Source organism: Eretmochelys imbricata, chromosome 14 (assembly GCF_965152235.1).
Source record: "Eretmochelys imbricata isolate rEreImb1 chromosome 14, rEreImb1.hap1, whole genome shotgun sequence".
NCBI classification, from domain to species: domain Eukaryota; kingdom Metazoa; phylum Chordata; order Testudines; family Cheloniidae; genus Eretmochelys; species Eretmochelys imbricata.
The window spans coordinates 35,875,102-36,142,480 of record NC_135585.1 but is presented as its reverse complement, the minus strand read 5'-3'; the positions used below and the strand labels follow the sequence as shown (position 1 = coordinate 36,142,480).

The following is a 267,379-nucleotide window of genomic DNA, read 5'->3' as shown; positions in this document are numbered from 1 at the left end:
TCTGCTGGTTTTCCCCAATATTTCTCCAGCAGTTCTTTGCTCCACAGAGGATTTCCCCATCCCTCTTGGGTCAAACTTTTCTCTAGCTCAGGGAATTCTGTGGTGTTTATCATGACTGGTTTCATTGTGTTACTGTAGTGCAGCCTATATCACAATCCTGTTCGTGACGCCAATTTCTGTTAGCCGACGGCCAAGGATGTTTGGTGAGGTGCCAGCTATGCCCGTTTATACCATCCGTGACTTTAACCGCTAGGACGCACTGTCCCTTCGCGGCGGGCAGCCCGGGCTAGGCTGACGGATGCCCCAAGGTCCTAACCACCCGTGACTTTAACTGCTAGAGCTCAGAGCTCCTTCGCAGCGGGCAGCCAGGATTGACTGACAGGTGCCCCAAGAGTTTGCCCCGTGGAGGCGGCACAACTCAACGCTAGGCTCTTAGTACTCTCACCTAATGGCCAGGCTTTAGAGCCAAAACGGCTGAGGTTCTTTAATTGTGTTGGCTGCTTTACAGTAAACCAGAGAAAACAAGTCAGGCTTATGCACAAATGGTTACCAAAATTTATTAAGCTAGATTCTAATCATGTGGTTACAAAATTGCTAGTGCCTACTTATTTAAATGTAGAGATGTTACACACACAAACAAGTTACAAAACTGAAGCCACAATCCCAAAGAAAGAAAACAAAGTATAGAGCTCTATTTCAAAATATGTGTACACTAAAGATAGGAGATCAGGTGTGGGTGCTTCTTACCCTCCTTGCATCTCTCGATTCCAGCGGTGCCAAGCCAGGATCGGTCACTCAATTCTGCGGAAAGACGAATAAGGGACAAGGCATAGAGACCCTCTTAGCTGCAGAAGCCTTGGGAGGCTGTCACTTATCTGATCAGCAGATAGATAGTGAAAAGCACTCAAAAATCATGGTGCTGTAGGTCCCCTACTTATACCTCTGTACTCCTTTATTCTCTTTCTCCTTTCTTATGCCAAATTGAGGCTGGTCTGTCTGGGTGACGCCAGCTTTCGCAAGAGTAGTTTACACTTGCAAGGGAGAGAAACAATAAGTGTTGACTACTGGACATTTCTTTTATCAGGGTAAATATTTTCCCAACTAGGATGTTGGTGTGTGTGCATCACGCTATTTAGTAGGGGCTAAAAGCCATGTCTGTCACAGGGCCTCTGCCTGCTGTGAGCTTAATCGTTGTATCTGCCCCCAGAGGCACACCTGTGCTTTCACAGCTTCAAAGGCTGTGCTGGAATATATGTTAAGTGCCCTGTTCCGGCTTCCTCCTGTGTTTCCAGCAATGCTGGTCTGAGGGGGTGGGGCTGGCTGTCTGGCTACAGCTGTCAGAGCCAAATTGGGAGAGCAGAAGGGAATAGTGGCTGCAATTAAAGGAAGTTGCAGACTGGGGAGGGGAGATGGGTCAAAGGAGGACCCAAATTCCATCCTTATTATAATTATGAGAGGGATGATCCACATGAGCTTCCCTTTCCCCTGGGCCCTTCCACACCAGTTGCCAGATAGTCCCTTGCTTGATACACTTGAAGAGTTGCAGAAGCCTCCAACCATAGCTTCCCCAGTAAACACCACTGTAAAGAAGATTGGTCCCCAAGGATGGGAAGAAGGGGTAGAGATCAGCCCCTTCTCTCCTGACCAGGTCAGAACCATAGGGAAAGTGGTTAGCCTGTTAAACTGGAGCACAGCCTTAGGATGGCTGGCAAGAGCTGGCACCCCGGTCTTACTCCAGTGGATGTGGTGCCTTGGTCAGGGAATGCATGACCCCAGAGGTTTTTGCAGGGCTCCCTCATGCTATCCAAGTAGCGATATCTCCTGAAAAAGAACGTGCTGTTGTAGAATCATTGTGGCACTGTTCGGGAATAACTCTGTATGAAGCCAGTCAGGACTCTGGGGTAGCATGCTGCCTCTTTCTGAGCATACTGTCACCAGGGCAAACTGCCCTGGACCCTGCTGCCTGGCCTCCCACACACCTGTTGCTCCTCCTCTGGTCTTTGTCCTGCTTCCAGGCAAAGTGTCTCCTTGTTGCCTCCCCCTCCTGGCTCTCAGTTATGAAGGGCATTGGCCATCACCTATGTGCAGACAGCTGGGCAGCCTTCCCTGCCCCAAGGACCTCAGCAAAAGACATGCTATTCCCACCACATAGGTGCAGTACACAGGGAAACTGAGTTGCATGTGAGTCTTCCTGTGTGTAAGATAGGTGGGGAGGGGGAAAGAAAAAAAAAAGCCACCAACCCACTTTACCACAGGTTCCCAAAGGCATATTAATTTTTAATAGCAGATAACCTCTGAGCCAGGAAAGGAACCAGGGTATGGGTTTCCAGATGCTTTGGCCCATAAAGCCTCACTTACTTTTCATTTGTTAGATTTGTTGCTTCTGCTTTTTTCCTTTCTCCACACACAGCTTCCACTGCTGTTTTTTTCTTGTGTGCTTTTTATTTTAAAAGTTGTGTTAATTCCACATCTAAAAATATTTCTACTCCCCTTAAAAACATAATTGCCAAGCAATAGGAATATTAACTGTGCTACTAATCCTAATTACTTCCTTAAAAATAGTTTAAGTAGTAATACATTAACAAAAGAATTGGGCCCAAAAGGTGCTGTTTATTTTCATGGTCATAAGAGGATCTATGGCTCTGCATGAAGCAACTCCATTTAAAGTAATAACCCTCCCAAATAAGATTCTTACAAAACCACACACACAAAAACCAAGCAGGCCCCACAAAAAGTGGGAAAAGCCCCTAATCCCTGCTGGGTAAATTTAAAAAACAGCTCCTAAAATGCAGGACCCCCCCCCCAAAAAAGGGCTTGTGCGCCCCAGAACTTTTGTTAAGGCTGGCTGAAGGAAAGAGTGTGCCTCCCGCTGCGTTTCTTTAGGGAGGCCAGATGCCCCTATGTCCCCAGACAGTGGCATGTTTGTACATTGGTGGGCAGGGGAGGGGGGAATTTCATGCTATGTAAAATTTGAAGGAGGGGCATTTGGACAGAATTTGTTGTTGCTGGTGCTAACATGCTAAACAAAAATCGGTTGCAAACACCCTCCCCCCCAAAAAACAAAAAAACGAAAAAAAGCCACCTTACATAAAGGCAAAAATCAAAAGTAAAAACTAAAAGTACCAGCAACAAATATATAATTGATTGGTTTCAGTTAAAAACCTTAAGTCTATTCTGGGCCTCACCAGTAACCCACTAAAGTTGTTTTCTATGTGTTTGAGCAAATCTTAATATTAAAAAAAACTACACACACATAGTCTGCAAAGAGGGGAATGTTGTGGGAGAATTAAACTTGACATTACTGCAATCAGCTATTGTGTATCCAGACACTGAGCTGAAAACCAAATACCACATAGCTAGAGTCCTCAATTATTCCTGAGAGGCAAGGCCAAATAACTGCATGTTTGCAATTTTGCTAATCAGAATGGGAGAATAGAACAAAAAGTTATGATCCATAAAAATAAAAAAGAAAAGGAGTACTTGTGGCACCTTAGAGACTAACCAATTTATTTGAGCATGAGCTTTCGTGAGCTACAGCTCACTTCATCAGATGCATATCGTGGAAACTGCAGCAGACTTTATATATACACAGAGAATATGAAACAATACCTCCTCCCACCCCACTGTCCTGCTGGGGATAGCTTATCTAAAGTAATCTGACGATTACTTTAAGATAAGCTATCCCCAGCAGGACAGTGGGGTGGGAGGAGGTATTGTTTCATATTCTCTGTGTATATATAAAGTCTGCTGCAGTTTCCACGATATGCATCTGATGAAGTGAGCTGTAGCTCACGAAAGCTCATGCTCAAATAAATTGGTTAGTCTCTAAGGTGCCACAAGTACTCCTTTTCTTTTTGCGAATACAGACTAACACGGCTGTTACTCTGAAACCTATAAAAATAAAAGGATGTTTAAACAGCTGACCTTGGTTTTAAGTACCCTGAACATATAAAGTTATTAAAATACTAAAAATGCTTTAATAAAAAATAAATGTTAGGGCTGTCAAGTGATTAAAAAATTGCAATTAATTGCATTGTTAATAGAATACCATTTATTTTTGAATGTTTTCTACATTTTCAATATTGATTTCAGTTACAACACAGAATACAAAGTGTACAGTGCTCACTTGATTTTTATTACAAGTATTTGCACTGTAAAAATACCAATATTTTTCAATTCGCCTAAGTACTGTAGTGCAATCACTTTATCATGAAAGTTGAACTTAAAATGTAGAATTATGTACAAAAAACTGCATTCAAAAATAATGTAAAAATTTAGAGCCTGCTAGACCACTCAGTCCTACTTCTTGTTCAGCCAATTGCTCAGACAAAAAGTTGGTTTACTTTTCAGAAGATAATGCTGCCTGCTTCTTGTTTACAATGTCTGTTCTCACTTTCAGATGACATTCTCATCGCACTGTTGTATCCGGTGTTGCAAGATATTTACGTGCCAGATACGCTAAAAATTCATGTGTCCCTTCATGCTTCAGCGACCATTCCAGGGGACATGCATCCATGCCAATTATGGGTTCTGCTTGATAACAATCCAAAGCAGTGTGGACGGATGCATGTTTTTTTTCATTTTCTGAGTCAGATGCCACCAGCAGAAAGTTGATTCTTTTTTGGTGGTTTGGGTTCTGAAGTTTCTGCATTGGAGTGTTGCTCTTTGAAGGCTTCTGAAAGCATGCTCCACACCTTACCCCCCTCAGATTTTGGGAGGCACTTCAGATTCTTAAACCTTGGGTTGAGTGCTATAGCTATCTTTAGAAATCTCACATTGGTATCTTTTGCATTTTGTCAAATCTGCAGTGAAAGTGTTCTTAAAATGAGGACTATGTGCTGGGTCACCATCCAAAACTGCTATAACATGAAATATATGGTAGAATGTGGGTAAAACAGAGCAGGGGACATTGAACTCCCTAGGGGGAGAATTGTGTCACATTTAATTAATGCATTTTTTTTTAAATGAGCATCATCAGCATGGAAGCATGTCCTCTGGAATGGTGGCTGAAGCGGCATACTAATGTTTAGCATATCTGGCACGTAAATACCTTGCAATGCCAGCTACAAAAGTGCCATGCAAATGTCTGTTCTCACTTTCAGGTGAGAATGTAAAGAAGGAGAGGGCAGCATTATCTCCTGTAAGTGTAAACAAACTTGTTTGTCTGAGCAATTGGCTGAACAAGAAGTAGGACTAAGTGGACTTGCAGGTCACTAATTACATCTGAAGTGTTACATTGTTTTGTTTTTGAGTGCAGTTATGGAACAACTCCTCTACATCTGTAAGTCGCACTTTCATAACAAAGATTGCACTACATTACTTGTATGAGGTGAATTGAAAAATACTTGTTTGTAATTTTTACAGTGCAAATATTTATAATAAAACCCACTTATTTCAATTACACAGAATACAATGTATATGAAAATGTAGAAATATCCAAAATATTTAATACATTTCAATTGGTATTCTATTGTTTAACTGTGATTAAAACGGATTAATCACAATTAATTTTTGAGTTAATCGTGTGAGTTAACTGATTAATTGACAGCCCTATAAATGTTCTAAGACTAGAAGAATTAATGATCCACTAGGGATTACTATGGTGACCCACTAGGAGTCACTGAGTTATGTGCTTTGTTTAAATTTGCTATTAAAAGCTAAATATATACTTTAAAAACAATCGGAGAAAAGCTTTTCTTTGGGCAAAAATTTAGATCTGAACTCCTGCAAGAACGGCCATACTGGGTCAGATCAAAGATCCATTTAGCCCAGTATCCTGTCTTCTGATAGTAGCCAGTGCCAGGTGCTTCAGAGGAAATGAACAGACCAGGTAATCTTCAAGTGATCCATTCCCCCCCCCCCCCCCCCATCACCCATTCCCAGCAGCTAAACAAAAAAACACCCCCTAAAGTCCACTGGTTAATCACTGAAATCCCTCTCAAACTTTAACTGTAGTATTTTAAATACTCTAAACCTACTAGTATAGCATATATATATTCTTAAAACCTAATAAAAAGTAATTTTAAATAAAAGCACTTTGGTTCGTATCAATCATTTATCAAATGAAAGCTGTGTTGCTGTTCATTTTTTCTTCATACAGCCTTTAATGAAGAAAAAGTTACCACTGCTCTAAGTTCTAAAACCCCTAAATAATAATGGTATAAGAGGGAGGGTCCTCTCATGGATCAATAATTAGTTAAAAGATGGGAAACAAAGGGTAGGAATTAATGGTCAGTTTTCAGAATGGAAAAAGATAAATAGTGGTATAAATAGGGGGGTCTAACTTAGCTATTACCATTCAAGAAAGGGATCTTGGTTTCATTGTGGCTAATTCTCTGAAAAGTTCTGTTCAATGTGCAGCAGCAGTCAAAAAAGCTAATAGCATGTTAGGAACCATTAGGAAAGGGATAGATAAGACAGAAAATATCAGAATGCTTCTACAGAAATCCATGGTATATTCACATCTTGAATAGTGTGTGCAGTATTTGAGATGGTCACTCTATCTTAGTGTCATTTGCAAACTTGCTGAGGGTGCAATCCATGCCATCCTCCAGATCATTAAAGAAGGTATTGAACAAAACCAGCCCCAGGACCGACCCTTGGGACACTCCACTTGATACCGGCTCCCAACTAGACATGGAGCCATTGATCGCTACCCGTTGAGCCCGACAATCTAGCCAGCTTTCTATCCACCTTATAGTCCATTCATCCAGCCCATACTACTTTAACTTGCTGGCAAGAATACCGTGGGAGACTGTCAAAAGCTTTGCTAAAGTCAAGGAATAACACATCCACTGCTTTCCCCTCATCCACAGAGCCAGTTATCATACAAGGCAATTAGTCAGGCATGACTTGCCCTTGGTGAATCCATGCTGACTGTTCCTGATCACTTTCCTCTCCTCTAAGTGCTTCAGAATTGATTCCTTGAGGACCTGCTCCATGATTTTTCCAGGGACTGAGGTGAGGCTGACTGGCCTGTAGTTCCCAGGATCCTCCTCCCCCCCTTTTTTAAAGATGGGCACTACATTAGCCTTTTTCCAGTCATCCGGGACCTCCCCCGATCGCCATGAGTTTTCAAAGATAATGGCCAGTGGTTCTGTAATCACATCCGCCAACTCCTTTAGCACCTTCGGATGCAGTGCATCTCACCCCATGGACTTGTGCTCTTCCAGCTTTTCTAAATAGTCCCGAACCACTTCTTTCTCCACAGAGGGCTGGTCACCTCCTCCCCATGCTGTGCTGCTCAGTGCAGTAGTCTGGGAGCTGACCTTGTTCATGAAGACAGAGGCAAAGAAAGCCTTGAGTACATTAGCTTTTTCCACATCCTCTGTCACTAGGTTGCCTCCCTCATTCAGTAAAGGGCCTACACTTCCCTTGACTTTTTTCTTGTTGCTAACATACCTGAAAAAACACTTCTTGTTACTCTTAACATCTCTTGCTAGCTGCAACTCCAGGTGTTATTTGGCCTTCCTGATTTCACTCCTGCATGCTTGAGCAATATTTTTATACTTGGTCATTTGTCCAAGCTTCCACTTCTTGTAAGCTTCTTTTTTGTGTTTAAGATCAGCAAGGATTTAACTGTTAAGCCAAGCTGGTCACCTGCCATATTTACTATTCTTTCTACACATCAGGGTGGTTTGTCCCTGTAACCTCAATGAGGATTCTTTAAAATACAGCCAGCTCTCCTGGACTCCTTTCCTACTCATGTTATTCCCCCAGGGGATCCTGCCATCAGTCCCCTGAGGTTGTTAAAGTCTGCTTTTCTGAAGTCCAAGATCCATATTCTGCTGCTTTCCTTTCTTCTTTGTGTCAGGATCCTGAACTCGACCATTTCATGGTCACTGCCTCCCAGGTTCCCATCCACTTTTGCTCCCCCTACTAAATTCTTCCTGGTTTGTGAGCAGTAGGTCAAGAAGAGCTCTGCCCCTAGTTGGTTCCTCCAGCACTTGCACCAGGAAATTGTCCCCTACATTTTCCAAAAACTTCCTGGATTGTCTCTGCACCGCTGTATTGCTCTCCCAGCAGATAGGGTGATTGAAGTCTCCCATGAGAATCAGGGCCTGCGATCTAGTAACTTCTGTTAGTTGCCGGAAGAAAGCCTTGTCCACCTCATCCCCCTAGTCCGGTGGTCTATAGCAGACTCCCAGCACGACATCACCCTTGTTGCTCACACTTCTAAACTTAATCCAGAGACTCTCAGGTTTTTCCTGCAGTTTCATACTGGAGCTCTGAGCAGTCATACGGCTCTTGCATACAATGCAACTCCCCCACCTTTTCTTCCCTGCCTGTCCTTCCCAAACAGTTTATATCCATCCATGACAGTACTCCAGTCATGTGAGTTATCCCACCAAGTCTCTGTTATTCCAATCACATCATAATTCCTTGACTGTGCCAGGACTTCCAGTTCTCCCTGCTTGTTTTCCAGGCTTCTTGCATTTGTGCATAGGCACTTAAGATAGAGCGACAATTAGCGAGTTTTCTCAGTATGAGGCAGGAGCCCTCCCCTCTTGCACTCTCCTGCTCATGCTTCCTCCCGGTATCCCACATTCCCACTTACCTCAGGGCTTTGGTCTCCTTCCCCTGGTGAACCTAGTTTAAAGCCCTCCTCACTAGGTTAGCCAGCCTCCTTGCTAAGATGCTCTTCCCTCTCTTAGTTAGGTGGAGCCCATCTCTGCCTAGCACTCCTCCTTCTTGGAACACCATCCCATGATCAAAGAATCCAAAGCCGTCTCTCCGACACTACCTGCGTAGCCATTTGTTAACTTCCATGATTCGATGGTCTCTACCTGGGCCTTTTCCTTCCACGGGGAGGATGGACGAGAACACCACTTGCTCCTCAAACTCCTTTATCCTTCTTCCCAGAGCCACGAAGTCTACAGTGATCTGCTCAAGGTCATTCTTGGCAGTATCGTTGGTGCCCACATGGAGAAGCAGGAAGGGGTAGCGATCCGAGGGCTTGATGTGTCTCGGCAGTCTCTCCATCACAGCACCACAACCAAGAATCTGAGCAGCAGCCACTTGGAGTCTGCCCCAGAGCAGATTTAGATTAAATCTCAGGGAAAACTGTAAGAACAGTAGGAGAATGGAACAGAGGCCTCAGGATGTTGTGAAAGCTCCTTCACTGAAGGTTTTCAAAAGGAGGCTGCATAGCCATCTGTCTTGGATGGTTTAAACACAACAAATCCTGCATCTTGGCATGGGGTTAGACTATACCCTTGTGATGCCTTCTAACCCTGTGGTTCTATGTATGTATCATCATCATCCTCTGACAGGTGCCTTTGGTAGGTCATAAAATGCCACTGACGTGTCCAAACATGTCATGGACGTGTTGCCTGTTTCCAGACACAGGAGTGAAAGTGCAAGCAGGACAAGTACCCTCAAAGGCTGTGGTTGATGGGAGTGCGAAAACCCAAAAGATGGCTCAGTTGGATGTGTTGAAGATCTAAGACAACTTCTGGTAAAGTGCCATGGGATGGACATTACATTTTCCCCATAGTGCACCATGAACCAAGGGCTAGAGTGGCTACAGTATGAGAAGGCACTAAGAAACCTGCGATAGGCTGGTTTGACTTAGGAGTGCACATTACATATGGCCACTTGAGCACAGGTGTGAGCCTGAGTCCAGAAACTGTAAACCCAGATTCACTAATCAGTGTGCACACTCAAGGGCATAGACACAGAAATACTAAGCCTACAGACTTAAGCCACATAGACCCTGGGCTTACATTACAGCAGAGACCAGTGGTTTCCAACCTTTTAACACCCAAGATCACTTTTTGAATTTAAAGGCAACCCAGGATCTACCCCGCCCCTTCCCTGAGGCCCCACCCCACTCACTCCATCCCCCCCTCTCTCCTTGGCTCGCTCTTCCCCATCCACACTCACTTTCACCAGACTGGGACAGAGGGTAGGGGTTCGGGAGGGAGTGCAGGCTCTGGGCTGAGGCTGACGGGTTTGCAGTGTGGGAGGGAGCTCCGGGCTGAGCCTGGGGCAGGGGGTGGGATGGAGGAGGGGGTGCAACCTCTGGGAGGAAGTTTGGGTGGAGAAGGGGGCTCCGGGCTGGGGCAAAGTGTTGGGATGCAGGAGGGGGTATGGGTAGCTGGCTCTGGGAGGGAGGACAGGGCTAGGGGAGGGTTGGGGTGCAGCAGGGGGTATGGGGTGCTGGCTCTGGGAGGGGGCTTGGGATGCAGCATTTCCCTCAAGCAGCTCCCAGTTGGTGGTGCAACGGGGCTAAGGCAGGCTCCCTGCCTGCCCCAGTGGCCCCATGACACTCCTGGAAGGGGCCAACACACCCCTGCAGCCTCTGGGAGGGGGCATGTGGCTCCACACGTTGTCCCTCTCTACAGGCCCTGCCCCTACAGCTCCCCTTGGCCACAGTTCCCTATTCCCAGCCAATGGGAGCTGCGTGGGGTGGTGCTTGCAGGCAGAAGCAGTGTGCAGAGACCGCTTCCCCGCCCACCCCCAGGGCCGAGCAGCATGGGAGCCTGCCTTAGCGGCAGCAAGCAACCCCACTGCGCTGCTGGAGATCGTGATTGACTGCTTGGTGACCACTGGCGTAGACTTACCCTCTGTGCCCTCTCGCAGTTGAGCCCAGGCTTACTTTTGCTGAGCCAGCTCCCTCCCTGGGGAAATTCTGTCTGGAGCCTTCTCCTAAAATCTAGGGAAGGCAGTTGCCAGCAGGAGAAGGCAGTTGCCGGCAGAGATAGGCCATGTACATGCTTCCACTTACTGCAGTATAACTTACATCGCTAAGGGGTCTGGGTAAGCCACCCCACGGCACAACATAATTTACACTGACCTAAGCGCCGGTGCAGACAGTGCTAGGTCAGTGGGAGAGCTTCTCCCCACAGAGCTACTGCCTCTCGGGTGGCAGGAGGGCTGGAGTAATTAAACTGATGGGAGACCTCTCTCCCATCGGCTTAGAGTAGGGGCAGGCAAACTTTTTGGCCTGAGGGCCACATCAGGTTTTGGAAATTGTATGGAGGGCCAGTTAGGGGAGGCTATGCTCCCGCCCCCTATCCGCACCCCCCCCTTGCTTCTCACCCCCAGACAGCCCCCCCCAGGACCCCTGCCCCATCTACCCCCCCACACTCCCTGTCACCTGACCACCCCCAGAACCCCTGCCCACCCCCCACGCCCCATCCAACCACCCTCCTTCCTGATTGCCCCCCCGGGACCCCTGCCCCCATTCAACCTCCCCATTCCCCGCCCTCTGACCGCCCCAACCCCATCCACACCCCCACCCCCTGACCACCACCTCGAACTCCCCTGCCCTCTGTCCAACCCGCCTTGCTCCCTTGCCGCGCAGCCCAGGTGCCGCTACAGCCATGCCCACCAGAGCGTCGCGCCGGTGTAGCGTAGTAAATGGCTCTCCGGAACCGCTACCAGTAGCGCGTTCCTATGTGGAGCACTTTAGTGCACTACACCCAGCAAGATGGCGCGCACGGAGGCTGTGGTGGATGGGGAACAGCGGGGGAGGGTGAAGGGACTAGCCGCCCCGGCCAGGGGCTCAGAGGCTGGGCAGGACAGTCCCATGGGCCGGATGTGGCCTGCAGTTTGCCCACCTCTGGCTTAGAGCAGCTGCCCTAGCAGCACTACAGCTGCTCCAGGGCAGTTGCGTCATTGTAAGCTCTGTAGCGTAGCCATAGCCTGAGTTGGGTTTTTTCCCCTTTTATTTCAAGCTGCCTCAACAAAACAAGATCAGCCCGTCACAACTTCTCCCCTCAGATCTGTACGGGTTAAGTTGTCCCTTCCCCCCCAGGCATAGAATATCAGGGTTGGAAGGGACCTCAGGAGGTCATCTAGTCCAATCCCCTGCTCAAAGCAGGGCTAATCCCCATTTTTGGGCTAAATCCCTAAATGGCCCCCTTAAGGATTGAACTCACAACCCTGGGTTTAGCAGGCCAATACTCAAACCCCTGAGTTATACCTCCCCCAGTCTGGCCTCACACCCATAAGCTCATCAACCCAAAAGTTTCTGGCTCTAACCTCAGAGTCCTTGTGATAATTGGACTTCCAAGAGTCTCCCTTCTGTCCATTTGTGTCTGGGAGCAGCTCCTCCTAGCAGGCATTGGTAGGTATTGTAGCTCCCTACTCAATTTCCTGCTCCTCCTTTTATGAGGATCAGCCAATTAAGTGGCAGGTGTTTTCCCCAGGTGCAGCGGGAGGGGATAATCAGCCAGCTTCCAGCCTCTGATCTTAGTGGTATAGTATCTCTTATACCTCCACAGTGACTAATGAAGTAATAGAAGACTAACGCATGTGCTTCAATATTTGAATTTGTCACACAAATTAGGATTTTTCAAAAAATTTAAAAAGGGGGAAATAACATATTACTAGAAGTCAACAAACAGCATTAATACTTATTGGAAGGTCGTATCATTTTAGCGATATGGGTTCTTCAGGAGAGATAACAGCCAATCAATGGCTGCAGAATCAGCTTGCAAACAAAGGCCTCAACCTAGAAAATAAATTAAACAATTCTGTAACTTTATGCAGTGCAGATATTCCCACAGATACCAAGACCATGTGTGTCTAGGTATGAAATACATATCACCAGTATCACCAACTCTCCTGATTTTGGCATGACTATGGCGATATTTGCTTTTTTTCTGAAAGTATAAACTGCTGGAAATCGAAGCTAAGAAATAAGGAGTTAATTCTCCTTAGGGGCTCAGAAACAAAAAGGCAAATAAAAGGAACCCAAAATGTATTTCTATGCTAGTAAAAAATGTGATAGATATTTGCCCTGGAGAAGGATTTCATACATGATAGGATGGAGACCTTACTGTCTATTTGGGTAGTAAAGCCCAGATCATGTGACACAGGGTCAGAAATCGTTACACAGCTAGCAGGCTAATTGACCCAGAGACATATTAGAGACATATTATGTAATAGTCATTGTGGTTTTTTGTGTAGGTTGACTATTTAACCAAACAGTTCCTGTCTATGATTGTATTCTGTTAATTCAGAGATCAAAAGTAGACGTTAACATTTAAATGAATGGTGAATGTAGTGATATCACTATCTTAATTTCTATTTGAAGTATATAATAAACTACCTGTAAATGGTGGGAGATAAGCAATGCCTTATGTTAATCCATGTAGCTAATTACCGGTGATGCTTAGGAAATAGGAGGTTACTTCAAAAACCAATTGTTCACCCAAGAACTGCACGCTGACAAAAGGCTGCAAAAAACCCCTATATAATGAAATCTTGGGCCCTGATCCTTTCACCTCAGATCTGTTAAAGCTTTTCAAGGGATGTTTGAGTGGACCATCAAGTCTGTAGTTCCCACAATCGAATGGCTGAGAAAGCAGTTCAAACTCTAAAAAGGATTCTAAAAAAATCTAGGTTGGAGAAAACAGATCTCTATCATTTTCTTCTAGACTATCAATATAGCTGTGGACAGACCTATATGTATGTTCTTATGAGATTTAGGAACGCCTGATCAACTTGTCATGGGAATCATAGAATATCAGGGTTGGAAGGGACCTCAGGAGGTCATCTAGTCCAACTCCCTGCTCACAGGGGGACCAATCCCCATTTTTTGCTCCAGATCCCTAAATGGCCCCCTTAAGGATTGAACTCACAACCCTGGTTTTAGCAGGCCAATGTGCAAACCACTGAGCTATCCCTCCCTCCTTGGAAGGCATCTAAGGACCAGACTGCAGACTTCATCACAGTGACTGCAACCTAAACTGATACAAGGAAACGAAACATATTAACCTAAAATTGAGGCAAGCAAAGCAGAAATGTTTTTTTGACCAGGGTGCAAAGTCTTTATCACCACTGGGCAATAAAGAGACTGATTATATTTATCAAAAAGGAGAATGGAAACCTGCAAAGGAGATTGACCAATGCTTTGCGCCAAGATCTTATCTGGTTGAGACAGAGGAAGGAGATTCCTATGGAAGAAGCAGAAATGATTTGATGAGTACTAAAAGAATTGTGGAGGAGTGGGAAGAAAAAGCAGAACAAATAGCAACCATGTCAACATCCAACTCAGAAATGCAAACTGAACACCCTTTTCCCACCCCTCCTCTGAGGTCCCGCCCCTTCTCTGCAGCCCCGCTGCTTGCTCACTCCATTCCCCCTCCCTCTGTCGCTTGCTCTCTCCCACCCTCACTCACTCACTCATTTTCACTGGGCTGGCTCAGAGGGTTGGGGTGTGGACTCCGGCGGGGGACGTGGGCTCTGGGGTGGGGCCGGGGATGAGGAGTTTGGGCAGTAGGAGGAGGCTCCTAGCTGGGGGGTGTAGCTGAGGGATTAAGAATATTGGAGGGGGCTGAGGCAGAGGCTTGGGATGCGGGTGGGGGTATGGGCTCTGGGCTGGGGGTATGGGTTCTGGGATGGGGCCAGAAATCAGGGGTTCAGAGTGCAGGAGGGGGCTCCAAACTTGGGAAGGGGGTTGGGCTGAAGGAGGGGGGTGCGGGACCTGGCTGGGGGTGTGGGCTCTGGTGTGGGGCAGGGATGAGGGATTTGGGGTGCAGGAGGGGGCTCTGGGTTGGGGCTAAAGGGTTCAGAATGTGGGAGGGGGTTCCTGCACCCTAACCCCCTGCCCCAGCTCGGAACGGGTTAGGGCTCCATCTGGAGGTACAGGTTCTGGGGTGGGGTCAGGGATGAGGGATTTGGGGTGCAGGAGGGGGATCTGGGCTGGGGCCGAGGGGTTCGGAGGGCAGGAGGAGGATCAGGGCTGGGGCAGGAGGTTGGGTCACAGGAGGGGATCGGGGTGCAGACTCTGAGCAGCGCTTTCCTCAGGCAGCTCCTGGAAGCAGCAGCATGTCCCCCCTCCGGCTCCTATGCAGAGGCGCGGGTCTGCATGCTGCTCCATCTGCAGGCACCGCATGGTGCATGATCTTTGAATTTGTGGAGCTGCCAATATTGTATATCTATGTCTGACACTGAGCCAGAAAGGGTTGGGGCTTTTGGGGCGGGTCAGCGTTCAGAGCCCCCTGGCTGCACCTATGCCTAGGAGCCAGAGGGGGGACATGCCGCTGCTTCTGGGAGCCGCACAGAGCCACAACAAAAAGGGATCCTGCCTTAGCCCCGCTGTGCCACTGACCAGACTTTTAACCTCCCAATCAGCAGTGTTGACCAGAGACGCCTGGGTCCCTTTTCGACCAGGTGTTCCAGTCGAAAACTGGATGCTTGGTGACCCTAGCAAACAATAGCAGACGTTTCTACTGAATTTCAAGTGGTCAGTCTGAATACAGAAAAACAACAATAGCATGGGACCATGATATTACATGTGAAGACAGAGTGATAAGAAACCGGCTAGATACACAGATGAGTTGTTCTAGACTCTTAAGGATTCGGATTAGATTGAGTGATGCTTAATTAAACTGTTAAAATTAGCTACAAACATTGAAAGGTAGCTAAATTGTATCCCATGTGTAGTTGTTTTTGAAGGTGATGTCGCGCTAGTAGGAATTTTGGAGTAGAAATCAAAGTTTCCCCATAGGGTGGGTTGCGGTGCAGGATTAGGAAGGAGCTTTGTTAGCAGAAGTGCATCCAAACTGTTGCTTCAGGCACTGGGCTGGGGCAGGTGCAGTACAGGAAACTGCTCCCTGTAGGAATGTGCTATTATGATATACCGAGCATGCTCACATGAACTGAGCGTGCTCAGGTTTCAGAGTAGCAGCCATGTTAGTCTGTATTCGCAAAAGGAAAAGGAGTACTTGTGGCACCTTAGCGACTAATTTGAGCATGTTCAGTAACATCTGCTGAAGCCACAGCTCTTCACCCTGCCCTTATTAGCCATAAGATTCTGCTGACTGCTTAAAAAGGGGCAAAGGGGGCAAATCAGAGGAGGAGGGCGTCCAGGATCTGAGCAGGGGGCAAAAATTGACTGGTCAGGGGGCATCAAGCAGCTGGAAGCAGGGTTAGGATAGTGGCTGAAGGCAAAATCAGGGATGTGGGGGGGAAGGAGACAGAGTTAAGCCCAGGGGTGAGGTGCTGCCAGAGGGTGGCAGAGGGTAAAACCCCAGCATGGGGCGGAGCAGAGGGGGTAGCAGTTACCCTGGTGGACTGAGACATCAGTATTTGCGGGAAAAAAAAAAAAGATAAAAAATAGGGTGGGGGAAGTGGGGGGGCTTTTTTTATTTCATCAGAGGGGCTTTTTTGCATGGTCACAAGAACTGAGCAAGCCACTGCCCTTCACCCTGCCCTTATTAGCTATAAGATTCTGCTGACTGCTTTTGACAGGGGTTAAAAAGGGGCAAAGGGGCGAATCGGAGGAGGGGTTGGCCAGGGTCTGAGCAGGGGATGAAAATTGGCTGGAAGCAGGGTTAGGATAGGGGCTGAAGGCAAAATCAGGGATGGGGGTGGGGGGGGGAAAGAGGACGGAGTTAAGCCCAGGGCTGAGGTGCTGCCAGAGAGTGACAGAGGGCAAAACCCCGGCACAGGCAGGGGCAGAGGGGTAACAGTTACCCTGGTGGACTGACACCCCAGTGTTTGGCAAAAATAGCGTTGGGGGAGCAGAAGGGCTTTTTTATTTCCCCTCCCACAGGACAGTACCTCTCAGCATGGGCTTCCCAGAGCCGGGTTCTTAAAAGCGCAGGCATCCGAATGCCTAGTCACTGCAGCTCCCCTCTGATGTAACCTACTGAGGTGCTGCAGCAGGAGACTTAATTCAGTGAAACCAGGCCTTCCGTACAACTCCCCCCTCAGGAGGCTGTACCCCCCGCCAAAATTTCCCCAATACCCCCCAGTGGTCAGCGAGTTACAACAGTGTTGGTAATTTTGTCATTTGTTGGAAATTTGAATTGAAATTGAAACATTAATACACACTTTAAAAGAATATGCAGTGTATGATAAAATACTTGTACCTGAAAAAGTATAATATGTTTGAAAAGCATTAACAAAGACTGGCTTCCTCACACAGCTGTTGTTTTTTCTGACAATGCTGGCACATTGGTTTCGGCAACGTTGGCCAACCTTATAATTTAAAATTATGATTTGTAAGCAAGGTCCGAATGAGCTCTCCCTTGACAGCTAATGATGAGCCGGGGTGGGGAAAAGGCTTCAGGACCAGACTGCATTGATAGGAACTCGCCTACTCTGCTTAGGTATCCAGCAGACAAAGCTGTGTTGCCCAAGTGATCAATTTTGGCTGGTGTTGGGAGTTTCTGTACTAAACATTTGTATTATATTATAATTAATTTTTATATAAGAATGGCCATATTGGGTCAGACCAATGGTCCATCTAGCCCATTACTCTGTCTTCTGACAGTGGCCAATACCAGGTGCTTCACAGGGAATTAACAGAACAGGGCAATTATTGAGTGACCATCCCCTGTCGTCCACTCCCAGCTTTGGGCAAACAGAGGCTCTCAAAGCATGGTGTTGCATCCCTGCCCATCCTGGCTAATAGACATTGATGCATCCATCCTCCACGAACTTCTCTAGTTCTTTTTTAAACCCTGTTCTAGTTTTGGCCTTCACAACAGCCCCTGGCAAAAATTTCCACATGTTGACTGTTGTGTGAAGAAGTACTTCCTTTTGTTTGTTTTAAACCTGCTGCCTATTAATGTCATTGGGTGGCCCCTAGTTCTTGTGTTATGTCAGGGAGCTTTCACTTTGTCCACACCAGTCAAGATTTTATAGAATTCTATCATATCTGCCCCCCCCAAACCACCCACCCCCGCCCCTAGTAGTCTCTTGTCCAAGCTGGAAAGTCCCCCAGTCTTTCTAACCTCTCCTCAAATGAAAGCTGTTCCATATGCCTAATCATTTTAGTTGCCCTTCTCTGTACCTTTTCCAACGCCAATCTATCTTTTTTTGAGATGGAGAGACCAGGACTGCATGCAGTATTCAAGATGTGAGCATACCATGGATTTATATAGTAAAAGTGGAGGAGCTTGGTTTGCCACACTGATCAGCAAAGCCAATGTTGAAAAACTATGTGAAAAGGCTGCAAAACACCAATCCTCTGGACTGCATCAACAAGCAGAAAGCCTTATAAGGCAGTCACTGTCAAAGCCAATTTTAGAAGTACTTAATGAGGCTGTTAAGAATGCTGGAGACACAACACAGTTTATGTGAACAAACATGGCTGTCACATCATACTTTCTCTTTAAGCAAGAGATACCACACATTACAAACTGGAGGCCAATGTTAAGTGCATTGTCATTGGTAATCCAGAAGTTGGAAACGGGTTCCGACCAAGACCAGCACTATCTTTCTGCAAGAAACTCAACTGACTGGTTAGAAGCATGCAGTCTAGAATGTCTATCAACAGGGAAAGAGTCTGGAGGGAAGGGGTGTGTGGAAAGGATTAAAGCACCTCCTAAAATGTCTCCAATTGCCCTTCTCACCCTGACAGGCTGCAGAACACCCAGGTCTTGTTCCAGATCGTCCCCATGCCCTCCAGACGATCTTGCCCCTTGCCCTCCGGAAGGGGATGGGGGAGAGAAAGAACTGGGGTAGAAGCAGGAACCGGAGAAGGAAAGAGAGAGAAGAGAGGAGGGAGAAGAAGAAAAACCGAAAGAATCAGGGAGGGAAGGTGGGAGCAGCCCCCAGCGACTGCGATAAAGAAACCCCAGAGCTGGGAATGAACTCCGCAGTCACGGCCCCTGGAATCAATGTGCACCTCTGAGAGGTGAAACACTGATGGGGGGCTGGAGGGTCAGATTGCACCCTTCAGCCTAGCCCCCCTCCATGCACCATGTAACCTAAACCAGCTCCCCACATCTGCCTGGAATCAGGGCCTCAGCCTGCAAGCCCCAGCAGCCTCTCTCGCTCCCCCGCTTCCCACACACTGCCCCCTAGGTCAAGTGGCTGCACCGCGCCTGTTAGCCCATCCTGGGTCTTTGTCATAGAATCATAGAATCATAGAATATCAGGGTTGGAAGGGACCCCTGAAGGTCATCTAGTCCAACCCCCTGCTCGAAGCAGGACCAATTCCCAGTTAAATCATCCCAGCCAGGGCTTTGTCAAGCCTGACCTTAAAAACCTCTAAGGAAGGAGATTCTACCACCTCCCTAGGTAACGCATTCCAGTGTTTCACCACCCTCTTAGTGAAAAAGTTTTTCCTAATATCCAATCTAAACCTCCCCCACTGCAACTTGAGACCATTACTCCTCGTTCTGTCATCTGCTACCATTGAGAACAGTCTAGAGCCATCCTCTTTGGAACCCCCTTTCAGGTAGTTGAAAGCAACTATCAAATCCCCCCTCATTCTTCTCTTCTGCAGACTAAACAATCCCAGTTCCCTCAGCCTCTCCTCATAAGTCATGTGTTCTAGACCCCTAATCATTTTTGTTGCCCTTCGCTGGACTCTCTCCAATTTATCCACATCCTTCTTGTAGTGTGGGGCCCAAAACTGGACACAGTACTCCACATGAGGCCTCACCAATGTCGAATAGAGGGGAACGATCACGTCCCTCGATCTGCTCGCTATGCCCCTACTTATACATCCCAAAATGCCATTGGCCTACTTGGCAACAAGGGCACACTGCTGACTCATATCCAGCTTCTCATCCACTGTCACCCCTAGGTCCTTTTCCGCAGAACTGCTGCCTAGCCATTCGGTCCCTAGTCTGTAGCGGTGCATTGGATTCTTCCGTCCTAAGTGCAGGACCCTGCACTTATCCTTATTGAACCTCATCAGATTTCTTTTGGCCCAATCCTCCAATTTGTCTAGGTCCTTCTGTATCCTATCCCTCCCCTCCAGCGTATCTACCACTCCTCCCAGTTTAGTATCATGTCCCAGCCCTGCAGCCAGCCAGCCATGGGCCCTGCATAATCCAGCAGGTTTTGGTCATTGCCTGACTGCTGTGTATGATCTGCATGCTCTGGTCCTCTTTGGCTCCTGGCAATGAGCAAGCAAGAAGTGGCCATGAGCCACGAGGCTCCTATCATGGCTCTAAATCACGTGCTTGACCCCCTGGGTCCTTTACTGCCGTGGCAGGTTGTTAGACACTGCAATGGCCCATGCTGTCTGTTCCCTGCTGCACACGTAGGAGGGGTAAACTAAAGGGCTCGGTCCCCTTTAAGGGATTTGGCGCGCTTTGTGCTAATCTGATCAGTGTCATTACAAATGTCCCGCCACGCCGGTAAAGTTTCATTCATTTCAACAGGGGATGTAGTTACGGCTCTTGGTGCCTTGTCCAATCCAGGATCAGGATGCTAATAGAGTATATGGCCACGCCCCTGTGTGTATTGCAGTCCCCTTGCGGCTGGCTTTTTTCGCGGGTTTTTCCTTGCACTAGCAATGGGGGAAGACATGATGTGTGTGAAGAGGGGAGTTCGGACTCCCCCCTCAGCTAATGCACAGAGAGGGGGAGATGGAGCAGGGACCTGACCTGCAAGGAGTGCTGCAGCCATGAAGTCCCTGGACGAGGTAAGCTGTGATCTTCCTACGTAGCAGTGGCTTGTGAAACTGACTCCCAACCCCCTGCTCTGCAAAGGGGGACAGGGGCTTGGGTGGAGATCAGAGGTTATTTGGGAGACCCTGATATTGCAGCAGCCCTATTGTTGTTTTTACAGCCCCCAAAGGTGGGCTAAAGGGCTTCCCAGGACACATGAATGATGTACTATTATTTGCAGATTTAATAATTTTATTAAGATGATGTTGAAGTAAAAAGAAAACGGTACAGAGTTTAAGCATAGAAGTTTCTAGTTATCAGGGAATAAGGTACAGATTATCAAGGGGTGTGAAATTCGGTTTAGGAACAGATGGCGTAAGGAATACGTAATCTGCAATCTCCCCGATTGAGGGTAAAAGTTTAACGGGTCAAAGTACAGACATTGAGATATGGGGGTATATTATTCATATAATGGCTATGTTCAGGTGTGGAGTATAATGAGTGGATACGATGATGAGGATGGATTTACCCTCATTTGGTGGGATTTAATGTTCAGTGATTTATGGTTCCCAGCAGAACAGAGTCCCATTGTGCTCGGTGCTGTATCTGTGTGTAGTAAGAGACTGTCTCTGCCCTGAAGAGCTGTGCTAGGTGCTGTAACGACACTTAGTTAGAACTGCATGGTCTCTACCCTGAAGCTGGTATGATCCAGTTTCACATGTGTCATCAGGAAAGGGATGAACAAAATACCTGAAAGGAGGATAGGTGTGTTACTGCCTCAGTTTCCAAAGATACAGGTTTCTTAGGTCTACTTCTGAGTCCTCAGCTTGCCTAATCCCTATGGTATATCACAGCCCCAGTGCATTTCATTTTCATTGCCACCTCTGGGTTGGGGCAGCTGGCAATAGCCATGCAGCAACGTTGCCCAGGGATTGCTTGCCAAGTACTGAAATATAACTGCCTCTGGGGTTGGGTGCAGCAGCTGGCTGACAGCCATATAGTAACAATGCGCAGCGATCGCTCGTCCAGTGCCGAAATGCAGCCATCTCTGGGGTGGGACTCATCAAATGTTTAAATGTATATCAAAGTTTTTGCAAACATTTTTAGTTGGACATTTTTTCACTTAGAACAAACTCAGGTTTTGGCTTAAAGGGGATGGAGGCATGGAAGAGAATATGTAGTGAACAAAAGATTGATTTTAAAAGTGTCAGAACAATATTGTGAAACCAGGAAATTCCTATAGTCTTGACAATCTTTCACGAAAAACCCTTGCATTCCAAAAATAGTCACTTTTCTACAAACAATCCTTCCTTTGGAAAAGATTTTCAGCCATGTCTAGAAATCGCTCCCAGGTCAGTGTCTCTCTGAGTGTGGGGTGCACTCATTTGCCCTCCCCTCCCCCTGGGGATGTGTATGAAGCCCTCATTAGAGGGGTACAGAAGAGGTATAAATAAAGATGATTAGGTCTTTAGGAACACACATGAGGAGGGTGGGGGGTGGGTGGGAGAGAGACATGACTGATTGTATTGTCCTGAAGCAGTGCACAGCTTCCACAGATTTGGTGAATGCTTCTCTGGGGAAAGCAGTGAAACTGAAGACACAGAGTGCTGTCAGTTGCACAAGGATAAAATGGGGAAATGTTGTGTGTGTTTAACCTCTTTCAATCAGTGGGCTCTTAAAGGTTGCAAATAATGTCTAGCTCAACCAGAAGTTAGGGCTTGAGGTCGGAGTCTCCCAGGCATTGTCGTCACTGCAAAAGTGTGTTTACACGGAGATAGCTAACTTGATGTACAATCCTAGTGGAGACAAGGCACCGGTGGCTTTAACCTCTGTGTCACTTGCCCAGGTAAATTCCAGGCTGAGCGTATAGCATTCCTGGACTAGCTACATCAAGGTAAAAGACACCTCTCCCTCACCTCTACTAGTAGTTTACATTGAGTTCGCCAGCTGAGTGTAAACACATACTTTTTGAGCTGGGAGGTTGATTTTTTTGTTTTTGTTTTGCTGCTTTTTGGTGGTGGTGGGGGAGGGCACTGAAGCCATAATAGTGACATTCTCTAGCCTGTGTTATTTGTATTACTGTAGCACGTAGGAGCCCCAGTCATGGATCAGGACCCGATTGTGCTAGGTGCTGTACAAAATAGTACAAAAGACAGTCCCTGCCCCAAAGAGTTGACAATCTAAGTATAAGACAAGAGACAGATGAAGACAGACAGACAGGGGAGTGGAAGGAAATAATGAGACTGTATTGGTTGGTATGATAGGCAGTGGTCTCAGCACCCCAGGAGACAGGCTGTTGAATTTTTGGTAGACCTCAGGGCAAAGAAGAGCTTTGATTTGGGAATTGGAGATGGATAATGAGGTAGGTTTGCAAATGTTTAAGGGGCTCTCCTCCCGAGCATGAAGGGCATGTGGCATGTGAAGGTGGTTGTCTGAAAATTTAACAAGTGGGTGTTGCTGGCAGCGTGGACCGATTGGAGGTGGGAGTCAACCCCTTGGTAGAATGAATGAGAGATGTCCGGTTGGGAGAGGACAGTACGTGAAGGGCCTTGAAAGCGAAGACAAGCAGCTTCTGTTTGATGCAATAGAGAAGGGGGAGCCAGTGGAGGGATGCAAAGAGGGGTGACATGGTGAAAGCAGTGGACTAGGAGAATGATCTTTGCAGCTTGCAGCAATATTCTGAATGGATCTGAGCTGGGCAAGAGGGAGAAGAGAAGCATGTGGCGGTAACTGAGATGTGATGTGATCAGAGCCTCGATGGGAATTTTAGCTGTGTGGATGGAGAGGAAAGGCTGTATCTTAGAGATGTTATGCAGGAAAACTCCACAAGACTTAAGCACAGCCGTGGATGTGAGGACCTAGAGCAGAGGTGGGCAAAGAACGGCCCGCGGGCCAGATCCAGCCTGCGGGACTGTCTGGCCCAGGCCCTGAGCTCCGGGCAGGGGAGGCTAGCCCCCGGTCCCTCCCCTGCTGTCCCCCGGCCCCTGCAGCCTCACCTCACTGCGCCGCCAGCGCTCTGGCCCGCTGCTCCTACCGGGTGTTGGGGCTGCGAGCTCCTGCTGCTCTGAGCAGCGTGGTAAGCGGGTGGGGGTGGGGGGGGGGTTGGATAAGGGGCAGTCAGGGGACAGGGGGCAGTTGGATGGGGTGGAGTTTTGGGGTGGGCGGTCAGGGGATGGGGAACGGGGGGGTTGGATAGGTGTGGGATTCCCGGGGGGGGGCTGTCAGGGAGCAGGGGTGTGGATAGGGGTCAGGGCACTCAGGGGACAGGGGTTGGTTAGGGGATGGGGTCCCAGAGGGGGCGGTTAGGGATGGGGGTCAGTCAGGGGGTGGGAAGTGGGAGGGGGTGGATAGGGGGTGGGGGCCAGGCTACTTGGGGAGTCACAGCCTTCCCTACCCAGCCCCCCATGCCGTTTTGCAACCCCGATGTGGCCCTTGGGCCAAAAAGTTTGCCCACCCCTGACCTAGAGAGAGGTGTAGTGGAAGATGACAGGTTATGGGCCTGAGTGACAGGCAGGATGCTGGCGTTGTCCACAGCGATGGAGAAAGGAGGCAATAGAGAGGGCTTGGACAGGAGGGGAGAGATAGAGAGCTCTGCTTTAGCCATGTTGGGCTTGAGCTGACAGCTAGGTAGGCACAAGGAGATGTCCCAGAGACAGGCTGAGGTGTTCATTTGGCCAGCAGGAGATGGGGCTGGTGCAGAGAGGCAAATGGGTGAGTTGTCAGCATCGAGAGGGGAGTTGAATTTGTGTTTACAGAGGAGACAACCCAGAGAGGAGGGGCAGAGGGAGAAGAGAACAGAAGAGGGAGGCTGGCCATAAACCATGTCACATTTACTGTTTTTTTTTTCAAGACCTCCCCCTTCCTTGTCACACATTGTTACACCGAAACAAACCATTAAGGACCCTCCCCACCCCATGTGTTTATATACTATTTGGTCAGCCCCAGGGGACCAAGGACAGAGCCTGTGGAAGGGCCCCGGAGATGGAAGGAGGGGGAAGCAGCGATCAGAGGGGTGGGGGGAGCAGGGGAGGGCAGAGGGAGGACAAGGTTTCAGGAGGAGGGCGGGCAGGGCGGGCAGACCAGGGAGGGCGAGGACTGAGCCCCGATCGGAGCTTTGCCCGGGGCCGGGTGGGACGCCGCTCGGGCACCAGGCCAGCCCGGGAGGGAGGGGGAAGGTTTGTCGGGAGCGGAGTGACCGGGAGTCCAGTGGTTAAATGGAGCTGGGGCTGAGGGCGGGGATCGGCCGCTGTTGTGGTGACACCCGGGCACAGACGTTTCCGCTGTTCAGACCCAGGTGGGAAACGAAGCTGGCGCAGTGGTCACAGGGAAGCCGGTCGCTCTTCGGTGGCTCTGTGGCTGCGAACTCACCTAGCGGGATCTGGCTGCGAGCCCGCCTGGCTGGTGGGACCTCAGCTCCTTCCCCCGGCTGCGGCGCCGGGCGCTGTTCCCGTGGGTGAGACGCTCCGGGTCCCAGGGGTCCCTGCCCGGGCCGCGGGTGGGTGGGTGCTGCTGGCTGCTCGGCGGTGGCTCGCTCTCTGCGCGGCGGGGTTTGCGAGCCGGTTCCAGTCACAGCCGGGCTGGGGCGAGGGGGGACCGCGGGCCCGAATGTGGGGGCGGGGGTCTCGGGCGGGGGGGAGGGCAGTGCGGCGGCGGGGCCCGGTTTGTGGCCGAAGGGTGGGGATTCTGGGCAAAAGGGGGGTGATTCGGGGGGCGGGCCCCGGGCCGAAGGGTGGGGGGGGGTTCACATGTGTCACCAGTCAAGGGATGAACAACATACCTGAAAGGAGGATAGGTGCCTCAGTTTGCATAGATACAGTTTTGGAGGTGGGAGTCAACACCTTGGGACGGTGAATGAGAGATGTCCGGTTGGGAGAGGATAGTACGGAAGGGCCTTGAAAGCGAAGACAAGCAGTTTGTGTCGGATGCAATAGAGAAGGGGGAGCCGGGTTAAATGGAGGCGGGACTGAGGGCAAGGACTGGCCCTTGTTGTGATGAAACTTGGGAACCGAAGTCTCAGCTGTTCTCTTAGGTCGGCTCTGATTGGCTGCAAACTTAGTGGGTAACGAGGTCGAGCCTGGCTGGTGGGACCTCAGCTCCTTCCCCCTGCTTCGGCACCGGGCGCTCTTCCCGCAGAGTGAGGCACTCCCGGTCCCCGGGCCGGTGGGTGCTGCTGGCTGCTCGGCGGTGGCTCGCTCGCTGCGCGGCGGGGTTTGCGGGCTGATTCCAGCCACAGCCGGGCTGGGGCGAGGGGGGACTGCGTGCCCGAATGGGGAGGGGGCGGGCCGGGGACCCAGAGGGGGAGGGGCTGGGGACCAAATGGGGAGGGGGAGGGGCCGGAGGCCCGGAGGGATCGAATGGGGAGGGGGAGGGGCCGGGGACCGGAGGGCTCGGGGCCAGGGCCCGAATGGGGAGCGGGGCTCGGGCTCGGGGCTGGGGACCGCATGGGGGGCGGGGCTCTGAATGGGGGCCGAGCTCGGGCGGGGGCTGGGGACCAAATGGAGGCGGGGCTCTGAATGGGGGGCGGGGCTCGGGCAGTGCCTGGGGACCGCATGGGGAGGGCAGTGCGGCTGGGGGGGGCGGTCCTTGGCCGAAGGGCGGGGATTCTGGGCCAAAGGGGGGCGATTTGGGGGGCGGGCCCCGGGCCGAAGGGCGGGGGGGGTTGGGAGAGCCCCCCCCGGAAGGGAAAGGAGGGGGGCTGGGCAGAGGAGCGCAGGACGCTGGTTCAAGTCCTGCCCTTCAAGGAGGGGGCTGGGCCAGGAACAGGGCTGTTTTGAGCCCCATCCCCTCCCCTTCTGATATCCGACTCACACTTACTTCCAGGAGGATTGTGTGAGTGAGGAGGGTCTTCTCCCCCACCCCCCAGCTGAGTGCCTGTCACGGGTGGGCGGGGCCTGTAGCAGATCAGGTCTCTGAGGCCCTGGGGGGCGGAGGGGCCGATGGGAGTGAAGGGGTTTTAATCATCATGGCACCGCCTCTGGCAGGGGGTTGGGCTGCTGGGCAGGGAATGAGAAACCACAAATCGCCTCCCCCACCCCTGACCCGTCCTGCTTGGTCCGTCTCGGTTTCAGATCGGCTGGAGAGCCTGGAGCAGGGACGGGGAGCCAGAGCCAGGACCTGTGCCTTGGCTTTGCTGCTGCCAAATCGGACCCACTCAGACTGAGAGGAGCCGACCCCAGCCCAGCACCTGCTGCAGCGTCTGTGGCCTGAGTGTCGCTGAGAGAGACGATGGGGCCAGCAGCTGGGGCTGCTGAGAGCGAAGAGCCGCTGCAGGAGTTGTGTGTTAATGGCAATGGACACCGGGAGACTGGAGAGAACCCAGGTAATGGGGCATCTCTGCCTGGGGGCAGGCTGGAGAGAGACACTGAGACTGCCCGGGGTGCTGGAAGGGGGCATGGCCCTCCCACTTTTTGTCACTGGCCCCGCCCCTCCCCCTCCTCTTCCCCCTGAGGTCCCCCCCACCCCACCTCTGGCTGGCAGCTGGAGTCCAGCTGGGGAGTCCAGGCAGTTGCAGGGAGCTGTGGATGACCCTCCACTTGCCTGGGGTGGGGGGCCAAGAGCAGCCCCTGGTCCATATCCCTCCCCCAGTCTCCCTGCCCAGAGCAGGGGGAGGGTCTGTAGTTCCCCACAGTTGCGGCTCTTACCATGGCCCGGCTGCTGCTCTGAGGCCCTGCTACCCAGCCAGAGCCGGATCTTGGTAACAGCCCCAGGGCAGCTCTGGGGAGCCATGGACCCTCCCTCTGCCCTTGGGGGTGGGGGGGGGTCTGCCTGACCCTCCGGGCTCCTCTCCCAGAGCGTCTGAGGGAAGGAGCAATCGACAGAACGGTGCATGTTCCAGGGCAGCTCCAGCCCTGGTGCTGTCAGTGAGACGTGTCCTCCCAGCCCTGCCTGACGGGTCTTTCTGTTTCAGACCCTCCTTGGAACTGCCAGAAAAGTCCAACCTGTGGAGTTGTGGTTGCACTGAGAGTTGTATCGTCTGCTTTGATCGCTGCCATCATTGCTCTGGCAGGTGAGTTCCCAGCTTCCGCCCTGCTCCCTTCCCCTCCATCTACGATCTCCGTGCATCCCATTCCCCCGTGACCTACCACGGTCCCTCTCTCCTCCCGGCCTTTCTGGCTTCTGCCCCTGGGACAGAGGATTCCTGGGGGATGTTCCTCCACGACCCTCCTCCTGCTCCCTCCCAGACCCCTGCACCTGGGCACTCTCTGTGTCGGGACGATCTGACTGACATTAGCCCCCCCCCCAGCCCATCTCTGAGCACTTTGGGTCCAAGTCACCTTTGCCACACGCCATGAAGCAGTCCCTGACCAGGGTGTCCAGTGGGACAGGGTGCAGTGCAATGCTGAGCCCTTTGCCTTCCCTGTGTTGCTCTGAGGTTACCAGCCTGGCCTTCCTGGATCTTCAGGTCACGCCTGTGGTCGGGCGGCAGGTGCTGCCGTGTTATTGAAAGGAGCCGGAGAACTCAGTCTAGACCCCTCCACCAGCGCAGTGTGGAAACCCCCCAATCGCTGAGCGTGGCCATGAAGGCTCCCGTAGCACCATTCGCTCCCCCCGGCTGCACAGACGGCGTGTGCTCGTGCAGAGGGCTTCTGTTTGCCGTGAACATGAACCCTGCTGTATCCCCCTGTCGTCTGGGGCAGGGGGTGCTGGAGACTGTCGGGGGTGGGATTTCTCTACTGCCCTGGGATCTGGTCACTGGGCCCCAGGAGGGTTTAGCAGCTGGCAGAGGGGATTGAATCCAGGTCTGTCTGCATTAGGAATCCTCTGTGCTGATGTCATGACATCCGTGCAGTTGAATTGGGGCAAACCGCTAAAGGAGACGCACCGCACTGGTGCACAAAGCAGCTTGCCTTGGTGCAGTTCGCTGCAGGAAGTTACCAGGGCGAGCCGCACTGCTCCAGCGCATCTCCAGGAGGTGTTTGCCCTGATGTCACTGCGTCACTGTGATTATACCGGTGCAGATTGCTCGGATACAGATGGACCCTGAATCCCAGCTCCCTGCTGTAATGGCAGGCTGTTGCAATGGGCAGCATTGGCTCTCACTGTGTAAGGTGGGAATCTGTGAGCTTAGGGTTGGTTACACACCTGCAGGTGCAGGGAGCTCTGCAGAACATGTGGCATCTGACCTGGAGATGGATGGTGGAGACAGCCTGTGCCATCAACTGTTAATCACTGACTTCTCTGCTCAGTTCAGTAGGGGAGGGGTGTTGGCTACCGAGCACTGGACAGTTAAATCTACAGGGTCAGACATGCCTTGTGAGTGAGGTGAACACATGCTCGTTTTCTGATCACCGCTGCCACGTTTCCTAACTCTTCCCGACTCAGAGTGTCTGTTCCTCGCTGAGCACCAGCCACATGGGAAGGCTTGAAAACCAGCTACCGAGTTACTGTGGTGCAAAGAAAAGTGATGTGCTCAAAAATGTCTGGAGGGGTTTGAGTCCGACTCCTCTCAACTAGACAGGCCTTTCAAATCCTCTTTGGTGTCACTTGTGGGTGACCCACTGCTGCTCTTTCATGGCTCTGAAAGGGTTACACTGCTCTGAGGGCTTCCAGAAAGTGCCTTTCTTGCTGCTGTGTTTGGGGAAAGAAAAGTGTGCAGGTAGGAGGTGAATAAAGTTCCATCATTTCTGGCCCACAGTGCAACAGGTCACTTCCCGTGGTTGTGGTTTCTGGCGCCCCCTTGTGGCTTTCATGTCCCTGAGTGAAAGTTCCCACGTTCTTCTCAGTTGTTCACCTGCTGTTTGTTGCGAGGTTGAAGGTCCAGCTGTTGATCTTGTGCCTGGGGTGAAATGCTCTGAACTGTGTCAGTCCCTCCCAGGCTGGGAGTGTCCCTGGAATCCTTCTTGCCAGGCAAATTTACTGTGACAAACGCCTCCCTCCCCCTGCGTCTGATTGCCGTGAACCAGCCCCAGCTGGGGATCCCAGTAGGCTTGGCAAGCGGGTTAATTGACTGCCTGTTTGGCCGCAGTCAAATACTCCAGCGAGAGCCCTGGGGGCAGGAGGCAGCCTGCCTTTCGGATTGCGTCTTGGAGCTTGGCTGGTGTTTTTCAGAACTTGGTTTCAGTGTTTCGCCTTTGCTTTCTGAGTTAAAATAACTCAATGAAGTACATCTTTTAAAAAAAATTCGGTAGATCCATATCAAGCTAAAGCTACTGGAGACAATGACGTCTTGCTCTTTTTTGTTACTGTTCTGATAAATTGGTATTTTAAAATATCTGACCACTATCTGGCACATTTGACTGGTCAGTTAACCAATTTTTGTACCAGTCAAATGCCCAATTCTAGGTGCAACTCTTACCCTCCATGTGACTGTCTCATTCTCAATGCTGGCGTCTAAGCTTTCATCAGCTGATCTGTGCCCCCCTGCTGGCCCCTCGTGCCTGGATGGCTGGATGGGATACCGAGGGAAATGCTACTATCCCTCAGAGAGGGAAGGGAGCTGGACCGACAGCCAGAGCCGCTGCTCTGCACCGGGTGCCTCCCTGGCTGGGATCGACAGTGAGCAGGAAATGGTGAGAGACTCTCGAATTGCCAGACACTGGCCTTGGCACAGTGGTGGCTGCTGCAGTAGGACCTGGGCTCTGCCCCTGTGGGGTGAGGAGCAGCTCTGACCCCTCCCGTGCTGGGAGGCCGGAGTGAATGAACTTCCAGCGGCTGAACGCCAGCCCTGGCTGGGCCCAGGGCCCTACTGTCTGTGCGTGATCATGAGGATTGGCCATTCTCAGCTTCCCCCTCCCCAAATAGGGAGACAGCTTCTGTCTAGGGCAGGGCTGGCTGAGGCATCTACTGGCTGTGGGAGTGGGACTGAGAACCCAGCCAGTGCTCCTGTTGTGGGGAAGGGAAAGGAGCAGCCAGCTGAGGATGTGGGGGTTGGGGTGGGGGTGGGAACCTGTCACATTGACCCCTCCCACTTCAGTTTGACTCGCTCCCTCCTCCTACCCTGCTGTGGTGAGTGGGGGCTGCTCTGTGAGAAGAGACGTCTCTACAGAGAGTTCAGACCCAGCAGCTGCCCCCAGCCCAGGGGGACTTGGGGTGTGGGTGACTGGGAGCACTGGGGCGGGGCTGCTGTGTGCGGTGGGAGGGTTAAGACTGCCCGGGTGGTCTTGTGCTTTGCAAGAGGGAGGGGAAAATCCCCCCCCCGAAAATAAACTGAGCGCCCTTCAATATGCGACTGGGATTCTCTGCAGCACAGAGCCCTGGAGGGGCGGTGGGGGGAGCACGGGAGCTGGGGCTGATACCTGCTGTCCCTCGGCTTTCTTTAAGGTGTTCCTGCTGCGCCATAAGGGTGTCTATGACCACTGGATCGGCCTCCGGAGGGAGCAGGGTCAGCCCTGGACATGGGCCAACGGCACCAAATTCAAGGACCTGTGAGTCTCTCTCACCCCTCTGGACTAATTCCCTGGGCTTGGGGATTCTGGTGTCTGAGCTGTTTGAGCTCAGGTAGATCCACCATTCAGTGCTAGTGAAACAACCAGACACGACCCTGGTCCGTTCGCTTCCTGCGTGTATCGGAGACCGATGGGAGCTGGCGTGTCCCTGAACTCTCAGCTCCTCCCTGCAGCACGGTGCTGGGCTGGAGACAGAGTCCGCCATAGCCAGAGGTGCCCTCGCAGCGCGCTGGGATTTCAGCTGGGACACTCGCTGTTCTCCCCCAGCCCTCTTCAGCAAGGTCCCTGGGGTGTCTGACCCCTCCTGGGGAAAGGAGGCAGCAGGGAGCTCAGGTTAACAGTGGCTGCTAGAGAGGGCAGCATGCCGAGCAGTGCATGGCAGGTGCAGGTCCCGCTGGGGATTTCAGCCGGCAGGTTTGAGTGACTTGGCTGGTGAGGCCTCTGAATCCGCAGCAAGGCACCGATGTTAAAGGAGCCTGCGGTTCACAGGTGCTGGACGCCTGGGGCTCCCACGGGAACGGGGTACAGTAGTGATGGCTGCCCAGCCAACACCCCACGATGGGTTTCAGTGGGCTCCAAGTGTGATCACAAAACCTTGAGCCCGGAGCAGGGTTTGAACCCCGGAATTCAGCACTAGAAGCATGAGCCTCTTCCATAGGAGCGAAAGAATCCACTTCTTTAACTGAACCCACCCCCCACCCGATTGATAAAGCTCTTACGCAGGCCAGCCATTAGAGGGGGGTGGAGACTGGGTTACTTCAGTACTTTGATCTGGGTTACTTCAGTACTTTGAAAACTCAGGCTGTTATCCATATGAGAAAGAGGGCACACTTATTCAACCATGAGGATGAATCACCAAAGGAACAAACTAGAAAGGGAAGTGGTGGGAATTCCCCACCTCTTGATGTCTTCTAATGAAGACTAGATGCCTTTCTGGAACGTTTGTAGTCAAAAACTAGCTCCTATGCTCTACAGAAAGCATGTGATATGCAGGGGGTCAGATGACATGCTCTAATTGTCTCTTCTGTCCATAAAGTCTGCTAATTGATGAAAAACTGAGCATAGCATGGGGAGAAGCCTCTGATGTTTTACTGCGTTCGGCTTGAGCCCACAATGAACGCTCATTGAGAGGGGTGATCCAGGGGAAGCAGCTCAAACATCCAATGTAGCTGGACAGGGGCAGGACATCAGCACTGCAGGGGAGGGGTGGGTGTGGCAGTGACATCACAAGGGCCTTTGGCAGGACCTCAGCCTATTGGACAAAGGTGGTGGGGAGGCGATGACCTCACAGAGAGAATTTGACATCAGCCAGGCAGGGCAGGGGTGCAGGACAGGGGCAACCTCGGAGATCCCTGTGGCTTTGCTTCAGCACGTCTCCTTCTCGAGGTCTCTCCTGGAGGACTGAGAGAGCATTCACTTGCACGTACGTGAGCGCAAGGAGGACCCTCTTCGGAGTTTTCTCCTCTTCTTTTAGTGGTTTTGCTAGAAAACAGACATCCCTGTAGAGAAGGTAAGAGCCTCGGACAGGTTTGGAACCTGCTCAGTCTGATCCATGAGGTGCCGGCTGATTTTTAGGAAAGGAAAACATTAGATTGTGGGGGCAGTATTTTATTTCCGACCTAGGACTTTGTCCCTTAGAATTACTGGGGACATTGGGGTTTCTCCTTTTTGTTTTCCCTTTTCCTCTGTCCCTCCTACCTTTCTCTTCTTGCTTCCTTTGTCCTTTTCCTCTGCTCTCCTCCCACCACCAGGAGCTCTGTGTGTGGAGCGGGGGCCAGGGGGGTTGTGGGAGGCCCTCAAAGAGAGGTGAGACTAGACTAGTGCTTCGAGAGTGATCCCCTCAGTGCTGACCAGGGCCATTCTTTGGGCTATTTGATGAGAGCCCTTAGCCTCCCACCCCTCAAAGTCTCAACCTTGATTGGCTGAGGAGGGGGCTATTGACAGGGAGGAAACTCTGGTCTTTGTTGTTCTCTTTTATGACCAAGCAAATAAGTCACAACCAGTTAGATGTTTGACCAATGTGGACGCTGCTCTCCATTCATTGTCTCGGAGCAGTTCATGATCCTCTCGAACATTCCAATTCTTCTGAAATAATTGCTGAATAATTACTAGGAACAATTGTTGGTCTGTAGCTCATTGAGAGCAACTCTGCTACTGATTGGCTGCATCAGCTAAGACAAGTCACTGCTCCTTTCTCAGCCTTCGTTTCTCCTTCTGTCGAGAACGAATAACAATCCTCTCCCACCTACCTCGCCATGGGTGGATGCTGGGGATGCACTGAAGAGTGTCACTGTGAGAAAGAGGTGGTTAGGGACTATTTAGAAAAACTGGACGTGCACAAGTCCATGGGGCCGGAGGAGTTGCATCCGAGAGTGCTAAAGGAACTGGCGGCTGTGATTGCAGAGCCATTGGCCATTATCTTTGAAAACTCGTGGCGAATGGGGGAAGTCCCGGATGACTGGAAAAAGGCTAATGTAGTGCCAATCTTTAAAAAAGGGAAGAAGGAGGATCCTGGGAACTACAGGCCAGTAAGCCTCACTTCAGTCCCCGGAAAAATCATGGAGCAGGTCCTCAAAGAATCAATCCTGAAGCACTTACATGAGAGGAAAGTGATCAGGAACAGTCAGCATGGATTCACCAAGGGAAGGTCATGCCTGACTAATCCAATCGCCTTCTATGATGAGATTACTGGTTCTCTGGATGAAGGGAAAGCAGTAGATGTATTGTATCTTGACTTTCGCAAAGCTTTTGACACGGTCTCCCACAGTATTCTTGTCAGCAAGTTAAGGAAGTATGGGCTGGATGAATGCACTATAAGGTGGGTAGAAAGTTGGCTAGATTGTCGGGCTCAACGGTTAGTGATCAATGGCTCCATGTCTAGTTGGCAGCCGGTGTCAAGTGGAGTGCCCCAGGGGTCGGTCCTGAGGCCGGTTTTGTTCAATATCTTCATAAATGATCTGGAGGATGGTGTGGATTGCACTCTCAGCAAATTTGTGGATGATACTAAACTGGGAGGAGTGGTAGATACACTGGAGGGCAGGGATAGGATACAGAGGGACCTAGACAAATTGGAGGATTGGGCCAAAAGAAATCTGATGAGGTTCAATAAGGATAAGTGCAGGGTCCTGCACTTAGGACGGAAGAACCCCATGCACAGCTACAGACTAGGGACGAATGGCTAGGCAGCAGTTCTGCGGAAAAGGACCTAGGGGTGACAGTGGACGAGAAGCTGGAAATGAGCAAGCAGTGTGCCCTTGTTGCCAAGAAGGCCAATGGCATTTTGGGATGCATAAGTAGGGGCATAGCGAGCAGATCGAGGGACGTGATCGTCCCCCTCTATTCGACATTGGTGAGGCCTCATCTGGAGTACTGTGTCCAGTTTTGGGCCCCACACTACAAGAAGGATGTGGATAAATTGGAGAGAGTTCAGCGAAGGGCAACAAAAATGATTAGGGGTCTGGAACACATGACTTATGAGGAGAGGCTGAGGGAACTGGGATTGTTTAGTCTGCAGAAGAGAAGAATGAGGGGGGATTTGGTAGCTGCTTTCAACTACCTGAGAGGTAGTTCCAGAGAGGATGATTCTAGACCATTCTCAGTGGTGGAAGAGGACAGGACAAGGAGTAATGGTCTCAAGTTGCAGTGGGGGAGGTTTAGGTTGGATATTAGGAAAAACTTTTTCACTAGGAGGGTGGTGAAACACTGGAATGCGTTGCCTAGGGAGGTGGTGGAATCTCCTTCCTTAGAAGTTTTTAAGGTCAGGCTTGACAAAGCCCTGGCTGGGATGATTTAATTGGGTATGGGTCCTGCTTTTGAGCAGGGGGTTGGACTAGATGACCTCCTGAGGTCCCTTCCAACCCTGATATTCTATGATTCTTTGACAGATGAGCTCATCCTATCAGACCAAGAAACAGGGGTCCCACTGAGGCTTAGATGGAAGATCCCAGGCATCTCCTGGAGGTAAGAACCGTCCACTCTTCTGGGCACTTGGGGCTGTTCCAACAAAGAGGGGGCTCCTGTTCCATAGCCTATTTGTCATCATGACTGTGTTTTTTTATTCTCAGAGGATGCGTCTGGGACCCTGGAGACTGTTTCGTGCAGGAGGTTTGAGCGGGGAGAGATCAGTCACTGTCATGACCCATGGGGTCATTAACCCAGTTCTGCAGGGTTCCTGGGAGCAGCCACCCTCCAGCACGCCACCTGGAAGCCTAGAAAAACTGCTTACCTAGGACTGATGAAGTCCAGACCCAGTTTGAGGCTCTGTTGGCAGAGTCCCAGAGCAGCTAATCGGCCCCCAGCACCTCCTTAAACCAGCAGCAGGAACAAGAAGCTGTCTGAACACCCGAGCTCCCACCCGCCCCCTCTGGACCGTGTGTTAGCTGTTCCTGCTCCCACTCCCCAGGCTTGATTTCCTGGCATCCGCACTCGGGGTGACTCATCTGACTTGAGGTGCTGAACACAATTTGGTCTTTTGCTTCTGCTCTTCCAGTGTCCTGACCCAGCTGACTCTCGACTCCTGTCTCATGAGTGTGGACTCTGCCTCTGACCACTTGATCTGGCTGCCCATGACTCGGCCATGACACTGACTTTTCTACAATTCCTCCAGTGCCCTTTTCTGCTCTCCAGCTCTGCTCTCCCAGCAAGACACACCGATCCCTGGCTCCCAGAGTCCTGCTTGCCTGCTAGTCAAGGGCTCAGGGGGAGAGCTTGTCTTGCCCCCTCCCCCACCACAGCTGCTTTTCCTCTGGGACTCTCCCTAGTGCAGAGGAGAATCAGTCCTGGCAGCAATTCAGGAAGTCACAGAAGGGACGGTCTGCTCAGCTCCCTCTGCAATGCCACTGCCCGAGACCATTACGAGTGGGTGCCCAGTGACTGCGCCGGCAGCTCCTTGAGAGACTCCTGGGGCAGGGTAGTCGTGTTTCCTGGTGACCGTGGGAAGACATGCAAAGAGTGCGGCATTGAGGAGACTCTCCTGCTGTCCCAAAGGGTTTCTGTTTTCCTGCACGATCAGACCGTGGGGCCGGGTGGCAGAATGGGGAAGAGCTGGTTGGTGATGAGTTGGAGGAATCACCATAGTGGTGGCAGCAGCTGCAGATCCTGGAGTCGCCTGTGGTCGGGTTACCATGCGTCTGGATTTTCCCGGACATGTCCGGCTTTTGGGGTTTTAATTCGCCCTCCGGGAGGAATTTGTAAAACTCTCCAAAGGGCCAGGATTTCCCTCCCAATGCAGCACTCTGGGGGCAGGGGGTGGGGAGCTGTGCGCTCTGCCGGGGAGCGCGGCACTGTGTCTGGCTCCGCACCCCAGACACACTGCTCTGAGCAGCAGGGTAAGGGGGCCGGGGGGCTGGAGAAGGGGCATGGGGTCCCAAGGGACAGTCAGGGGACAGGGAGCAGGAGGGGTTGGATGGGTCAGATGGGTCAGGGGATCTGGGGGCAGCCTGTGAGGGGGTGGGCATATGGAGAGGGGTCGGGGGATACAAGGGACAGGGAGTAGGGGGGGTTAGATGGGTCGGAGCTTCTGCGGGGGCAGTCAGGGGACAGGGAGTGGTTGGGTAGGTGTGGGAGACCTGGGGGTCTGTCAGGGGGCGGGGGTGGGGATAGGGGGCAGGGCAGTCAGGGGACAGGTACGGGGGGGAGTTTTAGGGGGGCAGTTAGGGTGGGGGGGTCTAAGGAGGAGGTAGTTGGAGACAGGGAGAAGGAAGGCTTAGACAGAGGGCAGGGTCCAAAGGGGGTGGCGATCAGGGGACAAAGAGCAGCAGGGGTTGGAGGGGTTAACAGTTCTGTCAGGGGCAGTCAGGGGGCAGGAAGTGGGAGAGAGTAGATAGAGGGCAGAGCTACAACTCCCTCCCCCCCCCGGGAGTGTCCTCTTTTTTGAAAGTTCAAATATGGTAACCCTACCCTACGGGCCAAGCCTCCACTCCTGAGAGTTCAGGCGAACCTCCCCCTGTTCTCAGGGAGTCTTTGGCTTTCGCGGCTGGGCCTGCCTGCCGAGACAGAGGACTCAGTGTTTCCATCAGGTTGCTCAGTCGCAAATGCAGCCACCCAAAGATGTGAAGAATGGAAGCGAAAGAGCAAAGCTGGATCCTCCGCTGAGCTCCAGCCATCAAGTGAGCACAGCCTGGGAGAGACGAGGGAAAGCTCCAAGGTGGCTGGTGGCTGCAGGAATCCAGGGGAGGAGAAATAAATAGTTCATGATGAATCCTACGGGCTTTGTCTTGTGTGGTGAAGGGTTTAAAATGTGTCTCGTTACTATCACATTCAACTTTACAATGGCTGTGTCTGATTGAAGGGCAGGTCTGGAAAGGTCAGAGGTCACTCGAGGAGCTTCAAGTCTCCGATTCGGTCCCTATTGCCTGCTTTGACCAGCTGATCTCACCCCAACACATCCCTCAGGTGGTCGCAGTGGTGAGCTCTTTCCCCCTTTTTCTGGATTAGCCGCCAGCATGGGGACAGGATCCATGTGGCCAAGGAAATGGAGAGGCATGGGGGTCACTTGCAGAGGCATGCAGAGAACTTGCAGAGTTGCCTGTTAATGCAGCTCCTACAGGGGAGCATGGTAGGGTACTGTGCACTCAGGGGCACCATTTCAAATTTTGGTGGTGACGGGGAGAATAATTTCACCATGATTCAAAGGGCTACTTAGGCACCTGAAAACTCTAGTGTTTTGGCAGATAACCTAGCAATGAGCTGACAGGACCACTTGCCAGACTGCTTTCCGGGGAAGACAGCTATAAGAACGGATCCAGGGAATGGTTCTGTATCTCTGAGCTGTTTGGACACTTTCAGGGAACATTTCCGATGCAAGACAGAGATCCGCAAAGTTATCCTGGGAAACCCTGAGAGACTTATAGAAAACTAGCAGATACCACATCTCTGCTGTCACTTTGCACTGACAAACTTGGACTGTCCGAACCTGTTCATGTATTTTACCTGCTTTCACCTCTGAATAACTTTCACATATAAAAGAAAGAAAATTAAATATATGACGTAGTTACCGATATAGGGCCGTAGCGTAAACTCAACCTCAGAGTTGTTCCATTGAAATGGAATTATTCACAGCAGTCATTAAAGTTAAACATGCACGTAACTGTTTCCAGGGCTGAGATTAAGGCCACAGCTTATGAGAGGGGCAGACGCAAGAAGAGAAGAGCGGTGCAAAAGCTGAAATACCACTTGGAACTTGGCCCAAACAATGCATCATGACAAATAAACTCCTCTTGTTATACAGTAATAGAGCTGGTTCAAAATGGTTTTACACTGACAATGCAACCTTTTAACTAGAAATGCCACTTAGGATTACATTGATCATTTGAAAAAAGTTCCCGTTTAAAAAAAAACATTTTGGATTTCTCTGCCCACTTGAGAGAGAATGTGGCATTTTTCCCACCAAAACTAAACAGAAATTTCATCATTAAAAACATTTGCAAATAAGTTTCAAGAACATGGGGGGGAAGTGGTTTCTTCTTCAATTTTCATGACCCTCTCCACCCCCGCTATTTTTGACCAGTTCTAATTATGAATAAATGTCTGTATGTCCATGAATTATAAATATGTCTGCTACTGAAACATTTACAAACAATGGCTCTCATCAGGAGCACTGAGGTCACATTACACAGAGAAACACCCAGGCCTGAATTAAATTAATCTTTAATTCCTGCAGACTCCCGGTCACCCTGGAGGATTGGCAATGCTACTCCAGTTTCCTGGGCCACATCCGTGTCCCCACCTAATGGAGCCCTTTCTCTGGGTTCCTGGGTCAAGCGTCTGTCCTCCATTAGCAGGTCTCCTTCCCCATTCTCCAGGGCTGGGTCTCGATTCCTGTTTCTGGTTCCCTGGGCCTGGTCCCCGTCCCTGTCACGCACTGCGGGGAGCTCAGATTCCTGTGAATCCTGCGGACTTCCAGGCTGCTGGGAGGGATGAGTCAGCAGCTTCCTGAAGACGAGTCGCGAGTAGGCAAACGCTTTCCCTCTACCTTTCCCAAACCCACATTCGTATAGTGAGACTAGCACCCCCACCACTGCCACCACTCCACGCACCAGGAGACGATTCCAGGACGCTGGCTCTGAAACAAAAGAGAGAGAAAGGCCCCATGACTAAGGGAGTCCGTTAAATCATCCCACTGCTGCCATGAGGATCCCAGAAGATGAAGACATTCCTGGGATACAGTAAGAGCTGAGTTGGGTCGTGTGCACATGGTCACCAGTCAGAGCAGCGGGAATGAGATCTCCAGGCTCATTATCCTCAATGGCCAACATGACGGAGGGAGAAAGGTGAGCCCGGCAAAGCAGCCCCTGTTCCAGAGTCTGGGAACTGGGATTTTTAAGATGCTCCGGGATGGGGTCCCTCAGGTCTTAAGGTTAGAGGGGACGGTTAGGATCATCTACTCCAGCGTCTCCTGAAGCGTGGGGAAGTGCTAGCCATGGTGGGAAGGGTGGGGTTTGAAGATGTATACAGGAAAATGGGGGGTGGAGTCGCTAACACATTGCTGATGGGTGAGGGGCACGATTGGTTTCTTTGCCTTGAGGAGGGGGCTCAGCTTTTAAAAGTTTTGGGAAGAATAATTTAGTCTGAGCCCTGGCCTAACCCAGGCCAGAGAACGTCGCCTACTGATTCCTGCACCCAGTCCAGTGATTTATGGCACTGACTTGGCATTGAGAGGGATTTTATCATACGCTGAAATCCAGCTGCAGAGGGGAACGGGCATTAGAAGCTGAAAGACCCCAGAAGTGGCTCTGGTTTTCTACTCAAAATAACCACCCAGGGCTGATTTTCCCCAGCCCAGCGCCTTGCAGTCATGCACCCAGCGCCGAGTGAGTTTGGTGTGCAGGCAGGCTCCCAAATCCAGACAGTGGCTCTTCACATCGACTTTGCCCTGACGTCAGGGACTGCCCTGAGCGCCCATCCTGCAAACACTTACGCACCTGAGCCCTCCCACTGCGATCTATGGATGGAGTTAAATACGTGGCTAAAGCGTTTGCAGAGCTTTCAAAGAGCTGAGGCCCCATGTAAAGGGAACATTACTTCAGTTATTCCAATCTTGGGTTGATGAGATGCTGCTGCCTGCCCCCTCCCCTCACAGCTGAGTCTCCCACCCAGTGGAATTCTCCAAGGAACTTCCCACTCCAAGAGACAGAGGTGCCTGAAGTGGCCATTAGCCTCTTAAGTCCCTTTGTGAATCCAGCCCTAACCGTTCATCCGGACAAGTCCTCAGCTCCCTGCAGCTGTCCTGTTACCCAGGCTACACGGTGTAGGTTTCCTCTCACCCATGAGACTTTGTTTTTAGAGGAAAGCTGAGATGCAGGAGATCAAGGTGGCGCTTCCAATGAACAAGTACCAGGTCACCGACCACATGGGATTCAGCCTCGTATGGTCCTTGCTCCAGACCCCCTAACTCTGTGGTTCTCAAGCAGGGGTACATGTATCCCTGGGGTAAACAGAGGTCTTCCGAGGAGTAGGTCAACTCATCTAGATATTGGCCTCGTTTTACAGGAAAGTTAGAGATGAAGGACAACACCAGAGCCAAGCCTCCCATTAGGGTGAGGGGGAGGAAACACTCACCCATGGGCCTTTCCTTGTTACAGGGACCCACAGTGACACGGACTCTCTCTCACTCTGCAGCTTCTCAGGCTCTGCTGCTGGGAACAGCTGCGGGTGGATAAAAGGCAGCCAGGTTCTGTCTGAGACGTGTGCCGCGGAGCTCAAATGGATCTGCCAGAAAGAAGCGGCCATGATATAAACAGTGCAACTGAAGATCCACATTTGTGTAGCTGTAATGAGAAGTACCCCCCTGTTCAGTCTCCTGGGTAGGGCCCTACCAAATTCACCCATCCAGTTTGGTAAATTTCATGGTCATGAGATTTTTTAAAGTCTTTTAAATTTCACAGTTTTAGCTATTTCAATCTGAAATGTCACCCTGTTGTAACTGTGTGAATCCCATCCCAGAAGAGGGTCAAGGGGGGGGGTCTCAAGGCTATTGGGGGAGGGGTGTCACGGTATTGCGACCCTGACTTCGGCACTGCTCCTGGCAGTGGTGCTACCTTCAGAGCTGGGCTCCCGGCCGGCAGCCATGGAGCTTTCTGCTGCTGGGGGAGGTTCCTGGCGGTGGCTCTGATCTGGCCCTGGGAGCAGCCCATGCAGGGGACGAGGTCCTGTTCCTCCCCAGCCCAGCCCGAACTTGCATCTAGAGCCAGACACACAGTAGGAGCCCCTGCCCGGGACGCTGCCAACCCTGCCCCTCCCCCGTTCCAGGGTCCAGCACTCAGAGGTTAAAAGGGCCTGGAGCTGGCGGGTGGTGGGGTTCCCTCCTGACCACCGCGCTCGGGGCAGTTGCCCACATCACCCACCCATAAGGTTGGCCCTCCCCCCCGCCCCAGCAGCTGCTGTTCTTTGGCTGCCCAGCTCTGAAGGCAGCGTAGACGTAAGGGGGGGCAGTACTGGGACATATTTCCCGCCCCCCCCCAGAGAGATTTCACAGGGGAGACCAGATTTCACAGGCTGTGATGCATTTTTCATGGTCATGAATTTGGTAAAGCCCTACTCACGGGGCGGGACTGGGGCTTTAGGCAGAGCAGAACTCTGGGCGGTGCTGGGACTCAGGGGCCCCACGCAGTCACAGTTCCTCTCCTCGGTCCTCCTCACTGGGCTGGGGCCTTGGGGTGTAATTTTTAACTGCCCCAAACCTGCAGTAAGTTAATACCCTGCAATGCTTCCCAGGGTACCCAGGGCTGGGAGGCACCTCGCCACCACCTGCCCTTTGCCTGAGGGAGCCTTGTCTGTGCCTGCCAGGGGTCAGCTCCCAACTCCACTGGCCACACGCACTCGCTGCTGGGCCTGCCGTCACTGCAGGGTAGCAATAGGCCCACTCTGCCCTCAAGCCCTCTGAGCATCTGTCTGGAGCGTCCAGTCCCTGGTCCCCTGGGCACTGGCAGGATTCACAGATTCACGGTTTCCAAAGGAACAGTAACATCCTCGGCCCCAGCTTACCAGGTCCAGCTCAGATCACTGCTCCACTTAACACACAGCGCTGCCATAGGCTCATAGCGAAATCACCCCTCAGTTCAACAAAGCCAAGAGTCAAGTAGAAGTGTTGGAAACAAACGGTTACATATAACAAAGTCATAACATGTGTTCTAGAGCCTAGACCGAACTAACAAGGTATTCTTCTGTCTAACCAAGTACAGCTCACCTGAAATCCTTGCAGCACTTCAGAGCCAGGCAGGCTCGGACCCTTCTTTCTTGAGACATGCGTACGGTCATTTTGTCTCCCAGGGGAAGGATCCAGTATGTCTCTGCACACCGAGAGAGATCAGACCGATCCTTTGTCTTTATGCTTAAACACCACAGATGGACACACACACAGCCCCCTGCTCTTAGTTTCTTCCTGTAGATTTCCCTTTTTTGTGGATTTTGCACTCTAATTTTACACCTGGCTCAGTGGCAAAGAGACATCCTACGGCAGGCACACAATACACAGATGGCCAGACAGGGAGGTAACCTCAGTTGCCTCCTGTCTGAAAGGAGCATCTGGGGTACATCACCTCCCGTGACCTGCCTTAACTCCAAGACCTTAAGGGCATCATTGTCAGTCTAGAGACACAGCTCCTTACATAGTATCCATACAGAGGTCTTGCTCCAATTATGGTGACCATTGGGCTACTGGCCCTTGATACAGACCTCACATGCCCCCTTTGGTGAACTATTCTGTAGACCACTGGTTCTCCACCAGGGGAACATGTACTCCTGGCCGTATGCAGACGTCTTCCCAGGGAGACATCAACTCATCCAGATATTTACCTAGTTTTAAAACAGGCTACATAAAAAGTACTAGCGAAGTCAGTACAAACTAAAATTTCAGATAGTGACTTGTTTACACTGCTCTATATCCTATACACTGAAATGGAAGTACAAGATTTATATTACCATTAATTTATTTTATTATATGGTAACAATGAGAACGTCAATCATTTTTCAGTAATAGTGGCTGTGATGCTTCTGTATTTTTTGTGTCTGATTTTGTAAGCGAGTAGTTTTTAAGTGAGGTGAAACTGGAGTTTCGCTTTTTAAGTGAGGTGGCAAATCAGACTCCTGAAAGAGGTACAGTCATCTGGAAAGGTTTAAAACGACTGATGTAAAGATCAGACCCAGGGGATTCCTGGAAAACCTTCTGTGCTGCCTGCCAGTTGGCACCAAGGGGTCCCTGGGTCACGTACATCTTTCCCGCAAACTCCATCTCTGGGCAGGCTCAGCTCCTCTCTCCTGGAAGGAGGGAACTGAAGCCAAGGCCGTGCAATAGCGCTGTCTGCAGTCTCTTGAGAGAGTGCACGCCAACCTCAGGGCAGACTGCTGGGAACCAGGGCACAAATCCAAACTGGCTGAGAATTCTAGACAGATTTCACCAACCAAACATAGATTCATAGATTCATAGAAGGTTAGGGTTGGAAGGGACCTCAGGAGGTCATCTAGTCCAACCCCCTGCTTGAAGCAGGACCAATCCCCAATTTTTGCTCCAGATCCCTAAATGGTCCCCTCAAGGATTGAACTCACACCCTGGGTTTAGCAGGCCAATGCTCAAACCACTGAGCTATCCCTCCCCCCCGATGCATGCAGGGTAACCTCCTCCGGCATCCTAACAGCCTAGCCGTGCAGTCCCCTTGGGTTCTCCGATCTGTCTCGCAACCCAGGTGAGCCTGCCTTTGAGAGACAGATGGTCTCTTACACTCAGAATCACAACAGTATTCAGGTTACTCCCAGTCCCACAGGTCCAGGCACCCCAGGTGAACTGCACCTTAGACGTCACACCAAAGACCACGCACGTAGCCAGTCTTATTATATGACACTTTATTAAAAAGGAAATAAGAATTATTTACAAGGCTAAAGCAGGTGAACATACATACACAACTAAGCTACAAAGTTTCATAAGGTAACAGAAGCATCTACAGCAGTGATGCTCCGAGCTCAGTGGTTCAGGAGCCAAATTAGTGATCAGCCTTACCCAAAAGAGCCACAGTAGCGTGAATTCATTGTTTCATTTACTATAGCACTTCTCCTATTTAAACAGAAGGGCAGGGGAAATATTTAGTTTTTTATATAAATGCTCGCAGCAAATAACTTAGTGGCTAATAACACAGTAAAAGCATCCTGACTGGTTAACAATGAAATCACAGGTTTCAGAGTAACAGCCGTGTTAGTCTGTATTCGCAAAAAGAAAAGGAGTACTTGTGGCACCTTAGAGACTAACCAATTTATTTGAGCATGAGCTTTCGTGAGCTACAGCTCACTTCATCAGATACATGATGAAGTGAGCTGTAGCTCACGAAAGCTCATGCTCAAATAAATTGGTTAGTCTCTAAGGTGCCACAAGTACTCCTTTTCTTTTTAATGAAATCACAGTGTTTTAATATCATGTGCTACAAAGAGCGGCAGGAGACACATTAAAGAGTCACTTGCAGCTCATGAGACGCAGTCTGTGTATCACTGGTCCATTATAAACTCTGTCCTTTAGGGCTAACCCAGGCTAAGCAGGTGGGGAACTCTTGCTTATGCCTAGAAAACCCTGCCCCCCAGCATCAACGAGATTCAGTTCCTTCTTGTATCCCACCTCCTCCCTTGTGCTCTGAGCTGCCTGGAGATCGCACTTCACACTCCTGACTGCCTTAATTCACTCTCCTGTCTAGTGATTTACAACAGTCACAGAGGCTCCGAAAACAAACGTTTCCAATATTACCTAACAATGTGGGATTCAGAGGTCAGAAGAAATGAGATTAATGCTGCAGCAGCTCACAAGCATTCAATAAAGGCTGAACACATTCTTATAATGCTAATACCTATCTTAACACACAGGTGAGCCAGCCTGATCCCAGCTGTATATTTCTCAGGGTCCCCTTGAGACATGGGGACTTTGGCATGACCTGGCACCTGGTCTGTCTGTCACACCAACCCCTCCCTGCCCTTTTCAAACCCACTGGGCTCCAGGAAGGGAGAGAACAGACATATCTCCTCTTACTCCTACGTTCCAGGCCCTAGGTGTCCCACGAGGAGTGTAACAGGGGGTCTACTCCCTTGGTGGGTGCAGTGCTCTTAAAACTAAAAATGGAAAATTAAAACCAGTTTAAAACATTCATGCTTTTATCCAAAGCAATATCTGGCAACAACAAAAAAAAGGAACTGGTGGTGTAAACCTGCAAACTTCAAAATCAATTGGGTTTTCAAAAGACCCCAAAAACTGATCCATAAAAAAAACTTTGTTAAAAAGTTCCTGGGCGGGGGGGGGGGGGGCGCAGAGGCACGGGAATGTAGAACATCCCCCCATAGCTCTATGCCAGACCACCAAATGGGAATGATGAATATTTTTCAAAGATTCCATACATAATTTTCTAGAGTAAAAAGCTTCTGTGGGGGAATGTCAGGGCAGCGAAAGCTGAGGCTGGTGCCTTGGCTCAGTTAGGCAGAGCTCCTGGTCCAGCTGAGGAGGGGTAGGAAAGGCTGGATTTGAGCCGTTCCGCTGGCAGAAAAAGAGACGGCACGGGTGGGGGGACAAGATGTGCAAATAGCATCTCTAGTTTTCACCTGAGTCCACAGTGCTCTGCCCAGTGATGCACAGAGCATTCCCTGATATTCCGGAATTGCTCAGATGTGATCTTGTAAAGAGATCAGTCTGGTTTTTCCGGGACTAATTCCACAGTGCTCTCCTTACGAGCCCCCTACCACGGCAGCCTCCTGTACCTCTGTAAATGCATCGGGTTTGGTGCAGATCCAGGGTCTCTCACTGGTGCATCGCAAGCTGCTGACCGCACTCAGATCGTTCAGATACGCGCAGTCTCCTCCTCCTCCGATCGGAAACCTGCAAGACAGAAGCCAGGGAGCTGGTGTCAGGTAGGAGCTGGACATTTCCCATCAGTCACAGGCAGGGAGAGACGCTCTCGCACAGTGCAGGGAGCTGCTGCACTCACAGCCCCTCACGATTCCCCTTCCTGCACCTGCCACAGGCCCCAGCTAGAAAGGGGGCAGTGGGGCAGCAAGGCCAGGAAAGGTTCTAAGATCAACTGACCTCCATGGAGCATTTATGCCGGGTGGGTATTAACCCAGTTCCTACTCTCCCCCCCTACACACCCAGCTGGGTCTGGATGGGCCCCTGCAGGCCCAACCCACCCAAACTGCCCTGGGCGCAGGTTCCAGGTGACTCTCAGCGTGGCGAGGAGCAGCAGTAACGCTGCACAGAAGAGCTGGGTCCATGGCTCCCTGGACAGTTTACATCAGCTCTCAGGCCAGAGGCCTGTCAGGACAGGCTGTATTGCAGGGGGCGGCTGGAGTGAAATGCCAGCAGCACAAACCCAGCGGCCATGGGGTGACCCCAGCCACTCACACAGAGCTTCCCGTCAGAGCTGGAGGCCAGCGCTTCCCACCTGGGAACAGGGTGGGATCCAGGCCCACAGGCAAATCCTCCCCCATGGTCCCATCCTGGCTACTCACAGTAGACATGTGCTCGGCTAGGAGAAGTCCCAGCACTATTCTTTGGGCAGGCCGGGATCTCCCTGCCCTCAGGCCACCAGCCTCTGGCTCGGGGTGAGATCTGTCCCAGAGAAGGGAGAGCCCAGCTCACAGCCACCTGAGCAGATGGCTGTGGGTGGCTCCCCCACCAGCATCACCCCAGACGAGCTCTGAGGGGATGGCAATGATGCACCCAGAGCCTTCTGCTGGGGGGGGCGCCCACAGGGTGGCAGATTTCAGGGTTAACACCCCACTGAGATGCCTGTTTACCCAGTTCCGGTAAATTGGCGTCACATTAGCTATCCTCCAGTCATCGGGTACAGAAGCGGATTTAAATGGTAGGTTACAGACTACAGTGAGTAGTCCTGCAATTTCACATTTGAGTTCCTGGGACTGGTGACTTGTTACTGTTTAGTTCCTCAATTTGTTCCAAAACCTCCTCTAATGACACCTCCATCTGGGACAGTTCCTCAGATTTGTCACCTAAAAAGGATGGCTCAGCTTTGCGAATCTCCCTCACATGCTCAGCCGTGAAGACTGCTGCAAAGAATTCATTTAGTTTCTCTGCAATGGCATGGTGCCAGCTGCGGTGTGGACAGACCCCAAACGGGCCGGCTAACAGATGGACTCATGAGGCAATCACAAAGACAGACTGCTGCCGACACCAGGGCATCCTTGCTGGAATATGTGAAAATATCTGACTGGGATCAAACAGGTCATCAACTGACTTGTTTTCTAAGCCTCCTCTGGGCACATTTTCCAGCTTCCCATCAACCGCAAAGGGCTCTTTTAAAAATGCCATTCAGCTGTAAGTACCTAAGACTGGCCACATGGGTCAGACCAATGGCCCATCTAGCCCAGTGTCCTGTCCTCCGATACTGGCCAGCGGTAGGTGCTTCCGAGGGAATGAACAGAACAGGGTCAGTATCGAGTGATCCATCCCATTCACACCCAGCTTCTGGCAGTCAGATGTTTATGGACACTCAGAACATGGGGTTGCATCCCTGACCATCCTGGCTGATAGGAACTGGTCGAGCTATCCTCTGTGAACTGATCTACTTCTTGTTTGAACAGAGTTATACTATTGGCCTTCACAACATCCCCTGGCAACAAGCTCCACAGGTTGACTGTGTGTTGTGTGAAGAAATACTTCCTAATAACATCAGCCACACTATCAGAGGCTAGTTCACCTGTACATCCACCAATGTGATATATGCCATCATGTGCCAGCAATGCCCCTCTGCCATGTGCATTGGTCAAACTGGACAGTCTCTACGTAAAAGAATAAATGGACACAAATCAGATGTCAAGAATTATAACATTCATAAACCAGTCGGAGAACACTTCAATCTCTCTGGTCACGCAGTCACAGACATGAAGGTCGCTATCTTACAACAAAAAAACTTCAAATCCAGACTCCAGCGAGAAACTGCTGAATTGGAATTCATTTGCAAATTGGATACTATTAATTTAGGCTTAAATAGAGACTGGGAGTGGCTAAGTCATTATGCAAGGTAGCCTATTTCCCCTTGTTTTTTTCTTTCCCCCACCACCCCCGCGACGTTCTGGTTAAACTTGTATTTATGCTGGAAATGACCCACCTTGATTATCATGCACATTGTAAGGAGAGTGGTCAGTTTGGATGAGCTATTGCCAGCAGGAGAGTGAGTTTGTGTGTGTATGGGGGTGGGGGGTGAGAAAACCTGGATTTGTGCTGGAAATGGCCCAACTTGATGGTCACTTTAGATAAGCTATTACCAGCAGGAGAGTGGAGTGGGAGGAGGTATTGTTTCATGGTCTCTGTGTGTATATAATGTCTTCTGCAGTTTCCACAGTATGCATCCGATGAAGTGAGCTGTAGCTCACGAAAGCTCATGCTCAAATAAATTGGTTAGTCTCTAAGGTGCCACAAGTACTCTTTTTCTTTTTCCTTTTGTTTGTGTCAGACCTGCTGCCTATTCATTTAATTGTGACAGGTTTCAGAGTAGCAGCCGTGTTAGTCTGTATTCGCAGAGGACTTGTGGCACCTTAGAGACTAACCAATTTAGTTGAGCAGAAGCTTTCGTGAGCTACAGCTCACTTCATCGGATGCATTCAGTGGAAAATAACAGTGAGTAAATTTATATATACACAGAACATGAAAAAATGGTTGTTTAAAACTATTTATCCCACCCACCCCCCCACCACCACCACTGTTCCTCACATGCTCTTGTAAACTCCTAGAAATGTGCTGGAAATGGCCCACCTTGATTATCACTTCAAAAGGTTTTCTCTCTCTCCCCCCACCCCACTCCCCTGCTGGTAATAGCTCATCTTAAGTGATCACTCTCCTTACAGTATGCGTGTTAAACACTCATTTTTTCATGTTCTGTGTGTATATAAATTTACTCACGGTTATTTTCCACTGAATGTATCCGATGAAGTGAGCTGTTAAATGTTAAATTTAATTACATTATGGTCACTATTATCGAGCAGTTCAGCTACATTCCCCACTTGGACCGGACCCTGTGCTCCACTTAGGCCTAAATCAAGAATTGCCCCTTCCCTTGTGGGTGCCAGGATTAGCTGCTCCAACAAGCCGTCATTGATGGTGTCTAAAAATCACTTCTCTGCATCCCATCCAGAGGGGACATGTTCCCAGACAATATGGGGATAGTTGAAAACCCCCATTATTATTGGGTTTTCTGCTTTTGTAGCCTCTCTAATCTCCGTAAATTTCACAGTCCCCATCCTGGTCAGTAGTATATTCCTGCTGCTAGATTCCTATTCTTCAAGTGTGGAATTTCTATTCTGAGAGATGCTAGGATACAGTTGCATTTGTTTAAGATTTTTACTCTAATTTACTCTATGCTTTCCTGGATATGTAGTGCCACTCCCCCGCCAGCGTGACCTACTCTGCCGTTCTTTCAGCGCTGATGGTCCAGGGTCAAACCCTGCTATCGGATCAACTGGGGTTTGGTTATTTGATCACACCCACATCCCACTGAAATCCCTCTTGGGATGTCGTCTGGGCCGTCTCTATTGTACCCTAGTTCTCACGGCAGCCCCAGGCACTCAGCGTTTGTGACTATCAGGCATCTTTAAAGCAGATGGCCCCACTAAAGCCAGACAGATCTGAAAGCTTTGGCCAGTCTCCCAGCAGACAACACTTGCTTCCACCCATCACTAATACACAGAGTACATAGCACTGACTGGTGCGTCGGCCTGAACTCGCTATCTCAGATGCCAGGGACCCAAAGCCCAGGGAATTCACAGAGGACTTACAGGTTGTTGAATTTGGTGCCATTGGCCCATTTCCAGAGCTGCCCAGGGTCCCTCCAGAGGCCAATCCAGTGGTCAAGTCTGCCTTTATAGCGCAGCAGGACAGGACAGGCTGGTGGAGCAATTCATAGAACGGTGGAAGCTGCTTGTGGGACTCGGAGCAGTTCGTGGACCGGCTGGTGGAGCAGTTTGTGGGATGGCAGGAGTTGCTTGTGGGGAGCGGAGCGGAGCGGAGCAGTTTGTGGGGCGGCTGGCAGAGCGGAGTGAAGGCCTATGGAGCTGTGGGGAGGTCAGCTTCAGATCATGTAAGGTGCCCCTTACCTCTCTTCTCCCCCCCATCTCCACCCAGGTTAGGAGGTAAAGCTCTGCAGATAAACTTTTGAAATCTGGGGCTGCCCTGACCAGGGACAGAGACTTTTGGGTCATTGGACTTTTGGGACTTTGGGTGATTTCGGGTTGCTGGACTCAAGAACCAAAGGGAAAGAGCATGCCCCAATTTGCTTGGGGCGGGTTTTTTGCTCATGGGTTGTGTTACGAATCCTGTTGGTGGTGTTTCCCCAACATAATGCCACATTGTTTCTCTCTGTTATTAAAAGGCTTTTTGCTACACACAGACTATGTGCTTGCGAGAGGGGAAGTATTGCCTCTTGGAGGCACCCAGCGGGGGTGGTATATATTTGTCCCAGGTCACTGGGTGGGGGCTCGAGCCAGTTTGCATTGTGTTATTGGAATGGATCCCCTAGATACTGAACCCGGCCCTTGTTGCTGCCAACTGTGACGGGCAGAAGGGTTACAAATCCCCTTGTCATTTTATATCTTAATGCAACCCCAAAGCATGGAAGGCTGGTAACAGCTGAAGTGTTACCAGTGAGGCACAGGCACCCACTACTCCAACTCATTTGCTCAGTGAGTCTGCCTCTGTGATCAGGTTGTCCGGAGTCTGCTGTGTGACTCCCAGAAACTCGGGGGACACAACAGACCGTCATTATGCCTCAAGATGGTCTCTGTGCCTCACACAAACTCTTCTTCCAGAATCCCCTTTGAATTTCACTCTTTATCCAAAAGCAACATGCCCATCTGAATGCAGATCTGTATGAACCCTCTTACGAGCAAACTTTTCGGTCTCTTTTCCTGCTTGTGAATGGTCTGTGAATCAATGAGAATTTTCCTAGAATTGTTCATTGTTTAAAATTGTTTGCTGAACATTTTTAACAAGCCCCTTGGAACTGGTATGGTTTTCTTCTCGAACTGTTTGAAGGAATATTCCTTCCTGTATTGGGTAATTGGAATTCAGTAGTTGGTTTATGTGAGTGGTGATCTAAATCATATGGCCTAGCTTCCATTCCCTAATTGGATGGCCAAATTTTTATAAGCAGGAGGGTTGCCCAAACAAATAACAGAGGGATAGACAGATAGAGGAAAAGAATTTAGGAAAAGAGCTAGCAGGCCTAGAGAATTTCAGGACACTTTAAATCTCTTCCTGTTTTTTCATGCAACTTAGGCACTTTTGAAAATTTATGCTGAATACTTAAAAATAGCTGGGGACCTTTCTGAAGGAAAGAATCACTGAGCCAAATTTATTAGCTGCCTAGCTTATTTTACATCCAGTTTTCTTGTGTCACAGTCACTCCAGATAATTGCAAGTACATGCAGTCATATTTGATGTGATGGTTCTGCTCAGGTATTTGTCTAGCTACGCCTCTGGACGAGGGGTTTGGGAAGTTGTGTATTCTTATATACAAAAAAACCCCCAAACCCTATATACCTGCCATGTATATAGATTTATATGCAATGGGCTCATTTTATGTTACATCCTCATTTACTAACCACTCGCTCCATGGTGCTATTTGTGAAAGGTCCATTTGCATACTTGATCCATTTCATTTCATTCACTTATATGAATATCAGTCGGAAACTAATGGAAGAATGAGGCCATATTTTGAGGGATGATGTTTATTTATGTGGACCAGAGGCCTTCATATCTTAGAATCATGCTTAAAATAATGTTGAATTGAGTGTTTTCCTTCTGAGCCATTAAATGGATGAAACTATGATCGATTCAGATAATTGTGGGAAGTGCCATTTTTATTTTGATAAAATGTTTGCAAACTCTTCAAAAACATTTTCGCTCAGCTGTGTCTGAAACCCTCCCTGTTGCCCGGAGAAAGTTGATTCAGTGTCAGAAAGACATGACTGCTTTCTACTCGGTTCTGTTTTTTCTAGCAGCCAGCCTTTCCGGTCCACTGTCGCCAGTACTGTAAATTAACACATGCACAAATTGTAGCAGCAGATACTTTTATTAAATTGCTTGTTTACTGGGGCCATTAGCTACAGCCACCACATTTTAAAAAAGCAGTATGATTACAGTTTTATTCTCGGTCTTCTAGGAGAATGAAGAAAGCTACTGACCCTAGCTTTGACTCTTTCCCGGGCCTCAATAGCTACTAGAATCCAAATGATCTTGCATCTAGTCCCTAATAATATGAAACATTCATCACCTTGCTCTCAGTCACTTCAAAATTCACTTTGTTCAGTCACTGGCGGTATACTTGGACAGAAATGAAGCAGTAGGGCAGCATGCCTGTCTGGTTTACCACTAGATTACAGCAACATTTATTGTGTATGAAACACTCCCATGTTAAAGATGTTCACACCTGGGATGACCCACACATGTGAGCTTCAAGAGCCCTCACCTCTCTCTCATGTGGTCGTTTAACTTCCCTGAATACATCAATGAAAACCTGTGGTGGTGAGGAATGCATCTATGAACTTCTGCAGTGCTGAGGCAACGCTCTTTAAAAAGAGGAAAGGAGAGACCAAACTATCAAGTAAGGGTGCATAACTAAACCCTTGAGAGTCCCGAGGAAATATTAAAAGACAGAGAAGAGAGCAAAAATAGTAAAACTTATAGGGAGATTTGTTTCCAGATTTGGGTGACTGATGACTCTTGTGGTGTCAGTGGGCTCCCAAAAGAGGGCAGAAGCGATTACTCAATACTATACTATACTGTACAGAACAGTGAGAAAACCTAGTACTTTAATCTGAGAGGATGCTGTTACAGTTGCCAGCAATAACTGAGCAGTGTGGTTTGGATGGGGGTTAGATTTCCAGTACTGCTTCTTATTTCAAAATGGGAATAAAACAGCATAGCTGTCAGAATCCTTAAGGACTACTTGAAAGCCAAAAATGTAACAACCAGGTAGATGCAGTTATAAGTAGGCTATCTAGAATACAATAGAAAGAAATTTCCCCCCAGATAATAGGGATTGATGTAGTTCTTGTACTGGTGTAAAACTCCTTTACCTCCATTATTTCAGTGGAGTCACTCCTGGTTTACGGTGGCATGAGATTAGAAGCAAGCCCTAAGCATAAAGTAACATCAGAAAATAGTCAACGCCCCTGCACTTCAGAGTCAGTTTAGTAACACTGACTTTTTTTGGAAATGTGTAGATTCTGACTCAGGATAACCTCTGTTGTATGAATCAGTGTGTTGCGTTGATATTCAAAGCCAAAATAAATCTAGTTTATGAAATTCTCCTTGAGCTGAGCAGATATTACAGACGGCTTGGACTATCTCTTGCAACAGGCAGAGGTCAGGAATTAACTGGAAGATGAATTTGTATAGTATTTGATATTTGCTAACTTATGCACATCTAGTACTGAGCTGATATTGGATATGACATATGCTTTATAAAACAAGGTACTTATATTAATCTTACACCAATGACAGTATAATGATCGGTTGATTTCTTTGACATCTAACCAGTTTGCGAAGTATAACGTACATCTGAGAAAGTGATGTGAAAATATCTCAGTTTGAATATCTTTTGTTGTATTTGCCTGCATTCATAAGTTTTCTGACTGGTATGTTGGCAAATGTTAGGTGAATGTTGGAGACAAATATTTTATTTATAATGGTTCTTTCTTTGCTTGCTATCCAGAGCTCTGAACACCTCTGTGGAGGGATTAGTGTTAAAGGGGCAACTGGCTGAGCACACCCTACTTGCCAGGGAAATGGTCTCCTTTTATGTTTGACAGCATACAAGTGGAGAAAATCAGATAAAAAAAATAACAAAATACTCTTGCTGGAAGGTTGCAACATAACTACTTTATTTATTAGAAATCAAAATGATAACACAGGAATCCCAAAACAGAGCGAGGCAAAGCAGGCTGCTCCCTAAACAGAGCACCTCACTTTAGATAGCAGTCAGTATGCAGACAGCCAATTTGACTCAGATCACACCCTTCCTTACAGATCCTCGTAGCCTGCAAGCAGGACCAGGAAAATCCCTGACATTTAAAGTGATAGCTTACAATTTTAAAACCGTTTTTATATGCACTACATCTCCTTGCAGGTCTGTGTAAGGCTAGTACAGAAGGCCACTTTTGGACAGGCTGAGGATGGGCTAGAAAGGGACATTGATAATATTTGTATTAGAAAAATGTCTGGGGACCCCAACTGAAATCAGGCCCCCGTAGTATAGTCTGTACAAACAGACTAAAATAATTCAAAGAGACAAAACAGACAAAGGATTTAGGGGACATAATACAAGCGTAGAGGGAGCAGAATGATGGTCTAGAGATAATAGAATGTCAAAAATCCTTGTTCATACAGATCCTGTGAGCCCTGGTGCCCCAGGCAACTGCGATTAAGGGGCTGCGACAGTTATCGTAATTCGCCTACCTAAACATCACTTACATACAGTCTGAATATTCACCCTTCATGAATAGACCGTCTTTTTGTTCTGTAGTTGTACAGTGCTTGTCCCAATATGGTCCTTGTCCATGGCTACAAGTTATATATAATATACCTGGCTTCACACACAATCTTATTGGGGCACTAAGTCTGTGAACAGAGGTCACCTTACCTCCTTAGAGATCTTTCAAAATAGAAAATATGCACTAACATTTTTAAGCATGGGTGTCTAGAGTCAGGTGCATAAATCCAAGTTTAGGCACCCAAGTTTGATAATATTGGCCTTGATTAACCTTACATTAAAAAAACAATCACTGCAGAAGGAGTTTTAAAAATTAATAAAAAACAGAATGCTATACTTGTAGAAAATTATACAATGAAAAATGTAAATTAAATGCACTTATGACTGAAAATACAAAGGTAGATGAAAAAAAAATCACAATTTTATGAAAAAAAAAAGGAGGAAGGAAAAACAAATGCTTTGCATACCAGATCAAGGAACAGATGCAAAGATCACAATTTAGCTCAATTAAATTAAAGACACAGCTTTACAATATAATACACACTATGAAAAGTTATTTGTCAGACAATTTAGGTAACATAGAAAATATTGCTAATTTACAAAAAACTTGGCCATCCTACAAAGGAGCATCTAGATAACCCAACATGATGCCATGGTTATACTATACAATTTAGGGAAAAAATATGGAACCGTATTTGACAGACATATTTAATGTTGTCTAAGGCCTCAATTCAGCAGAGCATTTACATATATCTTCAACTTTAAGCACTGGAGTAAATCCATCCCTATTTAGCAAAGAACTTAAACACATGCTTAAAATTAAGCTCAGGCTCAGTGCTTTGCAGTATAGTGATGGACTTTTGTACTGAAGCTAAACATTTACATAAAGTTAAACATGTGCATAAGTGCTTTGCAGAAATGAGGCGCAAGACATTAGGACCTCCTATGATGTTAGCATCTATTTCATTAGAACATACAGATGGAAAAGACAAGGATCATATTTAGAGACCTATTTTGTTTTCATGTCATGATCCAGCAAAACTTTTTAGCACATGTTGAACTTCAAACATGTAAATGGTTGCAGTGATTTCAACAGAACTACTCATATATGCTTTGTTGCATTGGGGCCGTATAAAAGTAATGGCAAGCATCTAAGCAACCAGGATGAAAAACACTTTAGGAAATAGTAAGTGAGGATTAAAGGGGCTTTATATGCAATGAAAAGTAGATATGATACTGACAACAAAAAGCCCTGAATGTTTTCCATTCAATCTGAAGAAGAAAACCTCATTAGTAGCTCCATCCTCATATGCAAAGAAAGCCTTTGATTGGGTGGAGTGGAAATATTTAGATCATACTTGGAAAATATGCAGCCTAGTGTCTCATACCTTGATTGGAGAAAAGGTATGTGTAAACACCCAAGATTTAATATATTTTGAGTGGATATAAAATAATGAAATATGCAGGTTACATATATATATTTCCAATAAATCCAGTTATTATCCTCCCACATTGAATTAATGTATGCAATTTGTTTGGATAACTCTGGATTTTAAATGAACTATGGGAAGATTAAAGTATTGGGAATCTCTATTCCACAGCCTCTTAAAAATTACTTAGAATTGTGCTTTTCATTTAAATAGGCAAACTTTTCTGAAAAGCACCCTGGTGTGTAATATATATCTCAATTAAACCTTATATCACTTTTGAATAATATTCTAGGATGCAAGAATTACTAGAAGCCTCTGATTACAAAAAAAATGAAATTAACATTTTGAAAATATTCTTGCAAACCTTAATTCTTTTTAAAATATTTCCTATAGTGGTGCCTGAGTCAACCTTCCCAAAGCTGCTACAATTTCCTACAAGGCTGGATTAGTGAATTAATAATATCTAACCAACCTCTACCAACCATATGAGAAAGTGACAATCTTTTAAATTTCTCTGTCCAAAATAAATTTTAGTCTAATATCTATGACTCTACAAACAAAATTCAGTCTGTACTTCATAGTTTATCCAGGCCATCTTCTCTATACAATTTCTCTAATTCTAATCTGTTAGTATAGATGTGGTGAAAGTAGTGATTTTATAGCAGAAGTATCTGAACTACCCAATAATAAATTATTTCTGAATTCAAATATTCGTCAGTGTTGTATAGTTTTCATTATCGCTTACTGCTGGCAAAGAGAGAGGACATTGATTCAGCAGAATCTCGATTAACACATCATTTGTAAAAGCCAGGGACATTCTAATTTAGAAATAGCTTAAAAGCATATGCCACACCTATGCCACTGTGTTGCTATATGGAATCTCTTTGCTAACTATAGGAAGCATGCATATGATTAAGAGTTAAATTGTGGCATTTAGCCGTTGCCCCAAGTAGGAAAGGGTACAGAACTAAAGTGAGAGAGGGTGCAGAATCTTGGGGAGGCATTGTATATCACCACTGGGAGGAACAATTCCTCCCCAAACACTTCAGTGAGCAGGTGGTCTGCACCATCCTTCAGTATTGTGCAGTTTGTTCCCAGTGGTGTGGCTGGCCCACTCCTCCATAGCCTTACCTACTTATCACTCTGTGGGACCCTATGCGCTCCTGCGATGGACTAAGGGAGTGCTCCTTGCTCTTATGTAAGTGTAGGAACTGTTGTGACAGGCCCTTTATGCAAGCCTTTAATGGAGAGCCTGTCATAACACTTTATGGGACAGACAGTATGTTCCCCCTCCCCAATAAATTAGAATGCTGCAGTATTTAAGACAGGTATTTCTCGCTAAGGTCATCTACAGGATTATCTTTTTTTTAAAAAAAGCTAAGTATTTGAAAGATAAAAAGTGATGGGATAGTTTGTGCTAGGAGAGTAAAGTTTTCAACGACATCTGGCTCCTATGAATTTACACAGAAAGTGTTATGTTCTAGGTACATAACATTGTTTAGTTGGACTGGGCACTCCCCTCCTATTTACCATTAAGGTCATCAGGAGGGAATCAGAAAATTTTCCACATCCTCTGTCACTAGGTTGCCTCCCTCATTCAATAAGGGGCCCACACTGGTTCTAATACACTTTGCATTTGAGCACTTCCCGATTCCCAAAACACATTATACTGCCACAATGGATCTAAGTGAAAGTCAAACAGTGTTTTGGGTGGCCCACAAAGGTTTATTGGCTAGAGGTAATGGTATGAGTGGAGCAGAGAAAAAATTAAACTGGGCATCTAGAAAATACATTCTAACAGTGAGATCTACTAGTCAGTTAGACAGTCTCTACAGGGAGTTGAAGGCCCCCAATATTTCAGTCATTATCAAATGAGACAAAAAAACTTGCATACAGAGTGTAGGGAAAAATCTTATACTGTCGCAGTTGTGGCCAAGATAAACTAATTAGAATTTTCCATATCTACTTTCTGTGCTATTTTGGGTGAAATGAACAATTCGAATCTGTAGCATAAATTTTGGAACTCAAACTCTGCCACTTTTATTTATATGGACTATTCATGGAGCAAAGTACTACGCAAGGAGTAAACATGGTGGAATCAGGCCCTTGATATACAAAGCCCTCAAGATATATCTTTGTCTAGTATGCTGCAAATTGGAAGATATCAAGCCTCAGTATTCTAGTGGTGTTATTGCATATAGATTTCTACTAGAGGTTTTTTTTCCTTCTGCTTTCAGTACTTACTGAATGGCATAAGGAACAATGTAAATGCACACAAACTGGAATAAAATAGTAGGTAATTCACTTTACTTAATCTAGTAAACAATGTGATATAAATAGAGGAAGAAAAGTCCTATGTACAAATAGGAAAATGTTAAAAGCGTTAAGATAGCAGGAATAATTGTAAGCTATTGAGTGCATTTAAAAAAAAAATATTGATTTAATATGCCAATTCACAGAAGACTTTCAATTTGACATAGCTGGATACATAACGGACATACACACTTTATCTGGCTGCTAACACTGCTCAACTGGGAAAATAAAACTGTCAGTGTCACTTACAATTAAGGTAGCAAAAGAACAACTTAATTGAATACAGACCAATATGCAAGCTTAGTTGTTCAAGACAATTTATTGTTAGAAGTGTAGGTCTGGAGCTGCTTTCGTTTGTGAACATGGCTAACAGGACACTAGAGAATGTCTGAAACTTTATTGATAAACAACAGCAAATAAAAAGACAACTTCACTGACATGATTCAGCAATATTTCAATTTCTACATGGTGTGCAAAACCATCTCAGTGCTTCAGTCAAAGCAGAAGTCAGCCTCATGATTTAAAAAAACAATACAACTCTGAACATTTGTTTAATAGTACAGTGGGAACAGGTACTAGAACATTGTATAACTGAGGTCCGGAGGCCATAACTTTCTTCCTTACGAAACCTCAATGCACACAAATTGCAATCAGTTACAGAAAGAAGTCAGCATTAATTCCTAGTTTAAGAGGCATCAAACAATGATTTACCAGAATTGATTGAATTAAAATGAGAATATCTTAAAAAATAAGGAGTACTTGTGGCACCTTAGAGACTAACCAATTTATCTGAGCATAAGCTTTCGTGAGCTACAGCTCACTTCATCGGATGCTGTGGAAAGTGTAGAAGATCTTTTTATATACAGACAAAGCATGAAAAAATACCTCCTCCCACCCCACTGTCCTGCTGGTAATAGCTTATCTAAAGTGATCACTCTCCTTACAATGTGTATGATAATCAAGTTGGGCCATTCCCAGCACAAATCCAGGTTTTCTCACCCCCCCGCCCCCACACAAACCCACTCTCCTGCTGGTAATAGCTTATCTAAAGTAACCACTCTCCTTACAATGTGTATGATAATCAAGGTGGGCCATTTCCAACACAAATCCAGGGTTTAACAAGAACGTGGGGGGGGGGGGGGGGGATAGGAAAAAACAAGGGGAAATACTATTAATTTAATTTTATTATGATTGATGGCACTGGTAGGGAGGTGCTGGAATCTCCTTCCTTGGAAGTTTTTAAGGTCAGGCTTGACAAAGCCCTGGCTGGGATGATTTAATTGGGGATGGGTCCTGCTTTTGAGCAGGGGGTTGGACTAGATGACCTCCTGAGGTCCCTTCCAACCCTGATATTCTATGATTCTATGGTAGGCTTTGAACTTGCTTAAAATTATAAATATATCAATAAAATACTGTGTTTGATTTTATAAATATACTAATATATATAATAAAATACTGTGTTTGATTATACATATGTATAATCAAACAGTATTTTATTATATATATAGTGGCTAGGGAAATTAAAGTTCAGAGTTACATTCGAATCACTGAAAAACATGGATTTTTTTGGTTTTTTATTTGGAGAATTTTGGTTTTTTTTTAAATCACGAAAAACTAGGATCGCTGGTTATAGCATTGTGAGACTGATTCCACAGTTAAGGCTGAATGGATCCTGGCCCTACTCACGGTAAATAGCACCTTAGCAGGCCCATTGCTGTGACTCTTTGAATAAGTGAGCAAGGGTGGCAGAATCTTGCCCATCGTTTACATGAGTCTCTTTAGGGGAAAGGGAAACCAGGACCAATACTGTGTGAATCTGATTCAGGGCTCCATGGATGATGGTGTTTCCCCCACCCTTCCAGAACTTCTGTAACCTACCTGAAAAGCGAGCTGCAACCTGGAGTCCATGTAATTAACAACAGGACAAGTTTTGCAAAAACTCCACATATTAATAAGATGAATTCAAATGTCAAATAGTCTTGAAATAAACAGGTAAGACATCCAACCAGTTCTCCCTAATTACCCTAATATTTTAGAAGGGCACCTCCCTTTTGCTAAAAAGGTTTTGATTTACATCTTAGAATATATGTAAGGATACCCATTAAATAGAACACACAGATTATGGCCTCTCTACCCAACCAAACTATGTATGGAGAGAAAATATAGGCCAGGATATTGAAAAATCCAGTGCATTTTTCTATTTCTGCTCCCAGCCGACCAGGTAACTTGCATCCAAGATTATTATTTATTTTTTTTAAAGCTGGCCCAGGAGCTCAATGAACTGTACATTTTGATTTTTGTAAGTCTTGGAACAAAGACGACAGATAAATGCTGTGCCAATATTTTTAAAAGGTGAAGAGGAGGACCCAGGTAATTACAGACCCGTCAGCCTGATGTTGATCCTCAGCAAGATAATGGAGCAGCTGATATGGGACTTGATAAATAAAGAAATAAAAGGAGGATTATGAAACTAACACCAACCAAACTAAGTTTATGGAAAATAGATTGTCCAACTTGATATTATCTTTTCATGGTATTACAAGTCTGTCTGATAAAGTTAACGGTGTTGATGAAATATATATTTTGAGTTCTGTGAGGCATTTGATGTGGCACCGTGCAACATTTGCTTGCTGAATGCTAGTGAATTGCATCTAATGTGGGACGAAACAAAGAAGAATTGGGGAAAGTCGTTTTCAGGGTTCTGAGAAATGCTGAAGGTGAGATTAACACTGGTAACCTTTTCTGAGATCTTCCTAGTATCACCTTATAAGCAAAAACAAGGGGAAGACTGATACTTGAGACTAAATGATATAAGAATGAGTGTTTTCTGTTGTTCACAACGAGATTAGATGGCCTCCACTTAAACAGAAGAGGTACTAGCCTACTGGGTTGAAGATCATTAAGGCTTGACAGGTGAGCTTTATATTAATTAGGGAGGGAAGGAGAAGATCTGCGTCACTCAAACAGTCTAGCATGTACTTCCAACTTGCACAAGAACAAAAGATAATCATTCTGCAACATGGGATAAGAATAGAAAAAAGGTTTAATGTATTTGTAATTGCAAATTGCATGAGTGATAAGCAAGAAGAAGATAGAAGCGATATGCAAATAGAGATTGTGACCCAACAGGCATAAGTGAAATCTCATGGGCTAATTCTTACAAATTGAGCGTCAAAAGCTGTATGTTTGCATAGCTGGTGTCACTTTGTCAAAAACAGGTGGCTGGGAAATTATACCCCCTTACCCCTCCCAATGAAAACAAAAAATCAGTGAAAACACTTTTCTGGGGTTGTTTGTTTTTTTTAAAATGTTCTGAGATTTTTTTGGGTTGTCATTGACAACCTGAAGACTAAATTTTTAGTTGATGAAAATATTTTGATTTGGGGATTTTTAATGAAAATCCCAAAAGCTTTCTACGAAAGTGAATTTAACTAAAAATGGATTTTTTTTAAAAGAAAAAAAAAGACATTTTCTGTCAATCTGTAAAAAAATTCAACCTGATGTGGCAAATACTTTTGACTGTAAGTATGAGAACATTTGTATAAGGGAAGTGATAAAAAGTTTGGATAAGTATACAAAGAATGAATTACAAAAGGAAGAACCAGAGTGGACACCTGAGACAAATTCCAAGAAATTGAAATGAGCATGATCAATACCCGCCCTGTGGCCCCCCCCCCCCCCCCCCCCGGCAAAAAAAAAAAAAAAAGCCCATTCCTGGATCAACTCTCCAGGAATTGAAAATGGAAAGATTCCGTATTTTTCATGGGGAAATTCACTAACCCAGATATTTGTGGGGTAGCACTTGCACATGTCTGTCCTGCAGAGAAGGACTGTTGATGTGAACTCGGACATAAGAAGAGCCTTGCACTCAGGGGGAGAAGGCTGTACAATGCCAATCATTGTGCAGGACAAATGTAAAAACTTTTAGGTCCTGAACAAGATACCGATGTATTCAGGAGGAAGAGGAACGCTTTGCACAGAACCAAGAGAAGTTATTTAAATACAGTTAACCATTCTAGACTCCATTATCCAGAGACAAGCACAGTTACATTTCCATATGTAAGCATGTTTTCAAGACCACGGGTTACCTTACAAACCTAGCAAAGCAGACTGCTTGCTGTAGCAGGCAAAACAATGGCTAACTCCAGAACCAGAGCCAAAGAACAGATTTATTTCAGCATAGGCATAAAGTCCCAAACCACAGTGATCAGCTGAGGGTGACCAGCCAGTGAACTGACCAAGTATTTACAGACAAGGATATATGCAGCAAAGGCAAAGACAAGTCTCAGTATGCTCTTTTATACCCAAGATACTACCAGACTTTTATCAACACCCCTTGCTTCTGACTTGTTACATAATAATGGATGCTCTGTGACCAAATATAAGATTCCACATTACACCCTAAATTATAAAACTTGTTTATCTACTTATTACAATGAAAAGAACTATCAATCTTAATATTTGACAGGGATTTTCTTGGTTTATTTTGATTATATTTGGCTGGGTCACCGTGACATTTCGTTGTAACTTCATCCTTGTTCTGTACCAAAATATCAGGGACATTTAAAGAGTTGAACAACAGGATACATAGTAAGCCAAATGGCCATGTTTCACCTAATCACTGTCTCACCTCCTTACACTATATAAGAGGGCCCCTGCTGGAAACTTTCCTGCAAGAAATCTAGCCTGGATTTCATATGGAACCATTCTAGGCTGATAAATCTATGTTTTATTTTTCTTGCACCAGTGTTCAGCTGACCTGACATTCCAACAGGCTGTCATTTGAGGACACTCCGAGACTCTCATCCCACTCCAGTTCCCACTGGGGCTCTATAGGAGGGGAAAATGATGGTCATTTGGAAGTTTTGGTAACTTAATGTGTTTCTGGGGTTTGGAAAGCGAGGGCTACATTTCCTGTTTGATCCCTGAAAGAGGGGGTAGTCCAAACTCTATCAAGGAGAGGGCTGATCATGAAATAACTTAGTGGGAGGCATTTAAAATGAGGTCTGATTTTAGAGAAATAATATATATAAACTATGCCTACTCAGTGGGATGATCTGGCCCCAGGCAGGGAGGCTAAACCAACCAGAGATTAAGGAGTCTGCTACAGCCTGGACCAACACAAGTGGGTCTTTTAGCTCAAGCAGAAGAGATTCATGTATTAAGATCCAGTGGTCCCATGTTTGATCCCAGCTCCTGACAACCAACTCAGGGGTGCTGGTGGCACTTCAGGATGACTTACGGAAATAAGTGTGTATTTTAAAAGTTCTTTGCAAAATATCTACAGCACCTGCGTAAGGAGGGAGACAGGCAACACAGTGGTGCAGGAAGAGGAGAGTTTTGACCAAAGACAATAGCAAAACTGGCTCTTATCAATTACCATGGAATCTTTGGGGTCTGATTATCATTTGCACTAAAGGTTCTTTATACTGTAAAGGAGATACATAAAGTGGGTGTAAGTGTACACTAGTATAAATGAGAATTAGGCCCTTTGATGGCTACTCAGAGCAGATTGGACTTTTACTGGGGCATAGGGGGATGCATTTCCCCTTCAAGAATAAGTCACATAGAACTCAGTTAATCTCCTTCAGCAGGAAGAATGAAGGGCAACAAAATTAATGAGGGGTATGTAACAGCTTCCCTATAAGGGTAGATTAAAAAGACTGGGATTGTTCAGCTTGGAAAAGAAACAACTAATCACCAGCGATGTGGAGAAAGTGAATAAGGCAGTGTTATTTACACCTTCACGTAATACAAGAACTAGGAATCGCCCAATGAAATTAATAGGCTACAGGTTTAAAACAAACAAAAGAAGTACTTCTTCACACAGTGAACCTGCAGAAGTTATTACCTGGGGATGTTGTGAAGGCCAAAAGTATAATTGGGCTAAAAAAAAAAAGTGTTAAATAAGTTCATGGAGGATAGGTCCATGAATGGCAATTAGCAAAGATGGTCAGGGATGCAACACCATGCTCTGGATGTCCCTAAGCCTCTAATTGCCAGATGCTGGGACTGGACAACAGGGGAAGAATCAATAGATAATTGCCCTGTTCTGTTCATTCCCTCTCAAGCATCTGACATTGGCCACTGTCAGAAGACAGGATACTGGGTTCGATGGACCATTGGTCTGACCCAGTATGGCCGTTCTTAAGTTCTAAGGCTAGAGTTTATCATAGGGTGGGATTTAAGCCAATGGCACCAGGTGTTTCCAACCTGAGGTTTAAATAACTTTAAGCCATCCTCCAACTATGAGATGGCTCCCTTCATGTGGTGGGAATGGAGCACAGAACCTAATTTTTTTGGGCTGCAGTCTAAGAAACAGTCCAATCAATTTTATTATGCACAGCCAATTCACTTCTAGTGTGGGAACCTGCTTGCCAACTTTTGGCCTGATGTGAATAAAAATGGCAGCATTATAAAAAAAAAAACCCTCAAAAAGGCATTTCTTAATAGTAATGCTGAAAGAACCTAGGACACTTAATAATGGTGCCCAACAGGGTAGTTATATTTAAGAGTGAGATAAAAGAGACCTTTAGAAAAAAAAAGTAGGACGTAAAAGCGTCTTTATAGGAAATTATTATTACAAAATACACACAGAATGTAACCTAAGAGATTTTGGAACACATAATCCTATTTATTTTTCTTCTTCAAGAGTTCAAAGAAAGGCACCTGAAGATGGCAATTGAAAAGCTCTCCCCAGGAGGTAAAATAAACAGCACAGCTATTGTTCTGAGGCAGATTATATACTTGAACTGCCTATGACTTTCTTCGAAAGTAAACTCCATTGTGTGTTGTTGTAGAAACTGTTCAGCTTCCAATGGGGCAGAGTGGTAAGGTATCAGGCAGCTGCAGCTTTCAGTATAGCACAATTCCAATTGAAATAAAAGCTGCTTTGTCTTACTTTGATCATTAAAAATTAAGATTAATGCATTCCCTCGCTGATCAGTGACAGACACATTTTGAACATAAATGCAAAAATAAAAATGTTCTACTAGTTTATCCAGAGCACAAAATTAAGACAGGAAGATTCATTGGAGGCTCAGAAATAGAGGTATTTCAAACTTGTTTTTAAAAAATATGTATTTCCCAAATGACATGCTTCTACAAGATTAACATTGGTATAAAGTAGCTGTGTGTGTGTATTATTGCTATAATTAATTACTTTAGTAGCATTAAGTATGGTTTATTTATTTATAATGTGTGTATATATACAGAGTGTAGGTAAAAAGAAAAGGAGTACTTGTGGCACCTTAGAGACTAACCCATTTATTTGAGCATAAGCTTTCGTGAGCTACAGCTCACTTCATCGGATGCATCCGATGAAGTGAGCTGTAGCTCACGAAAGCTTATGCTCAAATAAATGGGTTAGTCTCTAAGGTGCCACAAGGACTCCTTTTCTTTTTGCAAATACAGACTAACACGGCTGTTACTCTGAAACCTGTCAGAGCGTAGGTAGCAGCTAGTGCTAAGGCTGCATAATGGTTTCAATTATATGCCCCTGTTTTCACAGACTGGTAAGTTATTAAAATAATTTACCTATTCAGAATGTACTTTTCATACTTGGTCTCTGTCCAAACACTATATTTTCTGGAAAGTCTCAGCAAAATCCTTTCATTGTCTTTTTAAATTAGGTGAGGAGGAAAACAAATACACCATCCTCATTTAAAGAAAATGGACTACACCAAATACTTTGAAACCTGAAGCATGGCATTAATGTGGCTTTTTGGTAGGTTTGGGGAAAAAATGAATGATCAAAGTTATGATAATTTGAAATAGGCATCATGAGCATACAGAGTATTAAACTGTGTTAGTCCTAGAGGTGTTAGATTACAGCCTCTTGAACCACCAGCTTGATGCCAAGGAGCTATAACCTAACCTATAAAACCTGGCCTATCTGAAAATGCTCGGCATAGGGGTACTCCATTCTGGCACATAGGCACAACAGACAGGCCCTGAGCCTCCATCCCTCCTCTGCTGGCCTAGGGAGCTTGTTAGAAGCTGGGAGCGGATGAGCCCATTAAGGAACCTGTATCAGTGGCATAAGTTAGCAGTGCCTGGAAACAGCTCTAAGTGGCTTTGCAGCCAGAGCCCCGACAAGCAGGAACTGGGTCCCTGACACCCACCTCTCTCATACTGAAATATTGCTCAGCCATGGGAGAGAACCAAGCCCATACACTCGCACTGTCAGACAGCTACACTTTTCAGTGTAGGTCAATATCCTGTTTAAGGTATCTGTCCTGCTGTCCATTTCTACGCCCTGCAAGTCCACTTGTGCCTGTACCCTCCAATCAAAAATTGTCTATTTGAATATGTCAGCAGCATGTTACATATTCAATTGTAATTTCCCCAGTTATAGGGCTTTGAACCACAGGAAGCATGGGTGTCTCCAGGACAACTGTTGTTCTGCACCTATGGTGAGACAAAAGTAAAATCTTTATGTTAATTTTTAGATCTGTCAGCCACCTTTGACCTCAAGGTTTAGTTGAATCAGCTACATTCCCTATTAGGGGCAGATAGGTTCAGTTTTAAGGGGGTTCCACTTTTCCCTTTCAGACAGGTCCCAGAAGATGGAATTATTCATCAGTCCAAAGGGCACTTGTGTGTGGAGTTCTGTAGGGGGCCTCTTCTGTCCCCATCTTATTGTCTGCTGGGGGGAAACTACAGCTTGGATAGTAATACCATCAGAACGTTTGGTACACAACTCTCTCTTCTTACATTAAACATGAGTGACAGTGTCTCTGATTTCCTTGTACTTGTCTGAGAATGAATTAAATGAAGCTCAGTCTGGACATAATTGAGGGAATGCTGGTGGTGAATGCTCTAGTTAAAGCTGAGATGTTGTTTCCCATCTATCGGCTTCTTCTCTTCTTCCCCCGCCCCAAATGTAGCAATCCGCATCTCATCCATAGAATATTGGTCCCAATTTAGCTTTCTAACTAAAAATAAATAAAGGGACAAAAACTGAATGGTCCCAGTTGCAACATCCTCATTAACATTGCATTATATTTTCCCCTTGAACAGCCTCAGAGAGCACAATCAGTAGGGCTGGTCACAGGACAAGGTACCACTCAACCTGAGAAAAGCCAGTACAAACTGGGCCTGTGTTACTAACATATCTGTTTAGCTATGATGTTTCTATGCAGCTGCATGGATGATATCCTCCATGGAAGTCCTCTCCTTATTGATTCTTCTTGATGAAGCCAAGATGTGGGTCAGAAAGTAACATTACTGTCACTGCCTCCTGAGACAAAGATGCATTAAGGGACAGAAATGTCCTCTTCTTGCCAACAAATAAGCAAACAACAAAATAAAACTTTAACCATGCTTTAAAAGCTGTTCGGGGATATAGCCACGATCGATAATAGTTTACAAAAATGTAATGTGCAGGTGAATGAAGCAAAAGGCAGGCTATCCATATGGGAGGGGAAGATTCAGCTAACTTTCACAAGGCTTCACAAAATTCTCAGAAATTTCAATAAATGCAAAAAGTTATTGTTCTGGAAAACAGGTCAAGAATGAGAATAGAAGTTTTCAGTTTACCATGGGAAGCTTAAAAGGATCATCTCTTTGAATTGATTTGGCCTCTTCACTCAGTCATATTAGTACTTGCACATAGGAATAGAGTTGTATATGGATAATGTGATCATCCACAATTACATTAGCTGGATAATATAAGGTTTCAAAGGGATATAAACCCCCAAGTTTCAGAGCATAAGGCAACATGAACTGATGGGAGTTAGGAAGGAACTTCTGTTTTGGGGAAGTTATTCCATAATTGCTCATTTCAGGAATTTCTGTCTCTTCCTCTGAAACATCTACTGCTTACTGTCAAAGGTTGTATATTGGACTAGAAGGATTGTTGGGCCAGGCCTCAGGAGATCTGGTTTCCAGTTCCTGGCTCTGCCACAAACTTATTTTGGGAAAGTTACTTAATCTCTGTGTCTCAGTTCCCCCATCTGTAAAATGGGGACAATAGATCTCCTCTACTTAGTCTGTAAGCTTTTAGGGGCAGGAACTTTAAATATGCATGCATACAGCACTTAACACAATGGGGGCCTAGTCTCAGTTTGGGCCTAAAGATGCCAACATAATTCAAATAAATAGCTTCCTTCAGAGAAAAAAAAGCAGAAAAGTCACTGTCTTTAGACTCCCAGCAAAGAGAGACCTCAACGTGTGATGATGAAAAATTCAGAGAGGAGGAAAATAGGATCAAAACCAGGTGATTTTCAGGTAAATGTCACTTACCTAGGTGTTCAGGGCATTTCCACTATTAATGAAATTGAGTTGTGGGTGGTTGGAAGTGGGGTGGGGGGACAGAAGGGAAGGTACACAGGGACTATCTGGATCTTGAGTACTAAAGAGGAGGATCCAAGTCTTCTCTGATTAGGCTTGCTGCTCAATGGAGGAGGTGAGGAGCAGTTGGGGGAAAGGCTTCAGGATCTTTAACTATGTGGATCCAAAAGCTCAAACATGGGCTGCATGGGGAGGCTCAAAACCTGAAACAGCAGCTGTGGCCCAGCTGTGGGGAGATGAAGGACACCCGCCTATATCTTTACCCCTAGCCCAGTTACTCAGGACTGGTGCAGGGAAGGGTGGGTTTCCACTGTGAACGCCCATACTCTTGAGACAACTCTTCGTGTGTTCTATGAGGCAGCGGCATGTTCTGTTTCTTTTTTTAAACTTTCCTTTCTTTTTCAATTTTTTCTCAGTTGTATTCATTCACATCACGTAGGACACATCTTCCCTTCTTTCCTTCCTGGGAGGGAAGTGGCCACCGGGGAAAAAAAAATCACTCTGGCAATCTCATGAGAACAGGCTTTCCCCAGACGATTTCCCATCTCTTCATGGTTCCAGCTTTATCACAAGTGTTACAGGGTAGATTCTGCGTCCTTTACTCATGCTATATAGTACCTTACTCTATGAGTTAGCCCCATTGATTTCAACCCACGGAGCATGGTACTGCTGAATGTTAGTAAGAGTTATGGAATCTGGCCCTATCAAAACAGTTTCTTTCATGATAATGCAGATCCCCAGGTGGCATAAATCTCATAGCTCCTTTCAAGTCACTGAAGCTATGACAATTTATACCTGCTGAGGATCCTCCCAGTTATATTTTAACCATGTAAGTACAGAAGCTGATAAATGGCACAAAACTGTGTTGGGTCAAGAAATGGGTGAGAGTTCATGGAAGTTCTTATTTATTAGAACATTTTTGCCCATTCCTAACAGAGTAGAGCACATTCTTTCAGTATTAACTAACACTGGCTACAACTCCTGTCTATTGCTTCTCCCTAAACCTGCTTTTTTCCTATTTGACTAAAATGGAACATGGCAGATTCTAGAGTCAGATTTGCAGCACTGTTAACCATCCTGGCAACAATGTCTTGTCAAGTCCAGTCAAGAATTCAGCTGAAGCAGCTCAGTGGTGCTAAAACAGCTTCCCTTTATCTCTGTCACTAGTTCCCCTGCCGAACACTCCTTTGGAAGACAGTAGTTCACTCACATAGTTTACTATACATCAGTGATTTTCAACCTGTGGTCCGCGGACCCCTAGACCTCTGCAGACTATGTCTAAGATTCCCAAGGGGTTCACACCTCAATTTGAAAATTTTTAGGGGTCTGCAAATGAAAAAAGGTTGAAAACCACTGCTGTACATTATGCGCTCAACCGTGCTTTTGGTCTCTGGGTAAGGGGTGGAGCACAAACAGCTTCACCTCAGGAGCAGCACTGCAACTCAGACCCACAACTACAAGAAAGTTTACTCCCTGCTTCTACCTTGGCTTATAGTTGTTGGCTTATGTCAACAGCAAGTTAGGATATCCCCTTCACCAGCTCATCTATGCTGACCTCACATCAGGTAGGGGATGGCGAGAACCAAGTTGTTAGCTCTCTCCACTTATCTGCCCTAGGGGGGTGAGGGAAGGACAGCAATTATGTAAACCATGTCCTAATCTACCCTAAATTATCTTAATATTGAAGATGACACAAACAATTCAGAGTTAGTGGGCCAAATTCTGTCCTTAGTGATGCCCTTTCAACTCATTAATATGCAAAAAGTTCAATCCCATAGTGCTACAAAGGAACTTTTCAATATAGTGCTCTATACTTTGAAGGGGTAAACACAATTATGCAGACAAAATTGTGAATTTAATTCATATTTTTAAGTAATTGAAGATGAAATGCAGTTATTAAAATTCCTGCTAAATAGCTCTGCCTGCAACACATTACTAGGAATTTTAGCTAATAAATAAGATATTTTGCATTTTGAAAACACTGTTTCTTTGATTTATCATAAAATTTTCAAGCAGTAGCACATCTTTATATGTTTAGCACATAGTGCTAGACTTAGGTAGTTATGGCACTTATATATAACAATGAGACAATTCCAAATGGCATATTGGTTATTCTTCTTATTCTAATTATTGAATAAAAGCTGAATTGGTCATTTTTTCCCCATCTGCACTTGAAAATGTGTAGTCTTGTTCATAAAACGATGCAATTTGCAAGGGGGGGGAGTGGAATCAAGCTGCATACAAGCTTAGTCCTCAAGGTGTTTTCAGCTTTCCTGTTTATTTCTGCAATTCAGAATTATGCAGGAAGTCCTACAAATGGTGCAGCATGGAAATAATTGAATTAAAACAGAATAATTGAAACAGAAGATGTTTGGGGTGAAGTGTGTGGAATGGCTGACTGATATAGTTGGTGCCCATATATCAATAATCAGACTTCCTTCAGATTAACATTCATGTAAAAAAAAAAAAAAAAAAAAAAAAGCCAAACATAAAATGGCTTTGTCCAGCCTAAACTTAAATAGAAGTAAAATACTAAGGCCAGCTTCCCTTAACCAAGCTCTCACTGGATCTTTTAACAGCAAAACTGGTCCAGAAAAGAGTTGATTTTTTAAAATTTCCCACAGAATTAAAAAACAACAACCCCACATTCCATGAATGTTTTGTTTTTTCCGACAAAGTCTAAACCGTAACATGTATACTTTTGTTTTTAAGCCCTCTCCTTCATTCTTTCTCCACCCTTTTGCAGTGGTGAAAGAAGGAAGGGAAAATAAGAGAAAAAAGCAAGACACAAAAAACCCCAAACACATTCACTAAAATATAGTAGAATATATGACTTATTTTAAGATCCAATAAGTAGGAAGATCATTCAAATTGCAATAACTCTAGTAAATTTAATAGGGAATTCTCTTTTATACATTCCCCTCAGGAGGGAATAAAGACACCTAACTGCAACCTTGCTAAAGTGTCCCAGCTACCCAGAGTAGAATAAATTTCTTAAAATTTGAGTAAAGTCCTAAACGAAACGACATCTTCCACATGGAGTAAAACCCTCATGCTGGAGCAGGGTTCAGCCTCAGAGCTTACAATCTACATTGCCTTGGGACTAGAGCAAGCTTCTACCTAGATTGATTTATCAGATTACACTGCACTTCAGGGATAGAGCAAGCAATATATTTCCTTAGTTTTACCCCAAATAGGTCCTGGCCAATCAGCCCTGTCCATTTGACCCACACTCAAATTTTAACACAGATTCTCAGTGTAACTGTTTCAAAACCAAGTTTCTGGGTTTGTACACTCCGTGTGAAGTCACAAGAGGGACAAAGGGAACCTAATCACTCCATTTGCACAGATTTGACTCGCTTTTCCAGACAGTGCCTTCATAGACAAGGTTGAAGTTACCTTTCCATTACAAGCTTGATATAATTTCACCAAAAATAACTCAACTCATCTTGAAGTTTCATATATGTAGTCTTATGTCAGGGTACTTTTTTGGTGAAAACATTGAGGCAAATTAGACAAGGCATTTTGAAGTTATGAAAGTTAAAAATAAAAGTGATGTTTGAGCTTCCTAAAAAGTTTCCTAATGTTTTTGTCTCTTACTATCTCAAAAAGGACACGTCCTAGAACTTTAATTTCATATTAATCTGTTGGCCTTGGAAAGGCCTGTATCCCCTTTGATTATTTATGGAAAGCTAGTGGCTAGATTTTTGGCATGATCAGATAAGATGAATGCAAAACTTCAAAGTCCCATGGTACCTTTCTGGTTCTATGAGGCATAGTAATAAACAAACAAACACCACCACCTACATGCTTTCAGACTCCACGTGGACTTCAGGAACTTCCTGTTAGAAGCTCTGTTTTACTCTGAGTGCTAGTTGGCTTAAAACTTAGTTGTAGTAACCCAGTCAGTTACTAGATATGCAAGTGTGTGAGTGCAGCGTGAAGATGGTGGCAGATGGTCATCATGATCTAGGTTAAATAGTATGGGGGCAAGGAAAACAAGAGGTAGGTTGTTATGACTCTTTTCCTTCTGGTTTGGTTTGCTCTCTATCAAGGCAAGCCAGGAAGACGTCACTATAAGATACTCAACCAGCCTACCATCAAACTGGCAAACAAAACTGAGGATATACAAAGCAACAGTGGATAGCATTCTTTTTATGTGTGTGTGAAACGTGGACAGTTTACCAGACACACCAAGCAACTTAAAAAGTTTCTCGTGCTGTCTTCACTCTACTCTAAAGTGTCAAACATTAGCATCCTTGAAAAAAAAAAAAAAAAAAAAGCAAAACAAACCAGCAATGAGGCAATGATAATTAAAGTTCAGCTTAGATGGACAGGTCATGTTATCAGAATGGGTGGTGATAGACTCCTGAAAAGAGTCCTTTATGGTGAGCTCAGAGTCAGAAAGCACAGGAAGGCAGTCATAGTTCATGCTTCAAAGATACCCTTAAGCAATTTCTCAACTTGTATGACACAAATATCGATAACTGAAAACACAGCTAAGGGGAGACTTGAATGGAGACCAACTATCAGTTAAGGCTGTAAACACTAAAACAGATTTGAAAGACTGATTGATAAAAGGGCCAAGTGTCATACCAAGTCTTCACTGGGAGCCTGCACTTCTTATGTGACATCTCCTTGTGACATTGCTCCTCACAGATTGGACTATACAGCCACAAACACACAAGATACTGTGATATTGTTGGATATGAAGGACAGCCATACAGTTACTGTTATCTGTTATGTCAAAGCCTTCATTTGAGTCAAAGTCTCTGAGTTCAGAGAACTTTTTCTGATTCTCTAGGATATGTATTATCAATACACACACTCACAGACACCTTGATTTCGTGGTGGATGACTGCTTTCTGCTCAACCTTGTCCTGCTTTGAGCAGGGGGTTGGACTAGATGACCACCTGAGGTCCCTTCCAACCCTGATATTCTATGAACCTGGCTAGAGAGAGACTGCAGGTTATATCATACAGTTCTCAAGCATTTCTCTGGCCATGAGAAACTCATACCTTTTTACTTATTGCCCTCCTGGTTCTCTTCAAAGTTTGCAACATTTGTCCAACTTTCCAACAGTCCTGCTAAAAAAATTTGAATTAAAAAAATGGATTTTTAGTGTTCTTTGATATAGTAGTACACACGAGAAACACAAACTGTCTCCTGTACAAACAGATTATCTGTCTGAAAAACACCAATTGAATCATCTTCCACTGAGATGCATTTGTGCTATGTTTGCAAAGGTTATGAACTGATTTCTTGAGCACCAAGTGGCTTGTTTTCACATTCCATGAAACTGTCCTCAACTCTTTGAGGTCTATAGGCAATAATTGCGAAAGTATAATTATTTTAAAATTGAACCAATATATTTTTAAATGCAGGAACCCAACTAAGGCCCCAGTCTTACAAACATTTAAGTGTTGACTAGTTTCATGGGACTTGTCTGTGGGATTATTTGCATATGTAAAGTTATTTGTGTACTTAAGTGCTACCTGCATCAGTTCCTCAATGATTACAGCTCCGTAAACTACACGGGTATGTTGAGCAGGTACAATAGAGTAAATTAGCTGATACAGGGGTTACCATAGTAATAATAAAACATACCCCTTAGAGGGTATGAAGTCTTTAAGATTACATATTAGTGATATTATTCTACTTTTTTTAATCCTTAAAGGGCAGATTTTACTCTTGTAAATGTTCTCAGAGTAAAGTTGCTTTAATTTAGCACAAAAGGTATAAACAAATATTAGTTTATTTAAACAATGTTCTTCAAACCCTGTAGTTCTGTTTAAAGAGACCAAACATCTGAAAGTCAGGAAACTGAGGCATGTTTAATCCCTTACCCCTTTAAAAATAAGGCTTTCGTAACTGCCTAAATTACTTAGAAGCTCAAGTTCCATTTTCAATTGTGACTTAGGAGCTTAAGTCCCAATAACTTTCAATGAAACTCAAGCTCCTAAATCACTCGGGGACAAATTTTTTAAGGGGGGAATTAAATGTCTAACATGCTTAGGCACCTAGTGAGATTTTCAAAAGTGCCTATCTGCATCTTTAGGAACCTAGACACCTTTGGCCCTTAAGCACTTTTGAAAATTTTACCTTACATAACTAGCACTGTAATGTGATTACATTCCAACACAAAAAGCTTTGCTAGATGATAGTTAAATCTGAAGGAGTATTAATGAAGTGACTAATGCTAGCCCCAAAGGAAACTACAGTGCCTTGTCTTGCAATAGCCAATTTTTCAAAAATCTAAATAGTTAAAAAAAAAATCTGGACATGATGAAGTAAGCATGGAAGAGTAGATTCCACACTGGAGCACCTCCTCATGGCTGAGTCTGACATAGCAGGCTCTCTCCTCTGTAGTGTCTTCTGCTGATAGTCACTGCAGGCCTATGGCCGTATGTCTCTTCAAGACTCAGCCCTCTGGCCAGGCCATGATTAAGTTCCACCCCTTCTAGGGTAAGAAGTATACAATTAAGAGTCCAAAACATCCCAACACACGAGATCCTTTCGCTCCTTCCTTGGGCCATTTCTCACCCCATCCTTGAGACTATCTTCAGTCCTATCCTGGGCTCAATAGTCTTTATATCAGGCTTACACATCCCTTCCTCACAGACAGTAGGGGAACCCAGTCCCACGCTCTGCACAGGGATCCTGTATTAACCAGTAAGTCTGCTTCTTCAGATGCACTGCTGTTTCCCTGGACCACTTTCTACCTCTGAGACCCTTGTGCTGCTTTGACCTGCACATAACACAGCCTCTCCTCTGATTCCCAAGCCTCTAGCTGTTCCGTAGGTCCTCCCAGCTCCTTCTTTCTTCGCTTCAGGATTACCCCTGTGTGCCACCCCTTTCCAGGATGCACCAAAGAGATTATTCCACCCCTATGGCCTTCTTCAGTCTTTCTTTCCCAGGAAGTCCCGACCTCTTCTGTCCTGGACTCATTGCATGTGCCCTCAAGCCTACACTGCCTTCTTTTATCTCCTCTCCAGATAGTCTAATAATACATCAAGGCTGACACACCCTTCAGGTGCAGCAAAGTGGGTGAACTGAGTTTACACTTCTGTTGACCCTTTGTTCACTGGTGTGGGGTAAGGTGGGGAGTGTTCTCCCTGAGAGAAGAGGCAAAGTACAGTGACTGTTAATGGGAGGAGCAACTGTCAGTTGCAATACTGAAGATCCCAGTCTCACTGAGCCACAGACAATTGCTACAGCACTAAGAACCTACACAATGATGTCTGAGCAAGAATTATAGGGGCTGATCCAGACCATACTTGGGGTCTGAATACCAGGAATCAGACTGTACAGGGAAAAAGGGAAAAAAAAAACCCACACAGTGGGTCTCACCACAGAAAGCCAGTGGGAAACACTACTTGGGATTCAGCTACTGCTCCAAGGACACTTCTAGCAAATACTACAAAGTAGCCTCCTCATTGTGTGCTGGAGCTGGCCTTTGGACTCCTTTAACCTTTCTCTTCAGCAAGTGCATCTCTTTTAATCTCTATAATTTATTGATTTTGCTCCTTAATTAAGGCTCTGTCCAGCTCAAATCCATCTCTCCTGGGCTCCCAGGCAATCACAGAGGATGTTACCTGTCCTGGGGAGTCACTATTCCTGTAGTAGAAGCTGTGTAATGCTGATGGCCTTATACTGTTGGGATAATAGTTGTCCTCACCATCAACAAAGGTAGAAAATGGGAAAGCTGGGTAAGTCCTCTCCACACAACTTTTCTTGTGTAATCATAATATTATGTTTTTTAAAACTTGCAGAAGAATTCAGTGTATTCCCAAAACTACTATACTTATCTGGAGCAGCTGGTGATTAACACTGGCTAAAACAAACTCACACTTTCTTCCTGTTCTTCCTTCCTAGAAGAAAAATCCCTGTAAGGCTACGTGGATGAGCAGCTCCTGTGGGGAATGAAGGAGAAAAGACACGTAGAAAAGCATTCAACTAAATGTATGATTGCAGCATGAAACAGAACTGAATGTTCTACACCCAGTAATTGCTTTTGTAATATGATTTGATCGCCACACTTCCAATTATGTAAAAGCACATAGGAGATCTGCTCAGACACATTTTAACCCATTAGCTGTTATTTGGGAAATGGAAAAATGTTTGACTGCCAACAATTAGAAAATTATAATGAGTAATCAAAATGATCAACTTCACCTCCCCAAACCAAGCATTAATAATTAGCTATAATAAATGGGCATAATTCATTACACTGACATACAATTTGTTAATAGTCATAATGTTTTGCTGTAGCAATTAGTCATTCTAGTCAACTGGCTTAGCTGGAATACTTCCAGTGTAACCATGACATTATAAAACTTAATTATTGACAACACTGATTGCTGGCTAAAGCTTTACACTTTTAAAGGCAGGTTTTAGAAGGATCACGATGCATTTATAGGCTTTGTTGTTCATAGCTTACCACCCAAGAAAAACAAATACATGCTAAGAACACAGGTTTTTTTTCCCGTTTGGGAAGAATTATGAATTGCACTTGTTAATAAGACAACGAAGTTTTGTTCTTTGAAACAAAAACAACCAACCTTATTTTTATGTATAAGTTTTGCGGTCTCAGCAGTGACCATCTGCCCACTCACATGTTGAATTGATTAATTCTTTGCAGTGAGGGATCATGAAAACCTGGTTTGAAAACTGCCTTTTAAAACTTGATTCATTTACAACACCTGCTCTAATTGGTCAAAAGCAACTTTGAAATCTGATATCTGTTCTCCAGTAAATACTTGGGAATAACCAAGACCCATATGCTTTACTACTTCATGTGGGTCAAACTGATTTCCTCCTCCTATATGTATGTTGTTCTCATATATAACATTGTGGCATAGAAGAATGGCTGACATTTTATATAATGTATAGGTAAAGAAGAATGGCCAGAATTTTAGAAATAGCTTAGCTGAATGCCTATTTGTTATTTTAGGTGGCCCATTGTTATAGGATTTAAAAAAAATTAAGCAAAGAATATTGTATGAGTTTTCTTTTTATAAACCTGACCAACAATTTGTGAACTTGTGTCTTGGACAGGCTGATCATGATTTCTGCAAGTGTAGTTTTTATTTCCAACTAGTTGTCAAATAATGTTTAGATTGTCAATTGTTTGCAAAGTATTCACTTTGGGTACATTTTTCAAAAGCCCTCCAAAGTGAGTTAGGGGCTTAAGTTCCATTTTAAAAAGTAAAGGAGTACTTGTGGCACCTTAGAGACTAACCAATTTATTTGAGCATGAGCTTTCGTGAGCTACAGCTCACTTCATCGGATGCATACCGTGGAAACTGCAGCAGACTTTATATACACACAGAGAATATGAAACAATACCTCCTCCCACCTCACTGTCCTGCTGGTAATAGCTTATCTAAAGTGATCATCAAGTTGGGCCATTTCCAGCACAAATCCAGGTTTTCTCACCCTCCACCCCCGCACACAAATTCACTCTCCTGCTGCTGATAGCCCATCCAAAGTGACAACTCTCTACACAATGTGCATGATAATCAAGTTGGGCCATTTCCTGCACAAATCCAGGTTCTCTCACCCCCTCACCCCCCTCCCAAAAACCACACACACAAACTCACTATCCTGCTGGTAATAGCTCATCCAAAGTGACCACTCTCCCTACAATGTGCATGATAATCAAGGTGGGCCATTTCCAGCACAAATCCAGGTTTTCTCACCCCCCCCACCCCCATACACACACAACAAGTACTCCTTTTCTTTTTGTGAATACAGACTAACACGGCTGTTACTCTGAAACCTGTCATTTTAAAAAGTGACTTTAAATAAGACTTAGGATCCTAAGTACATAAGGAAGAAATTTTCAAAGCACCTAAGATACTTAGGCTTCTATGTACCTAGGTCGCTTTTGACAATGGGACTTAGAATCCTAAATTTCACTGAAAGTCAATGGAACTTAGGATCCTAAGGGTAAATTTTTCCAATTTGTTATTCTACTGGGCAATTAGTGACATAAGGCACACAGTATTGATTCTGCATCCTGGATGCATGATCTAAACTATTTAAACAGGACAGTAATGAACTCCTGATATGGATTTTTGGTTAAGTAATATTTGCTAAGTTTTAGGGGTTGCAAATATTTTCATAAATACATGGCAGTCATCTGAATACTTGTGAATATTGAATAATATGAGCTCACAAATCATGGTGAAATGAAGTCTGTGCTTTTATCTGAAAAAAAAAATTGAAAATCAGTTTTTACTGCACTATTTAAGCAGCTCTGGTTGCAGGAGTATGCCCTGAACTTGAAACAGATATTTGTATTTAGCACGAGTCATTTAATTCAGCTTCTTTCTTAAATGTACCTTTGCTTTAAGAGTGTGGTAAGTATTATGTTTTTTTTTTCTTTTATTTACATTTTAGCAGGACTGAATTAGGACAACCTGGGGCCTCGGCTCAGCCTCAAACCATGGTCCCACTCCTGAACAGTGACTCTGCCTCACCTTCAGGTGACAGCAAGTTTTGGAGTTAGGATGAATGGGGCAGTTCACACCTGTTGGAGCTACTGTTTCAGGCTGTCTGCAGATTCCTGCAGGGATCACCTACACTTGGTTTATGTTTTCAAGCTCTTCTTTGCACTCACATGAGCATAATTTTTTTTTAATCTCATTATGTGACTGTAGGAATTAGACCCTTAGTGCAGTGCGGTAGTGCCTAGGCCTTAATCCATCCCTGCATTTTAGGTTTCATTTAGGAGATAATGTTACTGACCGATAATATTTTCCTTTTCAGGTCTTGTTCTCTCAACCTGTTGGCTTCCCAATGGTTTTCAGAAACTTGTACAAAAATAAGTAGCCCAGGTGCAAAATTATGCACATGCTGTCAGGCATCTTTTATCAGTCCATTTTCCTTCTGTCATTATAAATGATGCATAACCAGCTCTATTGATAAGGTGATAAGCATACATCAAGGTGAAGTCCTAGCCCTATTGAAGTCAATGGCAAACTTCTACTGAGTTCAAGAGGGCCAGGATTCCACCCCAGTATGTATTATTACACTACGACTGCAAAATAAAGCTCTTTTGAGTGAAATGTGTAGGAAATAGAAATTTGAGGATGTATGTGAAGGAACGCTATACTTACCAACCTTATTACTGAATTATTATCTCAATTTCAGGCTCCTTAAACACTATTCATTCTCCTCCCACCAAAATAATGGTCACAAAAATACAGTGTAGAATTATTGTATGAAAATTGCCTTCCGAATGTACATAAGCATATCATAATTCATAACTGTCATCTATCCTGCAGCTGGTTAAAACATTTTTTTCAGTTACAGAATTAATGTGCCCACAGTTAGTAAGGCAAAACAAATAATTTGCCTCCAGACAATTCTTTCTTTTAGGTGACAGGGTTCTGATTCAAAGACCACTGAAGCCAATGAAAAGATTCCCAATTGACTCCAATAGGCTTTAGATCAGGCCCTAAATGCAAAGACTCACTCAAATTAAAATTTAAAATTATAGATGTGAGCAATAGAACAAATATCCAAGAAAAATGTGTTTTACGCAATCCCCTCTATCAGAAGGATCCTACCCAGTTTAGAAGTGTCATTTCTGATTCATCTCTGGATCTTGGCTCACCTGACAACTGAAAAACAAGAAAAGTTTAAAGTGAGTTCTTCTGATGTCCCCTTTGCACTTTTCTGTTACTGGCTGTAGTAGGGCTGATGTGAGCTGGAATATTTGACATGCCCTTTGATAGCTGGAGTGACCTCAAGGCTATGGCATGGTGGTCTAGATCACCCGTTCTTTGGCAGTGCAATCTTGTAATGTCCCTTATTGCATTTCCTCTTTTTCTTCATCTATATCTAAGGATGTGATTTAGTCATGGAGGTCATGGATTCCATGACTAACAGATGGGCGACTTCTTCAGCTTCAACTTCAGCCCCCCTCAGGCTTCGGCTTCAGCTCCGCGTGGCAGGGCTTGGGCTTCAGCCCCAGGCAATGCAGCGGAAGCCAGAGTCTGAGCTCTGCTGCCCATGGCTGAAGCCTGAACCATGTGCCCGTAACTTTGCTTCATGGGACCCCCTGTGGCATGCGGCCCTGGACAGTTGCCCTGCTTGCTACCTCCTAACTCCAGCCCTGTTTACATTTCTGTGATTTAGTAACTTATTGTCCATGTGCCACAATTGAATTCTTCCCTGTATCCCATCTCTCCTCCTTTTCACCTGCTCTGTAGTGATTGAATGACTTCTCAGACGTGTGTGGTCTTTGCTTAAGTCAGCAGTGCCACTGGGCAAGATTCTGTCCTGAACGCTGAGGATGCGCTAGAGCAAGTTACAGAGGGGCCACATTGCAAGGAAGATCTGGCTGACTTCAATCAAAATGCCTCAAACTTCCAGGGTGCATCTACTAGAACAGTAGCTCTCTGTCACCCTGAGAGATGGTGCATTATGTTTCCTGCTTAGTGCTGAGACATCTTTGCTGGCTAGCAAAGGATTAGGTCAGGACCCCTATGTATATACACAAGTCCAGAGAGCTAGTGTCTCATTTTCAGTGGTACTGACCACCTGAATTGTCAGCTGAAGTCAGTGGGAAGAGTAGATCCTCATCACTTCTGAAAATCAAAGCTTTAGTGCTGCAGACAGAATCATAACGGGATTCCGGCCATCACATGTGGAGAGGGACTAAAGGTAGGAGCTGGGCAAGGTGGGAAGCTTCTTGTGCCCTGGCCCTACTTGAACACTCATGCAGAGGCTGGCCAGAATCTAGCCCATTGACTTCAATGAGACTATTCACCTCAGTGAGGACTACTTTTGTATGAGTTAGAGTTTGTGGGATTGGCCCATTCAGTTTCTTGTTTCCTTTACCCATAGCTTTACATTGGATTTTTTCCCTAATAGAAGTGGATTTCTTAGTGGATGTTACCTGATCTCAAAAGCAATTGCGAGTACATGGGTTTCCAGGACTACGGTGCTTTATTTGGTCTAAGTCATTGGAAACCACCAGTCTGCATCCCCTTTTCCACTTTGCAGTTCACCTGGCTTTTCTCCTTTGCCTTCTCCAAAACTTACTCATGGCTTGGGAGGTTTTATATAGTTTCTTTGCTTTGTTAAAATACAAGACACAACAAACAAGTAACAAGAGGAAGGGGGTGGAAAGAGAATAGGGCAACAGTAACAGGATCATCACACGTTTACATAGGCTAAATATAGGCACAGCCTGACGGCTCCACATTGTTTAAACGTATTTTTCAAAATAAATAAATCAACTATCCCCGACCACCCCTCAGTCCAGTCATCATTAGATGATTGACTTATGGGCGACATCACAGCAAAAATGAGGAGTGAGGAGAGATTTGAAGGAGAGGGTGGTAGCCTTATGAATTAGTTCAGGGAGTTCATACACAAGGGGTGCTGGGGAAAAAGCACTGAGTCATTGGTGGGAGAAATGGACATATGGGGGTTCAAGACAGGCACCATTGCAGGAGTGAAGAGAACTGGGGAGATCTGAAAGGAGATAAGATGGATGCAGCTGTATGCTAAAACCTCTTGGGTCTACTACAAGAAAATTTAACATGACATGTAGGTACTCCATTTGTATAACCCATACATTTTACATCAGCTTTGAAAGATATGTCTTGATGAAGCAGGACATTCTGCTGTAACAGTACTGAGAAATTATGACATGCTGTTTCCCTGCAACTTTTCAAAAGTGCTTGCTGATAATTTCCTAACCCAGTACCACCAAACACGTTTGACACTTTAACTTGAATTAAGTAGATACAGAAATAGAAAGGAAGCTTGCATTTGCAACAACCTTTCCAGCACTTTTCTAAGAATCTGAGTGAACAGTGTCTGAATTCACATTGTTTAAAAGTATTTTTCAAAATAAATAAATCCACTATCCTCGACCACCCCTCAGTCCAGTCACCAGAAAACAATTTTAATTGAAAGCAGCGCAGCCTGTTATTATTTTCAGTATAAGACTTTCCATCAGCTTTACTTGTTTTTCTATTTTTAGTTCTGAAGATATTTTTTGATGCATATTTTACAGTGGGTCACCACTTTTCACTTTTTTTGTTGAAAAATGTTACACCCTCCCAAAAAAAGCCCCAACCCTCCAAAATATTTCAAACCAAATTATTACCATTAGCATTTGGCTGCAACTTTTGGTGAACACTGTAATGGAAAGGTGAATGAAAATGGGTCCATTTTGAACCCCCGGCAATAATGAAAGTGTGTGGGGGGGGGCGAAGTCCCTGAGGCACATTGCCTCCCAGCTCTGTTTTGGGCGAGGTTCAGTTTAGACATTGACCCTTGCTTGGGGTGATGCAAAAGAGCACAATCTCAGTCCTAGAAGAAGTTGAGTTCAATTGTGTTTCCTCCCCCATACAGATGAGTAAGGGGAGGAGGCTGCAGGGAGCTCCTATGCAAGTGCTGGGCACAGTTGTAGTCTCTCTAGCTACGTTAATACAAGGAATACTGAGGGCTAATGGAGCTAGCTCCAAAAGATGACCGAGAATGGTGAGGGAAAGGTGGGACTACAGCTCTGTCCATTTCTCATATGGGCCAGCCAAGCTGAGAAGCAGTGGAGATGTAATAGCAACTATGCTCCTTCTACAAGCTGGGAAGCTTCCCGAGGCAATGTGTCTTCTGGAGGTTTGATGCCTTCCAGAATGCCATCTTTGCACTGTCCCAAAAGAAGTCCTATGCCTAGAAAAAACAGAGCTGTCAGTGTTTATTATCAGTTATTTAAGAACCATTTATCAAACTGTGGTTAAAAACTATTTAAAAGAAAGAAAATATTCAGCTTTATATATGAAAATTGGTTTGCATATTTCACAACAGTAAATGCCGTGAGTATGCAAGGAGCCGTGAAGAGAAGAAATCTAATTATGCTTGTTGAACCTTATTTAGTTTAGCTTTCAGCTCCATTCAAGTTATTATAGCTGGAGCACAAACTCCATTATTTCCTGTTTTATGCTGTGGGAGATTTTTTAAGGGCTGTTTGTTAATTTCAATAATAGTAAAAAAAAAGGGAAAAAAGAACCTTGAAGAAAAAAACAACAACAACAACAAACGAGAGGGTTAAACTTACTTGGGAGATAATTTGCATTACAACCACATTCCGATTCTCATCATCACACCAAGAATCATTAATGGTTTAGCTTAATGTCAAATTGGCCCATCTCAAATCTGTGACATTTCCTAGGTAGCAACTCTCTGCTTCTCAGTCTCTAGCACTGTATGGTACAGCATCCTAGTATCTATTCCAACACTGCACTCATTGTCTAAGACAACTCACTAATTCAGTAACTCAGTGATTAATCAATAGGTTTCTGAGTCTGAAGACAGAAGTTTAGAGTGGAGGGATTGTAAGGGAGGTCTTCAGCTTCTGTTCCTCCTTTCTGGGATAGTAGGAAGTGTTTGTGGCAAATTAAAAATGAAGCTCAATTAGTACACAAGTCAACAAGCCCAGCCCTTAATTGAGGATTTTACCCAAGTTAGGACTGAGTAACAACTGAATAAGAACTTAAGGATTTGACTCATTGAGTTCAGTGAGAGTTTTTCCACAGGCTCTGTAGCATGCTGTCAGGTTGGGAAAAGCTCCTGTTCCATAGAGTCACCAACGGCTAGATTGTGCAACCTTCACTCACACTACTGCACACTCACTCACAGGAATTGACCCATTGGCTTTTGTGACTGTTCGCCATTGTGGGTTGAGTTTGTATGATGTAGTTCCAGTTTATTACTGGGAAATTACAGGATATAATTGAAGTTACATGAGAGAGCCATCCTAGAGAACCAGTTAAATTCATACTATTTGGACCACATTGTGGCTTTTAATGGTTGGCCTGCATTTGGGGCAGTGCAAATGGTTCAGAGCTGCAGTATCTCAGGAAAAGCACTAGGAGGTATTGTGTTCAGGAAATACAATGCATCTCTCAATGCTCCGGGCACAAGGGGCAATTTACACACTGCACCACTGTTTAGCATGATTGTTCTTTCTGTGTAGGCTGGCATAGGTGAGGCCATAGCCCTATCTCTTGCCTGCCCCATATGGGTTACATTGTATCTCTGGAGATGTAGGGAGCACAGGGACTTTGTTTGTCCTTAACTTTTGCATGAGGATAATGGTCTTTTGTCTCCTCACTGCCCTGCACACCCACGCAATGGCCAGAGACAATCTGGCCATTGTTGAATTACCTAATACAGTTAGAATAACTAATCTCTTTTCTTTTGCATCAGGGAAAAATAGAGTTGATGATTTTTTACAACTCAAATGAAATCATGATGTTTTATAGATGTGTGTGTCATCCTGGGAGAAGGATTCCTTTAAGGCTAAACAATGCCTTCTTTTTTACTAATAACCTTTGAAATTAAGTTTGTTCTATCCTGAATTTTTGTGATTTTTTTTTAACATAAGACTTTCCAGCAGCTCTTGGGCAGAAAATCCAAAATCATTTCATTTAATTAACATATTTATGCTAAAATACGTATTTAACAATGTATCTTACAGGAAGTCACAGCTATAGACTTTCATTACCTGCAAGGTAAAGTTTTTAAAAACAATCTGCAGTTTGTCTTAAAGACCTAACAAAGGAGTATAGTTTAGGGTTAGACATTGAACAATAAATTACCCTGAATGCACTAAGAAAAGGAGTACTTGTGGTACCTTAGAGACTAACCAATTTATTTGAGCATGAGCTTTCGTGAGCCACAGCTCACTTCATCTGATGAAGTGAGCTGTGGCTCACGAAAGCTCATGCTCAAATAAATTGGTTAGTCTCTAGGGTGCCACAAGTACTCCTTTTCTTTTTGCGAATACAGACTAACACGGCTGTTACTCTGAAACCTGAATGCACTGCAACCTGAGGTACAATGTCAACCTGTAGTATTAAGCCAGGCTTCAGCTTATTACTCAGGGAAATGATTTCTGTGCACTTGTAGAGTAAATGATTCCTAGATGTAGCAAACACCTGGTTCTTGATTAAATTAAAAATCCAAGCAGAAGCTATGAAATTTGGTAATTAAATAAGTTATAACCAAAAGATGTGAAGCACATTAGATCTACACAGTTCTTAATCATCTCTCCTTATGTGGCTGTTCTCAATGCAGATGTTTGCTTTGGGAACAGCAGATATCTTAAGGGACTCATTACCACACAATACTTCCTGGAAAATTTGGCACAGGGTAGTTTAGGAGGGAACTTGTAGATTTTGGTATTGTGCTGGAAAGTGGGAGAACAATTCAAAACAAGACATTTAATAAAATAAACAAAAAAAGTACAGACAATTTATACAGCACTTGCCAGCTTTTAGGGGAATGAAAACCCTTGAGATTTTGCTGTTTTTTACAGGAATAATTAGTACCATCCAACCATTGAAATATCCAAACTCAAGGAAAGATTAAGGAAGAAGTACAATCCTTCTTTCACAGAGGGCAAAGAATCTGGCAAGGGAATGAAAGAATATGCATGAGAGAAGATCCATAACCTGGGCTCAACTACATTGAGTTCCTGCTATTAAAAACACAGTAAGATCATGAGCAACACAGCAGGAGAACCAGCTGAAAGTGGAGACCTTGATTTTTCTGGTGAAAAGCCTCCTGGGCAAAAATAAAGGAGATATTTTTAAAACTTCCCCGAAGCTCAGTGTTGTGGGCAGCCCAGCCTTCAGTCTCGCCAAATCAGTCTAATTTATCAAAGTTGTTATACTGCCAGATAAGGATACAGTTCTTTGATGAATAGTGGCTCACCCATGTTGTCCCACTGCAAATGCATGAGTAGTTGCTCACTAACAGGAGCTCATATAATGAAAGTCTGTATGATGAACGTGTTTGTAGGCCACATTCTGACACCTTTACTCCTATGTTAAGTAGTAGCTTACTTTATCAATGGGCCTACTGAAGTCAAAGAAACCACAGCATAAATAATGGCATCAAATTCTGGCCATGTGTGGCAATTGCCATAACTTTGGTGGAAACAATATCAGAAACATGGTGTCTCAAACATATAATCTGATCGCCTGGATAGCAAGAGTAGAGGAAAGCACAGCTCAAGCTGAATCCAGGTGAGGTCAATGAGAAGTTATATGTGACATTGAAAATTATTCATTTGCTATGATCAGATCCCTGCAGAGAAAGAGAGATAGAGAGTGGTAGAGAAGTTCTGCAGAATCAAGTGAAATCCAAAAATATCCAGTTGAGGTTTTTGCAGACAAAAAGGCATGGATCTAATTGCCTTTGTCCTGAGTATTCTCCTGCAGCTTGTTTATGAAGAGAAAGACAAAGACACATCCACCGTAAATAAAAGTGGTCATTTCCTATCCACAAATATGGGAATTTTATTATGTCTTCCTCAGGTATAAAGGTGGATTGCTAAAAATTGTAAGATCCAAGAAGGATATCTTCTTTGATGGGCACAAAATTAATTCCCCCCCCCCACCACATATGGACCCAATTGCCTTGGGTAAAAGAAAGGTATAGAAATTATCAAAAAGATTCCCTACAAGAGGGAGTTGTACTGGCTAGACTCTACTGAGCTTAGCTGCCAGTCGTGCATAATGCCAAATCTTTCTTGTCTTAGCACAAATCCTGTGCTAACAAACTGCCCCTAAAAATTAAAATAAAAAGGGTATGACCAGTGAGGTGGCAACATTTGTAGATGACACAACATTTATTTAGGTTTAGGTGAGACTAGAAAGGATTGTGAGGTATTTCAGAGGGACCTAACAAAGGCAGGTGAATGACAGATGACGTTCTCTAATGCCAACTGTTAGCTGCTGATTCCTGGATTTCACTGAGTCAAATTTCAATGGCCTCCTCATTCCCTTACACACGGGAAGCACTTCCATACTCATTCTGCCAGCACTCCTCCCTATAGATACATTCAGTCAGTAACTAGTTCTGTCCCAACATCAATAAAGTACACGACGAATGAGAAATGCAGGGAAATGACTGATGTCCTGCCTGTCAAACCACACCTAACGGGATGTTATGGGCAACTGTTCCTCCACCTCCAAAGCCCGCATTTGTGACAAATCACAAGGCTCAGTCTTCTCCCCTATATTACTGAATAAGTCTATGAGGCCATTGCTCTGTCTTTCTTTATCCATCTGAAAACATGCCATTTCCCTATGTGTTTCTTTTCTTTTTATTATTTTAAGAGTTGGCTCCCTCGTTGTGTTCTGTGCCAAGCAAGCTGGTAGTGAGTGGGTTGTACCTTCTGATAGAGTCATACGCCTGGCAAGCTTTAGGTCAGCAGTATCAGGCTGAGGATGGGAAGGGAGAGGAAACACAGAATGCTTTTGAAAACGCTGGACTCCTGGCAGCTCTAGGTCATGACTAACAACTTCTCCACAAAATGCACTAAATGGATTAACCTCCACTGAGCCTGATTTGCATCACTCAGTAGGCCATTGTGACCTTCAAAACCCCTTTGAAAATTCCAGCAAAAATACCTCCAGAAAAGTCTAAAGTCTACTACTGCCTCCTGCCCAACACCAGCATGGCTAGGGCTTGCAAGAGCCATAGCTGTGTCCAGAAAGTGTTTGAGTACTAAGCCAAGAACAGGTTTGAACAATACAGTTAAAGATTAAATAGGACCCAACTGATATAAAAACATTAAACCCCGGTAATAATGGGGGACTTTAACTCAGACATCTGTTAGAAAAGTAGTTTGCAAAACAAGATGTCCAGTATATTCTTGGGTTATATTGGGTACAACCTTTTGTTTAAGAAGGTGATGAAGGTAACCAGGGGGACAGCTCTTTTAGACTTGATTCTGACCAACAGGGATGAATGGCTTTTGAAGATGAAGGCTGAAGGCAATTGGGATGAAAGTGAAATCTCATTTCATGATCATGATCCTAAGGAAGGGAAGGAGTGAAAGAAGAATAAGGACAATGGACTTCCAAAAGGTGACCTTACCTATCACTCCCTTGAGTTTGTTAATGTCCCATGGGAAGAAAATCTAAGGAGAAAAGGACTTCAGGAGAGCTGGCAGTTTCTCAAAAGAAACAATATTAAAGGTGCAACAGTAGAACTACCCCAATGTGAAGGAAAGACAGGAAGAATAGTAAGCGGACAGTATGGCTCCAGGTCCTTAATCACCTGAAACTCAAAAAGGAATCCTCCAAAAATAGGAAAATGGACACGTGGCTAAGAATGAGTGCAAAAGAACAGGACAAGCATGTAGGGACAAAATCAGAGAGGTTAAGGCACAAGATGAGATACACCTAGCGAGAGAAATAAGAGGCAATAAGAAGAAGTTTAATGCATACATTAGGAACAAGAGAATGATGAAGGAAACTGTAAGTTCTCTACTTAGGAAGGAAGGAGAACTAATGAAAGATGACATCACAAAAACCCAGGTGTTCAATACTTACTTTATGTCATTCTTCACAAAAAATGTAAATTGTGACCAGATACTTAACATAATTAACATTAACAACAAGGGATATGGAATACAAACCAAAAATAAGGAAAGAACACGCTAAAGAAATATTTAGATGAGTTGGATGTTTTCAAGTTGGCAGGGGCTGATGAAATTCATTCTATGGTACTTACAATCTCAGAACTGTAAATGATTATCTTTTGGGAACTCATGGAAGATAGATGAGGTCCCAGAAGACTGGAGAAGGGCAAACATTGTTCCTTCTTAAAGATAGGTACTAAGAGAATCTAGGGAATTATAGGCAAGTCAGCCTGTCATAAATATAAAGGGAAGGGTAAACCCCTTTAAAATCCCTCCTGGCCAGAGGAAAACTCCTCTCACCTGTAAAGGGTTAAGAAGCTAAAGGTAACCTCACTGGCATCTGACCAAAATGACCAATGAGGAGACAAGATACTTTCAAAAGCTGGGAGGAGGGAGAGAAACAAAGGGTCTGTGTGTCTTTCTATATGCTGTTTTTGTCGGGGATAGACCAGGAATGGAGTCTTAGAACTTTTAGTAAGTAATCTAGCTAGGTATGTGTTAGATTATGATTTCTTTAAATGGCTGAGAAAAGAACTGTGCTGAATAGAATAACTATTTCTGTTTGTGTATCTTTTTTGTAACTTAAGGTTTTGCCTAGAGGGATTCTCTATGTTTTGAATCTAATTACCCTGTAAGGTATCTACCATCCTGATTTTACAGAGGGGATTTCTTTACTTCTATTTACTCCTATTTCTATTAAAAGTCTTCTTGTAAGAAAACTGAATGCTTTTTCATTGTTCTCAGATGCCAGGGTTTGGGTCTGTGGTCACCTATGCAAATTGGTGAGGCTTTTTATCCAACATTTCCCAGGAAAGGGGGGGTGCAAGTGTTGGGAGGATTGTTCATTGTTCTTAAGATCCAAGGGTCGGGGTCTGTAGTCACTTAGGCAAATTGGTGAGGCTTTTTACCAAACCTTGTCCAGGAAGTGGGGTGCAAGGTTTTGGGAAGTATTTGGGGGGAAAGACGTTTCCAAACAGCTCTTCCCCAGTAACCAGTATTTGTTTGGTGGTGGTAGCGGCCAATCCAAGGACAAAGGGTGGAATATTTTGTACCTTGGGGAAGTTTTGACCTAAGCTGGTAAAGATAAGCTTAGGAGGTTTTCATGCAGGTCCCCACATCTGTACCCTAGCATTCAGAGTGGGGGAGGAACCTTGACACAGCCTAATTTCAATTACTGGAAAGATAGTGGAACAAGTTATTAAGAAATCAATTTATAAGCACCTGGAGGATAATAGAGTGATAAGGAACAGCTAGCATTGATTTGTCAAGAACAAATCATGCCAACCCAACTCAATTTCTTTCTTGGACAGAGTTACTGGCCTAGAGGAAAGGGGGAAGCTTTAGACACGATACATCTTGATTTTAGTAAAGTTTTTGATACAGTCCCACATGACATTCTCATAAACAAACTCGGACAATGTGGTCTAGATGAAATTACTAAAAAGTGGCTGTATAACTGGTTGAAAGACTGTACTCAAAGAGTAGTTACCAACGGTTTGCTGTCAAATTGTGGGGACATTTATAGTTTGGTCTGTCCTGGGTCTGGTACTATTCAATATTTTCATTAATCACTTTGGATAATGGAGTGGAGAGTATGCTTATAAAATTTCCAGATTACACCAAGTTGAAAGGTGTTGCAAGCATTTAGGAGCACAGGATTAGAATACAAAATGACTTTGGAGAATTGGTCTGAAAATGAACAAGATGAAATTCAATAAAGACAAGTGCAAAGTAGTTCACTTAGAAAGGAAAAATCAGATGCACTACTACAAAATGAGGAATATCTGGCAAGGCAGTGGTACAGCTAATAAGGGTCTGGGAGTTATAGTGGATCACAAATTGAATATGAGTTAGCAATGTGATGCAGTTGTGAAAAAGGTTAATAATCTGGGATGTATTAACAGGAGTGTCATATGCAAGTGATATGTCCGGTTCTCACACTGTAAGAAAGATGTGGACAAACCGAAGAGAGTCAGAGGAAAACAACAAATGATAAAAGGTTTAGAAAACCTGAGCTATGAGGAAAGGTAAAAAAAAACTGGGCACGTTTAGTCTTGAGAAAAGACAACTGAGGGGGAAATCTCCTTCACTGGAGGTTTTGAAAAACAGGTTAGACAAACACCTGTGAGGAATGGTCTAGGTTTACTTGGTCCTGCCTCAGCACAGGGGGGCTGGACTAGATGACCTCTTGATTGGATAGGTGGAATTTTCTATGGGGTAGTTCTACTGTACTGAAATTGGTCTCAGATCCACAACTTAGTTTTCTTTTACAACTATTGCCTTTGGAAGATAGGTTGTTTATATTTTCTAAAGCATTTGCATGAAAAAATGTCACAAAGTTAAGTGCTAAAAACAAACAAGGAGGGTTTCAAATTCCTAATCTCACAAAATAATAAATGGATTTCAATCTGATGTAGACAAATTCCTGGTAATAACAGTGCCATGGATAGGGATGCAAAAGCACACCAGCCATTCTGTTGAACATAGAAGATAGTTGCTATTCTCTACAAGAGCCATTAAAATGAAGATTCCAGTTAGCAAGCACACACAAAGGATGTGTGCCAGGTGCCCAGATCGATGGATTCTAAAGTGAAGCTAAAACTGAAGGTCGTGGATGGCATATAGTAAATTAAATATTAAAACAGATGGTGTATTGCTAGTCCACCTGGATTGAAAAGGGCATTTACTAGAATTATGCAATAATGCTACTCTTTCCTCCCCCCCGCCCCCCCCCCCCAAAAAGACAAAATTATACTTATTTGAAATTTTCCACATGCTTGGTGTAGGTTATTTGCATTTATGACATTTTGCTTTTCTCTGAAATATTCAGTAGCCTGGCCATTTCTCGTGCAAAAGCATAAAAACAGAAGACAAAGGAAAAACAACTTGAGTGAAATGTCACATTTAAGCAGTATTGTGGGGTTAATTACAAAGAAATAGAAAATATGGACAGTCACATGCACACACAGATAAAACTAAAATTACTGATAGGGTGCAGGAGGGCAAACAGGTGAGGAAGATGACAGGCATAGAAGAGGACCAGGGAGAGAAGCAATGAGTGGGGTGAAGATGAGGCTGCTGCATCATGGTCAAAAATGGTGAAAAGATGGTCCAGAGGGGAAAAAAGTTGTCCCCTGTGTGGAGTGATTTCCCAGCTGGACGTGTACAGAGAAAGCATTATGCATGCAGCTTGGAGTGTGAAAGACAGGTCAGTTTTGGTTTGAGGAAGTAGCTCGGGACCTCAGCTTTTTGGTAGACCATGTAAAGAATCATCATTCTTCCTGGGCTCACAGAATGCCTCACCCTATGGTCAAAGGAGAAAGGTCCACCTTTGCCAAGCTTTGGAGCACAGGTGGTGGAAGCAAAAAGGGGGATAGCTGCAAAAGCATCAGAGATAAGAATACATAATCATTTTCACTGGGAGACAGTAGCAGAAGAAGGCTGCACCAGCAGCAGGATTGGGCTCCTGACAGCCTGGTGGCACCAACTGATGGCTCACATAAGAGAGGTCACAGGGAGCTATCATGCCGCATACACTGCTCTGAATCATTTGCAGTGGGATGTGGCTCAGTTGCAATAAGATGGGACAGTAGCAGGGGAGCCAAACCTAGGCACAAAGAGTGCATGGCTAGATGGGAAAGATCTGTGGCTCTGCACTGCTCACTTTATGTGGTCACAAGTCCAGGAGGAAGTGCTGAATATGCAGTGCCAACAAGTTATGCCACCACCAAGCAACACACTACTGAAGCAAAGGCAGTGACCACCAGCTCCTCCGCTTCCTCTGGCTCACCTGACAGTAAAATGATAAGAGTAATTAGACTAAAGCACTACATCTAGAGAAGAGAAGGGATCTTTGGAGGGCTTATAGCATACTAAGAGGGGATTCGTTACTGGAGTCTTGTTTGTTACAGTTTTAAGAAATCCCAATAAAATGTTTAATTAGTACATCTTCATCACAAATCCCCAATGGATGTAGCCTCTTTGATCAGGGTAGAACTCTATCTGCAATCTCTAACTAGATCCTTAACATAATCTGAACAGAGAGTCAGTTTATCGCCATCTATGGTGATCTTATTGCGCCACCAAAGCTTTTGTCAACCATGTTCAAAATAATTGTATTAGGTAAAACAATTAAAACTGAAATGGAAACCATTGTTATATGTAAGAATTGAGGATACCTAGTACATACAGTCCTCCTACCCCCCTGAGGGAATGAACATTGTAATATTTTTTTCAGAATGCTGGGACACCCCCTCACACACACACACTAGACAGTATTGCAGTGAATTTTTCCAGTTCAGATGGGGTTTTTTGCAAAAATATCCACAGTTGTATAATACTTAAAACATTTCTATAGTCCGATTGAATGGCAAATGACACTTGCAACATTTTTCTGTGAATTTTCAAAAAAAGAAAGAAAGAAAAAAACCCTCTGTGGACACCAAGGAGGCAGATTCTGAATGATTTACATTTTTATTCGAAATATTTTGCACTTAAGACTGAGCATTCATAGTATTAAATTAATTGACTGTCTGCTGGTTCGGGCAATACATCTATTTCTATTCAGTAATCTTCCAGATGCATAACTAGTTCTACCTACCAGTAATGGTTCAAGGGATCCTGAGATTTTCATTACTGGTTATTAGGATACAGCTCATTTATTGCTTTTCTTCCAAGGTAGAGTCTAAGAAGAAAATGAAAGCATACATTCTACCTAAAATATTATAAACATTATCACACAAGGCTCCTCCTCAGTGGCACAATGTCAAAAGACAACAGGGAGATGGTTCCATTATCAGAAATGCCCATTTGGGGCCAGAATGGGCCTGGCATTTATGTAGGGTTGGTGGTGAAGGGGAGGGTGCAAAGAACTGTCTCCCTCCATTACCCACATAAAGACCAGCCACAGTTGAAATCCCTGTACTCAGGGCCTGCTTGCTTCCGGCTTCTCCAGGGTGCATAATACTGTTAAAAGAAGGAGCAAAAGCCATTATGAGGGGAGACCATGTATCTGTCCTCCCTCCACTCACAGAGCCGGTTGGCCTCAGGCAGGAGGGAGCAGTAACCTGCTTCCACTGAAGAGGTACAGCTGTGGGCCTGCTGCCTCTGAATATGTGCCTCCCTGAGGCATTGTACCTCTTGATGCTTTCCCTGGAACTGTGTGGCTTGGCTGAGCCCATGAGGCAGGGCTGTGCCTAACAGGAATAACTGAACCCTTTATCTATGAAAGCTGCTTCTTTCAAGCCTCAAGTTAGATGTTTATTTTTAAAAAGCAATATCTGCCACCGAGTGGAAAATGTTATCACTTCACCACTATTTATAGATTGTTTTAAGTAATACTGAAAGAGATAATCTTGCAGATATTGCTTGTTAGTTTCAGAGCGACATGGAGGTTTTCTGTGGCCCAGAGCAAAATGTGAAACAGGCTCAAAAAAATTAGCGCTGAGGCAAGGCTGAAAGGGTCAATTGGAGAACGAGCCCACCCTGAACTCACTCTGCAACAGTGGCTTCTGTCCAATGGGGCTGGGCCCAGCTCCCCACTTCAGGTGTTGTGACCACTCAGGTATGGCCTGATGGCTTCTCTGTCATGATGGAGGAGCTGCTGGGCCAGATTCCAATGAGCGGCATTGTGACCCCATTGCCAGGTTGCACTACCTCTCCATTTGAGGGCCCTTTCAAAAGGGAGGCCAGGGGCTAACTGCCTCTTCCCCTCTTCCCCACCCAGCCCCTCCGGGCAGTTCTATCCTGAATTCAATTCCTACTTCTGTCATAGATTCCATGTGTGATTTGGGGCAAGTCATTTTTTGTCAGCTCTCCATCTGTATAATGGGGATGATAATACTTCCTTTCTCCAACCCTTTGTCTGTCTTGTCACGTTAGGCTGCAAGCAATTCAGTGCTGGGACTGTTTCTTGCTATACGTCTCTATGGGTCCTAGCACAATAGAACCCCACTCTCATGTGCGGCCCACAGGCATTCTCATAATGATTAATATTAACATTTTGTTTCTGTTTTTCTTTTTTGATTTTCCCCAGACTTTCTACGTTCTCCTCTCTTTTCTAAAATGCCATCCATCACTAAACAGTTGTGCTTGGAGTGAAAGTAAGGAAGACTCCAGAGTGAAGTTAGAAAGATAACAATTGCTTTTTTAAACATGCGGGTTTAACTGAACGGGAGAAAATAACTGAATCTGCACAAGCAATCCAGAGACCGGGAGAATTCCAGTTCTGTCTGGTTCCACAGAACACCAGCCCCACCTCAGTTCTTCAGGAAAGTATCAATTATTGATTGGCTAGTCACACTCTGATGTTAGGACACTGTCAGGATTGAGCATCTTCACCTGAGTTTGAAGACTAGCAGGCCCACCCTCCAGGCAGATTAATGAGTTTAGCTGGATTGTGGTAGGATTGTTTTATAGCCTGAAGGGAACCAGCAGGCCTGCATTTAAGCTCAGCAGCAGGTCGCCAGCTGCTCAGTGCTTATCCCTGCACTGTGATTGCTCCTGTTCCTGCCTTGTTCCTGACCTGCTCTCCTGGCTGGTCCTTGACCCTTCGCTCTGGGTTCCAGGTCTGACTCTTGGCTCTGACTAGCACCCATTTTCTTAGCTGCTGACTCCAGCTCTGACCAACAGGCATGACTCCTGCTATCTCCATTAGGCATGTCTGTCCATGCTCTGATCGTGACACACTTGTTCCAGGAAATTTAAGTAAACCCTTCAGTGGGTATTGTATACACTGCACAGTAAACCCAGAAGATGCTCACAAGAGAAAGCAGCCAAGTCAGTGGCTCAGATTTGGTTGTAAGAAATTGTTATGGCTCTGGAAGACTCTCTGGACTGTGCATATACTGTGAATAGAAATTGCTGCAGAATATAATCACCTGGCTGCCCCTCAGCCATTTGACTCATTTGAGCAATCTGATCTATTTTTCAGTCATGCCTGTAGTCTTTAATGAAAAGAAATCAGCAAGTACAAAGAACCATGTCTTAGCACTACGCTATCCCATCTATTTGGTTATTTCAAATGCTATCTAATGTAATTATACAGATGGAGAACTGAGACACAGACAAAGTGATTTGCCCAAAATCACATATGGAATCGATGACAGAGCTGGGAATTGAATTCAAGTCTCCCGAGTGCTCATCTAATCACTTGACCGCAAGACGATCCTTCTTCTCTGGCTTTTTACAATAGAGATGCTAGATTTTTTTTTGGCGTTATATAGAATTCAGGTACAGATGAGGAATGTAAGGAGTTTCTATTTGCAAGTATGAAGCCAGATGAAGTGTGCAGTGGCCTTTTTAAAGTGTTTAGACTGGAAGATATGTATTCATCTATGGAAAATCAAAGATATACTTCCCCTGACCTTAGATAAAATCCAGATGAAAAAAAAGTATCTGGATGTACAGAAGGTTTAAAAGGCCTGGCTTCCACATAAACCATTGTTAACAACTGAGGGATCAATGTGTATGTAGCATTGTAGATTATACAGGTTGTTGTATACAGTTCTGGCATCCTTATATTCACTCTCATCCTGGGAAGAGGTCTGTCTTTTTAATGTACTGTTGATTCCAGCTCACTTGGAGGTATCTGGTTTGCTCCACAAACAGGTTCAGACTTGCCATGAAGTGTTCATCCAACCTGTTGTATTGATATATCTTCACACCAATGAAGTTGTGGTTGTGGGGGATGTTTGGCATTTTGGACAGTGTCTTCTGGATTTGTTGTTAAGGTGTCTCCCTGGATGATGGAAAAACAATGTACTAGGATGTGGAAGTGATATGAAATAGAATAGAAATATTATAATGGCATTTCATACATCATTGGTCTGATCTTACCTAAGTTGTGTCTTACCTATATTCAAGTTGTGGTCACCTATGTCAAAAAGTATACAGCAAATTGTAGGTCCAGATGTTAAGATTAATCTTTGTTATATTTATATGTTAGAATATATAATTTTTTTTAATATGCACGTGCATAATGTGCATAATTATTGTGATCCTGGGTACACATGATACATACAGGAGCAGAAAGCTGGTTAGATGTCTACCTTCCCAGCATGGGTAACATGAATTGTCATAATTGTTGGCACAAATTGTGTGTATTTTTAAATATCCAGGCCTTAAGCATGATCTTGCCTATCAGTATAAGCAATGAAAAGCCAATCCAATTAAAGTTAAAATCCAAGCTCTTATTGGCTGTGTACAATTCCATTCCACTCTGCAGAGGCACATTTGAAAAATCTAAGTAAATTTAATTATTCTTTTCCCACTTTGTGGTCAGTGAGGTATTCTGCTGTTTGTAAAAGCATAGTGCAGAAGGAGGTAGTAAGGGTACATCACATTGTAGTACAACATTGCACTACTATAATGTCTTTTATGTGATGAACTCAAAGAGCTTTGTGAGCATGATTCACCTCAGCCTGACTCTCTGATGTCTCCTCTCGGATATCTCATTAGCCATTTAACATGGCAAAAACCAAATTGCTGATCCTTTCCCCAGAACCTCCTCTCTCTCCATTCTTGGTCAGTGATGCCATCCACCCTCCTGCGGTGATTCATGACTGTAACCTGGGAAGCAGGGAGGCTCCTTCCTCTCCCTAGTCCATCACATCCCAGCCACCTCCAAGCCCTATAATTTCTTCCTTCCTGGTATCTAAGATCTGACCTTTCTTTCCTGACAAGACAGCTGAAATACTTCCCCTATCTCAGTTACAATAACCTCCTCCTCTCTGGTCTTCCATATACAACATCGTTGCTAAAGTAATTTTCCTGCTGCATCAATCTAATCATTTCTTTGACTGCTTCCGTTGGCTCCCCCAGTTTCACTGCATCAACATCCAGTTTCTTCTTGTCACCTTCAAGGCCCTGCATAACTTTGCCCCTTAACTGCACTTGTCTTTCTCTCACCTCTGCTAAAGATGTTACCCTGTTTGTCTACTTGTCCCTCAACTATCGCTTTGTTTTCAGCACTCCCTTCCTGAGCTGGTCCTCAAAGCTATGACCCCTTCTCTTTCAAGTTCCTCCTAAACCTGGCTTCTGCTGCAACTCCAACAGAAAGTTAGCCAGCTAAGACTTCTTATTTCTTTTACCAAGAAATCACTCCACTATGTTGTGCCCTTGCTGAGTAAATATATTCTCTTAATGTTGTAACCCTTGGCCTTCCTTCCTCAACCGCAACCTCACTCTCTTGTTAATATCATTTGTGATGTTAGTTTGTAAGATTCCTGGGGCATGGACCGTGACTTGTGTGTTGGGAGACACCTAGCACTATTGAATGCTATATGAAATAATTCCCCAGATGAAAAATACCTAAAACCAGAGTTAAGGGTGAGTATTTCTTGGTAATTTAAGAACAAAAACATTACAGGAACATTGTAATTATCTCAAATATCAAGCTTTAGAAACCTAGCAATTCAGATTTAAGGTAAAACTTAAAAGATATCCAAGGTATGAAAATGCACAGTTAAGGCACTCAGTAACCTTAACTCTGCCTCTCTGCCTATAGTGATGCTATGGAACTACCGTACAGTTATAATCAGTACATAATAGTATTTGTAGTTCCAGATTAGATTAGGCTGACTTTTAAAGACATTAGATTTTTTTCATTTTTGGTTTCCTCACCAAAACAACTAACCCTCCCAACTTTTCCTCTGAGAGAGGTAACTATTGACCCAATTTCATGGAGGGGCGACACTGAAGTACAGAGATGGTAAATGATTTGCTGAAGGTCACACAGCAAGTCAGTGGCAGGGCTGAAACTAAATCTCAGATCGCCTTACTTCCAGTTGCTCTGAGCAGTAGGCCTCTATAGGATGTAGTTCAACACAGGTCACTGGAAGCAGCCTTACACTTCTGCTAGCAGTAGTGCGACCATACCAAAACAGAAGAGCCCATAAAAGAAGAGTAGGGAAAGGGGAAGTGAAGTAAAAAGGGGCTAGATCCTATTTTAATTTTCTTTACCATATATAACCTTCCAAAATTAGTCTGGTGTTTCTAGATAGTATAAGACAGTTTGGATAAATGCTTAGTTTAGGTGATAAGAGGTCTAGGGTCTAATCTATTTTTTTCTAATTGCTTAAACTCCTACACTGGCCTTTTTTTTTTTTCTGTGTTGAGCGAAAATGAAGGTTTCCATTTGCCATTAAGAAGATGATATATTAAAATGGAGGCTTGATAAAACATACAAATAATATTAAAAATGAGAAACATTTGAGTGAGTAAAATATAAAAAGAAGGTTACGAGGTGGAATAACCTGTTTTGGCAAATACTTCATTTCAGCATAAAAATGCACACGAAGGAAACTGATTTCGATGCAGTAGATTTGATTTCAACCCATCAGTCCTCAAACACTGTAATTTAAAGTAATACAAACAAAATAATTCATTACTTAAGTCAGAATACTCGGGTGCTGAAAAAATGCCTTTTTAAATTACTTTTCTACAACCTATTTCCTATGAATTATTCATTTAGTTTATGGGAAGACAGTGTTTACCACACATTTCCTGCCAAATTGTGCTTTTCTCTCAATGTTTAAAAACTTCAGGGAGCTCTACATTGCATATAATGGTGCAGTGGGCGGCCTTAAAAAGGAAGCCTTTTCCATACTGCATTTTGTGTTGAACTGCAGGAGAGCTTGTTAAGCTCCATTCAGGAAATGCTATTTGGGATTGTGTAGTAATCGATAGGTTGTGCTCATATGAATATCCCAGTATTGCCGCTGTGTGTGGTGTTGGGTGGGTTATACAGGACCCTAAGATACAAACTAGGATGGTGTTGCCATGCCGACTGGCTCTGATTACTGAGGTGGAGCTAGCTGCTATGTGCTCTTATTACATTTTGGGCATCTACTGAATACAGACAATCTCTGAAATGAAGTATTTTTTCCATTGAACACTGTCTCTTTCAAGTAAGTGTTAAGAATTCCACCAGGCAGATGGGTTTATTTTATACTTCTGAACTGAGAAGTTTGCAGAAAATGACGAAGGAATGTGCAGTGCAAGTAGGGAATAAGCAGATTGGCATGTTTAAGCATTTCCTTGGCGGGCTGTGTTAGAAGTTGAACGGAGCACAATGAATCAAAAATGCCTTCCGTGCTTCAACATGCTAACAGAGGGTGCTTAATGCCAACTCATCAGAGGCCCCAATATCATCCCTCCAAGTGGATTAATAAAACTCACTTGAATCTAAACACAGCATCTTATCTTCCTTTGTTACCTGGGAGTAAGCAGTGCAGACCCCAAATGCATCAGTGCCAATCAGTCATAATATGAAGTCCAAGAAACAGCTGGAAGTACAGTACATCCAGCTATCCTCCTTCCACCATTTTGCTTAGCTGAGTTAAAAAACACAATTGCTGTCTTAGCCTGATTGGAGCTTGGTTCTGAGACTATGTCTAAACTGCACACTCTGCTTAGGTCTTTGGGACCAGGGCATGTGGACTCAGTGTTTCCAAGCTCCTGCTTGAGTGTCCACACTGCACTGCAAACCCAGGTTTACAATTCCTGGACCCAGGTCTCACTGCAATGCTAACGCATCCATTCTGCACTATGCAGCCCTTCTGATTTGGATCTGTGGCTTGACCGGCATCCACACCGTAAAATGCCAGGGCTTGGACCTGAGTGAGATTCAGGTTTTAACCCGCACCCCCTAGCAGAGTACTAGGACCTGCATGCTTGCTGACCCAAGTCAGACTGATTTCTGTGTGGATGGGAAAAAGGGGTGTCTGGGGTATGGATGCATCAGAGTTGAAGCTGATGGCACTAGGGTGGTCAGGTGCCTGGCTTTTGATTGGAAAGTCCGGCCAAAAAGGGGACCTGATCTGAAACCCAAAGTCCGGTCACTGCAGGTGGGAGAGGTGGGGAGATGCCAAGTCACCACCTGCACCAGCCCCTACTCAGCCAGGGCCACCTCCTACCTGCATCGGGCAGCTGCAGCTCCCAGCCCCCACTCTGCAGGTGAGTCCCTCCCAACCTACGTTGGGAATGACAGAGGGAGGGGGAAAGAGGAGCAAATGGAGGGGAGGGGCCTCAGGGGGCAGGGCAGGGGCGGGGCCTCAGCAGGAAAGAGGCAGGGAAGGTGGGGGGGGTTCCAGCACTCCTGCTTGAGTGTCCAGTTTTTAAATATTACGAAGTTGGCAATCCTAGCTGGCACAGGCCTTGGCCCAACACTGCCCGCACCTGCACTCGGCATTGGTGCATGTCTGAGTACCACTGGACGGGTGTGGATTTGGCAGCACATATTTGCCAGAGCTACCAGGTGTGAGCCAGGAACACAATATGGATAGTGAGTCTGATTCCTTCAGAAAATCCACCCAGCTTTTGGTTTTGTTTGACCCCAAAACATTAGTTTTTTGCTGTTTCTAAGCAAACCAGGTCTAAAATAAATCAGACAGTCATTATCATTGCTACAGCTTGCCAAATGTGAAACCTGAAGGCCATCTCAAGGCTCATGTGATCCAAGGAACGTTGGCCTCTGTGGCCAATCCCTGATCAGTTCCTATCGAGGAGGTTGATAACACAGCTATTTGGCGTTCTCTGCACACCTTGACAAAGCATTTCTTGGGCTCATCCTTAGGAGAGGGGTCAATGCAGTGGTGTAAATAGTGGCATTCATTGGATATAAAGGTGTAAATTGGTCAGAAAACAGTTGCAAATAATAAATGAATGTAACTTGCACTGGTCTGGCTTTCGTGAGTTGTGTAAAATGAATAATTTACACCCTGCAGGAGGCAGGAAAAAACAACTAACACTTAGCAGGAGGGTGCAAAAGACGGTAGCCAGGGCTTACTTTATCTTTCATCCCCTGTTAGTACCTGTCTTGTTGCTTCTCTCTTTCTGCCCCCTTGACGTTTGATTTTTGAATATCAACGCCAACCAATTGCATAACCAATGCAAGTTTTATCTATTTTCTAACCAGCTTACACTCAGCAGATAATCGTTGGTCAGCATACAACCATCCATTCGTGGCAGGATTCAGGAAATAGGAGTAATTCAACTTTTCCTCTCCTGTAGTTTTCAATAGGGGATAGGACATGGCTTTATTTTACTCTGTGTTTGTATTGTTTTTGAGGCTCTCTTTCTTTCAGTGAAGACATTAAAACCTCATTGAAAATCATATTATCTCTTTCCATATAAAAGTGAGATACTGACACTATGTGGAAGGTGTGTTTTTACATTCTATTACCTCCTGTTGCTGCTTACAGTACCTCTTGTAGTGTTGCATTTTTATTGTTTCAAAGACTTCTCTGGAATATTTTAGTACCCAAGACTGGGTATCTCTTCTGGCAGGATGTCTCTGGACAAGAGACAAATTACTGGTAACTGTTATTTTGTGAATATATACACACCTCAACAGATCGTCACTCACTAACCTGCCTCCAGAGTTGTGTCTGTTTCCTTTAGTCTGATTTTATAATATCTAATATTTTTTTCTCTTTCCTTCTCCCTCCCTCCCTTCACCCCACTTCCAACTCCTTCCTTGTGCTCTGTGGTTTCCTCACAATAACTTTTACATCTCCTAAACAGTCATTATTATAAACCAGCCTCTCAAAATTAAATAACTTCTATCCTGGGAGTTTTACTCATGCAGAATGAAAGGGAAAATGTGTTCCACATTTTGTAGTGAGGAATCTCATTTTTCTTGTATTTCATAATCCTTTTCTGTTCTTTTTCATGCTTTTACTCGTCCTTTTCATTCTACTGTCTGTAGTTATCATCACACTTCATTGTGATTAATATAGTCTCAAAACTCTAGTGTTATTGCGTCTGAACACTTGGTAACTTCTTTGATGAGAACATGTAGCTGATTCGTTTGTACACTGGCATACTTTCCTGGCATGAGTTTTTTGTGCTCTCTAGAAAGTTAAAAACAATGTTTTTAATTTGCAAAAATTGAAAAATAGAGTTCAACTGACTGATTTTAAAAGCATTATTTGAGCTCAGAATAGGCAGCAGTGATCACCATATTCCTAAACCCCAGAGTAACTTTGGGAAATATGAACATCGAGGAAAGATATTTAAGATTAAATGTGAGTGTATAGGGAGGGGCAAGAGAAGGCAGCATGGTACAGTGAAGAGTGTGAAGTATTGGGATTCAAGATTCTCGACTCTGCCACTGGGGTGACCTTGGGCAAGTCACTTCGCTCCTCTGTGCTTCCATCTGGCAGCGGGGGTTTGTCAGCCCTGGCAGGCAGGGAACCCAGGAGAAGGAACACTGATTTCAAAAAACCTCAGGCCTGGCTCACCAGTTTGTAAAAGTTGTGCCAATCACACATGCTCTGTGGGTCTGCACTGACGCTGCCAGCTAATAGGACAAAGAGAAGCAAGCATTTAAGATAAAATGGACTATGCAGCATTGTGTTTTTGCTATCTGTGAAGCTCAACAAACATATTACAAATATGGGGTGTATAACGTAGTAATCTTAACCTCTTTGCTAAATTGATATTTTGCAAAAGAGCTGGTTTTCCCCCCACTTAATCTGGGAAACTATCTGAATAATTATTTCGCATAAAGTACAGACATCTGCAAGTGGTTTAGTTGACTTGCTTTTAATCAATAAACCGTCCAGCTGGGATCTCAATATGTATACTCCTTGAATGGCAAGGAATTATCCCTGGGTGTGGGTTTGTTAGTGGGTTAATAATGTAAGTATTTGTAAGTTTGTAAATATAATATAATTTTAGGTGTGTGCCTCATGCCTCAACAGATGCAAAGTACGCTAATATTGGTTGAGCAAAAGTACATTCCAGAATGTGCCATTGCATTCATAGCATGTTTTATTGCAAAAAGAATACAAGTGATTTCTGACTGTTGATAATGAATTTATGGATTGTTAATCCACCAAAAATCTCAATCAAATGGTATGTAAAATATCATCATACCAAAAGTGTGTAAATAAAAATCAGGGAGTGATTCACTGCTGTGTTAGTTCAGTTTTATGCAGGACTCCATTGAAGTCAGTAGAGTTACTTCAGTGTAAAGCTGGTGTAACTCAGGAATTTAGTTTATACTTTCAGGGATAACTATATAGGGCCAGGTATGCTTCAGCTTGTACAAGCAGCTCCAGTGAGGCAAAGCAGCCAAGCGATCTAGGGAATCTAGCCCACTGTCTGTAACCAGATAGGGACCACGTGAAAATGCTTCATGTTTGTGAGGCAATTGTAAATGACAATTCTAAAAAATACTTCCCCACCCATTTCTCTCCTCTCCGTTTCCCCCATCTCTTCCTCCTCTCTCTGGTGGTCTCCTCCCTCATATTTTTCTCTCCCTCCTCGCTTCTTTCATCCTGCAGTGGCTTGAGCAGAACTTCAGAATAGCCACCAGTGCCAACCCCACTCCTTTCAACTGAAGAGAGTCAGAGCTCCACAGAACAAGCAACTCAGGCTGCTGGTGCTGGCCCCATCCTGTGCTGGTCAGCACAGCGACAGCAGGGCTTGAAAGAAAATCTGCTGGCATCACTTGGTATTAGCCTGGCTTCAGAGAAAATTCCATCCCTCCGTTGATTGTGTAGCAGAGCTTCAAAGCAGAGCAGGCTTAGTGTTGAGCTACATTTCCTTTGAAGCTTGATCAACTGAGCAGAGCAGTGTGGGACTAACAGCATTTAAGAGGCTTGTATAATTTCGTAACCTTTAATAACCTTTACATCTATGCAGTGAACACTAGCATGAGAGAAAGGGGTTAAATCAAAGCAATCTCTACCTAGAGGAGCTTCCCTAGAACTGTGGAGAAGCAAAGAGTAATAATTACTGTGAAGACCACCCATGGATCATGCTTTGTGGATCCAAATGAGATATTATGGTGATAGGCACTTACATGCTGGGGTTACAGGTGCTACAGACAAATTGTAGAGGAGTTAACAATAATAATTAATCTTCTATTTCAGGGTGAAATATGGAGGTCCAATGAATTCTGCCCCTTCCTATGCATCACATTGCAAAACTGAAAAGGTGCATTTCTCCCTGCAATTCCTAGACCTCTGATGCAGCGGGTATTGGCCTCAGCTGGAAGCAGGGTGATGCACTAGATATAGCAATTTCTGTGTTCCCATGAGATAGTTCTGTTTTGGATTCTACTGCTATTTGATTGCATTCAAAGAAGAATTTGTAGTTGAACTGATATAGAAAGAAAACCGGCATAGAACACCCAATAACTCACTCTGTCAAGGATTTGGCATAGCATTCAAGGGAAACCAACTATGATTTACGTCAATACAGAACAGATAATTTCCTATTGATTGACTGCCAGATCCTTGATAAAATAATGAGTTAGGCTCAATGCCAGTCATTCCTGGGCAGTGGCAGGCCAATGTTTCTATTACGCATGCCCTTGACAAGGGTTCTCTCAAAATTTGCAAGTAATTTGAGTTTATAAATTCTCTTTTCAAATACAAACTCAAGTAAACTAAAGTAGAGATTACTTGTACTTGAATTTAATTTTTGTTTTAATATGTGCACTCGTATAAGCGTTTGTGTCCAGTTGTGATAGTGAACATGCACATCAGAGTTTTTATGTTTGTTTTTGAACCAAGTGATTCTGCTTGGTAGGGTTTCCTCAGAGGAGATAGGGGAACATCCCATATTCATTTTAGTTTTCAAAGGAACTTAACTCATGGGGTCAGATTCTGAGAGTCTAGCAGTAAGTGGCACATCTGACTTTGTTCCCAAATCCTTCGTCCCAGTAGCTGGGCTGGATGCTAGCTAGCTCCATGGCAGACTGGGCAGGGCCGGCTCTAAAGTTTTTGCCGCCGCAAGCAGTGAAAAAAACTGCTGCCACAGATGGCAAAGGGGAGAAGCTGCCGCCAAATTGCCACTGCAGACGGCGGGACTGAGGAGCTGCTGCCGAATAGCCGCCGCGGCGGAAACTCTGCTGCCCCAAGCACCAGCTTGGAACACTGGTGCCTGGAGCTGGCCCTGAGACTGGGGCAAAAGAGTTTTCCATACTCAGGCTATGAAGTAGCTGCTGGACCTTTCTATTATTGCAGCTCTGAAAACGCACTAGCCACAATGGTCCAAAAACACTTCATTCCTCTGAGGGTGGCTGTGAAGAACATGGACATTATATATACAAAACATTCAAAAAATTAGTATCTCTGTCTAGCTCTGTGAGTTTGTTGATAATCCTGAAGGAACCACACACAACACTAGTAGATAGAATTCAATTTCCTGGTGTTCAGAGGGCCCATACCAGCAATCCATTCTGTGAAGAGCACCTCCAGTACCCTCTGGAGACGTGCATAAGTGAATTTGGCGCCCTGCTCAAAACCCCAGGAGATCTTTAGTCAGAAACACAATGCAAAGAGACTTTAGAATGGTTAAAAAGATAACCTGAGACTTAAGAGGGGAGAGATGCTGTCTGGGATGTCCAAGGAGCAGTAGTTACAGGGGAACGCATCTCACCCAGCCCAGTGACGGGGTTAAGTGGAACCTACTTAAACCGTCAAGGAAAGGCTAAGTTAGGTAAAGCGAAATGCATATAGGCTTTTTGTGATTTTTAAACCCTGTTCTCTCATTGCTATGTACCTTTGGATTAATGAACAAATGTGTTTGTTGGGAAGAAGCTTGAATCAGACACTGATGACAAGCTCCCAAAGGGATAGTTATTGAAGGTTCAAAATACAGCTGGATGTGTGGAATTATCATGGTTGGGAAACAAGGGGACTGCAGTAAGAAACCCAGTCTAATAGCAGAGTGAACTGCAGAATTCTACCCTGAGAAAAAGACAGGCCTAGATCTGTCACTTGAAGGGGTGTACTCAAGAGATACTGCAAAGGCATCTAAAGCATAGCTCGCCCTCTGAGTGTGACAGTGGGGAGCAGAAGGATCCACATAAAAGAGGATCCTCAGGCACACCCTTAGCCCATTGCTTCTTTTCCCTTTTAGCACACATAGGGAGCTACTGCTGAGCAGAGCTAAGGTCTGCACACACCCGGCATGGCTCTCCATATCCTATCCCCTATTCAACAGGGCTGATTGATTCTGTTCCCAGGTGTCCCTTCTACATCCATGGAGGAAAGGGCAGGATTTGACCCTCTAGGGATTATGCTGTTGACTTCAGTGGGAGCAGGACTCAATCCTAGAGCATCATTAATGGTTGCCTGAATTTCACACTCCAGCAACATAACTGTTTGCAAAATTGCCTGCTCTATACATAAGCTGGTGAAGCACGAACCTGCAAAACCCACATAAAAATCATAGCCAGGACCACTACTTCATTGCCACATAAAACCATGCTGAGAGGCCACAAAGAACAGGAAATGTACTCTAATTCACTCACTCCTGCACAGAGACATCGCCTGTTAGGCTTACAACTCCGGGTGCATATATAAACAATGAACAAAAATACAACTGGCCTGGTTCCCATATCAGAACAGTTCTCCCCCCGCTGCCCCACTATGCCCATAATCCCATTTATGAGAAGCCTGGGATATGAGATAAGCTTTGCACCATGCCCCACAGCTCAATGCATTCAGGTTCTGTTGGACTAAGGAATAGATTGAGTCCCTTCACTGATGGTCCCGCCAATGAAAATTCTCTTTCATCAGCACCCCAGTGCTAAAACTGTGGTGTTGTTATCTCAAAGGCCTCAGCAGATCTCACCTATGGTTGTATCACACAGAATGAGAGGTAGTCTCAATGCACCAATATTAAAACCATCAGAGATATATAGGTTAAACCCAACAGCTTCCAGCAGATAACCATGAGCATTTTTACAAATGCACTTGCTATGGGAGATACCACTAAGGCTCATGCACACACAATCCAGGAAGTTTTTGGAAAGTGTAGGGGACAATTTCCTGGTGCAAGTGTTGGAGGAATCAACTAGGGGCAGAGCTCTTCTTGACCTTATGCTCACAAACCAGGAAGAATTAGTAGGGGAAGCACAAATGGATGGGAACCTGGGAGGCAGTGACCATGAGATGGTTGAGTTCAGGATCCTGACACAAGGAAGAAAGGAGAGCAGCAGAATATGGACCCTGGACTTCAGAAAAGCAGACTTTGACTCCCTCAGGGAACGGATGGCGAGGATCCCCTGGGAGAATAACATGAAGGGGAAAGGAGTCTAGGAGAGCTGGCTGTATTTTAAAGGATCCTTCTTGAGGTTGAAGAACAAACCACCCCGATGTGTATGTAACCCTTCTGCCCGTCAGAGTTGGCAGCAACAAGGGCCGGGTTCAATATCTAGGGGATCCATTCCAATAACACAATGCAAACCGGCTCGAGCCCCCACCCAGTGACCTGGGACAAATATATACCACCCCCGCTGGGCGCCTCCAAGAGGCAATACTTCCCCTCTCGCAAGCACATAGCCTGAGTGTAGCAAAAGCCTTTTAATAACAGAGAGAAACAATGTGGCATTATGTTGGGGAAACACCACCAACAGGATTCATAACACAACCCATGAGCAAAAAAAAACCCACCCCAGGCAAATTGGGGCATGCCCTTTTCCCTTTGGTTCTTGAGTCCAGCAACCCCAAATCACCCAAAGTCCCAAAAGTCCAATGCCCCAAAAGTCTCTGTCCCTGGTCAGGGCAGCCCCAGAGTTCAAAAGTTTATCTGAGGAGCTTTACCTCCCAACCTGGGTGGAAATGGGACGGGGGTAAGAGGCACCTTACATGATCTGAAGCTGACCGCCCCATAGCTCCATAGCGGCGCTCCGCTCCGCCAGCCGCCCCACAAACTCCTTCGCTCAGCTGCGCTCCGCTCCGCCAGCTGCCCCACGAACTCCTTCGCTCAGCTCCACGACCCACAAGCAGCTCCTGCCAGCCACACACTGCTCCGCGTCGAACTGCTTCACCAGCCGTGCCGCAAACTGCTCCACAATATATCTTCAGGCTCCCCCACTACTTAACACAACACTCAGTGATTTCAGCTCTTAGGTGAATTCAGCTTGTAGTAGGGGAGCCCCAGTGCCGGTGCACTGTCAGCCCAAAGTGAGCTCAGCAGCCTATAACTAGACTTCTAATGAAATCAAAATTAGCTCTGATATTCCACAGTGGAAAGAGGAGGAAGTGCAATTAGCATGGAAGGCCCTCACCAAGGGGCCCATGCCACCAAGTATTAATACTTGTCCCCAGCCTCTCTCCAGTCACACAGTTTTGGAACCCATGACCCTTGCCTAGCGAGTGCTACTTAGTTGATGGTGAATCCCTCCATCATAACAAAAGGCCACGTACAGTTCCAAGCACAGTTCCCATAATCAGGGTAATAACAATTTATTCTTCCTGCCCCAATAACAGAGACGCTGGGGATCCCACAGCAGCCAAAGTGACCATTTGAGCAGCTATGGTCTCATTCTAGGCGTGGTGGGTGTGCCTATGCAAATGACATCGGCCCCTGAAGTTCTTTTCCACAACTTGCCACACCTCACCACCAGATGTCAGGGTGGAGCTCATCCTGACACTGCTTACATGTAGAAAGAATAGTAAATACGGCAGGTGATCAGCTTGGCTTAACAGTGAAATCCTTGCTGATCTTAAACACAAAAAAAGAAGCTTACAAGAAGTGGAAAATTGGACAAATGACCAGAGAGGAGTATAAAAATATTGCTCAGGCATGCAGGAGTGAAATCAGGAAGGCTAACTCACACTTGGAGTTGCAGCTAGCAAGACATGTTAAGAGTAACAAGAAGGGTTTCTTCAGGTATGTTAGCAACAAGAAAAAGATCAAGGAAAGTGTGGGCCCCTTACTGAATGAGGAAGGCAACCTAGTGACAGAGGATGTGGAAAAAGCTAATGTACTCAATGCCTTTTTTCCCTCTGTCTTCACGAACAAGGTCAGCAGCCAGATTACTGCACTGGGCAGCACATCATGGAGAGGAGGTGACCAGCCCTCTGTGGAGAAAGAAGAGGTTCAGGACTATTTAGAAAAGCTGGACGAGCACAAGTCCCTGGGGCCGGATGCACTGCATCTGAGGGTGCTAAAGGAGTTGGCGGATGTGATTGCAGAGAATTGGCCATTATCTTTAAAAACTCATGGTGATTGTGGGAGGTCCCAGATAACTGGAAAAAGGCTAATGTAGTGCCCATCTTTAAAAAAGGGAAGAAGGATGATCTGGGAAACCACAGGCCAGTCAGCCTCACCTCAGTCCCTGGAAAAATCATGGAGCAGGTCCTCAAGGAATCAATTCTGAAGCACTTAGAGGAGAGGAAAGTGATCAGGAACAGTCAGCATGGATTCACCAAGGGCAAGTCATGCCTGATGAACCTAATTGCCTTCTATGACGAGATAACTGGTTCTGTGGATGAGGGGACAGCAGGGAACGTGTTATTCCTTGACTTTAACAAAGCTTTTGATACGGTCTTCCCAGTATTCTTGCCAGCAAGTTAAAGAAGTATGGGTTGGATGAATGGACTGTAAGATGGATAGAAAGCTGGCTAGACCGTTTGGCTCAATGGGTAGTGATCAATGGCTCCATGTCTAGCTGGTAGCCGGTATCAAGCAGAGTGCCCCAAGGGTCAATCCTGGTGCCGGTTTTGTTCAATATCTTCATTAATGATCTGGAGAATGGCATGGATTATACCCTCAGCAAGTTTGCAGATCACACTAAACTGGGAGGAATGAAAGATATTCTAGAGGGTAGGGATAGGATACAGAGGGACCTAGACAAATTAGAGGATTGGGCCAAAAGAAATCTGATGAGAATCAACAAGGACAAGTGCAGAATCCTGCACTTAGGATGGAAGAATCCCATGCACTGCTACAGACTAGGGACCAAGTGGCTAGGCAGCAGTTCTGCAGAAAAGGATCTAGGGGTTACAGTGGATGAGAAGCTGGATAAGAATCAACAGTGTTCCCTTGTTGCCAGGAAGGCTAACGGCGTTTTGGTCTGTATAAGTGGGAGCATTGCCAGCAGATTGAGGGACGTGATCATTCCCCTCTATTTGGCATTGCTGCGGCCTCATCTGGAGTATTGTGTCCAGTTTTGGGCCCCACACTAAAAGGATGTGGAAAAATTGGAAAGAGTCCAGCAGAGGACAACAAAAATGATCAGGGGGCTGGAGCACATGACTTTGAGGCGAGGCTGAGGGAACTGGGATTATTTAGTCTGTGGAAGAGAAGAATGAGGGGGGATTTGACAGGTACTTTCAACGACCTGAAAGGGGGTTCCAAAGAGGATGGATCTAGACTGTTCTCAGTGGTAGCAGATGACAGAACAAGGAGTAATGGTCTCAAGTTGCAGAGGGGGAGGTTTAGGTTGGATGTTAGGAAAACCTTTTTCACTAGGAGCGTGGTGAAGCACTGGAATGGGTTACCTAGGGAGGTGGTGGAATCTCCTTCCTGAGAGGTTTTTAAGGTCAGGCTTGACAAAGCCCTGGCTGGGATGATTTAGTTGGGGATTGGTCCTGCTTCGAGCAGGGGGTTGGACTAGATGACCTCCTGAGGTCCCTTCCAACCCTGATAGTCTATGATTCCAGAAGCAAAACCAACTGGAGTTTTGCAGCAGTCTTCAAGTGCAGCTGCACACAGAGAGAATTGGAATAATCCAATTTGAACATAATGGGCTGCAAACTCTACTTAGGGCTGGCATCTTTTCACCACTCAGGAGTTACAAAGAGGCTGGAAAATGGCTCTGTTGGAGGGGAATTGCCTGTAAGTGAAAATGTGTTGGCTCCAGGTCCTGCACCTGCTGATTCATTAGAAAGGGCCATGTCAAAGCAATCCTGCACTGGTATGGGGTCCATTCAGGATGGTGCATCAGTGGTGCAACTAAGAGCTGCCTAGAAGTGGCTCCAACTCTTGTTGGGGCTACAGATGGCCTTGAGATTCAGAGAGCTTGAGCCATCTCCTTGGTACCTCCTCCTTCTTCCAGCTTCAGGAGAGAATCCAGCTCAATTACCTCAACTGATGTAGCATATATAGAATACTTCTGAAAACTGCCATTAAAAAGACATGGACATATGTCTGTGTGGTGGTCTTTTTGAGTGTTGCTGTTTTCTTAAGCTCCCTCAGTCTCCTATAAGCTATCAGTTGGCCTCTGTGGCCTCAGTCTTCTAGCTGGCTCACACTGTCCAACCCCTTCTAGGGTACAACAAATTCCAATAGAAAGAGTTCCTTGCCCTTCAGGATTAATTATAACAAAAATGGCTTCTTACCCACCTGCAACTTAACTCCCTTTGTGGAATTAACTCAGCAGGGTTCCTTCCACACTCCTACTCTCATTGGTGACCAGAAATAGATCCAGGCTTGGCTTGGCTTGGCTTGGCTTGGCTTGGCTTGGCTCGGCCCGGCCCGGCCCAGTTCCTTTAGCTGTGGCGTAGGGAACATCCCACCTTGCTCCATTGGCTCCAGCCAGGAACCATATTGCTAAACCCAGGCAGCTCCTTTTATTTTGGCCTGCTGAGCCTTGATTGTTTGTAACTGGTCCCCAGCCTTTCTAGCTGCTGGAGGACTAGCTCTCAATGGTTCCTAAAATGGCTGCTCTCTGGATGTCTCTTCAGGCAAGGCTGGAGGTTTAACACTTGCTGCTCTTTTCCTCTCAGAGAACTGCTCCGGAGGCTGAGTGCAGCAGAGCAGCCTCCAGAAGGGAGCCACAAAAGCCTGGTACACCCTGCCCACAGTCTGTTTTGCTTTTTAACATTTTAAATAATTCATAGAGAAGTATTACATTTTTAATAGTAATGTATGGTTAGAGACATGACAGTCTCTCACACTGTATTCAAGCACATTTCTCTGGTGCATTGTGACTGCTAAAGTGGTCTAGTTTGAAAGCAAAGCAGTTTGGGAAGCGGCCAATTTTCTCCCATAGCAATAGCGTGAACATCTAGCTTATTTCCCCATTGCCAGTTCATAGAGGAAGAATTTCTTTCACTAAATGCATGAATGGCCAGCTCATTACAAAGTAGTTATTCCATAATTTTGTTCAGGCTGACAGCAAAATCCATTTGAGGGATCCAAGTTATGTCATCACAGTATGAAAGCATCTGTACCTCCATGAAACTGTTTGATTGGACTGGGAATGAGACTATTTGAAAATCAAGCTACTGTTTTTCTATGCTTTTTTAAAAGATATATTTCTAGTACATTTTAATACCGTCTGGATGTAACAGTTCACAGGTCCTCCTGCACTAGATCCACAGCATAGCCTTTTATTTGGACAGGAAGTTGTCCATTAGTCCATGACCTTCCTTTTTCTTACAATGTGTTGTAAATTTAAGGGAAGCTCAGATGAAGTGAGGTTGGTGTTCAGACTGGCGGTTGTCCTAAAAGCATTGAATAAATCAATATGATAAATCACTCTCCTAGTCATCAAGTTTTAGGTTAGGCATGAATTGGACAGTTAAAGTGCTAAAAAAAGAATTCCATTGTTGTTTTGTTTTCCAGTATCACCTAGTCCACAGATAAAGAAGCTGTTTCATTCTCTGCTGCTGATAAGCAGACATTTTGTAAGCTAATCTCTTGATAAAAAAGAGAGGTTTTGTGTATCCATGGAAAAGTGTTCCATGTTTCTCTGTCCTGCTTTGTTAATTTTAGAACTTGCTTTAAACCTTTGCTGTGATGCACATTATGATACTTGTTTACTTCACCCTAATGTAAGGGGACATAGTTCCATATCAGTTCTTGTCTTGCTGGGTCTAAGAGAAATGTATTAGAGTAATAAAAGGATGAATGATCAGATTGTAATTTGAGCTTGTTTTGTTTTACTCATGTAACTCGTGTAACCCACTGGTGACTGTGTACTGTATCACAGTTGCCCTTGTGTGCCCAATCAGAAGACAGAAGTCTGTAACAGAAATCTGGCTCTTTAGCTCAAGCTGTAGTTGCTCATGCTTTTAGCTCACAGTAGTTCTCAAAGTATTTACCATTGTGGGCCACATATGCAACTCTCTCTGTGTTAGGTGGGCTGCATCCACACTATATATTACCTGTATGGCCCTGAGGATATCACATGGGCTGCAGCCATGTGTTGATTGGGCTGCAAGCAGCTGGCAGCCCGAGAACCACCTCTAGAGGCTCCTGATTCAATTCCTAGTGTCTTGGCCAAGTTGCCAGGCATCACACTTGTACTCCTTAGTTGCTTGAGGACATACATACAGGGCAGTCCATATACTCCCCAAACAAACTTGTGAATGGGGTGTATTCTGAAGCTTTAAATAAACTGATAAGGTCGAGAAGGAAAAGACTTAATGCAGCAGTTCTCATTTACTCCATCTCACTGTTGTTTCAGGATTGTTCCCTATTGTACATTTGCTTACATTTTGGCTGGTTTATTTTTAAATGTTCCAAGACTTTCACCTCATCCTTTACGCTGGTATCCCACCATCAGCAAGTTTTTCCTGATATTCTGCCTTAATTTTTCTTTGTCAACATCTTCCCCATTATGAACTCCTATAAAATCGAATAGAAAATGTTTACCTTTCTCCAGGTTTGTTTGAATCATCCTATGAAATATAATATAATTTAATAGAAATTTAATAGCTATGAAATGCTACAGGATGGTTAAATAAATTCTAGATAGATCTTTTTATTAACTTAATTTCTCACCCTCCTGGGGATTATATTGGGTGTTACCCAGAGATATCTGTCATCAGTCGGAACATGTGGGGCTACAGGGCTTAGAACTACTTGTGTTATACCCTCATGTTATTCACTGTTTGATATTGTTTAGTGTAACCCCTTTAATTGAAGTACCCTGCATCCTAACTAACCTGTATCTTTTGCTGTGTCTCAGCCAGATTGGGAATAAAGGTGCCTTAAAATTTGTGATCCCTGATTGTGAGCATCATTTTTGGGTCAGTCCATTGAGTGTTAGATGGACATGACTGACACATGGCTCTAACCATTGGAATACCTACAGCAAGGGTCTTCAGGCTTGTAGCATGGTTGCTACAACTGCCCGCATTACTAAATGTCCATCCAATGGTGTTTACATGGGGTCAGGTTCAGGCTTGTCCAAGGTGAGAGGGACGTCTGTTACAATACCCTAAAGGGAAGCCTGATTTAACATGAATGGACTTGATCAAAGTGCAGTGGAGAAAAAGTGAGTAGAGCCCTGCAAATCCGCAGGTATCCGCTTTTTATCCATGGACCATTTCTGCGGCTATAAGCATGGATGCGGATACAAATTTTGTATCCGTGCAGGGCTTTGACGGTAAGAGCAGATGGGCAGCTGTGAGCTGCCCTGGGCGGTGCCTGGGGGGCCGGGACAGGGGCCAGCGACTGCTCGGGCCCCACACCCAGGGCAGGTAGAGGGTCTGCTGCAGCTCCACACAGTTGTCCGCCTGGCTCTTACCATGGCCGGGCCAGAACCGGGTCAGGGAGAGCAGCGCTGGCAGCTGAGGGGAGCCTGGGTCCCTCCACCTGCCCTGGGTCGGGGGCTGGGACACTGGGCAGGGGGCTGCTCAGGATCCACTGCGGCTCCCCACAACTGCCAGGGCGTCTCTCCTTAACCGGGCTCCAGAGGGGAGCATGTGCCCTGGCGCCTGAGTCCGGCCCCCGGTGTACAGCCCTGAAAATCCCCGGATATCCGCAGATAATTTTTGCAGATCGCGGCTCGGAGGCGGATACACATTTGTGTACCCGCCCAGGGCTCTAAAAGTGAGTAAACTGCTCTTTGCTATAGTACTAGATAGTCACCCACTTGTGCATGTGGATTGCTAATGTTCATCAGGTAGCCTCATGATACAAACAGATAACACAGAGAATTTGGTGGCAGAATTCCATGAGGCTTTTAAGGAAATGGGATGTTCTCCAGGGACCAAAAATAAAGCTGGACTGTAATGCCCAGGCAGTGGTGCCATGCTGCCAGAAAAGTAACTGGAACTAGACAGGTGAAAACAGAAATGATCTAGAAAGTGGAAGAACCTGCCAAGTGAATCTTGTTGCTTATGACTGTAAAGACAAAATAATAATAATAAAAGAATGGCGACTTTACCTGTGCTTAAGTCCCAAAGAACTGAATGAACAGATTTGCAGGGAACATTATCATTTACCTACAAGACATGAGCGATGTCAGAGGCATAAAGTATTTCAACAGATTGGCTGGTTCTGCTGCATTTTGGCCGTGCATGTTTAACATGGTTTTTTGGGAGATGCTGCTTCATACAAAGCCTTATGGCATGTGGCAGAATAGGTACGTAAGTGGACATACCATACTCTCCATTCTCATGGCTGATGACAGGGAAGAAAATGGGGGAGGGGGAAACACTGAGGAAAAGTTGGAGCTTCTAATGAAGAGGGGAGTGGAGTAAATGTCATCGCTGTTTGGATCAGTTCAAACCACAGTTGCCAACTTTCATGTAGTAAATAAGCACCCCAACTGTCACAATAAGCCAAAAATCAAGCTAATCCCATTTTAAAACAAGGTCAAAACAAGCCATTTTTTAAGAATCCCAACTCTCAATGTGATTAGATCCCCCGAGCATGCAGTCTGGGACTGTGGTGGGCCCGCTGTCCACGACTCTCTTCCCCTCCTTGCCGCTGATTGCCAGGAGCTGATTAAAAAAAAAAAAAAGTAACAGGCAACGAGCTACAAGCCAAAACCTAGCCAACAAGCAACTCACAAGCCAATTATGCCAAAAACAAGCCCAATTTCTGTGTATTTTTCCGTGGGTTTGGCATGTTTGGTTCAAACATTGCTTCACACATTCATCTTTTCTCACCACTTCTGCACGTGAAGGTTTTCATAAGACAATACCATAGTTCTTCTAAGAGAAACAGCCGCTGTCTCCCAAGACAATACAGCAGTATTTTTCAATTTGTACTATATAGGCCCAAATTCTGCTCTCACTTACACTGGTGTAAATTTGGATAGCGATCAATGAGTTATTTTGGATTCACTCCCATATAATGGGGAGCAGAATTTGATTTGATGTGTTACTTTGGGGAATGACTAAGAGGAAGCATGATTTAGAAGTGTTTGTGCAAAAGGGCTTCAACTAAACAGGAAAAATGTTTGTTTGAAAAACAGGAGTGGAAACAACAGGAGACAGGGCCCCCCCATCCTGGGAAAGGGGGACACAGGACCCCCACCAGCCGGGAAAAGGAGGGAAGGGGGAAACAGGCCCCCCCCCAGCCCGAGAAAGGGGGTGAAGGGGGATACAGGGCCCCCAGCCCGGGAAAGGGGGGGAAGGGGGACATAGGGCCCCCCCCAGCCTCAAAAAGGGGGGGAAGGGAGAGGAGGGACACAGAGCTCCCCCCAGCCCGGGAAAGGGGGGCAAGGGGGAGATAGGGCCCCCCCCAGCCCGGGAAATTGGGACACAGGGCCCCTCCCAGCCGGGAAAGGGTGGGAAGGGGGACACAGGGCCCCCCCAGCCTGAGAAAGTGGGGGAAGGGGGACACAGGGCCCCCCTCCCCAACCTGGGAAAGGGGGGGAAGGGAGACATAGGGCCCTCCCCAGCCTCGAAAAGGGGGGGAAGGTAGAGGGGGGACACAGGGCCTCCCCCAGCATGGGAAAGAGGGGGAAGCCAGAGGGGGGACAGAGGGCCCCCCCCAGCCCGGGAAAGGGGGGAAGGGAGAGGGGGAATACAGGGCCCCCCCAGCCCGGGAAAGGAGGGGAAGGTGCACACAGGGCCCCCCCAGCCCGGTAAAGGGGGGAAGGGAGAGCAGGGACAGAGGGCCCCCCGCAGCCCGTGAAAGGGGGGGAAGGGAGAGGGGGGACAGAGGGCCCCCCCAGAATGGGAAAGGGGGGAAGGGGACAGAGGGCCCCCCCAGCCTGGGAAAGGGGGGGAAGAAGGACACAGGGCCCCCCAGCCTGGGTAAGGGGGAGAAGGGGGAAGGGGGACACAGGGCCCCCCCAGCCAGGGAAAGGGGGGGAAGGGAGAGGGGGAACAGGACCCCCCTCTGCCCGGGAAAGGGGGGGAAAGGAGAGGGGGGACACAGGGCCCCCCCAGTCTGGGAAACGGGGGAAGGGGGACAAAGGCCCCCCCCAGCCGGGGAAAGGGGGGGAGGGGAGAGGGGGTAACAGGGCCCCACCCAGCCCGGGAAAGGGGAAGAAGGGAGAGGGGGGACAGAGGGCCCCCCAAAGCCTGGGAAAGGGGGGAAGGGGGACAGAGGGCCCCCCCAAGCCTGGGAAATGGTGGAAGGGGGACAGAGGGTCCCCGCCAGCCCGGGAAAGGGGGGAAAGGGAGACACAGGGCCCCCCCAGCCCGAGAAAGCGGGGGAAGGGGGACACAGGGCCCCCCTCCCCAGCCCAGGAAAGGGGGGGAAGGGAGACATAGGGCCCCCCCAGCCTCAAAAAGGGGGGGAAGGGAGAAGGGGGACACAGGGCCTCCCCCAGCACGGGAAAGGGGGGAAAGGGAAAGGGGCGACACAGGGCTGCCCCCAGTCTGGGAAAGGGGGGAAGGGAGAGGGGGACACAGAGCCCCCCCCAGCCCGGGAAAGGGGGGAAAGGGAAAGGGGGGACACAGGGCTCCCCCCAGTCTGGGAAAGGGGGGGAAGGGAGATGGGGACAGAGGGCCCCCCCAGCCCAGGAAAAGGTGGAAAGGGGGACAGAGGGACCCCCCCCAGCCCGGGAAAAGGGGGGAAGGGAGAGGAGGGACAGAGGGCTCCCCCAGCCCGTGAAAGGGAGGGGAAGGGGCACACAGAGCCTCCCCTCAGCCAGGAAAAGGGCGGAAAGGGGGACAAAGTCCCCCCCCAGCCCAGGAAAGGGTGGAAAGGGGGACAGAGGGCCCCCCGCAGCCCGTGAAAGGGGGGAAGGGAGAGGGGGGACAGAGGGCCTCCCCCAGAATGGGAAAGGGAGGAAGGGGACAGAGGGCCCCCCCAGCCTGGGAAAGGGGGGGAAGAAGGACACAGGACCTCCCAGCCCGGGAAAGGGGGGAAAGGAGAGGGGGGACACAGGGCCCCCCCCAGCCAGGGAAAAGGGGAGAAGGGAGAGGGGGGACACAGGGCCCCCCCAGTCTGGGAAACGGGGGAAGGGGGACAAAGGCCCCCCCCAGCCAGGGAATGGGGCGGGAAGGGAGAGGGGGGAAACAGGGCCCCACCCAGCCCGGGAAAGGGGGGGAAGGGAAAGGGGGGACAGAGGGCCCCCCCAAGCCTGGGAAAGGGGAGAAGGGGGACAGAGGGTCCCCCCCAGCCCGTGAAAGGGGCTGAAGGGAGACACAGGGCCCCCAGCCCGTGAAAGGGGCTGAAGGGAGACACAGGGCCCCCCCAGCCCGAGAAAGCGGGGGAAGGGGGACACAGGGCCCCCCTCCCCAGCCCGGGAAAGGGGGGGAAGGGAGACATAGGGCCCCCCCCAGCCTCGAAAAGGGGGGGAAGGGAGAGGGGGGACACAGGGCCTCCCCCAGCACGGGAAAGAGGGGGAAGAGAGAGGGGGGACACAGGGCCCCCCCCAGCCCGGGAAAGGAGGGCAAGTGGGAACAGGGCCCCCCCAGCCCAGGAAATTGGGACACAGGACCCCTCCCAGCCGGGAAAGGGGGGGAAGGGGGACACAGGGCCCCCCCAGCCCGAGAAAGCAGGGGAAGGGGGACACAGGACCCCCTCCCCAGCCCGGGAAAGGGGGGGAAGGGAGACATAGGGCCCCCCCAGCCTCGAAAAGGGGGGGAAGGGAGAGGGAGGACACAGGGCCTCCCCCAGCACGGGAAAGAGGGGGAAGGGAGAGGGGGACAGAGAGCCCCCCCCCAGCCCGGGAAAGGGGGGAAAGGGAAAGGGGGGACACAGGCCTCCCCCCAGTCTGGGAAAGGGGGGGAAGGGAGATGGGGGACAGAGGGCACCCCCCAGCCCAGGAAAGGGTGGAAAGGGGGACAGAGGGCCCCCCCAGCCCGGGAAAAGGGGGGAAGGGAGAGGGGAGACAGAGGGCACCCCCCAGCCCGGGAAAGGGGGGCAGGTAAAGGGGAGTCAGAGGGCCCCCCCAGCCCGTGAAAGGGGGGGGAAGTGAAACACAGAGCCTCCCCTCAGCCAGGAAAAGGGTGGGAAGGGGGACAAAGTCCCCCCCCAGCCCAGGAAAGGGTGGAAAGGGGGACAGAGGGCACCCCCCCCAGCCCGGGAAAGGGGGGGAAGGGAGAGGGGGACAGAGGGCACCCCCCCAGCAAGGGAAAGGGGGGGAATGGAGAGGGGGGACACAAGGCCCCCCCCCAGCCCGGTAAATGGGGGAAGGGGACAGAGGGCCCCCCCAGCCCGGGAAAGCGGGGGAAGGGAGAGGGTTGACAGAGGGCCCCCCCAGCCTGGGAAAGGGGGGGAAGGGAGAGGGGGGTTAGAGGGCCCCCCCCCTCCAGCCCAGGAAAGACTTTTAAAAATCTCGTGACCATGAAATTTACCAAACTGGATGGGTGAATTTGGTAGGGCCCTACCCAGGAGACTGAACAGGGGGTACTTCACATTACAGCTACACAAATGTGGATCCTCAGTTGCACTGTTTCTATCACGGCCGCTTCTTTCTGGCAGATCCATTTGAGCTCCGCGGCACACGTCTCAGACAGAACCTGGCTGCCTTTTATCCACCCGCAGCTGTTCCCAGCAGCAGAGCCTGAGAAGCTGCAGAGTGAGAGAGAGTCCGTGTCACTGTGGGTCCCTGTAACAAGGAAAGGCCCAGGGGTGAGTCTTTCCTCCCCCTCCCGCTATTGGGAAGCTGGTCTCTGGTGTTCTCCTTCATCTCCAACTTCACTGCAGCGCATCAGTCGAGAAGACGTCCCAGGCTGTGAGGTGAGTTAGGGCAGTGGCTCTCCACCTTTCCAGACCACTGCACCCCTTTCAGGAGTCTGATTTCTCTTGCGTACCCCAAGTTTCTCCTGACTTAAAAACAACTTGCTTCGAAAATCAGACCTAAAAATACAAATGTTGCCACAGCCACTATTGCTGAAAAATTGCTGACTCATTTTTACCAAATAATTATAAAATAAACCCATTGGAAATAAGTATTGTACTTACATGTCCGTGTGTGGCGTATAGAACAGTTTAAACAAGTCAGTGTCTGTCTGAAATTTTAGTTTGCACTGACTTCGCTAGTGCTTTTTATGTAGCCCTTTGGAAAACTAGGCCAGTATCTAGATGAGTTGACCTACTCCTCGGAAGAGCTCTGTGTACCCCAGGGATACCTGTACCCCTGCTTGAGAACCACAGAGTTAGGGGATCTGGAGCAAGGACCATATGAGGCTGAATCCCATGAGGTAGGTGACCTGGTACTTGTTCATTGGAAGCGCCACCTTGATCTCCTGCATCTCAGCTTTCCTTTAAAAACAAAGTCTGATGGGTGAGAGGAAACCTGCACCGTGTGACCTGGGTAACAGGACAGCTGCAGGGAGCTGAGGACTTGTCCCGATGAACGGTTAGGGCTGGATTCACAACAGCAAAACATGCACCTAACCAACCCGGGCCAGTCACGCTGTGTTGTGTGTGACATTCCCATCCTGGGGCGGTTTATGTCTCTGAGAATGTGAACCCTGCAGGCCTGGGTGTTTCTCTGCGTAATGTGACCTTAGTGCTCCTGATGAGAGCCGTTGTTTGTAAATGTTTCAGTAGCAGACATATTTATCATTCATGGACAGACAGACATTTATTCATAATTAGAACTGGTCAAAAATAGCAGGGGTGGGGAGGGTCATGAAAATTGAAGAAGAAACCACTTCCCCCCCATATTCAAACTTATTTGCAAATATTTTAAATTATCAAATTTCTGTTTAGTTTTGGTGGGAAAAACGCCACATTCTCTCTCAAGTGGGCAGAGAAATCCAAAATGTTTTTTTTTAAACGGGAACTTTTTTCAAATGATCAATGCAATCCTAAGTGGCATTTTTAGTTCAAAGGTTGCATTGTGAGTGTAAAACCATTTTGAACCAGCTCTATTACTGTATAACAAGAGGAGTTTATTTGTCATGCTGCATTGTTTGGGCCAAATTCCAAGTGGTATTTCAGTTTTTGAACCGCTCTTCTCTTCTTGTGTCGGCACCTCTCATAAACTGTGGCCTTAATCTCAGCCCTGGAAACGCTTACGTGCATGTTTAACTTTAATGAGTGCTGTGAATAATTCCATTTCAATGGGACAGCTCTGAGGTCGGGTTTAGGCTACGGCCCTATATCGGTGTAACTACGTCATTTATTTAATTTTCTTTCTTTTATATGTGAAAGTTGTTGAGAGCTTAAAGCAGGTAAAATACATGGACAGGTTCGGACAGTCCAAGTTTGTCAGTGCAAAGTGACAGCAGAAATGTGGTATCTGCTAATTTTCCATAAGTCTCTCAGGGTTACACAGGATAACTTTGGGGATCTCTGTCTTACATCGGGAATGTTCCCTGAAAGTGTCCGAACAGCTCACAGATGCAGAACCATTCCCTGGATCCATTCTTATAGCTGTCTTCCCCGGAAAGCAGTCTGGCAAGTGTTCCTGTCAGGTCATTGCTAGGTTATCTGCCAACACACTAGAGTTTTCAGGTGCCTAAGTAGCCCTTTGAATCATGGTGAAATTATCCTCCCCGTCACCACCAAAATTTGAAATGGTGCCCCTTAGTGCACGGTACCCTAGCGTTCTCCCCCAGAGGAGCTGCATTAACAGGCAACTCTGCAAGTTCTCTGCATGCCTCTGCAAGTGACCCCCATGCCTCTCCATTTCCTTGGCCACATGGATCCTGTCCCCATGCTGGCGGCTCATCCAGAAAAAGAGGGAAAGAGCTCACCACTGCGACCACCTGAGGGATGTGTTGGGGTGAGATCAGCTGGTCAAAGCAGGCAATAGGGACAGAATCGGAGACTTGAAGCTCCTCGAGTGACCTCTGACCTTTCCAGACCTGCCCTTCAATCAGACACAGCGATTGTAAAGTTGAATGTGATAGTAACTAGACCCATTTTAAACCCTTCACCACAAAAGACAAAGCCCGTAGAATTCATCATTAACTATTTAATTCTCCTCCCCTGGCTCCCTACAGCCACCAGCCACCTTGGAGCTTTCCCTCGTCTCTCCCAGGCTGGGCTCACTTGATGGCAGGAGCTCAGCGGAGGGTCAAGCTTTGCTCTTTCGCTTCCATTCTTCCCGTCTTTGGGTGGCTGCATTTGCAACTGAGCAACCTGATCGAAACACTGAGTCCTCTGTCTCGGCAGGCAGGCCCAGCCGCGAAAGCCAAAGACTCCCTGAGAACAGGGGGAGGTTCGCCTCAACTCTCAGGAGTGGAGGCTGGGCCCATAGGGTAGGGTTACCATATTTGAACTTTCAAAAAAGAGGACACTCCGGGGGCAGGGGGGGGGGAGTTGTAGCCCTGCCCCCTATCTACTCCCTCCCACTTCCTGCCCCCTGACTGCTCCCCACAGAACCACCAACCCATCCAACCCCCGCTGCTCCTTGTCCCCTGATCGCCCCCTCCCAGGACCCTGCCCTCTATCTAAGCCTTCCTTCTCCCTGTCTCCAATTGCCCCCTCCTTAGATCCCCCCACCTGTCCCCCACTGCCCCGCCCCCTATCCGCACCCCTGCCCCCTGACAGACCCCTGGGTCTCCCACACCTATCCAACCACTCCCTGTCCCCTGACTGCCCCTGCAGAACCGTCGACCCATCTAAACCCCCCTGCTCCCTGTCCCTTGACTCCCCCGACCCCTCTCCGTATGCCCACCCCCTGACAGGCTCCCCCCAGAACCGCTGACCCATCCAACCCCCCCTGTCCCCTGACTGTCCCTTGGGACCCCATGCCCCTTCTCCAACCCCCCGTACCCTGCTGATCAGAGCAGTGTGTCTGGGGTGCGGAGCCAGACACAGTGCCCTGCTCCCCGGCAGAGCACGCAGCTCCCCTCCCGCCCCGAGAATGCTGCATTGGGAGGGAAATCCCGGACCTTTTGAGAGTTTTACAAATTCCTCCCGGAGGACGATTGAAAACCCCAAAAGCCGGACATGTCTGGGAAAATCGGGACGCATGGTAACCCGACCACAGGGACTCCAGGATCTGCAGCTGCTGCCACCTCTATGGTGAATCCTCCGACTCATCACCAACCAGCTCTTCCCCATTCTGCCAGCCGGCCCCACGGTCTGACCATGGAGAACAGAAATCCTTTGGGACAGCAGGAGAGTCTCCTCAATGCCGCACTCTTTGCATGGCTTCCCGCGGTCACCGGGAAACACGACTACCCTGCCCCAGGAGTCTCTCAAGGAGGTGCCGGCGCAGTCACTGGGCACCCACTCGTAATGGTCTCGGGCAGTGGCATTGCAGAGGGAGCTGAGCAGACCGTCCCTTCTGTGACTTCCTGAATTGCTGCCAGGACTGATTCTCCTCTGCGCTAGGGACAGACCTGAGGAAAAGCAGCCATGGTGGGGGAGGGGGCAAGACAAGCTCTCCCCCTGAGCCCTTGACTAGCAGGCAAGCAGGACTCTGGGAGCCAGGGATCGGTGTGTCTTGCTGGGAGAGCAGAGCTGGAGAGCAGAAAAGGGCACTGGAGGAATTGTAGAAAAGTCAGTGTCATGGCCGGGTCATGGGCAGCCAGATCTAGTGGTCAGAGGCAGAGTCCACACTCACAAGACAGGAGTCGAGAGTCAGCTGGGTCAGGACACTGGAAGAGCAGAAGCAAAAGACGAAATTGTGTTCAGCACCTCAAGTCAGATGAGTCACCCCGAGTGCGGATGCCAGGAAATCAAGCCTGGGGAGTGGGAGCAGGAACAGCCAACACACGGTCCAGAGGAGGCAGGTGGGAGCTCGGGTGTTCAGACAGCTTCTTGTTCCTGCTGCTGGTTTAAGGAGGTCCCGGGGGCCGATTAGCTGCTCTGGGACTCTGCCAATGGGCCTCAGGGATGGAGCCTCAAACTGGGTCTGGACTTCATCAGTCCTAGCTAAGCAGTTTTTCGTAGGCTTCCAGGTGGCGTGCTGGAGGGTGACTGCTCCCAGGAACCCTGCAGACCTGGGTTAATGACCCAGGGGTCATGACAGTGACTGATCTCTCCCAGCTCAAACCTCCTGCACGAAACAGTCTCCAGGGTCCCGGACGCATCCTCTGAGAATAAAAAAAAACACAGTCATGATGACAAATAGGCTATGGAACAGCCCCAAGTGCCCAGAATAGTGGACGGTTCTTACCTCCAGGAGATGCCTGGGATCTTCCATCTAAGCCTCTTTGGGTCCCCTGTTTCTTGGTCTGACAGGATGAGATCATCTGTCCCCACTGCTCCCTGCGCTGGGCTGGTTGCAGCACACATCTGTGTAAGAGGCTGGGCCAGAGAGATATTACAGTCAGGGTCCAGGCAGCCCAGAAGAAGAACAGAGGATCTGAAACCAGAAGACGAAGCAATCAAATCCGCGGATTCGACAGAGAAGTTTTGAACCCTACAGGGACATCAAAGAAGGTCTGTTAGGAAAGCTGAGGTGTTAGTCTGGAAACTGCTAAGGCAAAGATTGTGACTTGTTAAGATTCAGTTGAAGTCACTACAAAGTGTGTTGTATTTTGTTTGTCTGTTTGAAATTTGTCATTTTCTCTTGCTTACTTTCACTTAAATCTCTTCTTTGTTACTGTGCTTCCCAAAGCACCTCAGCGTTGTGTGTTCGAGTGAAGTGTGAGTGTCCAGCCTCCAAACAGGCTGAGCTGTGCCCTGTCTCTCTGAAGGTAGCGAATAATTTCTGAGCGGTGCTGGGCCCAGAGTCCAAGGGCAGTTCACCAGACATCTCGTGTGAAGCCCAAAGAGCAGGAGAGATTCAGGCCCCACTGATCCATGGGAACTTCCCACAGAAGAGGCTACACAGGGCTCCAGACACAGCCAGCAGGATCCCTCCCACAAGCTGGGCCGTGTCCTTCCCCTCCCAGCCCCATAGCTTCCTCCCCACCCCAGCCTCAGGAACCCCTCCCACCACCCTGCTCTCCCCACCCACTCTCCAATACCAGGCTGTTTCCAGAATGGAAGCAGGTGCGTACCAGAGTTCACTCACCGCTAGATGCTGGCCAGGCCTCGTCTCACCGCTTTCTCGCTGGGCTAGCAGCCCCGTTGATACTCACTCTTGCAGTTTGCTGGCTGGGAACTCAGCCCTCCAACCAGGTGACGGTACTCTAGTCCACTCCTTCCTGAGACGTGCTCCTTGCAAAAGAAGTCCAAAAATGTCTTGAACAGAAACAAGGCCTTCCACCCTCGTGGGGAGTTCTGCCTCAGCCTGATTTCAGCTCGGCCTGCCCTTCTTGGGTTTCTATGGTCTTCTGTGTCCCCTTCCTTAGGGACGGTGAGAGAAGCCAGTCCTACCCTGGACTCCAGGTTTTGGCCCAAGGCCGTCTACTGAACAGCTCGCTCTGCTTCTGTACTTTTGATGCTGTTTTCCCTTGTTTCCTCTCAGGTGGGGCTCACTTGCTCATCAGTTTGGCCTAGCCCCAGGCTAGGCAGCCATAGGCCAAGCCACCCTGTTAGATACCCTCCTCCTTCCAATCCGGTCCAGCCTGGCTGACAGGTTTCCTGAGGGGATGGTGAAACCCGATTGCTGATCAAAAGGAGGTCAGAGTCTGTTCTTTAGGAGCTGAAGGTCCATTTGTCGTGCTGCGGGAAGTGGAGCTGGAGAGCGGAGAAGTTAGGTGAAAGAGACTGCATGATGGAGTCGGAGACTGGGGGACGGGAGCCTCCTCCCAGAAACGCTCCCAGGAGAACAGGTTTGAGGAGTTCTCTGGGGAGCCTCCTGCTAGGAAAAAAACGAGGGTGGCACATTGATGGAGATGTCTCTATCCCAGGGATGGGGGAAGCTCCCAGCCAGGCTGTGCAGCAGGGATCCCATTTCTCCCCCAAGAAACCCAGATGTCCAAAGAAGTCAATGGCTCTTACCTCCATGAGGGAACGGGATTTCCCTCTCAGCCTCTTTGAGAACTAACACTACTTGGTTTCCTCAGACAAGGGACCTGCCCCCACTGCTCCCTGAGGTGGTTCAGCTTCTGACTGCAGCCATCTGGGAGGCTGTCACACACCCCAGGGCCTAGAAGACGTGGGGGGAGGAGGCTCCTCTTCATGTCAGACTCTGAGAGCCCATAGAAGGGCCAAAGGAAGAATAAAGGGCAGGAGAGGAAGCTAGCCCTGAGCCTCTGTCCCATCCTCACCTCCTCAAATGTGGAGCTTCCTGAGCTTCAGTTGGGCAGACAGTCTGTAGCCCTGACACAAAGGTCCTTCTGTGCCATATGGGGCAGGAAGATCTCTGCCTGGGAGCACGGGGAATGGGATGGGGGTGAGATCAAGGAAAGAGGGGAGGGGTATGGGTGGGAGGGAAAGAGCTTCTGCCCCAGATGAAGGAATTTGGGGGGCCAAGGGAAGGACCCGGCTCCACAGAGAGGGCAGAGAATTTCTGTGAGTGCCAGGGGCCTCCATTTCTGCTTCCACTAGCCCCGCATTTACAGTGAGACAGAGCAGTACCTGCAGCAGGGAGCGGGACTTGCTGAACAGGGAGGGGAACCTTTAAGAGCATCAGACGAGCCACAGCCCTTGCAGCGCCTCGGGCATCTGGTGCAAGTGCCTGATGATGTGAAGCTGGCCCATGACCTTGGCTGTGACATCCTCGTGCTGCAGGGGAACGAGAACATGTCAGAGATGGAGACACTCCCCAGGAATCAGGGAGGATTAAGGGCACCTGGAACGAGCACCATCATTTCCACCCAGCAGCTGCTCATGTCTGAGTGGTGGATTCACCCTCCCGACCCCCAGGATGGAGGCTTGCTGTCCTCTCTAGTGACCTCCAGTGCCAACCCCCCTCCTTGTCGGGTGAGCTCCTGCCACCTCCCCATCAGTGCCCCTGACAGCTGTTCCACCTCCAACCCACCTGGGGACAACGCTCAAATTCATAGAACCCTCTCCTCCACCCCTACCTCCATCCCCACCCAGGTACGGCAGGGAGGGGGCTCTAGCAGGGTGGCAGGGTGCAGGAGGGATTCTGGCAGCAGTGAAGTGGGACGGGGAGAGGTTGAGACCTTTCCCCAAGTCACCCCAGTGACAAAAGCTGAAACCACAGGATGGCAGCCCTGGTGAATGAGGCAGGTCAGCAGCCCCTGCTGACTGAATCCTCCCAATCTCTCGAGAGCGGGTCCAGCCCTACCAGCAGCAACACCAGCTTCCCACGCCCATGTGCCTCAGCCCTTCCTGCTCAGTCGCCATCACCAGTCAGTCCTTGGCCTCCCAGGCTGCTGGGGAAGGGAGCAACTCTCGATGGTGGCTCAGGTGACATGGACACTAGGCTATGGGGAAATGGGGGCAGCTCTGTGGGGCAGGAAAGGTTCCCAGAGGGCTCTTAGGGGACTCTCCTGTCCTTTCCAGGAGTGATAGCAGAGCACCACATCTGAAGAAGAGAAGTCCATGAAGTCCAGAAGTCCCCACTAGGCTCCTTGCCACCAGGCCAGCGAATGGCGATAGGATGGGAATGAGACCCTGGCCCCCACCCCAAGCTCCTGAGTCGATTGCAGCTGCTTACCGTGACCCCCATCAGTTGCTGGGTTTCTCCCAGGAGGGAGTAGACGAGCACCAGCCCAGCCTGGCTGACACGCAGCACAGGGTCATGGATAGCCAGCACTGCTGTCTGAAGGAAGGATCTTTTCTGACCGATGGAGAAGAATTTTCCAAAGACCTAAAACCAAGAGGACACGGGACTCTAGCAGATTGCCCAGAGCCAGCCTCCAAGTCCTGGCGGTACAATGGAGTCTAGTGCCCCAAAGGGCGGGGAAGAGAGCTGCTGTGGCCAAGGCACTTCATTCCCCAGGAGGCTTTCCGGGTCCCAGGGCTCAGGGAAGCCCCTTTATAAAAAGGTCGCAGATGCTGAGGGACCAAAGCCTCCAGTGGCTCTTTCGGGAGGGCAATTTCTGGCAGGGGCCAGGATGGGCTGGAAATGGATCTCTAATGTGTGTGAGCAGGCCCACTCTGCTGTGCAGGGCACAGAGACGACAGGGGACCCTGTGTTGCTTCCAGCAGAGAGATCTCCTGCACCTCAGCGGCTAGAGGAGTGTGTGTGTGTGTTGTGTGGGGCGAGGGTATTGGAGCTGACGGACCAAAGGTCTCTTCACCCCAGCTTAGTGATTTCTCTCATTGCTGGGAATGGCCTCTGCATCTCCTTGGTTTCTTCAAGGGGAATCCAACCTGCAGCCTCACAAGGACAAGGTGACTCATGGCCCAGTCCCCATCCCAGACGCTCCTCGGAGACTTTTCTTCCGCTGCAGCAATTCAGCTTGTGGGAGGCGGGACAAGCTCACACACTCTCTCACACGGGGCGTCTGTGGAGCAGCGTTCTGTCAATGCCCTTGTCGATCCAGGAGCCGCTCCAGGGCCTCCTCTGTGATGTTGTGGCAATCACCCATTTCACCTTTGACTCCAGGCTGAGGGCACTGTGTTACAGTGTGTTCGCAGGTTTGGATATTCTCACCACAGTTGTGAGACAGGGCCGGGGGGTGTCTTTGATTTTCTACTTGTGCAGCAAGTAGCCGCAATTTGGGTCAGTGACAATGTGCTTCTTTGGAACAGTGGCTGAGGTCCAGATACTCTGCCATTCCCTGGCCAGGGCTGGAGACATGAGGGGGGCGCATGTGGTCCATATTGGCTCTGGAGCTCACTATGTCCCCTACCCAGTTCCCAGGTTGGGGCATTCTGCTTCCTGACCGGCAATGGAATTGGGCAAAGCCCACCTCCTTTCTCTGCTTCTACAGGGTGCAGGGAATTAAACAAGGGTCTGATCAAGCAATCGTGACTGACTGACTCAGGGCTCTCCTCTCAGACACTTGGGGATCAGCCAGGGGGACAGGAACAGAGAGACACCCAGAGCCATAGTCCTATATTAACTCACCCACCCGGGGATCTTCCTTATGCCACAGAGCAATGCAGCCATGTAAGACACTCAAATCATGGCAACTAGCGAGGTTCCAATGTGGGACCTTTAGCACCAGCCTGTCCCACTGGTTGCTGGATGAGGAACTCTGAGCTGGAAATAAGGAGTGGGCTCTTTTCCTGTCTCCAGGAGGCATCCACTGCAGGGAACCCAGCCAGCCACACCCTCTGAGCTGTGTCATGCCCTGGCACAGTACCCTTACCTCCCCAACTCTGGCTGTATTCTTGTAGCCCAAGAGCCTTCTGTCCTGGTGCCAGTCATAGCACCAGAGATCTTCCGCGTCATGTATGGTCAGCCCTGGAAGAGAGAGAGAGAGAGAGACTTTTCTCCTTCTGGTTGCAGTTTCTGTGTCCTTCCAATCCCATTGGTGGCTCCACAGTGGAGTGGAGAAGAACAGAGGCAGAGAGAGGCTTGTCCTCCAGCTGGGGTCAGTCTGAGAGAAATGGTGTGGGGTCCCATTATCCACCTGTGGTCACTCTCAGTCCCCTATTGGGTTCCGTGTCCCAGCTGGGTTCCTTACCCCTCTGTTGGAGCAGCAGCTGGTAGAGCCGGTAAGTCCCCTCCCTGGCCTGCCGGCTGATGTCCTTGTCTAGATCGCTGAGAAATAGAGCCAGCTGGGCCACATGGTGCCCCATCCTAGGGTACTCGGCTGAGATCTAATGGAAGGGAGAGGAGAGGGGCTCCATCAGCATTTTCCTGTCAGCTCCCCTGGGCCAGAGGGCTCCTTCCCCTTAGCTCCTCTGCAGGAGATGTTGCGGGAGAGGAGCTTGAGATCGACCCTTCATTTGCTCTGCTGCCAAGAGAGCCCGGAGCTGCTTTGGGATGCCAAGCAGGGGTGGAGCATGGGCTCCTTAAAGGCCCAGGGACAACACTGAACCAGGACAAGAAGAACTTTACTCAAGCCGAGCTCAGTCCCTGCTCTGACTCTGCCTCCCTATGGAGAACCCTCCTAAGCCACAGCCCCGGCAGCAGCCGATCCGGCAGCCCGCTGGAGCCAGCCTGCCTCCGCCGGGAGCCAGCAAGCTGGGGTCGGAGGTCACTTACGTCAAACTCAGGGAGGGAGACTGTGTATCTCAGCAGGGCTGTGCTGCTCCTGATGGCCCTGGCTCGCTCCTGCGACACCCTGGACACGACCCACAAGTTGATATTCTGCGGGGAAAGGAGGCAGGTCAGACTCAGTGGCCAGGTGCACCTGCTTTGCAAATGAGCCCCCCACGCCCCCAGCCCCAGGGGCCTGAGACATTCTGCTCAGGGGGGAATAGCTGAGGCCTTGATGGCAGAGCTTTAGAAGGGGATTCTTTCCCCCAGGACACAGCTTGTACCCTGCGGGTCACAACTTGTCAGCGTCTCTCTAGATTGGGACAATGTTCGGGGTCGGGGCTGGTCCCATCCTCCCAGAACTCCTGATTCCTGAACAGTTCACCAGAAAGGAGACTGAACTCTCGGCCCTTCCCTGCTATGAAAATCCTTGGGGGGATGTAGGGAGTGACTGAGAACACAATCCCCCCAGGAATTTCAGAGCAGATCAGAGGGAAGGGCTGATTCCCTGGGCTCCTCCTGTTTCTCTAGGAAATGAGCGTGTGCCTCTTCTCTGAGAACCATCTCCCAAATCTCGTGGGGTGTGTGTGTTGGAGGGGTGGGGGAAGGGTGGGTTTTCAGACTCTCACTCCCCAAGACAGCCAGGAGCCCTGTGGTTAGTGCTCAGCAGAACCAGGCAGAGCTCTGGCTTGAAATCCCAGCTCTTTCCTCTGTCCCTCAAGAAGGAAGGACCTGACACTGCATTGCACTGACCTCCCCAACCAAGGACGGCCCACTGGGGGCCCAGCTAGGAGAACACAGTAGAAAATGGATCTTCCAGTCTCTCCTTACCAGTCCTCCAAAGAGTTCAGGTGAAATGGGGCTCACCTCCAAGATGAAGTGGAGCCTGTCTGTGTCTGGGGACTCTGCCAGCAGATTCCCCAGCATGGCATCCAGGACCTCTGGGATGACTTTGTGCAGAGCCTGCAAAGCATGGGTCAGAGTTAGGGAACCTGGGTCTACACCTGCCATTGGATGGGAAGAGGGGTCTCTGGGAAGCACTGGGGAGACTCCAAACACATATCCTGTCCTCTCTCCTTCACATCCCACGGCAGGCAATTCGCAAGAATTGATGACCCTGGACCTTTGATCCATGAGCTTAGCAGGTCTCTGCAGAGGGCCTTGTAGGCAGAAGAGTATGAAACAGCCAAGTTGCTATGGATGGAAGCTGGGCTTCTGGGTAAAACACAGCTTATGAAAGAAAGAAAGAAAGAAAGAAAGAAAGAAAGAAAGAAAGAAAGAAAGAAAGAAAGAAAGAAAGAAAGAAAGAAAGAAAGATATCCCCCAAGGAGGGGTAATCTCTTCCCTGCTGGAGGGAAGGATCCAACCCTGCAGCTTGTTCCAACTCCGCTACCCCACCCCTAAATCTGGAGCTCCAGCGAATCAAGGGATCAGGGACAAAGGACCACTCTGGAAAAGTAAGAGGATGGAGGAGGAGGAGGTACCTGGATGTCGGTGGTGTCCTTCTGCGTGCCCAGGGTGAAGACGGAGTGAAGGGCAGCTCGCAAGAGGTGGGTCTCTAGGGCTGGCTCCAGGGCAGGTTTCATGGTGCTGGCAAGAGAGAGGAGCTGGTATTAGACTGTGCAGTACGGGAGTGGGACTGTCGCCAACACGGAAACCAAGCCACAGGTATAGAGGCACAGGCTGGTGAGAATGGAAACTGAGGCACTTAGCTAGGGAATGACAAGGCCAAGGCGTCCCAGACAGACAGTGGCAGGACAGGAATAGCTCCTGTTCCCTGGAGCCTGCTGCCCCTCCTGTATCTGAGCCCGGGACTGAGCCCCTCCCCAAGGCCCCTGTCATGTTATGGGAGTGAAAAGAAGAGCCCTGCCAGGAGAGAGTGAACCTTCCCACCCCACCATCTCAGCCAGAGGCGCCACTCTTGGGAGGTGACCTGGGAGGGAGAGTGACGGTGACTCCCAGCCTTGGGCCTGAGCAGCACTGGGGTGAGGGGAGCCGGCGGGGTGGGGGGGTGGGGCTGTCTCGGTACCAGAGGTTGCCCACTGCAGCCAGGGAGTGGGCGAGGACGGCGCTGGGTGACGAGTCATCGGGAAGCTCCTCGATGAGCTCCTGTGAAACGCGAAGGAGACAAAGGAGGGTGTAAGATTCAGGCCCGACTGACACCTCCTAGTGAGGAGATGACACAGCCAGTGCCCCACATGGCCAGCAGGATCCCCCACCACCACCCGCTCCCCCGATTCCTTCCTGCCCATCCGACTTGTCCCACTTCCCAGATTCCTGCCCAGCTCACCCCCAATCCCCTTCTCTCCTCCTCCCTCTCAAAACTGCCCCCATTCAGCCCCATCCCGATGACCAATCTGGGACCATGTAATTCCTTGTCCCCCACTCTCAGCTGCCCTCCAGCCCCACAATTCCCTCCCTGCCCACTACCCACCAATCTCCGAATTTCTCCCTTCTCTTCTCCCAAGTCTTCAGCGACAGCAATCCCTGTCCTCTGCTGCCACCTCCAATAGAACCCAGCCCCCACCCATTAGCCTGCCATACCCTTGCCAATCCCATGTCTCTCTCCTCTCGCCAGCTGCCGTGTGGTGTGTCTCACTCACCACGAGCCTCTTCACCACAGCCGCCTTGCAGCAGCACGGCTCCAGCGTGTCTTCCCCTCTCTCCCGTGCAGCCAGACATGCAGGGTAGATGGCCTGAAGGAACAGGAGCTGCTGCCCCTCATCCTGGACCCACCAGGAGTGGGGTATAGCGAGAGACAACCTGTTAGCAAGGGACCTTCCTGCCCCACCCAAACCAGCTCCAGGGCTCAGGCCTCAATGGGAGATTGTGGGGACCCGCCGATTGTCCAAATCCCCCACCACTCCTACGCAAGCAGGATCAGGAACTGGGACAGTGCCTGTGGGGGGAGACGACCTCGGCTGTTGTGGGACAAAGACCCCCATCTGGGGGTCCCACACCATGGATGTAAAAGGGCCCCATTAGGGGTGGTGGATCAGGAAGGACAAGACCCTTGGTAGGGGGTGGGGATACTGGGAAGGGACACGGCAATCTTGGTTCCAGCCCAGGTGGGGAACATTTGTACCTTATATCTGCACTGGAGCTGCTCTCGGATGAGCTTGAGAGCAGCTTCATCTTTGGCCACGTCCACCCCTTCCTCCTGCTTCGAATCCAGGGGGGTCCCTGCACCAGGGAGGGAAGGACAGGGGCGTGGTGGGCAGAGCAGGATTCAAGACCCCCCTTCCCACCTCAGGCACCCAGGGCAGATGGGGCCCCAAACCTCCCTCTCAGGGATGCCTTCAGCCCCCAACAGTTGCCGAAGCCCAGAGCAGAGGCCCCGTCCCCTGCCCAGGACTCCAGGGGAGGTGCCGATTCCCCTAGCCCCGGAGCAGCAAGGACCAATTGGCAGCAGCTCTTAACGCCCCCACCCCCAGGTCCCCGTGTGGAAGGGGCAGCTGTGTGACGGCTGCTGCTGTCCGTGGAGTTCGCGGGGCTCAGGCCAGACACCTGGGCTGGGGACCCCCCCGCCCATATGCCTGGGAGAGCGTCTGGGCCCAGGGTGTTCACATCCCGTCCTCAGCCCTCCCTCAGCCCAGCCTGGCTCCTCACCTGGAACAAAGCAGTGGCGCCCGTCAGCCTGGCTGCTGCCAGAGGCCCAGGTGCTGCCGCTGTCCCAGGCTGAGCTGCCGGTGCTGGGACAGGGACCTTCCCGCTCCTGGCCGGCAGGGGCTGGAAGGGCCTCAGAGACCGGGCAGGGCGAGGCCTCCTGATGGGAAGGAGGGCTGGGCTCCTGGGGCTGCTGCTGCCCACACAACAAGCCCCAGAGCCACCCTGCCCGGCGCCCCTCCTGGGCTGGGTCCTGTCTGCCAAACCGCAGCCTGGGCCAGCTCCACTGGGGCCTGGTTGGGGCCTCTCCCAGCTCGGCGCCTGCACCGTGAGCCGGGGTCCTTTTCCAGAAGGCCGGGCACTTCCGCCGTCTGGCCTGGACGGGAGCTGTTTCCCCGCCAGCGGGGACGCAGGGGTTTCTCTGCCCCTTGGGAAGACGGCAGCTGCTTCCCTCAGGCTCTGGGGCCACCTGCAGAACCTTCCTCCACAACATCCGCAAGAGCCTGGCCATCCTGGAAGTGAGTGGGGAGCAGGGATGAGTCTGGGCTCAAGGCAGCCTTTCACTCCTGGGCCTTTTCCGTCCCTCCTCCTCCCTGCTCCAACCACAGCCGCCCCCTCTGCCCCCACAGGAGTGCAGGGCATGCCATCTACACACACGGGCAGGAGTTCATTGCATGATCTGCTCCCAGCTTTCCCCCTCGTAATCCGTGCAGCTGCAATAGCCAGGAAGTCTCATCCATAGGGTCAGTCCCAAAGACCATCGGTTACTCTGGACAAGCAGCCCCCTCCTGTCATCCCAGGCCACTCTCCCACCCAGGCTAGAGAAGGAACAGAACCCAGGAGTCCGGACTTCTCCTGGGAAACCATTCCCCACCTCAAAGTCACAGAGACCCTTGGCACAGGAAGACCAGGGCCCTCCTCGTTCCCCATTGATTTCCAGGCTCAGCAGCTCACAGGGTCTGGCCCAGCTCAGAGACTGTCAGCCTGGAGAACAGTGTCCCACAAGGGAAGGGCTGGGAGCCCCATTGCTGGAACCTTTCCAAACACACTGGAGACGGCTCTGGAGAAGCCCCTGCCCGGTCTAAGAGTGAGGGGCTCTTGGGGGCTGTTTGCAAATGAAATCCCCCTTTGGAGATATTCTCTTCCCCTGTTTCTGCCTCTCCCAAGACAGACAGGGGAAGACACCGAGGAACCCGAATGCCACTCACTTGCTCTCAGTGATGGGATGATGGATGGCGGATGTTCAGGGTCAGCAGACGTCCCTCGCCCTCCTCCTCACTCTCTCCAAGCCCAAGGCAGGCTGGAGAGGGTGGTGACCTCAGAAGTTACCCTGCCCAGCCAGCAAGCAGGGTGATGACACGAGGGCGATTGACTGGCTGTGAAAACAAGAGTCTGTCTTATTGCCAAGGGATGGAGAAACTCAGCCAGCAGCAGGGGGGTGCCGAACACTGCCCTAGGGCGGAGGTGACAGCGCCTCCAGGATCCTGACATCCCAGCACTTTACACACCTTCCTGGAGCCTCCCAACCTCGCTGGGCTGGAGCGATGGGACCCCAACCCTACTGATAGCAAACGGGCCTCAGCTACCGGCTCAGGGTCACATCAAGTGTCAGAGCCATGGATGGACCCCTTCACTAACCACTGCCGCACACTCCCTCCCACAGCTGGCAATTGCAACCAGGCCCTAATGGCTGGTCCCCCTGCCTTTGAGAGGGAGGGTCACTCCTGCTTCCATTGCTGCCTATTGATCTATGGGACTTTGGGCAAGTTGCTCCCCCTCTCTATGGCTCTCTGGGACTCACATCCCTGAATGGGCTTTAAAAAAGACAATATTTAAAGTTTGGCCCCAACTAGTTCTTGTTTCTCGAGATGAGCCATTTTAGCAAAGTTTAGAAGTCTTGACATTCAACACCTGGAAACATCCCTTTCTCCTTCGCAGACGGCCTTAACATCCCTTATGTCACCAAGGCTCCCTGCTGCTTGGAGTTAGAGAATTGACCCTGTTCCCACTGGACCTACCCAAGGTGTCACACAGCAAAGCAGTTGACGGAGCGAGAAAGAGAAGACAACAGTCCTGACTCCTGTTCTAACTAACAGACAACAACCCCCCGGAGGCAGGGATAAAGCCCAGGAAATAAGGTCTGAACATTTGCATGGAAACCGTTTTCTGTCAGAAAATCCATTCAGACGAAACCACTTTGTTTCTTGAAATCATAACAAGAAGGAGGAAAATTCTTTGCAAAAATATTTGTTTGCAAAAGAAGAGCATCTCCTGTTTATCATGGTGCATTAAACTGTCTCATCGTACACAAAGGAGAGACACTGTGGTCTAGAAAATTAGATGAGATGCTTCAGTCTGAGCTAAGTAGTTGCTGCTCTTCACAATTTCAAAACAATAAAATACAAATCCTATCGAATATTAGGTCATAATCTGCTATGGCTCAGTGTGATAGGACACCCCCTAGTCTGCACTGCTCCGAGTGACACTCTTCAGTGGATCCCCAGCATCCACCCATGGCGAGGTAGGTGGGAGAGGATTGTTATTCGTCCTTGACAGAAGGAGAAACGAAGTCTGAGAAAGGAGCAGTGACTTGTCTTAGCTGATGCAGCCAGTCAGTAGCAGAGTTGCTCTCAAATGAGCTACAGACCAACAGTTGTTCCTAGTAATTATTCAGCAATTATTTCAGAAGAATTGGAATGTTCGAGAGGATCATGAACTGCTCCGAGACAATGAATGGAGAGCAGCGTCCACATTGGTCAAACATCTAACTGGTTGTGACTTATTTGCTTGGTCATAAAAGAGAACAACAAAGACCAGAGTTTCCTCCCTGTTAATACCCCCCTCCTCAGCCAATCAAGGTTGGGACTTTGAGGGGTGGGAGGCTAAGAGTTCACATCAAATAGCCCAAAGAATGGCCCTGGTCACCACCGAGGGGATCACTCTCGGAGCACTAGTCCAGTCTCACCTCTCTGTGAGGGCCTCCCACAACCACCCCCCCGGACCCCGCCCCACCCACAGAGCTCCTGGTGGTGGGAGGAGAGCAGAGGAAAAGGACAAAGGAAGCAAGAAGAGAAAGGTAGGAGGGACAGAGGAAAAGGGAAAACAAAAAGGAGAAACCCCAATGTCCCCAGTAATTCTAAGGGACAAAGTCCTAGGTCGGAAATAAAATGCTGCCCCCACAAACTAGTGGTTTCCTTTCCTAAAAATCAGCCGGCACCTCATGGATCAGACTGAGCAGGTTCCAACTTCTCCGAGGCTCTTACCTTCTCTACAGGGACGTCTGTTTTTGAGCAAAACCACTAAAAGAATAGGAGAAAACTCCGAAGAGGGTCCTCCTTGCGCTCACGTACGTGCAAGTGAATGCTCTCTCAGTCCTCCAGGAGAGACCTCGAGAAGGAGACGTGCTGAAGCAAAGCCACAGGGATCTCCGAGGTTGCCCCTGTCCTGCACCCCTGCCCTGCCTGGTTGATGTCAAGATCTCTCTGTGAGGTCATCGCCTCCCCACCACCTCTGTCCAATAGGCTGAGGTCCTGCCAAAGGCCCTTGTGATGTCACTGCCACACCCACTCCTCCCCTGCAGTGCTGATGTCCTGCCCCTGTCCAGCCACACTGGATGTTTGAGCTGCTTCCCCTGGATCACCCCACTCAATGACTCTTCCTTGTGGGGATGACACCAACCACACAGTAAAACATCAGAGGCTTCTCCCCATGCTATGCTCAGTTTTTCATAAATTAGCAGACTTTATGGACAGAAGAGACAATTAGAGCATGTCATCTGACCCTCTGCATATCACATGCTTTCTGTAGCGCAAAGGAGCTAGTTTTTGACTACACACGTTCCAGAAAGGCATCTAGTCTTCATTAGAAGACATCAAGAGGTGGGGAATTCCCACCACTTCCCTTTCTAGTTTGTTCCTTTGGTGACTCATCCTCACGGTTGAATATGTGTACCCTCTTTTGAATACGAATTGGTCTCTTTTGAGTTTCCAGCCACTGGGTCTTGTTATGCTTTTCTCTGCTAGATTTATGAGTCCTTTAATACCTGATATTTTCTCTCCATGAAGTCACTTCAACACTTCAATGACGTCACCTCCCGATCTTTTTTATCATCTAAACAGGATGAGCTCTTTCAATGGCTCACGAGCAGGCATTTTTCTCCAGCCCTTGAAATGTTTCATTGCTTTTTGCTGCCCCATCTCCAAGATTTCAAAATCGTTTTTCAAAGGTGGAAGCCAAAACTGGATGCAGTATTCCATGATCAGTCTTCCTCATGGTGTGTCACCTCCCTATGCGCCTCACTGCTCTTTTCATACATCTAATGATGGCGTTAGCCCTGTTCACCGCAGCATCACCCTGGGTGCTCATTTTGAATGGCTTGCCCAGCATGGCCCCGAAATCCTCTTCACAGTCAGTGCTTTCCTGGATACACTTCCCCACTCTGTAGGTGTGGCCTGCATGCTTTGTTGCTAGCTATATGACCCTTCCTTTGGTTATTTTCAAATGTGTTTTCTTTGAATGGGTCAAGCTTCTCAAGGGATCCAATTGCTCTGTGTCACTGCCCTGTCCTCATCATTAATTACCACGCTACTACTATTTTATCACCCACCAATGTTAACAGCAGTGATTTTTTATTTGGGTTGCAGTTCATTGATATTTATTTTCAAGAATTAGTCCCCGAGAGCCTCTTCATATCCCTAGTGCCCAGAACCTGCTCCACACAGCACAGTAAGAAAAGGCCGCCCGGCCCAGCTGTGCCATAGGGGCTAAGCACAGAACAACCTTAGGAGCTTGTGTCATCCATAGCTTCTGAACAACATGTGGGGGTCATCAGCTTACAAATACACTCTGGACTGGTAGCGTAGACAGGCCCCAAATGTTTCTAAGTGTCCCGCCTTGAAAAAGAGGAGAGAAAAAAACAGAACCTTTATTAGCTTTATTTTATAGTGATGGAAACTGAGGCACAGAGAAGCAAAGAGATTCGCTCATGGTCAAAAAGCCAGCAATAGAAAACGGCAGATCTGCTGATTGTCAGTCCTGGGCCCTAGCCGTGTTTTTCCTGGCGTCTCTGCTTCAGCTCCAGCAACAACCCGAGTCGAGGTTTTCTTCGTCTCCATGTCCTTTAACATCACGTCACTGCAGAAGAAAGATTGTTTCTGACCAGCTGGCTCGAATGCATGGAGATGTCTTTCCAGAAGATGTGCTCTGGCTCAGTCCCATGTCGTAGGTTTTCTGGAGGAAGCACTCGGTGACGTTCTAGGGCCTGTGTTGCACAGAAGATGGACAGAATGGTCCCTTCTGACCTTAATTCTTTTCTTTCGCTAGGAGGGTAACGCTGGACATTTTCTCTCATTCACTTTCCTTTGGAATAATTTCAATCCAGTCCAAAGGATTTCCTCTTCCATTGTGTCTTCAGCACCTTTCCTAGCAAACAGTTCCTGTTCGAGCACAGGTTTCCAGTTTCAGGCTGTCCCAGGGTGAGATGGCCATGAAAGGGGTAGTAGCTCAACTGAACCTATCCCCAGGTGAAGGGAATAAGTGCAGGGGCAGAAGGAGAGGCCCCGAGATAGGACAGATTCTTCTGCTGGGCTAAGAGTATAGTTGGATGCACTTCACTTCACTTCATCGGATGCATTCAGTGGAAAATACAGTGAGGAGATTTATATAGGTTTCAGAGTAACAGCCATGTTAGTCTGTATTCGCAAAAAGAAAAGGAGTACTTTTGGCACCTTAGAGACTAACCAATTTATTCGAGCATGAGCTTTCGTGAGCTACAGCTCACTTCATCGGATGCATACCATGGAAATATACACACATATATATACACACAGAACTTGAAAAAATGGGTGTTCTCATACACACTCACTTCAGATGAGCTATTACCAGCGGGGGGGGGGCGGGGGGGAGAAAACCTTTTGTAGTGATAATCAAGGTGGGCTATTTCCAGCAGTTAACAAGAACGTCTGAGGAATAGTGGGGGGTGGGGGTGGGGGAATAAACATGAGGAAATAGTTTTACTTTGTCTAATGACTCATCCATTCCCAGTCTTTATTCAAGCCTAAATTAATTGTATGCAGTTTGCAAATTAGCTCCAGTTCAGCAGTCTCTCGTTGGAGTCTGTTTTTGAAGTCATTTTGTTGTAATATAGCAACTTTTAGGTCAGAGATCGAGTGACCAGAGAGATTTGAAGTGTTCTCCGACTGGTTTATGAACGTTATAATTCTTGACATCTGATTTGTGTCCATTTATTCTCTTACGGAGAGACTGTCCGGTTTGGCCAATGTACATGGCAGGGGGCATTGCTGGCACATGATGGCATATATCACATTGGTAGATGTGCAGGTGAACGAGCCTCTGATAGTGTGGCTGATGTGATTAGGCCCTATGATGGTGTCCCCTGAATAGATATGTGGACACAGTTGGCAATGGGCTTTGTTGCAAGGATAGGTTCCTGGGTTAGTGGTTCTGTTGTGTGGTGTGTGTTTGCTGGTGAGTATTTGCTTCAGGTTGGAGGGCTGTCTGTAGTCAAGGACTGGCCTGTCTCCCAAGATTTGTGAGAGTGAAATGGCCCACCTTGATTATCACTACAAACGGTTTTCTTTCCCCTCCTCCACTCTCCTGCTGGTAATAGCTCATCTGAAGTGAGTGTGTATGATAACACCCATTTTTTCACATTCTGTATGTATATAAATCTCCTCACTGTATTTTCCACTGAATGCATCCGATGAAGTGAGCTGTAGCTCACAAAAGCTTATGCTCAACTAAATTGGTTAGTCTCTAAGGTGCCACAAGTCCTCCTTTTCTTTTTGCTTAGATGAATGGGTCTGTAGTTGCCTGGATCACGTTTTTCCCTCTTGCTTTACTATCATCGGACACTAGATGGGGAGGAAGAGCCTCACCAGCTCTATAAAACCAGCTGGGGGAAGGCTGGGAGCAACAGGTATCAGAATAAGCTAGACCCGGGCTTCTCAAACTTTTGGTTTTGCTGGCCCCACTTTGAAAGGCTATGACAAACCCCAACACCCAAACAGTCATAGCAAGTTACTGTACGGACTCATAGAAATATACGCATGGTATTGCCACCCTTACTTCTGGGCTGCTACGGGTGGGGCACTGCCCTCAGAGCTGGGCAGCTGGAGAGGGGCAGCTGTGGTAGCCCTCTTCCCCTCCTGCCCCCCTCCCCTGAGAATATTTTTGTGATCTCTTGACCCCTCCTCCCCCCTCCAAAGCCTTGCAACCCCCTTTTGGGTCAGGACTCCCAGTTGGACAAATGCCGAGCTAGACAATCTCAAACCATGAACTAGTTCCCAGGCGTCTCTGGGACGATTCTCAGAGGAGGCAGCTCCCAGAATCAGGCCCTCGATGGCTCTCCCAGTGCAGCAGGCCCTGGGTGCAGCGATCCATTTGAAACAGGAACCCCTGCAAGATGCTCTCTACCTTCAGTTCCTGACCCCTCCAGGGGCCGAATGCATCTCCCTCATCCTCAGGCAGAGCTCAGAGCAGAGTTAGCAGCAGCAGCCCCTCCCCGGCGAGAGCTCCAAGCGAAGGCAGGGGCCTGGCAGAGAGAGGAGAGGGGCACAGGCAGGTCAACGGAGGGGTGGAAGGTGGATCCCACCTCAGGAGATTTAACAGAGAGAGGAAAGTGGGGCTGTGAGCACGCAGAACAGAGACACCCCCCAGGAAATCCCCCCACCCCAGACACCGAGATCCTGGCCTGGCAGAGGAGTTCGCTCCCCAACACTTACTCACGACAGCTGCAGCAAGGGGTCCCTGTGGGGCGGGAGGAGCTTCCACCCCGCTCCGGCTGGCTGGATCTGGAAAGAGAGAGAGAGAACAGGGAGAGGAGAGTGTGGTGAGGAGTTGGTGCCCAAGGGTCCCCCTGCCCCGCTCCTAGCTCTGTAGCCCCATTGCAGGGGTATCTGTGGGTGTGTTCTGGGAAGGGCCGGGGGCTCTGCTCCACCAGGGCTGAGAGTGTCAGAGCAAAGTAACTGTAACACTGCTGAGTCCCCCACAGCTGCTGGGTTTGGGCCACTGCCAGGGCCCTCTACACTGGGGTTAACATCTGGATCCTGGCCAAGCTGGTTCTAGCCCATGTGGCCAACCCCCAGTGACCAAAAATCACAAGTCAGAGCCCCCCAAAACCATCAGATTGGCTTAAACAAGATGAGATTTTGAAAACAACTGTGGGTTCTGTTCTTGATCTCCTGGTGGTGCAGCCTTTAGGGGTCACCTTTTCAAGCTTTTCTCCCCATCCAGGAGGGCTAGAACAAGAAAAACTTCTGACAAAAATGGCCAACCCCGCAAAAATCTTCTACCAGAATCAGAAAAAATTAGTCCAGAATGATTGAAAACAGAACAATTTTTGTTTTTTTCCAAGAAGACAGTGAATGTTTTTTATTAAAGCCGACACTTTCCACAAAAGGTTGCCTTGAATCAAACACCCAATTTTTCCAAAAAAAAAAAAAAAATAATTGAACCATTTCAGTGGTTCTCAAACTTTTGTCCTGGTGACCCCTTCCACACAGCAAGCCTCTGAATGCAACCCCCCCGTTATAAATTAAAAACCACTTTAATATATTTAACACTGTTATAATGGCTGGGGATGAAGCAGGGTTTGGGGGTGGAGGTTGACAGCTCATGACCCCCAGTTTGAGGACCCCTGGACTACACTGAGCATGCACAGACAGAGAGCCAGAGGGTTGAAAGGCTGCTGGGATGGACAAGACTTGTGGGGCTCTGAGAGACTGTCCCCCCCGCCACCCCACAGCAGTGTGAATTCAGCTCCAACCAGGGGCAGGAATCTGAAATCAGTTAAACAGCAGAGACTTCATGCAGGCAGAGGTCCAGCTTGCCGGGCAGGGACAGCTCCTTCCCTTCCAGAACATGGGCATCAGCAAAACTCAAGCATCAGAAACCTGGGAATTAGAGGCGAGGGACAGAGGGCCCCCCCGCTCCCCCAGCTTGGAGAGGGGGAAGGGGAGGGGAGAGGGGAGACAGAGGCCCCTCCCAGCTCGAAGAGGGGGAGGGGGCCCCTTAGTGGGAGCGGTCGCCAAACGGCGATGCCCAGCCCATGAGTCGGGGTTCCGGCGGGGGGGGGGCTCTGGAGGGAGGGGTTCCAGCCCCTGCCCCCCAGTGTCCCGGAGCTCCCCCAGCAAGCCCGGCGTGGGTTGCATGTTTCTCACTGGCTCAAGACCCTGAGGGGAAAAGGACCCTGCCAGATTTACTTGGGGGTGGGTCTTTTGCTCATGCGTTGTGTTATGAATCCTGTGGGTGGTGTTTCCCCAGCACAATGCCGCATTGTTTCCCTCCTTTATTAAAAGGCTTTTGCTACACTCAGACTCTGTGCTTGCGAGAGGGGAAGTATTGCCTCTTGGAGGCACCTGGGGGTGGTTTGTAATTCTCCCAGGTCTCTGGGTGGGGGCTCGAGCTGGTTTTGTATTGCGTTATTGAAACCCCTAGATACTCAACCTGGCCCTTGTTGCTGCTAACTCTGACGTGCAGAAGGGTTACAGTTACATAGGAATTAGATACAGTGCTCCTGTCAGCTAATTTCCAAGTTATCTGCAAAAAAACCCTAGATTTTTCAGATGCCTAAGTAGTACCTGTTAAAGTTCCCCCCCCATCTCAAATGGCACCCCAGCACCCCCCCCCAGCATGTACTGAAAATTGTTCAGTCCCTGTCCCAACACATAACACCCCCCCCCAGGTATCTCTACTTTTCTCCAGCTCCCTCCATCCTACCCCCATTTTCCCTGCACCCCTGGGTCTCTCCCTGCCCCCAGATGTCTATGGGGCTGTCTCTCCGAGGCCCCATTCCGGAGAGAAGCATGTGGCAGAGTTGAGAATGAATGGCAAGTGATAGTTACATTCCACAATTTCCAGGGAAACTTTGTTCCCTTGGGTTTGTGGCTGGCTGCTTCTTGGCTCTGTTCCCAGCACTGACATGCTCCCTGGGCTGCTTTTCTGGCCCCCCTGGCTGGCATGACCCTGTTCCCCAGCTCAGTTTGGACCCCTGCTTTCTCCTTAGCTCGGCCCCTCTCTCTCTGACCCAGGCAATTCTGGCTCACACAGAGGATGGGACCCCCCTGGCCTCCTGACTCCCTGAGTAACCTGCCCGCCCTGTCAATCAGGCTGACCTGGCGCATTGGCCTCTCCCCATTGTTCCTGGGGACTGGCAGTCTCAGGGTCCTGATTTCCCATTGACCCTTCCCCTTCCTTTTGGTACTGGGAGCTAGCTAACCCAAACACCCCCACTGAGTTTTAGGAAGTGGACAACAGTCGCCTTACATCAGGGAGACTTGTACCCCCAAAGGGAGCAATGTACCCCCAACTTCCTTAAACTGATGTGGCTCTCAGCCACTGTTGTAAAAGCAGGAGGGTTTATTAGCTGTCTGGAACACAGCGTAGAGAGTCCTTGGTTAGAACTGAGAGTTCCGGCATGGTCCAACCGCATCAACCGAGAGCCCTTTGACCCCTTTGTTGTCCCAGTTCAGGAGAGCGTCCCCGATTCCAGTGGCCCCACACTGAACAACCCCCAACGTGGCTCCTCTTCAGCCCTTTCTTTTTGTTCCTGGGCAAACCTTGTCCCCTGGCCTTCCTCCTCAGCCCTTTGTTCTCCAGCTGGTCCCATCCCACTGGCTTCCTGCAGAGGATTGGCCATCCATGATCGTTAGTTGCTGGGTGCCAAATGTCTGGGCAATTGGAGTGGCCATTGTCTTCTGGGGGTCTCCATGGGCATGGGGCCCTGGGGCCCAGGCATCTAGGCGTCGGCCACGTCTGTATCTCTGGGTCTCTACAAAGGATAAACAACCTTTTCCCACCACCTACTTAACCATGCAGCACATAGGGGAAACTGAGGCACACAGTATTCATACAAAATAGTACAGAAAATTCCCACTCTGTCACAGTTCCAACCCTCCCCCAGTCTGTGCCCGGGGCAGAGAGGCCCTTCTTTGCCCCTTCTCCCCCCGTCCCACCAGTCTCTGCCCCTGCTCGCCCAAGGATTGCAGTGGCTCTCAACTTTTCCATACTACTGTACCCCTTTCAGGAGTCTGATTTACAGACCCCAAGTTACACCTCACTTAAAAACCATTTGCTTACAAAGCCGGACATAAAAATACAAAAGTGTCACACAGCCACTATTATGGAAAAATTGCTGACTCTCTCCTTGTTACCACATAATTATAAAAGAAATCAGCTGGAAATGTACATGTCGGTGTACACTCCATAGAGCAAGATGAAGACGTCACTGTCTGGAATGTTGGTTTGCACTGATGTCACCAGTGCTTTTAGGCAGCCCCTTGTAAAACTAGGCCAATAGCGAGACGAGCAGAGGCGGATGAGGGTTTCCTGGGGCCCTGGGCCAGAGCAAGTGGACCCTCCTCCCCCTCCGGGGCTCCCGCCCCTTGTCCAATCAGAAGCAATATGCTAATAAGGCGTATGATCTCCCCCCTGCTGTGTAGTTTCATTCTCCTGGGGGCTGGCTTTTTCGGGCGCTTTCCCTTGCAAGAGCCATGGGGGAAGACATGATGTGTGTGAAGGGGGGAGTTGGGGTTCCCCCCTTCAGCTAATGCACAGAGAGGGGGAGATGGAGCAGGGACCTGCCTTGCAAAGGCTGCTGCAGCCATGGAGTCCCTGGAGGAGGTAAGCTGTGATCTTCCTCCAGAGCAGTGCCCTGGGAACCTGACTCCCACCCCCGCTCTGCAATGGAGGGACTGGGGTTAGGGTGGAGACGGGGGTTTATTCTGAAGATCCCAGTGTCATCACAGCCCTGTGATTATTGTTACAGCCCCCACAGGCAGGCTGCAGGGCCCCGCAGTGTCTGTGGATGACATATGATTTGTACTGCAGCCGCTGTTGAATTGTGTGTCCATTCTTCAGCCACAAACTGAGATCGAATATTTTTGTTTCCCCCAAAGTGAGGTGTTGGGTTAAGGGGAGATTGGGGGTGGGGGGGGTTTCCAGGAAATGAACAGTAGCTTTTAGACGTGCCAGAAAACCCAGTAAAAAACCCAGAATTGCTCCCAAGTCGGCGAGACGTCCTGCCTTTCAGAAAGGGCTCCTGTTCTCTGGGAAATCCTCCCTTCGGGGGACAAATCAACCCCGTGTGCAGACGTCACTTCTCCCTTCCCGAGGACCCTGGCCCAGAGCGCGGCGCGCATCGCTTGGCCTCCTGCCCCGGCCCCTCCAACCTCTGGGGTCCCATGCTCGTGGCTGGGGGCGGGGGTGTTACGGCAGCTGCGGGGGGGCAGGCTCCTGGGGGACAGGATAGCTGGGGTCTTTGCAGGAGCCTTCGCGAGAGAAGCTCACCCCTGAGCAACCCGACAGCTGTGCTCGCCCCTCGGGGGCTGCGAGCAGGAGCCGCGAACAGGCCGTGTGGCCGAGGAGCTCTCCGGGTGAAGGGCAGACGGTGTCTGACCCTGCATTGGCCTGGCTGGGGCGGGCGGGCTCGCTCTGCTCGTAACTACAGCAGGAGAACAAAGTTCCGCCACCAGGGTGATGTTTAAGTTGAGGGGGGGGGCGGGGGGAGAGACACCTTTAAATCTGCTTGAATGCTCTGGGTGCCGTTGTGATGAGCTGTCACCCCCAGCGCCCCTGTCTTCTTTCACTTCATCTCTTCCAGGTGGTGGGTGCAAGACCCAGGCTGTGGCTGCCTTTGTCTGTACCCCGATGGCCGGGTTCCTCTCCCTTCTCGGGGGCAGGGGTGTTGTGGCCGGGCTGGTCCCAGAATGTGAGAGAGACAAGGCGGGGAGCTGATAGCTTTTCTTGGACCAACTTCTGGTGGTGAAAGGTACAAACTCTGGAGCGCCACAGAGCTCTTCTTCGGGTTTCCTCTGATGTCCTCCCCCAGCCCTGAAGACGAGCTCTGTGGAGCTCCGAGTTTGTATCTTCCACCAGTGGAAGTTAGTCCAGGAACAGGAATTACCCGGCTGGTCTCTCTCTTGCCTTGTTGCCGTCCTACTCTTTCTCTCCACCCGTTTCACATCTGATGTTCAGGCTGGGAGCTCTTTGTGGCAGAGATTGTCTTACTATCTGTGCGCAGCATCCCCAGACCAACCCCTAACCCGATCCAGGACACGAACCTCTCAGCTCTACCCTATTTCTTTCCACTGCAGTCCTGCCTCAGGGATGGAAGCCCCATTGTGCCAGATGCCATAAAAAACATATCACAAAAAGACAATTCTTTCCCCAGGGAGTGTGCAGGTGAAGCACAATAAGTAATTCTCAGCCGCTTCTGCAGAGGAGCAGCCGTGACCTCTAGTGGGAAGAGGAATTTCCATTGCTCGAGCACAGACAATCATAACAATAGTGTAATAAAGAATACAACTGCTCGAGAGGTTGGATCCCAAAGTGCTTTACCAACCACACCGTACTTATGGGAATCCTTTCCCCCCACTACTGACATGCAGCCACCTCTGGGGTGAAACTCCACAACTGTTCAGCAGCACACAACACGGGCAGACGATGTCTTAGGGGAATGGATGAAGCAGAATCCACTCACCTATTGGAATTTCACAGGGCATTTGAGGGAGGCAAATTGTAGTCCCCCGAACTGTCATTTGAACTGACTCAGGTCTCCCCCATTAAAGAGGAGCCATAGGATTTGTAACGACCATAATGGGACCTTGCTTTTAACTCCCAGCTGAATCCTGACACCAGCAGAGGTAACAGCACCCCCAGCGGCCAGGTTGAGTCTCTGAATCATAGAATCATGGAATATCAGGGTTGGAAGGGACCTCAGGAGGTCATCTAGTCCAAACCCCTGCTCAAGCAGGACCAATCCACAACTAAATCATCACAGCCAGGGCTTTGTCAAGCCTGACTTTAAAATCTTCTGAGGAAGGAGATTCTACCACCTCCCTAGGTACATTTGAATGCACCAAGCCAGAGATTCCTCCCAGCCAGTGATTCCTACATCGAGCCCAGAACTTGTGACTGAGTTAGAGCAGATCATTCGTAAGAGAGCAACTCCGTGTAAAGACTTTGAGTGAATTCTCTCCTCTCCGGCCTCCCAGCACCTTGCTTTCCTGACCTACAGCATGCCCGGCTGTTTGAGTGCTGACCCTGAGAAAAGCCCTCACTAGTACATTGGGCCTGAAGGCTTTTTACTAGGGCTGGCAAGCGATTAAAAAAAATAATTGCGCTTAATCGCACTGTTAAACAAAAAGAGACTATCATTTATTTAAATATTTTTGGATGGTTTCTACATTTTCAAATATATTGATTTCAATTACAACAGAATACAAAGTGTACGGTGCTCACTTTATATTTTTGGTTACAAATATTTGCACTGTAAAAAACAAAAGAAAGAGAATATTTCAATTCACCTAATACAAGTACTGGAGTGCAATCTCTTTATCATGAAAGTTGAACTTACAAATGTAGCATTATGTACAAAAAATAACTGCATTCAAAAATAAAACAATGTAAAAATTTCAAGCCTACAAGTCCACTCAGTCCTACTTCAGCCAATCGCTCAGACAAACAAGTTTGGTTACATTTTGCAGGAGATAATGTTGCCCACTTCTTATTTACAATATGACCTGAAAGTGGGAACAGACATTTGCATGGCACTGTTGTAGCCGGCATCACAAGATATTTATGTGCCAGATGCGCTAAAGATTCATATGTCACTCCATGCTTAAATCACCATTCCAGAGGCCATGCGTCCATGCTGATGACGGGTTCTGCTCGATAACGATCCATGGCAGAGCGGACTGAGGCATGTTCATTTTCATCATCTGAATCAGATGCCACCAGCAGAGGGTTGATTTTCTTTTTTGGTGGTTTGGGTTCTGTAGTTTCCATATCAGAGTGTTGCTCTTTGAAGACATCTGACAGCATGCTCCACGCCTGTTAGCCGACGGCCAAGGATGTTTGGTGTGGTGCCAGCTATGCCCGTTTATACCATCCGTGACTTTAACCGCTAGGACGCACTGTCCCTTCACGGCGGGCAGCCCTGGCTAGGCTGACGGATGCCCCAAGGTCCTAACCACCCGTGACTTTAACTGCTAGAGCTCAGAGCTCCTTCGCAGCGGGCAGTCAATACTGACTGACAGGTGCCCCAATGGCAGCACTAAGAGCCTCTCCACACCCGTGACTTTAACTGCTAGAGCTCAGAGCTCCTTCGCAGCGGGCAGCCAGGATTGACTGACAGGTGCCCCAAGAGTTTGCCCCATGGAGGCAGCACAACTCAACGCTAGGCTCTTAGTACTCTCACCTAATGGCCAGGCTTTAGAGCCAAAACGGCTGAGGTTCTTTAATTGTGTTGGCTGCTTTACAGTAAACCAGAGAAAACAAGTCAGGCTTATGCATAAATGGTTACCAAAATTTATTAAGCTAGATTCTAATCATGTGGTTACAAAATTGCTAGTGCCTACTTATTTAAATGTAGAGATGTTACACACACAAACAAGTTACAAAACTGAAGCCACAATCCCAAAGAAAGAAAACAAAGTATAGAGCTCTATTTCAAAATATGTGTACACTAAAGATAGGAGATCAGGTGTGGGTGCTTCTTACCCTTCTTGCATCTCTCGATTCCAGCGGTGCCAAGCCAGGATCGGTCACTCAATTCCGCGGAAAGACGAATAAGGGACAAGGCTTAGGGACCCTCTTAGCTGCAGAAGCCTTGGGAGGCTGTCACTTATCTGACCAGCAGATAGATAGTGAAAAGCACTCAAAAATCATGGTGCTGTAGGTCCCCTACTTATACCTCTGTACTCCTTTATTCTCATTCTCCTTTCTTATGCCAAATTGAGGCTGGTCTGTCTGGGTGACGCCAGCTTTCGCTAGAGTAGTTTACACTTGCAAGGGAGAGAAACAATAAGTGTCGACTACTGGACATTTCTTTTATCAAGGTAAATATTTTCCCACCTAGGATGTTGGTGTGTGTGCATCACGCTATTTAGTAGGGGCTAAGAGCCATGTCTGTCACAGGGCCTCTGCCTGCAGTGAGCTTAATCGTTGTATCTGTTCCCAGAGGCACATTGTAGCAGCACACCTATGCTTTTCACAGCTTCAAAGGCTGTGCTGGAATATATGTTAAGTGCCCTGTTCCAGCTTCCTCCTGTGTTTCCAGCAATGCTGGTCTGGGCGGGGGGGGCTGGCTGTCTGGCTACATTCCACCCCCTGATGCACCACACTACATCCCAGATTGCAAGGTGGCAGTGATGCCAGCACCTCTTGCCCTCCTTGGGGAAATCTAGAAATACCCAACAACCAAATTAGAGGATGAGGGTTCGCGGAATTGGTTAGGATCCCTTTTTAGCTCTAGGTATCTGATTTGTGTGGAGGAAAGAGCAGTTTGAATCAAACGCTTCATAATACATAAAGTTACACAAAAAACAATTACAATAATTAAAATGGTTAAAACAATATTCACAACCGAATGTAAAAACGGGGAGAGGGAAAATCCCAAGTGTTGAGCTAACCATTGCATCCATGAGGTTTGTCCATTCTCAGCCACTGCATGTAGTGGTACAAATTCAATTCCCAGTCCATTGGTTGAATCTAGCAAGGTGCACATCCAGCAATTTGTAGCACCAGCAGCTGAGGCGATGGTTTGGATAGCTCCCCGAAGAGGATGTTCTGGTACTGCCAAGGTGACTGGAGCCAACAGAAGGATCATGAGGGCTCGCAGGAACATATCTCTGGTGGGTCGTGTTCTAGCTAAAAAAACTTATTTTAACACTAAAAGCAAAAATTACACCTGCTATTATAAGTAATGACAAATATATCAACAGTCCATAGTAGTCTCTAGTGATCAGACAGGTCTGCTGCATGGTCCATTTTGCTGACAGGTTAGCTGGCAGGTTGCTCGGAACCATGGGACCATTCCTGCAATAAATCACATGGTCAGCTGGTCTTGGATGTGATCCAAGCCTCTGTAATGGTTATTAGCCTTTTATCAGCATTTAAGGCACTCCATACACCTTTCTCTTTATAGGCGTGCAAAACACAGGTAAAGGTTCCCAGGGCTGGGTGTTTAATCACAACAGTATCTCCGGGAGCATACTTGGAACTGTGCAGTGGTGTTCTGGCAGGGGAGATAGCTTTCCCTGTAGGGAAGAATCCCCTGCTGATTGGACTTCCTGTAGGAGTCTGTCTGTTGTTTAATCTCTGCACCACTTCGTCCAGTCTGTCTCCCCATGTGCCATCAGTAGGCTTCAAGTGATTCTTTAGCAACCCATTCCAGCGCTCGACCATGCCATTAGATTGAGGTCGATATGGAAGGTGGAAGGTCCATTGGACTCCATGGTTAAGGGTCCATTCCCTTACAAGTTTATTCTTAAAATGCGAACCATTATCTGATTGGATTTCTTGAGGCATTGGGACAATTGCTGTTAAGCGGTTTAGTCCCATAACTGTGGACAACCCTGTTGCCAATCGGGTTGGATATGCAAAACCAATCCCTGAAACAATTTCTACCCCAGTCAAGATGTATTTCCACCTCTGCCTTGTAGTGGGCAGTGGTCCGACATAGTCCACCTGCCAGGTTGCCCATAGTGTTTTTCCATCTCTTAGCCTGGCAAACCTTTGTCCTTCTGCTATATGTTTTCTAGTCTCAGCACAAATAGTGCAGGCTTGCACCAGGTCTCTAGCCTGTCTGTGGGTGATAGGCCACCCCCTGATATGTGCTTGCCGCACTAACTCATCACTTCCTGTGTGTCCTAAATTATCATGTAACCATGAATATAAGCGTTCCCATTCTGCTTGTGTGGTAAAGAGCTGGGCAGCTGCATCGGCTAAATTGTTTAACTGTGCAGCTGGGGTATTATTCCTCTGATGAGCTGAGACATGTCCTATAGACAGGGGTTGTTGCAGGGCATGCTGATATAACCACTTCCAGTATTCCAGTCCCCAGACTGGTTTACCTCCTATTTCCCAGTGGTTATTTTTCCAGTTAGTGATCCACTGAGTGGCACCTGCCCAGACCGCATAGGAGTCCGTATATACTGCGGTGGCTCCTGCTTCACAGGCCAGTTTAATTGCAGCCAATTCTGCAAGTTGTGCTGACCCATCAATTTCAGCAGTTAGGGGTGCTGCAGAGGTGTCTGCAGGCACTGCTGCAGCTTTTCCCTTCCATTTTCCTTTAACCAGCCTGGCACTGCCATCAGTGAACCATACTCCCTCAGGCTTAGAAGAATCAAATGGGGCAGCATCCTTAATGGGAGACTGCTGTGGAGGTAGGCGGTATTCATCAGACATTCCTACTTTCCACAGGGATTCCTGAATCATAGTGGGGTTTTGTGCAGTGTCTGCACTACCTACCCTGTGGTGTATGTAAAGTGCCCATCTTTGGATAGTCATCTTTTGTGCTACACCAGGTGGTAACTCTTTCCCTTCCAATATAGGTTTAATGATTGGAAGAGGAGTGTGAATTGTGATGTCCTTATCCTGAGTTAATTCCTCAAGGCTGTGTAAGCTGCCAGAAGCACCTTCTCATAAGGCGTGTAGTTAGCCTGTGACCCTTGCCATGACTTGGAACCAAACTGAATTGGTCGTCTGGGAGCAGTGTCACTTTCTTGCCAGAGAGCATAAGACATTCCAGTGGCTCCCACAGTTAGGTACAAATGGAATGGGGCTTCAGGATGTATGGGACCCAGAGCCTGATAGGTGTGTATCTCCCCTATCAGTTGCCTGAGGGCTTCCTCATGGGCAGGAGCCCATTCCCAGGCAGCACTTTTCTTTAACAAATTGTACAATGGTCTGGCTATAATGGCAAAGCCAGGTACATGTTTTCTCCAAAACCCCAGGGTTCCCAAAATCTGTCTCAATTGATCTTTACTTTCAGGGGAGGGTGCCTGATTTAGCTCTTGTACAGTGTCATTAGGCACAGACCTCCTACCTCCCATCCATACAGTACCTAAGAATTTTATCTCTTGGGAGGGACCTTGGCATTTCTCAGCTGGTAACTCTAAATTAAGGGCTTCTAGTGCTCCTTTGATTTGATTCATAGTCTCCTGTACCTCTTCTGAGGTTTTCCCACCTATTAAGATGTCATCAATGTATTGCACAGTTTGTACATTGGGTGGCAATATAAGGTCATCTAGGACCTTTGCCAGTGCCCCATGGCAAATAGTGGGTGAGTGTTTAAACCCTTGTGGCATTCGGGTAAAAGTGTATTGTACACCTTTCCAAGTAAAAGCAAATCTTTCCTGGTCAGCTGGTTGCAAAGGGACCATGAAGAACATGTCCTTTACATCTAATACTGCTAGCCAGGGTTTATCCCAGGTTTGTATGGTGTTTACAATATCTGTTATGCTAGGGACTGCTGCAGTTAATGGTCCAGTGTTACTGTTTAGCTTCCTAGAGTCTATAGTGAGTCTCCATTTGCCATTTGGTTTCTTGATGGGCCACACAGGAGAATTAAAGCGAGAGTGGGTACGAATTAAAATTCCTCGCTGTTCCAAATCTTTGATCAGGTCAGTAACAGGGCTTATGGCCTCAGCTGGAACATTATACTGCTTTATGTTTGTTACTGTTGAGGGTGGGAGAGCAGGCGCGCTGCTAAGTAAGTTTACAGAATAGTGGGGAGGGCTTTCCTCTTCCAGGTGGGTGGCATGAGGAACAGAACTGACTCCAAAAGCCCATCTTTCCCCATTAATCCTTCCCTTCTTTCCTCTTAAAACGTCCATGCCCAGTATGTTGGCATTGCCCAAAATCACCTCATATTTTCGGGGCTGATGGTGGGGTTGCAAGGGGATATCCAGTTTTATCTTAACTAATGGGTAAGTTATGGTACTGCCATTTACTCCTGTAACAAGTACCTGCTTTCCGCCAGTAGGTGGCGAGCCCTGAAAACTTTCTCCTTTAATCATGGACCTTTGAGCCCCTGTGTCCATTAAGAAAGGAATAATGTGTTTGTCATTTACAGTTACATGTATCCGGGGGTCTTTTGCTGTTGTTTTCTCCTCTTTGGATTTAAGCTGGTTTATTAGGAGAGGAGACTGACCCCCGCAAGCTAGTTTCCCTCCTCTGGTAACTCTTGCAGTTGCTGCAGCAATGGAGTATACCGGGTGTCTGCAGGTGGGGAAAGAGGAGAGAGCTGCAGAGGTGCACTGGGAGTAGCATTAGTTGTCTCCCAGTCAGCTCTTTTAAAGGTGGTGAATAATTTTAGCCGCTCTGTGGGCAGTCCATTTATCACATCTCTGGGATAACCTAAAGCCAGACATTGTCTCCACAACTTGGCTCTAAGCTCCTTTTCCTCTTGGGTTGGCTCTCGCTTGTTTTTATGTCCTTTAGATGGTGCCCCCTTGTTTCCCTGAAGGGAACGTATCTTAGCTTTGCCTGTCAGTGCTCTGATGTCTCCGAATTCTCTAAAGTATGACACCAGAAGGTTTAGCAGTGCCCGAAAGGTACTGTTATGTGCTGCAGCTTCTGATCTAAGGGACAGTGCCATAGCCCTGTGGTTACTTAGAACTCCCTTAAGCAGGGGTCTGAGATCATCTACATCTACCTGACCCTCCCATGGGCTTTCATAGGCTAACTCTTGAGGGTTTTGGCCAAGCATGCTAATAACAGCCACAGTTAATAGAGCTGTTTTTACCTCATCTATGTTGGTCCAGTGCATTACTGTGGGTTCATCTCGGTCTGCTGGGTAAATTCCTCTTGCCCATCGACAAGCCAGAGACCAAAGTGTTTTAGGGGTGTTCCCCTCTGAATGTTCCAGGAATATTCCTGCACCTAAGTTAAGGCGCTCAGTTTCTTGGGCTGTCAGGCGTATATATCCACCCGCAGTGTCCCAGAGGCGGACCAGCCACTCTATTATACCTTCCTCAGGCTTTTTAGCAAAATCTCCCTGGATTGTTTTTAACTCCATGGGAGTATATTGGCGGGTGGTAATTTTGGTAAAGTGTGTTGGAGCTTTACTCCCTTTTCCCTTTTTACCTCCCTTCTTTGTTTTTGAAGAGGTGGATGGATAATTGTCATCCCCTTCTTCATCCAGCTCTGCCCCACTCAAATTTTCCTCATGTTCTTCTGATTTGTGATGTGTGATAGCTGGTCTTAATTTTACAGAGGGACCTTCCTCCTCAGAGGAGGGGGACTCATCTGCTGAATCCCAAATGTCTCCATCCCATTCCTCAAGGTCTAGCCAGAGAGCAGTCTCAACTTTAGCCCGGTTGATTCTGCGTGTTTTAGTCTCCAGCTTTTCCCTTCGTTCTATCCCTTCTTTCTCAATTAAGGGAAGTAATCTTTTCTGAAGATGTTCCATATCCCTATTCAGTGTTCTTACTCTGGTATCTAAATTCTGGCATTCCTTGCGCAGTGTGTCCCTTTCCTGTTGTAGCCTATTAAATTCTATTGCCAGACTATGATAATCCTTACAGGCAGCTTGCCAAATGTTAGTAAGCAGCCATATACAAGCACCTTTTCCTTTCCCTTTCTTCATCTTGCAGGCAGTTCTCCAGTTACAGAAATGCTGCCAGATCTCTGCTGGTTTTCCCCAATATTTCTCCAGCAGTTCTTTGCTCCACAGAGGATTTCCCCATCCCTCTTGGGTCAAACTTTTCTCTAGCTCAGGGAATTCTGTGGTGTTTATCATGACTGGTTTCATTGTGTTACTGTAGTGCAGCCTATATCACAATCCTGTTCGTGACGCCAATTTCTGTTAGCCGATGGCCAAGGATGTTTGGTGAGGTGCCAGCTATGCCCGTTTATACCATCCGTGACTTTAACCGCTAGGACTCACTGTCCCTTCGCGGCGGGCAGCCCGGGCTAGGCTGACGGATGCCCCAAGGTCCTAACCACCCGTGACTTTAACTGCTAGAGCTCAGAGCTCCTTTGCAGCGGGCAGTCAATACTGACTGACAGGTGCCCCAATGGCAGCACTAAGAGCCTCTCCACACCCGTGACTTTAACTGCTAGAGCTCAGAGCTCCTTCGCAGCGGGCAGCCAGGATTGACTGACAGGTGCCCCAAGAGTTTGCCCCGTGGAGGCAGCACAACTCAACGCTAGGCTCTTCGTACTCTCACCTAATGGCCAGGCTTTAGAGCCAAAACGGCTGAGGTTCTTTAATTGTGTTGGCTGCTTTACAGTAAACCAGAGAAAACAAGTCAGGCTTATGCACAAATGGTTACCAAAATTTATTAAGCTAGATTCTAATCATATGGTTACAAAATTGCTAGTGCCTACTTATTTAAATGTAGAGATGTTACACACACAAACAAGTTACAAAACTGAAGCCACAATCCCAAAGAAAGAAAACAAAGTATAGAGCTCTATTTCAAAATATGTGTACACTAAAGATAGGAGATCAGGTGTGGGTGCTTCTTACCCTCCTTGCATCTCTCAATTCCAGCGGTGCTAAGCCAGGATCGGTCACTCAGCTCCACGTAAAGACGAATAAGGGACAAGGCTTAGGGAGTGGGGCTTGCAGCTGAACAGGACATGGGGCAGGGTCTTGTTGGAGTAGCCGCACTTCCTGCAATGCTTGTCTCGGTTCCTGTGGTGGATGGCTCCGTTGAGTGGGACGCAGTTGAGCCGGGCATGGTGGATGAACCGCCAGTCAGTGAAATGGGTGAAGCCACCCCCGGTGAGGAAGTAGTTGGTGGTGTCCCATTTGCTGGTCAGCTCAAAGGCTTTACCCTGGTCCAGTTTACGCTTCAGGGTTTCCACATACAGTGAGTGGATGGCTGTCCCTTGGGGTGATGATGGTGTTGTCATCAGACCTCATCTGCAGCACCAGGACTCCCAGCTCCTGGCGCTCCTCGCACCACTCTGAGTGGCAGCCGATGCACTTCCCCAGGTGACACGTGGCGTTGCAAGCGTGGGACCACAGTGAAGCAATGTCGCACCCATCCCGTCCAAATTCGCCATCCAGGGAGCCATTCAGGAAGGTGACAATGTCTTGGTTGGAGGGGGCTCTGCTGATCTGCTTCTTTGTCACGTCACGGAGGGCGTTCACTGCAATGTTCCTTACTGTGGAGTCGGGACACGTCAGCAGGTGGAAGGTGTGGGTGATCATCGGAACGTCGCACAGGTCACCCTTAAGGGGGACGTTGGCACCTCCATGCCTGTGGGCTATGTAGACTAGCTCGTTGCTGGCTCTCTGGGGACGGAAAAGCCACTTCTTCACCAGCTGCCAGATGATCTTGTCTGCCTTGTTGAGGGGTACCTTCGCCATGGCAGATTCACTTAGGACAAACGAGATGCAGGGGATCAGAAAGGTGTTCAGCGTGTTTATCTTCTGCCACAGTGCCAGAAGGGAGGTGTCTATCTTGGCGGCATTCTGCAAGATCTCCTGGATGGCGTCCTCGGGTGTCTGCCGGATAGGGAAACCCGTCGGCAAGCCGAGGTGCTGGTATGGCTGCCCATCTACCAGGGGGATGACAGCCTCACCCTGGATCTGGAAACCCATCTCCCTTTTGCTGTCATCGATGTGGAGAGTTGTGCACTTCTTTGCATTGAAGTGGAGCCCCATCCAGTCAGCAGCTCGACTGGTGGCATCTAGCATACCGTGGAGGCTCTCTGGATTGTCTGCGGTCAGGACCGGGTCATCCGCGTAAGCCAGGATGCTCACCCTCTCATGGTGGAGGTTGAAGCCATCTGTACCATTGGAGATCGCTCACAGCAACGGCTCCATGTGAGGTTAAAGATGATGGGGCTGAGGGGACAGCCGTGCTTAACTCCACTCCAGATCAGGATCTCGGTGGTCTCCCCTTCGGCTGAGCAAATGGTGGTGCTGCATCCCTCGTACAGCTCTCGGATCACATGAAGGAAGTTCTCTGGCATCCCAAATTCCTGGAGCGTGGCAAAGTTGTGATGGTGGGGCATGGACCCAAAGGTGTTAGCCAGGTCAAGCCACTCTACTGCGCACTGCCTCCACTGCCTTCTGGCCATTTGGATGCAGTTTGGAGGATGAAGTTGTGTTCATAGCAGCCCTCGCAGGACATGAAGGCTTTCTGGATGGAGCTGATGGGTCCCCTGCCCACCGACCACTCCATGATCCTCGATGCCAGGCAACTGGCATACAGCTTGTACATTGTGGAGCAGAGGGAGATGGGCCTCCAGTTGCTGGGGTCATCCGGCTCGCCCTTCTTGTACACCAGCACCATCATGGCCTTCTTCCAGGTGCTGGGAGTCCAGCAGAATCGCTTGCACTGGTTGAAGAGCGTGGCGAGGACCAGGCAGCCAGAATCTTGCTTTTTCAGGAGGCTGTAGGGGACGCCGTCTTTCCCAGGAGTCGTGTTTTTTGTTTTGAGAGTCTGGCCATCACTTCCTTGGGCGTACGGTCAGGCTGCAGGACGCCTGCTTCGTCGACACGGGGCAGGGGGCAGAGGCACTCTGGGTGCTGCGTGTCACTCCGGGCTGTGCGTCAAACACATCACTGAAGTCGCTGTAGAGACGCTCAGATGGGATCGTGCAGTAGGGCGAGGGCCCATCTAAGATCTCCCTCATGGCCTTGGAGTGGTTCGCCCGGTACAGCTTTCGGATCCTGGAAGCCGCTTCTGGATCGTAGCGGCGGCTGGTGTCTCTCCTTCTGGCTCCCCTGGTGGTGGTGGTGTTGTGGTTCACAGCTGGCATTCTGTGGGCAGGCGAGGCGTTCTCCTGGTTCATACTCCTCCCTGGGATCAATTTCCAAGGACAGTTCTCAGGTGAGCCTGTCTACAAGGAGGTCAAAGCCGTCAAAGGAAGCCGTTGCTTGTAGCTCCTCGGTCCAGGCAGTCTCCCATAGCGTGGCAGCCCTCACCATTGACCGCTGGTCCTCAGGGTCCTCGACCTCTTCCGGTGCAGGCTTTGAGCCTGCTGCATGGTTGGCCTGCGGTCTCTCTTGTGGGTCAGGATTCCCATCGGTTGGGTGCTGGGGCAGGATCTCTGGCGGGATACTGGTGTTGGTAGTGGTCAGAGAGATGCGGTCCGACTCGGGGGTTGCTGGGACACCGCCGGTCCTTCTATGAGTGGCTGCTGCCTGGGTGGTTGCTGCTGGAGCGTGAGATCTCCTGTAGGCCATGTTCCGCGAATAGACTTGGGGCCGTGCTGGTCCGTCTGCAATGAAGACCTGGTGCTTTGGTGTGGCGATGGGGCTGGTTCCTCCAGTGATGCCTGGAGTTTGTAGGGCAATCTGGGGCATGGCGCTGGCTCCTCCAGTGGCTGGAGTTCAAAGGGTGGTCTTAGGCGTGGCGCTGGCTCCTCTCTCTGATGGCTAGAGTTGGCAGGGCGGTCTGGGGGGGTGCTGGCTCCTCTGCCTGCTGGAGCTCAGGGCAGTCTGAGGCATGGCTCTGGCTCCTCCGGTGGTTGGAATTCACAGCGTGGTCCGAGGGGCGGCGCTGGCTCTTCCAGCGACAAGATCTCGAGCAGCTATGCGTGGTGGGGCGCTGATCCTTCTGGGGACGGAGACATACTGGACAGGTGGCGAGGCAGCACTGAGTCGTCTTAGCATGGAGATCTGCTTGGCGATATGCAAGGGTGAGACAGGCCTCCTGCTGGCAAGGACCTGGGTGATGTTCCCTGAGGCAGCAGGTACTTTCTCAATCACAGCATCCCGTTCTGTGGGCCTGGCGATGGGGCTTCTTGGTGGCAGCTTATGAGGTTGGCTTTCTTTGTTGAGGCTCAGGAGAAGCGGGTCAGCAGGCAACAGGAGGGCTGGGAGCTGGGGCAGGAGACTGTGTTCCCTTGAGGTGTTTCCTGCAGGTGACTTGGTGCATCTTGCATTGCTTCTGCGTCTCAAAGGGCAGGCTGCAGAGGGTACAGCTGAAGGCGACCCGCTTGCTGTGGCATCTCTTCAGGTACCTGGTGACGCCACCAAGGAGGTGGAAGCTTCAGGGCAGAGAGCAGATGGGGCAGATGAGCATGTCCGCAGCAAGGGGGTACAACAGGTAGATGGGGTGCTCAAAGTAGCAGTAGCTCCAGAGTAGCAGCAGTGGAATACATCTTCACAGCAACATCAGTTTTTTCAAAAATGGCAGCAGCAGAATCCATCTTCAGAGCAGGTGTTGTAGACATCCATCAAATAAAAAATTAAACTGATAAGAGCAGGTACTACACTCGATCTGAGCTCCAAGGAGCCGAGAAACTTGAGAGAGGAGGTAGGCAGCCTGCCAGTGTATGCTCATATATTACACTCCCACCATACCCTGTAAAACTTTAGTTTTATCTCTTACCTCTTTCCATTATACTAACAATCCCATCTGGCCAGGCAGAAGCAACACACACAAGTGTCTTGTCCTTTGGTCAAACATATTAGTATAATATAAGAATATCTAGATAAGAGTATCTAAAATCAAATGGGCAAACAAGATGCAAAATTCTATCTCAGGCAGGGCTGGCCTTACCATGAGGTGAACTGAGGTGGCCACCTCAGGTGCCAGACTGTGGGGGGAGAGGGGGAGCGCCACAAGGACCCAGAGTGTAGAAAATTGTCTGCTGCTGGTGCATCTGTATTCTCTCTGCTCTAGATGCACAGAGATGGTGGAGTGCTGTGCTGGGGGAAGGACGGCACAAGAGACATAACAGGCAGCTAGGAGAAAAGGTGAGACGGAATAACAGAAAGCAGCAGGGGCTGCAGGGAGAGAGAGGAGGGGGAGCAGGCTTGTCCCCTTGTCTGCCCCGGCCCAGCGCCTGGAGCAACAGCTTGGATGTACTTCCCTCACTACCTGATCCTGCACCGCAACCAGCACTATGGGGAAACTTTGGTTCCTGAGTTCCTACTAGCGCTATATTGCCTTCAAAATCAACTACACACGGGTTACAATTTAGCTGCATTTCAACTTTTTTATTTAACTGCATCAGTTTAATTAAGCATCACTCAATCTAATCTAGAGCAATTCATTTGTGTATCTGGCCGGTGGTCTTATTACTCCATCTTCAGAGCAGTCCCTGGCCCCATGCTATTGTTGTTTTCCGACTGACCACTTGAGATTCAGTTGTGGCGTCTGGTATTGTTAGCGTCTCTGGGTTGGATGTTGACACTCTTGCTGTTTGTATTGTCTTTTCAGGTTTTAGACCTTCTTCTGTCAAGTGATGCACCACATATTTTATCTCTGTTAGAGCCAACTTGCATTTCCTTTTGTTCAGTTTCAGGTTCCTTTCACAACGCTTGTCAAGTAGTCTCTTGAGTCTTTCATCACGTTCTCATATGGTGTTCCCCCACACCATAATGGCATCTGTATTATAACATTCAACACCCTCCAGATCTTCACAGGTCTGTTAGGTCACTGTTGGGTATTCTTCAGGAGCAGAACAGATGCCAGAAAGGAATTTTGGTAAATCTGTACCTGTCAAATGGTATGTCAAATATACAAAGTCTAGAACATTTTTTTCATCCAGCTGTACTTGTCGAAATCTACTACGGCATCTAAAATAGTGAAAACGGTAGCTTTTACTAGCTTGCTGGCAATTTCTTCTACTTTAGGGAATTGAAAATGTTCCCTTCTTATTGTTTTGTTCATATCTACATGTCTACAACCCCCCGCCTCTTTCCCGATGCTCCCCCCACAAGCCGCCCCAGCAGCGCCAGGGGCGCGTTTCTCGGGGACTCTCTCGGCTTCGGTCACGCCGGGGGTGTCACTGGGCTCCGGACGGGGAGCAGGGCGAGGCTTGTGGCTGGTCTCTGGCAGCGGAGGGGTTAACCCTGTGGCTCGCTGCTGAGGGCGGGGAAGTTGCTCTGGCTCTTGCTGCTCCGCAGCTCCGGGGCTGAACTTCCCGGGTCAGACGCCGCCGCCGCCTCCATCGTGAGCCGGAGCCCGGGCTGAGCCGCTGCTGCTCCCAGCGGGGTGTGTGCGGGGAGAGCCCTTCCCCAGCGCCCCTCGGGGCCCAGCCGCGGGGACTTTCTGCGGGGGCTGGAAGCAGCCCCTGGGCAGCCCCGGGCTCTGCCGACACCAGCCCCTGAGCCGGAGCCTGCAGGGGCGGGTGCAGGGCGGGTGGGATGTTACAGAAGCACAGAATCCCCGATCAGCTTGTGTGTCCGCACAAAGCGGCCTGAGATGTGCCCGAGCTGCTGTTCTCATGGCCTGGCTTGCGCTGCCTTCTTGTCCTGAGCCCTGTAAAGTCGTTTCGCTCCTTAAGTCACTTACTTTTCAAACTGTTTTTATTGCTCTGAGACCTTCATCCTTTCCCTTCATTAACATTGTGCAGAGGGCTGTTCTTATGCATCATTCTGTGTATTTTTAATAGCAAGAGATCACTGAAAATATTCTGGTGCTGGTCGTTACAGCAATCCCATCACACACTGTTTCTAGTGTAGCACTTCCTGTTGGTACTGCAATTGTAGTTTTTCATTATAATTTTTTGTTCTTTTTTTTCCTACACAAGTTTATTCTTTGGGACCACGTGATATCAAGGCTAACAGATTTCTTGGGTTAGTGTCAGAACACTCCCCCCCCCCCCCCCCCCGCTGATAATAGCTCACCTTAGCTCACTGATCACTCTCTTTATAGTGGGTATGGCAACACCCATTTTTTCATGTTCTCTGTGTGTGAATCATAGAATATCAGGGTTGGAAGGGACCCCTGAAGGTCATCTAGTCCAACCCCCTGCTCAAAGCAGGACCAATCCCCAACTAAATCATCTCAGCTAGGGCTTTGTTAAGCCTGACCTTAAAAACCTCTAAGGAAGGAGATTCCACCACCTCCCTAGGTAACGCATTCCAGTGTTTCACCACCCTTCTAGTGTGGGAAAAGTTTTTCCTAATATCCAACCTAAACCGTCCCCACTGCAACTTGAGACCATTACTCCTCGTTCTGTCATCTGCTACCACTGAGAACAGTCTAGACCCATCCTCTTTGGAACCCCCTTTCAGATAGTTGAAAGCAGCTATCAAATCCCCCCCTCATTCTTCTCTTCCGCAGACTAAACAATCCCAGTTCGCTCAGCCTCTCCTCATAAGTCATGTGTTCCAGTCCCCTAATCATTTTTGTTACCCTCCACTGGACTCTTTCCAATTTTTCCACGTCCTTCTTTTAGTGTGGGGCCCAAAACTGGACACAGTACTCCAGAGGAGGCCCCACCAATGTCAAATAGAGGGGAACGATCATGTCCCTCGATCTGCTGGCAGTGCCCCTACTCATACATCCCAAAATGCCATTGGTCTTCTTGGCAACAAGGGCACACTGACTCATATCCAGCTTCTCGTCCACTGTAACCCCTAGGTCCTTTTCTGCAGAACTGCTGCCGAGCCATTCGGTCCCTAGTCTGTAGCGGTGCACTGGATTCTTCCATCCTAAGTGCAGGACTCTGCACTTGTCCTTGTTGAACCTCATCAGATTTCTTTTGGCCCAATCCTCTAATTTGTCTAGGGCCCTCTGTATCCTATCTCTACCCTCCAGCGTATCTACCGCTCCTCCCAGTTTAGTGTCATCTACAAACTTGCTGAGAGTGCAATCCACACCATCCTCCAGATCATTAATGAAGATATTGAACAAAACCAGCCCGAGGACTGACCCTTGGGGCACTCCATTTGATACTGGCTGCCAACTAGACATGGAGCCATTGATCACTACCCGTTGAGCCCGACAATCTAGCCAGCTTTCTATCCACCTTATAGTCCATTCATCCAGCCTTTCTTTAACTTGCTGACAAGAATACTGTGGAGACCATGTCAAAAGCTTTGCTAAAGTCAAGGAACAATACGTCCACTGTTTTCCCCTCATCCACAGAGCCAGTTATCTTGTCATACAAGGCAATTAGATTAGTCAGGCGTGACTTGCCCTTGGTGAATCCATGCTGACTGTTCCTGATCACTTTCCTCTCCTCTAAGTGCTTCAGAATTGATTCCTTGAGGACTTGCTCCATGATTTTTCCAGGGACTGAGGTGAGGCTGACTGGCCTGTAGTTCCCAGGATTCTCCTTCTTCCCTTTTTTAAAGATGGGCACTACATTAGCCTTTTTCCAGTCATCCGGGACTTCCCCCAATCTCCATGAGTTTTCAAAGATAATGGCCAATGGCTCTGCAATCACAGCCGCCAACTCCTTTAGCACTCTCGGATGCAGCGCATCCAGCCCCATGGACTTGTGCTTATTCAGCTTTTCTAAATAGTCCTGAACCACTTCTTTCTCCACAGAGGGCTGGTCACCTCCTCCCCATGCTGTGCTGCCCAGCACAGCAGTCTGGGAGCTGACCTTGTTCGTGAAGACAGAGGCAAAAAAAGCATAGAGTACATTAGCTTTTTCCACATCCTCTGTCACTAGGTCGCTTTCCTCATTCAGTAAGGGGCCCACACTTTCCTTGACTTTCTTCTTGTTGCTAATATACCTGAAGAAACCCTTCTTGTTACTCTTAACATCTCTTACTAGCTGCAACTCCAGGTGTGATTTGGCCTTCCTGATTTCACTCCTGCATGTCCGAGCAATATTTTTATATTCCTCCCTGGTCATTTGTCTAAGCTTCCACTTCATATAAACTTCTTTTTTGTGTTTAAGATCAGCAAGGATTTCACTGTTAAGCCAAGCTGGTCGCCTGCCATATTTACTATTCCATCTACACATTGGGATGGTTTGTCCCTGTAACCTCAATGAGGATTCTTTAAAATACAGCCGGCTCTCCTGGACTCCTTTCCCTCTCATGCTAGTCTCCCAGGGGATCCTGCCCATCAGTTCCCTGAGGGAGTCAAAGTCTGCTTCTCTGAAGTCCAGGGTCCGTATTCTGCTGCTCTCCTTTCTCCCTTGTGTCAGGATACTGAACTCGACCATCTCATGGTCACTGCCTCCCAGGCCTCCATTTGAGAAGCATTTCCAGCTGGGGGCAAGCCAACAGACAGTCTGTGCAGATGGAAACTACAGGCTTTTTCTTTGCCAGGATGTAGATTTTTGTCCCGCCCTGTTTCTTGCCAAAGAATGGCCATGTAGCAGGTAATGATCCATCAGCCTTGTTTTCACCTGGCGGAGGCATCAGTTTGCTCTTTGTCTCTGAGGAACTGGTTTGGCCATTTCAGACTTACTTGTAAAGCATATTTTTAGTTATGATTGCAGCTTATGTTTATAACTTCACATACAATGCAGCTACTTGCATTTTGCCATGATGATATTGGTCAGCAAATGATGAGTTTTTCAATGATACCTCACAAGGCATGCCTTGTCGTCAGTTGTTGGCTACGTGTATGTTCTCTCTGTGTGCTGCACCAGCTCTGTGCAGATATCTGACGCAGGAGACCTCGCTGAAACTGCCCAAAAACATCACAGACTCAGGTCATGGGAAGGTGCTCAGCCAGGTTTATTGCCAACAAAGCACTGTAGTATTGCCCTGGTCACATGTACACTAATACATGAATGCCCGTGACAATGGACCAGCTCAGTGAGTGTTGGGACTTTCTGCTTTCCCCTTGGCCAAAAACACCCCTTCTGTGACCTCTCTTTTATACACTGAGACGAACAAGCTATGTATTGCCCCTCTGACATGGTTAGTTACCACCCTTTACCTGGCATCTGTAGGCTCAATCAAAACATCCCTATCCATCACCTTGTCATGCTGACCTTATTCTTAGGAGGGGTCAGTGTGTCCCTGTATCATCTTCAGGGAGTGTGTTTACACCATAACCTTGTATCTGAGCAGCAATAGTGAGTGCCAACTCCTCAGGGCTTGGAGGTCCCTCTTCTCCAGCAGCAGGGAGAGCACAGCCCACCTGCATGACAGGAGGAGCACCATGCTGCCCAGGGGCTCTGCCCAGATGATGGCAAGGTCTGCGGCAAGGACATCCCAGAATGTGCAGTAAAACTGCATGGTCAGCCATTGATGCCTGCAGATTTGTTAGTGGACATCAAACAGAGGGCTTCTGAGAGCTTGGCCAGAGTGAGAGGAAGCTGTAGTCAGTCTCGGTCACCCAGGCCGACCTTCAGGAGCTCATCCCACAGGGCCACTCCAATGTCAGTATTGGTTGATCCAGAGAGAAAATGTTGGTGTAGAAAGCTCTCACCCTTTATCACATGTGCTCCAGATCCACAAGAGGGGTGCCATCTTCTGCTAGGAGATAGGTGATGTGGTTTTTTTGCTCTTCTGCTCTTCTCCAGAGCACAGAAGAAGCAGGAGCCACAACACATCTCCTAAAGGGGTCCGATACATGACCAGACAAAAGCAACTTGGACCTAGTGTTTCTCCCAACACACACTGTGCAGGGACAGATTTTCAGGGTTGGTAGCCATGCATCTCTCCACCTCCATGACCTTCCATTCCAACTTATCAATCACGGCTTCCATCACTGCTCCATCCCTCCTTCAGCTGCTTGTCAGTGGACCAGTTCATAGAAGGTCAGACCTTGTGGTCGGAATGGGAGTCAGGCCTAGTCATTGGAATCCAGAATCCAAATGCCAGAGCCAAAGGTCAAGACGGTTGGAGTGAGGAATCAGAGCCGAGGGTTGGAACTGGATTACCAGGAGTCAGGGAAGGCAGGACCAGGGCTGGTTCTGATCAGGAGAGGAACAAGACTGGGTGCAGGGTAAAAGCTGGACTGGAGCTGTGGAGGAGTGAAGCAGGAGTAGGGCTTGGAGAGATGAGCACAAGGAGGCAGACAGTCCATGGCCATGTGCCTTGAGCAGCGAGTGAGATACTACTGCTGCTGTGCTTAAGAACCGGCTTTCTAGCTTCCTCAGCCAATCAGGCAGGGCAGGTCATCAGGCAGCCTAGCCAACTCGTTAGGGTGTCAGGAGCACAGAGCAAGTGCAGCTGCAGGGCCCTACTCCTGACACTGGTCTGGTGGGGTAGTCTCAGCAAAACAGCTTGACACTCACCTTGACCACTTCCCAACATCTCCGTGCCTCTACAGTCACCAGTCCAGCCAAACCTCCCGGAAGGACTCCACAAAGCCAGCATCCTCTTACATGGTATTATTACAATGCCAGCAAGCCAGCCTGAGCTGCTCAGCTACGAGGGGGTGTCACCGTGCCTCAGGGGGTCACAACTGAGAATACCAAATTCAGGACAAACGGCTAAGCAATAGGGCAGACACACCCCAAAACTGGTGATTATTCTTCCATAAGATATACCAAACCAGCAACGAAAGTAAACTTCTGTCTCACCATGCTGGCTAACAAGAAGTCAGAAATGCAGCCTCCTTTGATATTCCAGTCCTTTTTTCAACACGCAGACTCTAGACTTATTGATGAGTGCTTATTTAAAACCAATTTAATCAACCAGAGGGTTCTTCTGATTCCCAAGGACAAGCCATGTACCCAGGTCAATATATAACTCAGATCTTACCCAATAATCATGCTGTTGCCAATCCTTTAGTATCTAATATCTAAAGGTTTATTTATCAGAGAAGAGAAAGAGGGGAGAATTAAAATCGGTTAAAGGAATCAAATACATATGCACATTGCAAAGTTTTTGTATCAGGTTTGAGGCAGTAATGACATAAACTACTGGCTTGTTAAGTCTCTGCTTCCTTCCAAAAGATTGGAAGGTCAGAATGCTCCTATTAGTATAAGTCTATAGTCCAGAGATCAGAGCAGGGAAGACGCAAAATGGAGATGTTTCCATTGTGTTTGTTGATGGGCCATCAATTGAATACTCCATTCACAATGTGCAGGCTAGACTAGATGTAAACTACCTTGAGGGTGTTACCACAGGAGCAAACATATTTGAAATACAGGTACATAGTCAATATTAATAACTGGAAATACAAAAAATGATATACACATACAAACAGGATAAACATAGTCAGCAAATCATAACTTTTCCCTTGATACCTCACATGACATTTTGCACAAGATTTGGTAGCAACAATGATGTACATGGTCCTATTTTAATCATGTAATGTCACAGGGGGACCTTCCCAAGGACTAAATGATGGTCCAAGAAGGGGTCTGGCTGAATGTGTGAGGAATGGGCCCACAAGATATAAAAATGTGAAAGGTAGATTCTTTCCAACCGAGGGGTGTGACTGAGCCACCTGCACCCAGAAAAAGGTGAAGGAGGTGGAGTACTGGGCACCCGAGGAAGGTTGGGAAACAACATAAAGAGGCTGCTGCTGGCAGAGTAGAACCAAGGCAGCAGAAGGAGAGCTCAGCTGTAGCCATAGCCACACACGCCCCCGGAGGATCAGCACAGCCAAATGCCACCATGGCCAGCTGCAGGAGCAGAAGCTAATTTGGGCAGCCTGAAGGCCCGCATAGGCAGTAAGGTATCAGGAGCGTCGGAAGGGCCTGAAGCAGCCAACCAAGGATTCACCTAGTTGCTCAGAGAACTTTCTCTGTCTCCTTCTGGATTAAGTAGTGCATCCAAGCCAAATAGTAAGGTTAGCCGTCGCCCCCACTCAGGAGCTTTGTGAACAGAGCCCTTGGGGAGCTACAACTCTGCTAGATCCTTTCTCTACAAGCTCTAAGTGACCTGCCAGGCGGCAGCTGCAATCTGAGCACTGCCTCTGGGCCTCGGTTTCAGACCTGCAAGCCCTCACAAGAGCTCACGTTTTAAGTAATGTGTTCCTGTTCTGGCGTGGGATGCGGGGAATGGAACTGGCCATGATGGAGATTTAGTTGTACCCTGGAGAGTGAAGCAGAATGCTCAACTCCCCTGGGCAATAATCTGGGCCATTCCCGAGGCAGAGGTAATGCACCTTTACTCCAGATGAGTGTCATGGGATCTTGTATGGTCTATAGCCCAGTCTCTGTAAGATTGGGAAGAAGCCTCTCTGGGTGGGTGTCAGGGTTCCCTCTCCATTCTGAACTCTAGGGTACAGATGTGGGGACCTGCATGAAAGACCCCCTAAGATTATTTCTACCAGCTTAGGTTAAAAACTTCCTCAAGGCACAAATCCTTCCTTGGACAGGTACTGCCGCCACCACCAAGTGATTTAACAAAGAATCAGGGAAAGGACCACTTGGAGTTCCTATTCCCACAAAATATCCCCCTAAGCCCTTACAACCCCCTTTCCTGGGGAGGCTTGAGAATAATATCCTAACCAATTGGTTACAAAGTGATCACAGACCCAAACCCCTGGGTCTTAGGACAATAGAGAAATCAGTCAGGTTCTTAAAAGAAGGATTTTATTTTATTTTCTTTAAAAGGTAAAAATCCCCTCTGTAAAATCAGGATGGAAAATAACTTTACAGGGTAACAAAAGATTCAAAAACACAGCAGAACTTCCTCTAGGCTTAGTTTCAAAGTTACAAAAAACAGGAATATACCTCCCTCTAGCAAAGGAAAAATTCACAAGCAAAACAAAAGATAATCTAAGACGCCTTGCCTTGCTTTTACTTACAATTTTTGTCATATGAGAGCCTTTTAGGATGGTTTATAGGAGAAGGAGTTTTCTGACCTGATGCTTCTCTGCTTCCCAAGAGAACACGCACCACAAAGCCTTCCCCCATCAAGATTTGAAAGTATCTTCTTTCCCCATTGGTCCTTTTGGTCAGGTGTCAGCCAGGTTATTTGAGCTTCTTAATCCCTTACAGGTAAGGAGGAATTCTAGGCTACCCTTAGCTGTATTGTTATGAGAGTGGGTGACTCAGATCCTGGGTCCTGAAGTAGTAATAGGGCTGACCTTAATAAACAAGATCAACACATGATAAATTGTTTCCCAAGCAGGATTTCCAATTTCCAAACCTAATGTGAACTCCTGGATGAAGCGAGGGGAGGAGCTGCACATCCCGAATCTCCAAGGCTATGAGGAAGAGGCGATCATCAGCGACACCCACACAGGTGAGGAATCAGCTAAACTGACTCAGAAACCAATTACTGTATCCTCATAGCAGATGTCACTTAGACTTGATGAAAATGCCCATCTGACCCTTCAGCCTGTCTTCATCTCCAGTGAGAGGATGTGGAGGAAGGATGGATTCTCTCTTCTGGGGAGGGGTTGTGAGGAAGGAGGATGAACTCAGCTCATGATATTTCAACTTCCCCAGCTATTATATGGGTGTGTTTTCCCCTTTTCCTGTTCCCCTTTCAGAGTTTTCCTTTCCCCCCAGCACAGAAAATGACTTCTGTCTGGATTATCTCTCTATCCCACAGGGGATGGGATGGTGAGTGAGAACAGTGAGAAGAGTCTTCAGCAGGAAGGTCCTGAGCAAATGGCACCACATGGGATGTTATGGGGAAGATCTGAAGGGAATGTTTCCCAGAATCCTGAGCAGAGAGAAACTTGTGAGAGTCAGCACAGGCCAGATAGGCAGCAGGGAAACCATCCAGGAGAGGGACATGGTAAATCCACCCACAGGAGCAGAGTGGTCAAAAGAAACAAAGAAACTGATCAACAGAGAATACACGATCAAGAAGGAGCCTACACTTGCAGTGACTGTGGGAAAAGCTTCCAATGGAGACCAGTCCTTATCTTACACCATAGAATCAACACAGGCAAGAAACCCTTCAACTGCTGTGATTGTGGGAAGAACTTCAATGAGAACTCAAATCTTATTATCCATCAGGGAATACATACAACTGAGAATCTGTAACTGCCCTGACTGCGGGAAAAGCTTCCCTTGGTGCTTAAGTCTTATTGAACATCAGAGAATCCACACAGGAGAGAAGCCCTTCAACTGCTGTGACTGTGGGAAAAGCTTCAATCGGTGCTCAAATCTTAACATTCATCATGGAATCCACACAGGAGAAAAACTCTTTAACTACTCTGACTGCAGGAAATGCTTCAGGGAAAGCTCACACCTTATCACACATCAGAGAATTCATACAGGAAAGAAACCCTGTAAGTGCTCTAACTGCGGGAAAAGCTTCAGTCAGAGCTCAGACCTTATTAAACATACAAGAAAGAGACCCTATAACTGCTCTGATTGCGGAAAAAGCTTCCATCGGCGCTCAAGGCTTATTGATCATCAGAGAATCCACACAGGAGAGAAGCCCTTCAACTGCTCTGACTGCAGGAAAAGATTCAGTCAGAGTTCATACCTTATTAAACATCAGATACTACAAACGAGAGACACCCTATAACTGCCCTGAATGCAGGAAAAGCTTCCGTCAGAGCTCAGACCTTGTTAGACATAGGAGAATCCACACAGGAGAGAAACCCTTCAACTGCTCTGATTGCAGGAAAAGCTTCAGGGAATGCTCAAACCTTAATGCACATCAGAGAATTCACACAGGAGAGAAACCCTATAACTGCTCTGACTGCGGGAAAAGTCGGTCAGAGTTCATACCTGTGACAAAGTGGGACTGTTCTTAATGTTTCCTCTGAATAGTGTGGGGGTGCCTCAGTTTCCCCTAGGCAGCTCTTAAGTATCTAGGTGGTGGGATAAGGGTGTATGATCATTGCAGAGCCCTAGAGGGCACGTGTGTGCAGGGGTCTGGACACAGAGAATGGCCGACACCCTGTTTCCTGGCAACTGATGGCCTGGGCCCTTTTCCCCCTGCAAGGTGAGAGCTAAAGGGTTGGAGAACAAAGGAATCAGGTGACCTCATGGCCCGGGAAAGGGACAAAGCCCAAGGGAGGAGGGGCTGGAGGGAGTTTCAGTTTTGGGGCTGGCTGGAGACATGGAGTGAAGGGCAGACGTGGTTGTCTGGCTCACAGCCCCCCAAAATGGACCCAGCTGAGGGGTCCGGTTCTCTGCACCTACAAGCTCTGTGTTAGACCATGTTCCTGTTGTCTAATAAACCTTCTGTTTTACTGGCTGGCTGAGAGTCACGTCTGACTGCGAAGTTGGGGTGCAGGACCCTCTGCCTTCCCCAGGAGCCCCACCTGAGTGGACTTGCTGTGGGAAGCGCATGGAGAGGCAGAGGATGCTGAATGCCCCGAGGTCAGACCAAGGAAGGTGGAAGCTGTGTGAGCTTTGTGTCCTGAAGACAGGCTGTTCACAGAAAGGCAACTGCCCCAGAGTCCTGACTGGCTTCATAGGGAGCAGTTCCGGAGCATCGCCCAGGGACTCCGTGACAATACCTTATTAAACATCAGATACTACATGCAAGAGAGAGACCCTATAATTGCTCTGACTGTGGGAAAAGCTTCCCTCGGCACTCAAATCTTCACAATCATCATAGAATCCACACAGGAGAGAAACTCTTTAACTGCGCTGACTGCGGGAAGAGCTTCAGGGATCGCTCATACCTTATTGCACATCAGAGAATTCACACAGGACAGAAACGCTATAACTGCCCTGACTGCAGGAAAAGCTTCAATCAGAGCTTACACATTCTATCAGATCAGAGAACCTAAAGGGGAGAGAGACCCCATAAATTCCCAAGGACAAGAAAAGCCTCAGTTGGAAGTCAATCCTTGTTGCCCATCAGAGAATCCACCCAGGGAAGAACGCTTTAAATGCCCAGAATTTGGGAAACGTTCAATGAGAGCTCAGCCCTTAATAAACCTCAGAGAAGCTATGGGGAAGAGTGCCCAAGAGCAGAAATGCCTTTCAGCACAACTCATCTTCCATGAGATGTAAGAGAATCCACCCAGGATACACTCCGTAAAAGTGTGCTGGCTAGGGATGGGCAAAGAGAATAACATTTTTGCTTATTCCTACAAATCTTAGCGGGTCCAGCATGGCTACAGTGGCCATGTAGTGAGGACATACAACCTTATTGAAGCAGAGAATGAAATCTCCTCCCTAGAACAGAGCCATGCAGAACAAGAGGCTGAGATAAGATTCCCACATTATGATGGGACTTGATTATGACTTCTTGGCAAATGTGAATGTTTTGTGTTCAGCCACTTCACTTCATTTAAGTGTGATGTTATACACCTAACCCCCTTTTTTTCTTGTCTGCTGTGACTTCTCATTCATCCCTGATAATGATTTTAGGCTAGAATCCACCAAAGGACTTAAGAGTTGTGACAAAGTGTTCCAAATGCCAAACTTTTGGGTACATAGACTATCAGAGGAACAGCAGTGGGATCCACAAAGACTGAGTTATGTGACCAAGCCCCTTATAAAATGAATGAGGAGAGATGGGTGCCTTAGAATGGAATCCCCAAATCCCCACACATTACATGGGGAGTCATGTAAGCTACCTAGTGTGGCATCCTGACAAGAGTGTATGACCTAAGCCCGTTCCTTTTATGGGAATAGGCGTATATCTCTGCTTCCAGTTCATGAGTCATGGAAGTGAGACGATGCTATGATGATAGGGCCCAGTCCAATAGACATTTTCAGAGGCTGCCTAACTCTGCAGTGAGGGAATCTCCCTCATAATCTTTTGGTCAGAGGTTAGGGTACTCACCTAGGATGTGGGAGACCAATTCAAGTCCCCTCCGCACTTAATAAAGCCAAGAGTTTAGAACAGGGATCTGCCACCTCTCAGGGGAGTGCCCTAGCCTCTCAGCTCTCAGATATTCTGAGGTGGGTGTCTCAATATATCCTAGAACCAAGAGTTGGGTCAAGACAGAGAGTGAAAATGACCATATAGACTGGTGGTTAGGGCACCCATGTGTGAGGTGGATATCTCTGAGTCCAGTCCCCTGGCTCCAATTACTCTTTAAGTGTGCCTGAAGACAAAATCCTAAATCCTGCCACGAAGAAGATTGTGAACTTCATGGCAGCTGGAATTTCTGTAAAGGTTTAAGAAATCAATTGTTGTTGCTAAAATTCTATAGGGAATTTCTGTTCTTCAGGGAAGTTGGAATTTGGCCTTGGAGAGCATAATTATTGCTTCCCATTGGAGTTCAGTTCTGTTCCCTAAAACTGGACTCTTGGGCTGGTAGGTGCTGCTAACTGAAAAAAGTTCATATAAACCCAACAACTTCCATCCAATTCTGAAAAAGATCCTAATTTCAAATGGTATGAAAGAAAAGAATTCTGCTAGAAATAGTAAAAAGTAAGCCTTAAAACTGCTTCAGATTGTGGAAAATTCTTCTAAAACAAAACTGGAATGGGTTATAGGATTTGAATGTGACACTATTGTAACTAAAACTGACTTAGTGCTGATTGAAACTGCATGCTTTCACATGTAACGTCCACATCCTGGGTAAGCACCCTAACCACTGGGCTAAAAGCTATGAGGGAAACCATCTCCTTTCACCCTCCCCCAGCCTCCTGCCTGTTTTGTGTGGAGCAAGGCAGCCTCTGATCATGCTTACCAGATTGGGCCTCCACCTACCTTCCCCTGGTTTGTGAGTTGCACTGGGGCTTAGAGGAGAGACAAGGGTTTGGGTGCCTAGAATGAGGCAGCTGGGTGCATGCCTAGAAGCAGGAACATAGGCATCTAGAAGATTTTTACCACAAAAACGTAGGTGCTGAGTGAGGTTAAGAGCCTACAGGGATAGATGGAACCTGAGTGGGAGTGCTGTTACCACAGGGGTGCCTAGTAAGGAGTCTAAGAACCTTTGTGAATCCCCCACCCCACCCCACCCCACCCCACCCTTAGTACAATGGATACATACAGATAAAGAGATGGGCTCCTTTGGATTGTCAGTGTGATGTCCTGACTTGTCTCTGGGCACTGAGGTAGGAGAATGGTTTATTTGTGACTTTCTTGCTTTGAACCAGGAAGAATTGGTGATTCATGTACCCCAACTTTTGTATGTATTATTCTAACCATTTTCAGCTAGAGACATGTCTAAATGCTGCTGCATTTCAAGCTGTAGTAATCATATGACTCTGAATTTAATTAAGAATCATGCTATGCCTAAGATTGAATCTTTCTTAAGACAAAGTAAGAGAAGTATTAAAGATTTTGCTAGATTTTGTTAATTTGACACTGATTTAAACTTGATTGTCCCATCCAACCTATTAGATTTGTCTAATTTCATTTTTTGTTTGAAAGTTTTAATACCAAGTCAAATTATAGTTTTAAATCGAGTTACTACATTGAATTTATAGTTGGTCATTTGATACTAAAGCCATGTTTACATTAAAAACTTTCATCAGTGCAAGTTAAATCAACAGAAAGATGCCCCAGTTAGCATATCACTTGCACACATGCAAACTTGGCTCCCTGCATCAGTGCTGCACATATTCACCAACATGGCACTTTTCACTATCCACCATCTTTGACAGAAGCATGGAGCTTGCACAGCTCCGCACTGTTGTCATGAATGTTGCAAGCACAGGATGAATAATCCTATAGTATTTGCAGACCCACAAGAAGAACTGCAGCAATGGGGGCCATGACGATTTCCAATACCTCCTGTCTACTCTAGGCAGGATCATGTCTAGTTTATGTAATTAGCATGAGCAGTTGCATACAACGACTGAGAGCTGCTAGGAGTGTTTATCAATCTGGGCAATTAGAAAAAAGCATTTCAAAAATATGTGGGGTTTTAAAAGGTTATGTCTGGCATCTGGTCTCCAAGATTCCTGGGCCGTGGAGTTCACAACTGTGACCAGAGAAGTCAGTGTTGGACATTATGGGATTGCTGATGGAGGACTCTTAGGATGGACATGGGTAACACGGTGTCTACACTCGCACTGCATCGACCAAACCGGGTCGCCCGTGGCTCAACACCATACAAGGAGATGGTGTTATTGTGTCCCTGTAATTACTCCTGGGGGAATTCTGTGCTACTGCGCATGTGTATAATTATTGAGTCGCACATATTTTTAATTTTTTAAGCAGAAAAAAGCTTCTGCTAGAAGCTGCCATAATCGGAGCAAGACCTCTGTACGGATACTATGTAAGGAGCTGTGTCTCCAGACTGACAATGATGCCCTTAAGGTCTTGGAGTCAAGGCAGGTCACGGGAGGTGATGTACCTCAGATCCTCCTTTCAGACAGGAGGCAACTGAGGTTACCTCCCTGTCTGGCCATCTGTGTATTGTGTGCCTGATGTTGGATGTCTCTTTGTGCACTGAGCCAGGTGTAAAATTAGATTGCAAAATCCACAAAAAAGGGAAATCTACAGGAAGAAACTAACAGCAGGGGGCTGTGTGTGTGTGTCCATCTGTGGTGTTTAAGCATAAAGACAAAGGATTGGTCTGATCTCTCTCGGTGTGCAGAGACATACTGGATCCTTGCCCTTGGAGACAAACTGACAGTATGCATGTCTCATGAAAGAAGGGTCCGAGCCTGCCTGGCTCTGAAGTGCTGCAAGGATTTTGGGTGAGCTGTACTTGGTTAGACAGGAGAATATCTTGTTAGTTCAGTCTCGGCTCTAGAATGCATGTTATGACTTTGTTATATGTAACCATTTGTTTCCAACACTTCCACTTGACTCTTGGCTTTGTTGAACCGAGGCATGATTTCGCTGTGAGCCTATGGAAGCGCTGTGTGTTAAGTGGAGCAGTGATCTGAGCTGGACCTGGTAAGCTGGGGCAGAGGATGTTAACTGTTCCTTTGGAAATAGTGAATCTGTGAATCCTGCCAGTGCCTAGGGGACCAGGGGCTGGAAGCTCCAGACTGATGCTCAGAGGGCTTGAGGGCAGAGTGGGCCTATTGCTACCCTGCAGTGACGGCAGGCCCAGCAGCAAGTGCGTGTGGCCAGTAGAATTGGGGAGCTGACCCCTGGCAGGCACAGACAAGGCTCCCTCAGGCAAAGGGCAGGTGGTGGCGAGGTGCCTCCCAGCCCTGGGTACCCTGGGAAGCATTGCAGGGTATTAACTTACTGCAGGTTTGGGGCAGTTAAAAATTACACCCCAAGGCCCCAGCCCAGTGAGAAGGACCAAGGAGAGGAACTGTGACTGCGCGGGGCACCTGAGTCCCAGCACCTCCCAGAGTTCTGCTCTGCCTAAAGCCCCAGTCCCGCCCCGTGAGTAGGGCTTTACCAAATTCATGACCATGAAAAATGCATCACAGACTGTGAAATCTGATCTCTCCTGTGAAATCTGGCCGGGGGAGGAGGGGATATGTCCCAGAACTGCCCCCCTTACGTCTACCCCGCCTTCAGAGCTGGGCGGCCAGAGAGCAGCAGCTGCTGGTCTGGTGCCCAGCTCTGAAGGCAGCGCTGCTGCCAGCAACAGTGCAGAAGTGAGGGTGGCATGGTGGATTGGGGTGGGGAGGGCCAACCTTATGCGTGGGTGATGCGGGCAACTGCCCCGAGAGCGGTGGTCAGGAGGGAACCCCGCCACCCACCAGCTCCAGGCCCTTTTAACCTCTGAGTGCTGGACCCTGGAACGGGGGAGGGGCAGGGCTGGGAGTGTCCCGGGCAGGGGCTCCTACCGTGTGCCAGGCTCTAGCTGCAAGTTCGGGCTGGGCTGGGGAGGAACAGGACCACGTCCCTTGCATGGGCTGCTCCCAGGGCCAGATCAGAACCTCCCCCAGCAGCAGAAAGCTCCGTGGCTGCCGGCCGGGAGCCCAGCTCTGAAGGTCGCACCACTGCCAGGAGCAGTGCCGAAGTCAGGGTCGCAATACAGTGACACCCCTCCCCCAATAGCCTTGAGACCCCCCATGACCCTCTTCTGGGATGGGATCCACACAGTTACAACAGGGTGACATTTCAGATTGAAATAGCTAAAACTGTGAAATTTAAAAGACTTTTAAAAATCTCATGACCATGAAATTTACCAAACTGGATGGCTGAATTTGATAGGGCCGTACCCAGGAGACTAAACAAGGCAGGTACTTCACATTACAGATACACAAATGTGGATCCTCAGTTGCACTGTTTCTATCACGGCCGCTTCTTTCTGGCAGATCCATTTGAGCTCCGCGGCACACGTCTCAGACAGAACCTGGCTGCCTTTTATCCACCCGCAGCTGTTCCCAGCAGCAGAGCCTGAGAAGCTGCAGAGTGAGAGAGAGTCCGTGTCACTGTGGGTCCCTGTAACAAGGAAAGGCCCAGGGGTGAGTCTTTCCTCCCCCTCCCCGTAATGGGAAGCTGGGCTCTGGTGTTGTCCTTCATCTCTAACTTCCCTGCGGAGCGTCAGTCGAGAAGACGTCCCAGGCTGTGAGGTGAGTTAGGGAAGTGGCTCTCAACCTTTCCAGACCACTGCACCCTTTTCAGGAGTCTGATTTGTCTTGCGAACCCCAAGTTTCTCCTGACTTAAAAATGACTTGCTTAGGGTATGTCTATACTATGGAATAAGGTCGAATTTACAGAAGTCGGTTTTTTAGCAATCGTTTTTATGTATTCGAGTGTGTGTGTCCCCACAGAAAATGCTCTAAGTGCATTAAGTGCATTAACGCGGCGGAGCGCTTCCACAGTACCGAGGCTAGAGTCGACTTCCGGAGCGTTGCACTGTGGGTAGCTGTCCCACAGTCCCCGCAGTCTCCGCTGCCCATTGGAATTCTGGGTTGAGATCCCAATGCCTGATGGGGCTAAAACATTGTCGCGGGTGGTTCTGGGTACATATCGTCAGGCCCCCTTCCCTCTCTCTCTCCGTGAAAGCAAGGGCAGACAATCGTTTCGCGCCTTTTTTCCTGAGTTACCTGTGCAGACGCCATACCACGGCAAGCATGGAGCCCACTCAGGTAACCGTCACCATATTTCTCCTGGGTGCTGGCAGACGCGGTACGGCATTGCTACACAGTAGCAGCAACCCATTGCCTTATGGCAGCAAACGGTACAGTACGACTGGTAGCCGTCCTCATCATGTCCGAGGTGCTCCTGGCCACGTCGGCTGGGAGTGCCTGGGCAGACGTGGGCGCAGGGACTAAATTTGGAGTGACTTGACCAGGTCATTCTCTTTAGTCCTGCAGTCAGTCCTATTGAACTGTCTTGTGGTGAGCAGGCAGGTGATACGGATTGCTAGCAGTCCTATTGCATCATCTTCTGCCCGGCAGGCAAGAGAAGAGGATGGCTAGCAGTCCTACTGCACCATCTTCTGCTGAGCAGCCATGAGATGTGGCTGGCATGCAGTCCTTCTGCACCGTCTGCTGCCAGCCAAAGATGTAAAAGATAGATGGAGCGGATCAAAACAAGAAATAGACCAGATTTGTTTTGTACTCATTGCTTCCCCCCCTCCTCTGTCTAGGGGACTCATTCCTCTAGGTCACACTGCAGTCACTCACAGAGAAGGTGCAGCGAGGTAAATCTAGCCATGTATCAATCAGAGGCTAGGCTAACCTCCTTGTTACAAGAACAATAACTTAGGTGCACCATTTCTTATTGGAACCCTCCGTGAAGTCCTGCCTGAAATACTCCTTGATGTAAAGCCACCCCCTTTGTTGATTTTAGCTCCCTGAAGCCAACCCTGTAAGCCGTGTCGTCAGTCGCCCTCCCTCCGTCAGAGCAACGGCAGACAATCGTTCCACGCCTTTTTTCTGTGCGGACACCATACCAAGGCAAGCATGGAAGCCGCTCAGCTCACTTTGGCAATTAGGAGCACATTAAACACCACACGCATTATCCAGCAGTATATGCAGCACCAGAACCTGGCAAAGCGATACCGGGCGAGGAGGCAACGTCAGCGCGGTCACGTGAGTGATCAGGACGTGGACACAGATTTCTCTGAAAGCATGGGCCCTGCCAATGCATGCATCATGGTGCTAATGGGGCAGGTTCATGCTGTGGAACACTGATTCTGGGCTCGGGAAACAAGCACAGACTGGTGGGACCGCATAGTGTTGCAGGTCTGGGACGATTCCCAGTGGCTGCAAAACTTTCACATGCGTAAGGGCACTTTCATGGAACTTTGTGACTTGCTTTCCCCTGCCCTGAGGTGCATGAATACCAAGATGAGAGCAGCCCTCACAGTTGAGAAGCGAGTGACGATAGCCCTGTGGAAGCTTGCAACGCCAGACAGCTACCGGTAAGTTGGGAATCAATTTGGAGTGGGCAAATCTACTGTTGGGGCTGCTGTGATGCAAGTAGCCCACGCAATCAAAGATCTGCTGATATCAAGGGTAGTGACCCTGGGAAAAGTGCAGGTCGTAGTGGATGGCTTTGCTGCAATGGGATTCCCTAACTGTGGTGGGGCCATAGACAGAACCCATATCCCTATCTTGGCACCGGAGCACCAAGCCGCCGAGTACATAAACCGCAAGGGGTACTTTTCAATAGTGCTGCAAGCTCTGGTGGATCACAAGGGACATTTCACCAACATCAGCGTGGGATGGCCGGGAAAGGTACATGACGCTCGCATCTTCAGGAACTCTGGTCTGTTTCAAAAGCTGCAGGAAGGGACTTTATTCCCAGACCAGAAAATAACTGTTGGGGATGTTGAAATGCCTATATGTATCCTTGGGGACCCAGCCTACCCCTTAATGCCATGGCTCATGAAGCCGTACACAGGCAGCCTGGACAGTAGTCAGGAGCTGTTCAACTACAGGCTGAGCAAGTGCAGAATGGTGGTAGAATGTGCATTTGGACGTTTAAAGGCACGCTGGCGCAGTTTACTGACTCGCTTAGACCTCAGCGAAACCAATATTCCCACTGTTATTACTGCTTGCTGTGTGCTCCACGATATCTGTGAGAGTAAGGGGGAGACGTTTATGGTGAGGTGGGAGGTTGAGGCAAATCGCCTGGCTTCTGGTTACTTGCAGCCAGACACCAGGGCGGTTAGAAGAGTACAGGAGGGCGCGGTACACATCAGAGAAGCTTTGAAAACCAGTTTCATGACTGGCCAGGCTACGGTGTGAAAGTTCTCTTTGTTTCTCCTTGATGAAACCCCCCGCCCCTTGGTTCACTCTACTTCCCTGTAAGCTAACCACCCTCCCCTCCTCCCTTCGATCACCGCTTGCAGAGGCAATAAAGTCATTGTTGCTTCACATTCATGCATTCTTTATTCATTCATCACACAAATAGGGGGATGACTACCAAGGTAGCCCAGGAGGGGTGGTGGAGGAGGGAAGGAAAATGCCACACAGCACTTTAAAAGTTTACAACTTTAAAATTTATTGAAGGCCAGCCTTCATTTTTTTTGGGCAATCTTCTGTGACGGAGTGGCTGGTTGGCCGGTGGCCCTCCCACCGCGTTCTTGGGCGTCTGGGTGTGGAGGCTATGGAACTTGGAGAGGAGGGCGGTTGGTTACACAGGGGCTGTAGTGGCAGTCTGTGCTCCAGCTGCCTTTGCTGCAGCTCAACCATACACTGGAGCATACTGGTTTGGTCCTCCAGCAGCCTCAGCATTGAATCCTGCCTCCTCTCATCACGCTGCCACCACATTTGAGCTTCAGCCCTGTCTTCAGCCCGCCACTTACTCTCTTCAGCCCGCCTCCTCTCCTCCCGGTCATTTTGTGCTTTCCTGCACTCTGACATTATTTGCCTCCATGCATTCGTCTGTGCTCTATCAGTGTGGGAGGACAGCATGAGCTCGGAGAACATTTCATCTCGAGTGTGTTTTTTTTTTTTCTTTCTAAGCTTCACTAGCCTCTGGGAAGGAGAAGATCCTGTGATCATTGAAACACATGCAGCTGGTGGAGAAAAAAAAAGGGACAGCGGTATTTAAAAAGACACATTTTATAAAACAGTGGCTACACTCTTTCAGGGTAAACCTTGCTGTTAACATTACATACATAGCACATGTGCTTTCGTTACAAGGTCGCATTTTGCCTCCTCCGACTGCATGGCTACCCTCTCAACCCTCCCCCCTCCCTGTGGCTAACAGCAGGGAACATTTCTGTTTAGCCACAGGCAAACAGCCCAGCAGGAATGGGCTCCTCTGAGTGTCCCCTGAAGAAAAGCACTCTATTTCAACCAGGTGACCATGAATGATATCTCACTCTCCTGAGGATAACACAGAGAGATAAAAAACGGATGTTGTCTGAACGCCAGCAAACATACACTGCAATGCTTTGTTGTACAATGATTCCCGAGTACGTGTTATTGGCCTGGAGTGGTAAAGTGTCCTACCATGAAGGACGCAATAAGGCTGCCCTCCCCAGAAACCTTTTGCAAAGGCTTTGGGAGTACATCCAGGAGAACCGTGAATGCCAGGGCAAAGTAATCCTTTCACATGCTTGCTTTTAAACCATGTATAGTATTTTAAAAGGTACACTCACCAGAGGTCCCTTCTCCACCTTCTGGGTCCAGGAGGCAGCCTTGGGTGGGTTCGGAGGGTACTGGCTCCAGGTCCAGGGTGAGAAACAGTTCCTGGCTGTCGGAAAACCAGTTTCTCCGCTTGCTTGCTGTGAGCTATCTACAACCTCATCATCATCATCTTCTTCGTCCCCAAAACCTGCTTCCGTATTGCCTCCATCTCCGTTGAAGGAGTCAAACAACACGGCTGGGGTAGTGGTGGCTGAACCCCCTAAAATGGCATGCAGCTCATCATAGAAGCGGCATGTTTGGGGCTCTGACCTGGAGCGGCCGTTCGCCTCTCTGGTTTTCTGGTAGGCTTGCCTCAGCTCCTTCAGTTTCACATGGCACTGCTTCAGGCCTCTCTCCTTCGTGCCCTGGGAGATTTTGACAAAGGTTTTGGCATTTCGAAAACTGGAACGGAGTTCTGATAGCATGGATTCCTCTCCCCAAACAGCGATCAGATCCCGTACCTCCCGTTCGGTCCATGCTGGAGCTCTTTTGCGATTCTGGGACTCCCATCATGGTCACCTCTGCTGATGAGCTCTGCATGGTCACCTGCAGCTTGCCACGCTGGCCAAACAGGAAATGAGATTCAAAAGTTCGCGGTTCTTTTCCTGTCTACCTGGCCAGTGCATCTGAGTTGAGAGTGCTGTCCAGAGGGGTCACAATGGAGCACTCTGGGATAGCTCCCGGAGGCCAATACCGTCGAATTGTGTCCACAGTACCCCAATTCGAGCCAGCAAGGCCGATTTAAGCACTAATCCACTTGTCAGGGGTGAGTAAGGAAATCGATTTTAAGAGCCCTTTAAGTCGAAATAAAGGCTTCATCGTGTGGACGGGTGCAGGTTTACATTGATTTAATGCTGCTAAATTCGACCTAAAGTCCTAGTGTAGACCAGGGCTAAGACTTTTCAGTGTAGACCAGGCCTTGAACAGACGTTGGACATTTAACATGAGCAAGTTATACAATGGGAGCTTTTCCCAAACATCTCAAAGAGTAAACGTCAAGCAGCACTCACCGCACTGGATCTAATGGGGAACCGTCCACCCAGGTCCATTTCCCCCCTGGGGGTGTCACTTTAAGGCCAATCCAGATGTAGTTTGCATCTTGTACAACATCTTGTATGAAATCCTGTGATGTGCAAAGCAGAGGGGGTGGGGGATGAGTATCCTGTAACATGCTAGAATTCCCTTAGTGATCCCTGTCACGGAGTGTGGGGGAGTCCAGGCCCTGCACCCTCTTCTTGGGATTCACTGAGACTCTTAGCCAGCCAGTAAAACAGAAGGTTTATTGGACAACAGGAACACAGTCCAAAACAGAGCTTGTGGGTACAACCAGGACCCCTCAGTCAAGTCCTTCTGGGGGAGCAGGGAGCTTTGACCCAGCCCTGGGGTTCCCTGTTTTCCTCCACCCAGCCCCAAACTGAAAACTAAACCCTCCTAGCAGCTCTCTCCTGCAGCCTGTCTTCCCATTCCTGGGCAGAGGTGTTACCTCCCCCACACACTCCTGGCTCAGGTTACAGGCTCTCAGGTCTCCCATCCCCAGGGCATATTCCCAGGTCAACACTTCACCCCTCCCTGCTGCGTCACATCCTCACAATCCCATGAAGTGCCTGCTCTCTCCTTCAGTAGCTCCGCCCATAATGCCAGCAGGAGACCCCACCAGCCCCTGAGTTAGTTCACCCTCTCCCCTGGGTGGGCAGGGTCCCAGTGCAGGTAACGTGGCTCTCTCTATGCAGACATGGTAACATCAGCACCAGTCCTTGGTGGCACAGGGTGAGCTGGCCCTTTAAGGGAGTCCTGGATTGAGCCTCACCTGTGACTAGGTGCCCCTGGACTCAGAGGCAAAGGTGATGGAAGCAGGTGACCAGGAGCCAGGCCTGGTGGGCTACAAGGGCAGTCAGGCTGGGCAGGGAGAGATTTGATGGGGTAGGAGGTTTGTGTGAGTAGCTCTATGCAGAAGGGCTCTGCTGAGCTCTCAGACAGAGAGCCTGAGAGTGAAACGCCTACAGGAGCCAGCTGGGCAGAATGGGGTGGGAAAGCTGTGGGGTTCTTGTTCTGAACTGTATGTTAATAAGCCAGACCCCTAGAAGGGGGAGAAAACACCCAGTGTGGAGTTTCATTTGCGGGGGGGTGGGTAGAGTCAGGCTACACTGGCATTGTAACTAGTGACACACGTCTTTCTCCAGCTGGAGTTGGATGAGCCTGTATTTTATGTTACCATCTCCTCCCGGTTCTGGATCACGAGCATGCGAGAGCTCTTCCCCGAGCAGTCGTCACGGCTCCCAGTCTAGTCTTTATGCTCCTTAGACAGCCAGTAGCACTTGTCCCCGTGCAGCAGCCAGTCCCTGGGGCAGAGTTTGCACCCGGATCCCTCTGGAGGGAGAGATGGGAACCGAGGTGTCATTAATTCTGAACCTTCAAACTACAGCTGGATGAAAACTCTTGTTCAAAGTTGTTTTTTATTGGAAAATGCCATTTGAGCCAAATGAAAGGTTTTATTTTGATTGCCATTTTTCATTTTTTGATGGGGGAGTGGAGTTAGAATGAAAATACTGGTTTTGAGGGTGGGAGGGAGGATTTCATTCAGTTTTGGAGGGGAAATAAAACATTTACTCTTAACAGTTCCCTCCATTTGAAAAGTGGGGAGGACTTTCACTTTTCTACTTCCTTCAAAGGACATCAAACTGTCATTTCTTTTCACCTTTTTCATGACCTAGGCTTACACTGTATCAGCTCTAGTTCTAGACATTGCTGAAGTTTCCCCTACAGTTGTGTAAAAAGCAGGGCTGTCAATTAATCGCCGTTAACTCACATGATTAACTGAAAAAAAATTAACTGTGATTAAAAAAATTAATCGTGATTAATCACACTGTTAAACAATAGAATACCAATTGAAATTGATTAAATATTTTTGGGTGTTTTTCTACAGTTGCAAATATATTGATTGCTATTACAACACAGAACACAAAGGGCACAGTGCTCACTTTACATGATTATTTTTGATTACAAATATTTGCACTGTAAAAATGATAAAAGAAATAGTATTTTTCAATTCACCTCATACAAGTCCTGTAGTGCAATCTCTTTATCATGAAAGTGTAACTTACAGATGTAGATTTTTTTCTTACATAACTGCACTCAAAAACGAAACAATGTAAAACTTTAGAGGTCTATAAGTCCAGTCAGTCCTATTCTTGTTCAGCCAATCGCTAAGACAAACAAGTTTTGTTTACCTTGACGGGAGATACTGCTGCCCCCTTCTTATTTACAATGTCACCTGAAAGTGAGAACAGGCATTCGCATGGCACTTTTGTAGCTGGCATTGCAAGGTATTTATGTGCCAGATATGCTAAACATTCATCTGCCCCTTCATGCTTCGGCCACCATTCCAGAGGACATGCTTCCATGCTGATAATGCTAGTTAAAAAAAATAAATGCGTTAATTAAATTTGTGACTGAACTCCTTGGGGGAGAATTATAGGTCTCCTGTTCTGTTTTACCCACATTCTGCCCTATATTTCATGCTATAGCAGTCTCGGATGATGATCCAACACATGTTCATTTTAAGAACACTTTCACAGCAGATTTGACAAAACCCAAGGTTTAAGAATCTGAAGTACCTTCCAAAATCTGATCGGGACGGGGTGTGGAGCATGCTGTCAGATGTCTTCAAAGAGCAACACTCTGATACGGAAACTACAGAACCCAAACCACCAAAAAAGAAAATCAACCCTCTGCTGGTGGCACCTGACTCAGATGATGAAAATGAACATGCCTCGGTCCGCTCTGCCATGGATCGTTATTGAGCAGAACCCGTCATCAGCATGGACGCATGGCCTCCGGAATGGTGGTTTAAGCATGGAGGGACATATGAATCTTTAGTGCATCTGGCACATAAATATCTTGTGATGCCGGCTACAACAGTGCCATGTGAACGTCTGTTCCCACTTTCAGGTCATATTGTAAATAAAAAGTGGGCAACATTATCTCCTGCAAATTGTAACCAAACTTGTTTGTCTGAGCGATTGGCTGAAGTAGGACTGAGTGGACTTTTAGGCTTGAAAGTTTTACATTGTTTTATTTTTGAATGCAGTTATTTTTTGTACATAATGCTACATTTGTAAGTTCAACTTTCATGATAAAGAGATTGCACTCCAGTACTTGTACTAGGTGAATTGAAATATTCTCTTTCTTTTGTTTTTTACAGTACAAATATTTATAACCAAAAATATGAAGTGAGCACCGTACACTTTGTATTCTGTTGTAATTGAAATCAATATATTTGAAAATGTAGAAACCATCCAAAAATATTTAAATAAATGATATTCTCTTATTGTTTAACAGTGCGATTAAGCGCGATTATTTTTTTTAATCACTTGCCAGCCCTAGTAAAAAGCCTTCAGGCCCAATGTACTAGTGAGGGCTTTTCTCAGGGTCAGCACTCAAACAGCCGGGCATGCTGTAGGTCAGGAAAGCAAGGTGCTGGGAGGCCAGAGAGGAGAGAATTCACTCCAAGTCTTTACATGGAGTTGCTCTCTTACGAATGATCTGCTCTAACTCAGTCACAAGTTCTGGGCTCGATGTAGGAATCACTGGCTGGGAGAAATCTCTGGCTTGGTGCATTCCAATGTAATTCCTTGAGGTTTGATGGTGTGAGCTTATAAAAGCTGAACAGGGACAGACCCAGGCTGTTTTCCAATGGGAAACCTCAAGGGAAACTCAGTGTTGAAACAAATAAGATGGATGACACCCCCGACTAAGGCAGAACTGAACCCAGAGACTCAACCTGGCCGCTGGGGACGCTGTACCTCTGCTGGTGTCAGGATTCAGCTGGGAGTTAAAAGCAAGGTCCCATTATGGTCATTACAAATCCTATGGCTCTTCTTTAATGGGGGAGATCTGAGTCGGTTCAAATGACAGTTCGGGGGACTACAATTTGCCTCCCTCAAATGCCCTGTGAAATTCCAATAGGTGAGTGGATTCTGCTTCAACCATTCCCCTAAGAAATCGTCTGCCCGTGTTGTGTGCTGCTGAACAGTTGTGGAGTTTCACTCCAGAGGTGGCTGCATGTCAGTAGTGGGGGGAAAGGATTCCCATAAGTACGACGTGGTTGGTAAAGACCTTTGGGATCCAACCTCTAGAGCAGTTGTATTCTTTATTACACTATTGTCATGATTGTCTGTGCTCCAGCAATGGGAATTCCTCTTCCCACTAGAGGTCACTGCTGCTCCTCTGCACAAGCGGCTGAGAATTACTTATTGTGCTTCGCCTGCACACTCCCTGGGGAAAGGATTGTCTTTTTGTGATGTGTTTTTTATGGCATCTGGCACAATGGGGCCTCCATCCCTGAGGCAGGACTGCAGTGGAAAGAAATAGGGTAGAGCTGAGAGGTTCCTGTCCTGGATCGGGTTAGGGGTTGGTCTAGGGATGCTGCACACAGATAGTAAGACAATCTCTGCTGTGAAACGGGTGGAGAGAAAGAGGAGGACGGCAACAAGGAAAGAGAGAGACCAGCCGGGTAATTCCTGTTCCTGGACTAACTTCCACTGGTGGAAGATACAAACTTGGAGCTCCACAGAGCTCGTCTTCAGGGCTGAGGGAGGACATCAGAGGAAACCCGAAGAAGAGCTCTGTGGAGCTCCAGAGTTTGTACCTTTCACCACCAGAAGTTGGTCCAAGAAAAGCTATCAGCTCCCCGCCTTGTCTCTCTCACATTCTGGGACCAGCCCGGCCACAACACCACTGCCCCCGAGAAGGGAGAGGAACCCGGCCATCGGGATACAGACAAAGGCAGCCACAGCCTGGGTCTTGCACCCACCACCTGGAAGAGATGAAGTGAAAGAAGACAGGGGCGCTGGGGGTGTACAGCGCATCACAATGGCACCCAGAGCATTCAAGCAGATTTAAAGGTGTCTCTCCCCCCGCCCCCCCACCTCAACTTTAACATCACCCTGGCGGCGGAACATTGTTCTCCCGCTGGAGTTACGAGCCGGGCGAGCCTGCCCGTCCCAGCCAGGCCAATGCAGGGTCAGACACCGTCTGCCCTTCACCCGGAGAGCTCCCCGGCCACACGGCCTGTTCGCGGCTCCTGCTCGCAGCCCCCAAGGGGCTGAGCTTCTCTCGCGAAGGCTCCTGCAAAGACCCCGGCTACCCTGTCCCCGAGGAGCCTGCCCCCCACAGCTGCCGTAACACCCCCCCCAGCCACGAGCACGAGCCCAGAGGTTGGAGGGGCCGGGGCAGGAGGCCAAGCGATGCGCGCCGCGCTCTGGGCCAGGCTCCTCGGGAAGGGAGAAGTGACGTCTGCACACGGGGTTGATTTGTCCCCCGAAGGGAGGATTTCCCAGAGAACAGGAGCCCTTTCTGAAAGGCAGGACGTCTCGCCGACTTGGGAGCAATTCTGTGTGTTTTACTGGGTTTTCTGGCACATCTAAAAGCTACTGTTCATTTCCTGGACCCCCCGCCCCAGTCTCTCCTTTACCCAACACCTCATTATGGGGGAAACGAAAATATTCAAGCTCAATTTGTGGCCGAAGAATGGACACACAATTCAACAGCGGCTGCCGTACAAATCGTACATCATTCACAGACATTGAGACGCCCTGCAGCCTGCCTGTGGGGGCTGTAACAATAATCACAGGGCTGCGATGACACTGGGATCTTCAGAATAACCCCCCATCTCCACCCTAACCCCAGTCCCCCATTGCAGAGCCGGGGTGGGAGTCAGGTTCCCAGGGCACTGCTCTGGAGGAAGATCACAGCTTACCTCCTCCAGGGACTCCAAGGCTGCAGCATCCTTTGCAAGGCAGGTCGCTGCTCCATCTCCCCCTCTCTGCGCATTAGCTGAGCGGGGAGCCCCAACTCCCCCCTTCACACACATCATGTCTTCCCCCATTGCTCGTGCAAGGGAAAGCGCCCGAAAAAGCCAGCCCCCAGGAGAATGAAACTACACAGCAGGGGGGAGATCATACGCCTTATTAGCATATTGCTTCTGATTGGACAAGGGGCGGGAGCCCCGGAGGGGGAGGAGGGTCCACTTGCTCTGGCCCAGGGCCCCAGGAAACCCCCATCCGCCTCTGCTCATCTCGCTATTGGACTAGTTTTACCAGGGGCTGCCTGAAAGCACTGGTGACGTCAGTGCAAACCAACATTCCAGACAGTGACTTCTTCATCTTGCTCTATAGAGTGTACACCGACATGTACATTTCCAGCTGATTTCTTTTATAATTATATGGTAACAAGGAGAGAGTCAGCAATTTTTGCATAATAGTGGCTTTGTGACACTTTTGTATTTTTATGTCCGGCTTTGTAAGCAAATGGTTTTTAAGTGAGGTGTAACTTGGGGTCTGTAAATTAGACTCCTGAAAGGAGTACAGCAGTATGGAAAAGTTGAGAGCCACTGCAATCCTTGGGCGAGCAGGGGCAGAGACTGGTGGGACGGGGGGAGAAGGGGCAAAGAAGGGCCTCTCTGCCCCGGGCACAGACTGGGGGAGGGTTGGAATTGTGACAGAGTGGGAATTTTCTGTACTATTTTGTATGAATACTGTGTGCCTCAGTTTCCCCTATGTGCTGCATGGTTAAGTAGGTGGTGGGAAAAGGTTGTTTATCCTTTGTAGAGACCCAGAGATACAGACGTGGCCGACGCCTAGATGTCTGGGCCCTGGGGCCCCAGGGCCGCATGCCCATGGAGACCCCCAGAAGACAATGGCCACTCCAATTGCCCAGACATTTGGCACCCAGCAACTAACGATCATGGATGGCCCACTCTCTGCAGGACGCCAGTGGGGGACCAGCTGGAGAACAAAGGGCTGAGGAGGAAGGCCAGGGGACAAGGTTTGCCCAGGAACAAAAAGAAAGGGCTGAAGAGGAGCCACGTTGGGGGTTGTTCAGTGTGGGGCCGCTGGAATCGGGGACGCTCTCCTGAACTGGGACAACAAAGGGGTCAAAGGGCTCTCGGTTGATGCGGATGGACCATGCTGGAACTCTCTGTTCTAACCAAGGACTCTCTACGCTGTGTTCCAGACAGCTAATAAACCCTCCTGCTTTTACAACAGTGGCTGAGAGCCACATCAGTTTAAGGAAGTTGGGGGTACATTGCTCCCTTTGGGGGTACAAGTCTCCCTGATGTAAGGCGACTGTTGTCCACTTCCTAAAACTCAGTGGGGGTGTTTGGGTTAGCTAGCTCCCAGTACCAAAAGGAAGGGGAAGGGTCAATGGGAAATCAGGACCCTGAGACTGCCAGTCCCCAGGAACAACGGGGAGAGGCCAATGCGCCAGGTCAGCCTGACTGACAGGGCGGGCAGGTTACTCAGGGAGTCAGGAGGCCAGGGGGGTCCCATCCTCTGTGTGAGCCAGAATTGCCTGGGTCAGAGAGAGAGGGGCTGAGCTAAGGAGAAAGCAGGGGTCCAAGCTGAGCTGGGGAACAGGGTCGTGCCAACCAGGGGGGCCAGAAAAGCAGCCCAGGGAGCACGTCAGTGCTGGGAACAGAGCCAAGAAGCAGCCAGCCACAAACCCAAGGGAACAAAGTTTTCCTGGAAAATTGTGGAATGTAACTATCACTTGCCATTCATTCTCAACTCTGCCACACGCTTCTCTCCGGAATGGGGCCTCGGAGAGACAGCCCCATAGACATCTGGGGGCAGGGAGAGACCCAGGGGTGAAGGGAAAATGGGGGTAGGATGGAGGGAACTGGAGAAAAGTAGAGATACATGGGTGGGTGGGTGTTATGTGTTGGGACAGGGACTGACCAACTCTCAGTACATGCTGGGGGGGGGGTGCTGGGGTGCCATTTCAGATAGGGGGGCAACTTTAACAGGTACTACTTAGGCATCTGAAAAATCTAGGGTTTTTTTTGCAGATAACTTGGAAATTAGCTGACAGGAGCACTGTATCTAATTCCTATGTAACTGTAACCCTTCTGCATGTCAGAGTTAGCAGCAACAAGGGCCAGGTTGAGTATCTAGGGGTTTCAATAACGCAATACAAAACCAGCTCGAGCCCCCACCCAGAGACCAGGGACAATTACAAACCACCCCCGGGTGCCTCCAAGAGGCAATACTTCGCCTCTCGCAAGCACAGAGTCTGAATGTAGCAAAAGCCTTTTAATAAAGGAGGGAAACAATGCGGCATTATGCTGGGGAAACACCACCCACGGGATTCATAACACAACCCATGAGCAAAAGACCCACCCCCAAGTAAATCTGGCAGGGTCCTTTTCCCCTCAGAGTCTTGAGCCAGTGAGAAACATGCAACCCACACCGGGCTCGCTGGGGGAGCTCCGGGACACTGGGGGGCAGGAGCTGGAACACCCCTCCAGAGCCCCCCCGCCGGAACCCCGACTCATGGGCTGGGCATCGCCGTTTAGTGACCGCTCCCCCTAAGGGGTCCCTTCCCCCTCTCCAGGCTGGGGGGCGGCGGGCCCTCTGTCCCTCGCCTCTAATTCCCAGGTTTCTGATGCTTGAGTTTTGCTGATGCCCACATTCTGGAAGGGAAGGAGCTGTCCCTGCCCGGCAAGCCGGACCTCTGCCTGCATGAAGTCTCTGCTGTTTAACTGAGTTCAGATTCCTGCCCCTAGTTGGAGCTGAATTCACACTGCTGCGGGGTGGCGGGGGGGGGACAGTCTCTCAGAGCCCCACAAGTCTTGTCCATCCCAGCGGCCTTTCAACCCTCTGGCTCTCTTTCTGTGCATGCTCAGTGCAGTCCAGGGGTCCTCAAACTGGGGGTCATGAAGTTATTATGAGGGGGTCATGAGCTGTCAGCCTCCACCCCCAAACCCTGCTTCATCCCCAGCCATTATAACAGTGTTAAATATATTAAAGTGGTTTTTAATTTATAACGGGGGGTTGCACTCAGAAGCTTGCTGTGTGGAAGGGGTCACCAGGACAAAAGTTTGAGAACCACTGAAATGGTTCAATTTTTTTTTTTTTTTCCAGAAAAATTGGGTGTTTGATTCAAGGCAACCTTTTGTGGAAAGTGTCGGCTTTAATAGAAAACATTCACTGTCTTCTTGGAAAATTCAAAAACCAAAAATTGTTCTGTTTTCAATCATTCTGGACTAATTTTTTCTGATTCTGGTAGAAGATTTTCGCGGGGTTGGCCATTTTTGACAGAAGTTTTTCTTGTTCTAGCCCTCCTGGATGGGGAGAAAAACTTGAAAAGGTGACCCCTAAAGGCTCCACCACCAGGAGATCAAGAGCAGAACCTACAGTTGTTTTCAAAATCTCATCTTGTTTAAGCCAATCTGATGGTTTTGGGGGGCTCTGACTTGTGATTTTTGGTCACTGGGGGTTGGCCACATGGGCTAGAACCAGCTTGGCCAGGATCCAGATGTTAACCCCAGTGTAGAGGGCCCTGGCAGTGGCCCAAACCCAGCAGCTGTGGGGGACAGGAGAGAGATTTGATGTGTTCCCTGAGGTTCAAATTAGCAAGAGAAGCGGCCGGGGAGACGCATTCTAAACTGGGGGATCAGTGACATTCAGGGTGAGGCAACATTGAAAATACTCCGCAGTGTTACAGTTACTTTGCTCTGACACTCTCAGCCCTGGTGGAGCAGAGCCCCTGGCCCTTCCCTGAACACACCCACAGATACCCCTGCCATGGGGGTCCAGAGCTAGGAGCGGGGCAGGGGGACCCCTGGGCACCAACTCCTCACCGCACTCTCCTCTCCCTGTTCTCTCTCTCTCTTTCCAGATCCAGCCAGCCGGAGCGGGGTGGAAGCTCCTCCCGCCCCACAGGGACCCCTTGCTGCAGCTGTCGTGAGTAAGTGTTGGGGAGTGAACCCCTCTGCCAGGCCGGGATCTCGGTGTCTGGGGTGGGGGGATTTGCTGGGGGGTGTCTCTGTTCTGCGCTCTCACAGCCCCGCTTTCCTCTCTCTGTTAAATCTCCTGGGGTGGGATCCACCTTCCACCCCTCCGTTGACCTGCTTGTGCCCCTCTCCTCTCTCTGCCAGGCCCCTGCCTTCGCTGGGAGCTCTCGCTGGGGAGGGGCTGCTGCTGCTGACTCTGCTCTGAGCTCTGCCTGAGGATGGGGGAGATGCACTTGGCCCCTGGAGGGGTCAGGAACCGAAGGTAGAGAGCATAGAATCATAGAATCATAGAATATCAGGGTTGGAAGGGACCCCTGAAGGTCATCTAGTCCAACCCCCTGCTCGAAGCAGGACCAATTCCCAGTTAAATCATCCCAGCCAGGGCTTTGTCAAGCCTGACCTTAAAAACCTCTAAGGAAGGAGATTCTACCACCTCCCTAGGTAACGCATTCCAGTGTTTCACCACCCTCTTAGTGAAAAAGTTTTTCCTAATATCCAGTCTAAACCTCCCCCACTGCAACTTGAGACCATTACTCCTCGTTCTGTCATCTGCTACCATTGAGAACAGTCTAGAGCCATCCTCTTTGGAACCCCCTTTCAGGTAGTTGAAAGCAGCTATCAAATCCCCCCTCATTCTTCTCTTCTGCAGGCTAAACAATCCCAGCTCCCTCAGCCTCTCCTCATAAGTCATGTGTTCTAGACCCCTAATCATTTTTGTTGCCCTTCGCTGGACTCTCTCCAATTTATCCACAATTGGATAAATTTTGCATCTTGCAGGGGTTCCTGTTTCAAACCGATCGCTGCACCCAGGGCCTGCTGCACTGGGAGAGCCATCGAGGGCCTGATTCTGGGAGCTGCCTGTTAGCCGACGGCCAAGGATGTTTGGTGAGGTGCCAGCTATGCCCGTTTATACCATCCGTGACTTTAACGGCTAGGACGCATTGTCCCTTCGCGGCGGGCAGCCCGGGCTAGGCTGACGGATGCCCCAAGGTCCTAACCACCCGTGACTTTAACTGCTAGAGCTCAGAGCTCCTTCGCAGCGGGCAGTCAATACTGACTGACAGGTGCCCCAATGGCAGCACTAAGAGCTTCTCCACACCCGTGACTTTAACTGCTAGAGCTCAGAGCTCCTTCGCAGCGGGCAGCCAGGATTGACTGACAGGTGCCCCAAGAGTTTGCCCCGTGGAGGCAGCACAACTCAACGCTAGGCTCTTCGTACTCTCACCTAATGGCCAGGCTTTAGAGCCAAAATGGCTGAGGTTCTTTAATTGTGTTGGCTGCTTTACAGTAAACCAGAGAAAACAAGTCAGGCTTATGCATAAATGGTTACCAAAATTTTATTAAGCTAGATTCTAATCATGTGGTTACAAAATTGCTAGTGCCTACTTATTTAAATGTAGAGATGTTACACACACAAACAAGTTACAAAACTGAAGCCACAATCCCAAAGAAAGAAAACAAAGTATAGAGCTCTATTTCAAAATATGTGTACACTAAAGATAGGAGATCAGGTGTGGGTGCTTCTTACCCTCCTTGCATCTCTCAATTCCAGCGGTGCTAAGCCAGGATCGGTCACTCAGCTCCACGTAAAGACGAATAAGGGACAAGGCTTAGGGACCCTCTTAGCTGCAGAAGCCTTGGGAGGCTGTCACTTATCTGACCAGCAGATAGATAGTGAAAAGCATTCAAAAATCATGGTGCTGTAGGTCCCCTACTTATACCTCTGTACTCCTTTATTCTCTTTCTCCTTTCTTATGCCAAATTGAGGCTGGTCTGTCTGGGTGACGCCAGCTTTCGCAAGAGTAGTTTACACTTGCAAGGGAGAGAAACAATAAGTGTCGACTACTGGACATTTCTTTTATCAGGGTAAATATTTTCCCACCTAGGATGTTGGTGTGTGTGCATCACGCTATTTAGTAGGGGCTAAGAGCCATGTCTGTCACAGGGCCTCTGCCTGCTGTGAGCTTAATCATTGTATCTGCTCCCAGAGGCACATTGTAGCAGCACACCTGTGCTTTTCACAGCTTCAAAGGCTGTGCTGGAATATATGTTAAGTGCCCTGTTCCGGCTTCCTCCTGTGTTTCCAGCAATGCTGGTCTGAGGGGGGGGGGGGCTGTCTGGCTACATTCCACCCCCTGATGCACCACACTACGTCCCAGTTTGCAAGGTGGCGGTGATGCCAGCACCTCTTGCCCTCCTTGGGGAAATCTAGAAATACCCAACAACCAAATTAGAGGATGAGGGTTCGCGGAATTGGTTAGGATCCCTTTTTAGCTCTAGGTATTTGATTTGCGTGGAGGAAAGAGCAGTTTGAATCAAACGCTTCATAATACATAAAGTTACACAAAAAACAATTACAATAATTAAAATGGTTAAAACAATATTTACAACCGAATGTAAAAACGGGGAGAGGGAAAATCCCAAGTGTTGAGCTAACCATTGCATCCATGAGGTTTGTCCATTCTCAGCCACTGCATGTAGTGGTACAAATTCAATTCCCAGTCCATTGGTTGAATCTAGCAAGGTGCACATCCAGCAATTTGTAGCACCAGCAGCTGAGGCGATGGTTTGGATAGCTCCCCGAAGAGGATGTTCTGGTACTGCCAAGGTGACTGGAGCCAACAGAAGGATCATGAGGGCTTGCAGGAACATATCTCTGGTGGGTCGTGTTCTAGCTAAAAAACTTATTTTAACACTAAAAGCAAAAATTACATCTGCTATTATAAGTAATGGCAAACATATCAACAGTCCATAGTAGTCTCTAGTAATCAAACAGGTCTGCTGCATGGTCCATTTTGCTGACAGGTTAGCTGGCAGGTTGCTCGGAACCATGGGACCATTCCTGCAATAAATCACATGGTCAGCCGGTCTTGGATGCGATCCAAGCCTCTGTAACGGTTATTAGCTTTTTATCAGCATTTAAGACACTCCATAGACCTTTCTCTTTATAGGCGTGCAAAACACAGGTAAAGGTTCCCAGGGCTGGGTGTTTAATCACAACAGTATCTCCGGGAGCATACTTGGAACTGTGCAGTGGTGTTCTGGCAGGGGAGATAGCTTTCCCTGTAGGGAAGAATCCCCTGCTGATTGGACTTCCTGTAGGAGTCTGTCTGTTGTTTAATCTCTGCACCACTTCGTCCAGTCTGTCTCCCCATGTGCCATCAGTAGGCTTCAAGTGATTCTTTAGCAATCCATTCCAGCGCTCGACCCTGCCATTAGATTGAGGTCGATATGGAAGGTGGAAGGTCCATTGGACTCCATGGTTAAGGGTCCATTCCCTTACAAGTTTATTCTTAAAAAGCAAACCATTATCTGATTGGATTTCTTGAGGCATTGGGACAATTGCTGTTAAGCGGTTTAGTCCCATAACTGTGGACAACCCTGTTGCCAATCGGGTTGGATATGCAAAACCAATCCCTGAAACAATTTCTACCCCAGTCAAGATGTATTTCCACCTCTGCCTTGTAGTGGGCAGTGGTCCGACATAGTCCACCTGCCAGGTTGCCCATAGTGTTGTTCCATCTCTTAGCCTGGCAAACCTTTGTCCTTCTGCTATATGTTTTCTAGTCTCAGCACAAATAGTGCAGGCTTGCACCAGGTCTCTAGCCTGTCTGTGGGTGATAGGCCACCCCCTGATATGTGCTTGCCGCACTAACTCATCACTTCCTGTGTGTCCTAAATTATCATGTAACCATGAATATAAGCGTTCCCATTCTGCTTGTGTGGTAAAGAGCTGGGCAGCTGCATCGGCTAAATTGTTTAACTGTGCAGCTGGGGTATTATTCCTCTGATGAGCTGAGACATGTCCTATAGACAGGGGTTGTTGCAGGGCATGCTGATATAACCACTTCCAGTATTCCAGTCCCCAGACTGGTTTACCTCCTATTTCCCAGTGGTTATTTTTCCAGTTAGTGATCCACTGAGTGGCACCTGCCCAGACCGCATAGGAGTCCGTATATACTGCGGTGGCTCCTGCTTCACAGGCCAGTTTAATTGCAGCCAATTCTGCAAGTTGTGCTGACCCATCAATTTCAGCAGTTAGGGGTGCTGCAGAGGTGTCTGCAGGCACTGCTGCAGCTTTTCCCTTCCATTTTCCTTTAACCAGCCTGGCACTGCCATCAGTGAACCATACTCCCTCAGGCTTAGAAGGATCAAATGGGGCAGCATCCTTAATGGGAGACTGCTGTGGAGGTAGGCGGTATTCATCAGGCATTCCTACTTTCCACAGGGATTCCTGAATCATAGTGGGGTTTTGTGCAGTGTCTGCACTCCCTACCCTGTGGTGTATGTAAAGTGCCCATCTTTGGATAGTCCACCAGGTGGTAACTCTTTCCCTTCCAATATAGGTTTAATGATTGGAAGAGGAGTGTGAATTGTGATGTCCTTATCCTGAGTTAATACCTCAGTTTCTCTCAAGGCTGTGTAAGCTGCCAGAAGCACCTTCTCATAAGGTGTGTAGTTAGCCAGGAGGGGAAGAGGGCTACAACAGCTGCCCCTCTCCAGCTGCCCAGCTCTGAGGGCAGTGCCCCACCCGTAGCAGCCCAGAAGTAAGGGCGGCAATACCATGTGTATGTTTCTATGAGTCCGTACAGTAACTTGCTATGACTGTTTGGGTGTTGGGGTTTGTCATAGCCTTTCAAAGTGGGCCAGCAAAACCAAAAGTTTGAGAAGCCCGGGTCTAGCTTATTCTGATACCTGTTGCTCCCAGCCTTCCCTCAGCTGGTTTTATAGAGCTGGTGAGGCTCTTCCTCCCCATCTAGTGTCCGATGATAGTAAAGCAAGAGGGAAAAAAGTGATCCAGGCAACTACAGACCCATTCATCTAAGCAAAAAGAAAAGGAGGACTTGTGGCACCTTAGAGACTAACCAATTTAGTTGAGCATAAGCTTTTGTGAGCTACAGCTCACTTCATCGGATGCATTCAGTGGAAAATACAGTGAGGAGATTTATATACACACAGAACGTGAAAAAATGGGTGTTATCATACACACTCACTTCAGATGAGCTATTACCAGCAGGAGAGTGGAGGAAGGGAAAGAAAACCTTTTGTAGTGATAATCAAGGTGGGCCATTTCACTCTCACAAATCTTGGGAGACAGGCCAGTCCTTGACTACAGACAGCCCCCCAACCTGAAGCAAATACTCACCAGCAACCACACACCACACAACAGAACCACTAACCCAGGAACCTATCCTTGCAACAAAGCCCGTTGCCAACTGTGTCCACATATCTATTCAGGGGACACCATCATTGGACCTAATCACATCAGCCACACTATCAGAGGCTCGTTCACCTGCACAGCTACCAATGTGATCTATGCCATCATGTGCCAGCAATACCCCCTGCCATGTACATTGGCCAAACCGGACAGTCTCTACATAAAAGAATAAATGGACACAAATCAGATGTCAAGAATTATAATGTTCATAAACCAGTCGGAGAACACTTCAATCTCTCTGGTCACTCGATCTCTGACCTAAAAGTTGCTATATTGCAAGAAAAAGACTTCAAAAACAGACTCCAATGAGAGACTGCTGAATTGGAGTTAATTTGCAAACTGGATACAATTAATTTAGGCTTGAATAAAGACTGGGAATGGATGAGTCATTACACAAAGTAAAACTATTTCCCCATGTTTATTCCCCCACCCCCACCGCCCACTGTTCCTCAGACGTTCTTGTTAACTGCAGGAAATGGCCCACCTTGATTATCACTACAAAAGGTTTTCTTCCTCCCCCTCCCGCCCCCGTTGGTAATAGCTCATCTGAAGTGAGTGTGTATGATAACACCCATTTTTTCACATTCTGTGCGTATATACATCTCCTCACTGTATTTTCCACTGAATGCATCCGATGAAGTGAAGTGAAGTGCATCCAACTATACTCTTAGCCCAGCAGAAGAATCTGTCCTATCTCGGTGCCTCTCCTTCTGCCCCTGCACTTATTCCCTTCACCTCGGGATAGGTTCAGTTCAGCTACTACTCCTTTCATGGCCATCTCACCCTGGGACAGCCTGAAACTGGAAACCTGTGCTGGAACAGGAACTGTTTGCAAGGAAAGGTGCTGAAGACACAGTGGAAGAGGAAATCCTTTGGACTGGATTGAAATTATTCCAAAGGAAAGTGAATGAGAGAAAATGTCCAGCGTTACCCTCCTAGCGAAAGAAAAGAATTAAGGTCAGAAAGGACCATTCTGTCCATCTTCTGTGTAACACAGGCCCTAGAACGTCACCGAGCACTTCCTCCAGAAAACCTACGGCATGGGACTGAGCCAGAGCACGTCTTCTGGAAAGACATCTCCGTGCATTAGAGCCAGCTGGTCAGAAACAATCTTTCTTCTGTAGTGATGTGAAGTTAAAGGACATGGAGACGAAGAAAACCTCGACTCGAGTTGTTGCTGGAGCTGAAGCAGAGAGGCCAGGACAAACACGGCTAGGGCCCAGGACTGACTATCAGCAGATCTGCCGTTTTCTATTCCTGGCTTTTTGACCATGAGCGAATCTCTTTGCTTCTCCGTGCCTCAGTTTCCACGACTATTAAATAGAGCTAATCAAGGTTCTGTTTTTTTCTCTCCTCTTTTTCAAGGTGGGACACTTAGATATGTTTGGGGCCTGTCTACGCTACCGGTCTAGAATGTATTTGTAAGCTGATGACCCCCACATGTTGTTCAGAAGCTATGGATGACACAAGCTCCTAAGGTTGTTCTGTGCTTATCCCCTATGGCACAGCTGGGCTGGGCGGCCTTTTCTCACTGTGCTGTGTGGAGCAGGTTCTGGGCACTAGGGATATGAAGAGGCTCTCAAGGATTAATTCTTGAAAATCAATATCAATGTACTGCAACCCAAATAAAAAATCACTGCTGCTAACATTGGTGGGTGATAAAATAGTAGCAGAGTGGTAACTAATGATGGGGACAGGGCAGTGACACAGAGCAATTGGATCCCCTGATAAGCTGGACCCATTCAAAGAAAACAAGTTTGAAAATAACCAAAGGAAGGGTCCTATAGCTAGCAACAAAGCATTCAGGCCACACCTACAGAGTGGGGAAGTGTATCCAGGAAAGCACTGATTGTGAAGAGGATTTCGGGGCCATGCTGGGCAAGCCATTCAACATGAGCACCCAGGGTGATGCTGTGGTGAAGGGGGCTAAAGCCATCATTAGTTGTATGAAAAGAGCAGTGAGGAGCATAGGGAGGTGACACACCATGAGGAAGACTGATCATGGAATACTGCATCCAGTTTTGGCGTCCACCTTTGAAAAAAGATTTTGAAATCTTGGAGATGGGGCAGCAAAAAGCAATGAAACATATCGAGGGCTGGAGAAAAATGCCTGCGAATGAGCTATTGAAAGAGCTCAGCCTGTTTAGATGATAAAAAAGATCGGGAGGTGATGTCATTGAAGTGTTGAAGTGACTTCATGGAGAGAAAATATCGGGTATTAAAGGGCTCATTAATCTAGCAGAGAAAAGCATAACAAGACCCAGTGGCTGGAAACTCAAAAGAGACCAATTCATATTCGAAAGAGGGCACACATATTCAACCGTGAGGATGAATCACCAAAGGAACAAACTAGAAAGGGAAGTGGTGGGAATTCCCCACCTCTTGATGTCTTCTAATGAAGACTAGATGCCTTTCTGGAACGTGTGTAGTCAAATATAATTGTATAAGGAGGGGCATAGCGAGCAGATCGAGGGACGTGATCGTCCCTCTCTATTCGACATTGGTGAGGCCTCATCTGGAGTACTGTGTCCAGTTTTGGGCCCCACACTACAAGAAGGATGTGGATAAATTGGAGAGAGTCCAGCGAAGGACAACAAAAATGATTAGGGGTCTGGAGCACATGACTTATGAGGAGAGGCTGAGGGAACTGGGATTGTTTAGTCTGCAGAAGAGAAGAATGAGGGGGGATTTGATAGCTGCTTTCAACTACCTGAGAGGTGGTTCCAGAAAGGATGGTTCTAGACTATTCTCAGTGGTAGAAGAGGACAGGACAAGGAGTAATGGTCTCAAGTTGCAGTGGGGGAGGTTTAGACTGGATATTAGGAAAAACTTTTTCACTAGGAGGATGGTGAAACTCTGGAATGCGTTACCTAGAGAGGTGGTAGAATCTCCTTCCTTAGAAGTTTTTAAGGTCAGGCTTGACAAAGCCCTGGCTGGGATGATTTAATTGGGGATTGGTCCTGCTTTGAGCAGGGGGTTGGACTAGATGATCTCCTGAGGTCCCTTCCAACCCTGATATTCTATGATTCTATGAAAAACTAGGTCCTATGCTCTATAGAAAGCATGTGATATGAAGGGGGTCGGATGACATGCTCTAATTGTGTCTTCTGTCCATAAAGTCTGCTAATTTATGAAAAACTGAGCGTAGCATGGGGAGAAGCCTCTGATGTTTTACTGTGTTCGGCTTGAGACCAGAATGAACACTCATTGAGTGGGGTGATCCAGGGGAAGCAGCTCAAACATCCAATGTAGCTGGACAGGGGCAGGACATCAGCACTTCAGGGGAGGGGTAGGTGTGGCAGTGACATCACAAGGGCCTTTGGAAGGACCTCAGCCTATTGGACAAAGGTGGTGGGGAGGCGATGACCTCACAGAGAAATCTTGACATCAGCCAGGCAGGACAGGGGTGCAGGACAGGGGCAACCTCGGAGATCCCTGTGGCTTTGCTTCAGCACGTCTCCTTCTCGAGGTCTCTCCTGGAGGACTGAGAGAGCATTCACTTTCACATTCGTGAGCGCAAGGAGGACCCTCTTCGGAGTTTTCTCCTTTTCCTTTGGTGGTTTTGCTTATAAACAGACGTCCCTGTATAGAAGGTAAGATCCTCGTAGAGGTTTGGAACCTGTTCAGTCTGATCCATCAGGTGCCGGCTGATTTTTAGGAATGGAAAACACTTGATTGTGGGGGCAGCATTTTATTTCCGACCTAGGACTTTGTCCCTTAGAATTACTGGGGACACTGGGGTTTCTCCTTTTTGTTTTCCCTTTCCTGTCTCTTCCTCCTTTCTTGTCTTCTCTTGAATCTTTGTCCTTTTCCCCTGCTTTCCTTTCACCACCAGGACCTGTCTGTGCGTCTCAAGTTGGGGACGGAGGGGGGGCGGGGGGGGGTTGCACTCCAACTCTCATTGCAGGAGGCCCTCCCAAAGACATGTGGCTGGAATGGTGCTCTAAGAGTGACTCCCTCCGGTGGTGACCCGGGACATCTGGTGAGAACTCTTAGCTTTCTGCTTCTCAGAGTCTCAATGCTGATTGGGGGAGCTTGGGGCTATTGTGAGGGAGGAGGCTCAGGTCCTTGTTACCCTCTTTTAAGACCAAGGAAATAGGCCGTAACCAAATATGTATTTGATTGCTCTTGCCGCTTTTCTCCATTCATTGTCTTTGAGTAATTCACGATTCTCTCTCTAATGGGCTAGTTCTTCTAAAATACTTACTAAAGAATTAGGTTTTAATCAAGCCAAATGCAACCCCATACCTCCAGTAACAAAGGATTCAGGCGGCACCCTATAGAATGGGGGACAATCCGCTGGAAAGCAGTGACCCTGAAAAGGATTTTGGGGCCATAGTGGATGAGCTGCTCAACATGAGCTGTCAATGTGAAACTGTGTTAAAAAAGGTTAAAGCCATTCTTGACTGGATAGAGTAGTGAGGATGGAAAGGGAAGTGAAAGAGCATTGGTGAGACTGATGTTGGAATGTTGAATCCAGTTCTTGTGTCCACATTTTGAATATTATGTTAAAACAATTGGACAGGGTGCAGAAAAGATTCATAAGTGAGTGATGGGGATGATGCCCTATAATGAGACATTGAAAAAGCTCAATCTGTTTAGTATATACAAGAGAAGAATGAGAAGTGAGTTGCTTGACTTCATGGAGAGAAAATGTTGAGTATAAAAGGGCTCTTTTATGTCGCAGAGAAAGGTATGACAAGACCCCATGGATGGAAGCAGAAATCAGAAAAAGTATAATGACAATAAGACCCAGATTTGTAAGAGGGTGGTTCATCATTGGCACAAAGAACCAAGAGAAATGATGGCTTCTCCATCTCTTGATCTCTTCGAATAAAGACTAGATGCCTTTCTGGAAAATGCTTGAGTAAAAGAAAAGCCCAGCTCTTCTGACATACAGGAGGCCTTAGGATATGCAGGGGATCAGATTAAATGCTCGAACGGTTCCTTCTGGCCATAAAGTCGACTAACTTGTGAAACCTAATTGCGGCCTGGGGAAGAACCTCTGTGTTCTACTGTGTAGTCGGTGTCACCCCACAAGGAAGTGTCATTGAGTGGGGTGATGCAGGGGAAGCAGCTCAAACATCCAATGTAGCTGGACAGGGGCAGGACATCAGCACTGCAGGGGAGGGGTGGGTGTGGCAGTGACATCACAAGGGCCTTTGGCAGGACCTCAGCCTATTGGACAAAGGTGGTGGGGAGGCGATGATCTCACAGAGAGATCTTGACATCAGCCAGGCAGGACAGGGGCGCAGGATAGGGGCAACCTCGGAGATCCCTGTGGCTTTGCTTCAGCACGTCTCCTTCTCAAGGTCTCTCCTGGTGGACTGAGAGAGCATTCACTTGCACATACGTGAGCGTGAGGAGGACCCTCTTCGGAGTTTTCTCCTTTTCTTTTAGTAGTTTTGCTAGAAAACAGACGTCCCTGTATAGAAGGTAAGAGCCTCGGAGAGGTTTGGAACCTGTTCAGTCTGATCCATCAGGTGCCGGCTGATTTTTAGGAAAGGAAAACATTAGATTGTGGGGGCAGTATTTTATTTCCGACCTAGGACTTTGTCCCTTCGAATTACTGGGGACATTGGGGTTTCTCCTTTTTGTTTTCCCTTTTCCTCTGTCCCTCCTACCTTTCTCTTCTTGCTTCCTTTGTCCTTTTCCTCTGCTCTCCTCCCACCACCAGAAGCTCTCTGTGTGGAGCGGGGGCCGGGGTGGGAGGGTGGGAGGCCCTCACAGAGACGTGAGACTGGACTAGTGCTCCGAGAGTGATCCCGTCGGTGGTGACCAGGGCCATTCTTTGGGCTATTTGATGAGAACCCTTAGCCTCCCACCCCTCAAAGTCTCAACCTTGATTGGCTGAGGAGAGGGCTATTGACAGGAAGGAAACTCTGGTCTTTGTTGTTCTCTTTTGTGACCAAGCAAATAAGTCACAACCAGTTAGATGTCTGACCAATGTTGATGCTGCTCTCCATTCATTGTCGCGGAGTAGTTCATGATCCTCTCGAACATTCCAATTCTTCTGAAATAATTGCTGAATAATTTCTATGAACAATCGTAGGTGTGTAGCTCATTTGACAGCAACTCTGCCACTGACTGGCTGCATCAGCTAAGACAAGTCACTGCTCCTTTCTAGCCTTCGTTTCTCCTTCGGTCAAGTATGAATAACAATCCTCTCCCACCTACCTCGCCATGGGTAGATGCTGGGGATCCACTGAAGAGTGTCATTCAGAGCAGTGCAGACTAGGGGGTGTCCTATCACACTGAGTCATAGCAGATTATGACCTAATATTCTATTTGATTTGTATTTTATTGTTTTGAAATTGTGAAGAGCAGCAACTACTTAGCTCAGACTGAAGCATGTTGTCTAATTTTTTAGAGCACAGTGTCTCCCCTTTGTGTACGACGAGACAGTTTAATGCACTGTGATGGACAGGAGATGCTCTTTTTTTGCAAACAAATATTTTTGCAAAGAATTTTCATCCTACTTATTATGATTTCAAGAAACAAAGTGATTTCGTCTGAATGGATTTTCTGACAGAAAACGGTTTCCATGCAAATGTTCACACCTTATTTCCTGGGCTTTATCCCTGCCTCCAGGGGGTTGTTGTCTGTTAGTTAGAACAGGAGTCAGGACTCTTGTCTTCTCTTTCTGGCTCCATCCCCGTTTTGCTGTGTGACATCTTGGGTAGGTCCAATGGGAACAGGGTCAATTCTCTAACTCCAGGCAGCAGGGAGCCTGGGTGAGATAAGGGATGTTAAGGCTGTCTGCGAAGGAGAAAGGGATGTTTCCAGGTGCTGAATGTCAAGAACTCTAAACTTTGCTAAAATGGCTAGTCAAGAGAAACAAGAATTAGTTGGGGACAAACTTTAACCATTGTCTTTTTTAAAGCCCATTCAGGGATGTGAGTCCCAGAGAGCCATAGAGAGGGGGAGCAACTTACCCAAAGTCCCACAGATCAATAGGCAGCAATGGAAGCAGGAGTGACCCTCCCTCTCAAAGGCAGGGGGACCAGCCATTAGGGCCTGGTTGCAATTGCCAGCTGTGGGAGGGAGTGTGCGGCAGTGGTTAGTGAAGGGGTCCATCCATGACTCTGACACCCAGTGTGACCCTGAGCTGGTAGCTGAGTCCCGTTTGCTGTCAGTAGGGTTGGGGTCCCATTGCTACAGCCCAGTGGGGTTGGGAGGCTCCAGGAAGGTGTGTAAAGTGCTGGGATGTCAGGATCCTGGAGGCGCTGTCACCTCCGCCCTAGGGCAGTGTTCTGCACCCCCTGCTGCTGGCTGAGTTTCTCCATCCCTTGGCAATCAGACAGACTTGTTTTCACAGCCAGTCGATCGCCCTCGTGTCATCACCCTGCCTGCTGGCTGGGCAGGGTAACTCCTGAGGTCACCACCCTCTCCAGCCTGCCTTGGGCTTGGAGAGTGAGGAGGAGGGCGAGGGACGTCTGCTGGCCCTGAACATCCGCCATCCATCATCCCATCACTGAGAGCAAGTGAGTGGCATTCGGGTTCCTCGGTGGCTTCCCCTGTCTGTCTGGGGAGAGGCAGAAACAGGGGGAGAGACTTTCTCCAAAGGGGGATTTCATTTGCAAACAGCCCCCAAGAGCCCCTCACTCTTAGACCGGGCAGGGGCTTCTCCAGAGCCGTCTCCAGTGTGTTTGGAAAGGTTCCAGCAATGGGGCTCCCAGCCCTTCCCTTGTGGAACACTGTTCACCAGGCTGAGAGTCTCTGATCTGGGCCAGACCCTGTGAGCTGCTGAGCCTGGAAATCAATGGGGAACGAGGAGGGCCCTGGTCTTCCTGTGCCTAGGGTCTCTGTGACTTTGACATGGGGAATGGTTTCGCAGGAGAAGTCCGGGCTCCTGGGTTCTGTTCCTTCTCTAGCCTGGGCGGGAGAGTGGCCTGGGACAACAGGAGGGGGCTGCTTGTCCAGAGTAACCGATGGTCTTTGGGACTGACCCCATTGCTGGAAAAGGATGAGACTTCCTGGCTACTGCAGAAGCAGGGATTACGAGGGGGAACGTTGGGAGCAGATCATGCAATGAACTCCTGCCCGTATGTGTAGATGGCACTCCCTGGACTCCTGTGGGGGCAGAGGGGGCGGCTGTGGTTGGAGCAGGGAGGAGGAGGGACGGAAAAGGGCCAGGAGTGAAAGGCTGCCTTGAGCCCAGACTCACCCCTGCTCCCCGCTCGGTTCCAGGATGGCCAGGCTCCTGCGGATGTTGCGGAGGAAGGCTCTGCAGGTGGCCCCAGAGCCTGAGGGAAGCAGCTGCCGTCTTCCCAAGGGGCAGAGCAAGCCCTGCGTCCCCGCTGGCGGGGAAGCAGCTCCCGTCCAGGCCAGACGGCGGAAGTGCCCGGCCTTCTGGAAAAGGACCCCGGCTCCCGGCGCAGGCGCAGAGCTGGGAGAGGCCCCGACCAGGCCCCAGTGGAGCTGGCCCAGGCTGCGGTTTGGCAGACAGGACCCAGCCCAGGAGGGGCGCCGGGCAGGGTGGCTCTGGGGCTTGTTGTGTGGGCAGCAGCGGCCCCAGGAGCCCAGCCCTCCTTCCCATCAGGAGGCCTCACCCTGCCCGTTCTCTGAGGCCCTTCCAGCCCCCGCCGGCCAGGAGGGGGAAGGTCCCTGTCCCAGCACCGGCAGCTCAGCCTGGGACAGCGGCAGCACCTGGGCCTCTGGCAGCAGTCAGGCCGACGGGCGCCACTGCTTTGTTCCAGGTGAGGAGCCAGGCTGGGCTGAGGGAGGGCTGAGGACGGGATGTGAACACCCTGGGCCCAGACGCTCTCCCAGGGATACGGGGCGGGGGTCCCCAGCCCAGGTGTCTGGCCTGAGCCCCGCGAACCCCACGGACAGCAGCAGCCATCACACAGCTGCCCCTTCCGCACGGGGACCTGGGGGTGGGGGCGTGAAGAGCTGCTGCCACTTTGGTCCTTGCTGCTCCGGGGCTAGGGGAATCGGCACCTCCCCTGGAGTCCTAGGCAGGGGAGGGGGGCTCTGCTCTGGGCTTTGGCAGCTGTTGGGGGCTGAAGGCATCCCTGAGAGGGAGGTTTGGGGCCCGATCTGCCCTGGGGGCCTGAGGTGGGAAGGGGGTCTTGAATCCTGCTCTGCCCACCACGCCCCTGTCCTTCCCTCCCTGGTGCAGGGACCCCCCTGGATTCGGAGCAGAAGGAAGGGGTGGACATGGCCAAAGATGAAGCTGCTCTCAAGCTCATCCGAGAGCAGCTCCAGTGCAGAGATAAGGTACAAATGTTCCCCACCTGGGCTGGAACCAAGATTGCCCTGTCCCTTCCCAGCATCCCCACCCCCTGCCGAGGGTCTTGTCCCTCCTGATCCACCACCCCTAATGGGGCCCTTTTACATCCATGATGTGGGACCCCCAAGATGGGGGTGTTTATCCCACAACAGCCGAGGTCGTCTCCCCCGACAGGCACTGTCCCAGTTCCTGATCCTACTTGTGTAGGAGTGGTGGGGGATTTGGAGAATAGGCGGGTCCCCACAATCCCCCATTGAGGCCTGAGCCCTGGAGCTGGTGTGGGTGGGGCAGGAAGGTCCCTCACTAACAGGTTCTCTCTCGCTATACCCTACTCCTGGTGGGTCCAGGATGAGGGACAGCAGCTCCTGTTCCTTCACGCCATCTACCCCGCATGTCTGGCTGCACGGGAGAGAGGGGAGGACACGCTGGAGCCGCGCTGCTGCAAGGCGGCTGTGGTGAAGAGGATCGTGGTGAGTGAGACACGCCATACGGCAGCTGGAGGGAGGGGGGGAATTGTGGGGCTGGGGGGCAGCTGAGAGTGGGGGACAAGGAATCACATGGTCCCAGCTCGGTCGTCGGGATGGGGCTGAATGGGGACAGTTTTAACAGGGAGGAGGAGAGAAGGGGATTGGGAGTGAGCTGGGCAGGAATCCGGGAAGGGGGACAAGTCGGATGGGCAGGAAGGAATCGGGGGAGTGGGAGGTGGTGGGGGATCCTGCTGGCCATGTGGGGCACTGGCTGTGTCATCTCCTCACTGGGAGGTGTCAGTCGGGCCTGAATCTCACATGCTCCTTTGTCTCCTTCGCGTCTCACAGGAGCTCATCGAGGAGCTTCCCGATGACTCGTCACCCAGCGCCGTCCTCGCCCACTCCCTGGCTGCAGTGGGCAACCTCTGGTACCGAAACGGCCCCACCCCCCTACCCCGCCGGCTCCCCTCACCCCAGTGCTGCTCAGGCCCAAGGCTGGGAGTCACCGTCACTGTCCCTCCCAGGTCACCTCCCAAAAGTGGCGCTTCTGGCAGAGATGGTGGGGTGGGAAGGATCACTCTCTCCTGGCAGGGCTCTTCTTTTCACTCCCATAACATGACAGGGGCCTTGGGGAGGGGCTCACTCCCGGGCTCAGATACAGGAGGGGCAGCAGGCTCCATGGAACAGGAGCTATTCCTGTCCTGCCACTGTCTGTCTGGGACGCCTTGGCCTTGTCATTCCCAAGCTCAGTGCCTCAGTTTCCATTCTCGCCAGCCTGTGCCTCTATCCCTGTGGCTTGGTGTCTGTGTTGGCGACAGTCCCACCCCCATACTGCACAGTCTAATACCAGCTCCTCTCTCTTGCCAGCACCATGAAACCTGCCCTGGAGCCAGCCCTAGAGACCCACCTCTTGCGAGCTGCCCTTCACTCTGTCTTCACCCTGGGCACGGAGAACGACACCACAGACATCCAGGTACCTCCTCCTCCTCCATCCTCTTACTTTTCCAGAGTGGTCCTTCGTCCCTGATCCCTTGATTCGCTGGAGCTCCAGATTTAGGGGTGGGGTAGCAGAGATGGAACAAGCTGCAGGGTTGGATCCTTGCCTCCAGCAGGGAAGAGATTGCCCCTCCCTGGGGGAATTCTTTCTTTCTTTCTTTCTTTCTTTCTTTCTTTCTTTCTTTCTTTCTTTCTTTCTTTCTTTCTTTCTTTCTTTCATAAGCCCTGTTTTGCCCAGAAGCCCAGCTTCCATCCATAGCAACGTGGCTGTTTCATACTCTTCCGCCTACAAGGCCCTCTGCAGAGACCTGCTAAGCTCATGGATCAAAGGTCCAGGGGTCATCAATTCTTGCGAATTGACTGCCGTGGGATGTGAAGGAGAGAGGCCAGGAGATGTGTTTGGGAGTCTCCCCAGTGCTTCCCAGAGACCCCTCTTCCCATCCTGTGGCACGTGTAGGCCCAGGTTCCCTAACTCTGACCCATGCTTTGCAGGCTCTGCACAAAGTCATCCCAGAGGTCCTGGATGCCATGCTGGGGAACCTGCTGGCAGAGTCCCCAGACACAGACAGGCTCCACTTCATCTTGGAGGTGAGCCCCATTTCACCTGAACTCTTTGGAGGACTGGTAAGAAGAGACTGGAAGATCCATTTTCTACTGTGTCCTCCTAGCTCGGTCCCCAGTGGGCCGTCCTTGGTTGGGGAGGTCAGTGCAAGCAGTATCAGGTCCTTCCTTCTTGAGGGACAGAGGAAAGAGCTGGGACTTCAAGCCAGAGCTCTGCCCGGTTCTGCTGAGCACAAACCACAGGGCTCCTGGCTGTCTTGGGGAGCGAAAGTCTGAAAACCCACCCTTCCCCCACCCCTCCAACACACACACCCCATGAGATTTGGGAGATGGTTCTGAGAGAAGAGGCACACGCTCCTTCCTAGAGAAACAGGAGGATCCCAGGGAATCAGCCCTTCCCTCTGATCTGCTGTGAAATTCCTGGGGTGATTGTGTTCTCAGTCACTCCCTCCATCCCCCCAAGGATTTTTGCAGCAGGGAAGGGCTGTGTTCAGTCTCCTTTCTGGTGAACTGTTCAGGAATCAGGAGTTCTGGGAGGAGGGGACCAGCCCCGACCCCGAACATTCTCCCAATCTAGAGAAACACTGACAAGTTGTGACCTGCAGGGTACAAGCTGCATCCTGGGGGAAAGAATCCCCTTCTAAAGCTCTGCCATCAATGCCTCAGATATTCCCCCCTGCGCAGAATGTCTCAGGCCCCTGGGGCTGGGGGCGTGGGGAGCTCATTTGCAAAGCAGGTACACCTGGCCACTGAGTCTGACCTGCCTCCTTTCCCCGCAGAATATCAACTTGTGGGTCGTGTCCCGGGTGTCGCTGGAGCGAGCCAGGGCCATCAGGAGCAGCACAGCCCTGCTGAGATACACAGTCACCCTCCCTGAGTTTGACGTAAGTGACCTCCAACCACAGCTTGCTGGCTCCAGGCGGAGGCGGGCTGGCTCCAGCGGGCTGCAGGATCTGCTGCTGCCGGGGCTGTGGGTTAGGAGGGTTCTTCATAGGGAGGCAGAGTCAGAGCAGGGAGTGAGCTAGGCTTGAGTCAAGTTCTTCTTGTCCTGGTTCAGTGTTGCCCCTGGGCCTTGAAGGGGCCCATGCTCCAGCCCCTGCTTGGCATCCCAAAGCAGCTCCGGGCTCCCTTGGCAGCAGAGCAAATGAAGGGTTGATCTCAAGCTCCTCTTCCCCAGCATCTCCTGCAGAGGAGCTGAGGGGAAGGAGCCCTCTGGCCCAGGGGAGCTGACAGGAAAATGCTGATGGAGTCCCCTCTCCTCTCTCTTCCATTAGATCTCTGCCGAGTTCCCCAGGATGGGTCACCATGTGGCCCAGCTGGCTCTGTTTGTCAGCGATCCAGACAAGGACATCAGCCGGCAGGCCAGGGAGGGGACTTACCGGCTCTACCAGCTGCTGCTCCAACAGAGGGGTAAGGAACCCAGCTGGGACACAGAACCCAATAGGGGACTGAGAGTGACCACAGGTGGATAATGGGACCCCAGACCATTTCTCTCAGACTGACCCCAGCTGGAGGACAAGTCTCTCTCTGCCTGTGTTCTTTTCCACTCCACTGTGGAGCCACCAATGGGATTGGAAGGACACAGAAACTGCAACCAGAATGAGGAGAAAAGTCTCTCTCTCTCTCTCTTCCAGGCCTGACCATACATGACGCAGAAGATCTCTGGTGCTATGACTGGCACCAGGACAGAAGGCTCTTGGGCTACAAGAATACAGCCAGAGTGGGAGAGGTAAGGGCACTGTGCCAGAGTCTGACACAGCTCAGGGGGTGTGGCTGGCTGGGTTCCCTGCAGTGGATGCCTCCTGGAGACAGGAAAAGAGCCCACTCCTTATTTCCAGCTCAGAGTTCCTCATCCAGCAACCAGTGGGACAGGCTGGTGCTAAAGGTCCCACATTGGAACCTCGCTAGTTGCCGTCATTTGAGTGTCTTACGTGGCTGCATTGCTCCGTGGCATAAGGAGGATCCCCGGGTGGGTGAGTTAATAGAGGATTATGGCTCTGGGTGTTTCACTGCTCCTTGTCCCCCTGGCTGATCCCCAAGTGTCTGAGAGGAGAGCCCTGAGTCAGTCAGTCACGATTGCTTGATCAGACCCTTGTTTAATTCCCTGCACCCTGTAGAAGCAGAGAAAGGAGGTGGGCTTTGCCCAATTCCATTGCTGGTCAGGAAGCAGAATGCCCCAACCTGGGAAGTGGGTAGGGGACATAGTGAGCTCCAGAGCCAATATGGACCACATGCGCCCCCCTCATGTCTCCAGACCCGGCCAGGGAATGGCAGAGTATCTGGACCTCAGCCACTGTTCCAAAGAAGCACATTGTCACTGACCCAAGTTGTGGCTACTTGCTGCACAAGGAGAAAATCAAAGACATGCCCCCCTCCGCCCCCGTCTCACAACTGTGGTGAGAATATCCAATCCTTTGAACACACCGTAACACAGTGCCCCCAGCCTGGAGTCAAAGGTGAAATGGGTGATTGCCACAACATCACAGAGGAGGCCCTGGAGCGGCTCCTGGATCGACAAGGGCATCGACAGAACGCCGCTCCACAGACGCCCCGTGAGAGAGACTGTGTGAGCTTGTCCCGCCTCACACAAGCTGAATTGCTGCCGCGGAAGAAAAGTCTCCGAGGAGTGTCTGGGATGGGGACTGGGCCATGAGTCTCCTTGTCCTTGTCAGGCTGCAGGTTGGATTCCCTGTGAAGAAACCAAGGAGATGCAGAGGCCATTCCCAGCAACGAGAGAAATCACTAAGCTGCGGGGAAGAGACCTTTGGTCTGTCAGCTCCAACTCCCTCCCTACCTCCCCCCACATACACTCCTCTAGCCGCTGAGATGCAGGAGATCTCTCTGCTGGAAGCAACACAGGGTCCCCTGTCGTCTCTGTGCCCTGCACAGCAGAGTGGGCCTGCTCACACACATTAAAGATCCATTTCCAGCCCATCCTGGCCCCTGCCAGAAATTGCCCTTCCGAAAGAGCCACTGGAGGCTTTGGTCCCTAAGCATCTGCGACCTTTTAATGAAGGGGCTTCCCTGAACCCTGGGACCCTGAAAGCCTCCTGGGGAATGAACTGCCTTGGCCACAGCAGCTCTCTTCCCGCCCTTTGGGGCACTAGACGCCATTGTACCGCCAGGACTTGGAGGCTGGCTCTGGCCAATCTGCTCGAGCCTCATGTCCTCTTGGTTTTAGGTCTTTGGAAAATTCTTCTCCATTGGTCAGAAGAGATCCTTCCTGCAGACAGCAGTGCTGGCCATCCACGACCCTCTGTTGCATGTCAGCCAGGCTGGGCTGGTGCTCGTCTACTCCCTCCTGGGGGAAGCCCAGCGACTGATGGGGGTCACGGTAAGCAACTGCAATCGACACAGGAGCTTGGGGTGGGGGCCAGGGCCTCATTCCCATCCTATTGCCATTCACTGGCCCATTCAGCAGGGCTGCCATCCTGTGGCTTTAGCTTTTGTCACTGGGGTGACTTGGGGAAAGGTCTCAACCTCTCCCCATCCCACTTCACTGCTGCCAGAATCCCTTCTGCCCCCCGCCACCCTGCTAGAGCCCCCTCCCTGCCCTACCTGGGTGGGGATGGAGGTAGGGGTGGAGGAGAGTGTTCTAGGAACTTGAGCGGTCTCCCCAGGTGGGTTGGAGGTGGAACAGCTGTCAGGGGCACGGATGGGGCGGTGGCAAGAGCCCACCCGACAAGGAGGGGGGTTGGTACTGGAGGTCACTAGAGAGGACAGAAAGCCTTCATCCTGGGCGTCCGGAGAGTGAATCCACCACTCAGACATGAGCAGTTGCTGGGTGGAAATGATGGTGCTGGTTCCAGGTGCCCTTAATTCTCCCTGATTCCTGGGGAGTGTCTCCGCCTCTGACATGTTCTCGTTCCCCTGCAGCACGAGGATGTCACAGCCAAGGTCATGGGCCAGCTTCACATCATCCGGCACTTGCACCAGATGCCCGAGGCACTGCAAGGGCTGTGGCTCATCTGATGCTCTTAAAGGTTCCCCTCCCTGTTCAGCAAGTCCCGCTCCCTGCTGCAGGTACTGCTCTGTCTCACTGCAAATGTGGGGCTAGTGGAAGCGGATATGGAGGCCCCTGGCACTCACAGAAATTCTCTGCCCTCTCTGCGGAGCTGCTCCTTCCTTCGGCCCCACAAATTCCTTCATCTGGGGCAGGAGCTCTTTCCCTCCCACCCATACCCCTCCCCTCTTTCCTTGATCTCACCCCCATCCCATTCCCCGTGCTCCCAGGCAGAGATCTTCCTGCCCCATATGGCGCAGAAGGACCTTTGTGTCAGGGCGACAGACTGTCTGCCCAACTGAAGCTCAGGAAGCTCCACATTTGAGGAGGTGAGGATGGGACAGAGGCTCAGGGCTAGCTTCAGCTCCTGCCCTTTATTCTTCCTTTGGCCCCTCTATGGGCTCTCAGAGTCTGACATGAAGAGGAGCCTCCTCCCCCCGTGTCTTCTAGGCCCTGGGGTGTGTGACAGCCTCCCAGATGGCTGCAGTCAGAAGCTGAACCACCTCAGAGAGCAGTGGGGGCAGGTCCCTTGTCCGAGGAAACCAAGTAGTGATAGTTCTCAAAGAGGCTGAGAGGGAAGACCCCGTTCCCTCATGGAGGTAAGAGCCATTGACTTCTTTGGGCATCTGGGTTTCTTGGGGGAGAAATGGGATCCCTGCTGCATAGCCTGGCTGGGAGCTTCCCCCATCCCTGGGACAGAGACATCTCCATCAATGTGCCATCCTTGTTTTTTTCCTAGCAAGACACTCCCCAGAGAACTCCTCAAACCTGTTCTCCTGGGAGCGTTTCTGGGAGGAGGCTCCCATCCCTCAGTCTCCAACTCAATCATGCAGTCTCTTTCACCTAACATCTCCGCTCTCCAGCTCCACTTCCCGCAGCAGGACAAACGGACCTTCAGCTCCTAAAGAACAGACTCTGACCTCCTTCTGATCAGCAATGGGGTTTCACCATCCCCTCAGCAAACCTGTCAGCCGGGCTGGACCGGATTTGGAGTCCAGGGTAGGACTGGGTTCTCTCACTGTCCCTAAGGAAGGGGACACAGAAGACCATGGAAACCCAAGAAGGGCAGGCCGAGCCGAAATCAGGCTGAGGCAGAACTCCCGACGAGGGTGGAAGACCTTGTTTCTGTTCAAGACATTTTTGGACTGTGTTTGGAAGGAGCACGACCCAGGAAGGAGTGGAGTAAAGGCCAGTCACCTGGTTGGAGGGCTGAGTTCCCAGCCAACAAACTGCAAGAGTGAGTATCAGCGGGGTTGCTAGCCCAGCTAGAAAGCGGTGAGACGAGGCCTGGCCAGCATCTAGCGGTGAGTGAACTCTGGTACACACCTGCTTCCATTCTGGAAACAGCCTGGTATTGGAGAGTGGGTGGGGAGAGCAGGGGGGTGGGAGGGGTTCCTGAGGCTGGGGTGGGGAGGAAGCTGTGGGGCTGGGAGGGGAAGGACATGGCCCAGCTTGTGGGAGGGATCCTGCTGGCTGTGTCTGGAGCCCTGTGTAGCCTCTTCTGTGGGAAGTTCCCTTGGATCAGTGGGGCCTGAATCTCTCCTGCTCCTTTGGTCTCTTTGGGCTTCAGAGGAGATGTCTGGTGAACTGCCCTTGGACTCTGGGCCCAGCACCGCTCAGAAATTTTTCGCTACCTTCAGAGAGACAGGGCACAGCTCAGCCTGTTGGGTAGGCTGGAGACTCACACTTCACTCAAACACACAATGCTGAGGTGCTTTGGGAAGCACAGTAACAAAGAAGAGATTTAAGTGAAACTAAGCAGGAGAAAGAGACAAATTTCAAACAGACAAATAAAACAAAACATACTTTGTAGTGACTTAAACTGAATCTTAACAAGTCACAATCTTTGCCTTAGCTGTTTCCAGACTAACATCTCAGCTTTCCTAACAGACCTTCTTTGATGTCCCTGTAGGGTACAAAACTTCTCTGTCGAATCCGCGGATTTGATTGCTTCGTCTTGTGGTTTCAGACCCTCTGTTCTCCTTCTGGGCTGCCTGGACCCTGACTGTAACATCTCTCTGGCCCAGCCTCTTACACAGATGTGTGCTGCAGCCAGCCCAGCGCAGGGAGCAGTGGGGACAGATGATCTCATCCTGTCAGACCAAGAAACAGGGGTCCCATTGAGGCTCAGATGGAAGATTCCAGGCATGTCCTGGAGGTAAGAACCGTCTACTCTTCTGGGCACTTGGGGTTGTTGCAACGAAGAGGGGGCTCCTGTTCCATAGCCTATTTGTCCTCATGACTGTGTTTTTTTATTCTCAGAGGATGCGTCCGGGACCCTGGAGACTGTTTCGTGCAGGAGGTTTGAGCGGGGAGAGATCACTCACTGTCATGACCCATGGCTCATTAACACGGGTGTGCAGGGTTCCTGGGAGCAGCCACCCTCCAGCACGCCACCTGGAAGCCTACAAAAAACTGCTTACCTAGGACTGATGAAGTCCAGACCGAGTTTGAGGCTCTGTTGGCAGAGTCCCAGAGCAGCTAATTGGCCCCCAGGACCTCCTTAAACCAGCAGCAGGAACAAGAAGCTGTCTGAACACCCGAGCTCCTCCCCGCCCCCTCTGGACCGTGTGTTGGCTGTTCCTGCTCCCACTCCCCAGGCTTGATTTCCTGGCATCCAGACTTGGAGTGACTCATCTGACTTGAGGTGCTGAACACAATTTGGTCTTTTGCTTCTGCTCTTCCAGTGTCCTGACCCAGCTGACTCTCGACTCCTGTCTCGTGAGTGTGGACTCTGCCTCTGACCACTAGATCTGGCTGCCCATGACTCCGCCATGACACTGACTTTTCTACAATTCCTCCAGTGCCCTTTTCTGCTCTCCAGCTCTGCTCTCCCAGCAAGACACACCGATCCCTGGCTCCCAGAGTCCTGCTTGCCTGCTAGTCAAGGGCTCAGGGGGAGAGCTTGTCTTGCCCCCTCCCCCACCACAGCTGCTTTTCCTCTGAGACTCTCTCTAGCGCAGAGGAGAATCTGTCCAGGCAGCAATTCAGGAAGTCACAGAAGGGACGGTCTGCTCAGCTCCCTCTGCAATGCCACTGCCCGAGACCATTACGAGTGGGTGCCCAGTGACTGCGCCGGCAGCTCCTTGAGAGACTCCTCGGGCAGGGTAGTCGTGTTTCCCGGCGACCGCGGGAAGTCATGCAAAGAGTGCGGCATTGAGGAGACTCTCCTGCTGTCCCAAAGGGTTTCTGTTCTCCTGCACGGTCAGACCGTGGGGCCGGCTGGCAGGAAGGGGAAGAGCTGGTTGGTGATGAGTTGGAGGATTCACCATAGACGTGGCAGGAGCTGCAAATCCTGGAGTCCCTGTGGTCGGGTTACCATGCGTCCGGATTTTCCCGGACATGTCTGGCTTTTGGGGTTTTAAATCGCCCTCCGGGAGGAATTTGTAAAACTCTCCAAAGGGCCGGGATTTCCCTCCCAATGCAGCACTCTGGGGGCTGGGGAGGGGAGCTGTGCACTCTGCAGGGAGCGCGGCACTGTGTCTGGCTCCGCACCTCAGACACACTGCTCTGAACAGCAGGGTACGGGGGCCGGGGGGCTGGAGAAGGGCATGGGGTCCCAAGGGGCAGTCAGGGGACAGGGAGCAGGAGGGGTTAGATGGGTCAGGGGTTCTGGGGGGAGCCTGTCAGGGGGTGGGCATATAGAGTGGGGTCGGGGAGACAAGGGACAGGGAGCAGGGGGGTTAGATGGGTCGGGGGTTCTGCGGGGGCAGTCAGGGGACAGGTAGTGGTTGGATAGGTGTGGGAGACCCAGGGGTCTGTCAGGGGGCGGGGGTGCGGATAGGGGGCAGGGCAGTCAGGGAACAGGTGGGGGAGAAGTTCTAGGGGGGCAGTTAGGGGGGGGTCTAAGGAGGGGGCAGTTGGAGACAGGGAGAAGGAAGGCTTAGATAGAGGGCGGGGTCCTGGGCGGGGGGGGTGATCAGAGGACAAGGAGCTGCGGGGGTTGGATGGGTTGGCAGTTCTGTGGGGGGCACTCAGGGGGCAGGAAGTGGGAGGGAGTATATAGGGGGCAGGGCTACAACTCCGCCCCCCGCCCCCAGAGTGTCCTCTTTTTTGAAAGTTCAGATGTGGTAACCCTACCCTATGGGCCAAGCCTCCACTCCTGAGAGTTCAGGCGAACCTCCCCCTGTTCTCAGGGAGTCTTTGGACAGAGGACTCAGTGTTTCCATCAGGCTGCTCAGTTGCAAATGCAGCCACCCAAAGGCGTGAAGAATGGAAGCGAAAGAGCAAAACTGGACCCTCCGCTGAGCTCCTGCAATCAAGTGAGCCCAGCCTGGGAAAGACGAGGGAAAGCTCCAAGGTGTCTGCAGGAATCCAGGGGAGGAGAAATAAATAGTTCATGATGAATCCTACGGGCTTTGTCTTGTGTGGTGAAGGGTTTAAAATGGGTCTAGTTACTATCACATTAAACTTTACAATGGCTGTGTCTGATTGAAAGGCAGGTCTGGAAAGGTCAGAGGTCACTCGAGGAGCTTCAAGTCTCCGATTCTGTCCCTATTGCCTGCTTTGACCAGCTGAGCTCACCCCAGCACATCCCTCAGGTGGTTGCAGTGGTGAGCTCTTTCCCCCTTTTTCTGGATTAGCCGCCAGCATGGGGACAGGATCCATGTGGCCAAGGAAATGGAGAGGCGTGGGGGTCTCTTGCAGAGGCATGCAGAGAACTTGCAGAGTTACCTGTTTATGCAGCTCCTCTTGGGGGAGTACGGTAGGGTACCGTTCACGCAAGGGCAACATTTCAAATTTTGGTGGTGGCTGGGAGGATAATTTCACCATGATTCAAAGGGCTACTTCGGCACCTGAAAACTCTAGTGTTTTGGCAGATAACTTAACAAAGAGCTGACAGGAACACTTGCCAGACTGCTTTCTGGGGAAGACAGCTGTAAGAATGGATCCAGGGAATAGTTATGCATCTCTGAGCTGTTTGGACACTTTCAGGGAACATTCCAGATGCAAGAGAGAGATTCCCCAAAGTTATCCTGGGTAACCCTGAGAGACTTATGGAAAACTAGCAGATACCTCATCTCTGCTGTCACTTTGCACTGATAAACTTGGACTGTCCGAACCTGTTCATGTATTTTACCTGCTTTCACCTCTCAATAACTTTCACAAATAAAAGAAAGAAAATTAAATAAATGACGTAGTTACACTGATATAGAGCCGTAGCGCAAACCCGACCTCCGAGTTGTCCCATTGAAATGGAATTATTCACAGCAGTCATTAAAGTTAAACATGCACGTTAAAGTGTTTCCAGGGCTGAGATTAAGGCCACAGCTTATGAGAGGAGCAGACGCAAGAAGAGAAGAGCGGTGCAAAAACTGAAATACCACTTGGAACGTGTCCCAAACAATGCATCATGACAAATAAACTCATCTTGTTATATAGTAATAGAGCTGGTTCAAAACGGTTTTACACTCACAATGCAACCTTTGAACTAAAAATGCCACTTTGGATTACATTGATCATTTGAAAAGAGTTCCCTTTTAAAAAAAAACATTTTGGATTTCCCTGCCCACTTGAGAGAGAATGTGGAGGTTTTCCCACCAAAACTAAACAAAAATGTGATCATTAAAAACATTTGCAAATAAGTTTGAAGAATATGGGGCAGGGGGGAATTGGTTTCTTCTTCAATTTTCATGACCCTCCCCACCCCTGCTATTTTTGACCAGTTCTAATTATGAATAAATGTCTGTCTGTCCATGAATGATAAATATGTCTGCTACTGAAACATTTACAAACAATGGCTCTCATGAGGAGCATTGAGGTCACATTACGCAGAAAAACACCCAGGCCTGCAGGGTTCACATTCTCAAAGACATAAACCGCCCCAGGACGGGAATGTAACACACAACACAGCGTGACTGGCCCGTTTTGTTGTTTCTGGCAAATTGTGCTTTTTTGAGGTGGGGGGGGAGTTATATTTGAAATGAGTTCTTCATCCTCTCCCACTCTCATCCAGGGGTGCTGGAACAGGGGAGACCAGGGCCCACCAGTTTTTCCTGGCCATAAGTGTGAGCGACTGGATGAGGGGGGAGAGAAGGGAGCGGGAGGGGGGCGGTGTTTTGGGGGCAAGGGGCAGTGTGAAGTGGGAGCTCAGGGAGAAAGGCGGCATGAGGGGGGGCCTCGGAAAGGGACGTTTTGAGGGGGCCGGACTTCGAGGAGAAAGGGTGGCACAGGGGCTGGGCCACAGTTTGGGTGCCAGCAGCCCTCCCACACTTTTAGGAAGCTTTTGCCCATCTTGCCCTCATCTCAAATAAATTTGTTACAGTAAGAAAACTTTGAGCAACAAGGAGACTCAGAGACCCACAATATAACCACTAAAATCCTCACCCACCCCAAGAGCTGGGCAAACAGAATTTTTTGGTCGCTGACAATTCCAAAAAAAGAGATGGAAAAAAACTGGTTTCAGGTTGAACAAAACTATTTTTTTTCCAAATTTTTGATGAACCAAAAAGCTTTTATAAAAAAAAAAACAAAAAACACAGGAACATTTCAAGGGTTGTAACTTTTTGAATTTTTAAAATAAAACTGAAGGACATTTTTAAACAAAAAATTGTTTCAAACTGAAAAATCAAAATGGATTGTTTGGAAAGTGTCTAAACTAAATGCTTCGACTTTTTAAGAACTCAGGGGAGGTTCAGGACGTGAACAATTCAGCAGACCGGATATGAATTCGCAAACTGCTGAATCTAAAATAGGTTTAGATGAAAATTTTTGCCTAGTCTAGTCCCCACCGTTGAGGGGCATTGTAAGAGGGATCAGCTCTTCTAGCTGGTTCCCCAACCCAAGTCTGTCTCCATGTAATGGGTCCCTCCCCCCACTCCGGTTTAGGGTTGCCAATTTTAATTGGACATATTCCTGAAGATTTTATTACATGACAATTAATCTTTAACTCTTGCAGACTCCCGGTCATCCTGGAGGATTGGCAATGCTACTCCAGTTTCCTGGGCCACACCCGTGTCCCCACCTAATGGATCCCTTCCTCTGGGTTCCTGGGTCAAGCGTCTGTCCTCCATTAGCAGGTCTCCTTCCCCATTCTCCAGGGCTGGGTCTCCATTCCTGTTTCTGGTTCCCTGGGCCTGGTCTCCGTCCCTGTCACACACTGTGGGGAGCTCAGATTCTTGTGAATCCTGTGGACTTCCAGGCTGCTGGGAGGGATGAGTCAGCAGCTTCCTGAAGACGAGTCGCGAGTAGGCAAACACTTTCCCTCTACTTTTCCAAAACCCACATTCGTATAGTGAGACTAGCACCCCCACCACTGCCACCACTCCACACACCAGGAGACGATTCCAGGACGCTGGCTCTGAAACTAAAGAGAGAGAAAGGCCCCATGACTAAGGGAGTCCATTAAATCATCCCACTGCTGCCATGAGTCTCCCAGAAGATGAAGACATTCCTGGGACACAGTAAGAGCTGAGTTGGGTCGTGTGCACATGGTCACCACTCAGAGCAGCGGGAATGAGATCTCCAGGCTCATTATCCTCAACAGCCAACGTGACGGAGGGAGAACGGTGAGCCCGGCAAAGCAGCCCCTGTTCCAGAGTCTGGGAACTGTGATTTTTAAAATGCTCCAGGATGGGGTCCCTCAGGTCTTAAGGTTAGAGGGGACGGTTAGGATCATCTACTCCAGCGTCTCCTGAAGCGTGGGGAAGGGCTAGCCATGGTGGGAAGGGTGGGGTTTGAAGATGTATACAAGAAAATGGGGGGTGGGGTCACTAACACATTGCTGACGGGTGAGGGGCACGATTGGTTTATTTGCCTTGAGGAAGGGGCTCAGCTTTTAAAAGTTTTGGGAAGAATAATTTAGTCTGAGCCCTGGCATAACCCAGGCAAGAGAACGTCGCCTACTGATTCCTGCACCCAGTTCAGTGATTTATGGCACTGACTTGGCATTGAGAGGGATTTTATCATACGCTGAAATCCAGCTGCAGAAGGGAAAGGGCATTAGAAGCTGAAAGACCCCAGAAGTGGCTCTGGTTTTCTACTCAAAATAACCACCCAGGGCTGATTTTCCCCAGCCCAGCACCTTGCAGTCATGCACCCAGCGACTAGTGACTTCGGTGTGCAGGCAGGCTCCCAAATCCAGACAGTGGGACTTCACATCCCCTTTCCCCTGGCGTCAGGGACTGCCCTGAGCGCCCATCCTGCAAACACATACACACCTGAGCCCTCCCACTGCGATCCAAGGCTACTCCTACAGATGGAATTAAACACGTGGCTAAAGCGTTTTCAGAGGTTCCAAAGAGCTGAGGCTCTGTGCAAAAGGAACATTACTTCAGTTATTCCAATCTTGGGTTTATGAGATGCCCCTGCCCGCCCCCCCGCTTCACAGCTGAGTCTCCCACCCAGTGGAATTCTCCAAGGAACTTCGCACTCCAAGAGACAGCGGTGCCTGAAGTGGCCATTAGCCTCTTAAGTCCCTTTGTGAATCCAGCCCTAATCAGGACAAGTCCTCAGCTCCCTGCACCTCTTCCGTTACCAGGGTCGCACGGTGCAGGTTTTCTCTCACCCATGAGACTTTGTTTTCAAAGGAAAGCTGAGATGCAGGAGATCAAGGTGGTGCTTCCAATGAACAAGTACCAGGTCACCCACCCCATGGGATTCAGCCTCGTATGGTCCTTGCTCCAGACCCCCAACTCTGTGGGTCTCAAGCAGGGGTACAGGTATGCCTGGGGCACACAGAGCTCTTCCGAGGAGTAGGTCAACTCATCTAGATATTGGCCTAGTTTTACAACGGGCTACATAAAAAGCACTAGCGAAGTCAGTGCAAACTAAAATTTCAGACAGACACTGACTTGTTCATACTGTTCTGTACGCCACTGTCAAGGTTCCTCCCCCACTCTGAACTCTAGGGTACAGATGTGGGGACCTGCATGAAAAAACCTCCTAAGCTTATCTTTACCAGCTTAGGTCAAAACTTCCCCAAGGTACAAAATATTCCCCCCCGTTGTCCTTGGACTGGCCGCTACCACCACCAAACTAATACTGGTTACTGGGGAAGAGCTGTTTGGACGCGTCTTTCCCCCCAAAATACTTCCCAAAACCCTGCACCCCACTTCCTGGACAAGGTTTGGTAAAAAGCCTCACCAATTTGCCTAGGTGACTACAAACCCAGACCCTTGGATCTTAAGAACAATGAACAATCCTCCCAACACTTGCACCCCCCCTTTCCTGGGAAATGTTGGATAAAAAGCCTCACCAATTTGCATAGGTGACCACAGACCCAAACCCTTGGATCTGAGAACAATGAAAAAGCATTCAGTTTTTTACAAGAAGACTTTTAATAAAAAAATAGAAGTAAATAGAAATAAAGAAATCCCCCCTGTAAAATCAGGATGGTAGATATCTTACAGGGTAATTAGATTAAAAACATAGAGAACCCCTCTAGGCAAAACCTTAAGTTACAAAAAAGATACACAGACAGAAATAGTTATTCTATTCAGCACAATTCTTTTCTCAGCCATTTAAAGAAATCATAATCTAACACATACCTAGCTAGATTACTTACTAAAAGTTCTAAGACTCCATTCCTGGTCTATCCCTGGCAAAAGCAGCATACAGACAGACTATAGACAGACACACAGACCCTTTGTTTCTCTCCCTCCTCCCAGCTTTTGAAAGTATCTTGTCTCCTCATTGGTCATTTTGGTCAGGTGCCAGCGAGGTTACCTTTAGCTTCTTAACCCTTTACAGGTGAGAGGAGCTTTCCCCTGGCCAGGAGGGATTTCAAAGGGGTTTACCCTTCCCTTTATATTTATGACAGCCACACACGGACATGTAAGTACAATACTTATTTCCAATGGGTTTATTTTATAATTATTTGGTACAAATGAGTCAGCAATTTTTCAGCAATAGTGGCTATGGCAACATTTGTATTTTCATGTCGGATTTTCTAAGCAAGTCCTTTTTAAGTCAGGAGAAACTTGGGGTACGCAAGACAAATCAGACTCCTGAAAGGGGTGCAGTGGTCTGGAAAGGTTGAGAGCCACTGCCCTAACTCACCTCACAGCCTGGGACGTCTTCTCGACTGACGCTCCGCAGGGAAGTTAGAGATGAAGGACAACACCAGAGCCCAGCTTCCCATTACGGGGAGGGGGAGGAAAGACTCACCCCTGGGCCTTTCCTTGAAACAGGGACCCACAGTGACACGGACTCTCTCTCACTCTGCAGCTTCTCAGGCTCTGCTGATGGGAACAGCTGCGGGTGGAAAAAAGGCAGCCAGGTTCTGTCTGAGACGTGTGCCGCGGAGCTCAAATGGATCTGCCAGAAAGAAGCGGCCATGATATAAACAGTGCAACTGAGGATCCACATTTGTGTAGCTGTAATGTGAAGTACCCCCCTGTTCAGTCTCCTGGGTAGGGCCCTACCAAATTCACCCATCCAGTTTGGTAAATTTCATGCTCATGAGATTTTTAAAAGTCCTTTAAATTTCACAGTTTTAGCTATTTCAATCTGAAATATCACCCTGTTGTAACTGTGTGGATCCCATCCCAGAAGAGGGTCAAGGGGGGGGTCTCAGGGCTATTGGGGGAGGGGTGTCACGGTATTGCGACCCTGACTTCGGCACTGCTCCTGGCAGTGGTGCTACCTTCAGAGCTGGGCTCCCGGCCGGCAGCCACGGAGCTTTCTGCTGCTGGGGGAGGTTCCTGGCGGTGGCTCTGGTCTGGCCCTGGGAGCAGTCCATGCAGGGGACGAGGTCCAGTTTCTCCCCAGCCCAGCCCGAACTTGCATCTAGAGCCTGGCACACGGTAGGAGCCCCTGCCCGGGATGCTCCCAGCCCTGCCCCTCCCCTGTTCCAGGGTTCAGCACTCAGAGGTTAAAAGGGCCTGGAGCTGGTGGGTGGCGGGGTTCTCTCCTGACCACCGTGCTCGGGGCAGTTGCCCACAGCACCCATCCGTAAGATCGGCCCTTCCCCTCCCCCTCCCCCACCATGCCACCCTCAATTCTGCACTGTTGCTGGCAGCAGCGCTGCCTTCAGAGCTGGGCACCAGACCAGCAGCTGCTGCTCTCTGGCCGCTCAGCTCTGAAGGCAGCATAGACATAAGGGGGCAGTACTGGGACATATTCCCCCCCTCTCCCGCCGAGCCAGATTTCACAGTCTGTGATGCATTTTTCATGGTCATGAATTTGGTAAAGCCCTACTCACGGGGCGGGACTGGGGCTTTAGGCAGAGCAGAACTCTGGGCGGTGCTGGGACTCAGGTGCCCCGCGCAGTCACAGTTCCTCTTCTCGGTCCTCCTCACTGGGCTGGGGCCTTGGGGTGTAATTTTTAACTGCCCCAAACCTGCAGTAAGTTAATACCCTGCAATGCTTCCCAGGGTACCCAGGGCTGGGAGGCACCTCGCCACCACCTGCCCTTTGCCTGAGGGAGCCTTGTCTGTGCCTGCCAGGGGTCAGCTCCCCCACTCCACTGGCCACACGCACTCGCTGCTGGGCCTGCCGTCACTGCAGGGTAGCAATAGGCCCACTCTGCCCTCAAGCCCTCTGAGCATCTGTCTGGAGCGTCCAGTCCCTGGTCCCCTGGGCACTGGCAGGATTCACAGATTCACTGTTTCCAAAGGAACAGTAACATCCTCGGCCCCAGCTTACCAGTCCAGCTCAGATCACTGCTCCACTTAACACACAGCACTGCCATAGGCTCACAGCGAAATCATGCCTCAGTTCAACAAAGCCAAGAGTCAAGTGGAAGTGTTGGAAACAAATGGTTACATATAACATAGTCATAACATGTGTTCTAGAGCCTAGACCTAACAAACAAGGTATTCTCCTGTCTAGCCAAGTACAGCTCACCCGAAATCCTTGCAGCACTTCACAGCCAGGCAGCCTCGGACCCTTAATTCATGAGACATGCGTACTGTCAGTTTGTCTCCGAGGGGACGGATCCAGTAGGTCTCTGCACACCGAGAGAGATCAGGCCGATCCTTTGTCTTTATGCTTCAACACCACAGATGGACACACACACAGCCCCCTGCTGTAAGTTTCTTCCTGTAGATTTCCCTTTTTTGTGGATTTTGCAATCTAATTTTACACCTGGCTCAGTGCGCAAAGAGACGTCCAACATCAGGCACACGATACACAGAGGGCCAGACAGGGCGGTAACTTCAGTTGTCTCCTGTCTGAAAGGAGCATCTGGGGTACATCACCTCCCGTGACCTGCCTTAACTCCAAGACCTTAAGGGCATCGTTGTCCGTCTAGAGACACAGCTCCTTACATAGTATCGGTACAGAGGTCTTGCTCCGATTATGGTGACCATTGGGCGACTGGCTCTTGACACAGAGCTGGCACACCCGCTTTTGTGAACTATTCTGTAGACCACTGTGACGATCAGGCATCTCAATCAGGGTACATGTACTCCTGGCGATATGCAGAGACCTTCCAGGGGATACATCAACTCATCCAGATATTTACCTAGTTTTAAAACAGGCTACATAAAAAGCACTAGCAAAGTCAGTAAAAACTAAAATTTCAGATCGTGACTTGTTTACACTGCTCCTGAAAGAGGTACAGTCATCTGGAAAGGTTTAAAACGACTGATGTAAAGATCAGACCCAGGGAATTCCTGGAAAACCTTCTGTGCTGCCTGCCACTTGGCACCAAGGGGTCCCTGGGTCACATGCATCTTTCCCCCAAACTCCATCTCTGCGCAGGCTCAGCTCCTCTCTCCTGCAAGGAGGGAACTGAAGCCAAGGCCATGCAATAGCGCTGTCTGCAGTGTCTTGAGAGAGTGCGCGCCAACCTCAGGGCAGACTGCTGGGAACCAGGGCACAAATCCAAACTGGCTGAGAATTCTAGACATAGATTTCACCAACCAAACATGCAGGGTAACCTCCTTCGGCATCCTAACAGCCTAGCCATGCTGTCCCCTTGGGTACTCCGATCTGTCTCGCAACCTAGGTGAGCCTGCCTTTGAGAGACAGATGGTCTCTCACATTCAGAATCACAACAGTATTCAGGTTACTCCCAGTCCCACAGGTCCAGGCACCCCAGGTGAACTGCACCTTAGATGTCACACCAAAGACTGCGCACATAGCCAGTCTTATTATATGACAATTTATTCAAAAGGAAATAAGATTTATTTACAAGGCTAAAGCAGGTGAACATACATACCTTTTGAAACTTTGTAGCTTAGTTGTGTAACAGAAGCATCTATAGCAGACATGGGGACTTTGGCATGACCTGCCACCTGGTCTGTCTGTGTCACACCTACCCCCTCCCTGCCCTTTTCAAACCCACTGGGCTCCAGGAAGGGAGAGAACAGACATTTCTCCTCTTACTCCTACGTTCCAGGCCCTAGGTGTTCCAAGAGGAGTGTAACAGGAGTCCTACTCCCTTGGCAGGTGCAGCGCTCTTAAAAAATGGCAAATTAAAACTAGTTTAAAACGTTCATTCTTTCATCCAAAGCAATATCTGGCAACAAAAACCAGGAACTGGTGGTGTAAACCTGCAAACTTCAAAATCAATTGGGTTTTCAAAACACCCCAAAAACTGACCCATAAAAAAATCTTTTTAAAAAGTTGCTGGGGTGGGGGGGGGATGGAGAACATCCCCCCTCAGCTCTATTCCAGACCATAAAATGGGAATGAGGAATATTTTTAAAAGATTCCATAGATAATTTTCTGTAATAAAAAGCTTCCGTGGGGGAATGTCAGGGCAGTGAAAGCTGAGGCTGGTGCCTTGGCTCAGGCAGAGTTCCTGGTGCAGCTGAGGAGGGGTAGGAAAGCCTGGATTTGAGCCGTTCCACTGGCAGAAAAAGAGACGGCAAGGGTGGGGGGACAAGATGTGCAAATAGCATCTCTGGTTTTCACCTGAGTCCACAGTGCTCTGCCCAGTGATGCGCAGAGCATTCCCCGATATTCCGGAATTGCTCAGATGTGATGGTCACAAGAAATCACAGTCCGGCTTTTCCAGGGCTATATTCTATAATACTCTTGTTACCAGCCCCCGTCCACGGCAGCCTCCTGTGCCTGTGTAAATGCATCTTGTTTGGTGCAGATCCAGGGTCTCTCACTGCTGCATCGCAAGCTGCTGACCGCACTCAGACCATTCAGATATGCGCAGTCTCCTCCTCCTCCGATCGGAAACCTGCAAGACAGAAGCCAGGGAGCTGGTGTCAGGTAGGAGTTGGACATTTCCCATCAGTCACAGGCAGGGAGAGACACTCTCGCACAGTGCAGGGAGCTGCTGCACTCACAGCCCCTCACGATTCCCCTTCCTGCACCTGCCACAGGCCCCAGCGAGAAAGGGGGCAGTGGGGCAGCAAGGCCAGGAAAGGTTCTAAGATCAACTGACCTCCATGGAGCATTTATGCCGGGTGGGTATTAATCCAGTTCCTACTCCGTCCCAGGCGCAGGTTCCAGGTGACTCTCATCGTGGCGAGGAGCAGCAGTAACGCCGCACAGAACAGCTGGGTCCAGGGCTCTCTGGACAGTTTATACTATTGGCCTTCACAAGATCCTCTGGGAACAAGCTCCACAGGTTGACTGTGTGTTGTATGAAGAAATACTTCCTTTTGTTTGTGTCAGACCTGCTGCCTATTCATTCATCCGATGAAGTGAGCTGTAGCTCACGAAAGCTCATGCTCAGATAAATTGGTTAGTCTCTAAGGTGCCACAAGTCCTCCTTTTCTTTTTGCGAATACAGACTAACACGGCTGTTACTCTGAAACCTGTCATTTAATTGTGTGACCGCTAGGTCTTGTGTTACGTGAAGGAGTAAACAACACTTCCCTCTGCACTTTCTCGACCCCACTCATGAATGCTCCGAGGTCAGGCCCAGGAAGGTGGAGCCCGGTGAGCTGTGTCCTGCAGACAGGCTGCTCCCAGAGAGCAGACTTCCCCAGAGTCTTGCCTGGCTTCATGGGGAGCAGCTCCAGAGCATCGCCCAGGGACTCTGTGACATCCCCCTAGCCCGGAAATGGAGAGAGGGAGAGGAAGAGGGGGAGGGGACGGAGAACCCCCCCCGCAGCCCCGAGTTTTTTTGCTAACCAACACTTCCTAAAAGTGTGGTGGTGGGGGGGGGCGGAGTCAGCGCGAGGCTTTAAAAGGCCCTAGTCGAAACCCACAGATGCTGCGGAGGCTCCGGGCGCAGACGGTCGCTGCTGAGCTGGTGAGAAACGTGCGAGGCGTGCTGGAGACTGGGGGGGACAGGGGCTGGACACCCCCCCGCCTGAACCCCGACTCCCATCGTCTCTGTCCTCTTCCTCCCGCTTGCTGGGCTCTGGAGGGGGGGAGCGCCCCTTCCCTTCTTCTCCTCTCTGGGCTGGTGGCGGGGGGCTCCATTTTTCCCCCTTCCTTCTCCTCTAAGGGCAGGGCCTGTTTTAGGTGTCTGGTGGCTCTCCCCACTCCCCTGGTGGGTCGGGTCCATAGCAGATCAGGTCTCTGAAGCCCTGGGGTTGGAGGGGCCGATGGCGTTTAAGGGGGTTCAATCATTATGGCACCGCCTCTGGCAGGGGGTTGGGCTGCTGGGCAGGGAATGAGAAACCACAAATTGTGCCCCACCCCCCACTGACCTGTCCTGCTGGGTCCGTCTCGACTTTCAGATCGGCTGGAGAGTCCGGAGCAGGGTGTGGGGGGAAGCAGGGCCAGGACCCCCGCCCCAGCTTGGCTTCGCTGCTGCTGAATCGGACCCAGTCACAGAGAGGTGCTGACCCCAGCCCAGCGTCTCCAGCAGCATGTGCTGCCTGAGCGTCGCTGAGAGAGACGATGGGGCCAGCAGCTGGACCTGCTGGGAGCGAAGAGCCGCTGAGGGAGTGGCCTGTTGAGGGCAGTGGAGACCTGGAGACTGGAGGGGAGCCAGGTAATGGGGTGTCACTGTCAGGGAACAGGCTGGAGAGAGACACTGAGGCTGCCCCACATGGCGCCAGGCTCTCAGTGGCAGCAGCCAGTGCCCAGCAATGCCCCATCTGTGGGCAGCAGGGACTGGATCACCCCCCGGGGCTCTCAGGGCACCGATCCCTGGCTCACAGCTGCTGTCTGGCGCACACAGCGGTGGCCGTGGGGCTGTGCAGGGCCCTCCTGGGCTGGGTGTGTCAGACCCCCTGTGACAGCCCTGGCCCATCTCTGCCTGGTTCGTTCTCCCCACTTCTGCTGTGTATGGCCAGTGTGAGACCCCAGTGTGCGGGGACAGGGCACTCGGCAGTGTGGGCCCAGCCAGCGCTTGGCAGGGGGCAGAATGGGGGTGGGGATGGTGCAGGGGGGCAGTTTGAGCAACTGCCACCAGGACATGCGGGTCCTTATCTCTGTGCCCCTGAGCTCACCAGGCCTCCTGGCAGCCTGGCTGGGAGTGCCCAGGGGAGGGCACTGGGCTGAGGGGAAGGAGAGGCCAGCCCCAGCCTGCCTGGCCTTCCGGGCTCCTCTCCCAGAGCGTCTGACGGAGGGAGCAATCAACAGAACGGTGCATGTTCGAGTCCAGTGGTTCTCAGCCTTTCCAGAGGACTGTTGCCCTGTCAGGAGGCTGATTTGTCTTGCACTCTCCTAAGTTTCATCTCACTTAAAAACAACTTGCTTCCAAAATCGGACATAAAAATACACACGTGCCACAGCCACTATTCCTGAAAAATTGCTGACTCTCTCTGATTGTTGCGTAATTAATTTTGAAATAGATCAATTGGACTATCAACGCTGTATCTTTCTGTGTATAGTCTATCGAGCAGTATAAACGAGTCATTGTCTGTAGGAAATTTTAGCTTGTACTGACTTAGTGCTTTTTATGTAGCCTGTCGTAACACGAGGCAAATCTCTTGATGAGTTGATGTGCCCCATGGAAGACCTCTGCTTACCCCCAGGGGTACACGAACCGGTGGGTGAGAACCACTGTTCTAAGGCAGCTCCAGCCCTGGTGCCGTCGGGGAGACGTGTCCTCGCAGCCCTGCCTGACGGGTCCAGTCCAGGCTAGCAGAACTCCTTGGGGTACTAGACCTGGCAAATCATGTTGCAGTTAATCTCCTACCCATTAATTATTGCCCCCCTGCTGGCCCCCTGGTAACTGTCCCCTCCCTCTGCAGCTCTCTGCCCACCCCGTGTTGTAACGCTGAGCTTGGGCCCAGCTCTCTGTCCTGGGCTTCATGGCATGAGTGGTTTGTCAGCTGCATCCCTGTTGAATGTGAACCCAAGATAGGGAGACCAGAGTCAGATAACCCCCATCCGGAGCTGGATTCCCAGCGTCCTCCTGGCTCCCTCACGGCCTTTCAGTACCCACCCTGGTTCGAGGTGTCTCAGAAGCCTGGGGCGCAGGGGCTGATCTCCCCCTGTTCTCCTCATTGGCGGGTAGCGGGTCTCGCTCACACCACGTGTCGCTGTCTCATTCTCAGTGTGGAGACCTCAGCTTCGGTCAGCTGAACCAGGGCCCGTTGCTGGAGCGGATACCGAGGGAAATGCTACTATTTCTCTGAGGCCGAAAGGAACTGGACCTGCAGCCTGACCTACTGCTCTGCGCTCAGCGCCTCCCTGGCTGAGATCAGCAGTGAGCAGGAAATGGTGCGAGATGCTTGAACTGCAATGTTCTGGTCTTGGCTCAGCAGCTGCTGCAGGAGAACCTGGGCTCGAGGAGCAGCTCTGAAGTAATGAGCTTCCAGTTGCTGAATGCCAGGCCTGGCTGGCTGGCCCGGGGCACCTCTAGTGTCTGTGTCTGACTGCAGGGATCACTCACTGTCAGCCCTCTCAAAAGGAGACCGCCCCTCTCTCGGGCTAGGCTGCCTTGAGTGTCTTCTGGGTGGCATGGGGCCAAAGGGGTACTGAGATCCCAGATTGACTTGAAGAGCCAGTGCTCTTGGGTAGCCAGATGAGGATGGGGGGGCAGGAGGGCTCCTTTTAGCCCTGGCCCCTTCTAGCTGAGGATTTGGTGGCTCTACTCTCATCCCTGGCCCTTCCCAGCATCCCTTATTGAGCTCAGCTGGGCTCTTTCCTTCCCCTTCCCCTTCCCCTTCCCCTGTGATGGGGAGGGGAGCTCAGCTGTTCTGTAAGGCGAGGCTTTGACACAGAATGTGGCCTTCTATAGAGAGGTGCTGGGGCAGCTTAGACCCAGCAGCACCCAAGAGGTGCTCCAGCCCTGGGCGGATTGGTGTGAGGGGGAGCTGGGGTTGGGATGGGAAAGTTAATACTGAATTACCCAGAGCTGGGCAAGAGGGAGGTGAAAATCCCCAGCCGTTCCCTGAAAACAGAGCCCGTCAGTGTATCCCTGTGAGTCTCTGGTGCACATAGCCTGTGCTCTGACCCCACCTCTCCCTCTGCTGTTTTTAGGCTTTCCTGCTGCGCTATAAAGGCAGACTTGACCACTGGATTGGCCTCTGGAGGGACCCTGGGCAGCTCTGGAAATGGGCCAATGGCACCAAATTCAACAACCTGTAAGTCCTCTGTGAATTCCCTGGGCTTTGGGTCCCTGGCGTCTGAGATAGCGAGTTCAGGCCGACGCACCAGTCAGTGCTATGTACTCTGTGTATTAGTGATGGGTGGAAGCAAGTGTTGTCTGCTGGGAGACTGGCCAAAGCTTTCAGATCTGTCTGGCTTTAGTGGGGCCATCTGCGTTAAAGATGCCTGATAGTCACAAATGCTGAGTGCCTGGGGCTGCCATGAGAAGTGGGGTACAGTAGAGATGGCCCAGACAAGGCCCAAGAGGGATTTCAGTGGGATGTGGGTGTGATCAAATAACCAAACCCCAGTTGATCCGATAGCAGGGTTTGACCCTGGACCATCAGCGCTGAAGGAACGGCAGAGTAGGTCACGCTGGCGGGGGAGTGGCACTACATGTCCAGGAAAGCATAGAGTAAATTAGAGTAAAAATCTTAAAGAAATCCAACTGTATCCTAGCATCTCTCAGAATAGAAATTCCACACTTGAAGAATAGGAATCTAGCAGCAGGAATATACTACTGACCAGGATGGGGACTGTGAAATTTACGGAGATTAGAGAGGCTACAAAAGTAGAAAACCGAATAATAATGGGGGTTTTCAACTATCCCCATATTGTCTGGGAACATGTCCCCTCTGGATGGGATGCAGAGAAGTGATTTTTAGACACCATCAATGACGGCTTGTTGGAGCAGCTAATCCTGGCACCCACAAGGGAAGGGGCAATTCTTGATTTAGGCCTAAGTGGAGCACAGGGTCCGGTCCAAGTGGGGAATGTAGCTGAACTGCTCGATAATAGTGACCATAATGTAATTAAATTTAACATTTAACAGCTCACTTCATCGGATACATTCAGTGGAAAATAACAGTGAGTAAATTTATATACACACAGAACATGAAAAAATGAGTGTTTAACATGCATACTGTAAGGAGAGTGATCACTTAAGATGAGCTATTACCAGCGGGGGAGTGGGGTGGGGGGAGAGAGAGAAAACCTTTTGAAGTGATAATCAAGGTGGGCCATTTCCAGCACATTTCCAGGAGTTTACAAGAGCATGTGAGGAACAGTGGTGGTGGTGGGGGGGTGGGGGGGATAAATAGTTATAAACACCCATTTTTTCATGTTCTGTGTATATATAAATTTACTCACTGTTATTTTCCACTGAATGCATCCGATGAAGTGAGTTGTAGCTCACGAAAGCTTCTGCTCAACTAAATTGGTTAGTCTCTAAGGTGCCACAAGTCCTCCTTTTCTCCTTGCGAATACAGACTAACACGGCTGCTACTCTGAAACCTGTCACAATTAAATGAATAGGCAGCAGGTCTGACACAAACAAAAGGAAAAAGAAAAAGAGTACTTGTGGCACCTTAGAGACTAACCAATTTATTTGAGCATGAGCTTTTGTGAGCTACAGCTCACTTCATCGGATGCATACTGTGGAAACTGCAGAAGACATTATATACACACAGAGACCATGAAACAATACCTCCTCCCACTCCACTCTCCTGCTGGTAATAGCTTATCTAAAGTGATCATCAAGTTGGGCCATTTCCAGCACAAATCCAGGTTTTCTCACCCCCCCCCCCACCCCCATACACACAGAAACTCACTCTCCTGCTGGCAATAGCTCATCCAAACTGACCACTCTCCTTACAATGTGCATGATAATCAAGGTGGGTCATTTCCAGCATAAATACAAGTTTAACCAGAACGTCGCGGGGGTGGTGGGGGAAAGAAAAAAACAAGGGGAAATAGGCTACCTTGCATAATGACTTAGCCACTCCCAGTCTCTGTTTAAGCCTAAATTAATAGTATCCAATTTGCAAATGAATTCCAATTCAGCAGTTTGTCGCTGGAGTCTGGATTTGAAGTTTTTTTGTTGTAAGATAGCGACCTTCATGTCTGTGATTGCGTGACCAGAGAGATTGAAGTGTTCTCCGACTGGTTTATGAATGTTATAATTCTTGACATCTGATTTGTGTCCATTTATTCTTTTACGTAGAGACTGTCCAGTTTGACCAATGCACATGGCAGAGGGGCATTGCTGGCACATGATGGCATATATCACATTGGTGGATGTACAGGTGAACTAGCCTCTGATAGTGTGGCTGATGTTATTAGGAAGTATTTCTTCACACAACACACAGTCAACCTGTGGAGCTTGTTGCCAGGGGATGTTGTGAAGGCCAATAGTATAACTCTGTTCAAACAAGAAGTAGATCAGTTCACAGAGGATAGCTCGACCAGTTCCTACCAGCCAGGATGGTCAGGGATGCAACCCCATGTTCTGAGTGTCCATAAACATCTGACTGCCAGAAGCTGGGTGTGAATGGGATGGATCACTCGATACTGACCCTGTTCTGTTCATTCCCTCGGAAGCACCTACCGCTGGCCAGTATCGGAGGACAGGACACTGGGCTAGATGGGCCATTGGTCTGACCCATGTGGCCAGTCTTAGGTACTTACAGCTGAATGGCATTTTTAAAAGAGCCCTTTGCGGTTGATGGGAAGCTAGAAAATGTGCCCAGAGGAGGCTTAGAAAACAAGTCAGTTGATGACCTGTTTTATCCCAGTCAGATATTTTCACATATTCCAGCAAGGATGCCCTGGTGTCGGCAGCAGTCTGTCTTTGTGATTGCCTCATGAGCCCATCTGTTAGCCGGCCTGTTTGGGGTCTGTCCACACCGCAGCTGGCACCATGCCGTTGCAGAGAAACTAAATGAAATCTTTGCAGCAGTCTTCACGGCTGAGCATGTGAGGGAGATTCCCAAACCTGAGCCGTCCTTTTTAGGTGACAAATCTGAGGAACTGTCCCAGATGGAGGTGTCATTAGAGGAGGTTTTGGAACAAATTGAGAAACTAAACAGTAACAAGTCACCAGGACCAGGAACTCCAATGTGAAATGGCAGGACTACTCACTGTAGTCTGTAACCTATCATTTAAATCCGCTTCTGTACCCGATGACTGGAGGATAGCTAATGTGACGCCAATTTACCGGAACTGGGTAAACAGGCGTCTCAGTGGGGTGTTAACCCTGAAATCTGCCACCCTGCGGACGCCCGCCCCAGCAGAAGGCTCTGGGTGCATCATTGCCATCCCCTCAGAGCTCGTCTGGGGTGATGCTGGTGGGGGAGCCACCCACAGCCATCTGCTCAGGTGGCTGTGAGCTGGGCTCTCCCTTCTCTGGGGCAGATCTCACCCCGAGCCAGAGGCTGGTGGCCTGAGGGCAGGGAGATCCCGGCCTGCCCAAAGAGTAGTGCTGGGCCTTCTCCTAGCCGAGCACATGTCTACTGTGAGTAGCCAGGATGGGACCATGGGGAAGGATTTCCCTGTGGGCCTGGATCCCACCCTGTTCCCAGGTGGGAAGCGCTGGCCTCCAGCTCTGACGGGAAGCTCTGTGTGAGTGGCTGGGGTCACCCCATGGCCGCTGGGTTTGTGCTGCTGGCATTTCACTCCAGCCGCCCCCTGCAATACAGCCTGTCCTGACAGGCCTCTGGCCTGAGAGCTGATGTAAACTGTCCAGGGAGCCCTGGACCCAGCTCTTCTGTGCAGCATTACTCCTGCTCCTCGCCACGCTGAGAGTCACCTGGAACCTGCGCCCGGGGCAGTTTGGGTGGGTTGGGCCTGCAGGGGCCCATCCAGACCCAGCTGGGTGTGTGCGGGGGGAGAGTAGGAACTGGGTTAATACCCACCCGGCATAAATGCTCCATGGAGGTCAGTTGATCTTAGAACCTTTCCTGGCCTTGCTGCCCCACTGCCCCCTTTCTAGCTGGGGCCTGTGGCATGTACAGGAAGGGGAATTGTGAGGGGCTGTGAGTGCAGCAGCTCCCTGCACTGTGCGAGAGCGTCTCTCCCTGCCTGTGACTGATGGGAAATGTCCAACTCCTACCTGACACCAGCTCCCTGGCTTCTCTCTTGCAGGTTTCCGATAGGAGGAGGAGGAGACTGCGCATATCTGAACGATGTGAATGGGGTCAGAAGCTGGCGATGCACCAGTGAGAGACCCTGGATCTGCACCAAACCCGATGCGTTTACACATTCACAGGAGGCTGCCATGGTAGGGGGCTTGTAAGGAGAGTACTGTGGAATTAGTCCCGGAAAAGCCGGGCTGATCTCTTTACAAGATCACATCTGAGCAATTCCGGAATATCAGGGAATGCTCTGTGCATCACTGGGGAGAGCACTGTGGACTTAGGTGAAAACCAGAGATGCTATTTGCACATCTTGTCCCCCCACCCGTGCCATCTCTTTTTCCGCCAGTGGAACGGCTCAAATCCAGCCTTTCTAACCTACCTCAGCTGGACCAGGAGCTCTGCCTAACTGAGCCAAGGCACCAGCCTCAGCTTTCGCTGCCCTGACATTCCCCCACAGAAGCTTTTTACTCTAGAAAATTTTGTATGGAATCTTTGAAAAATATTCATCATTCCCATTCGGTGGTCTGGCATAGAGCTATGGGGGGATGTTCTACATTCCCGCGCCACTGCCTCCCCCCCCCCCCCCCCCCGCCCAGGAACTTTTTAACAAAGTTTTTTTTATGGGTCAGTTTTTGGGGTCTTTTGAAAACCCAATTGATTTTGAAGTTTGCAGGTTTACACCACCAGTTCCTTTTTTTTGCTGTTGCCAGATATTGCTTTGGATAAAAGCACGAATGTTTTAAACTGGTTTTAATTTTCCATTTTTAGTTTTAAGAGCGCTGTACCTGCCAAGGGAGTAGACCCCCTGTTACACTCCTCGTGGGACACCTAGGGCCTGGAACGTAGGAGCAAGAGGAGAAATGTCTGTTCTCTCCCTTCCTGGAGCCCAGTGGGTTTGAAAAGGGCAGGGAGGGGGTAGGTGTGACACAGACAGACCAGGTGCCAGGTCATGCCAAAGTCCCCATGTCTGCTATAGATGCTTCTGTTACCTTTTGAAACTTTGTAGCTTCATTGTGTATGTATGTTTACCCTCTTTAGCCTTGTAAATAAATCTTATTTGCTTTTTAATAAATTGTCATATAATAAGACTGGCTACATGCGCTGTCTTTGGTGTGATGTCTAAGGTGCAGTTCACCTGGGGTGCCTGGGCCTGTGGGACTGGGAGTAACCTGAATACTGTTGTGATTCTGAGTGTGAGAGACCATCTGTCTCTCAAAGGCAGGCTCACCTGGGTTGCGAGACAGATCGGAGTACCCAAGGGGACTGAATGGCTAGGCTGTAAGGATGCCGGAGGAGGTTACCCTGCATGTTTGGTTGGTGAAATCTAGGTCTAGAATTCTCAGCCAGTTTGGATTTGTGCCCTGGTTCCCAGCAGTCTGCCCTGAGGTTGGCGCGCACTCTCTCAAGACACTGCAGACAGCGCTATTGCACGGCCTTGGCTTCAGTTCCCTCCTTAGAATCATAGAATCATAGAATCATAGAATATCAGGGTTGGAAGGGACCCCTGAAGGTCATCTAGTCCAACCCCCTGCTCGAAGCAGGACCAATTCCCAGTTAAATCATCCCAGCCAGGGCTTTGTCAAGCCTGACCTTAAAAACTTCCAAGGAAGGAGATTCCACCACCTCCCTAGGCAACGCATTCCAGTGTTTCACCACCCTCTTAGTGAAAAAGTTTTTCCTAATATCCAATCTAAACCTCCCCCACTGCAACTTGAGGCCATTACTCCTCGTTCTGTCATCTGCTACCATTGAGAACAGTCTAGAGCCATCCTCTTTGGAACCCCCTTTCAGGTAGTTGAAAGCAGCTATCAAATCCCCCCTCATTCTTCTCTTCTGCAGGCTAAACAATCCCAGCTCCCTCAGCCTCTCCTCATAAGTCATGTGTTCTAGACCCCTAATCATTTTTGTTGCCCTTCGCTGGACTCTCTCCAATTTATCCACATCCTTCTTGTAGTGTGGGGCCCAAAACTGGACACAGTACTCCAGATGAGGCCTCACCAATGTCGAATAGAGGGGGACGATCACGTCCCTCGATCTGCTCGCTATGCCCCTACTTATACATCCCAAAATGCCATTGGCCTTCTTGGCAACAAGGGCACACTGCTGACTCATATCCAGCTTCTCGTCCACTGTCACCCCTAGGTCCTTTTCCGCAGAACTGCTGCCTAGCCATTCGGTCCCTAGTCTGTAGCGGTGCATTGGATTCTTCCGTCCTAAGTGCAGGACCCTGCACTTATCCTTATTGAACCTCATCAGATTTCTTTTGGCCCAATCCTCCAATTTGTCTAGGTCCTTCTGTATCCTATCCCTCCCCTCCAGCGTATCTACCACTCCTCCCAGTTTAGTATCTCCTTGCAGGAGAGAGGAGCTGAGCCTGCGCAGAGATGGAGTTTGGGGGACCGATGTATGTGACCCAGGGACCCCTTGGTGCCAAGTGGCAGGCAGCACAGAAGGTTTTCCAGGAATCCCCTGGCTCTGATTGTTACATCAGTCGTTTTAAACCTTTCCAGATGACTGTACCTCTTTCAGGAGTCTGATTTGCCACCTCACTTAAAAAGCGAAACTCCAGTTTCACCTCACTTAAAAACTACTCGCTTACAAAATCAGACACAAAAAATACAGAAGCGTCACAGCCACTATTACTGAAAAATGTTTGACGTTCTCATTGTTACCGTATAATAAAATAAATCAATGGAAATATAAATCTTGTACTTCCATTTCAGTGTATAGGGATAGAGCAGTGTAAACAAGTCACGATCTGAAATTTTAGTTTGTACTGACTTCGCTAGTGCTTTTTATGTAGCCTGTTTTAAAACTCGGTAAATATCTGGATGAGTTGATGTCTCCCCGGGAAGACCTCTGCATACGGCCAGGAGTACATGTTCCCCTGGTTGAGAACCAGTGGTCTACAGAATAGTTCACCAAAGGGGGCATGTGAGGTCTGTATCAAGGGCCAGTAGCCCAATGGTCACCATAATTGGAGCAAGACTTCTGTACCGATACTATATAAGGAGCTGTGTCTCTAGACTGACAATGATGCCTTTAAGGTCTTGGAGTCAAGGCAGATCACGGGAGGTGATGTATGCCAGATGCTCCTTTCAGACAGGAGGCAACTGAGGTTACCTCCCTGTCTGGCCCTCTGTGTATTCTGTGCCTGCCGTAGGATGTCTCTTTGCCACTGAGCCAGGTGTAAAATTAGAGTGCAAAATCCACAAAAAAGGGAAATCTACAGGAAGAAACTAAGAGCAGGGGGCTGTGTGTGTGTCCATCTGTGGTGTTTAAGCATAAAGACAAAGGATTGGTCTGATCTCTCTCGGTGTGCAGAGACATACTGGATCCTTCCCCTTAGAGACAAACTGACCGCACGCATGTCTCAAGAAAGAAGGGTCCGAGCCTGCCTGGCTGTGAAGTGCTGCAAGGATTTCGGATGAGCTGTACTTGGTTAGAGAGGAGAATACCTTGTTAGTTCGGTCTAGGCTCTAGAACACATGTTATGACTTTGTTATATGTAACCATTTGTTTCCAACACTTCCACTTGACTCTTGGCTTTGTTGAACTGAGGGGTGATTTCACTATGAGCCTATGGCAGCGCTGTGTGTTAAGTGGAGCAGTGATCTGAGCTGGACCTGGTAAGCTGGGGCCGAGGATGTTACTGTTCCTTTGGAAACAGTGAGTCTGTGAATCCTGCCAGTGCCCAGGGGACCAGGGACTGGACGCTCCAGACAGATGCTCAGAGGGCTTGAGGGCAGAGTGGGCCTATTGCTACCCTGCAGTGACGGCAGGCCCAGCAGCGAGTGCGTGTGGCCAGTGGAGTGGGGGAGCTGACCCCTGGCAGGCACAGACAAGGCTCCCTCAGGCAAAGGGCAGGTGGTGGCGAGGTGCCTCCCAGCCCTGGGTACCCTGGGAAGCATTGCAGGGTATTAACTTACTGCAGGTTTGGGGCAGTTAGAAATGACACCCCAAGGCCCCAGCCCAGTGAGGAGGACCGAGGAGAGGAACTGTGACTGCGCGGGGCCCCTGAGTCCCAGCACCGCCCAGAGTTCTGCTCTGCCTAAAGCCACAGTCCCGCCCCGTGAGTAGGGCTTTACCAAATTCATGACCATGAAAAATGCATCTCAGCCTGTGAAATCTGGTCTCCCCTGTGAAATCTGTCTGGGGGGGGTGGGAAATATGTCCCAGTACTGCCCCCCTTATGTCTACGCTGCCTTCAGAGCTGGGCGGCCAAAGAGCAGCAGGTGCTGGGGGGGCGGGGGAGGGCCAACCTTATGGGTGGGTGACGTGGGCAACTGCCCAGAGCGCGATGGTCAGGAGGGAACCCCGCCACCCACCAGCTCCAGGCCCTTTTAACCTCTGAGTGCTGGACCCTGGAACGGGGGAGGGGCAGGGCTGGCAGCGTCCCGGGCAGGGGCTCCTACCGTGTGCCAGGCTCTAGATGCAAGTTCGGGCTGGGCTGGGGAGGAACAGGACCTCGTCCCCTGCATGGGCTGCTCCCAGAGCCAGATCAGAGCCACCGCCAGGAACCTCCCCCAGCAGCAGAAAGCTCCGTGGCTGCTGGCCAGGAGCCCAGCTCTGAAGGTCGCACCACTGCCAGGAGCAGTGCCGAAGTCAGGGTCGCAATACCGTGACACCCCCCCCCAATAGCCCTGAGGACCGCCCCCCCCACGACCCTTTTCTGGGATGGGATCCACACAGTTACAACAGGGTGATATTTCAGATTGAAATAGCTAAAACTGTGAAATTTAAAAGACTTTAAAAAAATCTCATGACCATGAAATTTACCAAACTGGATGGGTGAATTTGGTAGGGCCGTACCCAGGAGACTGAATAGGGGGTACTTCACATTACAGCTACACAAATGTGGATCTTCAGTTGCACTGTTTATATCATGGCCGCTTCTTTCTGGCAGATCCATTTGAGCTCCGCGGCACACGTCTCAGACAGAACCTGGCTGCCTTTTATCCACCCGCAGCTGTTCCCAGCAGCAGAGCCTGAGAAGCTGCAGAGTGAGAGAGAGTCCGTGTCACTGTGGGTCCCTGTAACAAGGAAAGGCCCAGGGGTGAGTGTTTCCTCCCCCTCACCCTAATGGGAGGCTTGGCTCTGGTGTTGTCCTTCATCTCTAACTTTCCTGTAAAACGAGGCCAATATCTAGATGAGTTGACCTACTCCTTGGAAGACTTCTGTTTACCCCAGGGATACATGTACCCCTGCTTGAGAACCACAGAGTTAGGGGGTCTGGAGCAAGGACCATACGAGGCTGAATCCCATGGGGTGGGTGACCTGGTACTTGTTCATTGGAAGCGCCACCTTGATCTCCTGCATCTCAGCTTTCCTTTAAAAACAAAGTCTGATGGGTGAGAGGAAACCTGCACCGTGCAACCTGGGTAACAGGACAGCTGCAGGGAGCTGAGGACTTGTCCCGAAGAATGGTTAGGGCTGGATTCACAAAGGGACTTAAGAGGCTAATGGCCACTTCAGGCACCTCTGTCTCTTGGAGTGGGAAGTTCCTTGGAGAATTCCACTGGGTGGGAGACTCAGCTGTGAAGGGAGGGGGCAGGCAGCAGCATCTCATCAACCCCAGATAGGAATAACTGAAGTAATGTTCCTTTTACATGGAGCCTTAGCTCTTTGGAACCTCTGCAAACGCTTTAGCCACGTGTTTAACTCCATCAGCAGGAGTAGCCTTGGATCACAGTGGGAGGGCTCAGGTGCGTACGTGTTTGCAGGATGGGCGTTCAGGGCAGTCCCTGACGCCAGGGCAAAGCGGATGTGAAGTGCCCGCTGTCTGGATTTGGGAGCCTGCCTGCACACCGAACTCACTAGGTGCTGGGTGCATGACTGCAAGGTGCTGGGCTGGGGAAAATCAGCCCTGGGTGGTTATTTTGAGTAGAAAACCAGAGCCACTTCTGGGGTCTTTCAGCTTCTAATGCCCTTTCCCTTCTGCAGCTGGATTTCAGCCTATGGTAAAATCCCTCTCAATGCCAAGTCAGTGCCATAAATCACTGGACTGGGTGCAAGAATCAGAAGGCGACGTTCTCTGGCCTGGGTTATGCCAGGGCTCAGACTAAATTATTCTTCCCAAAACTTGTAAAAGCTGAACCCCCTCCTCAAGGCAAAGAAACCAATCGTACCCCTCACCCATCAGCAATGTGTTAGCGACCCCACCCCCCATTTTCTTGTATACATCTTCAAACCCCACCCTTCCCACCATGGCTAGCCCTTCCCCACGCTTCAGGAGACGCTGGAGTAGATGATCCTAACCATCCCCTCTAACCTTAAGACCTGAGGGACCCCATCCCGGAGCATCTTAAAAATCACAGTTCCCAGACTCTGGAACAGGGGCTGCTTTGCCGGGCTCACCTTTCTCCCTCCATCAGGTTAGCCGATGGGGATAATGAGCCTGGAGATCTCATTCCCTCTGCTCTGTGTGGTGACCATGTGCACACGACCCAACTCAGCTCTTACTGTATCCCAGGAATGTCTTCATCTTCTGGGATCCTCATGGCAGCAGTGGGATGATTTAATGGACTCCCTTAGTCATGGGGCCTTTCCCTCTCTTTAGTTTCAGAGCCAGCGTCCTGGAATCGTCTCATGGTGCGTGGAGTGGTGGCAGTGGTGGGGGTGCTAGTCTCACTATACGAATGTGGGTTTGGGAAAGGTAGAGGGAAAGCTTTTGCCTACCCGCCACTCGTCTTCAGGAAGCTGCTGACTCATCCCTCCCAGCAGCCTGGAAGTCCGCAGGATTCACAGGAATCTGAGCTCCCCGCAGTGCGTGACAGGGACGGGGACCAGGCCCAGGGAACCAGAAACAGGAATCGAGACCCAGCCCTGGAGAATGGGGAAGGAGACCTGCTCATGGAGGACAGACGCTTGACCCAGGAACCCAGAGGAAGGGATCCATTAGGTGGGGACACGGATGTGGCCCAGGAAACTGGAGTAGCATTGCCAATCCTCCAGGATGACCGGGAGTCTGCAGGAATTAAAGATTAATTTAATTTAGGCCTGGGTGTTTCTCTGTGTAATGTGACCTCAGTGCTCCTGATGAGAGCCATTGTTTGTAAATGTTTCAGTAGCAGACATAGTTATCATTCATGGACATACAGACATTTATTCATAATTAGAACTGGTCAAAAATAGCGGGGGTGGAGAGGGTCATGAAAATTAAAGAAGAAACCACTTCCCCCCATATTCTTGAAACTTATTTGCAAATGTTTTTAATGATTAAATTTCTGTTTAGTTTTGGTGGGAAAAATGCCACATTCTCTCTCAAGTGGGCACAGAAATCCAAAATGTTTTTTTTTAAACGGGAACTTTTTTCAAATGATCAATGTAATCCGAAGTGGCATTTCTAGTTCAAAGGTTGCATTGTCAGTGTAAAACCATTTTGAACCAGCTCTATTACTGTATAACAAGATGAGTTTATTTGTCATGCTGCATTGTTTGGGCCAAGTTCCAAGTGGTATTTCAGCTTTTGCACCGCTCTTCTCTTCTTGCGTCTGCCCCTCTCATAAGCTGTGGCCTTAATCTCAGCCCGGGAAACAATTACGTGCATGTTTAACTTTAATAACTGCTGTCAATAATTCCATTTCAATGGGACAACTCTGAGGTCGAGTTTACGCTACGGCCCTATATCGGTGTAACTACGTCATATATTTAATTTTCTTTCTTTTATATGTGAAAGTTATTGAGAGGTGAAAGGAGGTAAAATACATGAACAGGTTCGGACAGTCCAAGTTTGTCAGTGCAAAGTGACAGCAGAGATGTGGTATCTGCTAGTTTTCCATAAGTCTCTCAGGGTTACCCAAGAAAAATTTGGGGATCTCTGTCTTGCATCGGGAATGTTCCCTGAAAGTGTCCAAACAGCTCAGAGATACAGAACCATTCCCTGGATCCATTCTTATAGCAGTCTTCCCCGGAAAGCAGTCTGGCAAGTGGTCCTGTCAGCTCATTGCTAGGTTATCTGCCAAAACACTAGAGTTTTCAGGTGCGTAAGTAGCCCTTTGAATCATGGTGAAATTATTCTCCCCGTCACCACCAAAATTTGAAATGGTGCCCCTGAGTGCACAGTACCCTACCGTGCTCCCCTGTAGGAGCTGCATTAACAGGCAACTCTGCAAGTTCTCTGCATGCCTCTGCAAGTGACCCCCATGCCTCTCCATTTCCTTGGCCACATGGATCCTGTCCCCATGCTGGCGGCTAATCCAGAAAAAGGGGGAAAGAGCTCACCACTGCGACCACCTGAGGGATGTGTTGGGGTGAGATCAGCTGGTCAAAGCAGGCAATAGGGACAGAATCGGAGACTTGAAGCTCCTCGAGTGACCTCTGACCTTTCCAGACCTGCCCTTCAATCAGACACAGTGATTCTAAAGTTTAATGTGATAGTAACTAGACCCATTTTAAACCCTTCACCACACAAGACAAAGCCCGTAGGATTCATCATGAACTATTTATTTCTCCTCCCCTGGATTCCTGCAGCCACCAGCCACCTTGGAGATTTCCCTCGTCTCTCCCAGGCTGTGCTCACTTAATGGCAGGAGCTCAGCAGAGGATCCAGCTTTGCTCTTTCGCTTCCATTCTTCACATCTTTGGGTGGCTGCATTTGCAACTGAGCAACCTAATGGAAACACTGAGTCCTCTGTCTCGGCAGGCAGGCCCAGCCACGAAAGCCAAAGAGTCCCTGAGAACACGGGGAGGTTTGCCTGAACTCTCAGGAGTGGAGGCTTGGCCCATAGGGCAGGGTTACCATATTTGAACTTTCAAAAAAGAGGCCACTCTGGGGGGGCGGGGGGAGATGTAGCCCTACCCCCTATCTACTCCCTCCCACTTCCTGCCCCCTGACTGCCCCCCACAGTACTGCTAACCCCTCCAACCCCTGCTGCTCCTTGTCCCCTGATCGCCACCCCCCCCGGACCCCGCCCTCTGTCTAAGCCTTCCTTCTCCCTGTCTCCTCCTTAGACCCCCCCACCCTAACTGCCCCCCTAGAACTTCCCCCCATACCTGTTCCCTGACTTCCCCGCCCCCTATCCGCACCCCCGCCCCCTGACAGACCCCCAGGTCTCCCACACCTATCCAACCACTCCCTGTCCCCTGACTGCCCCCGCAGAACCCCCGAACCATCTAACCCCCCCTGCTCCCTGTGCCTTGTCTCCCCGACCCCTCTCCATATGCCCACCCCCTGACAGGCTCCCCCCAGAACCCCTGACCCATCCAACCCCTCCTGCTCCCTGTCCTCTGACTGTCCCTTGGGACCCCATGCCCCTTCTCCAGCCCCCCGGGCCCCTTACCCTGCTGCTCAGAGCACTGTGTCTGGGATGCGGAGCCAGACACAGTGCCGTACTCCCCTGCAGAGCGCACAGCTCCCCACCCCCTGCCCCCAGAGTGCTGCATTGGGAGGGAAATCCTGGCCCTTTGGAGAGTTTTACAAATTTCTCCCGGAGGGCGAATTAAAACCCCAAAATCCGGACATGTCCGGGAAAATCCGGACGCATGGTAACCCGACCACAGGCAACTCCAGAATCTGCAGCTGCTTCCACCTCTATGGCGATTCCTCCAACTCATCACCAACCAGCTCTTCCCCATTCTGCCACCCGGCCCCACGGTCTGACCGTGCAGGAGAACAGAAACCCTTTGGGACAGCAGGAGAGTCTCCTCAATGCCGCACTCTTTGCATCTCTTCCCACGGTCAACAGGAAACACGACTCCTCTGCCCCCAGGAGTCTCTCAAGGAGCTGCCGGCGCAGTCACTGGGCAGCCACTCGTAATGGTCTCAGGCAGTGGCATTGCAGAGGGAGCTGAGCAGACCGTCCCTTCCGTGACTTCCTGAATTGCTGCCAGGACTGATTCTCCTTTGCGCTAGGGAGAGGCCCTGAGGAAAAGCAGGTGTGGTGGGGGAGGGGGCAAGACAAGCTCTCCCCCTGAGCCCTTGACGAGCAGGCAAGCAGGACTCTGGGAGCCAGGGATCGGTGTGTCTTGCTGGGAGAGCAGAGCTGGAGAGCAGAAAAGGGCACTGGAGGAATTGTAGAAAAGTCAGTGTCATGGCCGAGTCATGGGCAGCCAGATCTAGTGGTCAGAGGCAGAGTCCACACTCACGAGACAGGAGTCGAGAGTCAGCTGGGTCAGGACACTGGAAGAGCAGAAGCAAAAGACGAAATTGTGTTCAGCACCTCAAGTCAGATGAGTCACCCCGAGTCCGGATGCCAGGAAATCAAGCCTGGGGAGTGGGAGCAGGAACAGCCAACACACGGTCCAAAGGGGGCAGGTGGGAGCTCGGGTGTTCAGGCAGCTTCTTGTTCCTGCTGCTGGTTTAAGGAGGTCCTGGGGGCCAATTAGCTGCTCTGGGACTCTGCCAACAGAGCTTCAAACTGGGTCTGGACTTCATCAGTCCTAGGTAAGCAGTTTTTTGTAGGCTTCCAGGTGGCGTGCTGGAGGGTGGCTGCTCCCAGGAACCCTGCACACCCGGGTTAATGACCCATGGGTCATGACAGTGAGTGATCTCTCCCCGCTCAAACCTCCTGCACCAAACAGTCTCCAGGGTCCTGGACGCATCCTCTGAGAATAAAAAAAACACAGTCATGATGACAAATAGGCTATGGAACAGGAGCCCCCTCTTTGTTGCAACAGCCCCAAGTGCCCAGAAGAGTGGACGGTTCTTACCTCCAGGACATGCCTGGGATCTTCCATCTAAGCCTCACTGGGACCCCTGTTTCTTGGTCTGACAGGATGAGATCATCTGTCCCCACTGCTCCCTGCACTGGGCTGGCTGCAGCACACATCTGTGTAAGAGGCTGGGCCAGAGAGACGATACAGTCAGGGTCCAGGCAGCCCAGAAGGAGAACAGAGGGTCTGAAACCACAAGACGAAGCAATCAAATCCGCGGATTCGACAGAGAAGTTTTGTACCCTACAGGGACATCAAAGAAGGTCTGTTAGGAAAGCTGAGATGTTAGTCTGGAAACAGCTAAGGCAAAGATTGTGACTTGTTAAGGTTCAGTTTAAGTCACTACAAAGTGTGTTGTGTTTTGTTTGTCTGTTTGAAATTTGTCTTTTTCTCTTGCTTAGTTTCACTTAAATCTCTTCTTTGTTACTGTGCTTCCCAAAGCACCTCAGCGTTGTGTGTTCGAGTGAAGTGTGAGTCTCCAGCCTACCCAACAGGCTGAGCTGTGCCCTGTCTCTCGAAAGATAGCGAATAATTTCTGAGCGGTGCTGGCCCCAGAGTCCAAGGGCAGTTCACCAGACATCTCCTGTGAAGCCCAAAGAGACCAAAGGAGCAGGAGAGATTCAGGCCCCACTGATCCATGGGAACTTCCCACAGAAGAGGCTACACAGGACTCCTGACACAGCCAGCAGGATCCCTCCCACAAGCTGGGCCGTGTCCTTCCCCTCCCAGCCCCACAGCTTCCTCCCCACCCCAGCCTCAGGAACCCCTCCCACCTCCCTGCTCTCCCCACTCATTCTCCAATACCAGGCTGTTTCCAGAATGGAAGCAGGTGCGTACCAGAGTTCACTCACCGCTAGATGCTGGCCAGGCCTCGTCTCACCGCTTTCTAGCTGGGCTAGCAACCCCACTGATACTCACTCTTGCAGTTTTTTGGCTGAGAACTCAGCCCTCCAACCAGGTGACTGGCCTTTACTCCACTCCTTCCTGGATCGTGCTCCTTCCAAACAAAGTCCAAAAATGTCTTGAACAGAAACAAGGCCTTCCACCCTCGTGGGGATTTCTTCCTCCGCCTGATTTTGGCTCGGCCTGCCCTTCTTGGGTTTCTGTGGTCTTCTGTGTCCCCTTCCTTAGGGACTGTGAGAGAACCCAGTCCTACCCTGGACTCCAGGTTTTGGCCCAAGGCCGTCGACTGAACAGCTCGCTCTGCTTCTGTACTTTTGCTGCTGTTTTCCCTTGTTTCCTCTCAGGTGGGGCTCACTTGGTCATCAATTTGGCCTAGCCCCAGGCTAGGCAGCCATAGGCCAAGCCACCCTGTTAGATACCCTCCTCCTTCAAATCCGGTCCAGCCCGGCTGACAGGTTTGCTGAGGGGATGGTCCATTGCTGATCAGAAGGAGGTCAGAGTCTGTTCTCTAGGAGCTGAAGGTCCGTTTGTCCTGCTGCGGGAAGTGGAGCTGGAGAGCGGAGAAGTTAGGTGAAAGAGACTGCATGATTGAGTTGGAGACTGAGGGATGGGAGCCTCCTCCCAGAAATGCTCCCAGAGAACAGGTTTGAGGAGTTTTCTGGGGAGTCTCTTGCTAGGAAAAAAACAAGGGTGGCACATTGATGGAGATGTCTCTGTCCCAGGGATGGGGGAAGCTCCCAGCCAGGCTATGCAACAGGGATCCCATTTCTCCCCCAAGAAACCCAGATGTCCAAAGAAGTCAATGGCTCTTACCTCCATGAGAGAGTGGGTCTTCCCTCTCAGCCTCTTTGAGAACTACCACTGCTTGGTTTCCTCGGACAAGGGACCTGCCCCCACTGCTCCCTGAGGTGGTTCAGCTTCTGACTGCAGCCATCTGGGAGTCTGTCACACACCCCAGGGCCTAGAAGACGTGGGGGGAGGAGGCTCCTCTTCATGTCAGACTCTGAGAGCCCAAAGAAGAATAAAGGGCAGGAGATGAAGCTAGTCCTGAGCCTCTGTCCCATCCTCACCTCCTCAAATGTGGAGCTTCCTGAGCTTTAGTTGGGCAGACAGTCTGTCGCCCTGACACAAAGGTCCTTCTGTGCCATATGGGGCAGGAAGATCTCTGCCTGGGAGCACGGGGAATGGGATGGGGGTGAGATCAAGGAAAGAGGGGAGGGGTATGGGTGGGAGGGAAAGAGCTCCTGCCCCAGATGGAGGAATTTGGGGGGCCAAGGGAAGGACCCAGTTCCACAGAGAGGGCAGAGAATTTCTGTGAGTGCCAGGGGCCTCCATTTCCGCTTCCACTAGCCCCACATTTACAGTGAGACAGAGCAGTACCTGCAGCAGGGAGCGGGACTTGCTGAACAGGGAGGGGAACCTTTAAGAGCATCAGACGAGCCACAGCCCTTGCAGCACCTCGGGCATCTGGTGCAAGTGCCTGATGATGTGAAGCTGGCCCATGACCTTGGCTGTGACATCCTCGTGCTGCAGGGGAACGAGAACATGTCAGAGACGGAGACACTCCCCAGGAATCAGGGAGGATTAAGGGCACCTGGAACCAGCACCATTTTATCCACCCAGCAGCTGCTCATGTCTGAGTGGTGGATTCACCCTCCTGACGCCCAGGATGGAGGCTTGCTGTCCTCTCTAGTGACCTCCAGTGCCAACCCCCCTCCTTGTCGGGTGAGCTTCTGCCACCTCCCCATCAGTGCCCCTGACAGCTGTTCCACCTCCAACCCACCTGGGGACAACGCTCAAGTTCGTAGAACCCTCTCCTCCACCCCTACCTCCATCCCCACCCAGGTAGGGCAGGGAGGGGGCTCTAGCAGGGTGGCGGGGGGCAGGAGGGATTCTGGCAGCAGTGAAGTGGGATGGGGAAAGGTTGAGACCTTTCCCCAAGTCACCCTAGTGACAAAAGCTGAAGCCACAGGATGGCAGCCCTGGTGAACGAGGCAGGTCAGCAGCCCCTTCTGACTGAATCCTCCCAATCTCTCGAAAGCGGGTCCAGCCCTACCAGCAGCAACACCAGCTTCCCACGCCCATGTGCCTCAGCCCTTCCTGCTCGGTCACCATCACCAGTCAGTCCTTGGCCTCCCAGGCTGCCGGGGAAGGGAGCAACTCTTGATGGTGGCTCAGGTGGCATGGACACTAGGCTATGGAGAAATGGGTGCAGCTCTGTGGGGCAGGAAAGGTTCCCAGAGGGCTCTTAGGGGACTCTCCTGTCCTTTCCAGGAGTGATAGCAGAGCACCACATCCTAAGAAGAGAAGTCCATGAAGTCCAGAAGTCCCCACTAGGCTCCTTGCCACCAGGCCAGCGAAAGGCAATAGGATGGGAATGAGGCCCTGGCCCCCACCCCAAGCTCCTGAGTCGATTGCAGCTGCTTACCGTGACCCCCATCAGTTGCTGAGCTTCCCCAGGAGGGAGTAGACGAGCACCAGCCCCAACCTGGCTGACACGCAGCACGGGGTCGTGGATAGCCAGCACTGCTGTCTGAAGGAAGGATCTTTCTGACCGATGGAGAAGAATTTTCCAAAGACCTAAAACCAAGAGGACACGGGACTCGAGCAGATTGGCCAGAGCCAGCCTCCAAGTCCTGGTGGTACAATGGTGTCTAGTGCCCAAAGGGCGGGGAAGAGAGCTGCTGTGGCCAAGGCACTTCATTCCCCAGGAGGCTTTCAGGGTCCCAGGGCTCAGGGAAGCCCCTTTATTAAAAGGTGCAGATGCTGAGGGACCAAAGCCTCCAGTGGCTCTTTCGGGAGGGCAATTTCTGGCAGGGGCAAGGATGGGCTGGAAATGGATCTCTAATGTGTGTGAGCAGGCCCATTCTGCTGTGCAGGGCACCGAGATGACAGGGGACCCTGTGTTGCTTCCAGCAGAGAGATCTCCTGCACCTCAGCGGCTAGAGGAGTGTGTGTGTGTGTGTTGTTTGGGGCGAGGGGGGTTGGAGCTGACAGACCAAAGGTCTCTTCACCCCAGCTTAGTGATTTGTCTCGTTGCTGGGAATGGCCTCTGCATCTCCTTGGTTTCTTCACAGGGAATCCAACCTGCAGCCTGACAAGGACAAGGAGACTCATGGCCCAGTCCCCATCCCAGACACTCCTCGGGAGACGTTTCTTCCGCGGCAGCAATTCAGCTTGTGTGAGGCGGGACAAGCTCACACAGTCTCTCTCATGGGGCGTCTGTGGGGCCAGCGTTCTGTCGATGCCCTTGTCGATCCAGAGCCACTCCAAGGCCTCCTCTGTGATGTTGTGGCAATCACCCATGTCACCTTTGACTCAAGGCTGGGGGCACTGTGTTACGGTGTGTTCGAAGGTTTGGATATTCTCACCACAGTTGTGAGATGGGGGCGGGGGGGTGTCTTTGATTTTCTCCTTGTGCAGCAAGTATACGCAACTTGGGTCAGTGACAATGTGCTTCTTTGGAACAGTGGCTGAGGTCCAGATACTCTGCCATTCCCTGGCCGGGTCGGAGACATGACGGGGGTGCATGTGGTCCATATTTGCTCTGGAGCTCACTATGTCCCCTACCCACTTCCCAGGTTGGGGCATTCTGCCTCCTGACCGCCAATGGAATTGGGCAAAGCCCACCTCCTTTCTCTGCTTCTACAGGGGTGCAGGGAATTAAACAAGGGTCTGATCAAGCAATCGTGACTGACTGACTCAGGGCTCTCCTCTCAGGACACTTGGTGATCAGCAGGGGGACAAGGAGCAGAGAGACACCCAGAGCCATAATCCTATATTAACTCACCCACCGGGGATCTTCCTTATGCCACAGAGCAATGCAGCCATGTAAGAGACTCAAATTACGGCAACTAGCGAGGTTCCAATGTGGGACCTTAGCACAGCCTGTCCCACTGGTTGCTGGATGAGGAACTCTGAACTGGAAATAAGGAGTGGGCTCTTTTTCTGTCTCCAGGAGGCATCCACTGCAGGGAACCCAGCCAGCCACATTCCCTGAGCTGTGTCATGCCCTGGCACAGTGCCCTTACCTCCCCCACTCTGGCTGTATTCTTGTAGCTTAAGAGCCTTCTGTCCTGGTGCCAGTCATAGCACCAGAGATCTCGCGTCATGTATGGTCAGGCCTGAAGAGAGAGAGAGAGAGACTTTCTCCTCATTCTGATTGCAGTTTCTGTGTCCTTCCAATCCCATTGGTGGCTCCACAGTGGAGTGGAGAAGAACAGAGGCAGAGAGAGACTTGTCCTCCAGCTGGGGTCAGTCTGAGAGAAATGGTCTGGGTCCCATTATCCACCTGTGGTCACTCTCAGTCCCCTATTGAGTTCCGGTGTCCCAGCTGGGTTCCTTACCCCTCTGTTGGAGCAGCAGTTGGTAGAGCCGGTAAGTCCCTCCCTGGCCTGCCGGCTGATGTCCTTGTCTGGATCGCTGACAAATAGAGACAGCTGGGCCACATGGTGACCCATCCTGGGGAACTCCGCTGAGATCTAATGGAAGGGAGAGGAGAGGGGACCTCCATCAGCATTTTCTCTGTCAGCTCCCCTGGGCCAGAGGGCTCCTTCCCCTTAGCTCCTCTGCAGGAGATGTTGGGGGAGAGGAGCTTGTGAGATCGACCCTTCATTTGCTCTTGCTGCCAAGGGAGCCCGGAGCTGCTTTGGGATGCCAAGCAGGGGTGGAGCATGGGCTACTTAAAGGCCCAGGGACCACACTGAACCAGGACAAGTAGAAACTTGACTCAAGCCTAGCTCACTCCCTGCTCTGACTCTGCCTCCCCACGAAGAACCCTCCTAAGCCACAGCCTGGCAGCAGCAGATCCTGCAGCCCACTGGAGCCAGCCCGCCTCCAGCTGGAGAAATCAAGCTGGGGTCGGAGGTCACTTACGTCAAACTCAGGGAGGGAGACTGTGTATCTCAGCAGGGCTGTGCTGCTCCTGATGGCCCTGGCTCGCTCCTGCGACACCCTGGACACGACCCACAAGTTGATATTCTGCGGGGAAAGGAGGCAGGTCAGAATCAGTGGCCAGATGCACCTGCTATGCAAATGAGCCCCTCCGCCCCCAGCCCCAGGGGCCTGAGACATTCTGCACAGGGGGAATAGCTGAGGCCTTGATGGCAGAGCTTTAGAAGGGAATTCTTTCCCCAGGACACAGCTTGTACCCTGCAGGTCACAACTTGTCAGTGTCTCTCTAGATTGGGACAATGTTCGGGGTCGGGGGCTGTCCCATCCTCCCAGAACTCTTGATTCCTGAACAGTTCACCAGAAAGGACACTGAACCCTCGGCCTTTCCCTGCTACGAAAATCCTTGCGGGGATGGAGGGAGTGACTGAGAACACAATCCCCCCAGGAATTTCAGAGCAGATCAGAGGGAAGGGCTGATTCCCTCGGCTCCTCCTGTTTCTCTAGGAAGGAGCGTGTGCCTCTTCTCTCAGAACCATCTCCCAAATCTCATGGAGTGTGTCTGTTGGAGGGGTGGGGGAAGGGTGGGTTTTCAGACACTCACTCCCCCAAGACAGCCAGGAGCCCTGTGGTTAGTGCTCAGCAGAACCAGCAGAGCTCAGGTTTGAAATCCCAGCTCTTTCCTCGTCCCTCAAGAAGGAAGGACCTGACACTGCTGTGCACTGACCTCCCCAACCAAGGACGGCCCACTGGGGACCCAGCTAGGAGGACACAGTAGAAAATGGATCTTCCACTCTCTCCTTACCAGTCTCCCAAAGAGGTCAGGTGAAATGGGGCTCACCTCCAAGATGAAGTGGAGCCTGTCTGTGTCTGGGGACTCTGCCAGCAGGTTCCCCAGCATGGCATCCAGGACCTCTGGGATGACTTTGTGCAGAGCCTGCAAAGCATGGGTCAGAGTTAGGGAACCTGGGCCTACACGTGCCACAGGATGGAAGAGGGGTCTCTGGGAAGCACTGGGGAGGACTCCAAACACATCTCCTGGCCTCTCTCCTTCACATCCCACGGCAGGCAATTCGCAAGAATTGATGACCCCTGGACCTTTGATCCATGAGCTTAGCAGGTCTCTGCAGAGGGCCTTGTTGGCAGAAGAGTATGAAACAGCCAAGTTGCTATGGATGGAAGCTGGGCTTCTGGATAAAACATGGCTTATGAAAGAAAGAAAGAAAGAAAGAAAGAAAGAAAGAAAGAAAAGAAAGAAAGAAAGAAGAAGAAAGAAAGAAATCCCCCAGGGAGGGGTAATCTCTTCCCTGCTGGAGGGAAGAATCCAACCCTGCAGCTTGTTCCAACTCTGCTACCCCACCCTCTAAATCTGGAGCTCCAGCTAACCAAGGGAGCAGGGACCAAGGAAAAGTAAGAGGATGGAGGAGGAGGTACCTGGATGTCGTTGGTGTCCTTCTCCGTGCCCAGGGTGAAGACGGAGTGAAGGGCAGCTCGCAAGAGGTGGGTCTCTAGGCCTGGCTCCAGGCAGGTTTCATGGTGCTGGCAAGAGAGAGGAGCTGGTATTAGACTGTGCAGTATGGGGTGGGACTGTCGCCAACACGGACACCAACCCACAGGGATAGAGGCACAGGCTGGTGAGAATGGAAACTGAGGCATTTAGCTAGGGAATGACAAGGCCAAGGCCATCCCAGACAGACAGTGGTAGGACAGGAATAGCTCCTGTTCCCTGGAGCCTGCTCCCCCTCCTGTATCTGAGCCCGGGAGTGAGCCTCTCCCCAAGGCCCCTGTCATGTTATGGAAGTGAAAAGAAGAGCCCTGCCAGGAGAGAGTGACCGTTCCCACCCCACCATCTCTGCCAGAGGCGCCACTCTTGGGAGGTGACCTGGGAGGGAGAGTGACGGTGACTCCCAGCCTTTGGCCTGAGGCAGCACTGGGGTGAGGGGAGCCGGCGGGGTGTGGGGGTGGGGCTGTCTCGGTACCAGAGGTTGCCCACTGCAGCCAGGGAGTGGGCGAGGACGGCGCTGGGTGACGAGTCATCGGGAAAGCTCCTCGATGAGCTCCTGTGAGACGCGAAGGAGACAAAGGAGCATGTAAGATTCATGCCTGACTGACACCTCCTAGTGAGGAGATGACACAGCCAGTGCCCCAAATGGCCAGCAGGATCCCCCACAACCTCCCACTCCCCCGATTCCTTCCTGCCCATCTGACTTGTCCCCCTTCCCGGATTCCTGCCCAGCTCACCCCCAATACCCTTCTCTCCTCCTCCCTGTCAAAACTTCCCCCATTTAGCCCCCATCCCGATGACCGAGCTGGGACCATGTGATTCCTTGTCCCCTACTCTCAGCTGCCCTCCAGCCCCACAATTCCCCCCTGCCCACTACCCACCAATCTCAGAATTTCTCCCTTCTCTTCTCCCAAGTCTTCAGCAACAGCAATCGCTGCCCTCTGCTGCCCCCTCCAACAGTACCCAGCCCCCACCCAATAGCTTGGCCATACCCTTGCCAATCCATGTCTCTCTCCTCTCGCCAGCTGCCGTATGGCGTGTCTCACTCACCACGATCCTCTTCACCACCAAGCCGCCTTGCAGCAGCGCGGCTCCAGCGTGTCCTCCCCTCTCTCCCGTGCAGCCAGACATGCGGGGTAGATGGCCTGAAGGAAACAGGAGCTGCTGCCCCTCATCCTGGACCCCACCAGGAGTGGGGTATAGAGAGAGAGAACCTGTTAGCTAGAACCTTCCTGCCCCACCCACACCAGCTCCAGGGCTCAGGCCTCAATGGGGGGATTGTGGGGACGCGCCTATTGTCCAAATCCCCCACCACTCGTACGCAAGCAGGATCAGGAACTGGGACAGTGCCTGTGGGGGGAGATGACATCAGCTGTTGGGGGAGAACACCCCCATCTGGGGTCCCACATCATGGATGTAAAAGGAACCCATTAGGGGTGGTGGATCAGGAGGGACAAGACCCTGGCCGGGGGTGGGGGGGATTCTGGGAAGAGACAGGGCAATCTTGGTTCCAGCCCAGGTGGGGGAACATTTGTACCTTATCTCTGCACTGGAGCTGCTCTCGGATGAGCTTGAGAGCAGCTTCATCTTTGGCCACGTCCACCCCTTCCTCCTGCTCCGAATCCAGGGGGGTCCCTGCACCAGGGAGGGAAGGACAGGGGCGTGGTGGGCAGAGCAGGATTCAAGACCCCCCTTCCCGCTTCAGGCACCCAGGGCAGATCGGGCCCCAAACCTCCCTCTCAGGGATGCCTTCTGCCCCCAACAGCTGCCGAAGCCCAGAGCAGAGCCCCCCCTCCCCTGCCCAGGACTCCAGGGGAGGTGCCTGTTCCCACCGCCCAGAGCAGCAAGGACCAACTGGCAGCAGCTCTTCACGCCCCCACCCCCAGGTCCCCGGTGCGGAAGGGGCAGCTGTGTGACGGCTGCTGCTGTCCGTGGGGTACACCAGGGCTCAGGCCAGACACCTGGGCTGGGGACCCCCCCCCGTATCCCTGGGAGAGCGTCTGGGTCCAGGGTGTTCACATCCCCGTCCTCAGCCCTCCCTCAGCCCAGCCTGGCTCCTCACCTGGAACAAAGCAGTGGCGCCCGTCGGCCTGGCTGCTGCCAGAGGCCCAGGTGCTGCCGCTGTCCCAGGCTGAGCTGCCGGTGCTGGGACAGGGACCTTCCCCCCCTCCTGGCTGGCAGGGGCTGGAAGGGCCTCAGAGAGCGGGCAGGGCGAGGTCTCCTGATGGGAAGGAGGGGCTGGGCTCCTGGGGCCGCTGCTGCCCACACAACAAGCCCCAGAGCCACCCTGCCCGACGCCCCTCTGGGCTGGGTCCTGTCTGCCAAACCGCAGCCTGGGCCAGCTCCACTGGGGCCTGGTCGGGGCCTCTCCCAGCTCGGCGCCTGCGCCGGGAGCCGGGGTCCTTTTCCAGAAAGCCAGACACTTCCGCCGTCTGGCCTGGACGGGAGCTGCTTCCCCCGCCAGCGGGGACGCAGGGCTTGCTCTGCCCCTTGGGAAGATGGCAGCTGCTTCCCTCAGGCTCTGGGGCCACCTGCAGAGCCTTCCTCCGCAACATCCGCAGGAGCCTGGCCATCCTGGAACCGAGCGGGGAGAAGGGGTGAGTCTGGGCTCAAGGCAGCCTTTCAGTCCTGGGCCTTTTCGGTCCCACCTCCTCCCTGCTCCAACCACAGCCGCCCCCTCTGCCCCCACAGGAGTGCAGGGAGTGCCATCTACACACACGGGCAGGAGTTCATTGCATGATCTGCTCCCAACGTTTCCCCTCCTAATCCCAGCTGCTGCAATAGCCAGGAAGTCTCATCCTTTTCCAGCAAGGGGGTCAGTCCCAAAGACCATCGGTTACTCTGGACATGCAGCCCCCTCCTGTCGTCCCAGGCCACTCTCCCGCCCAGGCTAGAGAAGGAACAGAACCAGGAGCCCGGACTTCTCCTGCGAAACCATTCTCCACGTCAAAGTCAGAAAGACCCTAAGCACAGGAAGACCAGGGCCCTCCTCGTTCCCCATTGATTTCCAGGCTCAGCACCTCACAGGGTCTGGCCCAGCTCAGAGACTCCAACCTGGGGAACAGTGTCCCACAAGGGAAGGGCTGGAGCCCCCATTTGCTGGAACCTTTCCAAACACACTGGAGACGGCTCTGGAGAAGCCCCTGCCAGGTCTAAGAGTGAGGGGCTCTTGGGGGGCTGTTTGCAAATGAAATCCCCCTTTGGAGATAGTCTCTCCCCCTGTTCTCCTCTCCCCAGACAGACAGGGGAAGCCACCGAGGAACCCAAATGCCACTCACTTGCTCTCAGTGAGTGGTATGATGGATGGCGGATGTTCAGGGTCAGCAGACGTCCCTCGCCCTCCTCCTCACTCTCCAAGCCCAAGGCAGGCTGGAGAGGGTGGTGACCTCAGGAGTTACCCTGCCCATCCAGCAGGCAGGGTGATGACACGAGGGCGAACGACTGGCTGTGAAAACAAGCGTCTGTCTTATTGCCAAGGGACGGAGAAACTCAGCTAGCAGCAGGGGGGTGCAGAACACTGCCCTAGGGCGGAGATGTCAGCACCTCCAGGATCCTGACATCCAGCTCTTTACGCACCTTCCTGGAGTCTCCCAACCCCGCTGGGCTGTAGCAATCGGACCCCAACCCGACTGATGGCAAACGGGCCTCAGCTACCAGCTCAGGGTCACACTGGGTGTCAGAGCCATGGATGGACCCCTTCACTAATCACTGCTGCACACTCCCTCCCACAGCTGACAATTGCAACCAGGCCCTAATGGCTGGTCCCCCTGCCTTTGAGAGGGAGGGTCACTCCTGCTTCCATTGCTGCCTATTGATCTGTGGGACTTTGGGTAAGTTGCTCCCCCTCTCTATGGCCTCTCTGGGACTCACATCCCTGAATGGGCTTTAAAAAGACAATGGTTAAAGTTTGGCTCCAACTAGTTCTTGTTTCTCGAGACTAGCCATTTTAGCAAAGTTTAGAGTTCTTGACATTCAGCACCTGGAAACATCTCTTTCTCCTTCACAGACGGCCTTAACATCCCTTATCTCACCCAGGCTCACTACTGCCTGGAGTTAGAGAATTGACCCTGTTCCCATTGGACCTACCCAAGGTGTCACACAGCAAAGCGGTCACGGAGCCAGAAAGAGAAGACAAGAGTCCTGACTCCTGTTCTAACGAACAGACAACACCCCCCCCCCCCGGAGGCAGTGATAAAGTCCAGGAAATAAGGTGTGAACATTTGCATGGAAAACGTTTTCTGTCAGAAAATCCATTCAGACGAAATCACTTTGTTTCTTGAATTCGTAACAAGTAGGATGAAAATTCTTTGCAAAACTATTTGTTTGCAAAACAAGAGAATCTCCTGTCCGTCACAGTGCATTAAACTGTCTCATTGTACACAAAGGGGAGACACTATGCTCTAGAAAATTAGATGAGATGCTTCAGGCTGAGCTCAGTAGTTGCTGCTCTTCACAATTTCAAAATAATAAAATACAAATCCAATCGAATATTAGGTCATAATCTGCTATGGCTCAGTGTGATAGGACACCCCCTAGTCTGCACTGCTCCGAGTGACACTCTTCAGTGGATCCCCAGCATCCACCCATGGCGAGGTAGGTGGGAGAGGATTGTTATTCGTACTTGACAGAAGGAGAAACGAAGGCTGAGAAAGGAGCAGTGACTTGTCTTAGCTGATGCAGCCAGTCAGTAGCAGAGTTGCTCTCAAATAAGCTACAGACCAATAATTGTTCCTAGTAATCATTCAGCAATTATTTCAGAAGAATTGGAATGTTCGAGAGGATCATGAACTGCTCCGAGACAATGAATGGAGAGCAGCGTCCACATTGGTCAAACATCTAACTGGTTGTGACTTATTTGCTTGGTCATAAAAGAAAACAACAAAGACCAGAGTTTCCTCCCTGTTAACACCCCCCTCCTCAGCCAGTCAAGGTTGGGACTTTGAGTGGTGAGAGGCTAAGGGTTCTCATCAAATAGCCCAAAGAACGGCCCTGGTCACCACCGAGGGGATCACTCTCGGAGCACTAGTCCAGTCTCACCTCTCTGTGAGGGCCTCCCACAGCCCGCACCCCCCCCCGGCCCCTGCTCCACACACAGAGCTCCTGGTGGTGGGAGGAGAACAGAGGAAAAGGACAAAGGAAGCAAGAAGAGAAAGGTAGGAGGGACAGAGGAAAAGGGAAAACAAAAAGGAGAAACCCCAATGTCCCCAGTAATTCTAAGGGACAAAGTCCTAGGTCGGAAATAAAATGCTGCCCCCACAATCTAGTGTTTTCCTTTCCTAAAAATCAGCCAGCACCTGATGGATCAGACTGAACAGGTTCCAAACCTCTCCGAGGCTCTTACCTTCTCTACAGGGACGTCTGTTTTCGAGCAAAACCACTAAAAGAAAAGGAGAAAACTCCGAAGAGGATCCTCCTTGCGCTCACGTACGTGCAAGTGAATGCTCTCTCAGTCCTCCAGGAGAGACCTCGAGAAGGAGACGTGCTGAAGCAAAGCCACAGGGATCTCCGAGGTTGCCCCTGTCCTGCGCCCCTGTCCTGCCTGGCTGATGTCAAGATCTCTCTGTGAGATCATCGCCTCCCCACCACCTTTGTCCAATAGGCTGAGGTCCTGCCAAAGGCCCTTGTGATGTCACTGCCACACCCACCCCTCCCCTGCAGTGCTGATGTCCTGCCCCTGTCCAGGCACACTGGATGTTTCAGCTGCTTCCCCTGGATCACCCCTCTCAATGACTCTTCCTTGTGGGGATGACACCAACCACACAGTAAAACATCAGAGGCTTCTCCACATGCTATGCTCAGTTTTTCATAAATTAGCAGACTTTATGGACAGAAGAGACAATTAGAGCATGTCATCTGACCCCCTGCATATCACATGCTTCTGTAGAGCGTAGGAGCTAGTTTTTGACTACACACGTTCCAGAAAGGCATCTAGTCTTCATTAGAAGACATCAAGAGATGGGGAATTCCCACTTCTTCCCTTTCTAGTTTGTTCCTTTGGTGATTCATCCTCACGGTTGAATATGTGTGCCCTCTTTCTCATATGAATTGGTCTCTTTTGAGTTTCCAGCCACTGGGTCTTGTTATGCTTTTCTCTGCTTGATTAATGAGCCCTTTAATACGTGAGAATTTTCACCGGGAGTGGGCTCAAGACACTGCTGGGTAGCAGGCCCGGTACAGCCAACCAGAAATCCCCCCTATCATCACTGGGGTTGGGTCCAGGCGAGCAAGGAAAAGAGAGACGTCTGGTGCACCCCCCTCCTTGCATTGCAGGCTGACATACGCGGTGGAGTGTGAACTACCGCCCTGCACTGCCTCACATACTTGATTTGCCACGGCTTTCATGGGACGGTGGAGGTTGATGCTTCCCTAAACCCTCGGGATACAACTTTCCGACTCTCTTTTCCCCTCCCGCAGCCACTCACACGTTAAACCCCCTGAAAGTAGCAAACACTGAAAACCCATCGCAGGCAGCCTAGCTCCGGGCAAGCAGCAGGAATGGGACAGAAGGGCAGAAGCTCACGAGTTCTCCTCGCCCCTGGCAGAATGCCTTGTGCGGGTTGTACCTGGGGGTGCAGGGGTGGAATGAGCCGGGGACGTGTGCCCGTTTGAGCGATTCATAGCAGGCAAATGAGGCACCTTTGGGGGAGCCTTGTCCAGGCCTGCCATGGGTCAGCTCTCTCAAACCACCACCCCTGGCAGCGCAGGCCTGACCTTCCAGCCCCCTGCAGGCCTCGCTCTCTGTGTACAGGTTAGCGATCGACACCCCCAAAGCCTCTGAGCGTCCCTCGGGAGTGCTCAGCCCGTTCCACTGAGCACACGCAGAACTGTGACTCTCTTCTCTCAGGCGCGGTCCACAGCAGCTTGTAAGATTCAATTCAGGCCAACCACTCTATTGAGAACCCAGCACTTAGATGTACAGAAAACAGGAACGAGTTTATCATCAAAGAACAGAGATGCAAGCGAGAGTGAATAAATACTGGAAAGTAATGGTTACATAGAAAACCAAATCCTCACACTTTCTAGAGCCGGGGTTCTCACAAATTTTTGGCAGCCTCAGCATGCGGCTCTGACAATACTTAACTAACTCTAGGAAAAACAAACAAATAAATTACATGTGCATATTTACATAGGGATTTTTTGCAGACTCAATAATAAATATAAGGTACAGTTGTGTCCTATCTTTACTGGACCTAAACACAGAACAAACCAGTGCTTTGCGCAGTCTTGTCTTTTTTGTTGTTCTTTTGCTTTTTTGGTCAAAGGTGGAGGGCTGTACAACAATTCTGAACTAAATTTAAAAATCCTTTACATAAGAGAAGTCCAAATAATAATGAGAGAATGTATCTGCCAATATGTCCAAAATTTCTTTCACAGACAAAAAAACCCAATCCACCTAGCCCAGTAATAATAATGATAATAGTAACAACAAAATCTGAGCCGTTGCTGTTGTCTTTTCAGCTTGGTTTTTGCATCATTTAACAGCTTGCGCCTCTGAAACTCACCGTGGTAATTTGGTTCAACTTCCCTTGCACGAGTGCTGTAGGGACGTTGCACGACATACGTTTCAATTTGATGAATTTCTCTCGCACACTGCAACTTGCTCAGAAACGGAATCGGGTGGCTTCAGAAACACAGGAAACTGCCTTTCCCCCTGGTGCTGAAGTGTTCCTTTTTCTTTCTATGTTTTGTTTTTCTTTGCAGAAGGTCCCAGAGGACCGACCTGCTGTCACATTCAAGGTCATGTTCTGGCACTAGATTATTTGAAATACTTTCTGATACCCAGTCACATTTTTAACTCTTTCACCTCCCCCCACCCATGAACAATCGCAACCTACCCAAACACCACGCAGTGAGATGGCCCATAGCCACTTACAGAGCTACAGTAACATGAGATGTAAACACAGTGGTTAGAGGTCTATAAAATCATGAGTGGTGCGGAGAAAGTGACTAAGGAAAAGCTATTTACTTGTTCCCATAACACAAGAACTAAGGGCCACCAAATGAAATTAATGGGCACCAGGTTTAAAACAAATAAAAGGAAGTTCTTCTTTACACAGGGCACAGCCAACCTGTGGAACTCCTTGCCTGAGGGCGTTGTGAAGGCTTGGACTATAACAGGGTTTAAAAGAGAACTGGATAAATTCATGGAGGTTAAGTCCATTAATGGCTATTAGCCAGGATGGGTAAGGAATGGCGCCCCTAGCCTCTGTTTGTCAGAGGGTGGAGATGGATGGCAGGAGAGAGATCACTTGATCATTGCCTGTTAGGTTCACTCCCTCTGGGGCACCTGGCGTTGGCCGCTGTCGGCAGACAGGATACTGGGCTGGATGGACCTTTGCTCTGACCCAGTCTGGCCCTTCTTATGTTCTTAGCCAAAGAATACACTTTGCGACTTCAAAGAAAACCACACCGATGTAGCTCAGCTCTGCCGGCATGGTACTATGTAAAAGGGAGCGCGCATTAGGATTTATGGCATTTAGAAGGCACCTTTAATACTTAACATCTCAGCGATTCTTGGGGCACTTTGGAGGCTCTTGTGGCTGCAAAACAATCAGCTGGTGGCTGCATTTGAGAAATGCTGTTCTGGAGTCTAAACGAACAAGGCTTTCCCTTCTCTCATTTCCCCAGCGTGTGGCTGAGACTCCTTCTCATGCGATCACTCCCTCTCAGCTGCAGAGAAAAGCTTGACAATGTGACCCTGAGTTTAAAGGTTCAAGAGCAGAAGGCACATACAAAGAATCCACAGTTTAAACGAGACACACTTCTTGCTTGAGGGCCCCTCTGCCTGATTTTAAGATCCTGGCCAGGCTGACGAATTGGAACTTGGCTCGTTCAAGTAGGCGTGAGTTGGATCAGTGTCATTTCTAGGAGTCCCATTTCGAGCTCCCTTCCAATGCAGTCTCTTTTCCCATCACATACTCTGACCCAGCCCTGACCCAGCACCATAACAGCCTGAGTTTTCAAAGTACTGAAGTAACCCAGACCAGGGAAGTGGGGGGTCTCCACCCTCCTCTAATGGCTGGCCTGCGTAAGAGCTTTATCAATCAGGGGGGGTTTCAGTTAAAGAAGTGGATTCTTTCGCTCCTATGGCAGAGGCTCATGCTTCTAGTGCTGAATTCCGGGGTTCAAACCCTGCTCCGGGCTCAAGGTTTTGTGATCACACTTGGAGCCCACTGAACCCCATCGCGGAGTGTTGGCTGGGCAGCCATCACTACTGTACCCCGTTCCAGTGGGAGCCCCAGGTGTCCAGCACCTGTGAACCGCAGGCTCCTTTAACATCGGTGCCTTGCTGCGGATTCAGAGGCCTCACTAGCCAAGTCACTCAAACCTGCCGGCTGAAATCCCCAGCGGGACCTGCACCTGCCATGCACTGCTCGACATGCTGCCCTCTCTAGCAGCCACTGTTAACCTGAGCTCCCTGCTACCTCCTTTCCCCAGGGGGGGTCAGACACCCCAGGGACCTTGCTGAAGAGGGCTAGGGGAGAACAGCGAGTGTCCCAGCTGAAATCCCAGCGCGCTGCGAGGGCACCTCTGGCTATGGCGGGCTCTGTCTCCTTGTGCTGCAGGGAGGAGTTGAGAGTTCAGGGACACGCCAGCTCCCATCGGTCTCCGATACACGCAGGACGCGAACGGACCAGGGTCGTGTCTGGTTGTTTCACTAGCACTGAATGGTGGATCTACCTGAGCTCAAACAGCTCAGACACCAGAATCCCCAAGCCCAGGGAATTAGTCCAGAGGGGTGAGAGAGACTCACAGGTCCTTGAATTTGGTGCCGTTGGCCCATGTCCAGGGCTGACCCTGCTCCCTCCGGAGGCTGATCCAGTGGTCATAGACACCCTTATGGCGCAGCAGGAACGCCTTAAAGAAAGCCGAGGGACAGCAGGTATCAGCCCCAGCTCCCGTGCTCCCCCCACCGCCCCTCCAGGGCTCTGTGCTGCAGAGAATCCCAGTCGCATATTGAAGGGCACTCAGTTTATTTTCGGGGGGGGGGATTTTCCCCTCCCTCTTGCAAAGCACAAGACCACCTGGGCAGTCTTAACGCTCCCACCGCACACAGCAGCCCCGCCCCAGTGCTCCCAGTCACCCACACCCCAAGTCCCCCTGGGCTGGGGGCAGCTGCTGGGTCTGAACTCTCTGCAGAGACGTCTCTTCTCACAGAGCAGCCACCACTCACCACAGCAGGGTAGGAGGAGGGAGCGAGTCAAACTGAAGTGGGAGGGGTCAATGTGACAGGTTCCCACCCCCCACATCCTCACTTGGCTGCTCCTTTCCCTTCCCCCAAACAGGAGCACTGGCTGGGTTCTCAGTCCCACTCCCGCAGCCAGTAGATGCCTGAGCCAGCCCTGCCCTAGAGAGGGGCTGTCTCCCTATTTGGGGAGGGGGAAGTTGAGAATGGCCAATCCTCGTGATCACACACAGACAGTAGGGCCCTGGGCCCAGCCAGGGCTGGCGTTCAGCCGCTGGAAGTTCATTCACTCCGGCCTCCCAGCACGGGAGGGGGCAGAGCCCAGGTCCTACTGTAGCAGCCGCCGCTGAGCCAAGGCCAGTGTCTGGCAATTCGAGAGTCTCTCACCATTTCCTGCTCACTGTCGATCCCAGCCAGGGAGGCACCCGGTGCAGAGCAGGGCTCTGGCTGTCAGTCCAGCTCCCTTCCCTCTCGGAGAAATAGTAGCATTTCCCTCGGTATCCCATCCAGCCATCTGGGCAAGCAGGGCCAGCAGGGGGGCACAGATCAGCTGATGAAAGCTTAGACGCCAGCACTGAGAATGAGAAAGTCACATGGAGGGTAAGAGTTGCACCTAGAATTGGGCATTTGACTGGTACCTCAAATGTGTCATAAAAAAAAACCAATGGTCAAATATTTTAAAATACCAATTTATCAGAACAGTAACAAATAAAGAGCAAGACGTCATTGTCTCCAGTAGGTTTAGCTTAAGGTAGATACTTATGCCTAATTTTAAAAAAATTATTGAACTGAGTTATTTTAACTCAGATTAAAAAGTGAAACACTGAAACCAAGTTCTGAAAAACACAAGTGAGGCTCCAAGACGCAATCAAAAATCATGCTGCTTCCTACCCCCAGGGCTCTTGCTGGAGTATTTGACACTATTTGACTGAGGTCAAACAGGCAGTCAATTGACCTGCCTGCCAAGCCTACTGGGACCCCCAGCTGGGGCTGGTCCACGGCAATCAGACGCAGGGTGAGGGAGACGTTTGTCACAGTAAATTTGCCTGGCAAGAAGGATTCCAGGGACACTCCCAGCCTGGGAGGGACTGACACAGCTCAGAGTATTTCACCCCAGGCACAAGATCAACAGCTGGACGTTCAACCTCGCAACAAACAGCAGGTGAACAACTGAGAAGAAGGTGGGAACTTTCACTCAGGGACATGAAAGCCACAAGGGGGCGCCAGACACCACAGCCACGGGAAGTAACCTGTTGCACTGTGGGCCAGGAATGATGGAACTTAATTCACCTCTGTATCCGAGCAATCTGCACCGGTATAATCACAGTGACGAGTGACATCAGGGCAAACACCTCCTGGAGATGCGCTGGAGCAGTGCGGCTCGCCCTGGTAACTTCCTGCAGCGAACTGCACCAAGGCAAGCTGCTTTGTGCACCAGTGCGGTGCCTCTCCTTTAGCAGTTTGCCCCAATTCAACGGCACGGATGTCATGACATCGGCACAGAGGATTCCTAATGCAGACAGACCTGGATTCAATCCCCTCTGCCAGCTGCTAAACCCTCCTGGGGCCCAGTGATCAGATCCCAGGGCAATAGAGAAATCCCACCCCCGACAGTCTCCAGCACCCCTGCCCCAGACGACGGAGGGATACAGCAGGGTTCATGTTCACGGCAAACAGAAGCCCTCTGCACGAGCACACGCCGTCTGTGCAGCCGGGGGGAGCGAATGGTGCTACGGGAGCCTTCATGGCCACGCTCAGCGATTGGGGGGTTTCCACACTGCGCTGGTGGAGGGGTCTAGACTGAGTTCTCCGGCTCCTTTCAATAACACGGCAGCACCTGCCGCCCGGCCACAGGCATGACCTGAAGATCCAGGAAGGCCAGGCTGGTAACCTCAAAGCAACACAGGGAAGGCAAAGGGCTCAGGGTTGCACTGCACCCTGTCCCACTGGACACCCTGGTCAGGGACTGCTTCATGGCACGTGGCAAAGGTGACTTGGGTCCAAAGTGCTCAGAGATGGGCTGGGGGGGCTAATGTCAGTCAGATCGTCCCGACACAGAGAGTGCCCAGGTGCAGGGGTCTGGGAGGGAGCAGAAGGAGGGTCGTGGAGGAACATCCCCCAGGAATCCTCTGTCCCAGGGGCAGAAGCCAGACAGGCTGGGAGGAGAGAGGGACCGTGGCAGGTCACGGGGAATGGGATGCACGGAGATCGTAGATGGAGGGGAAGGGAGCAGGGCGGAAGCTGGGAACTCACCTGCCAGAGCAATGATGGCAGCGATCAAAGCAGACGATACAACTCTCAGTGCAACCACAACTCCACAGGCTGGGCTTTTCTGGCAGTTCCAAGGAGGGTCTGAAACAGAAAGACCCGTCAGGCAGGGCTGGGAGGACACGTCTCACTGACAGCACCGGGGCTGGAGCTGCCCTGGAACATGCACCGTTCTTGTCTAGTTTTTGTAAAGTTCTCCAACACCACTTTCTACAAACCATTACCCTCTGATCCCACTGAGGGTTTCCAAAAGTTAGTGCCTGTCTCACCCCCCTCAACTTGCAAGGTCTTGTGCCAGCCAAAGGGAAGCTGCTCCCAGATCTGGAGCTGCATTCGCATGTCCTGAGGGCTGTCCTGCACCATGGTCACCATGGGCAGGTAGGTCATCAACCTCCATCTCTGTCCCAGCTGCAGGATGGCCTTTGGTTCCTGCTCCCTCAGACACCTGGAGATGCTTAAATAGGGGTGGGGTTGGCAGAACAGGAGAATACCCCATGAGGTTAAGAAATGGCAGTGAGAGCCTTTTCCCGCCCTGGGAGATTACGGTGTCCCTCTGTGGGGACTCCCTTCCTGGCAGATGCTAGTGAGCTATTGAAAGAGCTCAGCCTGTTTAGATTATAAAAAAGATCGGGAGGTGACATCATTGAAGTGTTGAAGTGACTTCATGGAGAGAAAATATCGGGTATTAAAGGGCTCATTAATCTAGCAGACAAAAGCATAACAAGACCCAGTGGCTGGAAACTCAAAAGAGACCAATTCATATGAGAAAGAGGGCACACATATTCAACCGTGAGGATGAATCACCAAAGGAACAAACTAGAAAGGGAAGTGGTGGGAATTCCCCACCTCTTGATGTCTTCTAATGAAGACTAGATGCCTTTCTGGAACGTGTGCAGTCAAAAACTAGCTCCTATGCTCTACAGAAGGCATGTGATATGCAGGGGGTCAGAAGACATGCTCTAATTGTCTCTTCTGTCCATAAAGTCTGCTAATTTATGAAAAACTGAGCGTAGCATGGGGAGAAGCCTCTGATGTTTTACTGTGTTTGGCTTGAGCCCACAATGAACGCTCATTGAGAGGGGTGATCCAGGGGAAGCAGCTCAAACATCCAATGTGGCTGGACAGGGGCAGGACATCAGCACTGCAGGGGAGGGGTGGGTGTGGCAGTGACATCACAAGGGCCTTTGGCAGGACCTCAGCCTATTGGACAAAGGTGGTGGAGAGGCGATGACCTCACAGAGAGATCTTGACATCAGCCAGGCAGGACAGGGGTGCAGGACAGGGGCAACCTCGGAGATCCCTGTGGCTTTGCTTCAGCACGTCTCCTTCTCGAGGTCTCTCCTGGAGGACTGAGAGAGCATTCACTTGCACGTACGTGAGCGCAAGGAGGACCCTCTTCGGAGTTTTCTCCTATTCTTTTAGTGGTTTTGCTCAAAAACAGACGTCCCTGTAGAGAAGGTAACAGCCTCGGAGAGGTTTGGAACCTGTTCAGTCTGATCCATCAGGTGCCGGCTGATTTTTAGGAAAGGAAAACATTAGATTGTGGGGGCAGTATTTTATTTCCGACCTAGGACTTTGTCCCTTAGAATTACTGGGGACATTGGGGTTTCTCCTTTTTGTTTTCCCTTTTCCTCTGTCCCTCCTACCTTTCTCTTCTTGCTTCCTTTGTCCTTTTCCTCTGCTCTCCTCCCACCACCAGGAGCTCTGTGTGTGGAGCGGGGCTGGGGGTGGGGGGGGGTTGTGGGAGGCCCTCACAGAGAGGTGAGACTGGACTAGTGCTCCGAGAGTGATCCCCTCGGTGGTGACCAGGGCCATTCTTTGGGCTATTTGATGA

General features: G+C 49.2%; 1 protein-coding gene, 2 long non-coding RNA genes and 1 pseudogene across 3 annotated transcripts; 3 read left to right on the top strand and 1 right to left on the bottom strand.

Annotated features, from left to right (window-relative positions):
• The first annotated feature begins 26,534 nt into the window (after nt 1-26,534).
• On the top strand, nt 26,535-235,547 carry LOC144273988 (C-type lectin domain family 2 member D-like). Its single transcript, XM_077832710.1, has 6 exons — nt 26,535-26,628; nt 27,217-27,315; nt 29,631-29,818; nt 30,570-30,673; nt 235,149-235,284; nt 235,488-235,547. The coding sequence occupies exons 1-6, from the start codon at nt 26,535-26,537 to the stop codon at nt 235,545-235,547; spliced, it is 681 nt and encodes a 226-aa protein (XP_077688836.1).
• Nucleotides 45,497-49,513, bottom strand: LOC144275329 (uncharacterized). The gene is made up of 3 exons (XR_013348013.1): nt 49,445-49,513; nt 47,371-47,452; nt 45,497-45,533 (listed from the first exon to the last, which is right to left on the bottom strand). It is a non-coding gene; the product is annotated as an uncharacterized LOC144275329 (long non-coding RNA).
• On the top strand, nt 169,932-173,145 carry LOC144275315 (uncharacterized; annotated as a pseudogene).
• LOC144275325 (uncharacterized) lies at nt 230,221-233,312 on the top strand. Its single transcript, XR_013348009.1, has 3 exons — nt 230,221-230,357; nt 231,120-231,223; nt 233,230-233,312. It is a non-coding gene; the product is annotated as an uncharacterized LOC144275325 (long non-coding RNA).
• Nucleotides 235,548-267,379: the final 31,832 nt, after the last annotated feature.

What these genes read in the sequence shown, in the direction of transcription:
- LOC144273988 (XM_077832710.1), top strand. Translation starts at nt 26,535, where the DNA reads ATGGGGCCAGCAGCTGGGGCTGCTGAGAGCGAAGAGCCGCTGCAGGAG. An exon ending in TCGACAGTGAGCAGGAAATG is followed by an intron (nt 29,819 to 30,569) that starts GTGAGAGACTCT and finishes GCTTTCTTTAAG; the next exon opens with GTGTTCCTGCTGCGCCATAA. An exon ending in GGCACCAAATTCAAGGACCT is followed by an intron (nt 30,674 to 235,148) that starts GTGAGTCTCTCT and finishes TCTCTCTTGCAG; the next exon opens with GTTTCCGATAGGAGGAGGAG.